This window comes from Cloeon dipterum, chromosome 1 (assembly GCF_949628265.1).
Source record: "Cloeon dipterum chromosome 1, ieCloDipt1.1, whole genome shotgun sequence".
Lineage (NCBI taxonomy): Eukaryota > Metazoa > Arthropoda > Insecta > Ephemeroptera > Baetidae > Cloeon > Cloeon dipterum.
The window spans coordinates 31,501,510-31,784,940 of NC_088786.1; the positions used below are offsets into that span (position 1 = coordinate 31,501,510).

The 283,431-nt window shown below is 39.5% G+C and overlaps 22 protein-coding genes across 32 annotated transcripts; 12 read left to right on the plus strand and 10 right to left on the minus strand.

The window, feature by feature from the left end:
* The first annotated feature begins 240 nt into the window (after nucleotides 1-240).
* Nucleotides 241-29,382, plus strand: LOC135947681 (mucin-2-like). The gene is made up of 12 exons (XM_065496574.1): nucleotides 241-455; nucleotides 11,646-11,722; nucleotides 21,100-21,137; nucleotides 23,942-24,029; nucleotides 24,084-24,202; nucleotides 24,258-24,480; nucleotides 24,537-24,829; nucleotides 25,218-25,346; nucleotides 26,016-26,189; nucleotides 26,684-28,037; nucleotides 28,102-28,189; nucleotides 28,507-29,382. Exons 2-12 carry the CDS (start codon nucleotides 11,695-11,697, stop codon nucleotides 28,727-28,729), a joined length of 2,757 nt encoding a protein of 918 aa, XP_065352646.1. The 5' UTR covers nucleotides 241-455; nucleotides 11,646-11,694; the 3' UTR covers nucleotides 28,730-29,382.
* An 823-nt stretch (nucleotides 29,383-30,205) lies between these two features.
* On the minus strand, nucleotides 30,206-31,015 carry LOC135947682 (larval cuticle protein A2B-like). Its single transcript, XM_065496575.1, has 2 exons — nucleotides 30,854-31,015; nucleotides 30,206-30,754 (listed from the first exon to the last, which is right to left on the minus strand). Exons 1-2 carry the CDS (start codon nucleotides 30,863-30,865, stop codon nucleotides 30,245-30,247), a joined length of 522 nt encoding a protein of 173 aa, XP_065352647.1. The 5' UTR covers nucleotides 30,866-31,015; the 3' UTR covers nucleotides 30,206-30,244.
* Nucleotides 31,016-35,133: 4,118 nt separating this feature from the next.
* LOC135948036 (secreted protein C-like) lies at nucleotides 35,134-39,605 on the minus strand. Of its 2 annotated transcripts, none has more exons than XM_065497091.1 (3): nucleotides 39,475-39,605; nucleotides 38,426-38,493; nucleotides 35,134-37,160 (listed from the first exon to the last, which is right to left on the minus strand). In XM_065497091.1, exons 2-3 carry the CDS (start codon nucleotides 38,448-38,450, stop codon nucleotides 35,530-35,532), a joined length of 1,656 nt encoding a protein of 551 aa, XP_065353163.1. In that variant the 5' UTR covers nucleotides 38,451-38,493; nucleotides 39,475-39,605; the 3' UTR covers nucleotides 35,134-35,529. The 2 variants fall into 2 exon arrangements, with proteins under 2 accessions (XP_065353163.1, XP_065353164.1); XM_065497092.1 differs by having other exon boundaries at nucleotides 39,471-39,529.
* A 16,373-nt stretch (nucleotides 39,606-55,978) lies between these two features.
* LOC135948571 (uncharacterized) lies at nucleotides 55,979-59,010 on the minus strand. Its single transcript, XM_065497916.1, has 5 exons — nucleotides 58,881-59,010; nucleotides 58,695-58,833; nucleotides 57,418-57,995; nucleotides 57,221-57,357; nucleotides 55,979-57,159 (listed from the first exon to the last, which is right to left on the minus strand). Exons 1-5 carry the CDS (start codon nucleotides 59,008-59,010, stop codon nucleotides 56,176-56,178), a joined length of 1,968 nt encoding a protein of 655 aa, XP_065353988.1. The 3' UTR covers nucleotides 55,979-56,175.
* Nucleotides 59,011-59,029: 19 nt separating this feature from the next.
* On the plus strand, nucleotides 59,030-62,216 carry LOC135948572 (uncharacterized). The gene is made up of 5 exons (XM_065497918.1): nucleotides 59,030-59,163; nucleotides 59,286-59,416; nucleotides 59,918-60,513; nucleotides 60,566-60,702; nucleotides 61,023-62,216. Exons 2-5 carry the CDS (start codon nucleotides 59,409-59,411, stop codon nucleotides 62,034-62,036), a joined length of 1,755 nt encoding a protein of 584 aa, XP_065353990.1. The 5' UTR covers nucleotides 59,030-59,163; nucleotides 59,286-59,408; the 3' UTR covers nucleotides 62,037-62,216.
* A 10,844-nt stretch (nucleotides 62,217-73,060) lies between these two features.
* Nucleotides 73,061-79,763, minus strand: Chd64 (calponin 3). Of its 2 annotated transcripts, none has more exons than XM_065492062.1 (5): nucleotides 79,597-79,763; nucleotides 74,175-74,311; nucleotides 73,907-74,111; nucleotides 73,547-73,637; nucleotides 73,061-73,403 (listed from the first exon to the last, which is right to left on the minus strand). In XM_065492062.1, the coding sequence occupies exons 1-5, from the start codon at nucleotides 79,648-79,650 to the stop codon at nucleotides 73,324-73,326; spliced, it is 567 nt and encodes a 188-aa protein (XP_065348134.1). In that variant the 5' UTR covers nucleotides 79,651-79,763; the 3' UTR covers nucleotides 73,061-73,323. The 2 variants fall into 2 exon arrangements, with proteins under 2 accessions (XP_065348134.1, XP_065348131.1); XM_065492059.1 differs by having other exon boundaries at nucleotides 73,901-74,111.
* Nucleotides 79,764-83,278: 3,515 nt separating this feature from the next.
* Nucleotides 83,279-87,353, plus strand: LOC135941131 (tRNA (34-2'-O)-methyltransferase regulator WDR6). Its single transcript, XM_065486424.1, has 12 exons — nucleotides 83,279-83,623; nucleotides 83,688-83,875; nucleotides 83,980-84,134; nucleotides 84,497-84,824; nucleotides 85,336-85,440; nucleotides 85,503-85,767; nucleotides 85,824-86,095; nucleotides 86,158-86,372; nucleotides 86,424-86,613; nucleotides 86,679-86,916; nucleotides 86,970-87,156; nucleotides 87,214-87,353. The coding sequence occupies exons 1-12, from the start codon at nucleotides 83,551-83,553 to the stop codon at nucleotides 87,221-87,223; spliced, it is 2,226 nt and encodes a 741-aa protein (XP_065342496.1). The 5' UTR covers nucleotides 83,279-83,550; the 3' UTR covers nucleotides 87,224-87,353.
* A 516-nt stretch (nucleotides 87,354-87,869) lies between these two features.
* On the minus strand, nucleotides 87,870-94,793 carry LOC135941141 (malonyl-CoA decarboxylase, mitochondrial-like). Its single transcript, XM_065486436.1, has 8 exons — nucleotides 94,147-94,793; nucleotides 89,971-90,114; nucleotides 89,780-89,920; nucleotides 89,465-89,617; nucleotides 88,884-89,079; nucleotides 88,311-88,781; nucleotides 88,152-88,257; nucleotides 87,870-88,093 (listed from the first exon to the last, which is right to left on the minus strand). The coding sequence occupies exons 1-8, from the start codon at nucleotides 94,408-94,410 to the stop codon at nucleotides 87,973-87,975; spliced, it is 1,596 nt and encodes a 531-aa protein (XP_065342508.1). The 5' UTR covers nucleotides 94,411-94,793; the 3' UTR covers nucleotides 87,870-87,972.
* Nucleotides 90,632-93,073, plus strand: LOC135941148 (uncharacterized). The gene is made up of 3 exons (XM_065486450.1): nucleotides 90,632-90,899; nucleotides 91,968-92,121; nucleotides 92,632-93,073. Exons 1-3 carry the CDS (start codon nucleotides 90,844-90,846, stop codon nucleotides 92,728-92,730), a joined length of 309 nt encoding a protein of 102 aa, XP_065342522.1. The 5' UTR covers nucleotides 90,632-90,843; the 3' UTR covers nucleotides 92,731-93,073.
* Nucleotides 94,794-96,191: 1,398 nt separating the features above from the next.
* Nucleotides 96,192-99,271, plus strand: LOC135934549 (uncharacterized). The gene is made up of 3 exons (XM_065476390.1): nucleotides 96,192-96,451; nucleotides 96,508-96,723; nucleotides 98,537-99,271. The coding sequence occupies exons 1-3, from the start codon at nucleotides 96,193-96,195 to the stop codon at nucleotides 98,728-98,730; spliced, it is 669 nt and encodes a 222-aa protein (XP_065332462.1). The 5' UTR covers nucleotide 96,192; the 3' UTR covers nucleotides 98,731-99,271.
* Nucleotides 99,272-99,694: 423 nt separating this feature from the next.
* Sin3A (SIN3 transcription regulator family member A) lies at nucleotides 99,695-110,838 on the plus strand. 6 transcript variants are annotated; one of them, XM_065476384.1, is made up of 17 exons: nucleotides 99,695-99,835; nucleotides 102,914-103,204; nucleotides 103,272-103,417; nucleotides 103,756-104,111; nucleotides 104,180-104,303; nucleotides 104,407-104,645; nucleotides 105,755-106,052; nucleotides 106,105-106,329; nucleotides 106,402-106,689; nucleotides 106,865-107,147; nucleotides 107,459-108,540; nucleotides 108,659-108,842; nucleotides 109,081-109,250; nucleotides 109,314-109,496; nucleotides 109,550-109,854; nucleotides 109,918-110,086; nucleotides 110,239-110,838. In XM_065476384.1, the coding sequence occupies exons 2-17, from the start codon at nucleotides 102,934-102,936 to the stop codon at nucleotides 110,533-110,535; spliced, it is 4,620 nt and encodes a 1,539-aa protein (XP_065332456.1). In that variant the 5' UTR covers nucleotides 99,695-99,835; nucleotides 102,914-102,933; the 3' UTR covers nucleotides 110,536-110,838. The 6 variants fall into 6 exon arrangements, with proteins under 6 accessions (XP_065332456.1, XP_065332459.1, XP_065332454.1 ...); XM_065476382.1 differs by lacking the exon at nucleotides 99,695-99,835 and adding an exon at nucleotides 100,650-101,032; XM_065476385.1 differs by lacking the exon at nucleotides 99,695-99,835 and adding an exon at nucleotides 100,651-101,032 and having other exon boundaries at nucleotides 105,779-106,052.
* LOC135934548 (methionine aminopeptidase 1D, mitochondrial) lies at nucleotides 109,550-112,316 on the minus strand. The gene is made up of 6 exons (XM_065476389.1): nucleotides 112,035-112,316; nucleotides 111,755-111,971; nucleotides 111,505-111,696; nucleotides 111,300-111,450; nucleotides 111,132-111,242; nucleotides 109,550-111,076 (listed from the first exon to the last, which is right to left on the minus strand). The coding sequence occupies exons 1-6, from the start codon at nucleotides 112,190-112,192 to the stop codon at nucleotides 110,880-110,882; spliced, it is 1,026 nt and encodes a 341-aa protein (XP_065332461.1). The 5' UTR covers nucleotides 112,193-112,316; the 3' UTR covers nucleotides 109,550-110,879.
* Nucleotides 112,317-112,732: 416 nt separating this feature from the next.
* On the minus strand, nucleotides 112,733-115,527 carry LOC135947990 (eukaryotic initiation factor 4A-III). Its single transcript, XM_065497024.1, has 7 exons — nucleotides 115,337-115,527; nucleotides 114,764-115,099; nucleotides 114,489-114,711; nucleotides 114,295-114,433; nucleotides 113,203-113,426; nucleotides 113,011-113,138; nucleotides 112,733-112,951 (listed from the first exon to the last, which is right to left on the minus strand). Exons 1-7 carry the CDS (start codon nucleotides 115,485-115,487, stop codon nucleotides 112,935-112,937), a joined length of 1,218 nt encoding a protein of 405 aa, XP_065353096.1. The 5' UTR covers nucleotides 115,488-115,527; the 3' UTR covers nucleotides 112,733-112,934.
* Nucleotides 115,528-116,446: 919 nt separating this feature from the next.
* H (Hairless) lies at nucleotides 116,447-122,564 on the plus strand. Of its 2 annotated transcripts, none has more exons than XM_065476299.1 (7): nucleotides 116,447-116,587; nucleotides 116,719-117,058; nucleotides 117,111-117,272; nucleotides 118,529-118,971; nucleotides 119,814-120,022; nucleotides 120,253-120,641; nucleotides 120,747-122,564. In XM_065476299.1, the coding sequence occupies exons 2-7, from the start codon at nucleotides 116,839-116,841 to the stop codon at nucleotides 120,779-120,781; spliced, it is 1,458 nt and encodes a 485-aa protein (XP_065332371.1). In that variant the 5' UTR covers nucleotides 116,447-116,587; nucleotides 116,719-116,838; the 3' UTR covers nucleotides 120,782-122,564. The 2 variants fall into 2 exon arrangements, with proteins under 2 accessions (XP_065332371.1, XP_065332372.1); XM_065476300.1 differs by having other exon boundaries at nucleotides 116,454-116,587; nucleotides 116,722-117,058.
* Sptz (Spastizin) lies at nucleotides 122,546-133,416 on the minus strand. Of its 2 annotated transcripts, none has more exons than XM_065476298.1 (32): nucleotides 133,142-133,416; nucleotides 132,914-133,076; nucleotides 132,607-132,859; nucleotides 132,269-132,549; nucleotides 132,074-132,220; nucleotides 131,708-132,023; nucleotides 131,543-131,651; nucleotides 131,122-131,487; nucleotides 130,820-131,070; nucleotides 130,586-130,767; nucleotides 130,368-130,538; nucleotides 129,979-130,314; nucleotides 129,722-129,923; nucleotides 129,543-129,659; nucleotides 129,237-129,493; nucleotides 128,655-129,155; nucleotides 128,169-128,535; nucleotides 127,907-128,112; nucleotides 127,560-127,851; nucleotides 127,269-127,504; nucleotides 127,119-127,208; nucleotides 126,927-127,046; nucleotides 126,549-126,876; nucleotides 126,260-126,486; nucleotides 125,812-125,925; nucleotides 125,388-125,758; nucleotides 124,611-124,765; nucleotides 123,930-124,555; nucleotides 123,660-123,879; nucleotides 123,247-123,595; nucleotides 122,940-123,189; nucleotides 122,546-122,879 (listed from the first exon to the last, which is right to left on the minus strand). In XM_065476298.1, the coding sequence occupies exons 1-32, from the start codon at nucleotides 133,294-133,296 to the stop codon at nucleotides 122,709-122,711; spliced, it is 7,929 nt and encodes a 2,642-aa protein (XP_065332370.1). In that variant the 5' UTR covers nucleotides 133,297-133,416; the 3' UTR covers nucleotides 122,546-122,708. The 2 variants fall into 2 exon arrangements, with proteins under 2 accessions (XP_065332370.1, XP_065332369.1); XM_065476297.1 differs by having other exon boundaries at nucleotides 133,133-133,416.
* A 54-nt stretch (nucleotides 133,417-133,470) lies between these two features.
* LOC135934506 (uncharacterized) lies at nucleotides 133,471-136,590 on the plus strand. Of its 2 annotated transcripts, none has more exons than XM_065476301.1 (8): nucleotides 133,471-133,785; nucleotides 134,619-134,894; nucleotides 134,954-135,098; nucleotides 135,148-135,423; nucleotides 135,484-135,586; nucleotides 135,642-135,919; nucleotides 135,975-136,289; nucleotides 136,348-136,590. In XM_065476301.1, the coding sequence occupies exons 2-8, from the start codon at nucleotides 134,629-134,631 to the stop codon at nucleotides 136,384-136,386; spliced, it is 1,422 nt and encodes a 473-aa protein (XP_065332373.1). In that variant the 5' UTR covers nucleotides 133,471-133,785; nucleotides 134,619-134,628; the 3' UTR covers nucleotides 136,387-136,590. The 2 variants fall into 2 exon arrangements, with proteins under 2 accessions (XP_065332373.1, XP_065332374.1); XM_065476302.1 differs by lacking the exon at nucleotides 133,471-133,785 and adding an exon at nucleotides 133,823-133,973.
* Nucleotides 136,591-138,017: 1,427 nt separating this feature from the next.
* Nucleotides 138,018-140,074, plus strand: LOC135934006 (UDP-glycosyltransferase UGT5-like). Its single transcript, XM_065475497.1, has 5 exons — nucleotides 138,018-138,080; nucleotides 138,148-138,605; nucleotides 138,869-139,469; nucleotides 139,524-139,743; nucleotides 139,802-140,074. The coding sequence occupies exons 2-5, from the start codon at nucleotides 138,156-138,158 to the stop codon at nucleotides 140,067-140,069; spliced, it is 1,539 nt and encodes a 512-aa protein (XP_065331569.1). The 5' UTR covers nucleotides 138,018-138,080; nucleotides 138,148-138,155; the 3' UTR covers nucleotides 140,070-140,074.
* Nucleotides 140,075-140,401: 327 nt separating this feature from the next.
* On the plus strand, nucleotides 140,402-142,652 carry LOC135948336 (UDP-glycosyltransferase UGT5-like). Its single transcript, XM_065497560.1, has 6 exons — nucleotides 140,402-140,435; nucleotides 140,504-140,629; nucleotides 140,793-141,257; nucleotides 141,321-141,921; nucleotides 142,055-142,274; nucleotides 142,335-142,652. The coding sequence occupies exons 3-6, from the start codon at nucleotides 140,799-140,801 to the stop codon at nucleotides 142,627-142,629; spliced, it is 1,575 nt and encodes a 524-aa protein (XP_065353632.1). The 5' UTR covers nucleotides 140,402-140,435; nucleotides 140,504-140,629; nucleotides 140,793-140,798; the 3' UTR covers nucleotides 142,630-142,652.
* A 24,108-nt stretch (nucleotides 142,653-166,760) lies between these two features.
* On the minus strand, nucleotides 166,761-167,531 carry LOC135948443 (lectin subunit alpha-like). The gene is made up of 4 exons (XM_065497733.1): nucleotides 167,441-167,531; nucleotides 167,303-167,377; nucleotides 167,137-167,245; nucleotides 166,761-167,081 (listed from the first exon to the last, which is right to left on the minus strand). Exons 1-4 carry the CDS (start codon nucleotides 167,480-167,482, stop codon nucleotides 166,810-166,812), a joined length of 498 nt encoding a protein of 165 aa, XP_065353805.1. The 5' UTR covers nucleotides 167,483-167,531; the 3' UTR covers nucleotides 166,761-166,809.
* A 490-nt stretch (nucleotides 167,532-168,021) lies between these two features.
* LOC135948352 (lectin subunit alpha-like) lies at nucleotides 168,022-169,633 on the minus strand. Its single transcript, XM_065497577.1, has 4 exons — nucleotides 169,174-169,633; nucleotides 168,724-168,798; nucleotides 168,556-168,664; nucleotides 168,022-168,493 (listed from the first exon to the last, which is right to left on the minus strand). Exons 1-4 carry the CDS (start codon nucleotides 169,213-169,215, stop codon nucleotides 168,126-168,128), a joined length of 594 nt encoding a protein of 197 aa, XP_065353649.1. The 5' UTR covers nucleotides 169,216-169,633; the 3' UTR covers nucleotides 168,022-168,125.
* A 9,109-nt stretch (nucleotides 169,634-178,742) lies between these two features.
* LOC135933896 (thiosulfate sulfurtransferase/rhodanese-like domain-containing protein 3) lies at nucleotides 178,743-182,403 on the plus strand. The gene is made up of 4 exons (XM_065475304.1): nucleotides 178,743-178,901; nucleotides 181,560-181,739; nucleotides 181,821-181,983; nucleotides 182,094-182,403. Exons 2-4 carry the CDS (start codon nucleotides 181,598-181,600, stop codon nucleotides 182,149-182,151), a joined length of 363 nt encoding a protein of 120 aa, XP_065331376.1. The 5' UTR covers nucleotides 178,743-178,901; nucleotides 181,560-181,597; the 3' UTR covers nucleotides 182,152-182,403.
* A 38,280-nt stretch (nucleotides 182,404-220,683) lies between these two features.
* LOC135933934 (protein snail homolog Sna-like) lies at nucleotides 220,684-224,304 on the plus strand. Its single transcript, XM_065475356.1, has 2 exons — nucleotides 220,684-220,841; nucleotides 222,312-224,304. The coding sequence occupies exons 1-2, from the start codon at nucleotides 220,766-220,768 to the stop codon at nucleotides 223,454-223,456; spliced, it is 1,221 nt and encodes a 406-aa protein (XP_065331428.1). The 5' UTR covers nucleotides 220,684-220,765; the 3' UTR covers nucleotides 223,457-224,304.
* The last annotated feature ends 59,127 nt before the right edge of the window (nucleotides 224,305-283,431 follow it).

Sequence of the window (283,431 nt, forward strand, 5' to 3'; positions counted from 1 at the left end):
TTGTGCATTCACTTTTTGCCTTAGATGGCCATGTGCATCTCGCAAAGTGCTGCCTTGTAATTTCGCGCGAGTGGTGGCTGTTTATTATATTGTGCCCTCTCTGCGTGTTTATATCTCTTCAATTCACTTCAAAGTTGGAGGAGTCTCTTCTCCGCAAATAGGAGAGCTGACTGAGATATACACACATGATGTTGTAGTTCCTTTCTCCTGAAGATGATGCACAAGCCGGTGCACGGCGGAAAGTGAGTAGGTCAGTCAGGCGGCCCCACTCTGCCGACGAATAGTGCAGCTCGCTAGCTCATCCCATCCACCCGCGAAAACACTCTTGCTCTTCGCTGTCAGTCGCACCTTCAGCTCCCGACCGAGTCTACACATCCTCGCCAGGTCCCAGGGAACTCCGCGTGTCTTCTCTACAGGACTTGCAGCCTTACAACGCAATAAGTGCTCTCTAGACGGTAAGATATTTATTATTAAAGCCACCTTAAATTAACAAATAATTTGTTAGCAAATATAATTTTAATTTATTTATATTAAAACCAATTTTTATATATTTATTTATTTTTAAACCATCTAATATATGCCAAGTTTGGTTTATACTTTTATAGAGACTAAAGAAAAAATATAAACATTGAGCCAGTCATTTTTGGGCATGTTGTTATCTTAATCCTAAATTCCTGAATCACTTGAGTAATTGTCTTTTTACTGATAAACTGATTGTTATAGTCCAAGCCCCAAAACTAACGCAAAAAGAGAATGGAGGAAGATCTCTGTTCCTAAACTCAAAGTCGTGATTTACATTTTATTAAATTCGAGTTTTTAAATTATTAGAATATTTTGTGCTCCTCGAATTATCAATTCACTAAAATTTCCCTCCTCAGTCTAACGATCGAATCCGAATTTAATTATTCAATTTAATCGTATCGTCCCTTCAGAAAAGTTGCGAAATTAAGCTGAGCATATATAAAATCTCACTTTGGCATTTGTCGTTAAATTTAAATTAGGATCATAAAGTAATAATCGTACTCGATTTTGAGACGCGCTGTATGAGGCAACGACGAGTGCCGCATAATTCTCTCACTTCGCTCTTTTGCAACCGACTTTAAAATCTCCACGCTTGAACATCCATATTTATTCGCGGTGGCGGCGACCCATAAATACGCGAAACGGCACATTATTTTAGAGCAGTTCACACACGGACATTAATTTATTCTGCACACGATAAAAATCGAAAGTTAAACACACCATAACCTGTGTCAATGAATTGATTTACATCTAACATAATACATATGAGAAAAAAGACCAATTTTTAAACACGGAACTAGATTTTATTTCGTAGAATGCTAGCTCAACATATCATTAAATAGTTTTATTTTCTTAAATTAATTATATAATGAGTTACACGAGCATTTCGCGTGATGCGCTTCAGAAATCTAGTGAGTCAGAGATGGATTGATTAATTATAGCTCCACGAAAATATATTAATTAAAAAACCTATGACGGAGTAAAAGAATTGCTAACACGGAAAACTAGTAGCAAGTAAACATCTTCTAGTGTTAATTAATGGCTAGCGAAGCGAAACTTTCCATGAAAATATACAAGACACAGATCTAAACTAGGCTCTTTTTTATTTGAAATTTGACCTGCAAATTTTACACTCCATGCTCTCGGTGTATTTGGTTAAAAATGCAAAAAACATAATGACAATTTTAACATAGAGGAAATATTTTTAATTTCCTGATCTGCGATTAGTGGCTGCTATTTTTGGATTACGCTGTCAAGTCGTTTAACCGCTGCAATTGGTTAAAATATTTGTCAACAATCTAATTGCTACAGCAGAAGCAAAAAGTCCTAACGTCATAATTCCGTCCTCACGTTGTGTGAATAAATAAATAACACACTTTTTACAACACTGGTAGCTGCTGAATCAAAAGTGCTCGCTCACTGAAGCCGCTGCTGTAGCGCCGTAATTAGCATCATCAAGCACTCGGCGGGACGAAGGTTTGGCGCGTGAGACAGTGAAAGGAATTTCGTTGATAATCAACCCTTGGAGTCGCTAACAAGCTTTGGGAAAACGCGCCATACTTTCCCACAGCTCTCGATTGTCTCATTGTAGAAATTAAACGAACGAAAATCAGAATTCTAATCTTTCTCCTCTCGTGCGCGGCGCGGCAGCGAGAGTGAGAAACGAACGCGCGTAATTGACAGATTACGCCCAAGCCGCGGATGCTGCAATTAGCGCGGCGTAATTTCCCAATCGCGCCGAGCCATTTTGACGCCGGCTCGTGTGCCAACCAACTTATAAACACCTTTCGTCTCTCGCGCGCCTCGTGCCTCATTGAAAAACAATTAATTGGTTCACTGACGGTGAGATAATCAGAGGTTTCTTATGTTTGCAGATGGTTTATTTAAATGATCAGTGCAAAACATGCAATTATTGGATAAGTTAAAAAAAGAACGTAAATTAAAATATCGTTTAACAGGTTATTCAGGCGAAGAATTTATTTTCCTATGTTGCTAAGAAAATTATGATAAAATTTAGTGCGATTGGTATGGTCTTCAAAAGGGTTGAGCACTATGTTTACTTTTGCATTACTAAACATTGCGGTTCATTTCACATTATCCCTCGCAAAGTGCTCAGTTTCTGATAGAATTAAAAGAGAGGAATAGAAATCAAGCTAAAAAAACCTTGCAATTTTTTAAGGATATTGAGAAAACTAGATTTGGTTAGTTTCTCCCAGTCCTCAATTGAATAATTGCTTAGCACTGTAGAGATAAACTGTTGTTAGTTCATTCTTGTTCAGCAAGGATTCCTCCTAAACGCCAGCTCCTCCGAGACCGACAGTTTAAATATTTTCCATCAGATCTCAAATTTCGCATTTGTGGCATGCATTTTTGCGTGTTTGTGAATGTGTTTTAGTATGAAGGCCTTTTCCAACTCAACTATCTTTAAATTTGTCAAATTATTAAACGCGAGAGAACTTTAAAGTTTGGAGAAAATTGACGATAAACAGGATCAAATAAGGTGACTCGTATGTAAATACTGAAAATTATCCCAGTATGGAATATTTCACAAACACAAAATTGGTTCCCGTCGCCCTTATGCAAAGTTTAGAGAGACTAATTTCGCTGCCTAACAACATTCTAAGCGGTCTGCCGCAACATACGGAAAAAGAACGAATTTACAATGCATTATGCATGTTTATGAAAATGAGACCCGATTGCATAAGCACGCGAGTGGCTCATCACCGCGCGCAGATCGATATCAGAACGGCAAATTCATTCAGCCGAACTCTCACTTCTTCTCGGCCAAAATCGTCTCTCTCGCGCGCGTATGGGGCCGACGCATCTTTCATTTTTCAAGCGCCGTCTCTTTGCAGAAGACAAAATGCTCCATTGTTGGGCGCTTCGAGAAGTGCATTTGTGAAAATGAAAAGCGTCCATAAATCACGCATCGATTGAACTTGCCGCGCTGAGAGAGCATAGAGAAAAGTCTGTCGACTGCAAAGTGTGTGGGAATCGTGCGCTTTTCAATCCGATTCATTACCATTGTTTGAACAGGGAGTCGCGTTTAGTTGATTTCGACGCATTCAAATCAGCCTTTTTTGTGTGATGGACACGGAAAATAATTTCTCCGGGCGAGAGGAACTTAATGACGCGCGAGGAATTAAGGCGCAAAAGTCGAGCGTGATGCTGCTCTTTTGTCCGGTTTTGAAAGCGACCAGACACTTTTCTTTTCATTCCAGCAGCTTTGTATTTGTGTAATCGGAAAGGAAGCCAGCGCCATTATCATAATTGAATTGCCACTCCAGGTTTGGAGCCGATTTGTGCAAGTAGAAATGCATTTGAGTGACACTTGAATTGTGTGAGAAAATTCAAATGCACCGCGGTGCAATCGAGCTTTCAAGAAACATAACAAGATAGTCACGTGGATTTTACGTTTCCGCAATACGAAAAAGATTTCGCAGCAGGAAGGTCGAATCTGAAGTTTTAAGCAAAAAAGCTGTGGTGTAATGCCTATGAAAAGCTCTCATATTTGTATTAAAATGTGAAAACTTATAGAATTGCAAACAGGAATAATTTTTCCGTTCGTCAATGACTCGAATGCGCCTCTGATTTTTCATAATCAAATATGGAAAATTATTTGAAGAACCATCCATTGTGGCGTCACTTTCCATTCTTCTAAATTAAATCTTAATTTAAGAGAGGAAAAGTGCAAATATGACCTCTGAGATGATCTCCAATCTTAGTGTCAATAAACGCTCCAGAAAGAAGGCAGGAACCGCAGACGTTTCCACACAAAAGCGGTCCAATTAAAGCGAAAGGACCGAACACAAACGAGCCTTTTTGATCGGCAGTTAACGCCAAACGTAAGTCAACACTTTCAGAGCACACAGTTCAATCTGTGAGGACCTGTCAAGATAAATCAGACGTGTGTTCCATTTTTTTGCATGATCACCATGAGTAATTACATTACAACACGTTTTTTAGAGAGCAAATATTTCTATATTTGATCAAAATATTATAAATCTTCCCAATAATTCAAAATTGAACAGATAAATTGAAAATTGGTTTAGAAAAAAATTAAGATTTTATCGGAAGGAAACAAGCTAATAGCGCTTTAAGTTCGTCACGGCAAAAGTAGTGTTTATTTTATTAACAAAAGGGGGATACCGCATTTAATTCTGATAGTAAGTGCTATTTTTTATCACCCTCTTTGGCACTCAGCGAAAGTTTTCGCCTCAAAGAGCATACTAGACGCGAACTCGCGAGTGAATGTTGCCGGGTCAAATAATAATTACGGGCCGAATGCCTTTGTGTGTGTGAGAGAGAGAGATGAGCGTGCATGCGAATCGCGTTTTACCTTGTCCGTTGCATTGTGCAGCCATTTGTTATTTTAATTATCCTCAGAGTGCTTCGGGAGACGTATCATTTGGATTTATAGTTCGCACGAAAGCGCCGCCGATCCATCAAGCAAGCTCAGCGTCGAAAATAATTCGCCGAAGAGCACTCTTGTTGTTGCCCCAGGGGTAATTAAATCTAAATTAACAATAACACTCTCCAGGTCGTGACCCAAAACATACTCTGTGTTTGCTCTGAGTGAGTTAGCATTATTTAAATTAAACAAAAACAAATGACTCGGTTTAATTCGAAGAAGAATTTTTCTAATAATTGTGTGCTTTGACTTCTATTTTAATTGTTTATTTTGTTTGCCTTAGAAGTTTTTGATTCTTTCAAACGTTCTTAGAAAAATAGTAAAGAAAAATTTAACGGAATATCTTTTTTTCCATTTGGATATAATTTCTTTGTGTCTTTTAGGAGTTTAATGGGGTAACGCGATCGTTCTCGTTGCTCTTCACCGCCCAAGATTTATACCAAACAACGTATAGAAAATATAAATCTTCAAAGCACTAACTATCCCGTGTGTTAAGCATATAGCTTCCTGAAAGTTGGTTCAAAGTACTTCTTGCCTGCTGGCAATAAGTTGCACGCACTCACGCAACACTTTAATGAGTTGCTCTCATCTTCATAAAACCAACACTTAGGTGCTTTTCGAAGTTAACATTCTAATTAGAACATCTGCGTTCGAGACGAGGAAACAAGTGGACTTTTTATTTGGCGCAACTTCCGACCATGGTGCTCTTCGGCGTATAACAGGCCAATTTGCATACCGACACAATTGGGTTTGCGCAATCTGCGAGCACAGACGACGCACAAAGTATGTCCATATAACGCAAGGATGATGCTAATCTCTATTTCCTTATGCAAACGAGCGAACGATTTCGTACTCAAAAGTGGATCAAATCTTTTTCTCGAACGCAATTACAATACAATTTTATTTCCTCTCCTCTCTCGATTCGATTGCGTCAATTTGTATTCTTTCGTGGGCAAATACCAGCATTATTTGTTTGGCAGCTTTGACGTAGAAAATAGAGCGTAAAATTTTGTTCCTCCGCTCTCGCCTCCTTTGTTCCTGCGTGCGTGAGGTGATATAACGTTTGTGTTGTTCTATTAAATATCTCATTTAAACTTATTTTTTGTTTAGTAAGCATTAAAATGAATGAATTCACAGACAAAACTTAACATTTATGTCTACTTTTGTGGTTAGCGACCAAAATTAATCTTGCTAGTCATTAATTGTGAAGCAAGTAATAGATAAAATCATGCAGTTAATTTTATTCCCTCAACTGCAATCAAATAAAGTCCACGTTACAAACTGACGTGTAAAAATCGCATTAATTAGCGAGTCAACTGATCGTAAAAAATTGATATTGGCCATAACTTCCAATTGGCAATAACGCTAAGCTACAAAGTCGTAAATCTTGCACTAAAGTGCGAAACGTTACAAGCCGCGGGAAAAGCATAAAACAACACATGTGCGAGAAATTATCTTTCCTTGAGATGAGGAAGATGAAGAAGCGCGCGACGTCAAAGGTTCCAGTCGTGATCGGAAGGGCCTGAATAAATTACACGTATGGACAAACGTCACGACGTAGACACATACGAACGCAGAGCGAGTATGAAATTAAACACACTTGTTGCGCGCGCCGAGAAGTGAAATTCGTCCGTGCTCGAAAAAACACATAAAAAGCCGAACGCTAATAATAAAAGGTGAAGCGCCCAGAGGAATTCATACACGCAAATGCATTTTCTCCGCGGGGAATTTCAGCGCGATCGGCACCTTGAACCTGCAGATGTATCTATCGGTTGGCAATAAAACACAAGCAGCGCAAGTGAAATTTCTCTCAACCAGATGCAATAAGGAAAAGCGCACATTGATAACGCTGCCGAGAAATTTCCATTCTGTTCTTGTGACATTTTATAGGCTTGTCTTTTTCGATTGCCCCGGGTGGAGACGGTGCATTTACTCCGGACCTTTAGAGAATGCAGTTGAAAACGATTTATTTGTGCAACAGTCATTTTAAATGTTTTGCTACTGCATTTAAGGCATTTATTTCATTTATCTGAACCATTTTAAATGCAACGGTCCAATTAAAACAAAAAAGACAGCTGAATACTCAGGCGATTTTAATAAACTATTTGGCTTAAATCAGAATGGGTGGCAGGACTGAAAAAAAGGAAGTAAAACACTTCGCACGCTCTCCTTTTGAACAGTGGCTACGTTTTTGCCCTCTAACATAAGACCACATCAGCTGCACTCTCTTTTTTTTCACAATTTTGAATAAATTTTGTTCGTCAATGTTATTTTACGTTTCATAGACTTTTCATAGATATCACTAATATTTGATGGGATGTAATTTTTGTTTTTAAATAATGTTGAAATAAGAAATGCAAATTTCCTTTATATCTTGGGTTCATTTCATAATGCACCAACGGTAAACTACTTTAAAAATATTATCCCAATGTAAGCAAAGCAAATTATCACAAATAGGTAATAACCTATTTATGCAAATAAGACTTTAAAAATGAGTGTGTCTGCGAAAAAGAAACATTGCAAGAGCATTTCGCCTTAAACATCGTCAAAGGGTGTTCGAAATTAGCATAGGCAACCACTCCCGTCCGTTATTAGTTAGGCCTCACGCAGCTTTAAGAACAATGAGCGCGTTACCACTACCGTACTTTCTTCCTCTCAAATATCGAGTCCATAAAGAGCGAGGTTTGAAAAAGCGCACGGCGATTCGAAACAAAGGGACCGTAAAAGAGCTGCTGGGAGAATCCACGCAGAGACTGACTTTCTTCGCTTTATCTATCAGCATCTGCCCATTTGTCAGAAGTGAATTAGGCACCGTGCCACCGCGGCCGCGTGTGTGCGCTCTTGCTTGCAGATTGCATCTCGGCAACGCACACGCCGTGCCATGCCAACACGGGCAAAACCAATTTTGTCAGATTGAACTAAACAAATAATGACGGGGCTCATCTCCCGGCTAAATTTGGAGCTGAGCTCTTCACCTCGTAAATGCGTATGAGAAAATGGGCACACAATAATGATGGAATATGATACCAATCTTTTCCTTTAAAATTAAATTTAAAGAGTTTCAGCGTTGCTTTTACAAATTTAGGATCAATTTTTATAAATATTTGCAGGACAAAAATAAAATTTTAGATTTTGTCCAATATCTAGCAAAATCTAACTGGTTTTTTGCTTGATTTCGATTCCTCTCGTCGTGATCTATCCATCATGATGCGAATAACGAGGAAAATTTGATTCATTTTGAAATAAATAATGACAGTCAAAAATGTGATGATGCTCGCCGCTTGCTTAGCATCAAAACTTTGGAATCGATTTGCAAAGAAATTTATCAAAATTGAGAGTATTTTAGGTTTTTCTTAATTTTGCAGAACGATGAAATATTTCCCTCATGATTGCAAAATTACAAGAAACTTTTTGCTAAGGGATCAAGGAAAAGCCACTCAGCAATTAAATAGAACTTGAATCAATCAACAGTTAAAACGCAAGGAATTTCTCAGAACCAGCGAGCTTGCATTAAAGAGGAAAGGGCGCCGATTAACATGCCTCATTAAGGAAAGCAAATCAACCAATAGAACTTTCTATTTTTTGTTTAATTTTTGAACACTTTAATGTAAGTGTGGTTGCCACACTTGATAATTGCTCCGTGCCCACGCAGCTCAGCTGTAAAAATAAAATAAACACTTTTTCCGCATGTTTTCCCACCACTGCCAGATTAATTAGGCTGTTTAGGCCGAATTCTTCGCGCCTACCTCACGTGTTAGTTGGCTTTTTCTTGTCGAACTCTTCGTAATAACATACTGTGGGTGGTTGAATGCCAAACGGAGGAGTTCGTTCTGAGAATCGACACGTTAATTGCGAATTAGTCGACGAATGGGTTGCCATTGGAAAAGTCATGCAAATTGTGTAGAGTGGGTAGTAATTACCGCAGTTTCAAGTGTGTTGGACTGCTTGCAAGATGTTGACTTTCGCATGCAAACTTTTTTAATGAAAGGGAAGCACTCTGAAGTCTTACACTCCCTTTGAACGTTCTACGCTATCTTAAAGTTTGGTGCTCTGTAGATATGCTAAATAAAATTCAAGCTTAGGTATTTCATTTCCAAACTGGATGTCAATAAAAACTTTAAGGTCAAACTTAGTTTAAAATTAATCAAATTTTTCCATTTAATACTTTATTTATGCATATAGGCAAGGTTCATGATGACGTTTAGTATAAGAATAACATATTTGCTCTTCAAAGCAGTTCCATATTTTATTGGGACTTGAACTTTTAAGAGACCTTTATCATAGTTACATAATCAAGTTAAATTTTTTCAAAAATGTTAACCATCGAAATAGCAATTAATTAGTTAAAATAGATAATGCCATTAAAGTGCCATCAGACTGTATATTTTTTTAATTTTAACAATGCTAACTGTAACATCTTTAACGTTGTGTTTATTTGAAATACTTAATAACTGTAATAAACTTTATAATCACTAAAAATAAAATTTATTAAATATAAATTTAAAAACTAATTTTTGCAATTTAAGTTGCTAATTTTTAGAAGCAATATTGTGTTTTAAATAACAAAGAATTGTGTAGCTAACAAACCTACGCAAAACGCAGCTTTCCTTTTTAATTAGGTGATTGATCAAGTTTGGAAACCAATAGCGATCGACTGACTCTTGATGCGGAGATGAAGCGCGCTTTAATTGCCTGCAGACCGATTTTTCCCCGGCAATGGCAAAGGTTATCTGAATTAACTGTTGGTTCGGGAGCAGCATCTTCATCGGCGGCAAATCGGACCCTCGGGTGAAAGGAAAAGTCAAGCGTCGGCGGGAGAAAGCATTTCTCCTCCGCGGCGGTGAGATATGCCGCCGCTGAATCGGATGCAACGGGAATTTGCCTGCTGAGACTGCCACTGGCCTCGATGCCGACCCGCCGGCCATATTCATCATCCCATTGTTGCGAAAATTTATGGCCTATCCCATCACCAACATGGGAATAACCGCACGCTGCCTGCAAAGTGGCTACCGCTCTTTAATGCCGAGAAAAACATATTTCATTAAAGCAAACAAGCTGGAAATTTATCGCAGTCACTTTTCCGTGGCGGTGATTCAATCTAAGGAGCAGCAAAAAAGGAGTAAAAACCTCATAAAAATACAATGCTAAATGAAATCCCGAAAGGCGTTCACATTGTTCGAGCATATTTTTTAGATTGCGCGCTGCAGTTCTTTTCTAATGAGTTATTGACGCATGAGATTGTTTTTAGATTGATCACCAGCAAGCAGCTATAGTATACATTCTGGCAGTCAATTAAATTTAAAAAGAGGTTCTAGAACAAATTTATTTTTTAAAACAGGAAATACAAATAAACACTCAGAGAGTTTCATAGCTCTAATCTTCGCGGTATTGAATTTGGATGAATTTGAAGAGAAAAATTAGATCACACGTTCCCGTGTTGCACACTGTACAGCCAGGCCTCATCACTTCAGCTTCAAAACAATAATTTGCTCTTCGAATTTCACTTCATCTTTAGTAATTCCGCAAAGAGAAAAGTCATTTCTTAATGTTCATCAAATTTTTTATTCACAGACACAGATAGACAAGGCAATCCAAATAAAAATCGGTCCTATATTTTTGCAGAAGCTATTAGATGATTATTTATTAAAATAAGTTCTAATCATTATTTATTTTGTGCTAGAATTCTCTCTTATCCCTAATATATTTATTTTACAAGTTGATCTTGTATCAAGATGAAACTTTTCATAACAGAAAATTAGGCCAAACTAAAGAATTTATCTTCCCGTACTGGCATCCCTCGTATTCATGACCAAATAAAGCAGAGAGCAATTTTTCACTCTACAATATCTTGTGGCAATATTTGGACAGAGCTCATTTGTAATTTTCCGTCTGACCCCCAAAACTGTTAGCTGGCCGTGTCAGGAAAGGCGCGAAATTTTGATAAATTCGCGTTGACCCACGACCCAAGGCGGATTAAATGCGAGAATAATTCGGTGGTGTGCAGTTGCCGACGAGCCTTTTGCCAATTGGACGAGACAGACACGTCTCGCTCGCATTAATAATACTGAGACGCTCTTTTCTCATGCCAATCAGACGCTTAAATTGTCCCAAGCGGCAGGTCGGTCGTGATCAAAATTTCTTTTACTGGGGCAAGCTTTGAATTATTATCGTATTATCATGCTTTACGACCCAAATCAAAACGGCCAGGAATCGTAAAATATATGTTAAAGTATGGCACACTGCTAGACGACTCGAATGCACATTTTTGGAATGATCATTCATCTTCAGCGGCTCTCAACAAAGCTTGCGACTAGACTAATAATAATAATGTTCTCAAACACAAAAAGAGTTTAATAAAAGATCAACACAAAGCAATTAACATATTTTTCGTAATTTTTGCATGTAACAAATTTGAACAACTTCTTAACATGCAGATTAATTATTTTTCAAGCTATCAGCTAATTGTGAAATAGAGTGGTGTTATAATTTTTCTCTGTTCTATTCCACAATATGAGCAGTCTGATGCATAATGCGATAATTTTATATTTTGTTGCATGTTATTCTTGAAATATCTGCTTTTCGCTGTTTCATTTTCCCTGGCTATAGGATTAAATCTCACGCTGCATGCATGAAAAGCAGTGATGCTGGTTGGATTAGTCATATTCCAATTGAAAGACAAGTGGTAATTTTGAAATCGTTTGTTTTTTCGCAGGCACTCCCTGTTATGCTCTGAGGCTGTGATTTCATCAAAACTCTCAACAATGAATCATCTCGTTTGGATATTTTCCGGTAAGTGTCTACGAATATAAAGACCGCGATTATAGTTCATGCTAAATTACAATATATACGTCGCTGCCTTACGAGTGAGGTATTTCCTATATTCACTCTAAATAACACTTGTTGTCAATTGTACTTTTCACGCACAATGCCTTGACGAGTTTCTCTGCGACAAAATAGACGGCACGTCGCGTGCCCCTTCGACATATCTGGCAAAGGCATCTTATAACACAAAAGCGACTTTCGCAGTCTGGGCACAAATCCGTGACAAACATTTCATCCTTGTGGGGATTTATTAAGATAATTCTTTATTGACAGTTGCAAATAATGCTGCAATTAACCCTTTCATATTCTGCGCGGTGCCGTTTTCGTGAGGCGCGAGAGGTCTGCAAAACCTAGTTCATTAAATCAAAAGGTCGTCGTCAGAAGCGATGCAACTCTCAGCAAGGTGCGATCTTCGGTCGGTCGTCCGTCTCGGCTCGCGGCGCGAATAATAAAAAGCATCCTTTCGAAAACAACCTTGCACTTCCACTTTCGTTATGCAACATCGGAGCCGATTATTAAGCACGATTTCACAGCTCGCAGCATCAACGAGAGCATACCGCTCGCTGATCCGATTCATCGCATCTTTGTGTACATACTCGCTCTTCTTCGCACTTTAGTGTCGAGGTCTGATCCGATTGAATTTGGGGGCGTGATTTGCGATTCGCACCGAAATTCGCCGCGCTGCTTGTAAATCGAATTGCGTTTTCCACTCGCTTAATCTGCGTGGCGGTTGCGTGTTGGGTGCTTATTGAATTTCTTTATCCGCAGCGATAATATTGTTTTCTAGAAAGATGAATGTTGCAATTTTCTTTTGAATAGTAAGTGTAGAAAATTCTCCGAATGAATTTTAGGGGCTGAAGATGCCATAAATAATTGACCAATAAAATATTGTTTATTTTCCTTTTCTAGAAAGGATGGTTTTCTGATAACTCATGAGCTATTAAGCCTAAAATTATCTAACCTTTTTCTTTGCTTCTCATAAAACCATTATTTGAAATTAATCTGATGATATGGGTTCATTGCATGTGTTAATTAGTAAATTAACCACGCTCAACATTCAATCATTTTCAACGGCTAGAAAATCATCTGCAGGTTGATGCAGTGCTGATCAGTTTTTTAGTGGCCAGAAGAGTTTTTTGCAGTACCAGACAATGCCAGAAATATTTCAAATTTAATGCTTCATTGTAATTTAAAAAAAAAAATCGCGCGGAGGATCCTTCTGTTTGTTAAAATTTAATTAAAATCTGTCAGTAGAAATTAAATGCAGCTCCCTCGGTGTGTAGCGAGCTGTTTTTTCCGTATAATTCTACAGAAATGTCATGCTACAATATTTTCGGCTGCTGGAAGCCCATAAATTAGGGCTGCATAAACCAGCCAAACCGCTCGAGCAAGACATTTAGGAAGATAATCATGGAAAAACAAATAGCTCGCTAAACACCGAGGGAGCTCCATTTAATTTCTGCTGATAATAATTCTGACAACCACACGTATTGCTTAAGCTAAAAATTAAGCCAAACAAAAGAAGCAAAATAAAATTTTCCCAACTAAATTTAGTTCGCAAGCCGGTGATTTTCAGCAAATCAAGTCTTGTATAACGTGTCGCTTTTCAGCTTACAGAAAAGATTGTGTTCTCCACACTTGCTGTTCATCAGCGAAAAATTGCAGACAAAGCTGTCTTCAACGTATATATACGTATTAATTCGCGTGCGTGAGCGTGTCTCTCCGCACCTGTGTGCATGCGGTAACACGGCGCATCAGCATAATTTCTAATTTTTCGGGCCAATAGCGTCGAGGCGTGTGGGAAAATGCGAGCAGCTAGAGCACAATCAAAAGCATCCTATGTGTGTTTTATACGCGACGGAAACAGCTTTGCGTGGATTCACACACAATTTCTTCCGTAATGGACTGCTTAAACGCAACAATTGATTGCGCAACACACGCCGCTTGCGTCACGCATTATGCGAATAATAAAATAGTGGAGCGCAGCGCACTTCCATGCAAATCGAAAGGTCGACGGCAATTGATAGGCGCCGGGCAGGAAAGGACCCCGGCAATTAAGCTGCCGTCGTTTTGGAATACGCGGAAGGCTAACGGAAACATGCCGCTTTTCGATTTCCGCTCCTCCACTGCAGCATTGTTCGCAGCAAAAGATTTATTTTTCGCATGGCTGCTTTCTCTCCGCCGATGCTGCAGCTCGACGCCCGCTGTAAATCACACACGGGAAAATTGCACTTTTCTGGACTTGCAAGCCACTCACCAAAATCAATCGAACGTTAACTAAAAACTGAACGCCCAACTTGACGAATTGGCGCACAGTCGTCGGTTTGATTTTTAGTATTCAATCCAAACCTTCTCAAAAGAAAGTTTTTAGCGAAGACACAACTCGTTTTAAAATATTGCATGCTCACTTTACCTTTCTAATATAAATTAAACATAAATAAAAAAAATATAGAAAGCTGTGAAGGGAGTTCAACTTTGCGGGGTAATAACTCAAAATTTGCAAACCACCGTTGCAAAATTTATGTTCATTAATTTTTGCCTACTCATGAAATAGAGCAGACTGGATTCGCCAAAACTGGCCGAGTTCAATATTAAAAACTCAGAAATCAACGATGGAGTCCTGTTATTCATTTTCCTACCTTGAACCACAGCTAATTTTAATTCTCCGATAACGGGTCGGACTACGATTTCAAATTTAATATTGCTATGAAAAATATCCCATTATAGAGAACAAGGCTTACGAAGCATTAGTGAGCAATTAGTCACTAAAACTCATGGCCAGGATAATAACAAAAATTGCTATACCACCCCGACCATTCGCCACAATGTACAATCAAAATCAAGATAATACGAAAATTTTGCATGCTAACATGATTTCAAATGAATCGATGTTATTCAGGAAGTATTGCTTCTAAATTTATCGTATGGTCTATAGTGCGAGTTTTTGATTTGGATTTAGAGAGCTTTAACATGAAGCACCTACTTCTTTGATTCTGTGTGTAGCATGCTGGGCTCACAATCAGAACTATGATAAAATAGAAACGATAATGGTAGTTGATGATTTCTCAAAATAATAACTCGATATTTCTTACTTTCTTTTTTAGATTTTATTATAGACAAACAGAGAAAAATCGAGTCGGTCCTTAAGTGCAGAGAAGCTTTGTTAAAATTCTTTTGTCGGTCCGGACCTAAGTGATTTTTCTAGCTTCTTTTATCCCTGCTATAAAAAATGCTCTGGTATTCGGATTTATTGTGCTGTCGGCCACTTTCATTTTATCAGCGGGTGTGGAGAGAAAAAGGCAATAATAATAATAGCTGTTATCTCTTATACCTTCGTTAATTTTGGGAGGCGCATTCGGCTAGGCAAATAAGTGCACGTCTGCTGTTTCCTGCCCCCATGGAGCGGCTGCATATATACAATTGTTCTGCATACCATGCTAAACATTCGATGGGAACGAGAGTTTTGCTGGGAACCTTTGAGCAGCAGGTTGATTTCTATTCACAAATTTGACTCCCTGTGTGTGTTTTCCTGCTGACAGCAAACTATTATTACATTTCACTCCTTTCTTTGATCAGGCCACAATGGGAAATATTTTTAAGTTGTTCAAAAATTGAACTTTCCACTTTGTCTTTTAGGAGTGGTATTTTATGGAAAAGTAGAAGTATTCATCACTGAAAGGCTATAGCTTCAGAGGTTATACCTATTTTCATATTTAATTGATAATATTATTTGTTTTTTCTGCAAGCTCATGATTTGAAAACCATTATATATGTATCAATTGCTGAACTATACTATAGATCTCAATTATTCGAGACTATATTTCGTAAATTATGATCTGATATTACAAATTTACTTGATAAATCTGTTAGAATATTTCTAAAAAATACTAATCTATTTTATACTTAATGTCAAACATTTTTCACGACGTTCTCAGCGAACTTTTCCAAAAAATACCATCGTTTTAGGAATTTGAAAGCCAAAATGTTTTCAAATTTTTCCTCTCTGGATTCACTTGACTATCGCACATATAATGAAATACTTTTATTCATGTTTGAAAAGGAAATAAAATTAATTGTTTATTCAAAAAACAAAAATATCCGATTTTATATATTGATTATCTATTTTCTTCAAAATACCAGAATTTTAATTAGTGCGTGCAAGCACAAGAGTTGGAAAAGACTGAGCAGCTGCAAGATTGCCCGATCTCGCTGCTTTTAACAATAAACTAAGCCAATCCTCCAGATAACATTCCATCAAAATGACCGCAGCACGCAGAGCAAATCCTATTTAATGATTCCGCGCGCCCCATTAGAAAATTTAAGAACTTTCACCTACACAACGCCGAGAAAAACACAGTTCTAATTAATCACAACCATGCTGCACATACGGCAAGCTTTGTTTGATGTGCGAAACAACGATTTCTTTCGCACGTCCACACATCTTTGCAAAAGTGAAATTAATTTTTGTTTCTATATCACACTTACGTCAAGTACTCTTTGAATTGCAAAAATCTCCTTTCTTATTGTATGCCTAAAATCACCGAAAAAGAATAAAATAAAGAGAGAATAGAAAAAAATTGCATCTCTCGTGCATGCGAATTAAGCGCGGGCGAAGGTCCAGATCCGGATAATTTGATTTCAAAGCAAGGCTAATGTGATTAAGAGTTTACTTTGGCCAATTTCACGCTCATGTTCGCGAGGCGTGGAACATTAACGGTCGATGTTGTTTTCTCCTCCCGCTATTGTTTTAATTGCAGGTAAGCGTTCTTGAGAGCGCGCCGCTTTGTTGCTGATTCTATACTTGGTATAGGCGTTCAGGATGAATGTCCGCGGCTAATGATCGTTTCTCCTTCTTCGGAAATGCCTGTCTGGCCTGAGCAGGAGACGCGATAATTGCTAACTGAGGCAGTCAGTCAGGGTTGAGCTATCCGAGTGGAAAGAAAGTTCTATTGTGTGATAACTATATGCCCTTTTGCCGCTAATTACATCTCGCTACTCGAGTAAAACGGCCTTTATTCGTTCCGAGCGTTTCTTTCCCCGCGCGAAGGGAACAGAATAATTGTTGTTATATTCAAATTCCGACGTTTGCTTCTCATTTTATATTGGTCCGTTCAAGGGCGTGAATATGATTTTAATATATTAATTTTTCCTGTTACAAGGCAGTAGCCAGAACAGAGCTGAGTTAAGTTTGTCTTTTTCAATAGATCACGAGAATTTGAGTTGGTTTTACCGGCCAAAAAGTAGGTATTTTTACAATTAATGTAATCCAGTTTCTCTGTGGCTTGTGAAATTAAATGGTTTCCTTTTAGCTGTTTAGCCAAAATATTTTGATTGAACTCAAATATTTGCCCTTTATCAGTTTTTTGTGCGTACGTTCACTCAAGGACCGCCAATCTACTTTTTTGTCGAATTAACCGATTTAGCACAAGCATCACAGCCGCCAGACCCATGTAAGGCACAATATGCAATTCCAATCTTGAAGGTCCGCCCGCAGACAAACGCGACCTCACTCATTGTGCGCGCATTCCAATTTCAATTGACCGCACCTGACTGCGATCCCAGAACGAATGTGTTCTGCATTGTGTATACACACTTGAAAGGGCCTAAATCACCGCTCAATTGCCCGAAATTGCGGTTGGCAAAAAGCGTCAATTGTAGTGCAATTCGCAATGTCACTTGCACTTTTCAGACCGATTGCGTCTGGAATATTGCAAAATTGAAAAAAATGCAGTTGTGAGTTTATTCCTGATCGTTAATATTCATTTTTTACAGATCTCATACTAAAATCTATAGTTGGCAGATGCCATTGAATGTACAAGAACACGAGGTTGTCATAATTTTTCAGTTGAAATGAATGGCATCTTTCTCAGTGTACAACGATATATTTATTTCTCCCCAGGAAAAAAGAGTTCACTATACACTGAGGAAGTGGAATTTGATTTCAGCAGAAAATGTATGAAAATTTATGCGCCACGCCAAAAGTCTAATTTTGGGTCAAGCTGAGCTAGCCGACTGTCTAAAAGTCAAAAAATAGAAGTGGTTGGAACTTCATTTAAAAAAAAATGTCAGTTCTTCAGCCACCACCTAAAATAAGCTGAGACCTCTATAAAAATCAATTGCTACGACGTTACGTTCTTTAAACTGAATTGAATTTAAACTACCAGCAGAGAATTGAAACGTAATATTAATATAAATGTTTTTTTTCAATTTTATTGCCTCAAAGAAATTTCATTCACAATTAATGAACAAATTTCACTTTTAGTTAACCAGCAGCTATCGGTCCAAAAAAGATCATGCACGAACCACTCACATCTAATTAGCAAACTCACAAAGTGGATTAAAACCTTATTGACTGAGTAATAAGACAATTTGCATCGGCGTGCGCATCGAGAGTGCTTTATGGTCCATTCCACGAAGTGATTTATTTCCGTCGGTCAAATATGCTGACCCGCAGCGCAATAAGTACTAAATTAAGCCCGCGTATATTACTATAGTGGAATTTGCACTTTTCACTTTGATGGTTGTTCATTACCGATCTGTCACGTCGCTCATGTTTCGCCGATTTCTCCGCGGCTGACGGGGTGCGCGAAAATGGCACTTTTCACGCGTGGCGGCGCACGCTCTTTGAACTTTCGCACAATTTTCACACAAAACCACCTTGAACTGGTGTGCCAGTGTCGAGAATGCTTATTTACGACGCGTTATTACTTGTTCCTTTTCATCATACGGCACGAGAAAATCGAAGCACTTTTCTTTCTTCGCCACTCACACCTGAGATCATTCTCGTTGACACGCTGCGTTCTTTGAATATGCATGAAAGCGGCGGCGTTTCTTTTCCTATCCTGGCTGCGCGTGGGTGTGAATTGAACGAGAGACTCGAACGCACGATGTTTCCGAAAATTACAGCGCTTATCAGGGTTGGCAGTAAATCATGCTTGTCGGCGCTGAACAGCTGGTCTTTTTTCATTTGTTTATAATGACCACCAATAAGGAAAGTTTTTTATTTAAATACATTTTCCAATAACTCTTTCATTAATATAATATTTTATTTCCACGCTAATTGCACAACTGTTGAGGGAAATTGGTATTATGAAATTATGAAATATATGAAAATAAAAAGAGTGAGCAGTTTTTTCTGCTTTTTCTTTTTATTTCAAAATAAATAGGTTCAAGGAATTTGTTGCAACAGTTAATTTCTGCTAAATTTTCCTGTTCACATATTTAGTTTCCTCCCAGCCCCAGTTGGATAAACACGAACAGGCAGTGCCAATCACAAGCATAAAACGGAAACGCAATCTCCTTCAAAGCGGTCAATTTGTTTCCTCTAGCCTTAATCAAAATAAAACAGAGCCAGGGAGGCGTGGAAATTCCGATTTGTAGAGGATGTAAACAAGGTTTGATATCAATTAGAACTCAAAGAAGGTCCGGCTCATCGCTGCGTAAATATGCACTCGCGAATAACACCCTGTTTGCACAGCGAAGAATAAAAGGCCGAGGTTACAGCCTCACGGCGGAATTATGATGTATAATAAAAGAGCGCGAGTGTGTTTGCCAGATAGAGAGGATAGTGTAATTAGCTAGCAAATAAAAGAAATGCTGCTCGCCGTAGGGCGATTCAAAAATTTATAAACGTGCGTCGAGGGCAAGGTCGGCGCTAATTAATTCGTGCATAATCTCTGTGCTGAACTAGTTTTCGCAGCTGATGAAAGGCTGCTCTTTGATTTTCCACTGCGAACGCGATACGCGATACAACGCAGACAATGTAATCTGACTATAATTAGGCTGGCGTAACGAGCGAGCGAGCTTGAAACTGACAAACAAAAGTGGAAGTCGCCGTGTGAGAAAAAAAGTATAAAAAAATTATATTATGTCACTTGAAAACAGCGCGTGTGGGAATTCGCTCGAATTGCTGTGGTTTTGCAGCAGGAAATGTTCACGTCATAGATAAATGCTAGATTTCGTTAGCACGGATTTTCGCAGCTTGGTAATTAGTTCATTTTTTACTGTCCAGCTGACAATGAATCACAACACAAGCAGCAGAGATAGTAAAAATATTCAATTTTATAAGTTATTAAAATTTTTTTGTATTTTTGGAAGTAAATACATTCTGATTTTCAATTAAGAGTCAGTGTTCTTAATTAGCATTCAAACTTTGGAACCAGGTTTCTCGAAATTTTGAGCGGCAACCTGGTTTTTTTCTAATTTAGAATATATTTAATGCAGATGAGGAAAAATTTTTTTTAGCACTGATCCACTTTAAATGGTATTATTTCTACACCTCTAAAACATTTAAAAATTCATTTTTTCACATGCAAATAACTATCTAAACTATAAAAGTGGCATGTGCGCCATTGTCTAAAATTAATAGTCTCGCCCTCGCGTCCAAACAATAATAATGAGCATATCTACGGTGCAAACACAATTTAATGATTCAATCGGGCTGTGCAGATTCCGTTCCTTTGTGTGTGGAGCAAGCGGCGGTGAAAGGCTGTATTTGCATTGCATTATGCGATCTGCTTAATGTATTCACGCGCGCGCAAAACAAGCCTCGCAATCACCATGGTACACTGAAAAGCAGTTTGAATTTCTTCAATTGGCCCACGCATTCGTCGCCGTCGCGGCCGCACGCCGCCAAATTGTCTCCACGGCGGTTGCGAAAAACCAGAGCGGCTTGTCGTTATTACGTCTGCGGAAAAAGAGAAATGAGAAATTCCGTGCGGCTGCATAATTATCGTCTAGAGGTTAATTAGTTGACGTAACTTTTCAGTTTTGAGGTAATGATGCGAGCATCTTCCTCTCTAAATCGGGACACTAGCTCTCGCTGCAGGAAGTCGTAAATCGCGGCGTTTGCGTGAGACATACACTTGCGGTGGTCTAGATTTTTGAAACGTGAAGCTGCGTTTCTTGTTGCAAAATTTGATGTTTATTTATAATTACTATAGGAGATATTAATGACCATTTATAAATGCAGTCAATTATCAAATGTGAACAGTTAATAGTTTAAGGATTCGAAATTTCAGGCAATTTTGCAATTTATTGAATTCTAGTGGTGTTACTTTTTCAAATATAGTTCCTATATAGAGAAAGCTAAGTAAGCTACTTGTTCTATGCGCTGTGTACATACGTTTATCAATGTTATAAAGTTCTTCTCATTATTTAAATAGTTTGATTTATTTAATTTTTTTTTGTTATTGCATAACATGAATGAAAATATATGGCGTTTCCAAAGTTATAAAGATGATAAAATGTAAGGTAAATTAAAATTGTAATTTTCGTGTTAATTGTTTATTTTTAATGTAATAGTTCTCAAACAGAAATATTAAGAAATGTTCCATTTTTTCCAGTTTTGCTGGTCTCACTCTGCAAGGCTCAAATTCCTGAGGTAAGTCAACATTTCCTGCACCCTTTTTTCCTGTCTATTGTCGATAAAACCATCTTGCACATTCCCTCTGCCCTTTGCGTCGATGTTTCTCCTCCCTAAGTTTTTTATCCATAGAACTCAACAATTGTTTCTTGCATGCGTTCAGTTAATAGACTACTTAACTGAATAATACAGTATAAAATCAAAGCGTAAAAAGTACCACTCCCACTTGATTGCAGAGTGCACTGTACACCATTATTATTAATAATAATGCATGCCACCCGTTGCGAATGTCAGGCAGTGAAAGTAATGACTCCTTCGTAGTTGCTTTGCCAAACCAACAGCTTGATTTCGACTAATTTAATTTTAGAGCTGCGTCGGCTGTCGGCTCCAAAAATAGACCAGTGCGGTGTCAAAGGTGCAGAAATCCGCGATATTTTGCACCTGTCCCGACGCGCGTGGGAAATCGCGCCTCGAAGAATCAGACTGGCCCAGCAATAATAATGCCGCATGGCTATGTATGAGTGTTTTTATAAAATTGGAGTGCGCGACTGGGGCAATCCGCTGCTCTCTCACATAACTCCCATTAGGACCGGCTGCCTGCTGTTGCGATTGTCGCGTGGAGCAATTTCGCGTTAGTTGATATTAATGTAATACGTATGTGTCGGCGTGCGCGGGGGATCTCATTCGTCGGCGGAGTTAATGAATACGGCAGGTTGTGCGTCGTTGCCAAAGCTGATTACACTCTTGGGCAATGGACGGTCCGAGGCACAACATAATTTTTGTTATTTTGCAATTGCGACAGATTTTAGACTTAAATTATATGAGCTCGTTCTGCCAATTTTTTTGTTGATATTCACACTAAACATATATTTCAAAAAATCAATTCTAATGGATGCGAAGATAAAAAATAAAGTTTTTGTTTTCGAATTGCGGCCAAATTAGAGGTGATTTTTTTTTAATTTAATTTTTTTAAGTGTTCTTTTTCCAAGCAAAGTGGAAGTTGAACTTTTTATAAAAACACAATTCCAAATCAAATCAGAAGATATGGATATGTTTCTTCAAGAAGCAAACAGTTCATGATTTCTCGAGTGGTTTAGCATCCATAGCGAGCGCATAGAAAGGTCCAAATTGCACGCAACTGACAAAGCTTTGGCCGCGACCATCAACGCAGGATTTGAAAATTGCCGTGCAAAATCCTAATATCTCCATTAATTTTGATCGCGGCAGGTGAAAAGAGTGGCTCTAAAAAGAGAAAATAGCCATACACGGCCCATTATAGAGATTATTTTTGTATAAAAAGAAGGGCTTCTTCCGGAGCCGTTAGTTTATTAATAAATAACGACTGCACGAAGGATCCCACACACACACACACACACGCTCGACAGTGCGATTGAAAAGAAAGCTCACCCACAAGCCTATTCATTAATTTCACGTGCTGTGCAAAGAGTAGAGCCGAGTCGGAAAATGCGACGACGATAGTGGAACGATTTTGCCGATTGTAATTACGATCTGGATCACTGCAGCGTCACGCGCGCAATCTGACTTTTGAGAGAGTGACCCCTGGCCCCCGTCAGTTCACCCACACACGTACACATTAAACACAGTGCAGCTCTCGGTATCTCACACAGCAAGATCATCTTTCTTTGCCTCGCGCACGCGGCAATTCCGATCGCAATCCATTTGCCGTCGCGGCAGGTAGGCAGATGCCATTTTTTCTCTGTCGGCCGCTTTCTCTGTCTGAAAGATGATCTGTGGTTTCACTCATACTTATGTAGAAAATGTCCCCATAATATAAATATTGGAATTTATATTTCAATAAATAAATCCAATATCCTATGGTTATCTATTTTGGTTGCCATTTTTGGGCACTTTGTTCGCAAAATCGGGGATTTTTTCTGTTAATTAAATACTTAGGAATCTCAGACATTGCAAAAGGAGGATAAAAACCTATCAGTTTTAAATTTGCAATTATTTTGTCCCTTTTTTCACAGTAATTGTAGCTCAAAAACCCTCACTAATTTTATTTTTCCTCCATGACAGTTTTTCTTTAAATTCTCTTTTCTTCCTTTCTAAGTTGGGCTCAATAATTGCTGTAAATTTTTAGTACAAATTCAACTGGTAAAGATAGCTTGTTAAATTGATGTGACTAATTTTAATGGGTTTTACACAAACGGTACTTGAACTTTATTCTCTCTTTAAAATGGTACCATTTAGTCACAGTCAGTATCTGTAATAGATTTTTGAACTAATTTTCTTCCAAGAATTTGTTAACAAAGCTGTAAAAGTTGACGGAGCTGCTCAAATTTTAGTTTCATGACACGAGTAAGAGCTCTCCTTTCACCGAGTTAATTAATTGTGGGAGCACGAAAGCATTTAAATGGCACACGAGACAAATTACACTCACTGAATAAATCACTATAAACCGACGCAATGGAATAAATATACCCGATTTTGCAGATGAGACGTCGTGTTTTTAGCCGTTAGTTTTGCAACTCATCACGGGCGCAAAGCTCTCTCGGTTCGGCGACGTAATCTCGTTTTCCGCACGTAATTACCATGTTGAGAGATGCAAACAGCAGATTCGCGCACGAGCATGATATTGTTTTCAGCTCTCAAAGTATCAGTGCTTATACATTTACGGCAAATGCACGAATTTGCGATCATTTTCCCACCAAAATCCACGTGCAGGAAAGAGATCTGTCAGCGTTATGAAATTTGATACGCTTACACAGGTCGTGAGAGTCACGCGAGCGATTTCTAGGATTCTTGATTGGTATAATACTCCCTGGAATTCAGTGTTTGTAATTATTCGGGTTTTGCAGAGACCGTCGCTTGGCGCGGACTACGACGATGGCACCACTTTGAACCAAGGCGGAGAAGTTTTCGACTCTGACCCTCTGCTCTACCTGAGTAAAGCAATTCATTATAGATTTACAACAACCCTTTCTAATACCGAATCTCCAGATCTGGGAGGCAGTCCTGGAGTTGACTTTCCCATGTACCGAAAAATTCCAAAGACGTCATTTTCGTGCAAGAACGTCAAGGCTTCCGGCTACTACGCCGACATGGAAACCAACTGCCAAGTATTTAACCGACGCATAAATGTCTAATCAATTACAAAATGAATTTAAATTTAAGGTGTTCCACCTGTGTGAAAACGGCGAGAAGCTGTCCTTCCTCTGTCCCAACGGCACTATTTTCCGTCAGTCGCGGCTGACGTGCGACTGGTGGTACAAAGTGGACTGCGGCACCTCTTTGGAGTTTTACGAGTCAAGCGCCGAGCAGCTGCGTCAGGACAGGACGACACCCAAAGGCGACAAGTCCAGCAGGCCGAGGCCTCTCAACTTTGACGACGATCGCAGTGAGAGCGAAACTTGCGAGTGTTAACCAACAGAAACTAACACTTTAAATTTGCAGAAGTCAACAATCTGGAGTCGCAGGTGTTCGCTGAAACTGGCTCCTTGATCATCAGCCGGCAAAAGAGCGCTAAGAAGTTTTTCGAGAGCAAATCAGTCCCCGTCCCCGCGGAAGTAGCCACCGTGAAGTCGACAGGCCGCTTCGAGGTGAGGAAGCCCAAGCCAAACTCATCGGCTCAGACAACCTTTGGCAACAAGAACAGCATCTACACACCCACCGTTCCACCTATAACCAGCACCACGAGGTCAACCACAACAAGCACTACCACCACCACCGAACCAACAACCACAGAGGTAAAATCAAAATCCTGATGTCTTGGATCTTTTATATTTAGATTAAGGTTTAGAGGCCCAGTGTCCAGTATGGTTAATTAGATGTTATGGTACTTTTAATATGTAATGAATCCAATCAAAGAAAAGGTGACAGGTGACTACCGTCAAGCATTTAAAGTTGTGTGTTCCATAAAAAGATCATGTTCCGATAAACTTATAAATAAATTTTAAATTATTAATATATTAAATTGTCAACAAAATCAATTATTTTTTTTAAATATGTTGAATTTAAAATCTTTAATATATTAAAAACTAATAAAAAAATAAAAACTACTTCCATAACTTTAATATTAAATGTTTGCAAAATTTTATGTATTATAATTAACTCAATGTTGTTGTTTACACGCAGGTTCCCACAACAACCTACGAAATCACCACCTACAGGGAATCTGAGCAGAGGTCAGAAGGAGAATCCCTGCAGGGCAGCCACAGCTCATGGTTCAGCTCGGCCGCCACTGACCCACCTGCCACTGAGTCGGTGAGTTTCGTGTTGAACTTGACTTGAACACGTGAAAAAATTTCCGCCAACATAGAGTGAGTTTGAATGTTCACAGTGGCATACGTGTCAAGATAATTGCTCTATATTCTCATCAGTCTTTAAATCTAGATGTATTGTTTTTACTATTTTTTGTGTCAAGGAAAAATTAAACACGGAATACTAGAACGATTGCTGCATAAAAAAACACAATTTTCAATTATGACCATCATAGTAAAAACTCCTACAGAAAATGAATTTTCAAACAGATACTTCAATCAATACGTACGTTATTATTTTAAATTGAATTGCAAGAAAAATTGCGTTACACCACTTAATAGAATGTTTAAGATAATAATCTAGTTCTTGCTGGTGTTAGCAGCGTCATGTTTCTTAACTGCCCGGGGGCTCAAAATCGCTTTCTGATAAACTTTTAAATTACTCGCTTCAAGTAAGTCTGCTCAGTGGCGTAAATCTGCTAATTTGCCAATCAGCAAATGCTAAACTCTAGCGGCGGTAACCTGTTTCGCCTACACCCAACGTGCATATATCGTGTGAGTGCGTGCACTGCAGAGGTGCACGTGTCCCCACATGACCCGCGGCCGCTTCGCAAATATTCAATCGCCTCTGAGTTGCTCCAATTTTTCACCGAGCCCATGATCTGGTTTGCAGACCATTCCCGAGTTGGTCAACACGCTGCAGAACGAGAGGAGAAGCGACGAGGGCAGGGCTGGAAGGGCGCAGCGCCTGGAGGACGTGCCGCTGGTCGCGAGACCCGAGACCTTGCACTCACTGGCCACTTACTTCGCCGCCGACAATAAGACCAGAGTGGAGCTGGAGAAAATGGTACACTTACACACATGCATGCACTTACGGCGTGCGTATTATTGGCATATTGTTTTATCAACCTGACAAGCAAGCACTGACAAGTTTATTAAATTCGGGATTTATATTCTCGCTTTGGTTGCGCAATGTTTTGATTAGCACACAAAAGCTTTCCTTTGTCGTTCTGCTTCAATGGTTAAGACTAATTTCTGAGCTTTTGAACACCTATACAATAAAGAAAGAGAATGGACTATGTATACCAAATATTAAATTCAAGACACAAGCCACAAAAAATAATCATATTAATCATGAATACCAAAATTATAGGAGAATGAATATGAACTAAAAGGAATTTTACATTTTTCAGCTAATGAGGCTTGAAAGGCTGGTACAGTGTCTGGCCGGTCCGAGATAATTTTCCTTTTAAATTTTTATACTATTAATATTCGATAAATGCGATAAAGCCGGCAGTAAATCTCCCATTCAGCATGCAATGACAATTTTTGAACCTGCAGGTCCCTGAAGATCAAAAAGTTCTGATGGAAAAAATTGTGCGGGAGCAGAAGCAGCTAAATCCATCCCTTGACACCTCCGACCCGAATTTGCGCCAACTGGCTAAGATTTTCAGCAAGGCCCTCACCGACTACCTGCACGACCCTGAATCCTTCCGCGAGACCCTGAGCGCTGTTCACCCCACCCAGCCACCCCTCCCGCTGGTCAGCGACAACTTGCTGCTGGACGAGGACAAGGACGAGGTTCTCGACTTCTCCGACGCGCCGCAAACCAAACCACAACGCCTGGTGACGACCACCCCCAAGCCGTACACTTCTACCACGTTAACCCCTGTGACCGTGCGACGCAACGACGTCGCTACCAAGATCAACGAAATCCTCGACGTGCCCTCGGGCAGGAGGGCTCCGGACGGACTGTTCGTCACGCCGAGCGACTTCGCCAGCCCTCTGGACGCGGAAACGCGCGGATACCTGCCAAGCACCTCTGCAGCCTCGGCGAACCTAGTCGACGCCATTCCCACGCCAACCTCCTTTCCCAACCCCGAAAGCATCCCATTCGACCCACCCTCGTACTACCCCCAGACCCGCGACTACGTCGAAATCGGGTTCCAGCCCTCCCTGTTCCAAGCCCCGACGGGCAGGGGCCTCTTCGAGCCCGCCCCCGGCCTCGACTTGCACCCGAACCAGCCTCCCTACGACGTCAACCATTTCCTCCCCAGTGACCTCAACTCCCTGTCCATCCTGAACATTGAGACCCACCACAGCCCCACCCAGCCACCCGTCTCTGTCTCGGTGCACATCCCCAAGGGCATCGACCACCGGGTGACTATCGTCTCGTCCCCCGAGAACCTCCAGCTCCGTCACCAGCCCTCCGCCCCCTCCTCCTCATCTAGCAACCAAAACCGACCCATGATCAGCAAGCTGCTCTTCCCCCTCCCCTCCGAGTCGCTGGTGTCGGAAGGCACGGCCAGCTTCCCGTCCGACTTCCGTTCCTCCAAGAGCCAGCAGCTGCTGGAGAACACGATCGAGGGCAGTGGCGTCTCCACGCTCGTCACTCAGACCATTCCTTCTCCCACCACCCCAGCCACCACCGTTGAGCCCATCACAGAGTACATCCCGAGTACAAGCGAAGAGCCGACCACAATTCCCACCACCCTTCCCACCACAACGCTACCCCCCACAACCACGGAGGAGATCGTGGCTAGGGCGAGGAAGATCGACGACAAAGCGGACGACTCGAAGCTTGTGTTGCTGCTGCTCAAGAATGGAGCGACCACTCCCGGCCCTGCCACCCCCTTCATCAGCAAAACCATGCTGATTGAGGCTTTGCTCAAGTCCCAACAGGAGAAGGCCGAAGGTAAATGACCTCTTACGTCTTGGGTGTGTTTTAATTTTGGCCTTTTTTTATATCCTCTGTTAAGATGTGCCGCAAACAGGGGTTAACTACGCTGAGACAACAACTGCTTCCGCAAAGCTCGTTAGCAGCACCAATGAAGCTACCACTTACAGGTGAAATTCTAGATTATTATAATTCCATTGATCTGACAAATAGATATAATAAATTATTTTAGACTAATTGTTAGAATAGATCCTAGGAACTCTCAACACTCTTTTGAATCACAGGATAAATTAATCAACTATCCTAATTAAGCAAATATAAACTGTATCATATTTTATGAGAATTTTTGCTATGAATTTACTACAAGTGCTGAGATTAAACCAAGAATGAGCAGTGTTTTCTTTAAAGTTTAGCAAGCATTGCGGTCTGAACCAAAAAAATATTATTTCATTGCTGATATACAGTTATGTAATTTAAAATATTTTAGGAGCGCGAAACATGCTGAAATCCTGCAGAGGATCCAGTCGGAGATCGCGAAGAAAGAGCAGGAGCAGTCGACGTCCGAGACGCTGCCAGAGGCCAACTCCTTGGTCACGAACAGCAACGGCGCACAACAGGAGAGGACGGCGCGAGGGAGTCTCAACCACTCGGACTCAAGGGCCCTCGATATCCTCAAGTCTCTCTACTCGCTTGCGTCGAGGTGGATATAATAGACGTCGCTCCAAAATTACTAATTTATCGCGTTTGCTGTTGCTGCAATTATCCTTAATCTGATGCCGAATCAGCTATGCTAATTTCGGACTTTGAAAGTGAAATCGATCGACCGCGCGCTGACAAACGCAGTCGATATCGATTAGGCGTATAGAGATTTGAAATGCGTCGTTTGGTTTGCGCTCGGCAAACCACGATGACGCATTTCGTGACCTGGGAAATCTCAACTTTGTATCATGTCTGTGCCTTGGAAAGTTGGTGTGGCTGATGATGATTTTTTTCTGAAATAACGAGTGCGAGTTGCTATGAATGGATTAGTTGAAGTGCATGAGTCCGCTGCGCGTGCTCCACGAACAAGTGTCATTTTAGTGAAAATAGAATTATCATTAATTAAAATTAAAAGTGTCTCAATTTATGTAATAGGAACGATTATTGGCTGCAGGTTTAAATTTGTTAAGGTTCAAGCAATATACTGTAGAAATAAAATATGTAGATGTTAATTTTGCATTTTGAAATACATTTATACATACTTTGGGATGATATCTGTAGAAAATCTTTGGTGCTTTTGCTTTATGTATAGTATACGATACTGAGAATGTATTTTGCATACTTTGGATACTTTGAATAAAGATTGTATAATTTTAAAAATTAATATTCGCAGTTATTATTTTGAATTTATATATTACTTCTGGATATTAAAAAATAACAGTAGAAGAGACATACTTGTTTGAGTCATGATAAGATACGATTTTTATAATTCGAAATAGTCGATTATTTTGAGACTTTTTACTGTGAAAATTAGACATTTTAGACGATTTCTGGGCCGCTTTATACGGTTTAAGACATCGTTTAAAATTTAACACTTTTGCTAAAAAATCTTAATGCTCTTATTGAATCGGCACCAAAAAAACAAGAAGTGGATTGATTGGAAAGATATGTGAAATGATGCGTGAAGCAAAAGGTTTATGCAATCTTCCTTGCCAATTTAGAAGATTTTGGCAGTTTAAGACGATTTAAGAAAAGTTAAAATTGCATAATACTGCATGATTCGTTCTCATTATTTGATGGTCCCGCAACGATTGCAAGATCAGAAAAAATAAGTCGATCGTTTAAATTACCCCCTAGTGTATGATCAAGAGTTGCGAGTTGTTATGGTGATTCATATTTAGGTCAAACTTGCTAAAACATTATAAAAATGTACGACTGCCGAAGCGATGATTTTAAATAATTGGATTACCCAGTTACATAAAATATACAATATTTAATTGGTCTAGATTTTTTTCTCGCTCCTTTGTCTCGAATTAATAAGAAAAATTAAAAAAGATGTGTATATTTGTCAAGTGTTTGTTCAAATTTCCAGGTGAATGTTTTTTTACCTTTTTTAAAAATATTTTAAAACAATTTGATCTGAACATAATCGTATCAACGCAAAATAATTGAAAGTGAGAAAGAGATGAAATCAAATTATTGGTAGCTTTTGTGTTCAATAAATTATTTATTCATGGTTTAATAAATTAGTAGGGGTGGGCAACAGCGGGGGCGTTGTAGTGTCCGTGGCCGACGGCGAGGGGAGCAGCATAAGCGGCACGGGCCAGGGGAGCGGCATAGGCCAGGGGAGCGTGGGCGATGGGGGCGGCGTAGGCGTGGGCGACGGGAGCGTAGGCGTGAGCGACGGGGGTGGCGACCTTGGTGACGACGTGAGCGTTGAGGGCCTCCTTGCGGACGACGGCGTTGAATCCGTTGATGGGGTCGGCGGTGTAGTCGACGGTACGACGGGTGCCGTCGGGCTCAACAAGGGAGTAAGATCCCTGGACGACATCTCCGTCGCGGGTCTCGTGCTGGCTCTTGCTGTCGCCGGTCAGGGCATCCTGAACGTCGTAGGCGTAAGAGTACTGGGGATGAGGGTCGTAGTCGGCGTTGACGGCAACGGCGGCCTTGGCGAGCACGGGGGCGGCGGCATAGGTGGCCACGGGGGCGAGCACGCCAGCGCGGGCGACGGCGATCAGGGCGGCGAGGGCGACGAACTGCGGGTTAGAATAGAAAAATTAATAAGAAACCATTCATTTTTAAATCTGATTTGAAATTTCAGTGGTGCCAAAACTAAAAGACACGACTGGACTCACTTTGAATGCCATGTTGACTTGTGTATCGTTCTGCTGTGAATGATGCTGTCTGGAAGGACCGCGCCACTTTTATAGTCGGTCGCGTGCGTAACCCTGGCCGTGTGCGGTGGTGGGCTGCCATTATCTAACCCTGCCTGCTGCATAAAGCACGCAGGCAGCCGCCCGAAGGGCCGCTGCTCGCCGAGAGAGAGCCTAAGTCAAGGCGGCCTTGCCACACCTTCAGCGGGCAACCTTAGGCAGGGAGGGGCCACGTCGGTGGCTCGACTCCGCCAAATATTAGTTTATGTAACGCCAGGCTGGCCGGCCGGGGCCAGCCTCCTACACCATCGGGACGTCGCCACGTTTCTGCCGGGCTAATATTTGGGTCACAGCATTGACAATTGGCCGACGCCGCGAAATCAGATCTGCGTGCCGCAAGGAGCAGCTTTTTATGACATCGGATGTGGGAAATACCTCAGTTTCTTGTTCCGCTGCAGATGCCCTGCTGCGCCGTGAGGAAACGATCGCACTGACATTGGAGAGGTTGCCCTTCAATTTGGTGCAATTATTGAAAACGGCCGCGTTCGTGTGATGTGATGCAAGGTCTGCCGAAAGATATGTTGTCTATGCATGCCTAACGCTACCACAAAAGGCAGCGGTTCCTATTCTCCCACAGAACTAATGACGGATGACCCTGCATCTGCGTTTTTGCGGTGATGCAAACGTTTGCTTCTTTTAATATTCATCTTGATTAGATCGGATAAACGGGCAAAATCATAATGCTCGCGTTGATTGATGTGCATTGTTCAGGAATTCTGCTAATTGCCTCAAGGATCAATTTTTAATGAATCCTAGAGCATATTCCTATAGCTCATCTAGCAATTAATTATGCTGCGTTGACCCGCGGTAGCTCGATCTTCAATATTAATTTGAAAGTCTGAATCGTGGTGTTGAAAATGTTGCTTAAGACCTCTTTATTTAAACTATGCACATGATTAAAAAAATTAGAATTGTCTAGTTTCAAAATATTATCGTTTTATTACTAGTCTACCGGTACAGATTGTTAAAATTTGTTGGATGTATAGCTTCTACATATTAAATATTTTTCATTGCTCCAGTTTGCACCGAAATATTTTTAATTATTTCCCAACAATTACCAGTCCAGTTGTGAAGTTTTCAGATCAACCCTTATCCTAATTAAAGATCTCTACAGTTGATTTTATGACTGTGAAACCCAGTCTCTGTTGCAAAACGAAAAACGATTATTAGTTTAAAAAGACATGCACCTGCCAAAATATAGATAATATTTATATAAAATACGTGCGTTTACGTGACCGGCTGCATCAATCATCAAATTCAACAAAATAACTCACTTTGAGCCAAGAATTGTATAGGTCGTTCATCAAAATCAAATGAGCGCGTTGCATCACGTTGGTGGCATGATATAGTGCTGCGGTGAAAAATCTGAAATCACGGCAAATGTTGAGTAATTCGATATTTTTTTATTCAATCATTATCTTACAAGTGTAAGCAGCTGCACATAAAAAATAAAATTAACCGAATTAGCAACAGTTGATTGGTTTAAAAAGCTGGCTTTTCTTAATATCCAGATGTCACGTACTCAAGCGAATCATAAAATGTTTACAGTAGTTGATATGATTTTTTTTATTGCCATCATTAAACAGATGAAATCAAATTAACACCATAAAATACAATAAATATATCACGATCGCAACGCGATGAAATCCAATACGGAATCCAAATTATTTCCCGCGAGCGTAATTCGAATAACTTTATTACCTTGGTCGCATTGAGGGCCACAACACGGCCTCTTGGCTATGCAAAAAGCGTATCAAATATATGTATGTGCCATTCTCAGAGAGGCACGCTACCATAATAGCAGCAAATATGAAATTAACTATAGGCGCTAGAAAAACTACAATTTGCTCCAAATTCCAAATTACTTGTTTCGTTTTGTGCCAAATTTCGGCATTTAATATAAACCCCACATGTTTCTAAAAATAAATTTGATTTTATTGTAAAATTGGTGCCAAATTTTGTCATTTAGTTCAAAATTCGGGAAATTAGCTTTCTTTTCGGTATATTTGTAAATATTTTCGTTGTTTTTTTTTTTAATTTTTGTGCATAATTTGTTTTCATGGCAACATTTTTGCCTAAAATAATTTAAGATTTTTAGTGACTGCAAATGATTTCTATCAAACGGTACATATCCCATTCCTGGTTACTTATATTTATTTGTTAATTGAAAACGATAAAAGAACTATACAAATTTATGAAAGTAAGAAAATTGAATAATAATCCAGTTTTTAAATAGAGAAGCATATAATAGCCGTCGTTTGGATACTGGACAGGTTAAGGCGTTGAAAGTGAGAGCGGAATGCCAATCATAAATTGTAATTCCAACGCTCGCGACGTGTGAGTGCGACGCAATAGCGCAAACTCACACAAAAGAGCAGCAACTGTTGTTATAAAATCGTAAATAATTGGGTACAGCAGAGTGGAATATCCACTCGGCTCATGGCTTTATTACGAGCAGCTCTCGTATTGTGTTGCGCTCTGAAATTAGATTAATTGTGTTAGATAAGGCGCTCAGGATTAAATCGGGCTAAAGGTGAGCGGGGAACAAATTCTGTCTCGGTGCAATTGCAGTTGTTCGAAATGAACGTGATTAATCGCCTACCCCTCTAATTTGAAAGATTGGCTGTTCACAGCGCGTCACGGCCGTGCGAGTTGCACAACTCACACTATAGGGGAGCTCAAAAATTCTGAAATCAAGTGAGAGACAATTTTAAGATCAAGTAAAGTCAAATTACGTATAACGTATCGGAAATATTATTGGAAAACATATTAAGCTCGACAATATAGTTTTATTTCAAAAGGAGAATGCAAATGTATATTTCTGCCACTTCATCGTTAGCATTTTACGATCGCAAATCGTGAATTGAAAATATTCCATGAGCATTGAGAGTGATTAATTCATTTAGAACGGTGAATTGGTCAAGGATAATTCAAGCACTCTTTCGTGACCTGTAAATGTATTGCGAATTTTAACAAATTTTTAAACTTCATTTTGATTTTTTGAGGTCAGTACAGAAAGAGTTACGAAACTCCGAATGCGAATTCATTTAAAGTTTTAAATCTACACCTGAATCTATTTTTAATTTAGTGACCAGTTTCTCGTTTTGCACCTCAGACAGATTTATATCTCGGCTGGCCATTAGCCCAATTATAAATAGGAGGAGCGCAGTACGGTCCAAAGTGGTTGACCTTTCCTTGGTTCAGTCTCCCTCGGAATTTTGCGATTCAATGGAACGCAAAAGATTTTTACTTATTTTTTAACAATAGTCCTTACCAATTTTAATACCAATGCAGGAAAGTATATTTTGAAACCATAATGTTTTCATACATATTTTCTGAAAATATTTTAGAATAATTAAAAATTTTACAATCACTTTTATTGGAAAAAATATATAGCAGAAATCTCCTATTTTAAAAGAATGCAAGTGAAATAAAATAAAAAAAAATGCGATTCTATTTGAGAACGAGAGAGTAAAAATTGGAAAGCTTCAGTAAATTCAACACAATATCTAGACTGCTTTCGATTTCACTTTCATTGAGTGCTTGCAACACGCTCGACACGCCCACCTCGCGGGTTGCATACCTCCGTGCTTCTCAGTGATTTCAACAGCCGAAGCACCTATCTCGCATGTCGACCGGTAATGAAATTTTATAATTGCTAGCAGCATCGTTGAAAACAGTAATATGGTCGGCACTTCGAGGCGTCAGAAAAAATTCAATGTGCAGTAAAAGATAATGACTCTATAACGATTTGCATCATTTTACAATACGTACACACTTATTAAAATAAAAAAATCTCGTCATTTATTGTGATGCAAGAGGGATATCTCATCTCTCGCAATTTAATGAACAATATTTTATGAGAGCCACGTTTGAAAATGAACGCAGGAACCGCAAGAGTAAGATTTATTGCGGCTAAATCACGCATTCTGCGACTGCAGAGAATATAAATGTGCGCACTCAATCGAGCTTGTAAATTCCAAATATACTCACCAAATTTATTACTCTTACAGGTGCCAGCTTTTTATAAAATGTATTCATATTTGCGAAAAGGAAACTGGTGGCATCAAGCCAAAATAAACCGCATCCCCGGATTTACTTTCTTTTCAAACAGTGTGGATTTACAGTACATGTGTGCGTACAATGAACTTTCAGCAAAAGGAAATTGAATTCTGTTGGTCAAGTGAAAAAACATCCGTGTCTTTCATGTTTATGCAATACTTTATTGTTGTATTTGATTTACAAGCACAGCAAATTGAAGCTCCGCTGGACAAAATACAAAAAGTACAAATTATTTTTATAAATTAAGAAGCAAAATATTTTCTGTACAGTTGCATGATCGCAAAGTAAAAAATCTACAAACGCCTGAATGGTGGTTGAGTTTTTGATTAGGATCCTAGCTCTAAATTATGCCTCTAATTTTAAGGTAACATCATTGTAAAAAATGGTAACTATTCAAAATCACAAATATTGGTAACTTTCATTTTGTGTGTTAGTTGAGCTTCAGACGGATAATGGCTCAGTCAAATATGCGGACGAAAGGCGGGAATTAATATTAAATTGGCGATGTTCCCGCGGCCCTCGAGTTCTCCCGCTTTTTAGTAAGGTGGCAGATATTCGCGGTTGGGGGGAGTTACGGGGTCGTCGCCTTGGTTGTAGCCCTGGTTGGAAACCTGGTTTGGTCTGGTTCCTTGGCCGGAGTTGTTGGACTGTCCAAATCCACTCTGGCTGGGGCCGGTCTGGCCGAAGCTGCCCTGGCTGGGTCCAGTCTGCGAAGAAGGTCCCTGGCTAGGACCGGTCTGGCTGAAGCTTCCCTGGCTAGGGCCGGTCTGGCTGAAACCACCTTGGCTGGGCCCGGTCTGGCTGAATCCTCCCTGGCTGGGACCGGTCTGCGAAGAAGGTCCTTGGCTGGGGCCGGATTGGCTGAAGCTTCCCTGGCTAGGGCCGGATTGGCTGAAGCTTCCCTGGCTAGGGCCGGACTGGCTGAAACCACCTTGGTTACCTCCAGACTGAGAAGATCCTTGGTTCTGGTTAGCAGACTGGCTTCCGTCCTGAGAGTAGTCGTAGATGTTAGCGTTGTTTTCAAACAGGCTGGGAGCGGTGCTGCAGTCGAAGTCTGACCACCAGACGCACACGAGGTAACCTTGATGGAAGATGGTTCCGTTGGGGCAGAGGAAGTCGAAGGTGCGGTTGTTAGAGCAGACATGGAAAACCTGGCAACGGGTTTCGACATCAGCGTAGTATCCAGGCCACTGTTGGTCAGAGCACTTGAAGGAAGTGGTAGGGATTGAGGTCAGGATGGGGTAATCGGTGTCGGGAGTGCCTGGGATCGCCGAGTAGTCGCCACCGTCGTAGCTGCCATCATCGTTGCCACCAGAGGAAGAAGCTCCACCAGCAGAGGATCCAAAGTTGTTAGAGCCACCAGAGGAAGGTCCAAAGTTGCTGGAGCCGCCGGTGGAGGATCCAAAGTTGTTTGAACCACCGGATGAAGGTCCAAAGCTGCTAGATCCACCCTGGGAAGAGCCAAAGTTGTTTGAACCACCGGATGAAGGTCCGACGCTGCTAGATCCACCCTGAGGAGAGCCAAAGTTGTTGTTAGAACCACCGAAAGACGATTGGCCAGCGGCGGGAACAGGACGGCTTCCAGATGATCCACTTGAGGATGGCCCAGAGATAAAGCTTCCAGTGTTGGATCCAGACGGTCCGGTGCTGGAGAAGGAGCCAGCACTGATGCTGGAAGGTCCAGAGGGAACGTTGATGGCGCCGAAGCTGCTGGATTGCTGAGATCCGCCAACTGATCCCTGGCTGAAGGTTGTTCCGAAGGGAATATTGGTGGTCGTGTCCGAGTTGAAATCATCGCTCGCGGTGAATCCAGTAGTAGGGGCAGCGCTTCCAGGAGTCGGATACTTGTATCCGGTGTTCTGAGCGTTCTGGTTTGAGTTGAATCCCTGGTTGTTGTTGCCGAACTGGTTCTGAGGGCGACTGACTTGGTTCGAAGGACGACCACCCTGCTGGTATCCACCCTGCTGAGGCCTGGAGGCCTGTTGAGGCCTAGAACCTTGTTGAGGAGCATCGTTGCTGGTGAAGGATGAGCCAGTGTTCTGCGGCCTCTGGACGTTGTTTTGTGGCCGTTGGCCGCCGGTTGTCTGCTTGTTGCCAGTGTTGAAGCCCTGGTTTGGTTTCGGGTAATCGTAGCCTTTCTGCGCCAAAGCTGTGGCCACGCACAGCGCTAGAAAATATAAAACCAAATTATTATTTTTCAAATGTGTGTTTACTGTCGGTTCATAGAGAAGAGAAAGAAATTGATTAAGACGGGTTTTAGTTCCCTAGTTTGCCTTTGAATCATTCATGTGCAATTAGAACTGTTTGTAAATTAATGCAATTTTAAAATTAAATGTTCTTCTAAAGGAATAGTATTTAATGCCAAATATTTATTTGATCCATCTCAATAAAAATTATATTTAGACTACCATTACTAAACATTTGACAAATTTTTAACGGCAATACTTTAAATAAAATAGGGAAAACACAGTTTAGGACCAGGTTGACGCCAAAAGTTTTGCAGGTAAAACTGCTAGTGCTGATGAGGCCTGAGGAGCCGAACCAGCAGAAACTGTATTCCCTCCTCATTGTTAATATTTATCCGCGCACAAATAAGAACAATTAATTTTATTTTTTCTAGTTAAGACATAATTGCAATGTTGAATTGGTATCGGTGGCTTTGAATTCAATGTTCTGAAACATTATTTTAAGAAGCCGACATAGGCTGTAAAATAAAAGTGATGCCTCCCACAATTGTGCTTTCCACTCCTGTGGCTATTTTAAGAGCAAAATTTCCTAAGAAAGGTGAAAACATTGTTTCCAAATACATTAATCTACATCCTTTACTCAAAATAAGTAGGCCAATTCTATGCAAATTGGGATGCGTAACGCAGGCAAGGTCTCGGTGTGAGGCAGAGTCAAAACAAGCATTGGAATTGATGTGCAGCGTTGAAGGCAGAGCGTAATTAATTTGTCTGCAGCTGAGTGCAACGCTCATTTGGTATTCACAGACACACGCCATACGACCGGAGATGTTCGCAAGAGGGAGAAGAAAGGAGTGGAAGCGAGCGACTCTCACTGCGATAATCAAGCAGGTGAATGAGCCTATGTGTATGTGTGTGTGAATGAGGCTGTATCGCTGCGTGTATCTTATGTAATTCCGAATACTCGCCGAGTACAGAAATTACTCCACTGCCTGAGATTTGCATGCATTGTTTCGCGTGTGTGCAGCGCGCGCGAGCGCGGACCTTCTCATTTAGGCTTAATTAACTCGCTCTTGCGGCGCGGCTGTTGTAAAACACAGTCACATCGATATCTTACATTGTTCGAGAGGGAGACCTTGCAGGGTTCATGGGACGCGATCTTCGCGACGATTGTGTGTGCGCGCGCTCGCCAATTTGGTGCAAATTGGCGAACCAAATCGGGAATTAGATGTAATCGAGTGCTACTCACCGAGGATGAGAGGAGCGTATTTCATGGCTTCTGCTGGATCACAGTCCCTCTGTCTCAAGTGTCTCTGCCTGAAATTGCCGCGATTGTGAAACATTGTTAGAACCAATTTTCCCAAACCAACCTACGTGAGAAAATTTGTACCCATCGACTATCGAAAAATAATATAAATAGGTTAGCCAAGCTTGCAGAATGCTACCAAACATGGAAAATGTGATATTAATTTAGTTAAATAAAAGATCTGACCATACGATACTTAAATTTTCTGATATACCTTTTAAAAGAAAGAATTAGAAAAATCACTTGCAGGATATTTTATAAAACTAATCAATTACGAAATTTCTCTTATTCTCTGCTACACTAACCTGAATAATCAAAACGAATTTTTAAATAATCAAGCAATATAAATTTGGCTACTCAAGTTGGGTTAATTAATTCGGGAAAAAATGTAAATCTTCTGCTGATTAAATAATCGGACTTGTCTTTGTTTTATCAAAGCTGGGATTTAATTTTCTCGACGTGCTTCGGCTCCAACTGGTGCCCTAGTCATGAAGGGGTCCCATCATGTAGAATCTCAGTTACTAAGTTGGAGCCGAAAAATATCGAGGAAAATATCAATTTTCAAACCACGAGTCCAGTTACTTAATCCGCAGAAATGCCTTCCTCAAGTGAAAACACCTTTAAGAAAAATATTTGTTTTAAGAGCACTATGAACTTTGTTCATTTCTTCAAATGAAATATTTAACGTCTTGGGTGCATTTAAAATTAACATAATAGACCAAATTTTGAGCAACATTATTTTTAAGCATCCCATCGTTGTTAAAATACCTTAACAATGTGATTGCTACAGTTAGAAAATATTTAAAGTGAATGTTAAAAAAAACATAACAAAATTCAGAATTAGAAATCTAAGTGTTCACGTGCAAAGAGATTTTATGGAACGTCTTAAAACACTAAAATAAACATTTTGAATATTTTCAAGGCAGGACTAATGAGTGCTGCATAAAAATTCCAAGTTAAATAAAACTGGGAACGTCTCTGCTGTTACTCACTTGTTGGATGTGCAGATGGAGTGTATAGAAGAGGCAAGAGGAGGATGCACTACTGATGGTGGTCCACGGCCCCGACGGCTTTTTATATCGGGCTTCCCTTACCACTAGAAGTGGATGGTCGACGTCGGTGGTGGCAGGCGGCTCGTCGCTGGTTCGCTAAGGTTACCGCAGACAGAAAGTGAAATGATGCGCAGGAGGTGCTCTATCTGCCTGCCAAGATACATTTACACGTAACACACCAAGTCACGCTCCTTCATAATATTATTATCTCGCTCGCATCACCCCGTGGCCCTGCAAGCACATAATAATTGCACTTTTCGCGTATGATCCGCTCTTGCTCATTATCCTAGCGTTAATTATCAATCGCCTTTAGAAGGGAACTGACGTTCAGGAAGGCACGTCAAATCTTCTCCCGTCGATCGGAAGATTTTATGCCCGGCGCCGAGAGTGAACATATTTCGCCGCTGCCGACACTCGTGAAATTGATAGAATCAGTAATTGCGTCTGCAAAACGAAATTCCATTTTGCTGGCGAGTGATGAGCCAGTTGGAGGGAATTTGGCGTGCGTTGTGGTTGCCGATTTATGCTAAATTGTGTGACTAATTTAGGCTCTGCGAAATTTTTGCTGGTTAACAGCACAATTGTGCAGTGACAAGGTTTATTATAAATTTGACCTCGGATTGTTCGCAGATTGGGGTACTCAATGGTGTATTTCAGGACATTTTGCTGTTTTATATTCTTACTGAGAATTCATTACCTCTTTTTACTTTTAGAGCTTTTACCGTATAAGCTATGAGCGAATGCTCCGAGTTTTTTTTTAGACTATTAAGTTGAAGCCAATTTCCAGAACAAAACACGTTTCCCTCGATAAATGAAGAACAAATATCTATTAACAAGAATCCCTGAAGAGCCTGTCAAATATTAATTGCATGGCCGATTATCGCCGAATACAAACACTCGCCTCTCTTTGTTTTGAAAGTGAAATCAAATCAAGTGTTTTTCGAGTACGTTGCGCGACCTTCGTGTCACTTTTTGTTGCAAGGCCACGCGAGCGCATCTGAGCAGAGGTGGAGCAGCGAGGAGACGATCTTCTCTTTCTACGATGAAATAGAGAAATGCACCAAAGTCAGCGTGGACCATCAGTCACAATGTCAGAGCGTGAAAAGCGGCGGCAGCTCGCATGTCTCAGAATGCTGCCGAACGGCCACTTTTATTACTTCCGAGAGTTCATCGACTCTCTGGAAATGATTTTTATTGGCTTTTCACTCTCTGTCCGCACACCAAATTGGTTACCAAACGCATTCATTTTTTGTATCGAATGTGATTTTGTTCGAGAGTGATCGCGCTGTTGGATAATTTGAAAATAATTTATCGCTTGCCCTTCATTTTTTATTCATGAAAAAGCACCGCCGTCAATTGGTTTATGTAAGTTCTTAATCTGACAAGGAAATATATTTAAAAATTTTTTCTTGCAAGTCAACTTATATTTGTGGCACTTTATTGCATTTTAATTGCCTTTCAGCTATCGATAGTAAATTTAACCCGAATTTTTATGTGGGAACCAAAAATCCAGGCGCTGAAAAAAATTCATGTCATGATTGACGCCATTTTTTGCGGTAACAATTGATTCAATTGTTGCAAATCTGTAAAATTCTGTTGTTTTCTGACAATGAAGCCAAAAGTTATTTGAATAAGTATGTATATAATTGACGTCAATCATTCAATTCAGAGGGCATTTATTATCTTTAGAAGAAACGGAATACAGAATGGGTGCCGTACGTGAGGAAACCTAAATTTAAAATTGTTTAGAATTGAATGTTATAACAAAATCTGAAAATATTTCGTGCAATTGATTTCTCAATAATGTCCAAATCAATTTTCATTATTCAACGCTAAAAATAGCTCTCCACAAATCTGATGTGGTTGCGTGAATTAAATCAGATGCTATTACGGCTTATTGCAATAGTGCGATTAGTTTCACAGACAATCCTGCGGTTTCGAAGTGTGTGAAATGCCAGTCTGATGGTTTAATACTTGTGCCACTTCATAACGTACACACGCATTCAATTGCAATCGCTCAATAGATGCATGTATAATGCGAAAACAATCAGGCACGCGCGAGTATTCGCGGATATCAAATGTCAAAAAGGATTGCTTTCCCGCAAGAATGCTGTCGAGAATGAAGCCTGAGATGCCGACTGCATGGAGTATCCGTTGGCTGCTTTTGATTTGATTCATCACGCACGCACGAAAGTATGTGCATGCACAACGATATCATTCGCATCAACTTATTTTATCCTAATGCGGAACAGATGTTGCATTGCCAGAGAATGTTATTACTAATAAATATTTAGAAGCTATATAAAGAGGAATTTCTAGCATGATCCTTGATTGTGTTAGGGTTTAATATTTTAATAATTCCTACTTCTCTCCTTCTAACAGACATAATTTTTGATTACTGTTGAAAATTTGTTTTAAAAATAATTCAACTTATTTTCTTTTACTCAAAACTCACAAGAAAGCTAAAAATCCAGACCTCTAAAAAGCTGTGCTTTGACAGTTGGCAGCATCCAAATAAAACCTTTTTAATGATATTTGATATTACTCTATGAAGAAAGTGGATGTTTTGCAGTTTAAAAAAAAAATAATAGGTGAAAGGTGTCCTACGTGATGAGGATTTAATTAGCAATCTCTATATAGACCTATTAAACGGGTAAATGGATAATGATATTGTCAGTCGCCCTCGTGAAGTTGTTGTCAGAGCCGGACATGATTTTGCACGTGGTGCATCTCGTGGGAAGATAGAGATTTATGCACCTTGCTTCAGGGTCACGAGTGCATTTCCCGTCTGCACCTTATTCCCAATTAGAACCGGAGGCGAAAGGTAGACAACCTGAATTTCTTTCTGCATGCAGCACGCTCAGACATTTTGATTAGATTATTATTATTATGCTCCTGTGCGTTTTCACAGCGAGAGCCTCATCTTTGGAGAGGAATTTTGACTGTGTAAGGACATTAAGACACGCAACTCGATAAACAAAAGAGAGGAAGCAATTGAAACGCTTGATGCTGCGATTTTGATAAAGACCTTTTTCAGATTTCGTTCTATTTCCTAGATAATTCAAGCTGAATGTTCATTGTATTTGTTTTAACTCTTTTAAGATAATAATAATTTCTTGAATATCTGAATTTCCTTGACTCTATTCGTTTAAAAAACCTGCTAGCCGACAGGTGCAGGGCTAAATAAAAAGCCACCAGCCACCAAGTCAAAAATCTCCTGCGGCTGGGACAATGATCTAACTAGCCTTCAGATGAACGCGAGATCACAATCATTATCAATTGACTATTATAAAAGTTAAACGAAATCTACGTGGCAGAAACAATGATTTCTTCTTCGGTTTGCGTTCATTTCCTCATTCCTAACTAATACCAGTAATATTTAATATTTAAATAAAGAATACGCGCTTGTGGTTTATTCACCGCGTTCTCCGACTATAGCAGCAACAATGCCTTACACCGTAGAGTGACGCAACGAAATATCGGCCAGAGGAGATCTTGAGTACGCTCCAAGTCTAATGCAATACACGGTCCGTAATTATGGTCAAGGGGTGTGCGAGACGAAGATGTGCTCTTCACGCGCTTTTATTATGGGCCGGTCTTTTAATTTATTGTGCCGGCGCCATGTTCATGAAGAGTGATTTCTCCGAACGGCATTGCAAACACATAATAGAGTATATGTACTTATTGTGGTCTCCGCGTCGAGAGTCAATTTAATCTGATTTGGAACAAAACAGTCGGCGTTGCAACAGCGGCTAATTGCCTTTCGTCTTCATTGTGTCAATCGAATTTGCATTCGTGACCCCGATCAAGGCGAGGAATCTTTTTCGGCGCGCCGCCTCTCATTAGCAGCATTCATCAGGAGGAAGAGCCTCTCGCAGAGAAAACTCGATTAGCGTTTCGCTCTTTGTGCGCGATGGGAGATTTTTTGCTCGGCCTTTGTTTTGTTTGCTGCCGCGTTGCGTAAAAGGACATAAGTGGTGCAAAAAAATTCTCCCTGTCAATTGGATGATCGGCGGCCCTGGTGTGATTGCATAGAAATATTCTGGTTCAATAATGATGATGTTCCATTCGATGGATCAATCAAAATTAAGGAAGTAAAATTAGCACCTAGATAGCTTTCTATCGGCTTATTTCTACATTTCGCACAAAGCAGCTCCCGAAACGGAAATAAGTCAATAAACAGACTCCAAATTACTTGGATATTGCTGGACGATTGCTGTTGTAGTTGCGTTTCTAAATAATCTCTCATCATGATCTAATTCCTCGACTTCTAAATTTAAAAATAAATTAAACAAAATTCAAACTAACGACTCTTGGATTTTTTTCTGCAAAATTTACCAAGGAACAAATTTAATTGTTACGTAAATAAAGCTACTCTCTCACACCCTTTGAACTGTTATGACCCTTTTACTTGAAAAACAGGACTGAATACCAAAGCAAAAAAATTTCCACTCAAAAATGTCGCCTGCGCATCACTTTCGACGTGTCAACAGCACTCGAAGTGCACAAAAGGTTAATATCGTGCGCCATTTGGTCAGAAGAAGAAATCGCGCTCGGCGAGGAAATAAATAAAAAATTAATCAGCCGAAAAAGCGGCCTTTTGGAGGAGCAGGGCACTTAATGGTGAACAGAATTATTCCATCAGCCAGTCAGCCGCCTTTGTTGAGAATCGCGAGTCTTCTTATTATTTACTTCCAAACTCGTCGTTGACGTTGTTTTTTGTCGTGTTGAGCAAGCAAGTGCTCTCATCATCTCATCGTGTGGCGACGTCGAAACTTATTATTTTTCCATCCACACGCACGCACACACACACACACTGGCATGTATTAATATTATCAGCACCTCTCTGTGTTTATGTAATGGAGGGGCGCTTTCTCCGATTATTTCTCAGCAACGTCATGTCCAGCAGCAAAAGCTAGCACCTCCAGATGATGACTTGGGAAGATCCAAAATTATGCAACACTCGACCGCTCTCTCGCATTCTAATTAAATTCTGTCATAAAAGCCGCTATTGAATTCCGGCTATTATTTAGAAGTCGAAATCGGCTTTCAATTATAAGAGGATTGATTCTGCAAAATCCCCGAAAATCGTTGTTGCTAATTCATAAAAAGGTCCCTAATGATTTAGTTCAAGCTTAAATTGATTGATGCAAATTATTTAAGCGGATTGATACAGGGCCAAAATTGAAAATTATTTTAATTGTTGGATGCAATAAGCAGTTGATCGATAAGCAATTTGCAACAGTAAAAAAGGAATCTACAGCAAAAATTAAAATTTTTTCAAATGTCATGAAAAATTTGCATGAAGGTAAAAGACCACATTTTCTTTCTATGAAATATGATTTCATTTCAAAACAAAGATTTTCCTCAAAAAGTGTCAAGCGCCTTTGGATAGATCTTGAGGAAAGAAATTTAAATTTGCCAAGAAATTAAAGTCAAGCGCAGTAAATTTTGGAGAAAATTGGCAAAATTTGAATAAAATGTAGCAAATGGTTATCTTTTGAATATTGCTCCTTTTAGACAATTTTTAAAACTAACAATTTAAAATTAATAACTTCTTATTAATAGCCAACAGTGTTAATAATTTTCAATTTTGGGCTTGTATCAATTTAACAGAACTAAGTTATAACACGGTAAAATAATAAGAACGGCTAAACAAGCACTGCATAAATCATATGATCACCGAATTATAATCCTAATTAGATGTTCAGTAAGATGCAATTTAATAAATTAGAGGTTGTGATTTTTAGTAAACGGCCATTCATAATGCTTTCGAAAATTTGCGCATTTTCCTCTCGTGTCAAATTACGCTAATAAGCTCCTTAAAAAGCAAGCAGGCGAGTGTGTCCATTGCTGATTAGCAGCATTTCTTCTCGCCAACTGCCACTTACAGCGCTTGACAAATTAACGCTGCAAAAAGCCTGACTAAGATGTCTGCGTGTGTTGTACAGTTTTTTTCTTTTCTTTTCGCCAATCGAATTTTCCCTCCTGATAATGCAAATGAGCAAGCACGTCCGTCTTGCGTCGGGCTCGAACAAGTGAGGAAAGTACCAAGGAAGACTTTGCTGGTTGAGGTCCGGCAGCCAGCCAGGCACTTGCACACGTGTCTGCGGTGATTTGACATTTGGTGACCGCACGCGAGAAGGGGGCCATTTGTCAGGTGTCGTCTCGCGAGGATCCCACCGTTTGACGGCTAAATATATACGCACAATTAGCGCCCATTTAGGCGCTGCCGCCGCCACTTCACGCCGGTCGTGTGAAATCGTTATTTTTGCCTTCGTGACTTCAATTTCTAAATGTCCAAATCGTAATTTTCCTTTCCTGCAGAAAGCTGAAAACTGTTTTTTACGGAAAACCATTAGCTCCGCTGAAAGAGTGTCGAAACCACGCGGACAACAATTTATTTTATCTCAATGAAAACGCTAAATAGTTTTGAAGCATTTTAATACTTCAATAAAAATCATCTGTCGACCAAAAACTCGTGGATGGTTTCCTTGATTTCTTTTTGCCATGTTACATTTTAGGGCCTGATTTTCTTTTACACAGGTTTTTTTTCAAATTAAGATAGTTTTCTCTGAAATATCTCGATGAAAATTAATAAGAATTTTGGTCGGAAACTTTTTTCCAAGGTATATAGCAGTCAATAACTAAAGGACCAACATAAACGTACATACCTTGAAATCATCTTAATAGCACATTAATTTATCAATCAAACAGGATGTACTCATCTAATATTAAAAACAGTGAAATTGAATAAGGATATGATCAAACAACAAGAAGATTGTGGGCTGTATATGCCTCATATTATTAAATTCCTCATAAAAGTGATGATGGTTAAACTAATTTTACTCTTTGGAACTAACAGGTTCCAAAATCAACTTTTTAATGTCTCAAAAACCACCTGAAACACTAATTCGTTGAAAAAAACTTTTTATATTCTTCAGAAAAGTAGACTATTTCGCACTGTGAACCAGATCAGGCATGACGTGTGTTTTGGCACCAGAAATGGTTTTAGACGATTTTAGGTATGGCTCCTATCAAGTCTAAGAATTGCGTGTTCGTGCTCATAAGGTGTCTAGAAGTGAAGAGACGCACATAAATTAATATTTGATTGTCTTTCATTCCCAAAACCCTATTGTGTTGTGACAAGCTTAACGTGCCAATTATTAACTACCATTAAAATAAGTTAACAATAGACACTGCTTACACAAAATAACTAGGAAGCATCGAGTAATTGACTCGTTAATCATATCGCAATTTTCACAATTTAACGAGATATTAAATCCGTTCCCACAGTTACCTCTAAATTATACGTTAAATGGTGCCTGATCGTTCATGAATTAAATTGCACAGCGCGCGCAACCTTGATTAGATCTCACATTAGAGTACTTACATGCAACGTTAATTACGAGCATCGCACGGTGCAGAATATTGCACCACTGCTCGTGGCCGAAATTTTCCCTCGAGATCCAGTGAGTTTGCACAAATTTTACAATCCCTCAATGGATCTAGAAGATTAGCTGTGCTACTGCAATACGCAACTCTTTTATGGTTAACATGCACATACGGAGCCGGCCGGCGCATGACTCGGCAAACTTTTATTGCAGTCAAAAATCAATTTCGGCGAATTTCCAACCGAAGAATAAGGATGTGTGAAGTATTGTGAAGCCTTGGAAAATTAGCAGCGATATTTATTTCAAGGAGAGCAAGAAGGCGTAATTAGGATTTCACAAATGCGTGACTGAATTGATTGAATTGATTCAAATATAATTATTTTACTTTTGCATAGCAATAATCTATTTACAAAAAAATGGGACAGTAAAATAATATTAATACAGACTTTAAAGGAGTTTTAAATTTTAAATCATTTTAAAATCCTTTCCTCAGGAATATTTGATCTACAAATCTCTCATTTTAAAGGCAATAATATGACCTAAAATTCAAAACTCATTCAGATACATAAAGTTCACACTTGCAATTATCAGCAATTTTCGATCTCGTTGAACTTTTCTGACTTCTGTGTTCCCTTGAAATTGGAAAGTGTTCGCTTTGAAACGAGGTGCTCTAAAGTAAATCTGGCATTTGTATGCAACCAAATTAAAGGCACACGAAGCTATAAAATCAAAATAACTCTGAACTGAAATTTAAGCTGAGACGATGGCCGCGCACTTTCTTTCTTCCTTTCTTCCTCTCGAAAAGCGGCGGATGCCCAACTCTCGTTACGCGATAAATCAAAGTTTTCACCTGCGGAAAGAGAAGCTGCACAATCAATTCACTTTGGACTCGAAACGGGGAAGTGCGCGCGGTGCGCGGATTATTCTGCGCACATTACAAGCGATAGCGATCATTTTTGCGCGGCTGCAGATCAAGAAAAACGGCGGGGTCACGGGTCAAACTGTTTGTATGCGCACGTCAGGGGCCAGTCAGTTCTCTCCTTTGCCAGCGAAATCAACATCTGCCAAATCCGTTCCGATTGTTAGTCTGAATGCTTACACTCCCACACACACAACACACAAGGTCCGAAAGTACCGCGCGCTTGCATCTTATTATCAAACAATTTATTTTTGCAGACATTCAATGAGATGATGTGCCTCTTTGCAAAGCTTTGTCCGTTTACACTATTGATTTAGGCCACGTAAGCAGGAAGAAACGTTTCAATGTTAGATAATGTACGTGTGGGGTGTGAAAGTTTTCCATGAGCAACTGAATGTGGTTTGCAAAATGAAACATTGTAAATGCTCGTAAGATTGATCTTCTTTGTAAACGTTTCCGCACTCATACACTGGAAGTTTTATCGATACAAAACTAGTAATTACATTGTGTATATTTTTCTTTTGTTTTTGAGATACGGCATTTTTTCTCCAATTTAAAATATCTTTTCGCCACTGGACTGTTGGACATTGTGCGTTTATTTGTTGACAAGGATAACGACTATTTTTAGTCGGTTTCAGACTCCATTTGGACTACTTTTTGGATGGATTTGAGACTAATTTAGACGGGGTTCGACAATTATTTTCGATTTTTCTTAACACTAAAAATTATTTTCCAGTTGTTCCTCGGATTTTAGTGACCTGTTTGTTTTTCCGAATTTTAATAGAAATGCCACGCTGTCTGTAAAAATGGGAATAATAAAAATTTTATTTCAACTGAAAAATTATGACAACCCTGTGTGCGCTTCTGCCTTCATTATAGTATTAAAAAATATTTTCAGGCGAGTTAAAAAAAATCAGGTTAATCTTTAGCTAGGACTAAATAAAATTCATATTATTTCGATTCTAAGAAAATTAAGACTTGAGGATTCTTATATTCTATCCATTTTTACATATGAAGATTTGGACAACTGGTTTTGAATGGTATCACGAATACCTTCTATAAAATGATCTCTTAAATTATAGTACACCTTTCATTTTGATCAAACTCATTGGATATTGGATCCCGGAACCATCCATTTTAGATTAAGCATTAAACTTCATCAAACAATACGGTTTTAAGTTGGCATTTTGGATTTTCGCCTTGAAATTTATAAAAATAATAGTTAAAAGCATAAATTCAGATTATTTGATATTTTTTATGTAAATATGAGGATTTACAGGCGATTTAGATGGTTTTTGGTGCTTTACGATGTTTTCAAGCGTGACTCAAAAGTCTTAAAATTGCGTGGTTTATACGGCGTATAAATAGAAATCAGATGCACAGATAAAATTGCCGATCGCCTAAAATTCCTAAAGTTCTTGCTGGTTATGTACTCTTTAAAATGTATATTTTACTATTGACTTCTACCAAGAGCAAACAAGGATATATTATGTAACAGCTATAATTATTTCCAACTCATGAGTTCACTCAAAGTGGACAATTCTGCAGTTGAGATTTAATTTCATTTGTCACATTATGCCATATTACAGCGCTGCATAGGAAATTTATAGTCAGCTCTCATATTATGCAAATGATTTAGTTGCTCAGCAGAGGCTGCAGCCAACAGCCAAGCCTCTCACGTGTCGGTAGATTTTCTTCTTTGAACGCAACAACATCTAGAGAGCGTTGCGTGGGGTCCGTGTTTTCATGTTTGTGTGCGTGTATGTGAAACACGTCGCCAAAACAACACAATTTTCACTTTTCTCCTGGCTATGGCCAGGAACAGACATATTCACTTTGCAGTTTGGAGATTCATAATTCACGAATCGATAATTGGAGGTGACACTTTTATTCGGCGGCGAGCGCGCCGATGGAAAATTCATTTCCATATTTAACGAAACGTCTGAGCTGCTCGCTCTCGCCGCCGGTTCGCGATCATAAAACGCCGCTTTTTATTCGATTTGTTTTGAACTGCCAGGTGCGACTTTTGACACGGTAATTTTGCAATACGGAAATCCTAATTCAACCAAGTGACATTAAATAAAAGTTGACCTAGTTATTTATTTTAAATTAAAAAGCACTTAGTATGCAAAATGATGCAAATTTTGTTATAGCAAGGAAAGTGAAATTCCGAGACGCTCAATGTCTCAATTAAAAGCTGAGTAATCCAGTGATTCCATCTTCAATTCGTAAAAGTACGTCTGATCGTTGCGGTTTGTTGAGGTAATTCCTGCCCCGACGCCGTCAAAACTACAATTCAGAATCTTCAGGCATGATTTGCAATATCATAGCATCAATCAGAGACGCGCGCGAGAGGCAAAAAGGAGAAGTGTCGAGAGCGAGCTGTCAGGCGCGAATAAAAGCAACTCTTTGACCCGGAGCCGTCATCGAGCTTAGAGGACGAGCAAAAAATATGATTGTTTTCAATTAAACGTGTCTACCAGCGTAATTGCAGACAGAGAGACGCGCATCTCGTGAAAAGGTGTAATTCGTGTGTCGTAAAACATTATAAAGCCACGATAAAATAATGAGCGAGAAGAGCGATTGAAGGTGTTACAGTGGAACGATTCCACATTGCATGATGATGTTTTGCGGTCAGTTACCAAATTTAGTTTGAAACTAACACAAATTTAGCATTTTTAATTGGCTATCAAAATTTATTCAGCATTGGCGATGGTTAAAATTAACAGCTTTTCGCAATTTTAATTGGATTTTTTTATGAATTTCTATGTATTTTTTCAATTAACAAATTAGCTGCTGTCTGTTTGAGCAGAGAGTTTTTCTACCTGCAAACATAATCAATTGAAATAGATGGTGCGCTAAATTAAATAAACTGCACTTTATTGAATAACATCCGAAAGTGATAAATGATAATTAAAATTTCATGCGTAACAGTTCAAGCAAAACCGCTTAGAACCATTTAAATGGCCTAAGGAACGCTCAACGATTGCAAGATTTATGAGTGTGCAAAACAGAAAAGAGAGCGCGATGTTGCTCGTAAATCACCTCTCGTCCCCGCTCTCACCGACAATGCCCCGGCATGTCACTATAAGATGAGCGCGCAATGAAGAGAGGCAAGCGTGTTTAACACCAGTCACTTTTTTATTATTTTTGTCGTTTTTGCCGTCATCTTGGAATGCGCACGTTCGTTGCAAAATTTATGGTTTATTTGTAAGTGCAGCCGAGTACACTCGGCGATTTATGATTAAATGCTCATCGTGAAAGCACCAAGGCTGGGCAATATTTATTAATTAATTTAATATTTAAAAGATCTTCAACTGGTCGGCACACGCGAGAGGAGACGCCCAATAAAAATGGAGATGAATGGAGTTAAAATCAAGAGCCACAACGCTAAGGAGCGTGAGCAACAGTTTATTTGATAAATTTAAGGAAAATCAGAATTTAATTACTTAGACCGGTAAAAATAAAACAGGATTATGTAATACTGGTTTCTATTAGAATAAAAAACAAAGCATTCGTGTAAGAACTCAGTGAAATTAATAAAAATCAATTTTACATCAGTAATCATAAAATATCGTATTATTCTTATCAACAACAATTAATTAAATATGCTTACACATCAGATTCAATCATACCTGACTGAAGAGCTACTTTTCACATCCCTGCCGCCATGCCTGTATACGTAGTTAATGTGAAAAGGTTGCCGGCCATAAATTTAGACGCTCGTAAATTTAACCAGCGGACAACTCGAACTTTTACTCTCAGGGCGGAAAATCAGCTGATTGTGAAAAAAATATAAAATAGTTAGGCAGGTACCGTATGATTGGTAAAAATACTTATTTATCTAAAGGATCGAATCAGCCTGATCCCGGCAGCGCTTGCTAATCTGCCCAATTATTTACTAGCAGGAAGATCAATTCCATGGCTGTATTTTTGTGGGCAGTTCGCAAAACGGTTATTGACTGCATTGCTATCGCAACTAAATAATTTCTTACTGGGATTTTCAAATTGCATCACGTGCCTATCTTCCCTTTACTTTTTAATTAAGCTAATTAATTACTCGAATGAGTAATTGTCGGCAAAACAGCTCGTTTTGACCGGAAAGTTTAATTTAGCCAAAAACGAAGCAAACACGTGCTAGCGTGAAACGCATTCCAGGTTTCGTTCCATGAGATCCGTTCGCCTCTGACGTCAAAAATCCTAATTATTGCCGCTAGGTTTATGCAACAAGAGCCCACAAAATTGCATGCTATAGCGGAGAATCGACCAGCAAAGTGCACATGATTCGTAAATCGTGCGGTTCCTGTCGATCATCTTCGACAGCCTGACTCGCTTGTTAACGTAACACCTGTACGATAGTGATCACCCAGCGCGCCGGCGAATCGTGAAAAACGAGGGATTGTTGACAAAATAATCGAAAATGAACCACATGTAGGGCTCCACCTAAGCGAAGCAAGCAGGGGAAAAATGCTGTTTGACTTATCAACCGGGCCATCTTTGCTTGCAAGCATGAAAAAGAAAGGTTGGGAAAGTTCAGAGTGCAATTTAAATTAAATATGGCATGCCGTCACTCACGTAAAAAGAGCGTAAAAATTAAACGCGATGTCCTCATTGAATTGATTCGTTTAACTGTCAGAGATGGAACAATAATTCCATTATTTTATCCAATGTAGAGCATATTATTATATTATGGCGTCGTGTTCGTTGTGCAGTAGTGGCGGGGACTATTATTTTCCAGACGTCTCCATTTGAGCAGTGTCCGTCTTCGTGTGCAAGATGATAAAGAGATGCACAACGGTGACTTTCACGACTGGAGAGCTTCTGTGCAGCCGCCAGAAAAGCTTAGCTGATGGATTACAGTACATTATACGCCAGACTCAATCAGTGGCGCGCTCAATTATTGCTAAGAAAATGCGAACTGTTTTATTGTCGACTTTAATTAATTTGACCTCTGCCACGAAATCGTTTAATTAACTAGCGCTTACTTAGTTGGCTGATTAATTACACACTGACCTAGCCCAAGTTGATGACGTATCGTTCTTAAAATTGCGGTCTCAAGTAATTAGTGGCAATAAAAAGGGTTCAGTGTCAAGAGGCTCACTGGTCGATATTGGTAGCAATTAAAGATTGAACAGTTTTAAAGCTTTTTCATGGTTGCACCCGACACTCTTTTGCGCCTTGCAGGCTGCCCCTTGCCATAGACGAATGTAGACGGAAGTACAACTTGACCTGGTTTGGCCCGAAACTGGAATGCCTGCGAAAACTAGCTACATATGAAATATGAAGTGCCCGAAAACAGACGAAGTTATTGTACACGAAAATTGACGAGAAAAAGTAAGAAAATTTTATTTAAAACACTATTTTGTCTATTCGAATTTTAAAATCTGATGATCTTTTATAATTTTCATTGCTCTTGTTAAACTTGTACTCTTTCCGTCGGGGTGAACATCTAACTAAGCAGAATCGATGTATGTAGGAAATGAACAAGAAAGCTGAATTTAATTCCAAAGAAAAAGATATCGAAAACTGCGGAGTAAGCCCATATGAATATTAGAGCTTACATTTATATTAAATTTTAAATTCGTAATTTGGCAAATTTAAAAAATATGATTTGGACTGAACTGATTGTGAGTACAGCATTACACTAAAAAGTAACAAAGTAAACCAAATTTTCCAACAGAGTAAATTTGGTTCTCTTCTTTACATCATGATTGAACGATGGAACGCGTACAAAATTAGCGCCTAACGCCACTGATTACGCTCACGTCAAATCCAATGAGTCTAATAATGCTGATTGTGCCAATCGCGAGTTGAACTTTCCGAACGCAAAAGTCGTGCTGACGAACAGAAGCGCACGACGCGGCGCAGAGACGCTTTTCAAGCAGTGCCGTACGACCGACCGACCCTTGACCTGTGAAAGTGCAGACAAAGGCTCATCCTCTGACTCTGCACGCTTTTAGTTTAAAGCGTCTCTCAGCTAAAACATATATTGGTACGAGCAACGAGTGCCGTATGAGTATATTTGTACCGGCGCAGAGAGATGCATTTATTGTTTAATTTATTTTTTAATGCGAGTAAGTCACGCCGACGCTGACAACGAGGAAGAAAGGAGTCTTCTTGTGTGTTGAGCATGGAACGAAATTATGGTGCTGAAAATTTATCTCTCCTCTTTTATATACACACACACAATGGAGTGAAGCGCGACGAGTTATGTACGTGTGCAAGTACAATTTTATTGAGCTTGCGCCTGTAATTACACACTTAAGTGAACATATATATTATTGATGGCTTTTATATTGAGCTTTATTTTTATGCCGGGTTTGCACAGTCGTGTGTTGACGGTCGAGAATTTTGCGCCGTGCGGAATGAACAATCTTAACAGAAAAAAACGGATTTTGCGTATCAATTAATGCACACTTAGCAGATATAAATAAAATAATATTTTTTGTCTTTGTATTTTAGTAAGAAGTTGAATTTTTCAAAGAACAGCGTAATAATTTATATAATATTCACACTAGGTCGACAAAAAATTTTAAATTTATTCTTTTTGATTTTGTTTCATTTTAGCAATTGCAGGTTATAAAAATTAATTCACTTTGAAATAGGATTTTCTTCAAGGGCAAGCGAGATTTTATGCGCGACAATTTAGACACTTTCGCACGTGCTAAAAAGTTGCAATTTCCCTGCAACTTGATGCAAAGAATAGCCGCCGCATATCCTGTTTACTTTGACGCGTACGCAAATAAACGGGTGTGCAACATCTCAATTAGTTTCTCTAATAATAATTGTCAATTTCGCGGAAGCGATAAAATCACTGCTAGCGTTTGAGAAATCAGTAGCGCTTCCTAGACAATGAATGTGCACCGCGTAGGAGAACTCGAAATCATAAATTGAATGGACCGACGATATGGCAGCAACATTAAGTGTTTGGTGCGCTAAGGTCATTTGCATACGAAGAAAAGGCGCGCGTCTGATTAAAATCACCGACCTATTTGCATTAGCAGACCACTTCCTCTGATCTACTTACCAAAGCAGCATTCGGACGTCAAAATATGCGTTGCATAACATTCTCAACAATCGAGGGAAGTGTGCATGAAAATTTGTAACAGACGAGAAATGCTTCCTTGGGCGAACCCTGCTTCAATTATGCGATTTTGACATAGATAGGAAATGATACAACTCTTTTTAGATAGACCCAAGGGACCCAGAAATACTTAATAATTATTGAATATTTAGATTTCAGATGTTGGTATTTTCCAATGAAGGCCGGAAAGCGCACATAAAGACAAGGTAATGTCATAATATTTTCAGTTGATAATAATGCAACCAGCAGCCGAAACTATTTAAGCATATTTTTTCGCAGAAAATAACAGCTTGCTATTCACTGAGGAAGCTGGGTTTGATGTTAACTGAATTGGTATTTGTATGCAGAAAATCTGCTTTTTATAGAATTTTATCAATACACCGAGAAACCAAAAAGCATACTAAATACTCCAACGATATTATGATTCATTATTTTTTACTACATTATTTGCATTATAGAATTTTATGGCTGATATGGCCTGCCATCAATCAAATTCAATAAATAGCCTAAGTTGATGCCTTATTTCCAAGCTAAATTTTTATGCACCAATAAGAACGTAAAAAGGGTCCTTGAGCATTTTCACTATTTCATCGATCAGATCAATCATTATGCATGGTTGGTCTGCGCGAGTGAATGCCAAAGCAATTACTATAGGAATAGAAAAAAGGCACTAAGTATAGAAAAAAGCTGAAGCCTCATCATTCATCATAACAAAAACCTCGGAACTTAAGGTTATAAATGCGAGGCGATCGACTTAATAGATCAAAATAGTCCAAGTAGCATGAAGATGTAATGGCCTAGATTTGAAGGTGTTTAATGCCACCCGCACTGAATGACTGTTCGGCGGCAGTTTCCCTCCCACTACAAGGCGTGCGTGGTGGGCAGTATTACAATTTCGCCGTTTCTTGCATAATTAGTTATATTCTACTAATGAGATGCGAATGATTACAGATTGGTATTATAAATATTGATACAATTTTAGTGCAATAACAATTCACTTGACTCTACAGAGCTATCATTATAAAATTTAATGAAATAACGGTGTACTTCAAAGTAGAAATGTGGAGATTTATTGATGATATCACTAAACAAAAGTTAAAGGAGGAATACATGTATGATCAAATAATTTTACAAAATCTAGACAAATATTTTCAGGTTGCGAACAAGAACATTTCAATGACTTGAACTTAAACATCGACGGCTCTCATAACCATCAGGGGTTCGCTCGATTGATGACAGTGATCTTAATTTGGGATCAAGTAGTAAGGCTTCTTCCCCTGTTCACCAACTCCAAGTTTAATAGACAAGAAAGTGAAGTATTGTTCGAAGAATTCGACTGTTTTCAAGTCCAGCCCATCTCTCTTCTCTTCTCCGTGCTTCAAGAAAATTTCCACACACTTTTTGTAATTTTCTGTTGTCAACGTAGACACAGGGTGAAACCTATCAAGAGAACTGGCGAAGTCAGCTTTGTATTGCAGATGAAATTCCCACTGATATTCATCAAATCCGATATATTTGAGCTCAGCGCTCAGATCTTCATAAAGCTTCATGTTATTTATACAAGAGACGCAGTTGCAGTTCAAGGACACACTCTTTCTCATTTGCTGCTCTCCTGCAGGACAGAAGCTAAATTTCCCATTTGATGATTTGAACAGCTCTTCTCCCTCTTCAATTGGTCTTGTGGCCCTCAGCACCAAAGTCTTTTGGAAAAAGCTGGCGTAAACGTTCGGTTTGCAAGAATTTACAATGGCAGCAGCTCTGGGATAAAAACCCCATCCTACTAGCTGCTGACCAAATGACATTTCATCACTGTCGTTGATGAAGGCAATAGCGGAATGCTTGACATATTCTCCCCTGGCAAGAATTTCATCAAGCGCCTTCTTCATGAACACAATGAATTTTTGTTCAATCTCGCCTTTAAGTTGGAAGCTGTCTGCAATTAACTCAATTACGACATGAACAAAGGGAAATTCAAGTGCGGTTCTTGTTTTCCTGGCATTGAAAAGAACGTTCAATGATTGCTCAGGTTCGTCTGAGGAAATGATGCAATTTTTCAGTCCAACGGTGGAGATTAGACTGAGTAAAGGAAGAACAAATATTGGGATGGTAATAATTATTGGATGTCCTAATTCACAGATTTTTTCCAGCACCTCCTTCTTGGCGACACAATAAGAACTGTGATATTTATCCCAAGCCAATTTGGAGCACTTCTTGCTGCAGTAAAGATCCTAAAATAGTATTTATAATTAAATATAAAAATGCTTTTCGTATCACACAATCATATTTTACCCATGAGCATGAAGAGCAAGGCATCAAGTTCAAACACATTTTCAAGCATTCACTGCAGTAAATCCAATTAGATTCACCAAAAATGCCACAGCAGTGAGTAGAGCAGGCCAAAGGTGGTTCAACAAGAAGCACGTCACCTGTCAACAAACAAGGATTATGATTAAGCATAGATAGTATTTAAATACAATTTTCTTTACCAATTTCGATTTTTCTTTTTGCTACAAAGGCACCATCCTCCTTCACAATCAGCAGTGCAGAAGAAATCAAGGGGTCCAAAGCGCTTTTGCCGTAGCTCAACTTTGGAGGATCCACATACTCTACGGGCACCACCGGAAGAGCTGGCTTGTGACCTTCAATTGTTGCTTTTGGCGTGTCTGTAAAAGCTTCCCTAAAATCTTCTTCAGCTTCTTCTGTCATTCCCATCATCTTCTTGCACACTGCCATGCGCAGATGCAGTTTTTTAACCATCTCTTTGGGATAGTCGTTGGCAAGGGCAGTCTGCACATCAGCCAGGCTTTCTTTGTAGTGTCCCAAGGTCAAAAGGACAGCGCTCCGGTTGGCGTATGCGAGTCCTCGCAACCGACTGCCAGCTGGAGATCTAGCCAGGCTCTTGGTGAAGCAGGAAATCGCTTTGAAGTAATCGTGCCTCGCAAAGCAATCATTTCCAAGAATCCGCAACTTTTCTGGGTCCATCTCGAACCAAATGGGCATCCAACTCGTTGCTTTGTCCAGGTAGAGGGCACCTAACTTTTTTACTAATGTTTCCATTGCAGCGCTAAAACAAAATATAGTAGTAATGTTTGAGATTCGTGTTTGTTAATATAAAGGCAAAAAATCTTTAATTGTTACTCAGAAATAATGAGGAAATCTTTCGCAATATGCTGATAATTGATGGTGTTTGGTGGGTTTTTGCTTTGTGCTCTCCAAAAGTAAAAAAGATTTCGTGAGAGCAGAGTGAAATATAGATTTTAATGCATGTATTTTTTTGTACATTACACAACACTGCAGTTATGTACATAATTGTATTCATTTTTAATTTGAGAATTTATGTAATTGTTTTTCAACTTATGTTAACTTCAGCCAGACAAGTCATTTTGATCCATTCGTGAGCAATAATTACGGTAATTACGTATGTACATATGTATACGGCCAAGCAAGAAACTTAAAAATTATACTTCAAATTTTTGTTTAAATTTTGCTATACATAATTATGGGCCTGCAGAGCAACTTTGCCCCATTTGATAGTTAGTTAATGTATGCATAACATAATTATTATTCTTAATATGCACATACATACTCTGGAGATTACTATGTATTATTATATACATACATATTATGTACATACTCACATCATGGACCTAAATTATGTGTATGTAAGCAAGAAATCTAATTTCATACATAAGTTTTGTCGATAGAAAATATAAAAGTATGTACATAATATGTATGTACATATTTGTCAAAATTACATACATACCCGAATTTCGAAGTTTTCTCTAAGTGATGAGAGAAAAACTGATCAAAACACGAATAGGCTGGAACAACGAAACAATCAGGAACTTCTTGGATTATGTAAAAAAAATCGGGCGCGAGATGTGCTGCTCCGGAGCTGCAGGCTGGATCTGGATGTGAATATTGTGAATGCCACTATGTATATGTATACTTATTTTATGGCTTGTGCGTTTGCCGCTTTCCGGCTCTCCTCTTCCTCGCACTTTCTTTGGGCACTTGATGCCACAATGCCACTGGCCGCCTCGTCGCCTCTGACTGGTAGGATTTTGGTTTTTCACCATTATCTCTGGTGTTTCACTGACGTCGAAAGTATCTAGTAGTATCAGGTTCAGGCGTTGGCGATGCGAATGGAATTATGGAAGTGATTTGATTGCGACGGTCACAATACAGCACAGCAGCATTTCATTTTCAACAAACACAAATTGAAAAATTATGTAAGGCGAACCCTTTTTAGAGTAACGATACATAAATAATTTTTCCACGACTGTACATTTTAAAAATCACAAATCTCGTTCATGCTTTCTTTTTTAAATATTATGTAATTATAAATTTTCAGATTTCATATCACCTTCTTGTAATTAATTACCGATATATCTACCACCATAAACTGTACTGAAGAAGAGGAAGCTTTTTTAAAGATAATCAAAGGAGGAAAGAAGTTGTCTGAAGCAAATTTAGAATGGCAAAGTAAGTAAAATACATACATAATGTAATATCTACATAATTAAGCTTGTGCATTTGGTAATTCATGGAGTATTAATTTTAATTAAAAACTCGATGCGAACAAGAAACAAGAAAAGATGATCTACATAAATTAGAATAATTGAATGAGACTTAATAGTTAAACAAGACTTAACAACAGGCTTAAAGTGAAATTTATGCGCTATGTTCATTGCTTTTTGTATTTGTTTACATAAATTGATAAAATAAAATTCATGGCTATCTAGCCAATTAAATATTGCTATTAGATACATGGAACAAAATGCATACGATATAATATGTAAGTTGTAAAAATTGCAATTTCCAGTCTCGCGCCAAGCCATATTATTGACCCACAAAAATTCAAATAAAAAATATATACAGCATTGTGTACCTACTGCATTGCTGATTTTTGTTCTTAATTTGTTAATTGGGTAAATATATGTAGTTAAAGTTTCGCGATTGAATGACAGCGGTGACTCTTTGCAGTTTGTCCTATTTTGTTGAGATGGAAGAGAGGATCTTAAAAAATCCATTGAATGAGCTCTGCCCTGAGCGATTGCGGAAAATTGGAAATGATTTCTTTATGAAGAATGAGTACTGGAAAGCGATTTCCTGCTTCACCAAGAGCTTGGCAAGATCTCCAGCTGGCAGTCGGTTGCGAGGACTCGCATACGCCAACCGGAGCGCTGTCCTTCTGTCCTTGGGCCACTACAAAGAATGCCTGGCTGACGCTCAGACTGCCCTTGCCAATGATTATCCCCAAGAGACCGCTTATAAACTTTATTTACGGATGGGATTGTGCAAGAAGATGATGGGCATGACGACCGAGGCTGAAGAAGATTTCCAGTTGTCCATTAAAATGGTTGAAGATCTTGGGATTGAGGAGGAAAAAGAGCTGAAAGAAGAGTGTCTGAAGCAGTTCACTGGCAAGCATAAGCCGGTCATTCCTCAAGTTTATGGAGAGTACTTGAAACCTCCTAAACTGAATTATGGCAAAAACCCTTTGGAGCCCAAGATTTCTTCTGCTTTGCTCAAACTAAAAGATCGACATGCGCTTGTTGCAAAAAATAGCATTAAAATTGGTAAGCAGTTTAAAATGCTTTGTTTCATCAGTTTTTACTGTTTTGATTTCAGGTGATGTCCTTGTCATTGAGGAACCTTTGTCGTATGGTACACATTTCGGCGGTGGGTTTTGTGTAACAATTTGGATTTACTGTAGCGAGTGCTTCAAAATGTGCTTGAATCTGGCTCCCTGTTCTTCATGCTCATGGGTATGATTATCTTAAAGCTACATCCAATTTTGAAATATTTTTAAACTGTATATTTCTCTTTCTATAATATTTTGTTATATTTTTTTCTTGTAGATAATTCATTTGGTCATGAAAACCAACTAGAACTGGATAAATTTTGTATTGAATATATTATGTTTTACAAATCTTTAATTGTAATTATTTAAATGCATCAGCAAAATTAGGCCATGTTGGGCATATCGTCATAGTATCCTCTGAAATTTTTAAGGAAAAAAACACTTTTTAATTTACAAGTATATTATTTGCAGTATTATTGATAGAAATTACTTCTTTAATTACAGGCATGTTACTGCAGTGAAGACTGCTCGAAGACGGCTTGGGAGAAATACCACAAAACGGAATGTGCTGCTATGGACAGCGTGTTGAAAAAGCTGATTGAGGACAATGACAACCGCCTTCCTCCTATCTATATTTTTGTAGTCCAATCATTTATGATAATTGCCGCTTTTGGATTGGAAAACTGCATTGCATCATACCAAAATGAAGAGATTTCAGAAAATGCAACTATAATGGTCAAAGAATTTTTGAAAGCAAGAGCTAATGTTGCAAGGGTTTCTAGCCAATTGACCTTTGAACTAGTAGCTGAGAGTTTAAAGCTGAGTGGGGAAAGGAAAAAGAGCTTGATATCCTTCTTGAGAACCGCAGCTAGCAAAGTATTTTGGCTGAGAGGCATTTCTCAAGTTAGTGGACGTTGCAGAAGTCCTGTGGCCTTGGATGTATCGTTAAATCCTATTGGGATTGGTTATTACCATATGCTTGGACTCATTGACTTGTCTTGCGACCCCAATGTGTGCGCCACTTATTATCAGAAGACTCTGGTGCTCAGGGCTCAGAGGCCAATCAAAGAAGGGGAAAAGTTGTACATGTCTCATGACATTGACTTCAATTACAAACCACTAGTCAACAGACAACAGCTCATGTTGCAAAATCTTGGTATTCAATGTCAATGTGCTGCATGTATTGGGGACTGGCGCATGCTGCCTCACCAACCTTTTTGTCATGACCAATCATTGCAAAATTCTTCTCTTATTAAGAGATTCATGAACTTTGACTTCAATTCTGCTCTGCGAGCTGTTAAGCCTACATTTCCCATGTCAAACCTAACCATTGACAGGTACAAAAACTGTGTCAAGATCCGAAACCATTATGGGGAAGGAAGAAGAGATGATCATGTGTACAAGATCACTGGCGACTTCTTGCAGGTGTACTTTGCTTCCTCAGCTATGAGATTTTCTGTCAGCTCTCCGAGAGATAATGTAGATCGCTCATGTTTGGTTCCACTGGTACCTCGTTAACTGCCATACCTAAGCCTGGTTTTGTATTTTTATTAAAACCCAATAAATTTCATTCAAAATTAAATTTTCTTTTTGTAGCTTTATACATTTTTGTGACAAAAATTAATGTTGTTCAACGCGTAGTCTAAATGTGGTGTTGCTAGCACAAGACGAAAATAAAAACAATAAATAAATATTTTATGAATGCAGTTTGCTTCAAAAGTAAACCAATTAAGTCAAACTCACGATGCTGTAGTTGTCTTTTACAATCTTTATCATATATCCAAGTAAATCAAAATGCCCTTTTAGAACGATATGTTGAGCAGCACCACCTGCAGTGATGGACTGCTTTGCGGCACAGTTTTCCCTCCCTATGTAGGCGCTAAGATCAAAAAGTTCGCAAGATATTCTTTATTCTCAAAACCAGTTGTAAAATGTCATAAAGAGTAGTTTTTCGCAAGCTAATTTGGTGTATCTAAAGGGAAAAAATTACCTTAAAAAAATCGACACCATTAAAATAATTGAGATGAGGAAGGTTATCATTTTGTCTTTTTTAAGGGTGCGGTTTAAATTTTTGTTCGCATTTTTCCAATCGTTTTCTTGCCAATAATGTCACATTTTCGTGCGGCTGCAACTATTTTGCATGGTTTTAGCTTTGAAAAGAGCTGTAAAGCCAAATTCAGATGGTTTTAGTTAGCGATCATTTCGATTAATTCCAACGGAAATTTAACTCTGTTGGGATTTTTTGTCAGCAACTTAACCAAGAAATCAGCAATTAGCTCAACAGCTGGTTTCTAAAATAACTATTTAAAAAAATTTCCATATATCGTTTGACAAAAAATACACTTTCTTGAAACGGGATCTGAAAATCGTTGAAATGCGCCACACGTGCATTAACAAACATTTTTATTTAATTTATTTAGCCTATAAATACGTAATGGATCTGGTGATTAATTAAACGTTCCACTTATTGTCTGCGTGACCCTGCACGACCTGCTGCCACAGCGAAAGAACGAAAACATACAAGTAGAATCGCAATATGTGTAAAGCCTCAGAGGGCTGTCTGCTCGTGCTTTTTCAGCACAAAAGCCCTCGACGTCGGCTGTTTCGAAACTGAGGCGAACAATGCACGACCGAATGCATTCGCGCTATGCGGCGCGGAGATGGGCACAAGCAGCAAGGATGATGAGCAAAGGTCGCCTCGCTAGAAAAGCAAAAGGCGGCTGGACTCGCAAAAGCGATTGCTGACGCAATTCAGCATATTCACTTCATTAATTAGATTTTGCATGATCGTTGCAAATGAGAGTCTCGCGCGATGATTAGCTGCAATTTACACGCTGCTTATTCACCCGTTAGTTCAAATGGGATCGTCTTTTAATTCAATTCTGCGCATTGTAGCCCACTCCCCTTGGCATTATTTGCATTCCAAACTTGAAAATTGTGTCAGTTAGAAGCACTCCTTTAACGATTGTGATTTTGACCTCACGAGTCGCGCTATTTTTCTCACATTCAAGGTGTAATTTGAACATGAAAATGCAGCCACTGCGCGCGCGGAGGAGGCTTATAATTTTTGCCACGCACGTTTTGATGTGTCACCTACCGCACGGCATCGCTTACAGCTTGCTATTATAAAGAGATTATGCCGGCGTTGATGTCACCCGTATGTTTCCTAGCAATTTTGAATTAATTTTATACGTTGGCCAAAAAAGGAATGTAATTGGAGAGACACTACTATGCATGAATAACACATAATATGCCTTTGAGACCTTCTCTATTATTTTTTAATGGTTGTTTGTATTATATGCAGAATCGCACAATATGGCCTTGCCAAAATATAAACGAAGGGGTTCATTAAATTTTTCCACTGTCAAGTTCATCATTCGTCTCTAATCTGTGGGATGCGCTAGTCCAAAATTTTGGCCATTATTGTTGAGTAAATAGAAGTCAAGTCTTTGGTAATTTAATCTCTGAGAATTCAGGAAAGTCAAAATTGACCTGTAGCGGTACAACAACGCGGTCCTGCTTTTTGTTGGAAGCCAACAATTTTCGGCGGTTTGAATTATTGTAATTTTGCATTATTGTTTAACAGCAGAAAGGTTTAAAATAAGAATTCAGTTTTCGTCCGTCAGCCACACGGTGCTGACGTGATTTGTTTAATTGTGCAGAACCCGATTCAAAGGGGTGAGTCCAACCGTCAGTTAAACTAAAGAATTTGTAACTTATTATTTAAACCATTTCAGTTCTTGTACTTGATTTAAGTATCCGATCAGATTTCCAACTGTAACTAATACACCAACAAAATTCGTCTATGTATCTGAATTCATCGGTCTTCATCATTCCAACCCTCTTCATCTCCCAAAGACCCATCAATTGATTCGTTTCCTCAAAGACAGTCTATGTACCTAAATTCGCCATGATTCAACAAAAATTGTATTTTTAAATTGATTTCCTAAAATCATTTTCCAGTCCGTTACGCGGAAATAATGCTAAATTGAAAACCTTGTAATACTGGTGGCTCATGTAAACATCACAAAAAAAGAACACATTTGAGGAAAAAAATTTTATGCCAGAGCGGAATCAATGCAGGGTTCCCTTCCAAGTAAACCAATTAACGCATATTGTATATTTTTTCATTTGAATCCTACAAAATTTATAATTACACAAATAAGATATCTCTTGAAATATTTTATATATTTGCATTTCCTACTAAAGTGATAGCCATTTTGAGGAAACCACAAATCAGGGGCCTGTTAACTAAATTAATTTATCATCATATGCCACCGACGAGACTCTTTACAGCTGGAGGAAAGCCGTTCGTTCGTCTAGTTGCCCGACCGCTGAGAGTGTAGTCATAGTCGGTGGCAAATGAGCTGAAAAATATTTGTGTCAGAAACTCGTTTCACAAACCCAAATAGGTTATTATAGTGTTTTATCAGATTGTTCCACGCGGTCATCAATAAAGAAGGCCCTCATTTTATTCCTCGGTTTTGCGTAACTTGGACAGAGCAAATAAATAACCAATTGGTATCATTAATTTAACGAGGCAAAATAGTACAGAAGCACACGCAGCATAATTAATGCCTGGCAACGCACGTTTACGCCGGCACCGACAATTTCTTCTCCAAGCCGTGGCATTAAATTATTATGTTGTATTACTAGCTGCAATTAGAAATTCCGCTCCAAACACCAGCGGCGGCGGTGTGCGCTAATTTTAGTTATTAAAATGTTAGGCACGTGGTTTAACTTTTCTATGGGACCATCTTTGCCGTCATGGTTGCTAATTTCTCAACATTGATCTTCACTAAACAATTACTTAAAATTTTCACCCTATTTCTTACATTCGATCGTGGCGAGAATTCCAATTTAAATTAAATTAAAACATTCCATTTTCATAAAAAAAGGAAAATTAAACAAGCGAAGGTAAAAGACCATTGAAAGAAAGTAAGGCTGGCACAAATATCTCGCACCACGCATCCGCGCAAAAATGCACAGAAATGCAACTTTCGTTTCGCTCATGTTGATCGGTCCGGTTGCATCAGCGCGAGTGACGCTCATTTGTATGATAATGGCGCAGTCGGTCGCAGGAGAAAGAGCTTCAAGGATGTGCATTTGGTGCATTTGCTCACTAACATTCGATTCGAACTCGCCGGGCTTTTCTTTTCAACAGATTCCGATCTGCAATCAGCTCACTGACTGAGCTTGAATGTCAAAGTACAGCCACGAGAGTTACATTATATATATTATTATTGAGCCGCTCGTGCACTTCTCCGTCGGCAGCAAACAATAAATTTGTTTCAAAGTCTTAGGCAGTAAAATTTTATTATGTTTTCGGCAACTGCTGGATTTCGGGCTGGCATTTACCCACGCCGATTGCTATCGAGAGATTAACGAAATCTGTTCAATTGCTCGTTATTTCGCAAATAAGCAGTCTCTCAAAATGTTTGTGCAGAAATTCGTGTTTGTATATATGGATAAATTTGCTGCTTTACTTTCCAATATCTTCAGGACAAAAGAAAGAAATTTTATTTAGTCCAAAAACAATTAATCAATATTTCAATAAATTTAATAATTTTATAATAAAAATAAAGACTATTTTATCTGAAAAAAAAAACAATATTTGCCTTGAGCAAAAAGAGTGCACGTTTCATTTAATTTTTCTGGAAGCAATTTCCTGACTGAACTATATTTTTAATTCCTTATAAGCTCAAAAATAAATGTTTTGGTCTGTCCCAAGGCTGTGTATGAAGGAACATCGTTTCATTGAGCGCAAATTTATATCGTGGAGATGCGTATATTGGGAGTTAACCCTGACCGGCTGTGAGGTAAAATTGTAAAAGAACGAGGACCAAAGTCGCAGCCGGCTTATTATTTCCTCGCACGCTTTCTGTGCTCTGTGCCTTGTGGCCGCATATTAAATTATATTGAGCGGCCAGTTAGTTAATCGGCCCATTACGAGCCCAAAGACAATATGCGCTGAGAAGCTTCTCTCTCTGCTGATAAAAATAATTGAATATCAATTTGCAAAAGAATGCATTCCACGAAGAGTTCGTTGCGGTTAAAAATGGTGGAAAGGTGAAAGTTCACCAAAGTGATTTCATTGCGATGTGTTTTTGTGGCTCGCGGAGGTTTTGAAACAGGATTATTGTGTTCCTTCATTGTTGAGGGCAATTAACATCACGTACACGTAAATGCAAAGAGGATTTTAACTCAATTGTGTTCTCGCAAATGAATATGTATCCCTCTGGGGCGATTGCATACTTTTAGTACACTAAGTGCTACGCGACGCACAGGCTCTTTAGCTTCTTTAGGAAACTTGCTCTTACACACACACACACAGAGTGATTTATTTTACACCTGCTGTTTTCGAAAATGCTGAAATTCGCTTCATTAGGAGCATCTTCGCAGCTGAATATTAAAGAGCTCGAAATAGGTGGAATGGGTTTAGTGTTGCGATAGAAAACAATCGCTTTTACAATCAGAACACCACATTTCTTAGAACAAAAGGTAATAAATAACTAAAAAAATAGCTGTACAAAATCCATTATCACGGTGGATCCATGAGATGGTTATTAAAAGACGAAATATATTCCTTTTTTAAAAATTGTATAGATTGCTCTCAGTTATTTAAAAAAATCCGATGCACTCTAAATTCACAATGGACGTTTTTTAAATTAATATTTAGTTTCAAGGTTGATCTAGTTTTCACCTCATTTTTTTGCTTTTTTATTGACTTTGTTTGTTTTAGTCTACCGTTACTCATATAACAACTTAATGTTTTTTTAAATAATTTTGTTGAAAAAGCAGACAGCTTTAGACACTCTACACTTTCAATTGAATTTCAAAAACACATGATGTGCACCAAATAAAAATTGAAATTGGAATCTGAAATGGACTAAAATGCTCCAGATAAAATAATTTTTTTTATTCTACGGCACAGGGTTTAAAAATAAACAAATAAAAATAAAATAACAAATAATGCAAATAATGAAAAGTTGATCTTTCGTCACGATCTAAATTTTTTCTGGGTTTATCATTTCAATCGGGTTATATTAAAATATTTGTTTTAATGCGACCCATTCAAAAAGGTTTCTTAATGGACTTGCGAAGGAAACTGAGAATTTCCAATTTAAATTTTTAATAAAGCTTCAATATTTTTTTAAATTTATTGAAGTTAATGCACTTATATCACGCTTTAGCCCACAAAGGAATTAAAAAAAAAAATCGCTCAAACCTAATGGGTATAGTTAAAACTTTACTGCATTAAATATATACGGAAAAATCCTTCATGGCCGGAATCAGCAATGTTTCAAATAAATTGGACAAAATTTTGTCTGGTTAATTTCTTAGTAATAACAAAAGGTCAGTCCAAACAAAATAAATTTTAGATTTTAACGTTACATATTATCTCTTGTAGCTTGAAATGTAATCACGCATAAAATGGTAGAAATTGATTTTACTACCGCAAAAGTGTTAGAATATATAGTTGGAAATGTAATGCATACCAGGTATTCTCCTCATAATACGGATTCTAATCGAAAGAAGAACATCATCAGTGAAATAACAATTAAAATAAGGAAGTAGAGTCGCCTTCCACGAAATATCATCGCAATTTTAATTTATCTCGTCTACAGTTGGCTGTCAAAACGTTAGAAAGAGAAATCAATATCCCTTTCTCACACAGTACACATTCTCAGCACCAGGCAACTGCCGATAAGCTACGCGCGAGTGTAATCATCTCATCCGCTTGCATATTTTAATAGCGTCTGTTGCAAATTTGCACGCGAAGCTTCTGGATGTTGGTTTTTTTTCACCTTGGGCCGCGAGCCGCGCGTCTACATAAACGCGCAGAGAGCACGGTTTGGTCATTAGAGCATTCGAGGCCTGGGGCGCTAATGATAATTCGATCCCGCCGCGAGAGACTGACTGCTCATCTCCACTTTTGATGAGCGAGCTGCAATAATGTGAAAGAAAAATTCACTTTGGGTTGCGCAAACGAATGCAGATAATCCTGTTTGATATGAGATAATACACCGTTTCCACAGCCGAGGTTAGCAGCAAGTCAGCCGCGAAATTTGTGCCGCATCAACGCAGCTGATGAGCGCGCACTATCCGCGCCCGATAACATCGCGTCAATTTGCTTTACTTAAGCAGGTGTGATGGGATGGCGTCACCTTTTTTTGCATTAACATGCCGCTGCGCATCGTTTTCCAGACACTTAATGCCATTTTAATTATTATATTATACGAGTGCGTTAATTGCTACCTTCGGACATCGCGCAATTGCAGGAATTTAATGAGGAATCATTACGCCTCTGCTCACAGTGGGATGGTTTTGCACGTTTTTTTATTCTGATTTTGCCTAAAGCATTGGTATATTTGCCACAATGCAAATTATTGTTGTTTCCAAGGAATAACCTTGCCAGAAAATTGCATTTCACAAAATTAGTCGGAGAAAAATAGGACCGCACATGGAGTAACGAATTCTGGTAAAAATTACTAAGTTTTTTGTTCACATTTTTAGGTAATTTTCATTGCATTGGTTATATAATGCATCTGTTTCAGAAATGATTATTTTTTCCTATATTATTGCTCTTCAAGGTTCAGCTCACACATAAAGACGTGAAATATTTAGTCCATAAATATTTTAAATAAAAGCATATTCAGCGTGCATGATAACAAGGTGACAAAACAATGGATTAAACTTTCTTCCTGAGCGGCTTTCGACTCAAAGAGAGTGTCTGTCAAGGCCTGTGTGTGTGTGTGAACTTTGTGTAAGTGATTAGGACAAGAGGAGAAATGACAAAGTGTGGAAAACACGAGGCTCGAAGATCGTTTCGTGAGGCACCATGTTCGCTTCCTCCTTTTCCCAAAAGTATTTAATTAAATTTCAATGCAAACCACTTTTGCTGAATTCGTAAATATTTTACAACCAGCGCAGCTTACATGAAAGGGTTGCCTAATAATAAAAGCGAATTTATTGAACGGCCAATCGTCTGGTGAAATCCTCCAAATCATCACGTGCGAAGACGTCCACGTTGTAATAGGCACAAACATGTAATTCACTTGCGTTTGATAACATCGCTCACATTTTACCGTCTGTTTGCTCAATTCAAATTGATTTTCTTCTTGCACCTTCTATTTCTATGGTATTCACGAGAATATTTTAATCAAAGTAAAACTGTCAGAAATATTGCGAAAAATCATCGTTATCTTTTACTTCATCTCTGCAAAAATTGGGAAAGATAGCTTTAATTTTCTCAGGTTACCGTTTAAATTTGCGAAAAATTGGATCCAAAAGGAAAATTTACCTCGTTATTCACACAACTTTGAATAGATCACGACGAGAGAAATCGAAATCAAGCGCACAATCATTGACAAGCCGTTTTATTTTTCGCGAATTTTGGTAAAATCTTAAATTTAACTGTAACTTATTGGTTCTGATTTCATAATAATTTTCTCATTTTGTTGCTACCATTACACAAGCAATAAACTCAATAAACCACTTTCAATAGCCAACAATGCAAAATTTTCTTATTTGTTGGCTTGTAAAGCTCCACTTTAATTTTATACTAAATTATCTGATTTTGCTCACCAGAAAATTTAGATATCAAAGCGCGCAAAAATAGCAATTACAGATTAAATTGGACCATGTTTGCTTTGCATGATAAACCAACTTGAGTGCCCACTTTGGCTAAAGTTGGAGAGACTGGCGATATTTTTGCAACCAATTGAACGACTAATTTCTAAGAAAAGATAATTAGATCAATATCATTGAACGCTAATCACGCGCATTTTAATGAGATAAATGCGGAGTAAGTGTACTAAAATACAGGTGCGCTGGCGCTGGCGTGCACTAGACCCAAAAAAACATTTGGTTTAACCCGGCGTCAAGGCCGTTTCTGCAAAGGTAGTCAATAAAACGTCGGCCAATCGCATATAAGTCACGATCGCACTTAAACAACGTAAACAAATATCGAAAGTAATGCACGCGCGCGCGGCTCCGACGATTGTTTGCTGCTGATAAGCGCATCTCAGTAATTTTTCGCATCAGCAGAGTTATGCAAATGAATCTGCTTGCTGCCCTTTCATGACACGGACACGGCGTTTTCCAAGAGCGCTTTTTCCCAACCGTCCGTTTTTGTCGTGATTTTTTGCCGTGCCAGTGACCCGTAAGACCGTTGTCCATTTCGCACGTCTGTTATCTCGCGCGCGATGAGTTAATTGCTGCGTATATATAAGAACAGTGATGGGTCTTTTCCCATTTGCAATTGCAGTCTTCATTTCGAAATTGCCGTTACTCCCGCAAGAAATTAAGATACGTTAATACTTTAATCCTGGAGATATTTTGAAAATATAGATCTGAAATGAAATTTAAAATTATCAAATGGCTCCGCTCTGCCTGGATTTGCTTAGCATGGATAGCTACTAGTTAAATTTCAAGAGGAATAATTAAATACCCAGTTCTCTTGCTGTACAGCGACTGTTTCGGCTCCGCAGGCCTCATTAGCAGTACACTTTACCTCCAAAATAAAATTCATAACCACGAGATATTTCAAAATAAACGACTGTCGAAAACTTCCGGCTTTATAATCTTTAGAGCAAAATCGAAAAAAAAACCAGTAACGAAATCTTGTCAACCCTCTCCAGTCGCCCTCCGTGTTTTAACCCTTATTCTCATAAAAATTCAAAAGTTCGATATGCCATCCTATGAGCATCGTTTAACTCATTATGACCCGCATAAAGAATATTTTTAATTGCTTTTGGCGGTTGTAAAAGAAACCAAAAACTCTATTAATTCACACAAACTAGATGGTTTTATTTAATTTAATCCTTCGGGTTATTTGTTTACCGAAAATCAACATTCATCATCTTCGCATCAAGGTAAAATTTGATTATCTCAACATAATTAATGATATATGCATGCGTCTTTGAATTAAATCGTTTCACAATCGCATTCAAATGATACGGTCGTCTTATTGCCCACCTCTCCAGCTGAGTTATGATTTTTCAAAAATTCTGTAAATTACATGGCAGCAGACAGCAATTTCGCGTGCTTCGCGCCGCCACCACTGTTGGCCATTAATTATGACCTTAATGAGAGTCGTGCCGCTGGACCGCATAAGAAGCACGCCCACCCGAGTGAAGTGTTTCCCTCCGACCTGGATCCGACCTGACGCGACCTTTCCCCCAGTTGGTGCCCTCTATCGGCCGAATCAGGCGTTGCTTCGTCTTGCGATCTCAAGTCTCTTAAGTCAAAGAAAGGCACTCAACTATTCCTGCATCAACTTACACTTTGTGTGAGTTTGTGTTAGGCAGCCTGTTGAGCGTCTGGGTAGCGCCGGTTTCATACACTATGCACCGTTTTAAATAAAAACATTATTTTTTCAAGCTGGATAACAAGAAGCTCACGCTGTTCTTTGTTTCAGCTAGTACGTTAAATTAATGGGTATTTCCTGTCCTGAATATTTCATGGATTTAAACCAGTTGGATGTGCTGAGTAATTTAAAGGAAATGGAATTTTTAATTTAAAAAATTACCTATATTTACTAATTACATCTGTAACTCACGTAAAGGAGCTACTGGAGTTTTCTGAATCGAGCAGTATTTTTTGTAAAATCGTTACTGCTTATACCCTCCAACCTATCCCGTAATTTATTTTACTGCTTATTGAATTTTCCACCGTAATTTGAGTTATTTAATATTAAACAATCGGCACAAAGTCAATAATCAAAATTGCTTGGTGTAACCAATGCGCATCTCTGGTAGTCTCTTTGTACAGCTCTTGTGCACTAGATTCAATTAAATCTTGATCTTATATCTTATTTGGTTAAGCAAGGCAACTCTGCCCCATACATTGCCATATCTGAACATATGAGTTCATAAAAATCAACATAAGCATTACAAAGCGGGTCAGAAATCGGTTTAATAAGTTCTTTCCTTCTTGAAGAACTGTTTGAAAATCAACTCAAGTTTTCATTCAGACGCAGATTTGGCGGGAGATCTCTTTGGCCAACTCTTGTTCACTGCCGCGGTTGAAGATTACTATTATTTTCGATTCTTTCCAACACTGCGCTGATTTTCAGATTTTTGCAGAACAAATATATTTTGAAGTAATTATATCCATTCCGTTTTTCTCCAAGCAGTTTTATTTTAATAAATAATAATTTTCCAAAACAAATCGCTCTGAAAATATATCTAATATAATTTACCACCTCCTTTATATTCATGTTTAAAAATTTGCAAAATAATTTAATCTTAGCAACTCTGTTTTTGCAAAATTATTTATAAAGTTTTTAGTTAAATGGAAATTTTCATGCTCCTATAGCCCTATTTTGTGCCAATTGTTATTTTTCCCGTTCACACCAGATTTTCGAAGAACATCCAGAGACGAATTATTGCAGGATTACAAGCCGTCTGTTCATGTAAAGTCTCTGAAGCGTTTAACTGAAATTTAATGTGCTTAAAACGCTCTATACTTTTAATAAAATAATGTCTCGCACCTAAAAGACACATCAAATCTGACAATGAGAAAATAAAATAAATCAATTTAAATGTTTAAGGTTGTAATGTCACATGAAAGGAATCCTGTCAAAGTAAAACATCTTCTGGCATTTTTTGTATTCCAAATATATGTAAGCTTACATAATTTTATTTCTGTTAATTCTAAATCTGGAAGAGCTCTCAAGTACAAAAGAAAAAGACAGAAAAAACAAGAAGGAATGAAGAGAGGATCGTTTTTTGTTCACATTCTTTGCCGGATGCAAAGACAAAAATAAGTTACAACTTGTGCGCGTTTGGACTGCAGAAATTTACATGTGTCTCGTGTTGCCAAAGTTGATGCCGCTCTGGGTGGCGCCCTTGTTGCTTCCGTACTGCAGGCTGATCACGCCTAAGGACCGACACAAGTCAAATTAGCATTCGAAACGTGGCTGCACGTGATTTATGGGCCATTAATTATTTTCGGCATTGCCATGAGGATAAAGAGACAATCCTGTTTTAATGATCCATAAGGCTGAGAGAATTTCAACCTACCCTGTCCGGCTTTGAGCTGTTCTTCGGTGAAATTGCGGACGTTCTTCTCAGCCTCCTTGGGTCCAATGCCAGGTTGTCCGAAATTTCCAGCCTGAAGAATTTTATCAAAGTAAATTTCACGTTGAACAACTGAGATGTGATTTAAAGGGCACTCGAGTCAGCATAACACCAAAAAAGCCAAACACCAAAATTGTGTTAATCACTAAACTACTCATTCGAATTACGTTTTAAGAGCGTATCACCGTAACAAAATGTTTTTGTGCTTCTTGTTAAGTTTCGGGTGTGTGTGTGTGGAAAAGTGTACACAAAGCATGTCTCACACCATACTCATGCACTAGCCTACCATGCACTTACAGATACCTTACGGCCGAGGGACTGCAGGCAGATAACGACAGAGTTGAGGTTCTGCCTCTCCCACAGGTCAACCGTCTGGAAGGTCTCCTGGGCAGGGACGCCCAGGGTGCGCGCCACGTCCAAAAAGGCGTTGATGTTCTCCATGCACTTGAACGCCATTTGAGACTCGTTGATTTTCTTCACCGAACCCGGCTTGATGATGTTCACCAATCTAGAAAAATTAACAGAATTGTTGCTAATCGAGTGGCGTTTGCTTGGCTCTAGGAAAGCGTACCTGCACAGTCTGGTTCCATTTTTGAAGACTTCGTAGAAGTTGTCCATTTCACCACTGGTGCTGAAGTCTTCGTTAGTGATCTGCTTCACCCACTCAAGACATTCCTGGGCCAGTTCCTCACTGTATTTGCTATTTATCTGGAAATTATATCAAGTAATTAGTATTTGGTTAAAAAAATTATTTTTGAAACCTCAAAGTAAATTATGAATCAATGTGAACTGATTTTAAAAGCAGGAAATAAGTAGTTTTTCTTCATTAGAGAAAATTAGGTTGTACCCATTTCTATAATTATTTTTCTCTCTTTATAATAGTAAAATAAACAACAAGATTTCATCCTTGTTGACTCCAGATTTTTTTTAAATTAGTCCGACCAGTTTCGGGGTGTCCAATGCCACCCCGCAACGCGTGCGTGCACTTCAATGAGTAATTAAGCCACAGCCGGCTTCATATGACCAAAAAAGGAGTTGTTATTTTTATCTCTTGATAAGATCGACTATCTAGATTTACGTTCATGCTTGAATAAATAATCCATTAAGAGTATATCGCGATCTTTCCCCTTAACCAGATGACGAATAATTAAAACAAACGAGATTAATGTTTTTAATAGAGATAATTATTCCTTCTGCACTGCAACAAGGGCACAGACCAAGAATAAAAAAATAATTGTACGAATCATGTAAGCGCAGCGAGAGATTAATCATTTTGGCAGTTTCTTGGTAGCCCTTTTCTCTTTTTGAGTGCATGTTTGTGTATTTTTGCATGTTACCACACGACTTTTAGCAAGAATAAGCAAGTGCGGTGCTCTCATTCGGCCTTTTAGATTTGCCACTGGATGCGTTGAGGCACAGTCACAGTGCAACAGACGACACACACACACACAAGCCCATATATTGCGGATATGTTTATTGATACAGGCGGAGCGCGAGTTGCCGCCGTCCGCTCACTCTTCTCGCTCTTGATCGCACACCCACCCAGCAGTCGTATGAAGGGTTTCCGTGCAGCGTGCTCTTTTTGATATTAGCCAGCGCAGAGCAATAAGGAGCCGCTTCTGTGTGTCACTTTTTCCTGCTTGCTTATTTTCAGCTCGCACCATCTTCATGACGCGCATACTTAAAATGGACCGAATTGCGCGCCAGCGACGGGCATGAAATGGCTTTTTCGCCGCATTCCGCTACATCTTGTTTTATTCCAAAGTGGTTATTCTAATTTAAAAATTGCAGAAAAGAGAGAAAGTGCTTGGAGCGCGTGTTTGCACTTTTCGCCTCGAGCACAAGGCAAGAGTGGTGCACTTTGATAATGGTATCAATGAGAGCATGTTTCTGATAAGGCGAAACATCATCTGGTCGATAAAACGCAGCCGTCAGGGCTCCGAGATAGCCGTCATGTGTTCTTCGTATAGGAAATCCAATCACACTAAAATATTACAGTTTGCTTTTTATTAATTTTTTTAACTCCTCTCCGAGAGCGAGACTTGGTTACTTTTTTCACCGCAAGAGGTATGACAAAGAGAAATGAATTTTCGACACCCAAGGTCCATTGAGCAGTCCTTTTGTTCGTGCCAAGCAATTATAATTCAAATGAGAGCCCAACAATGTGTCTGCTTGCATTCTTCAAACGAAAATACATAATCCAGCCGGCGCCTAACAATTTTCAAAAGTCGACTCTTCCTTCGTCCCACACACTAGCAACACACCATATAATCACTCACGATCATCAAAAATGTGGCGCCTGCGTCTCCGAAATTATTCACTTCATTACAGGCGAGAGGGAAAAGGACTGGCACCGACTCGGTGCCTCATCAGAAGTCGAAAGGTCGAGTCGGCTGCGCGAGACTCGTGTTTTTGTCACCTGAGCGCCCGAAAAGGCAAGGTGCTGGCTGGCGATCGATTGAATTTTTTGAGGGACACCGCGCACTACCAGCAGATCCGTGCATATTTTATTAATAAACCAGAGACATATGTTAGTTGAAGTAGGTCGGTTGAAAGTAAGCGTGTTAGTGCCCACGACCCAGTAAAGAAGCGTCCTTATAAGGCAAAGCCTTTTGCAGTGATTCACCGCGCACGCAGCCGTATTTGGCGCTATCGCATTTCTCCACACGCACTCTCTTGATTTTTTTGCCCTGGCGCTCGGACGGCGAGAAGAAAAACACCTTCTCTAACTACTAATTGGACCTTGGCTGTCCGAAAAATTTGTTCACCGCCGACTTGGCTTTATGACACCGGTTGGTTGGTTGCTTGGTCAAGCCGAGCAAATATTAATGAACCGCGTCAGGTTAAATTTAATTTATCGGTGGAATTGAATCGTTTTTCCGCTCCAGTGACGATAATCTCGCGGTAGGACGGCGTCAAGACTAACAGGTGCGCCTTCGAGTGACTCACGCTACCAACTGGACTAGTTGGTTTTGACCGAATAATGTCTCTTGCCATTTTGCAACTCAGCTTTGAATTTTTCAACCATGATTTCTTTGTGCCCAGCTGTTCAGCTTAAATAAAACGGTACTTCGTCCTCAATAAGTGGGTTAAAAAAATGGCTGACATTTTGGTAGCTGCAAAAGGGAAGAATAAACCATTATCGTATGGGTTAAATTACTAACAAAAAGTGGATTTTGCTACTCCAACATACGAGATAAAATGAAAAGAAATGGTTGGCTAAGAATGAGAGAAGCTATTGTGAAATCAACTTTTTTTAAATTTAATTAAGTGAATGTTAAAATTTTTGCAATTGCCTCTTTCTAAAAATTTAACCTTTGTTCGGGGAGGCAAATTAAATTTAAAAATCTTATGATAATCAACTGATTTATTCATCAAGTACACTTAAATTCAAAATGTAGACGATGCAAAAATTGCTTACGAGATAGACTGTCACATTCAAAATTATTATCATTTTGATGGACGTGCGTAAGTGGGACGGACTTGTGGGACGTTTTTGCTCATTCTAAACCTTTATCGTGCGTTGTAAAAAGATTAGACACCAATCGATCATCCAAAGTAATTGCGTGATAATGACTGCAGGCATTAAATTATAATTTTAATTTCGCAAAGGCTACGTGATAAAACTCAAAAATTAGTTTTAAAAACCATATGCTCTATGGAAAAAGATAAGATAGTGTAAAATAAAAAAACCATATGCTATTTTATCTGCTCATTAGCTTGCCAGGTAAAGAAAATCCACGTTATTTTTTTAGGAGATGAATGCGTTGACACAGTTAATTTCTTTTCATCCAAATTCAAGAAGGATGAGAAGCCGAGGCACAATAGAGTGACCCACAAACCTCGGCTCATTGTGTGCATGTGTGTGTGCGGTGCTCATTACCAAAAATCTTCTCATGAAATACAAAAAATTCAGCCCCAAACACGTGAGTCGCGAGTGAACGTTTTTTATTTTTTGTTTGCCGTCTCTGGATTATGCAACCAGATAAAAAGGCGCATTATCCACGAATCGTGCGTTATATGGACGCATAAAATCACGCATCAGATAGGCAACAACTGGCAAGCCGTAAAAATGACATCATGTTTATCAACCTTTTCATTATCATTCTCCAACCGCCGAGTTTTCTGGGAGTGGTCTCTCTCTCTCTCTCTCTCTCTCTCTCTCTCTCCACATCCTCTATGTTTCTGTGTGTGCGGTGACGGGAAAACGAACCGAGTTTGATTATTATTTGTTGATTCGCGCATTGTCTGCTTTTACTCGCATTTCGTAAGAAGGGGTTTTGCGCACGGTGCCAGTTGGGAATGCCAAGTTAAGTCTCTCTCTCAGGCCGGCATCTGCGCCAAGGTTGCGCTCGGAGCCACCTTCGGAGAGGCGTATTGTCAGAGAGGATGAATGCATGCCCCTTGAGAGTGAAAAAATATTGCCTGAGTGTGCTGTACTTGGGCTCTCGCGCGCGCTGCCTCCGACTATAAACCGAGAAAGAGTTGGAAAATAAAAAGCTACGATCACGGCCACCTCTACATAAGGAATTCAATGAAATATGTCTGCGCCGTACTTGCAAAATCGTGATTCGGGTTTTGATTTCTATTCAAATTAGCTCGTGGTACTGGTGGAGTTGCAATCAGCAAAAATGCAAAGAGAGATATCAGAGTTTAACGACTCGCACAAATTAAGCCAAAGTCCGCTCCTAAATGTTTCGGTGGCGCATGAATAATTATGGCTGACGTTTGCGCGATCAAATTCCTACTCCGCTGGCTTGAGAGCGGCGAAAAGCCGTCTGCGAGCCAGGATAAGTGCTAAGTAATGTTGATGCCAAATTTGCACAGCCCACGAGCAAGCAGCACCTTTTTGATTAATCACCCAACGAACAGACTAGACGTGACGTCAGAAAACCGTCGTCAGTTAACACAAAATGATCGTTACGACGAAAAAAGTACCAACGGCAAAAAGCGCATCCTGAATGTCTATAATTGCGCTCAATTTAAAAATTCCGAAAAGCAGCTGGCGCGGAAATCGACCCCCCGCAGGACGGAAAAATCGATGGAGGCTAGGCCAGGGGGTGGGTGTGGGTGTTGTCTGTGCAGTGCACCCAATTGAACCCTCTTGAGCTGCACCGTGCAAGAGTGAGAGCGAAACTGTGTCGGCACGCGGATCAATATTAAAGTTGATGGAGCCAGCCAGACGGGCGTATTGAAAATAATTGTATTCCTTCCCGAAGTTTATTCCGCTCGGGGCGAGACGTTGGCGTGAATCATTTTTCATTTTTTTCTCTTTCTCTCTGCTGCCTCTCAAGTCAAGTGGAAGGAATAGCAAAGAATGGCTGGTAAGTGGCGTGCGCATGTTTTGCGAATGAACACGACTGCACTTTCCTGCCAGTCCCTTTATTTTGCAATACGTGCACAATCAACGGCGTGCCATCTGTCGCCTCGGCGCTCTTATCTCGCCGCTGTTCGCGTCTTTCGCACACATATCAATGCTTTATTTGCTAATTACACGATGTTGTATTAAGTGCAATAGGTTGCTTGCGCAAAAAACAATTTCCTTCTTTTCAAGAAAAATCACAAGCGTGAGTGATAAGGGTTTTTGCGGTTTCCACAGCACTGTCGCAATCTTTTGCAGGAAAATAAGTGTAAATCCCTATCATTTTTCATGGGTGTCAAAACAAACAGGATAACCGAACAGTTATAAATAATATCTGATTAAATAAAGTTATATACTCTTGGTAGTTCTTTAACGAGTTTGCTTTTAGTTTCTTATCAACGCGAGCCGTTTCAAAATAACCAAATCGGTTTTTAAGTTCCGCTTTTCGTTGCTCTTATCTAGAAAAATCCCTAAAAATGGCGTTTTCAGTCCACAAATTCTATCAAACGAAGTAACAGACGGGAGCATGCAGTTCCCGGTCTTTCCTGAATCAGTTGTCTGACAATGAGAAGAGAACAGCTGGTCGCGGCGGAATTTCCACGAAGCCGATTTTCCGCCTGTTTATATTTACCTTCCTCTGCGCCTCGGCAGCGAATCCCGACTTTGCAGCTCTGTTACTCGCCATGGCTGATAGTTTGTGCAAATTGCTGTCGTGTCTTCGGTCGCAAGTTCAGTGCAGAACTAAACTAACTGCCAGTGGCAGCCGGCGGGCACCTCAGGTTGGCCTCTCTTCTCCTGCCCTGCGCCCGCTTGATAATCTCTCCCCTCCCCTCCACTGTGCCGCGCCGCGCCGTCCGCCCGAGAGTGAACTCAGTGAACGAACGAACGAGCCGCGGCTGTGCTTTGCGATGAGGCGGTTAAATTTTATTAAAAGGAGTCCCTTCTATGGAAATCGCTCTGACTCTTACTGGACTCATTAGTTAACGAGAAGCGGTTGACATTGTTTCGCGTGCCATGTGATTTCATTCGGTTATTCTTTTGGCTTTTGCGTCACGCACGCAATTCTGCGGTAATTCAATAAAGAAATGGTACACATTGTGTGTGTGTGTGCGTGGCGATCGTGTTTCATTCTCAAATGGTAAACCAGAAAACCAGTTGGCCGCCGAGCGTATTAATTAGTCACCACCGCATTGTGTGACGTTTGTGCTCCGTGTTATCGCGTTTGACACGTTTTCTTGTTTTCTCGGAGAAATATGCCAACAAAAGAAGTGAAACAACTATCTTGCATTGCTCATTAAGAGGAAAATGTGGTCTGCACACCAAATTGTCAGTTGAGGAAATTCACAACCACAGCTCAGACCACAGGCTAAACGCTCAAATTGTGATGAATTTTGTTTATTTTTAAAACATTATTTAATCTTGCAGCTAAATGTGGTTGAAAAATAATTTAAATTAAGTGAAATTCTCATTAGCTCTTGAATGATTTTAAAATAATAATTCCATTAATGAATTTTACTTTCGCAAAAATCAAAAGATCGGTGCATGTAGAATAACAACTAGAATTATGCTCAAAACTGAAATTGGTTTGCCATTTGCATCGTTTTTGAGTCTAAAAATTTCAAGAGTAATTTGGCTAAGCAATAAGATATATTTATTTGTCACAAAACACTTGAAAATCCACGTAAAATTGTTCTGCGCTTAAGTTTTGATAGGGAATGACAAAGCAGTTCACTAATTTTCCATATTTTTAGTGGAAATGAGTATTTTTTCATGTGTTGGATCGAAATTCCGGATATTTCCTCTGAACTAATGTCATTATCACTCTTAACTAGTTTCGGCTTCTACCCTAAGCTCTAGTTCATGAACGGAAAAAATGTAGCCAACCTTAAATAATTTCATGATTAAAAATCGTTACACAAAATTAATAAAATAAATTACAAAACAAAAATTGTCGACAGTTAAAAATACAAATCAGTAATTTATTTAACTCATATTAGGATTTTTTAGTTCAATGTGTCTCTTTTTAGCGATAAAGGCAGAGCAGGCACGTTTTAAATTTTAATCCTTAGTGAGTGACGTGGTTTCCTATCGACAATTATTTGTTTGATTTACGTGCATCATTATTATTTTTTTTTAAAACGTTAAAAATATTTAAGATCAAATTTAGTAGCGTTATTATTACGCTTGGTTTAAAAAAAACAACAAAACACACAGTTTTAAAGCAATTAATTTTAAAAATAAGTGACAAATGCATTGTTTTTATTGCTAATGATTTAAAGCATTACAGTCGAAAAATATTAGTTTTGAACACTAAAGGCGAAAATGACAAAAACATAATTTGGAAATGAAAAAACATGTTGCACTTTCTTGTGCTAGAGAGAAGCCGTTTGGAGTTAATGCTCCTAATGAACTGATTAAATAAATTGTTTCCATAGCGGCTGGTACGGTGAAATTCGCTGAGGTTCGTTGCAGCTTTGATTTTTTGCAGGTAAAATTCAACGCGATGAGTTCATTGAGGCTGACGTAAAGAACAGATGCTGTCCATGGTACAAGAACTTGCGGGATAATCTTTATTTTTAAATAAATAATCATGTAGAAAAATTAAGTGTCTATATTTTTTTAGTTGAAATAAAATCGCGCATAATGCCAAATGCATCAATTTATTTACCCGACTAGTTTTGGTTAAAAATCAGCTGAATATTTTTAAAAATAAATTTGCCTTTTCGTTTGTCCAATTCCAATTATTATACACACGGGGAATTTTTTTCATGGCAATACTATTTACAGCTCATATATATACATATGATATAGGGATGGCATTTTATTTCCCGAAAAAAAACATATTTAGAAATTAAATTATTAAATATTGTACAATTTTTTGCAATGAAATAGGGCTGGAGATGTTAAGCCAAAACTAGTCGGGAAAATAAATTGACGCATCGAGGAAATATACATACTTTGTCTAATGGAACACTCCTTAAGTGGTTTCTTCGATAGAACATTATGTTTTGCTTTAAACCTAATTTATAAACGTACGGCAAAGCCATAAATAAGATATAATTACATTCCCTTTTTCCAAATTGCTTAAAAATGTCCTTATTTTTGTAAGCAAAATCAGCCATTAAAAACCATTTTTTGGTTTAATGTTTAATTTTTTGCTAGTATTTATTTTTTTATAAATTTAATAGCAAAAAAAGCTGGCGAAATGAACTCGAACGTCGGAGCACACGTGATAGAAGCAAGCGAAATCACTTTTGGCAATTTTGCAATTGCAAAAGACAGCGGCGGCGGGTGTGCAACAGCAGCAAAGAAAACGGGCCAAAGAAGCTAACGACGCGGCGAACGGAAGGCGAGCCTTTCGTCAGATTAAATCTGCTGGCCAAAATAATTCGAGTGCAAGTGGCGGAGGGCTGAAGAGTGCACTAATTACTGTTGGGTGCGTCGACGAGAGACAGTTGGTGCGGCGCTGCGGAAAAAAAGCGAGAGCTGCGAAGGGTGATGAATAAAGTTGTTGCTGCTCGGCGCTTGCTGGCGCGGCGGCCGTTGTAAAAATGACGTAATTCGCGCAGATGACGTAACCTAGCAGCTTGACCGTTGAGAGGGTCTCCATCCTGAGGTTAGTGGATGGATTCGTCGTTAGAAAAAGAAGAGAAAAGCGCGCGGCGTCGTGTCTCGCCAATACCAAATGCGTATAAAAAATAGCTGAAGGATGAGGTAACGATCGAGTCGGCGGCCCTCGCCTTGACTCAGCGCCTCTCATTGCACGTGTCTTTATGAAATGTTATTTCGCGTTGTATTTTTCCTCCAGAAGTCGATGGATGGATGGATGGATGGATGGACATGGGCAGGTGCAAAAGTAAAAGAAGTTCCGCCAAATGTGCCTGCTGCAACATGTGTGTGTTGCCACGCTGGCTGGGATAAAAAGGATCCGCGCGACACTAATTGATGATTCTCTTGCCTTCTTTTCATTTTGAGCCTTTCCTCCCACCGCAGTTTTTCCAGGAACCGATGCTCATCTAATATTTCAATAGATTGATGATTTAGTTGGTTGCTTAAAAGTAATTTGAATTTTTTATTACACGGGTCTGACACAAGACCGATAATTTACTCAATTTTATTTTATTCGTTAAAGAGTTGTGTTGTATTGAGCAATACAGCAACCCTTTTTTTACTTATTTCTTTCCTTGATCGATTCTGCTAAACATTAAACAGTAAATATATTTACATACAATTAACTTGTAAGACCATCTCAACTATGCTGCGTAACGTGCATTTCAAGAGCTTTTGGGACAGAATCAAAATCGTCAAAATGTTCTCGTGCCATCATTCCTATAGTTTGCTACAGTGTCCGAGTCCAGAGACTCCCGAGTGGTCCCGAGTCCCGCTGAAACTTTTGTTTTCGGTTCTGCCAACAGGTGGTGCAATTTGCAGTCGCACTCACAACAGCAGCTGCACACCATGTGCTTTTGTTTACAAGACTTCAAGACGTGATTCCAATCTCAAATTAACTTCTTACCCTGTTTTAATGTTGAGTGTCGTTTGTATTCCTGAATTATCATTGTGGCCCTGGCCCTGAAGAGGCACAATGAAAGCTAAAACAATTCGTATCAACACAGATGTCACAGCTGTAAAAATATTGGGGAACAAAATATTCGCCGGTTTGTTTAATATTTTGCTAAAATATTGCTGATTTGTCACTCAAGCGATTAATTTTTTCCACAGGTGTTGGAGGGCACGTTCACATTTTTTCTGTAGAAAATGGGAGTTCTCGAATTGATGCTACACTTGAGATATTTGAGGGCCAAAAAATCCATGGATTTTGCCATAACACCGAAAGAGACGAGATTGTTGTGTTTGGAGGCAGGCTTTTCCTCATTTTCCAGTTGAAAAAGCTGAAAGAATGCAGCATTGTAAGTTAAAATGTGAAAATTTACCACAATTTTAATTGACATGCAACTACCCTCATCTTATATAAAATAGAGATTAAGTTTTCGTCCTTTTAATCTTTTTTCAGATTGATTCACCCGTGCATAAAGTGTCACACTGGATTCAGGCCGTTCACTGGCTACAAGATGGCTCAATTGCGTTAGCTTTGTCAAACAACATGGTCAAGCAGTGGAAAGATGGACAAATAATCGCTTCTGTTCAGTGTCCCATCAAATGCATCATGTGATTATTTTCTTATTGCTCAAAGTAATTTTAATATAATTGTTAGATGATCAGTTAATTTCAGCTTTTCCTTTTTTGAACAGTTGATTTGTTTTTTTAAGACAAAGAAAGAAGTACACGCACAAGTTTAATCTTTAAATTTAAGAAAAGCTGAATGACTGCTCAGTGTTGAAAAAGAAATCATAACCGCAGTATTTGCTGCTGAGAATTCTTATCCTCTTATAATTTTCACTATTAGCTAACCGTCCAGAGTTAGTTTTCCGTTCAGAGTAGAGCCATTCAGTATTATTTCTTAAATTTGAATTAATACATTTATATCCATCCCAAGAAGATTAATAATTTACAGTGACTTATGACTTCAGATATTCAGCATTGCTCCTTGGTTCTTCATGGGACTCATTGGTGGTCTTCTCTGGAACTGTATTTTCCGAAGTGTTGATTTGGGGCTCTGACGGACAAGTTTGGCACCAACTCAAGGGCCACAAGGGTGTCATTTTCAGCATTTCTTTTGACAAGAGTCGCCAGCGCCTTCTGACTAGCTCAGACGACAGGTCTGTGAGGGTTTGGCAAAAGTCTGCAGATTCAACCTGGAGCTCTTGCTCTTTGGAACAAGTGCAGGAGCTTTATGGCCACCAGTCCAGGGTCTGGAGAGCTCTGCCCTCAAAATTTGGCCTTGTCAGCATTGGCGAGGTAAGAATTCAGTGTTAAATTTAAATAATGATGGTTTGAAATGCTGGATACTTTCCTCAAATCAAACAGACGCTGTCTTTAATCTACCCAAAGCTCCATTTCACACACACACAAAAAATCAGCTGTAATTTTTTTCAATATTTAATTTTCACAGAAATAAATAAATTACAAGCATAATATAAGTCGTTAGTTTTAAAAAATAGAATAATCAGAAGATACTACAAAAATTCCTTTCTACCTAGTTCGTTGACCCTCAAACGTTTCTATTGGGAACAAAATCGTTTATTTGTGAATCACTGTTGCTACACTCCTGAAGAACCTCGTACTTGTGTACATATTTTGTTTTTTATGCTTTTCAGGCAGAAGTTAAAACTGCGTTAGAGCAATAAAAGATAATTTTTGTTCGCTTTTGGTGGAAATGTCCATCATTTCAATTCATCATTATAAAAGGACCTCGTTAAGAATTTTGGAGGATATTAAAACAATGATTTTATATATATTTTTTGGACAGGACTCTTTTGTTTGTCAATGGGATGACAGCGGAAAAGAGCTTTCCAAAATGTGTTCTCACCAAGGAGGCAGCATTTGGAGTATAGACATTTGCGATTCATATTTGGTTGGTTGATTTTTAGTTTATCATAAATTACTGTAGTCTTAAATCTTTCTGATTTCCCATAGGTGACGGGTGGTGGGGATGGAGGAATCATGTGCTGGAATTTGGAGCATGGCTTTGAAACGAAACAGTTTGGAAGCCCAGTGAATGTGCGCAAAGTGGCATGGACGCCAAAAGGAGAACTATTGGTGGTCACTGAGGATGAGAAATTGTTCATCATGCAAGAGTGCGGATCAATAGAACAAGCACCTTTTAATGTGCAAATGATAGAAATATTCCAAGATCTCATTTACTTGACTACCGTCAGTGGAAATTTAACTCTGGTCAAAGGTACAAATCATAAAAAGTAATATTGTTTTGTTATAATCCAGACCATTTTTATGCAGACGTTCGAAGCAAAGAGGCTTTTTTAACTGGAAGAGTCTCAGACGGTGCAGCTGTATTGAGCGTCGTTCCATTGAAGCCAACAACGTTTCTAGTTTCTTTAAGCAGCGGTGAGAGGATTTTCTGGGGCTTTGAAAACGGAACACTTGAGAGGCTAGCCTCTTACACAGCCAGCCCAAAAACAAAAGGGGTATCTTGCGGGCTATGCATTGGTGATTACTGCGTCATTGGCGACCAAGACGGTTTCCTGCAACTCTTCAATTGGAAAAGCATGGTATACTTTGCGACAAACAGACTAAGTTATTATTGTTTAAATTTTGTGTTTTAACGAAATAGGAAGTGGAGCAAAACTTGAATATGAAATCTGAGGGCGTGACTGGAATCTGCATGTTTCGGGGACTTATATGGGCTACCTGCAAGGAAGGAAAGTTGCTCACTTTGCTGCTGGAACATGGACAAATTTCCATTGTGAACTCTGGTCAGCCGCGACTCGGCATGCTTGCCGGCCTCGAGGTAACCTCATTGGGACTTCTTCTCTACTCTTTTCATAGGTATGTTTCAAATGAGTATTTTTTGTGATATAAAATCATATAAAATTCCAGAGTAAACTTTTCAGTCTGGTCGTGGGATCAGCAGAGACCAATATTCAAGTTCCACTGCCCTGGTGGAGGACACAGATCGTGGGACTTTCGACTCAGCTCTGAAAATAAAATGTGCTTTGCATTTGTGAGGCACAAGAAAGCATTTTACCAACAGCAAAGGTTAAAAGATGTCGCAGCACCTGTACTCAGGGTAACAATAATACTTAATTATTGCTGACGTAAAGAAATCTAACCTCAACCGATTCTAACTATCAGACTGGCTTGCATTTGAACTTGATAAACTGCATGGTTCCTTTGGATTCAAACCACCTGCTTTCTGGAGGGGAAGATGGTTCTTTGCGGATATCTGATGCCGTGTCTGGGTCATCCTGCACTGTGATTCAAGCGCATTTGTCGAGCGTGAAGGCTTTACTGAAGGACAAAAATATTCTGGTCAGTGCAGGCGGTCGGGCACAGTTAGCTGTCTGGCAAATTTTGAATATTAATTCAAACTGTAAGTTTTTCCACTATGAAATCATTCAATTTCCTAAACAAAAGGTGTTTAAGGGATATTAAAACTAGTTACCAGTCACATGCTGCTCGAAAGTGCAGAGAAATCAGTAAAAGCGCCTTGGAGAGACTCGTACTTGAATCCTCGAGCTGATCCTGAGAGCCGATACATGGCATTGTGCTTGCTATCACACAATGAGAGTAAACTCGTTTTTCTTGCTGCCTGCTCTGACTCCTTTTTAAGGTAAAATATATTTTTCTCTGCCCTTAGGCTTCAATCCATTTGTTTCTGATTTTGCAGGATTTTTTAATTTTTTTACTCTATGCTGCAAACGTTGAAAACAATTGCATTCCACAAAACATGTGTCATGACTGTCAGCTCTACAGCGGAATTTGTTGCTTCTGGAGGCTCCAATGGCGTTGTGGCTGTTTGGAATCCAGGGGAACCAAAGCCACTTTGGAGTGAGGTTTTGCATCAAGGTGGCGTCACCTCTCTCACAGTGACTGAAGAAAATTTTCTCTTCACTGGAGGGGATGATGGCATCTTGCTAATAAGCACTCTTAACAATGGCATTAATATTTTATACAAAATCGATAACAGCACTCAAGTGACTGGTGAGATTTTTTAATTGGAAAAAATTGTAAGTTTCATTTAATTATTTATTTTTTGCAGGAATTGCTCATTTTGGGAGGTATGTTGTTTCAACTACATCTGGCCAGAAGGTCAGTGCGTGGCAGTACACAAGCGAAGGTTGTGATAAATCATTTGAGAAGAGAGTAGCTGTTTCAGATCTTCAGGGAGCAACATTAATTATTAGCTCGCAGTGAGTCTTTTAAATCAGTGAAAATTTCTGGTTCTCAATATGTTTTATATTGCAGAACATCAGCTACAATATGTGTCTTTGGCAAAGGCAGTGAGGTGATCAAGCTCGATTACAAATGATACTTTGTTAAGGATTCGTTAAACTCAACAAGCTTTTAATAAATTCATTTGATAAACATCATTAACAGAAGCATAAGTAATACTATCATTTAACGTCATGTATAATAAGGAAAATAATCATGGTAGGTCCATCAAGGCTTTTGCTTTTTCAGCTAAATTCAATACTTGGTCCGACGCATTTATACACTGGTCCTCCAAGTAACTCTTGCTGTTAGACTCGGCATCTTCTAAGAAGTACCTGTTAGCAAATCCACATTGTTTTAATTGGCTTGTGCTGTTTTAATTGTTATGTTAACCTGTAGTTGACCATTATTCCCAGAGAGTTATTCAGTCCTTTGATAGTAGTGTCTGCTCTCCAATTAAGCCTCCACATCACAGCTCCATTTCTCAAATGGAAATTTCCTTAAGAAGGCACTTCTTTATTTTTTAAGTTAACAACATACATGAAACCATACCAACACTGTCCAAGGCAAACCCTCTGCGCTTCTCCAAGTACAGGTATCTGGCACACAGTCTCATGAATGGATCCTCCATGGTCTGGACGAAGGAGTACTCTGCCAACCATTTGTTGGTAGACAGCAGATCGCGGACATTTGCCGAGTCAGCAGGGCATTTCATAAAGGCTGACAAATTCCCTATCTCTTCTTCCGTGAACAGCGTGTGCAGCTTGGCCACCTTCAATCTGTCCATCAGCCACTGGCGGAACTGAGGAATAGGAGACAGCGACGAGAACTGGTGGACCAGCGGGAATTCGGCGCGCAGTTCCTTCACCACCCTCTTGATAAGATAGTTTCCCAGCTCGATGCCCTGAAGGCCTTTTTGGGTGGAGGTGATCGAGTAGAAAATCGCTGCTTTCACAAGATCAGGATTCTCCTCGGACTCGGCCATCTTCAGGCCGGCCAGTCCACCAGCTGCACTGGCATCAACTGGAAATAACACTCGTGACTTCAAAGAAAGAAATTTCCCTGGCGGGCTAAGAGCAGGAGTTTCTTGTCACAAGCAGAAACGATTTTGCTCTAAGTACGAACCTGAAAGTCTCTGGGCGGCCGTCACAATGCCCTTCATGCTGGAGCTGATGGTGTCGGCGAGGGCAGTGTGCAAAACGACAATGGGCTCGCGCGGCATGCTGTCATGGGTGAACATGAAGCATCTCCTGTACAGCCCCACCCTGCCTTTGAGGTCAGTCCAGCCCCTCATCGGGTGCACTGCCTCATATTCACTCACCTAGAATAAACAAAAACACACATAGTTAATCACTTTGAAATCAAAGAAAAGCCCTCTCGTTCTCTTCAGAGGTGCAACTTGACTTTCAAAAGGATGAGTTAAATTTCCCATACTCGGGACGGTAGTCAAAAGAAAAGCTCTCGTGTGTTGACCTTAATTCAGCCTTGTGCTGGCAGCCGTTTTTGTTTTAAAGTACTCACGTACATAAATGTGACACAGTGGCCATCCAGCGGGCACACGACATTGAGAATTTTTCCGAGCGCGCGCGGCCGCGCACTTAAGGGTGCTTGTCGCGTGAAAATCTCAAGTGAGTACGCGGCAAGCAAAGCAAAACGCACGCGTGACTTATTATTGAGTATGCAGACTGCAGAAATAATTGTTATACCTTTTGCAAGAGGTCGCAGGGTGACTGCCAGGTAACCCTTTCCAGTCGGAGGAAGCCAACCGAAAACCACATTGAGAGCAGCTCCCGCAAAGTGGTGTTTAGCTGCTGCAAAGCAGCGCTCGCTACTTCATCCTTGCATTGGGCCAAAGAATCCTTCAAAAACAGGTCATAAACGCATAAATTAAAACGGGGGAAAATAAATTAATTCTTTGCTCATGCTGAGCGAGGTGATGCGCGTTCAAAATATTTTTCCTGCAGCGTCAAATTATTGCACACAATTTAATTAAGATAAAGTATCATATTTTATATACGTACCAGCACTTGTGTGCGCAAATCTACTAGAAACTTTACACCACTCTCGAGACGGCCCATGTGCGTGAAGAGCCAGTGGTACCTGGGCGCCAGCTGGTCTCGCAATTTCTCTTGTGCTTTTACGGCCCCTCTGTGATCATTTGGCTGCAATTACAAAATTATACTCCTGCTAATTCGCATCAACTTTCACGCACATCAATCTCGAGCAGGGCCCTCGCCGCCTCTTGCAGTTTGGTCCCGTCCACCGAATATGCTGTGGCGAGCATTTTGAGGAAGGTGTCGCGGTCGCTGTCGGTTCTCATGCATTTGTATTCAGCACACAGCAGCTTTACTTTGCTCTGGAAACAGAACCGTGAGGGAATTTTGTTATTCAGGTGGGGAATCGAAAAAGTAAAATATATTATGATACAAGAGCACACATGCAGAGCGGGATCAATGTGGATTTATTCAATATAAAATCATAAAGGCATTAAAAATATTTCTCAAATTGTCGACTCTTCATGCATAATAGCGTGACTGCTTTTCTCTCAAGAATGTCTGCCAGTAAAAAAGCGATTTTACTGAACGAACGCAAAGAGTGGGAGACCCCAACTTATTCCTTTATTGCATTCAACCCTTTTGCGTCACTCTTTTTGTCCTGACTAAGCAAACAACTTATTTTAAAGCCCACGGCGTATTCCCGCAGGTGTCAGTCAAAGGGCAAAAAAAGTTCGGCACATATACACTCACATGACGAGCTCGCACGCACATGACAATTTTTCAGCGCTGCATGTAGCAGCAGCAGCAGAAGCGAGGTGCTAACCCCCGCTGGTCACGAAAGGACATTAAAATTTTCCAGGCGGGGCGCCCTTGTGAGCGTGAATAATTTACGACTGCTTTCTTTAACTGACGCACCGCCAAAATAATTAAGCTGCATTAGGCTGATTAAAATTAATTGTGTCCAGCAAATATAAGAGTAGGCACCGACGAGAGCGTCTGCCTATCGACCTTCTCTGCGGTCGGCGGCGCTTTCCCCATGGAGGCGCGCGCTCGGGGCGCACGGCACAGCCGCCTCCGCCGCTCAGTCTATGGCTGGCAAGCGCGAGGGCTTCGTCCTGCAGCATGTGAACCTGCTGCTCGGCGGGTTAGTACACAACGCACCCCACTTCCGCTCTCTAAAATTGTCTCTTACGTTTTATTTTGGTCGGCAGCCTTTCCTCAAAATTAAATTATTTAAATTTGTTTATATAATTTTTTATTTGAAACGATTCCCGTATGTTTATTGTAGAGCTATATAGCTGGAAGTAGACTAGTCTGAATTTATTGGCTGTGAATTAGAACTTGCGGTGAATCCTGTGTCTGCTGTGTTCAGCCGAAATATTAGGCCAGTGCCAGTACGCGAGGGTTGCCATAGAGACAGTTGCCAAACACGCGATACAAACTTTATTTAGCATTTTGTATTGTACACACCGCACAATCATCGCACAGGGCATCAGCGTCCGCTCGTCCATTGTACCAGAAATGGCCACTTAAGAAAATTGCATCGTGTTACCAACGTAGATGCGTGCTTTCAAAATACGTCCAATTAGATGGCCATTAATGGGGTTTTTAAATTCGAGGAAATGCTCGGAAAAAAATGAATATTTTTCTTTATGCCAAATCCGTGGGGGAAGTTTTGTGGTAAAAATTTTCAAGGGAGAGAGAAAAGCCATACAACTTACACCGGTCTTAAAATTCGCGAAAAATTGATTTTTAGCGTTCCATTCGCGTGACGTGACACAATTATGATCGTTATCTGCTAAGCAATCAATTTCTAACTTAAAAATCCTCATCAATCCGACAACCCTGCCTGTGCTTTCATTCCACTTTAAAATAAAAACAAGTAAGAAATCCTTATTCTAGAATAAAGTATGCCTTACAAAATACAAAACTTGTCGGTTGCTTACTATCTGAAAGTAGGAAAATACTCAAGGATGTTTTATTTAAAAAAATCATTTGTTGCTGCTAGAAAGATTTTTCTATTGCTGTGTAATATTTTCTCATTTAATGCTACTCAAGGAAGTTCTTGAAAATTACGAAACAATAAAGCTTATCGAGTAAAAAAGTTGAAATCCCCCTAAAATTTACTTAATTAATTTTTAGATAAGACCATACAAAAATTTACAAGTAAGCATCTTCTTCTCAAACGTGATTTTTAAATGAAATTTAACAGGGCTATGCTCGGTGGGCTGGTGCTGCTGGTCGTATTGGCATGCTGTTGCTGCAGGTACCAAACGGTACGCAAGGAAGTCCTTCGCACCCAGTCTTCCAGCGCATACTGGTTAGGAATGGAAGAGGACCCGCCCTGCAGCACGCCAGCCCAACAGGCAAGCAACAAAAATATTCGCTAAATTTATTCATTGCTTCCCCAATGATTTTATGGGGTAATACAATTTGTTTGTAATAATAGTGCTGGAATATATTATGTTATCTATTGTTATAGCTTTTATTGATTGAGTTTGCTAGGAGTTTTACGGAAGTGATTATTTCAGGATTATCATATTTCTCGTAATGGCCTGTGTTCCTTAGGAATGCGAGTAATTTAAAATGTAATTCCCTTTAAACAAATTCTAATTTAACACAGGATTTGCATTTTATTAATTTTGTTGCGATTATAGTCTGTTTAGGAAACTTGAATTTTAGCCACTGAATTTGATAGTAGTGCAAATACGGCCAAAATAATGCTTTTCTGTATAAATTATTCGGTTTTTGACGCCACTTTTAACCAAAATTACTTGATCGCATTGAAATACATTTTTGTTTCAATCTAAAATGCTAGATAGAAGATTACATTTATTATTCCTCCAGCGTTGACATAAATCTCGTTTTAATTCCAGCAAGCGCCGCCGCCACCTTACATGGAAGCATCAGGAATGGTTCAACAACAGCCTGAAGAAGACGACCCACCGAGCTATGAAAGTGCTGTTCACATGTGAAATAATATTTTGCAACTGCTTTTTTCACCAAAACCACCACTTGCCTTGATGTTACTGAATTGAACCAAGAGACAAAGAAGATGGATAGTTGTGTCTAGGATAAATTTAATGTCCTAGACCTTATTCGCTGTAGTATTTAAAAGGAAGATAGATCAAAATCGTTTTTATCCTGACGTTAGACTTATTTAGAGAGACGTGTACAAGAAATCGAAAAGGGTAAAACCGCAATATTTGCACATGATGTCATAACATTTTTTCGCAATTTTAGACAGATTAACGCTTTTAAATGTAAAGGCACGATTATGGAATAAATATTATGCTTGAATTTGTAAATGAATTTAAACTGTTTTTAAAGTTGTGTAAAATTTGAGAAAATTGAAATTTTCAATTCAAAATGTTTGTGTTCCGCTGGTAAGTTACGGTAAGTTAAGTATCTATCCCATTATGCAGTTTTCAAAATTAGTAGGCTATTTAATTTTTTAAGCAGTTTTTTTCTTTTAAAATTTTCAAGGGGTTTTAGTACTTTTTGTGCGAAAACGATAGATCAGGTTTCTTCATAATTTAATGAGGAATAGATTCACTTTTTAATTTGTTACTGTGTTGTTGGATTTGAGGTTTTCAACAGTTCTGGTCTTAAGAAATCCAGAGTCAAGAGGTGGCATATTCCAAATTAATGAATAAAAATATCAAAATCCTTACAAATAAGGAGTTCTCAAAGGATTCCGTATTTTAGTTGGTTTTGAATTTATTGAATTCGTGTGGCCTGCATGACTTGACGTGAGGTAAAAGGTCAATGGTCATATTTTTTAATCGAATTCAAATAATTTAATTATTTGAAGTAAAATTTGGTCCAGTAACATTAAATTAACGAGAGCAAATTTATTGATGGTAAATGGGTCGTTTTTGGATTTCAAAAGTGGCAAAAGTACAACTTTAAATTTCCTTTGAAGGTTGTAATGGGATCTGTATCAACTATAAACCTTTAAACAAGAGGAATATGCTTCACAAGTTCTGAAAGATGATAAAAATTATTCTTTTGTAGTTTATTATTTTGACGAAAAATAATTTGAAAATGTATTTTTTAAATGAACATAACTATTCGCATCGTAAGTTGGTGCGAACAGGATAAAAGGCATGAAAAGAACCACAGAGCCCCCAAAATCACACCTAAACGGAGAAGGGTCTAAATAAAATTTAAGTTTTGCAATACATCTGAATTTCATAAAAGATTTTATTCAATAAATTCACCACCTATTAAATTCTGAGAGATTCCTCTTTAACTAATTTATTTTAATTATAATACAAATGCGATTGGCATCACTTATTGGCTCACGCAGAAGAGAATAGTTGCAAATAGCTTTATTGCAGATGGCTGCACACAATTGCAGTATACTGACGAGTGATGCAATTACCTACCTCAACGATCCAATTGCTCACTGCCGAGTCCCTGAAGGAGAAAATCTCCTTGACCAGCTCGCAGACCCTTTGCTCGTCGTCTTGGTCGTCGCAGATCTCCAAGGACCCTTCCTGGAAGGCCCCAGGGGGCGCCTCATCGTCGCCGAAGGGAGGCAGCTGGTGCAGCTCGGGGGTGGGCAGCATCGTCCAAGGGGCAACGGGAGGTGCAGCTGCGCGCCGCAACCGCAAAGCTGCGCGCCCCAACGAAACGAACGAAACAAGCATTTTTCTCCTGGCCACCGGCCAAACTTGGCGTGAGGGCAACAACAACAACCGGCGCAACCAAAGTCACATTGTCCATCACGAACAACTAACACTCGCGGCCAGCTGTCCACTTGTCCAGTCGGACGCTCTCGGTCGCGGAGAATTAACTGATTCACTAAATCAGATACGGTATCACCAGCGCCGATAATGAAAAAAGTTCTCGTTCAACTAATCGAATAAAGCCAGTGTTATGAGCTTGTATTTGTTTTTAATTCCGATTTTCGCATTATGTGTAAAGCTAGATTTCGAACTGTGACAGTCAGACAAACATGAATTTCGGGAAAATCGCGGTAATGATCATACGCAGTTCCTGAAAAATCAATGTTTACTTCTCTACCGCACAACATATGTCCTAGCACGCCCCCTTCAGTTCACGACACGCCCCTTATCTTGTTCCATCGCCCGCGATTCTTCTCGTCTAGTCATGAATTATTTTGCAACTTAATTTCAAGTACAAATAAGTTAAACTTTGGTTCCCAACTTATAAATATGAGCTTCGAATACGATATCGTGTGGATTTATTGTACTTATCTTTATGTATTTGAATTATGAATGGAGATTAAAGAAATAATAAACAAATATAAATTGGGATGCTTTAATGAAAACTATGTATGGTTTTCAATTAACCCTCCAGCCTCCAGATGACTAGCTGATTTGCATTGCGTATTTAGCAAAGATAAAATATTTTGTTATGTTAAATGTTAAACTTTATTACACAGGCATGTTGATTTTCAACATTTTTAGACCATGAAAATTTGTATAATTACAATGATTATCTTCAATATCGTTCAAGGAACGAAAAGGAACATTTGGATAAATTGGAAATAATGTAAAGGTAAAAAAATACCAGAAATACAAGAGACAAACTACATATATACGAACACATTTAAAAAGATCTAGGATTTCAAGCTCATTTGATTTAATTTATTTAACTATACTACTATTATTATTAGGCCAGAATGAATTTACAAATTGCGACTGTGAACGTGAACATGAACTTACTAAAAAAAAATTCTGCAGAGCCAAATTTAAAAAAAAGTATTTGATGAATTCATAATACAACGTTTAAACTGCATTTTATATTTGGACCAATTTAAATAAAAATATGAAAAATATATATGTAAAATTTCTTATCACAAATTTCAAAGTTAAAAATTGAACAATCAGCTATTAAGTTAAATGTTTGAGTCTAATTGTATGATAATATAGTAGTGTGCCTTATTAATTATGCAACCGTTAGACGAAATAGCTTCTTGAAGTAAGATGAAGTATTGATTTACAATAATTGATTGATTTTAATAATAAATTAACTTGTATTAGCAGATAAATCCTATGAATTAAAATATTTACAAATCTAGGAACCACGAGCTTATTTTATGATGATAAAAGAATTAAAGAAGGGATTCAAGAGCGATAAATTGAATGGTGGAAAAAGTGCCTCTTGCATGGTAATATGCAAGAGGAAAAAGTGATAAAAATAATATTAACTTTTTGTTTGCCAGATGGCATGCAAACCACAGGAAGCCAACGCACAACTCACAGGCAAGAGCAAAGGTGGAAAAAATAGCAGAGGAGATAATGCTAAATATTTGCTTTGTAAGCGGTCGGTGCAGCAAATTTAAAAATAATTTTATTTAAACTGCGCGTTATGTGTGCTCTTGAGCTCTTCGCTTCAAATAATTACAATAGAGCAGAGGGAGCGCGAGCTAAAATGATGACGGTGTGTCATCGCATCAGCGACGCATGCGGACTGGCGATGTTTTCTCCTGCCATGACCACAGAAGTAGCAAGAAGAGTAACAGGCGCGATCGAGCAGCTGAGAACAGCCACAGCCACCTTCCGAAAATTTGTCGCCGAATAACGCCGATTGCGCGTTCACTTCGTTTCCTCCGCACGTGCGTCGACGTCGACCACTCACACATTGCCGAAATGCTGCCGACGGCGCCTCAGAACCTCGTTTTCCTGGTTTGCACTTGCCTGCTCGTACAGGCCGCCTCCTCAGGTGAGCTGCCTTGCCCTGAGCAACGCCAATCGATCAACCAGGTGTTAATTTTGCAGATAAGGACGAGCCCTGCAGGTTCAGTGACATTGAGTCGTGCGGCCAAAACGAGCTGTGCGTGCAGAATCAACAGAAGTCCTCGGTGGGAGTTTGTAAGTGCGTGCCAGGATTCAAAAGGAAGAGTAGCGGAGAATGCACCGAGCAGAATGCTTTGCCCACCACCACCCCAGGAAGCCTTCCGACTGCTTCACCACACATTAATGGACCCACAAAACGTATGGAAATTGTTTGTTGGAAATTTGTTTATATCTTATTTGTTAAGAATTTTGAAAGAGAGGAAGTCACATGAAAAAATAACAAAACTATATACAGAGTCATAAATTGCACCGTTACATTCTTATCTTAGTATTTTAACAATAGACGCTGAAAAATTAATGCTTTATACCCTCTGTTTGTCAACAAGCTGCGTTTAGAATTATTTTTATTTAACACATCCTTTAGTAGTTGCCAACCCTTTGCTTGACTCTTTTCAGTCTGTTTTTTTAAGTTGTGGGTTGCAATGTTGGATTTTTATTCCAATCAGCATTCAAATTTTAATTAAAATAACAATAGTTAAACACTTGCTCTAGTTTCCCACCATGTTTTCTGATAATTTCCTGACTTGCTATCCTCATCTTGCTATGGGTTAATTTTCTTTTCAAATAATATTAAATGATCAAAGAAACAAAAATCTCACCCATGGAATTGTTAACTTTTTAGACAAACTTTGTATTGCATGATTTTTTAAGTCGTCACAACTTCAATTATCAGATCACGTGATAAAACAAAACCACAAACATGCTTGAGTTTTGAGCTGTGTGTTAGCAGTAGACACTAATCTATCAAATCAGAAACGATATTTGGAATCCAATCTCAATGTAGCTCCATTATATAATAATCTCTGTCAAAGAGTCATATATCTGCTCGAACAAGCTTCTTAAAAGTTTCTTTTCAGAAAGCCAATTCTTAATAGCAGTGCCTAGAGTATAGATTGGACATGAGCCCCTACAACTTCTAACCTTCCATTGCTTGGAATATTATTTGTTTTCCAGGCTTCTTTAATAAGTACTGACTGAAACGTGAAACGTGCTTATCAATTCTTTATCTTTCACGATGTTGATGCTTAAACGTGCTCGTTAAAAAGACAGCTGTATTGTTTAGTGTTTTCTGGAAAGAAACTTCAAGTTTTATCAAATCAAAACATTACTTGATTTGTTAAATTTTTCATTTTTATCAAATTATATTATGCTTGCACTTGCACAATATTTGTTTAACCCTTGAGGATTACAGCTGTTACTCATCTCAACGCGAGGATAATCTCCTTCAGAGACCCCAGACATCATTCGCTTCTGAGATCACAAAAATTGTTGATATATCAGGATGAAATTTTCATGGCAGCACCTTGACAAGGTCAGCTAAATAGCGGAGTGAAATTTTTCACCCTCCATGATGTTCAACCCCTTTAAAAAATAGCACGTTTATGCATTATTTTTGCTCTCCAGAGACCACAGTTATGGACATAATATCAAGGTTCAAATTTTCAGGGTCGGACCTTGCAGTCAAGGGGTCTTTCATGTATCTCGCCCTTTAATGAATTTATTCAAAGTACAATCATGAAATTTTTAACCTGATATGTTATTAATTATGGTCTAAGGAGGTCAGAAATTATGAAAAAACCTGTTATCTTTTTAAATTATTCATTGTTAAGGTGCTACCCTGTGAATTTCATCCTGATATGTGAATAATTGTGATCTTGGGATCAATTAATGATGTCTGGGGCATCTGAACGATCCCATCCATGCTAAGCCTCTTGCAGAAAGTCAATTATTTCCATAAAACCAAAAGAAAAAAATTCTTTGAGTTTTAGTATAGCTTAGAAGGACTCAAAATAGGCAAATATCAGATTTTCCACTTGTATTTTAAAAAGTTATACAGCTTTAAAAGAAGCTTTGGGGTCCCTCGAGGATCCCACCCGATTCCTCAATGTTTGATTGTTTGAGAAAAAAATCATAAAACATACAATTTGATTAATTTAACTTTATTTTCCAGATGATGCTGTAGTCAGCCACGTCTTGGTGCCTGTTGTGCTTATTTTAGGCTTGGCCATTGGACTCGTTTACCTGGGCCACAGATACAACTGGCCCGGCAGAGCTAGGGTCTTCACTCAAAGGATGATGGCATCTCGAAGAACAAATGATGTGCTGATTCGAGGACCAGATGACGACGATGACCCAATAGCGTGAGAAAGGCCAGCCCAAAGCTGTGTTTAGCGAGGAACGCTGTTTGAGTGCGGCTGCAGCTTGTGGGTGAATTGCTTGGCATTGGGAAAGTGAGGCTAGCGGAGAGAAATGGCCACCCTCAATATTTTGTACCAAATGAATTCTATAGATAATCATAATCAGACAACTCAATTCTGTTTCACAATTGGTTTTACTAGAATGCCATTGCTGAAGATGTAATTGTGAAAGAAAAGAGTGAGAAATAGGCATTCAGACTCTCAAGAAAGACACTAATTGCATTAAGTTTAGTTGAGATATTATTATATAATTATTCCACATCAATTGTTCCATTACTTGTTCCCAAGTTGATTAATTCTATGGACCTCTAACATTCACTCAAGTCATTAATTTAAATTTGTAGCAAACTGTGATGAAATACCCGAAATACCTAGATATTTCTGTTATGCATAGCTTGACTGCTTTATGTGTAAGCATTGAAAAAGAACTGTAAACAATTTCTGTATATTAACGATTAAAAATTATTGGTAGAAGTAGCACACACTTAGATGTATGGAGTTTAAATTTTATTTCGCCTCAAGATTTTCGATTCAAGCATCACAAGTCTTGCCCGGGAATGATTTATGAAAATTGAAAAAAATTCAATCACAAAAAATGACATTCATTCAAGGTCAATGACCTCTAATATCTATTGCCATCTATTGGCATTTAAATTTTCTACTATGACAAGATTTTGATGGCCGTGCGCAATAAGTTCAACTTATGAAAGAAAAGTCGACCATTCTCTTTTCGTGAAGCTATGTGTTGTCAATGTAATTTTTCAGTCAAGAATCTCGCGCAGTACATATCGGTTGCAAGCGAAACAGCCTTAGTTAAATCGAGAAAAATTCCTCTGAATCCCAACTCCTCGCTATTCAAACCGTGCCGCTACTGCTGTTGCGTGGTGGGACGGACATACGCTCTTTGCAGCTCAGTGATTGGTTGGATTCCTACCCCAAACAATGTGACGTCACGGCGATCAAAATTTAGTGGCAAACCTTTATGGCGGATGCCCCAAGATCTGTAGCTGAAAAATCCGCGATTTCTGAGTGCATCGGCAAATTTAATTCAGGTATGTGCCTCGACAAAAATTCTAAAATATTTCCTGAGTCGGATCATCCCGTTAGTTAAGTTCGTAACTTTTCTTATTCGCCTTAAAAGCGAGATTAAATCTAGGCCCCCAGCCAAGTCCGATCATCTGTTTTCGTAGCGGGAATTTACTCCCGACGAAACTTGTCTTGAAATTGTTCCTTAATTTCCGATTAATTGCTTATTTGCTATTCCCCTTGTTTAAAGCTACGGTGTGCTTGGTTTCCTTGAGTAAAAACAGGGTTTCCGCGACTCTAAGACCTAAATAACGCTTAAATCCAGTTAGACACTTTAACCGAAGAAGCCAAGTCACTTTTCCTCTAAATATTAAGACTCTACTCGATATTGGGTCACGCCAAGCTCAAATTACGTGTTCCGGAGGTCGGGGGGTGATTTCATTCAGGAAAGAAGGTGTTTCGGCCTCATTTCTAGTTTTGTTATTATGATCATATGATCGGCCCCCTTGCTCGATTTTCCGCTTCTCAGTCATTCCCGGCAAACAGCGCTCTCTAAACTTGTAATTTCCATACGCTCTCGGGCAGTGCGCCGCGACCGCAAATTAACCCTTCGCGAGCGACAGTGTATTTTTTCTTTAATTAGTCGACGATCATATTCGAATCCCTCCGTTTGTACACATATAGGTGTATGTTGGTAACTTGGTATATAGAAAAATATGTGAGCAGAAGACACATTCACGCAAGGGGAGAGAGGGGAACTTTTATTTTTTCCTCCGCCGCTTGAGCAGCGGACGAGTCGATTTCTCGTGAGGGGAGTCCGGCAGAACTGAACCGCACCGACGCCGATTTCGGCCCGACAACCCGCGGCCGAGCGCCGAACCGGTCGGCGTCGGCTCGACTGACCTGCCACTGCGGAGGGTGTAGGTCGTTACGACCTCGAAGGGTCGCCCTGGGTTAGCGAGACCCGCTGAAAGACCCTTTGTTTGGAGGAGTCCATTTTGCTGGCTGGTGCCGCTGCTGCTGCACGGAATGAACCGACCCGCTCCCTCACCCCCCCTCCTCCTGGCAATAGGCAGGCAGCAAGCAGCACACAGCAGCAGAGAGTGAGCCATGTTCCTATCACCTGCTGTCACAGTGAAAATTTCTGTTCGGAAACAGCGGTTGTCTGTGTTTTTCAAGTATTTCTCCTGGTCGCAGTCGAATTTCACATAGAATCGAGTCCGGTGAGTCTTTCGGCCCTATTTTCGGCCGTCCACAGCCGCTTCCCGTCCCACATTTCACAACGCATGCAAATGCTTGTGTGTGCGAGGCCCACTTTCATTCTCTTGTACACTAATTTTTTCCATCTTTCTGCGACGCAAGCAGTTTTGATAGCGACTCCTGCGGGTTTCATTCAGGCCACGCCATTTTTCTAGCAAGTTTGATTGCAAATTTGAACAGTTTCGGGTCCTCTGCTTTAAAATCGGTCTATTTTCCGCGGAAAATTCAGTTGGCTTCTAAAATGGTCGAAAACCTGCCTGTTGGAAAGCATCTGAACGTAATCCTCCCGAGGGGCTGTTGTGGCTAGCGTTTCGATTCTAAAGGTCACCCACAACCGAAGCGTGATGCTGGCGTTGCTCTGCTCGGGACAATTGCATTCGGGATCCGTCTGTTGCACGTTGCATCATTGGGCAAGAATTTCCGGTGGAGGTGCGAAATATTAAAAGCTAGCAAAGACTTGCCAGTCCGAGAGGAAAAAAATGGGGGCCTGTGCGTCGTGCACATCGGCGTTTATTTCCCAAACAACTCGAGAGCATTTCGTCACTCCTCCTGGGGTCCGGGGTGGTCGCCGTCGAGCTGAGTCAGTGCGGTGCGAGCGGCCCCCTTGCGTCCGCTGGCCATTTTGGAGGCGCTCAGGGTGCCCCCTCTCGCGCCCCCGCACCCCACCGCTTGGCCGCGGCCCCCGGAGCGGCCGGTGCCACCGCCCCCGAACGGCCGGTCGAGCCTGCCGCGCGGCCCGTGGGTCCTGGGGTCCGGTGTCGGGGTTCGGGTTGTGTTTACCCCCGGAACGCGGCCGTCTGGTGCATAAGGTCGAGATTCCAGTGCTCCGGCCGTGTTGATCCGCCAGTTTGGTGAGATGACATTGGCATGCGCGCACAGCGGCTATCGATTGAGCCGCCGAGTAGGCGTAGAGCGGCAGCGGCGTTGCCATGCACTCACTCGCTCGCTCGGTGTGCACTAGAAATAATTTCGCGCACTCGGTGTTTGGAGAACGGCCAGCCCGAGTGAGCGGCCGAGGGGGCACCGAGCGTCGACGGGGGGCCCCTTGCCTTGCCTTGCCGCCGCCGAATCGGCTGATTAATGCACCGCCCCCTCCCGCGTCGTTTTATTTCGGTCGGTGTAATCCGTTGGCTGCCGTTTGCCTGGCGAAATGAGCGTGTTTGCGCCGCAACTTTCTTCCAATTACGCTTGCCGATGGAGAAGACGGCCGCTGCCGAGTGAAATCTCTCCTCCGGGGGAGGGGCCGCCGCCGCAGCTTTGTTGCTCTTGGCGCTGCTGGGATGCGAGGCAACAACGCAGCCTGTTTATTGTGTCCACTCTGCGCAAAGAAAGAAACCTGTATGCACATAAGCAAAAGCGAGAGGCTGGCTGACCGAGCCCCTGAGCGAATAAAAAAAACTGCCATGGTCTTTTTCGCCGACGCTTGATTGATGCCGCTACAATGGGAACGGCCGCCCTTCCCGCGTCCCGCTGTTTGCTTGCGACCTAGCTGGAAACGGATCAAAAGGACTCGTCTGGTCGGAAGAGGGAAGGGCCGGATTTAGAAGGTGCGAGAGAGAGAATCAGTGAAGGGCGTCGAAAAGCTTAAAAAGAGAGTAATCAAAGAGAATTGGGTCTGCAAGACAATGGGAAATCCGGAGCAGTAAAATTGGTGTACAGTGGAATAGGAAAAGCCAAAAAGCAAGCTATTGCAAAGTTAGGATAAGCAAATTGGTAGAATTATTTGATATGCATCTAAACTCTAAACAAAAAATTGCGTTTTACACCTGCGAAGATCCGTTTTACTTACCAATCCTTGTTCTAGTTTGTTTCACAATCTAACTCTTTGGCTCTTATCTTTGCAGATTCCCAGATGTAATTTGCGATGAAACGGCGTGCTGATGAGCTTTTAGTAGGAGTGAAGCAGTCCGAGCCCAGCAGTGTCGTTCCGCCTACAGCAGCTTCCGCCCTCGGCCCTGGCGTCTGCCCTCCAGGGGTAAGAGGTCCCACCGGGCTAGGTGCAGTTGCTCCGCCACACACGGTGGTGTTGAGTAGACAGTCGCCAGCCCCTCAGCAAATCGCTCCCCAACTGCAGCAGCACTTGCTCTCCATTCCCACCAACTCGCAGTGTGTGCTCACCACCAACTCTATTCCAGGTTTGCTTTGTCGCGCGCTTACCTCTATCGCTGCTTCTCTAACCGAGCGCTAACTCTGTATAATTAGGCCCGCCTGGACCCACTGTAGTTCAAGCTTTTAGGACTAGCTCGCCGGTCGTAAGCAAGAGCGACGCTGCGCCGCCAAATATGCCAGGCAGCATCCAGTACCCAGTGCAGAGTTACTCAAATCCTGTGCCTTCCGCTGCTCCAAAGGTATTTTCCGTTGTCATTCTGCTCTTTTTCTTCTCTTGGTTTCTGCCAATCCACCACCCCCACCTGAGCTCCCAGTCTTAATTGTATCTAAACTGCCGAGGCCTTTTAAGTTTGTTTCTCACTACTAGTGCTGATGCCAACAGCTACTAATTCGTTTACGCAGTAGTTGCATGACCAAGTACCGATCAACAGGGATGCGATCGTGATTAGGCACTCTAAAGGTCAAACGCCACGGCCTTATCACCCCAAAACGAGCGTGGTCGCGCCCTCTTGGTCGAGTTAGAGCCGCTTGCTTTTCTCTGTGCACGAGGTGTCTTACCTCATCTTGAACTGTGCAGGGTTCTGCTGCGGCTGGCGCTCCAGCCCCCGTAGCTGGTAGCTCCGCAGTCATATCTCGTAATCTTGGGGCTAGCCGACCGCCCAACAAAGTTCCGAGGCCCAGTATGTCGCGCCCCCTTCCTCCTTCTAGAAGTGGCTCAATCGATGGGGCTTCTCCTCAGGTTCCAGTCATGCCACCTACGCAGCCCAGCGGCAATCTCTCTTCGGCACAGCAAAGCCAGCAGCAGCAGCAATTCCAGCGCCTCAAAGTCGAGGATGCTCTCTCGTACCTGGATCAGGTCAAGTTCAAATTCGGCTCTCAGCCGCAGGTGTACAACGATTTCTTGGACATAATGAAGGAGTTCAAGTCACAGAGGTAAGTTGGCCGGTGTGCGTGTGCCCAGTATCGCTAGAGTAACGTGTGCTTTCTCTGCTTTCTTGCAGCATTGATACTCCGGGCGTCATTGCAAGAGTATCAAATCTCTTCAAGGGTCACCCTGAGTTGATAGTCGGGTTCAACACGTTCCTTCCTCCCGGGTACAAAATCGAAGTGCAAGCAAACGACCAGGTACCATTTTTATTTACACTTACCAAATATAGAAGAGTTGAAGAGCTAGAAACAAATTGTAATTTAGCCTCAATTGGGAAAACACGCTAATGACGTTTCGTAGGGCTATGCTTTTCAGGTTTCTGTCAGCATGCCTAGTCCAACCAACACAAACAGCGTAGGGACAGTTACTCAGCACCACACTCTACCCATATCAACGTCAGCAACAGGACTGACGCAAACGATTGTTTCAACAATCCCCACAACTGCTGCTCCTCCAGCACCGGTCCCAGTGGTTGTCACGCAGCAGACAGTTGCACCTCCAGCTCCGAGTGTTCCCTCGAAGCCACTAACTACAACCAGGTATGCACAGTCATTGATTTAATTCATCATAACATAGTTTACTTATTGACACTATTTATAAACACCAATATGCCAGAATTTAAATTCCCAGTCTAGATTTTAATCATTTTTGTTTTATTAATATTCCAATTTTTACTCAAAGCCGCTGAAGATGTAGTTTCTAATTGCCCCGAAATATGCTCCTAGATTTAACATTATTGCCATCTTAATTTCCTTGTAAATAGTTTTAAGAACACTATTGTTAGTGCAAAATATGCTCCAAAGCTTGATTATTATAAAAGTTGTGGTAGAAATATGAGATTTTTAATTTCTCCCTCACTTCCTAGGCGACCTATTCAATTTTAGGACGGCTTTAACTGGCGCAAGCAGGCAGCTCAAATCCTACTGGCAATTGTGCTTTGTGCTTGAAATTTGTGTGCTTCAATTGCATGCAATAACATAAGTCTTACAAATCTGAAATAAACTCGGTTAAACCATGTGTATTTTTTATTTAATGGCATTATAACTTCTAAGAGGAGCATAACAACATAATCTGATGGCTTACATCCCGGTCAAACATAGTTAGTAGAATAAAACTTTTGAGCTGAATTTATTTTACAAGAGAATTTTTGGCTTACTTGGCGTAGCAGATGAGGGTTTTGAATTATTGGGACCAACTATCTTAGTCGGGGTTTCAAATGATAGCGGTATTTTTTGCGCCTGTTCAAAGGAACCCTTAATATAGGCACATTTTTTGTTGCAGTTTGGTGCTTAAAACCAACCTTTTTTAAATTTAGGTTGCAAACAGTACAAGTAAACCAAGCATGAATGGATGGATTAAATGTAAACTAAGACATTCCAAATTCACTTGCTTTGCAATCAAACAAAATACTTTTTGTGTCAAACCAATTCAGTTATTCCTCATAAAAAGTGTTCTAGCATTACACCTCTTAAAAACAGAAAATATTATTAGGGAATTCTGGCCAACAGCATAGATATATTTTTTTAAAATCATAATTTCTTAGCCAACGAAACTGAAATTTTTATATGGCACCCTCCAATTTTTGATTTGAATAAAATTTATAACAAGATGTATGCAAAATAGTCTATCCAGATATTGATTTGCTTAGTGTTTTTCATTTTTTCCCTGACAGTAGCGCGGCTCCGATCGGGTTGGCTGCGGTCCACCATGCGGCAACGTCACTCCATGGCTACTCCACAGGAATGCCGCCATCAAGTTCTCCTCACCACCCGCAGAGTGGGTCCCAGCCACCGTCAATACCGTTGAACACGGCCCCAGCTGCAGTAGGTGGTGGGCCCTCTCTCCTGGGCCACGCAGGTGCCATGCTAGCGGAAACAATGCAGCCCACGCCTCAGAGCCAGCCTGTCGATTTCTCCCATGCAATCAACTACGTGAACAAAATCAAAGTAAGTAATTGCGTTACTTTATTTGCGTGTTTGCCAACAAATGGATTCGCAGCATCGATTCCAAGGCACCCCGGACAAGTACAAAAGCTTCCTAGACATCCTGCACGCGTATCAGAAAGAGCAACGCAGTGTAAAGGATGGTATGGCAGCTCCAGGAAAGCAACTCACTGAAGCTGAGGTGTACGCTCAGGTCGCTAAGTTGTTTGAGAACCAAGACGATCTGGTTCAAGAGTTCGGCCAGTTCTTGCCTGACGCAACAAGTCATCAGGCGGCATTGGTCAGTTTCGCCCGCACTCGGCTCGCTTCCTCCTGTTGAATTTTTCGTACAATGCGTCTATTTCATTTCCAGATGGGAGCTGTTCTGCAAGGCAGTAAAGGCCTCAGCAACGATCATTCGTCAAACAAGAAGCCATTGGGACTGAAGCCAAGTTTTAACAATGCAAATGCTAGCCTGTCCAACATCAGCATGGGCTCCATGAGTACCAGCAGCAAATTTGGCCAAGTTAAGAGGTCGTCTCCGTTCTCGTCGTCAAGCCAGCCCATGAAAAAACCAAAAGTTACTGCTTGCCTGCGAGACGTCTCTCTGGCAGAGGCTGGAAAGTTGTGCAGTCTGAATGATTATGCCTTTTTCGACAAGGTAGGTGTAATTCAAACTTAATTATGCTATATACATTTGGAATCATTTAAGTTGCAAGACTCGTTAATAATTTCGTTGATTGAACAAGTTAATGCGTCTGGCATACTCTTACTAATTGTTCCAGAAATGTTATGAACGAAATTTACACCATGCTTATACTTAATTATTTCTTTAGGTTCGTAAGGCACTAAAAAACCCAGACATTTATGAAAACTTTTTAAGATGTCTGTCCCTCTTCAATCATGAAATAGTGTCTGGCACCGAACTTGTTCAACTTGTTACTCCGTTCCTGAGCCGTTTCCCAGAGCTGCTCAAGTGGTTCAAAGAGTTTTTAGGCCACAATGACAGCATGGTTGGAAACGCATCATACCAGAGTCTCAACAACCTAGCTATGGATACTCCTGCCAACAGTTCAAATAGGCAAGAGAGGGCAACTGGGGACCTTGCCATGGAAATAGGTAATGCATCACATATAATTATCAATTTTTATGTATCTTGAAACAATTGGAAAATGAACAGCCTAATGTTCGGTTTGATTAATTCAAATTTTTAAAGTTAGCAGAACTAATAGCTGGGAGCTAATAATTATTTTACACTCCCGGAGAGCGTTCTGCAAAAGTATATGCTTTCTTAGCAGGTAAATCTTAGCCATTTCAAGCTAAGGTTTGTAGTCAAAATTAAGCGACAGTTACATCACTTTGAACAGAACCATAATCTATCTGTAACAATTAATTTATACTTGAGATCAATCTTTGCTCTCCTATTCCAGATTATTCAACTTGCAAGCGTCTGGGTGCCAGCTACTGTGCTCTTCCAAAGAACTACGCCCACAGCAAGTGTTCTGGCCGTACTCCTCTCTGCAAGGAAGTGCTCAACGACACCTGGGTTTCCTTCCCCACCTGGTCCTCAGAGGACTCAACCTTTGTTACTTCTCGCAAAACTCAGTTTGAAGAGTCTATTTATCGTTGCGAAGATGAGCGCTTTGAATTGGACGTGGTTCTGGAAACCAACTCAGCAACCATCCGAGTGCTGGAGGGAGTGAACAAGAAAATGTCTCGGATGCAGCCCGACGAACTGACCAAGTACCACTTGGACGACTGCCTAGGAGGCACGTCGGCTACCATCCATCAAAGAGCCATCCGAAGAATCTACGGTGATAAGGCTTCAGACATAATAATGGGTCTGAAGAAGAATCCGAGTACTGCAGTACCTGTTGTGTTGAAGCGGCTTAAAGCTAAGGAGGAGGAGTGGCGCGAGGCGCAGAAAGGCTTTAATAAGATCTGGAGAGAGCAGAACGAAAAGTACTATCTCAAGTCTCTGGACCACCAGGGCATCAACTTCAAGCAGAACGATCTGAAAACTCTGCGATCCAAGGCGCTCTTCAACGAAATTGAGTCTCTGTATGACGAGAGGCACGAACAAGCGGAGGACGGACACCACCATGTCACCGGCCCGCACATGGTCCTTCGCTACAGGGACAAGTCTATCCTTGATGACGCTGCCAACTTGCTGATTCACCACGTGAAACGCCAGACCAGCATACACAAGGAAGACAAGCAGAACATAAAACACTTGCTCAAACAAGTCCTACCTGACATTTTCTTCCATCCCCGGCAAGACTTGAGTGAAGATGAACGAGACGATGATGGCTCAGACAAAGATGACTCTGAAGGCTGCTCGCCCAGTAGTAAAAAGTCCCGGGACAAGAGAGAACCTGACAAGAAGAGCAGCAGTGTAGACATTAGCAAATCCGAAACTAAGGAAAAACAGAATGCGGTCGTTAACAACTTTGAGGAATCCAAGGGGAAGGAGGACTTGGCCACCCCAGCTCACGCCATTTCATCAGATCCTGTAAGTATCTTTGTTGATAACACTCATAATTTTATGATTCCTCAAAATTGTAACCATATCCCTCCAATTTCATTATTTGTGGTTAATCTGTGACCTTGATCGTCAATTCTTTTTGCAGGATGAGCACTACACTTTGTTTGTGACCTGCAATACGTGGTACTGCTTCTTGCGGCTGCATCAAATCCTGTGTGAAAGACTCACTCGCATGTACGAATGTGCAAAGAAGTTAGTGGCTGAGGATGCGTTAAACAAGATTGACAGGAAAGAATCCACAGCAATCGCCCTGAGGCTGAAGCCAAAGAGTGAGTAGTGTTGTTTTTTGTAGCCTTACATTTTGCACAGGACTCAGAACGTGTGACAGCTGCCATTGGTGTCTCGCTTAGCGAGTCTGTGCAAAAGCAATCAGTAAGAAACAGTAAGCTCTGGTGTTTCTAATCAGAGGTTAAAGAAACATGCTGAACATGAGAAACTTAATTGTTCTGGGAGATATAGTGATATTGCTTTGATATAAAATTAAATTTTGTTCTGTATGTGTTTAAGGTGATATAGATATTGAGGATTACTACCCTGCTTTCCTGGATATGGTTAAAAATCTTCTTGATAACAACATGGATACCAACGCGTATGAAGACACGCTCAGAGAAATGTTTGGCATACATGCATACATAGCATTCACGTTGGACAAGGTTGTTACTTATGCTGTGAGACAGGTATGATAAAATGCCACGAAATATTCCTTCAGAGCTGACACATCGATCAATCTTACTTTTCAGCTTCAGCAATTGGCTATGGATGATATCTCGCATGAGTGCCTAGAAATTTTCAACGAGGAAAAGAAAAGAGGTGCAGCTGGCGGACCATGTTCAAAGGCAGCTCAAAGTGCCATCTCTGAAATGGCATACCAAAAGAGGGTTGAGCAAGTTTTGACCGATGAAAACTGCTACAAAATCTTTATTGTAAGTTGCTTGCACCTGTCCACCGGCCATATTTTAATCTTTCCGTTCTGTAGTATAAGAATGATTGTCGAATGACAGTTGAATTACTTGACACCGATGGAGAAGAGCAGGAGGCACCTGCAGAGGCTGAAAAACGAGAAGAGTACGTCGAAAAGTATGTTGGTGAAATGGACAGCATACCAGACGAAATGAAGGAACGTTTGTCCCGCAAGCCGGTCTTCTTGCCTAGATGTGTAAGGGGATACATTGATCGAAGTAAGCGATTCCATAATCAAGAAAGAAGCAGCACAGCTGCAAGCACAAGTGGCAATGACTCCCCGTCCAGCTCCAACGAGCAAAAAGATGCTGACTCCAAAAGGTACGTGATTTCTGAACTGTTGCAAGTGTGACAAGAGACTAACCAATATTCAAATTGTTGCAGTGATGATGAAAAGAAGAAAGATGGCAGCAAAGTTAGAGCCGACTCCCCGCAATCCGGAAGCATCGATAGCAATGAATGCAGATTTAATCCTATCACTTACAGTAGAGTGTTCTTCATGGATAAGGATGCGCTACTATTTAAAAAGAATGCCCTTCTCAACGCCAAAGAGGTAGGATCCTTTGCCACTTGATATACATTTTTGTGAAAACTTAAAAATTCATCAAATCTCACTCAGTATATTATGCAGGAGGGCAGGGGCTAGTTAAATTTTGGATATTGAAAATGGATTAAAAAAATTAATTATTGGTATATTTTCCGCAGGCTCATCCAAGGGTAACAATAAGGCTCTTAAGGAAGTTCAGAGATTGGCACCAAAAGTGGGCATCAGTGCACGTCAGCGAGGACCAGCAGAAGTCGACCACAGACTGGCTGATGGGCCTCGGGGACAACATGATGCCAAACAGGACGCGAATCCTCACAGACAACGACTTGTCAAAATCACCATACATCCCGTACAACAGGTACCGAGTGGAGCTGGAGTCTGTGACCTCGTCAACGGCAGCAACCGCTACTGGCGTGACGACGTCAACCACTAACGGACCACCATCCTCCCCTTAAAGGAAACTAGAAGTAGTTGTGCTCAAGCATTTAAAACACTGCACAAGCAGATCTCCTGTGTATAGTGTAATTGTGTGTACATTTGTATTTTTATACCTCACAATCATTGAGCATTTGCATGCACACCAAAGCAAGGACTTATTTTGGAACTGAAAACTTACTCGGTTTTTTATCCACGTGAATGCATGCAAAATCTCAGGAAACGAGAGGACTTCTCAAGTTAAGAGTTGTAAATAAGAGATTAAGTTGGAAAAAAGTGAAAAATGACAAGCAATTTTACAAAATTAAAAATCTTCAAAATAATTGACTCAAGTATTATTTCCAACATTTACCCTTGACAGGCTTTATTCCAAACTGGTTAGGATTTTGGCACCTGCTGGCGTCACTAATATCGTTTCTTCAAACTGGGCTGTTCTTGCGTTGTCTACCATTATGGCAGTCCAACCATCTTCCTGGATTTCAACTTCCCGCGAACCTGGAGTTATTATTGGCTCTATTGTGAAGATCATGCCAGTTTTCATACATCCAGAGTAATTATTTCCTGGAGAAAAATCACGATAGTAACAAACTTTGCATTTCAATGGGGAATATCTTACGGCAGTGCAAAATATCTGGGGGTCCGTGAAAGTACTTCCCGATTCCATGGCCAGCAAATGCTGGCACTACATCATAGCCATTGCTCTTGGCAATATTTTCGATGATGTTACCTGCATCAAGCCCAAAAGTGAATAATTAAAAATAGAGGGATTTTATAAATAAAATACCTATATTGGAGAAGGTTTCATAATGTTGGCACCCATCAATTGCCTCGTCCAAACATTTCCTAGCAATTGCGACAAGTTCCCTTCCCTTCTCATCAACATTTCCAATTAAAAATGTTTCTGAGCAGTCACCATGATGCCCGTCAAAATAAACCTGTGGATATTTTAGCTGTAAAATAATTATTGAAGTAACGTAGCAGTAAATTACAGTGATATCAATGTTGATGATATCCCCATCCTCAAGTGGTCTGTCGTCTGGAATCCCATGACAGGCAACATTGTTGATAGATGTGCAGACTGACTTGGGAAACCCCAAATAATTCAATGGAGAAGGGTAGGCGTTGTTGGCAAGTATTTTATTGTGGACTAACTTGTCGATTTCATCAGTAGTCATTCCAACCTATAAAATAATTTTTGTGAGTGCAATAACAATGTTCATAAAATTTTTCTAATTTAACCTCAAGTTTTGTACCGATCCAATGCAGTACTCGCTTGGCCAGTTTGCACGCAGAGTAGATACTTAAAATTGAATCTTCATCATGGATTTCAATCTCTTTTGGTGGAGGTGGAGGTTGCGCTGTCTCTGCGTAAGGAGGTTTTAAAATGTGGTCAGGCACAATCAGCTGAGGCGAAACATTGCCAGGTTTAACAATGCTATATTTTCCAAAGTCTTTTCTGCAAAAAGATGAATACAAATAAATCAAATTTGAACCAAAAATTTCTTAACTGTGCGCTTACGGATTGGAAGATTTGCTCTTGAATCTGTCGAATATTGCAGCCGACTTTGATGTTGTGCTAACTTTTCTGTCGGCACCATTTCGACATGAGAGAAGAATATTGCTGATTTTCCGGTGCAATGCTGTGTTTTTAGTTGCTAGATTGCACAAATTCATCATGTTTGTAAAGGTATGATAACTACTCCAGTGTTTGATTCAAGTTCAACCGCAGAAAATCAAGGAAAAGAGTGATCAGACTGCTTAAAAAATCGTGATCACCGCATGACCTCATGCAGTATTATTCTTCTTAAAGTTCGCGCCACATCAAGAACAACATTCAGAGCCAATAAGGAATGATAATCATCATTGGTCTACTCTCTTTGCGCCCCACCCCCTAGCCTCGTACTTTTCCTGGCCGCTCAAATATTACCAAATTTTAAAGGCGAGGGTCAGGTTGATTTACGCATGCGTTATCTTTGTGTATGTAAATATAAAAATAAGATCATTCATTTTTTTGTTTCTACAATCGGTTTAGCAGCGACGTTTAATCTATCAACAATGATTATTGTCATGGAATACTCAGCGTGTCCTTCACAATTAGTTCCTATTAAATATAATTATATTTTTAATACTGGAACATTTTTTATTATGTTCTATGGTTGGTCATGTTCAAGTTTATTTCTATTTTATGAACAAAGTGATAGAATGAGTAATGCAAAATTATTAGCTAGTAATTGAAATTACTTTTTTATTTTTCTTGCAAATTTTTGTTACACAACTTGAAGACAATATAATTACACCATAGAGGATCTTACAGTTTAAAATTTAAGCAGATCTACCTGCTGTCTGTTAGGAAAAACTAAACGTATGAGTCCATTGACACTGTTTGTGAATTCTTCCCTATGCTTTTTGTGTTGCAAAATTAGATCAAATCAGCAACTGTAAAGAGAGAAAAATTGTTTAGAACATAAAAAAGCAAGTTGATAAAACTAGCATACCGTTCATTGGCATTTCATCGATCTGTGTGGAGTAGTACTGTTCAATGTCTCTCAAGATACGAATGTCATCTGTCTTCACAAAGTTAATGGCAACACCCTTGCGTCCAAAACGACCTGATCGGCCAATTCTATAAACAGGGAAAAATAATTATTTACAATCAGCAAATACGCTAGTTTACCGAAAGTTCTTACCTGTGAATGTACAATTCACGGTTGTTGGGCAAGTCATAGTTGATGACCAGGGAAACTTGCTGGACATCGATACCTCTGGCCCACACGTCTGTGGTGATGAGGACACGGCTAGTGCCTGATCGGAACTCCTTCATGATGCTGTCTCGCTCCTTTTGAGGCATGTCACCGTGCATGGAGCTGACGGTGAAATTCGCTTCTCGCATTTTTTCTGTCAGCCAGTCAACCTATCACAGAGAAAAATAATTACTATCAAAACGTCAATGATTGAGACACTTAGCATTTTTTCTATGTTTAATGATGAGGAAAAATTTTAATACATTGATAAGTTGTCAGATTGATAATAATTAATGCATGACACTTCATATATTATATGGTTTGCCACATGCCGGAAAGGTTACAGTAACTATTTATCACCATTTCTTGCAATTGTTTAAGAGACAAAATTATGTAAATAGGAAAACCCATTGTGAAACAATTAATAGAAAAAATTTCCACTACTAGCAAAAATGCAAGGGAAATATTGTATTCGTTCCAATGTAATATTATTTGCCCCATTTGTTCTACATGAGTAGCGAAAAAATAAAACTCTAGAAAATGTTTGACTAGTGTTTGTTGTGATTTTGAACAGGGCCCTATTTAGAACCGAACAGAGAAATGACATTCTCAAATTTAAATTATTAATCCCAGACCCACAGCCTCCCTGCTCAAGATATTTTCATGTTGCTAAAGCAAAATTGAAAAATTACTTTTTAGCAGTCTCACCTCAGACTTTTACGGTAAGAAATTATAGATGACCTAAATGAGTTATTTCATATTATCTACATGAATTAAAAATGCACGTTGTTGTAAACAAGGAAAGATTAATTCCCTTCTCCCTTCCGAGTTTTAAAACGGCACTTTTAAAACAATTTCTTATAGATTTAAGAAAATAAGAAATATTATTTTAATATCTTGAACAAAACATGATGGAAATTTAGTGAGCCCCTGATATTGAAACGCAGAAGATTGTTACCACTTTGTTGTTAGAACATTTTTTGGGGAAAAAAATAAATTTTGATATAGACAATGGAGAAAAATGTCACTTTTTCTTACCTTCCTCTTTGTATTGCAGAAAATGACTGCCTGAGTAATGGTTAAGGTGTCATAGAGATCGCAGAGTGTGTCAAACTTCCACTCTTCGCGTTCAACAGCAACGAAGAACTGCTTGATTCCTTCCAGTGTCAACTCATCGCTGAAAAATTAGTTAACGTTAAATTGAAGCCTGAGAAAATCTGCGCAGCAGTTACCGTTTGACCAAAATGCGGATGGGGTCAGTCATGAACTTGCTGGTCATCTCAAGAATTTCGTGAGGAAGGGTGGCAGAGATGAGCACAACTTGAGTCGCAGGTGGGAGGTACCTGTAGACGTCGTAGATCTGCTCCTTGAATCCCTTGTTAAGCATTTCGTCAGCCTCATCCAGCACCAGCATTTTGATGGAACGCGTCCTCAGTGTTCGACGTCGAATCATGTCTGAAGAAAAATTTTAGAGAGAAATCCTCGATAATTAAGTAACAAGACGCACCGAAAACTCTGCCAGGGGTGCCGGACACGACGTGCTGTCCGTAATCGAGCTTCCTGATGTCTTCTCCGAGGTTGGTGCCTCCAATACAGGCGTGGCATTGCACGTTCATGTAATCACCAAGGGCCAGGATGACCTTTTGGATCTGCACGGCCAACTCTCTCGTGGGCGACAAACACAGCACTTGAGTTTCTCGCAGCTGAGTGTCCAGACTTTGCAGAATAGAAATGGAGAAAGTGGCTGTTTTGCCGGTACCAGACTGCGCTTGGGCAATCACATCTCGGCCCTTCACAATGGGTTTGATGCTTCTCTGCTGGATAGCCGAGGGCTTCTCGAAGCCTAAAAGTCAAAACAAGCTAGTATTAAAAATATGAAAACAAACAAAAAATTTCATATTTTCATTTGGGGTTCATTTAAATTCGCAACTAAAACTGGGTCTAATTAATTAATATAATTTTTTTCTCGAGTGGAATTGAGATCAAGGTGAATTTCTCCAGCAGTAGAGCGCTGGATTGCAAGAACGTGCATGCGGCGGCATTGAAGCCTCACATTTGACGCGTCGCGTTTTCCACTTACCGTACGCGTAGATGCCGCGTAAAAGCTCCTCCCGAAGACCCATACTGTCGAAGGTCGGGATAACTTCAACATCTTCGCTGGTTTCAAACTCCACATTCGACAAATCCTCGTTGAGGATGGTCCGTTTGATATTTGTCGACGAGGATGCCATTTTTGTGTTGATACTAGGCTTGTGACGTCAACTGAAATGAAGAACAAACAAAAGCCGGGCGGTAGTGTGCAGTGGCAGTGCCAGAAATTTGAATCCTAAAGGCGGGAATCAACCAGATCAGATCAGATCACCAACACCAACAAAGGCGGTCGCACAAGAGACGAGCTCTTGTCCTAAAAACATTCTACTTGAATAATTATTCAATTTATTATCGAATTATTCGAACAACGTGTGCGATAAAATAAATTTTATGATAATGCATTATTATTTATTTTAGATAAGTCAGTAAGTACTAGAATATTTTAAATTTAAATTAGAATTAAATTCTAACGAATTTAATATATGTAGTGAGATACTATTGACAATAATTAATAAAATACATAAATATAAGTCATGAACATTTATGTACTTATTATGCAATGGTTATTATTGAATGAATGCATGACTAAAAATATATTTTGTTTTGTGATAAATATTTTCAAGAAAGTTTCGATGTCATGCTGTAATTATAGAGTGAAATAAAAGAATTCACAGATAAGAATTTAAGCCCCGTATTAATTAAATGATATAATGATATCGATAGTGAATAACAATAAGTAGTCATGCTTTATTGATAAATCGTAGAGGTAGAGGTAATCATATAATTTTATCTTATCGTCCAATTTTTAATTTTGTTTTAGAGCATTTTCATTTCAAAATATAGCTCTAACACCAACAATAAATATTTTATTCATCTATTTTTCCTATTTTTATGCTGCGAGTTTCCAGCGCCGGTCAAAAAAATTAGCTATAAAGCAGAATTTAATTTAAAATGATAATGAATGGAAAATTTGATGATTTGCATCAACTTAATTTTATTTTTGTCTAAATTAGTTAAAATCAATTTATTTTAAAAAGATCAGCTAGCTAGCTAAACAACTTTGCCTAGTTGTGTAGTTACTGAATGGTTGGTACACTCTCATCTGAACTGCGGACCAGGAGAGACGAAAATGACAGAAATGGCGTGCCTGGAATGCGGATCGTGTTGAGTGGAACACAGAAAGTGTTGACGACGATTTTGGCCAAGTGTGCTGGTCGGCATCGAATTTTGGTGTTTTTAAGTAAATATTCTTCGCCGGGAGCGATATTCCATGTCGGCCAGGCGGCGTGCTTACACGGGCGCGTGACGCTTTGGCCTCCAGTCGACCAGCTTTCAAAATATGTATGTGACGTTTCACTCTTTATTTTGTAGCAGAAGACCCAGCAGGTGAACCCAAAAATGAAGATGGACGGGTTGGGGCAAACTTCTGTGCCCACGGATGTCAGAGACAGTGCAACGATACGTGTGTCTTTGTGAAAGAGCGGATGTACCATGGACGATAAAAATGGGATAGGAGTGATGAGGATGCAAGAAAATCTCGTGTGTGCCAAAATGAGCGACGAGCGAGGTGTAAACGGCGAGAGCAAAATCGCCTGCGGTGAAGAGTCGCCCCGGAATGGAATTTCCGAGACCGCCACCACCACCAACGGTGCCTTCAGCCAGAAATCGGTCAGCCAGACGGACGCGGGTGGCAGGCTGCGGTTTTTCAAAGGTTTGTTTTCAAATGGTCGTTGTGACGCTCGCATCATTCAAATGGTTTGTAGACGGCAAGCTCATCATTGAACTGTCGCATCACGAGGGTGAACGAGCGTCGTGGGTGCCTGTTCCCAAGAAAACATACTGGCCACCCAGGGGCAAGTGCAGTTCCCTCGCACCTGTCACGGTGGCTGGATCCTCTCGCCAGGAATGCTCCACTACCCTCAGCGGTGAGTTAAGCATCGTGTCATGCAGCGTGTTCAAACTTCTCTCGCCGTGTCAGCAGCAATGCGTGGGAACTGCCATAAAAATGATGCCAATTTTTATTTAAATCTGACTTGATCGTGAGCAATTTAACTTGTTTGCACTTTCCTATCGTTGTCATTTTAGAAAAAAATATGATTTAAATTTAAACGGAAAAAAATCCCACCGCCAAAAGGTCAAGCAAATTATTTTCCATCAGCGGCTGGAATGGCATTGTTCTGCTAGTCAAATTTAATATTGTCTTTCGTTATAGATTTTTGAGATCAATATTTTTTTACAGTACATGACAGCTAAATTTTTGGCTATATTTTTATTAAATAAAATTAATTCTGTGAAATTATAGGCTGATACTGGCACTGCAGAGCTGCTTGTTGCGTCTGTCATAATTATAACTTAGTGTTATCTATAAATTAGTATTGTTTTTTCTTCAAAATTATTTTTTTCTGTGCCCTTTTGCAGTTGCAGAAGGCACTGCTCCAAAATATTTTTTTATTTCCTCAAATTTGTCAGAAAAGAATAAGGAAATAGCCACTTTCTTTTTATTTTTGTCTTTAAGGTTATTTTTAAACAACAATTTATTTAAAATGTGCGTTTGTAACATTTAATTTCAGGATTTTTTGAAGAATATATTAATTGATTAATTATTTATTCCCCTTCAATGTCATTTAACATATCTACAAAAGAGTAAAAAGGCAAACGCACGAAGTGATCAGGTCACTGAAACGCTGGCAATCAAAGAGTCGTCGAGTCGTACATAGCCTATGCTATATCTCAATGGGAGAAAATTTAACTTTATATCCCGGCAATGAAATAATTAAATCCTCTTGATTAGGCTTCAGGAATATTTTACTCAATTTATAATTTCCATTATTAGATTTATTTTTAATTTATTCCGACAGTTCTTTTAGTTTGCTCTCTGAGATGAGTGCAGGCGGACGTTTTTCAAATCTCTCTAGCATAACCCTTTGGCATAAATTTTGGTTTTGTTTACTGTTGATGTCGAGGCCTGCCGTTCCGAGACAGCCGCTTTACAGCACAATATTTTGCCATGCTCTCAATTTATTGGCATTTCAATTTTTGAGCCATCCATTCCTTGTTTGTTCACCTTGTGATTATACATTGTATAATAAATTTAGAAGCAAATATGTATGCATTAAAATTATTTAAATTTTATGTATAGGTGAAAATTTGAGAAAAATAGCATTTTGTGGTATGCTTTCAGTTTCTGATGACAACTCTTCAGTGCAATCCTCTCCTTGGCAAAGGGACCATTGTTGGAAACAAAGCCACCCCCGCAAAGACGCTGGCCGCTTCCTTGTTTTCCTAATGCGCTCTGATGACAGTGTGAAATCGGTCAGGTGGCGCAACGCTTTGGCGTTAAAACGCATGAGGCGACGGCCGTTCGAAATCATTGTGCTCAAAGAGGACTCAGTGCCAGGCGGTAAAAGGCCTGCCAGGGAGACGAAGAGGAAGGAGCTTGAGGCTGTTGTTGAGATACTGACTGCTAAAGCGCGGGAAGCGGTTAAAGCCTCGCCCGCGCCTGGAAGCAGCAAATTGGATCACTGTGTGGTGTCACCAAGGAAGAGGATTCTCAGGGAGTTTGAGAAGGTTACGCTGGAGGACCAGACCTATAAGAGACATAAAAGGCCAACAGCTGGTGCTCCGGTAAAAATCTTGCTGTGGATATTTAAATGAAAACGTGAAAAACCATCATGTTTTGAGATCTTCATCATGTTTGTCCTAGATTGCAAAAAAGTAACAGATTGAACCGATATTATGAATTCCTTGGATTTTTTTTCTTGAACAGATCAAATCGCACACTTAACATCTGAAATATTCATTCTAGAATTTGGAGTTGAGCTTTTTTGTGATTCTTTTTCCAAAGCACAACCCTTGCTTATCTTTTGAACTACACAAAAATGGCGTATTTTACAAAATGAAATAAATATCCAGGTAGCTCTCAATAACTGATGTATCGTGTTTGAAAAATGAAAAGTTAGTTTCAGTTAGAAAAATTTAAGCACAGAAAAATGACAAAAATTTCTTGAAGAATGCATTTTTTTAACAGCTGTCTTTGTCTGGCGGGATATTTGTCTGTAGCTCGTACGAAAATCGAATGATGCAATCAACTGGTCAATCAAAATAAATTAAATTTATGTTTCTTTGTTACTCGATTTTGTTTACGTCATTTTTCTGTGCTCAATTTTTCTGCGCCATTTTAAATTACTCTTGTAACCACGTTGCACTGAAATTACCAATATCTTAAACATTTTCTGCTGTCCACAAAATTGGAACTTTAATTTTAATTATCCTTGAGTTCAAATTTAAATATTATGCTTTTTTGTGATTACGGCAAACTTAAATTTAAAGCGTCATTTGTGTGCCTTCTTTAAACATCAGATTTAGGTTCCTTTAAGTTAAATTTGTTAATTTGTCAGCTGTTTGTTAGATACAGCGTAAAATTTTGTCCTGATTGCCGTCAGCTAATCTGCAACTTGCATTTTCAGGTGCTGTCCCCGTCACCTCCCTCCCTAATTCCTCACATCAACGCAATTAGAACAATGGGCAGCTATACTGTTCCTGCTTCCACCCCGTCACCATCAAGCAGCCCGTCGCCTTCGCCGGCGACAAAGTGTAAAGAGAGGTTAGGCTCATACAGCATCAACTCGTTGCTTGGCCGGCCTGATGACGATCCTGAGCCTTCTTCATTTCTCAGGTTGGCTTAATTTAATTCCTCACAATTAAATTCAATGTTATAATCTTTCTTCCAAAAGGAATTGGTTAAAAATTATAAAATCCTTGAAATAATATTTCTTGTTTGAATTAAATAAAATCAAAGTACTGGTTTAGCTAACAGAATCTCACAGGCTCATTATTTATATATGTGTGTTAAATTCTTTAAAATTTGATTTTTTTGAGATCTTGAATTAATTTTGAACGTCGTAGGTCGCTCCTTGGGACGTCACCTCGCAGCGATCGGGGCTCATGTGGCTCATCGCCCTCATGTGTCTCATCGCCGCAGTCTCCTGCCGAGGTGAGATGGCGGCCGTCGAAGAAAAAAGTGGCCTCCCCCGACCCGCCGCAGTCCCTACCCATCCACCAGCCGTTTCCTGGCCTCAACTTCTTTCCTCCCCCGCCTATGGCGTTCTTTCACCCTTACAACAGGAGCATGTGGCCTCATCCCTCGCCGGCAGCCCATAACATAAACTACCCTGCAGCAGCAAACTTCATGCCCTTGGGAAGTGTGTGGTCGCACCCTCACTTAGGACCGACTGCACCCTTGCCCGGCCAGCAATTTTGCGTTGACCCTAGGAAAAGGGACGAGTTGACAGCAGGTAATTTCAATTTTTTCTGTTACTTGCACTTCACTAAAAAAACGTATTTTTTATATAAATGGATTTGAAGTGCACACGCTTAATTTAATCCCTTGTGTATTGCAGATATGCCTTTGAATTTATCGAAGAATGCTGGATGAGTCTGGTAATGACTGCTAAGGCACTTTTCATATTAAAATGATTGCTGGCAATCTTTTGGCTTGCCTTCTCTCAGTGATTGTAAAACAATAGGCCACAGACTTGTCGAGCAAATGACGAAACTCTGCACACCGCTCCTTGAACCTTACGCAACACAAAAAAAATCAGACCAAGTGACGAGAAACGGCTTTCTATCGTGATTTGCTCAGCGACTTCCTGGCCGAGGAGCAAGTCATTTTCTTACTTCACATCCGCCGTCTTCCTTTAAAGATTCTTTCAATGTCGCCATCGTAAATTCTACCAGTATTATTGCATTTTTCTATCTATAGCGCCAATATGTGACAAGGTTCGGAATACATTTGCATTGTGTTTGCGCAGCTGACTTCTTCATGTTACAGCATAGTGGGAATATTTTTGTACAAGAATTCAGTATTTTTCGTAACTGTAGCAATTGTTTTTTGAAAATATAAACTAGGTCTTTGGCATTTCTCGCAGTTTTTTTGTTTTTGTTTTTAGCATAACTGCTGCTTTTTAATGAAACAACCGCTCCAGGCTACTTAATTCTTTACATGCATTTAGGCATCTCAGGAAAATTTGCACGGGAGAAAATGATAGTTATGAAGTAGCTGACAGCTGAGAAAGACGTTGACTGCTTTCCGAGGAGCCAGCCGGATCCCGTCTGTTGTTGTGAACCACAATAATTCAATAATTCATGAGTGCTTTAAACATAACGCTGGCTTTGAAAGAGCTGTGCTCTAGACACCCAAAGCTGGTTTCCCTTTTCCATGCACATGCAGCACAAGAATAGACTATTTTTAAACTCGAGCCTAGCTATAGGAACCGCAGCTCGGGTAATTTTAAATCGAGCGCAAACACTTTAAATTTCGTATCTGTAGAAAGAGAATATTCAATTACTGACTGCGTTCCTCATCTGAACTCAAAAGAGAAAAAAACAATTAGAGGTAAAATTTCTTGGTCGTGTTCAACTCTTATAATTTAGACTGTGAACATATTAGGTATTTTTATGCAATGCACTGCTTGTTTTACAAAGAATATTTTAACGGACGTTGTTTTTATGATTATTTAACAATGTTTTCTTTGTCAAGCTCCAGCGGTCTGGAGCTACTCTGCAATATTGGAATTAAAGACTTGAAAAATTGATTTCTTGCTTACGTGTACATATTCTACTCAGTCATCGCATGCAAACTATGTGAAAAGTGCTCAAACACTGGCTGATGACGATGAAACTTGAACAATGCAAGTGAACGTTTCAATATTTTCATGACAGACCTGCCAAGCAATACAGAGTGATTTAGTTATCTTTGAAACAGACTTTTCCGGACCGTTGCCTATCAACAATTGCACCTCAAGCGATGAAGCACTGCTGTCAAATCAATTATCACTTTTGTAAATATTCTCTTGGAACATTTCAAAGAGAAATAACTACGGAAATAAGCATAAAATAGCCTGTGTACATGACGTGCAGTATATTTTCTTAGCGTATAAGACGTCTCGTATGTACGAAGGATGAACGCAGATTTGTGCCATGTATTTTTTTCTGGCGTCAAATGATATTTTTGACTATAAAGCAATTCATTGCAATTATTAGAATAAATCTATTTTATTTATTGTGATATGGTTTATATGATAGAGAGAATAGGATGTACTTGCTGCTGTAACTACTAACGCAGTGAAGACGAGTAAGATTAATAAGAAAGAACCTAGGTAAAAAACAAAGCTTGTACAGAAATAATACATTTAATAAATGTTGTACATTTAAAAGTAGATCTGTAGATTTTATTTTCATAACATAATATAAGTGTTTATCAAAATATTTAACAATTTAACGGTTATAATAACGCATACAGTCTTTTAATAGGCAATATCACAAGGCACTTCAGATGCCATACATCAATAAAAATTATCTGATTAATTCTTGGTTGCTCTTTGCGAGAGCCACTGCTGGCAAATTCTCTTCATCGCTGACTGGTTTGTACGGTCTGCTTCGTCGAGGATCATTTTCACGTCCGCCTCTTTGCCAGATTTAACTGCCAGTAAGTATGCTGATTTCAAAAATCCACATGTGAGGTGAGCTTCAATCTGACATTTATTTATTTATTAGCATCTCTGTCAAAGTGGAATTTAAGTAATTTCCCAAACCTTTGCTTTGGAGCCTGCAACATGCCTCAGCAGAGGTTCGGAGAGCATGATTCCATCAGACTGTTCATTGACTAATCTCTTGATGCATTGGAGCAACAAATCATCACTGCACGTTGCTGCGTCAGCTGAGCCTGAACTCTGGATGCAATTTATTAGTTGCGGTATGTTTTTGCTTTTCTTAGCGTTGACAAGGTACTCGGCCACTAAAGAGTACACATTGTTCGCCTTCAATCGGAAGTACTGGATGATTCTGTGCAAAAAAAACACTTTAAAATCGACTGCTCACGGACACTGCAGGATTTCATACCTGAAAGTGATTCCAAATCCCTCTTCAATATTCTTTCCGCAAAGCAGGACCAAGGCAGCGACAAGCGTGCGCTCATTGGAGTCTCCGAAGAGTGTAGGAATGTAGATCACTTTGCCAGCAGGTGCCTTCATTTGGCACAGCTCAGCAGAAACGGTTACCACAGCAGTTCGGTCTTCTGACTCGCATTGTACCAGAAATTTGGCGGCTTCAAGTTGGCGGACGATGGTGTTGACGTGATGATCCAAAGTGCGGGCTGGCATCTTCAATGGGATTTGACACTCAGTTTCGGTCCCGTCTGGTGATTCGGACGAGCGGCCACTGCTCATTGAACTTTCCCTCCTTTTGGAATCTGACAAACGAAGAACAAGAAACATTGCTAAGAACTAAAAACGCTAAATTGGTTGACAGCTCACCAGCAGAAGCCCAGTGCTCCGAAAGTTCATCTTCAATGTGGCCTCTGGCCTTGACGAGGTGATCAGCATTCATATCAGAGTAGCAGCGGGCACAAGCTTTGTAGAAACGGATACATGTCATTGCGGCTCGTACCAAATCTCTGGCGAACAGCTGCAGCTGGTAAAGCGAGTTTAGCAGTCCTTGCTGCTCAAGCAATCGCGCCACGTGCATTATTATGTTCTAAAAATTTACAAATGAGAGATAGGACACTAGAAGAAAGGACGATTTACCTTCCACGTGTCCAATGATGGATCCATCTTTCTCATTTCCTCAAGAAGCTGGGCAATAAGTCCTTGCACCAAACAAGGCTTGTAGAGGGCGTCTGCAAAAATATCTGGCTCTACATTTTTGTCCTTGACAAATCTCAAAGCCTCTTTCAGGTCGCCGCGAGACAATAGGAATGAAATCGTGACGGACGGCGTCCCGTACGTTTGCAGATAATACTGGCACTCCGAGTAGAAGACTGATTGTTTAGTAGAGTCATTCATGGGAATCTTCCCCTGCGATATCGCCGACAGATTGCTCAGTGTGTGCAGTACTGACAATGCTGGTGAATTAATGTGCTCCGACTGCTTAACCACGGCATTATCAACGACATAGCTGGAGTCTTCAAGAATCCTGATTATTTCTGACAGCAATGGGGCCGGCACCGCGTCTTGGGACGGAGCCAAAGGCTGCAGACAGTGGGCCAGGTGCTCTCTGGCCTCGAGCCATTTGCCGGCTCTGAGACACGCTTTCCCCCAGGCAGCCCACACTCCCGTGCGGTCCAACCCAGCCTTGGTGGACACCTCCAGGGCCAACGCCCACAGCTCCGCTGTTAGCAGTCTATCCCTGAGATGGCGCAGGGCATGCCCACCTGGAAGTCTTAATTAGCACATACTGGTTCACACGCATTCCAGATAACTCCTTACTTAATGGAAGAGGCTCCACGGGCAAAAAATTGGAACAGCCGTTTCTGACCAGAAGAGAGAGCACGTCAACCTGTCCTAACACCCGGTCGCAATGAGCGATTCCAGAATTCAGGGCTGCTTTTGCGTATCGCACCTTGGCAGCAACAACTAAGCTCCTGTAATAAATCAAATAATAGTTGATGAGAGGAATTTTTTGTTGATAAGCCCTAACGTTAAGAAAACTCGGGAGGTTTCCAAACTTGATATGATCCATTTGAGATAAAAAAGTTTGACACCTAATTTTTTTTTATTATTTTGCACAGCTCATCTTGTAGGCTATGAGCTCACCACGTCCCAATAACACTGCCAAGCAGATAACATTGGGCCTGATTTGCCGCAGAGGAGCTTGGGCCCAATGTGACCAATTTTCGCCTCCCCCCACTTAGGTATTTTTTGAAAAGCCAGAAATTTTTCTCTAAAGCCACTGGGAAGGTGCGAAAACCAGCAAATAGCGCCTCCCAGCCCTTTGAGCATCTTGAGTTACTTTATTTACCACCTTTTGCCATCTCAGACATTGGGCAGTCAGTAATAGATCCCCGAAACGCTCAAATATCTCCCGTTGCCTTTTGACATTACTAGCAATGCCTTAAAAATGCGATCCAACGGGCTGGTTAGTATTAAGAATGAATATAGAAATCAAGAATGCAACTATTTAAAAATATCTCTTAAAAGTTAAAAAAAAAATTTCAAGCATTTAGTCTTTAGACAGAGGAAAGAAACACAAGCCTATAAACTTACCTTGCCATTTTGATCACAAGACTGTAGTCAAGCTCAGGGTTGATGACGCCAGGGGTTGGCAACGCAAGCAAGCGGAGCATATTCTCAGAAGCTTCCAGCAGAAACCTTGGCTGAGCTGCAGAATGTTCTGAGTGGAGCGCCAATATGGACAGGCACAACGCGACGCTTGGCGCGTGTTCAAATGAAAACTCTTCGCGGACAGTTATGTTCAGAGCGTCGTCTGCACATAAAACCCATTCAATGATGCAAGTGAGAACTGACGAGCTATGAGAGTGATTGGCATTTTTGTTTTCTTGTGCAGCTGTGTCCTTCCTGATGTAGATACTGCAGTCATCGCAAATTCGAACTAACAGCTCACCGTAGCCGTCAACCTGCGTAAAACAAGTTAAATTTTCAAAGAATGGAATATTTATTTAATGCTTACTTTGCTCCGGTTGCTTGAACAAGAGCCGCATACAACTCGGCCGCAACGCCTGCAGTGGTGACGCCGATTGAACATGGTGAATGGTACTAGTTGGCAGCACATGCAATCCCTTGCCTATAGGGTTAAAATTGTCAAAACTCTTCCCACTTGATTTATAAAACAGAATTCTTGTTGTGTTGTATTTGTGATTTGCCCCAATCTTCCAATCGCAAAAATTCTTACTAGGAAACTCTGAGCATGCTCTATGTTTATTTAGTCAAGAGTTAATTGAATTTGAGCACATTTCAACAATGCAAGTAAAAAGTTGTATACAAAACTCAGAAGGAACAAAATCCTGATTTAATATGGGAGCCAATTAAATGTTCCCTTGCACAGCATAAAAAGCTATTGCAAATGCAGTGATACAATTATCATTATAGCGGTTTTATCGTCAATTTAAAAAAAGTACCTCATCATTAGGAACCCAATCACTTTTCAAAGGTGGGTTTGGGGGCATGACGAATGGAACAGGTCCGATACTCATAGACCCCGAGGACATGGAAATCAACAGATCGTCCAGCTCCGGAGGTGAGGGCTCGATCCTTTGCACGACGCGAAAATCTAGCGCTTTGTTGGCATACGACCTCAACATCGCATCAATAGCTGCAGGCTGAGCAGGGTGATCTGAGGGGATGGCTGCAATGTTTGAAAGTTAAATTTAACAATATTAAAATGATAAAATTGTAATGCTAACTTACCACTCATGTCGTGGCTTCTTAAAATTGTGAGGGCTTCTGCGCACAGAGCAAGTTTAGTGTTCATCACCATTTGCTCTAGCAGCAGTTGGGGTTTGCAGACCATGGCTCGGTCTCTCTCTTGCTCTGCAGCTGGGAGCAAACTCAAAATCGACAATCCAACAGACCAGAGTTGCAGACTAGCCAGAACCCTTGCATTTTCTTTCAGCCAAGACTTGCATGATGTCAGCGCAAAGTTGACTATGAACTGGAGAGACTCCATGGAAGTTAGGGAGCCAAGAAGTCGCCTACAGATTGAAACTGCACGCTCCATTGGAACTGACTCCAGGAGCTGCATTGAGAATGTTAAGAATGGGCTAGTTTAAAAAAAGCATTGCTTGCCTTTTTGGCCGCTGAAATATTTTCAGATTCCAAGAGAGGAGCTACAAGATTGCAGTCAATCAGGTGGTTTGCTTTGCTGGGAATGCCATGGAGATCAGCCCATTTCATGCAGAGACGGAACTGAAAGAAATTATTATTGTTGACGTCAACATGGTTTTGTGCACAATTTGCACAGTGCATTAACCAACTGACCTTTTTAGCTTCAATCAAGACCTGAAGAACTTTACCAGGATCTGAATCAGACAGCAGTAATATTTGGTGCCAACCATCAGAGAAAGGTGTCTGCAAAAAGTTATTTTTTACAGAATTATTGAAAGAATAAAAAAAACTGTTTTCACTAACCTCATTAGACTTATAGTAGCAGAGGGAATTGTGCACTTGTTGGTAAATAGTAACTCTATTCAAAGCATTTGACACCTCGGCTCTAGTTTCTTTTGAAATTTCAGGGTCACCAAGAACGGTCTTCAAGACCTCAATACTATCATCGCCTGACCAGTGTTGAATATTTCTCAAAATGCACTGCGCGCGAAGTTCAGCCGTGCCCAAAGACAACGCTAATCTGTGCGGAGTTTCAATGCCTATTTTGATAAAAAAATTTAAATCCTAAGCCAAAGTAGGTCTTAAAATACAAACCATGTCGTTGAGGCTGGCTGGCGGCAAAATACAGCAACAGCTCTTTAAATGTCTGCAGACAGACATTCTCGAATATCATACTCTCTGGAAGTGAGTAGAACACTTGGATGCACTCATCTTCATGCTGACCGACAACACATTGGTCCAAGAGAGGCCAAATCTTGTCCAGCAACATATGAGGGGGCGTTAGGGCTCCAAGTATCAAATTTCCAGACCCAAGGGAGGAAAAGAGGGCAAATTTTTCCGCAAGATAGCGATCAAGGCTCTCAGTGTGAGGGTAAAACTGGTACTCCTGCAAGAATATTTGTCAATTTTAAGATTTAATAAGCTTACAATTAATAGCCCACTTGAACTCCGCGTCGCAATCTCTCTGCCAAAAGCGCGATAATCCAACACCGTTTGCTTATAAACTGCAACACGCTTTGGTTCAAATTGCAATTTTCCCACGCAGCATCAAAGTGAGGTTGATCTTCAGGTTTTGCTCCCAGTAGTTCTATTGATGACTGCAGTAAAATCCCAAACTTGGTTGAATCCTCAACAGTGACAACTAAGCCTATTGATTGATAAAATATCAGTCAACAGAAAAAGAAACGCGTTTAAATGCCATACCATTACATTCGTTATCATCGGTTACATTTTCCCAAGCTGCTCTCCAGTCAGCAACTTGCAGTTTCAGTTGTCCAGTCGCGTAAGCTTCAAGAAATTGGAGTATGGTCGGGATGTTGAAAGCGCAATCTTTGGCTGTGCATGTATCTGGCAAATAATCGCGTGAGAGCGGAAGCAGGTATTCACGGCTAGCCTCTACAGCTGCTTCAAGAGAAGACAGTGATGAGATTCCGAGATACTGCAGAATCAGAGGCGTCAGCAACAGATTGAAGCAGCCCTCTTCCAGCGACCCTTCAACTCTAACGTTGTGGGAAATGTAGTTCACAACTGCCGTTTTCAATTGAGATTCTAATTTCTCAACTTCGTACACCTAAACAAGTATAAGTTAGTGAAATTCCATTGATGCCATTAATAGGTTACTAAGAAAAAGGAAAATGCATAAACAAATGATAAAAAATATTAACTTGCACAAGTGCCTGAGAAAATTACCTGAATAAATGGTCCATGAATGGTCCCTTGACTAACAGCAAACAAAGCCATTTTGTTATCCATGTTCCACATCAAATCACTACTAATTTTGTCCTCAAAATGACTATCAAAATCCATTCCAACTAGTTGCTTCAACAAGCTGGAGAGAGTGACAAATCCCATCTGCCCAATGTGATAGCCAATGCAGTTGTAAGCTGCTTTTCGTTCCAACCAGCTGCTTGAGGTAAGTCCACTGTCGCAGCCCAACGTAATCAGGCTATGCAGCATCAGCAAATTGCAAATGTTGCACAGGAAGGCGGCTCTCTGAGGATTTTCCTCCAGCTGAGTTAAGTCAACGCTACTCAGTTTTGTTGTCAAGCCTAAAATTTGCATTATTTCCGCGCTGTTAGAGAAGGTTTGCAAATCGCTGCTGTTGACTAGGATTGCATCGCTTTGCTTGATCGCGGCCAACAGTTCCATCAAAATTTTGGCGGCTAGCTCTGCAGGGTCTTCTTTGGAATCCTTTAAACAACACATAGTTTCAAAATTCAAGAAGTATCAGCTTAATAAATGGTATGTTTTAATTGTGTATGCTATGTTTACCTGTTGGCAGGTGGCAGCATTCAAACTAACTTTAGCCCACGCAGACGCTGCCGGTTGAAGTGCCACTGCAAAATTTTTACTCTCTGTGGACTGCTGAAAACGAGGGCAGCAAGCCCCAACAACAGCTTCCAGCAAGTGAAGGTTTAGTCTTTTTGACACTCTCTCGACGCGTCCAAGTGGTGCTTCGTAGTCGAAAATGAGCCGGCTGAGGATTTGTTCCCAATGTTCTTCCAACAGATCAAAAGGGTTGGACAATGCTAAAGAAAAATATTATTATTTTTTATAACAAACGTTGGGATGAAAAACCTTCAGCACTAGCTGGTGCACATCTATTCAGAATGAAAGACAGTGTTTGCAGATACCAAACGATATCTTGCAGAAAGTGCAGTTCCTCTTTCCCTGCATCTCTGACTCCTCTAACTTCTGCAAATTAAAGTTATTAAATTAATTTTAGTTGTCTCGACCCAGAGTTCAAATTAAATTACCATAACATTTGTTGGAGTCTGCCAAGGTTTTAATTATCTGGCGGACCTTCACAATTTTCTCCTTGGCCAAGCAATCGGAGCTTAAAAAGTCAGCCATATCTTCTTGGAGAGAGGAAGTGAAGCTAATATAGTTGCTGAGCGTATTAGCATTCAAAGGGATTTCCCAGTTTCCAAGAGTTTCAGCAGCGCTGCCACATTTTTTCTGTGGAAAATGAAAAAAAATCATGTCACATTTGAGTGTATTTTTCATTGTCCACCTTGGTGCGCAAGAATCGGAAGAGTTCCATGAAGGAAGAGACAAAGTTGGAATAGCCTCTGCCCTTGACTCCAGGCTTTGTTTGGTTGAATTTGATGTGCTGAGACACAACGTCCATCAAACTAGACGATGCATTGCCAGAGTTTCCAAGACATAGGGCTGCATCCACAGACACCATTACTTTGTCCGAAATATCATAGAGGATCATATTAGCCCTTCGGTTTTCCAGCAGAAGCTTCTCCATTCCGTGTACTGGAGGGGCCAGAGCCAAAACCTTTTCCACGAGACTAGTCACCGAGACCGCATTCATGCCCATTAGGGCAGCTCTGCGCACCATCTGTAAAATCATTTCCTGTCACGTCGATAAAAATCATTGATAAAAATAATCACGTCTAATGAAGACGAGGCCAGTGTATGGCTGCTGCCTTGTCCCAATTCTACCGCAAAATCTCTTGAGTTGCTGCCAGGATCACAGCTTTTGGAAACTTCCAGCGACAGGGAGTTAAAGAGTTCAAGGAAGTTTGCTTCGTTGGCCACTTCCGAGTTGGCCAGTTGAAAAGTCTGAAAAACGTCACTTAGCTCCAGGGCTGGAATAATTTCTCTTCTACCTGGACTACTTGCTGAGCTTTCCTATAGTCCCCCCTTGACAAACAGAGAACTGCCAAACTGGTTTGGCTCGCCAGCAAAATGTTGACTATCGAATCAGCTTCATTTGGAAGTTTGTTCAACGCTCGAGATTTCCTCCTACTGAGTCTTTTGCTTCTTCCGCCCGAGCTGAGCATCAAGCCCCCTGAATAAATCAATGATATTAATGAAATCAATGAAAGAGTTAGCAGCAAAACCTGTAGTATTTGATCCTGAGCCGCTAGACTTATCTGTATTTTCTGAGCGACTTGATCTCTGCGACGTCTTTCTTTTCCTTGATCTTGTCTCCCCCAACTCATCATCGCTTTCGCTACTGCTTGCAGAGCTGAGATATCCTCTCTGAGGCTGGGGAATGCAACTCATAGACTTCTTTTCGTAATCAATGACATCAGTGAGGTCGGTGACGATCTGGAGCCGCCACCAAGCCTCAGTCACAATTTGGCAAAACCTGAATGGAAGATTTTTATCAATTGACACAAGTTCACTTTGCTAAACTTACGATGAAATTTTCTTTTGCAACTCCTGATTGTCCTTGACTTCAATGTCGGATTTGTGTTTGTAAACAGACGAGCTGCAGTCGATCAGACAATCTTTCATGAAAGACAATGCATCTCGAATTATCAGAGGTCCACAAATGAATCCGTTTCTTCTCTTGGCAGTGGTTTTCGCTTTGGTTGAGGGTGAGGGTGCGCAGAAATTTGGTTGGTTCATCACTTGCACTGGCGAAAGAGAACTCTCAGTGACAGTAGCTAGACTTTTAAGGGAATCTTCATCTTCACCACCGCTATCAGAGGTTCCTTCGTCAGCTTTCAAATGTTCAAATCGTAGAAATAGCAGTGAAAAGATGTTCTCCAAAATTTCCAGCCTTTCAAGAAGAAAAGAAATATAACAGTTACAAATTTCCAGTCCAAGTTTTTTACCTATAGCTTAATGGGTACAGTTTTTTCAATAGCACTTGAATTTTGCTCAATTCCTCCTTCATACTAAAAGAGTTTTCTTTATACTGCTCAAAACTCTTTGGCTGGTGATCTAATGTTAATTATAATTCAATTGTAATGAAGAGCTGCAGAGCAGAGCAATCAAACCTTTTGAGTCCCAAGAGATCAAGAACAATTTCATAGTTTTCATCATGATGATGTAGCCTTGAAAAACCACACATTCCCAAGAGACTGATTTCGTGTCATCCTCTTTACAACTCTTCAGTAGCTTGAGGACATCATCCCAATCGGAATCCAACAAAACACCAGACTGGTGAAGAACTCTTAATGCTGAATGCTTGTTCAAGAGGCTCATCGCAACAGCTCCATTTGTCTCCGCTGAATAGCTAGATTGCTTCTTTAGCCATGATATCACCATTTCCCTTTTGACCAACAAATGCTCCAGTCTTTGCAGAGTAGGGTCCTAAGTTTTATTATTAGAATGATAATTTTGTATTATAAATTTAATGTAACCATTGAATGCGTAATAAACTTGGATATCACAGAGCTTTCGCAACAATGTTGAGTCCACAAATAATATTGTATGATAGGAGAGAGTTCTTGAATGCTAGGCCCTAGGATGTCAGTCTTACTTTCAGATAAAGATCCATACAGGCCACTCTGAAACACACCATTTAGGATTCCGATTTTTCAGAATATTAAGCCTACGAGATAATCAAGGATCCAATGTTTTTTATTGCAGCCCTGAAGAAGAAAGGCACCTTGAACATTCAAAGTGCCATCTGGTTTTAGAATTTCCTCTTCACTAGGCACTGCGAGTTGACAGTAGGCAATTGAACACGCAGGTGGCGTTTCTTTTCTCGAAAGTAGAGCTAATAATATTTCTTTTTGGTTCATCACTCCATCGATTGAGAGCTGATGAATCTTTGGCATATGCTGTGATGCATCTCCTACGACGGCCAATAGGTGCAATACAATGGCAGACAAAGCTGAGAAAAAATTAGCAAACAGTGATAATAAAAGAGGCAAGAAAAGTTTTTTCAAACCTTGCTGGTCTTTGTTTTCGAGGGATTGAAAAGCTGCATGCAGAGATTCTTGGATTATTTTCAACAAGTCATAGTCCAGCCCGGACAAGTGACTTAAATACGGGCTGAGCAAGTGATTGACAAGACCCGTGGTTGCATGCACTTCTCCTCTTATAATACTGTCGTGAAAGTATTCAGCAACATGCGAAGGCAAAACAATCTCTTTTCCACTTTGTTTGGAGTTTATGATTGCTCTGTTTAGCTTGCGAACGTCCTAAACAAACCATTAGAGTGGACTTTGATTACAATTTTCAATTCATTTTAATACCATGGCAATATGTTGTGGAGCTTTTAACAAAGACAAGAGGCTCTCTAAGCTTGCACATTTGGTGAGTAAGAGGAGGTCTGATGACACTTTCAACTTGCGCAATAACCTAGCCACAAGCCACAACAGATGATGATTATTGCAGATGATCCCTCGTGAAGGGCGTCTGTTGGAAAAATAAATTAACGCAATTTTGTAAGCTGTCAAAAGCTTTAAAATCACTTGTCATACAAATGAAAGTCGTCGGTCTCATCTTCCAGGTCTCCGACGATTCGGTACAAAGCCAGCTCGGCCTCCTTTTTCTCCGACTCGGTAATATGCGTGCCCTCCAAGAACAGCCATACTCTCTTGTCAATAAAGAGCTGCAGATATTCTGCGATTTTCATCGCAGAACGTAGAGCTAGTGACAAATTGCGTATATCTTGGACGACTCGACTTTGACGTAAAAGCAGAGACAGAGAGGCAACCAATTCCAGCTGCTACTGACTGGTGTCGCGTATTTGTCAACATTGGCTGTCACGTGATCCGAGCCATTCAGGCGGGCCAGTCCCAGCCAGTCCTGGGCCTGTCAGCGCGGCGGGAGAATTGGCAAGGCGCGAAGGCGCTGGCGGGCAATCACAGGCGAGAAGTTTGGAAGACTCACACTTTTCGCCCAACTCACACCTCTCGCTAGGATAGGGCATTATAGATTCTTGCCATCAGGGCGAGAAGTGTGAGTGATCGGAAAGTGTGAGTCCCCCGTAGCAATAAGTTTGCAATACATCATACTAGCTTACAAGCTGAGTGCTGCAAGCCGAAGGAGGAGGAAAGCGCTCCAAACCAAATTAATATCATTGTTCATCTTCTGTACTTCCTGGTTCCTGCCGTCGAGGACTGTTAGTATTATGAGGGCGTTCATGTCGTTCTGGAATGCAATCCATTCATTTTTCATCCTCTGTATGTTATTTGCGCTTTGGTGCTAGTGCAAGTCTGTACCAGTCTGTACCGTCTGTACGAAAATAGCACAATCATAGCATAACTTGCATATTCATACATAATTTAGTTTCCTGTCTTGATTTTTTAGGTATGTATGTATCATATTATGTTATGTTACAGGTATACATACGTACATCATTGGTATCATACATTACACATTGATTAGCCTTTAAAATGCATGTATGATATGTATGTAACTAAATTACGTACATATATTTTCTGAAAAAATTCAAGAATATAATAATTATTACATAATCATGTGATACGCACGCAGGTATACATATTATCATAAAATAATTTAAGGAATAATACCATCACACGTATGAATATGGAAAAGTTACGCCGGGTTACACATCATCTCGCCAGTTCTTATGAGAATATCTTTCATAAATATGTATGTTAATATAAATTAAGGGTGGCAAAAAGTTTTATTTTTCTATAATTCTTATCACACGTAATTAAATACATGATAATATAAAATGTATACTTATACATAACATGATTGATTAATTAACACCATTAAAATAATTATATCTAATTACATAATATGTTGAAAATGAACTCTTGATAATTATGAATGTAATTTTATTAAAGAGAAACAATCTGATGCACAGATTTTGTGATTAAAATTACATACTTAACACAATAATGTATGACTATGTAACATTTTTGTGTCAGATATTAGCCATGTTTGCCAATAATTGTAATGTAAAATTATTCTACTTTTTTGCAGCCACCTCGAGATGGATCTCTACAAGCAAATGGAAATTATCGACAAGCGCAACAAATTGTGCAAAGTGGGCAATGCACCAATTACCAAGAAGTCTTGGAAAGCCAAAACATCACATATACTGCAATTCAACCTTCCACTTTTACAAAATGATGAAGACCTCGAATTCAGTTTGCGTCAGGTGCTAGACAGGAAGCGAGCCTTATACAAGATTATGTATCCATTCCTAACACTGGATCAAATCCAGAAGAAGGCCATTGACTCTCTTGGATTAAAAGGGTAGGTGTTCAACTAGCCGCTACATTGAACAGTGTAAATTTTTTAATTAATTTGTACAGAGTGAAAAACAACTTTGGTGCCAAAAATTCGGCTTATCCAGGGCTCATTCCCTCAGTTACTGTGCACCCAGCTATGATGCTTGATTTCCATTCTTACTACCAAAGCTGCGTGGTAGCTGTAGACCAAAGTGGTCCAGACTTGATGGTAAGCCCTTTTTGGAACTGGAATTCTTAAGTCTTGACGCGCATTGCAGCACAGCAGGTCGTCATCGTTCAGATCCTCCTGTGATGTGTCTCCCGCTGCTAAGATTTCTGTCTCTCTCATTTCACCTGGGGCAGACAAAAATGACAAAAATAAAGATAGCCAAGTCTTCAAAGTGCCTCAAACACCACCACCCACCAAAGCCAAAATATATAAAACACCAGTCACTGCTGCAAAGGAAATTGAATCTTCCCCCTCGTCAGCCTCAATTGAATCGGCTTATAGCCTGTTTGCTGACCTGCCAGAGTCCCCCAAGCCAAAGCCCAAGGTAGCAATGAGAAGACCTCTTAAAGTTTAAAGTAGTACCTTCTCATTTTGTTCAATTTAGGCTTGCAAAAGTCTGGGGACTGTTGTTAGGAAGAGACTGATTGGAGATGATTCCGACCATGATGTCAGTGAATGCAATACTCCAGCTTCCAGTTTGAAAACAAGTAAGATAATTATAGTTGGCTTTCAAGCGCCATTAAATTAACAATCTGTATGTAGGAAGAAAATCAACTCCTGGCAACTTGTACCACTCATCTCCAATGAAGCCCAGAATCCAGAAGATCACACCAAAGTTCCTTTGCCAGTCTGAAAGCAGCATTTCCGCGGACGAGGACAGAGCTAGATTCCAAAAATCTATGGCTGCCATGACGAGAAAGAGAACTCTGCGTGGCACTCCGTTGCCTGCCTTCGCCATGCCCAAACGACGGGCTCCAACTCCTCTGGTGGAGCGCAATACCCAGTCGAAGCTACGACAACTAACACCCTTGAAGAGAAGAGTAGGCTATTTGGAATTATTTCAGGAAATATAATTTTAATTTATGATTTGCTCAGTTTTCTCTGGGTTCCGAGATGACATGCCAAGACTCACTTTTTGGCAACCAGACGCGTGCTCTCAAATCTGCTTGTGACTTGAGCAATCTGATTTCGCTGGGACAGACAGACGAGAATTTTGCTCCTCTGTGTGAATTTGAAGAGCAGGCAGACGACGTCAACAATGGCTTCACTGCAGAGCAATCTGATGAACAATATCTCCAGGAGGATAGTGAGACCACAGAGGATGATCAATTTGGCCTTCCAACCACCAACTACGTTGACAAGGTGACCAATTTTTTGATCCAGTTGGAGTCTGAGAAACATCCAGTTCCGGTATGTTGATTGATTATGTTCTGAGTCTCTTAAGTTAAAGTGATTAAAAAAATTGCAGATGGATAGTGCACCTGAATATTCTTCACCTGAAATATGAATTTTCTTATTTGTGTGTGATACACACAACATGCATTTCTTCTGTCTAAGTTAGCTGATAAATATATGCCTCACTTTTGCATTAAAGTGCTCATTGTTATTAATTTAATTCTTGAGATGGTTTGAGAAAATCATAAATTTAAATTTGTCAGCCTTCTGTTTGTAATGGATATTTAACAGTGAAATAAAATTTTTACTCAACGTATATTGATTGGTTTGAAAGTAGCAATCTGAAATTAGTCAATTCCATCCAGCTCATCTTATAGTCATTTATTAACCGAACTGCAGATTAAAAAAGTGTTTGCCCAAAATCGTCATAAATTCAAGTTCATGCTTGGTTCTAATTTAAATTACGATTATTAAGCTTGTTCCTTTTAAACTCCTTCAGAAAGTTAATGCATTCTGATGCTAACTGGGTGCAAGTATATATTATCTTATTCTCTATGTTAGAATTAAAATGTGAAAGATTCGACAATTCGGTAACATTCTATCAGCTTATAACACAAGTACAATCAGTTTGAATCGATTTTAAGTGTTTTCTGTGAAGAATCATACCCTGTTCAAGGCATGTAATTTGCCAAAGTCTTACACATAGGCAAAGAGATCTTGCAGATTTACAAATAACTAGCAGCTCTTTCAGGATAACATTTTTTATTTTATTTTTTTCAAATTTTACTCCCTGATAAGAGTTAAAGTATCTGAACAAGGGGTCGTCCATCCTACACAATCATTGTTTGTAAATTGCGTAAATTCACAAAATAATAAAAAATAAAACTCAAAAAATTTGCGACAATTGAGACGCATTACAATTTCCTTCTCGAATCTTGATTGTAGCAAAATAATGGGCTCGCTGATATTCTCGCGGACAGGCCTAGAGAGGTCTAATGAGAATTAAAATTCAACATTATTAATTTGCTCGGCCTTACAGACGTATGAACGACATACACGTTGCACGTTATTCTGCAATTACGCGCCACGCAAAGGAGAAGGAAACTCTGCTCTCTCTTGATAGATGGCATGGGCATTGTCAGAATATGAAAGTTAGTTCATCGCGCTCCTCCTTTTCAATTCACGGAAGATTAAAAGTTAATTATTAATTACTAGAAATGCTAGTATTTTAAAGTTATCATTTTATTTTTTCAAAATAATTGTGCTTTACAGATTAAGGAAGATCTAGACCTTGAACTATTTAATAACAATTAAAGTTGATTAAAAAACGAAACTAGGTTAAAATTTGCTAGTTCTCCGCTCTCAGTTACATTATAATGATTTACGCATATACTTAAATAAGGTGTGTCTTCTAGGAACTATGTTACTGTTCTTAGACAAAGGGTAATGACTTTCCCTCATCTACAGTGTGGTTTATTCCACTCGGGTAGACGGTCAGTTTACTGGTGGCCTGGCCATTATAACTAAGTGAAACCTTTGATGCACCATTTTTAATGCTTAAATTTAGTCACATAAGATTCTACAGTTCATTCAATTCGATCAAGATCATATTTAAAATGTTGCTCTCCATTCCATTTTGCTGTTTGTTGAAAGAATCAAATAAATGTTATCGACTAATCTTATCTAAATCTGCTCTATAGCTGTTGAATGAAGTATCCGAAAAACTTTAAAACTTGTATTATCAGAATCACTACCACCGACAGCATAGACCTCATATCTTTAGACCATCAGCTGGCTTCTAAGCAGGTAGTGGAACAAACATAAAGTTTTGACTTTTTAGCCATATTTTTTTTTTTTAAAAAAAGAATTGCAGCCCTAAAGATGTTCCTGAATTTTGGCATATTAATGCTCGCTCTAGTCAGTACTGCTCAATGCGCCCGTATTCTGTGCATATTTCCGTGGCCTGGAACAAGCCATATGATCACCTTTTCTGCCCTGACGCGCGCCTTGGCGGAAAGAGGCCACGAGGTCGTGGTCGTCAGCACGCACCCCTTGAAGAATCCGCCGAAGAATTACTCTGACATTAACACCTTCGACAATTTAAAAGATATGTATGACGAAATGATGAACAGCGACGATATATTTGAGTTTGAAGATGTCCCAATAATTTTTCATCCTATTTTTTACTGGATGATGGGAGTGCAGAGCGTGGAACTCACTTTCCAGAATGAGGATGTTCAAGCTCTTGTGCAAGACCAAAAGGGGTTTGACCTTGTCATAGCCGAAGATTTCGTTTGCGATGCGATTTTTGCGTTTGCTCACCATTTTAAGGCAAATATAAAATTTCATTTCAAGTAACTTTAGGAAAGGTGCAGTGCCGGAATACCAGAAACTCTAAATCACATTGACTGTATTAACAGATGATTAATATAGTTCGCTCACCATTATTTTTAAATAATTGAAGTTCCTTTAACAAAAAACAAAAAGTATTTTCTATTTTAATTCAATTGATTGCTAAAATTCAAGACATTCACATTGCTGTAAATGCCTTAATTCTGTGCCGAACGTGCTCCTGATGCTTATAAAAATTTCAGGCGCCACTTATTGTGATTTCATCATTTGGCGGCTACCCGTGGCAAAATTATGCCGTCGGCAACCCTTACAACCCTGCCTACTGTACTAACAACTTGTTACCTTTCGCGGACAAGAAAAACTTTGTTGAAAGGCTAATCAACACGGCATACACCATACTTTGGAATTTTGGGAGTTATTTTTATTACTATCCAAGGCAGAACCAACTAGTCGAGCAGCTCTTTGGGCCAGGGTTTCCATCGGTGGCCGAGCTGCGGAGAACGGCCAGTCTTTCTATGACGAACAGTCACTTTTCTACTAATTACGTGCGCCCCTTGGTGCCCGCATTCGTCGAGGTTGGAGGGATGCACGTGAAAGCTCCCTCTAAGCCATTGCCGCCGGACATGAAGCAGTGGTTAGACGACGCAAAGGACGGTGCTATTTACTTTTCGCTTGGTTCCAACGTGCGCTCTTCTCTTCTTCCGGAGGAAAAAAGAACGGCGCTGATGCAGGCTTTTGCTCAAATCCCTCAGCGCGTTCTTTGGAAGTGGGAAACTGATGATATGCCAGGAAAGCCAGAAAACGTAATGATCAGCAATTGGGTTCCTCAAATGGAAGTTTTAGGTATGCTATATAATAGTTATTAATGAAGTATAAAAATAATAATTTGCATTAAAGCTCATCCAAACGTGAAATTATTTATTTCACACGGCGGACTTTTAAGCGGCCAAGAAGCGATGTTCAGTGGTGTTCCGATCGTTGGAATTCCATTTTTTGGTGATCAGAGAATGAATGTTGAAAGAGCAGAAAACGAGGGATACGGAGTTTTTCTTCCTTATAAGGAAATCACCATAGATTCCGTCCTGGCAGCAATTCGCAAAGGGCTTCACGACAAAAAGTTTGGCTTTTTAATTATTTTAATACTGGATTGAAAAATAATTAGAGAAATTTTGCAGCATCCAAAAGGAAGTTAAAAGGAGGCAGGCCGTATTTCTCGATCAGCCCCAAAGCCCGTTAGAAAGAGCGGTTTTCTGGACCGAGTATGTTTTGAGGCACAGTGGAGCTGCACACTTGCGGTCGGCGGCCCTTGATTTGTCGTGGTACCAACTAGAGCTGCTCGATGTGTACGCCTTTATGGCAGCAATTGCACTTTTATTCCTCTCGTTGTGTTATCTTCTTCTGTTCAAGTTGTTTTGCAGGAAAAATAAAACCAAAATTGATTGATTTAACTGCTGGTTATTCGTTGTATATTCACATATTAGACGAGTTTAAATGGTGATGAGATTTTTTCTATAAAATTCTCTTAATTCTGTCCTTGAACCCATGTTGGCAGACAGACCATTTACGCATATCATTCTACACTATATACTTATGAGTTATATGACGTCTCCAGCGTGACAATGATGCGGCCTTCTATATATATTATATATGAGTGCTTGCTTATTAATTTTGACCACGCAGTCAGTATATATGCGATATAGAGACGAAGGCAGTCGCACGGCGAGTAGCGAGCGAGCTTCACTTTGCAAGCTTGGCTCTTGAAAATTTTCTACTTAGCACGGTGCAGTTCATCTATTGACTTCATGCTGGGTACGTACTTTGAGGACCATATGCTGTGGGTTCAATTATCATTTGTTTGGTTACTCTTATCTTTGCAGTATCTTTGAGAAGTGGAGAGAGATAAAATATAGCTTTTAAAGAATCAAATACCTTCCGCTGTCTTCTTTATTCATTGCAAAGTGTCGCTTGGCACCTCTTTGAATCGATCAAACTCCACTCATGAGGTTAGTATTGCAACACAAATTTGACTAAATTAAAGTTGACGGTGCAGTGTAAAGATGGTGGAAATTGGAATCAAAGCAACGCCTTCACATCAATTTTAATTTTGTAAAATTCAATACGTGATTTATATTTTTATTTCATGAATTAAATATGATATATTTTTAGTTAAGGATGCGCATTACAACGGTATTACTTCCAGTCCTGGCAACTATTATTGCTCCTGTCCAAAATGCGCGCATCTTGGGAGTGTTCCCTTTTCCTGGAAGGAGCCACATGATCACCTTTTCGGCCCTAACCGAGGCGTTGGCGGAGCGGGGCCACGAGCTGGTGGTTGTCAGCACCTATCCTTCCAAAAACCCGCCTGGGAATTACACAGACATCAATACATACCCTGATTTGAAGGAAATGTACAACGAGATCATGAACAATGACCAAATATACAATTTTGAGGACATCCCGACGTTTCTACTGCCCCATGTTTTTTACTGGACAGAGGGAACTAGAGCAGTCAAACTGACGTTTAAAAACAAAGACGTGAAAAGATTACTCAAGGACGATAGGGGCTTTGACTTGGTCATTTCAGAGGACTTTGCCTGCGATGCTGTCTTCGCCTTTAGCTATTATCTTAAAGTCTGGTTTAGCTTCTTTGCAAAATATTGTCAATCATAACTAAAATATTTTTTATCTGTTTAGGCACCTTTGATTCTCATCTCTTCATTTGGTGGATTTCACTGGCAAAATTACGCTTTTGGAAACCCATACAACCCATCATACGCTGTAAATAATATTTTGGAATATGGGGCCAAGAAGAACTTTCAGCAGCGCTTGATGAATACCTTATTTACCTGGTACTGGGACATTGCCAGTGAAATCTTCTACTACCCAGCGCAGGAACGCTTGAAAGAAGAGTTTTTCGGTCCAGGACTCCCCTCTCTCAAAGAGCTGAGGAAGAGCGCCAGTCTGGGTTTCGTGAACAACCACTTTTCCCTCAGCTACCCGCGGCCTTTGGTGCCTGCCATTGTTGAGGTCGGAGGGATGCACGTGAAGGCCCCGAAGGAGAATTTACCGGAAAATTTTAAAAAGTGGTTGGATGAAGCGAAAGACGGTGCTATTTATTTTTCGCTTGGATCGAATCTAAGGGCAGAATTGATGCCTGAGTCGATGAGAAAAGCGCTTTTGGATGCTTTCGCGCAGCTTCCTCAACGTGTTCTGTGGAAGTACGAGTCAGAGGAACTCCCTGGAAAGCCTGACAATGTGATGATCAGCCCTTGGGTACCGCAAATGGAAGTTTTGGGTAAGAAATTCGTAAGCAGCATTTCTACGGAGTTGGAAATAAATAATTTTGAAAAACAAGCTAAAACGACTGAAGTTTAAAGAGTTTTAATCAAATGTTTGTTATTACTAAAAATTATTTTCGATTATTTTAGCCCATCCCAACGTGAAATTATTCATAACGCACGGCGGCCTTCTCAGTGGCCAGGAAGCGATGTACAACGGATTGCCTGTGGTTGGAATCCCCGTATTTGGAGACCAAAAGATGAATGTTCAAAGATCTGTGGATTTGGGCTATGGAGTAATGCTTAGCTTGAAAAATATCACAAAGGAAAGCGTGTTAAAGGCTATCAACAAAGGACTTCACTGTCCAAAGTAAGAAAATGATTCCAGAAAGGGAATTTAAAAAAAATAAAAAAAATAATTATTTTTCAGAATCAGAGCTGAAATAAAGAGAAGGCAGAGAGTGTTTCTAGATCAGCCAGAAAGTCCACTTGAGAGGGCAGTGTTTTGGACTGAGTATGTGATTAGGCATGAAGGAGCGGCGCACTTAAGGTCGGCCGCTCTCGATTTAAGTTGGTACCAATTGGAGCTGCTAGACGTCTATGGATTTTTAATAGCTGTCTTTCTCGCCACTTGCTATGTTTTTATTGTGATTTTGAAATTCTTTTGTAGAATGTGCTCAAGAAAGCAAGAGAACAAAACCAAGGAAAAACAGAAAAAGAATTAAAGCGTAAAAATGAATTAAAATCACGGAGGGTTTTTTCAATGCCGGAGATCCACAGAAATAATGAGTCGGAAAAAAACAGGATGGAATTTGCTGGCGAAACAGATTGCCGCATGTGCACGGGGCTGCAGCACCTGCGGGGGTGCGAATGCATGTGCGTCTGGTGGTGCATCTGATCATTTATCACGTGCGCAGGCATATAGGCGCCCCCAGCCTCACCGGCGCTCGCTGCAGCCGGCCCGAAAATCGACCGCAGAACAGCAGCAGCTCTGCTTCTCATCCATCGACGGCCGCCAACCGGATATGACAAGCAGGCCTGCAGAAAGGGCACCTCTACCTGCAGCCATCCTATCAGCAGACGGCGGCAAAAGCAAAACAGGTCGCAGCATTTCCTCTTGTCGCTCAGCGCGGGGGTTGTTTTTTTGTTACTGCAACTTTATTTAGGACCGATCGGAAGTGCAACCCCATTATCGCTGCGGCTAATTGAGCTTTTCGTGTCGGAGGCTTTCAGTCAACAAAGGAAAGAAGGAAAATTCGCCGGCGCGAGGATGTCACGTGTGTTGCGTCGGCCTTTGTTTGTGAAAAAAGGTGCAATATTGCCTTCAAGGGACTGATTGGGTTGCTTCACTGCATTTGATAATCGCTTTAGGGCACAGGATGTCGCATAGATCACAGGTTAAAGGTGAAAAACGATTTTTGAATCCAGATAGGAACACAGATTGGGTAAACAGGTAAACATATGGATACTCATAGTTTTTGTGTATATATATATATTGAGCTTGTGTATCCTTACAAGATGTGATTTGGAAGAGGGATCGACATTTTTCGATTAATCAATTTATAAATCATGTACTTAAATTTAGAGCAATTCATATAATTATTTTATTTTTTATTACTTCAAATGATTCGCTCCAATTTATATACTAGCAAATCTCACAATTCTCCAACGGCGAGAGCGCTTTAAAGTTTAAATGCCCCTCGAGTAAAAAACGAATAGTAACTGGACCTCGTCAGCAGGCCGCGCAGATGCACACATGTTTTTTTTACCGATAGTCGTACGCACGCAGACACACTCGCACCCATACAAAAGCTTGCAGACAAACGGAGAAAAGCTCTGAATTGACGGTGATTCACATGGCGGGTGAATGGCAGCAAACAGATATATCACCTGCTGCTGCTGGTGAAACATCTTTTGTTTGCTTTGAGATGACCTGCAAGTGCGGTTCGATAGCGGAGAGCACCCACCCATTGTGTGCCAGTCAATCTGGAGGATCAGGTCCACCTGCCCCTGGTGAGTCTGCAGCTCGTCGAGATGACGACTGTTTGGGCAGGTGGAGCCACACACACATGAGATAATCAAGCGCCGCGTGCACGCATCTCGTAATTAAATATGTTAACAGGCGGTTAATAGCGTGTATCTGCGTATATTGTGCTCGCGTCACTCTCGCTGCAGCGTGTTTCTCATTAAACGCACCATATGCATTTGAATACCTTCAAGTTAGTATAAAAGCACGGACCCCCAAAGAGACAGACTCAATCGGCTAATGAATGTTTTGTTAATGATCTTCCAGGCGCAGGTATTTTCCTCACTGCTATCAATCACATTTGAATCACATCATCTGCCTGCAGGCTCTTCGAATAGATTGAATTGTGAAATTCTCATTAATTCATTGAAACATTGAGTTCAGAGGTTGATTACAAAGTGTTTAACTTTATTGATAAAAATGTCATTAAATTAGGGAATTTATTGTTAGCACGGTTGTGTTTCTCTAAACAGATATTTTTTTTAAAAACCCTCCGGTTATTTCAAGATAATTTGAATTTATTTTAAATCGAGGAATGCATTGTAAATAAAGTTATTTATTAAAAATACATTACGTGATTTTGAAGAAAAGACGATTTCTTAATTTAATTTACAAGCCATGTTTGGTATAAATAATTTAAGCAACACATTATCTATATTATGATCAAGCCGTTGGTCTGTGATTTTAGTGTGCGAGCTTGAAAGGCAAATTTGATTTATTTTAAGACAGAGGAATCTGACTTCCTGATTCTAAATAATTTCAGAGAAAATTATAACTTAAAACCTCATCTCCAGTCTCTATATATGAGCAAGTAGCCAGCTGCTTTTGTGCAATGAATCATTGTTAATTGCCCAATTTTCGCAGCTGAAAGCCGAATATTCCTCGGCGGTTTACACCCACAAAACGCATGCGATCCTCCATTTAAATCAATAAACAGCTTGACCCCAGAAAAGCAATCAAGACAAAGCCAAACAATCAATTTGCTAGCGTTAATTGAAATCCAAACAAAAGTATAGGGGATTCAAAGCCGAAACAATGTGAAGCCCGTGTTCTTCTAGGAATGATCGCTTATTATATCGATGCAAGCAGCACCTTGAAATTACTATCCCGGCACCGCATCTAAAGGATTCAACTCTATTCAAAAGGGCTCGATTTGAGGCTGCTTTTAATAAATAACGACGTGCGCCGCGGCCGGCAGCCGAGCCGGCATCTCGTGAAAAAAAATGAAATATCGGCCCAGCGGTTAAGGTGTTAAGAGAGATCTAATTACGATAGAGCACGGCCTAAAATTTGTAATTCCGTGCCAAGGCAGGTGCACCTTTTCACTAAACGGTTTCGTGGCGAGCGCACCCCCGCCTCCCCCTGGCGAGTCTCGACCGGGGTGAGCTTCTCCTCGTCTCCGCAGCAGCGGTAATCAGGTCGGCGTGTAGAAAAAGAAACGGCTGCTGCCGTAGACATGATCATTATCATCCGATTACCAGTCGCCGATTACATATATATGCTCTCAGACGCACACTTACAAAGCAGGAGGAAATTTTCGGTCCAGACCGAAAAGAGAACATGCCTGAAAGGGATGAATTTCCCTTTTATTTGATAGAATTTATTAGATGTGTGCCATCTGGAGTCTAAAGGGATGTAAATCACGGTCGATTAGAAACGAGGAATGTGCGTCAAACTATTTGTAGAGCCCTGGGAAATTGGTATCATGGCGAATTCAACTGAACCGAATGAAAAATTTCCCGTGTGATTAAATTATTCGATCTATTTATGTTTTTAATTAACCATTGTTGATAAAAACGCTCTGATTTTTTAATCAAAATAATTTTATTGTGGATCAGCAGATCAAGTATGCTTCTCATCCAAAACGATGACAAAATAACAAAATATCACAGGGAAAAAAATTAGTCAATCAGTTCAGTACTCTGCAAAAAATATGTGGCTTTAATTTTTGAATGATACGTTGCGTACTTTTTGAGAAAATTAGTTCCTTAAAGATGGAACAGAAAGTTAAAGTTCGAACAGAATAGCGAACGCTTGCTAGGCACAAATGATCGCTTTCTCTTTGCAGCCTTGGTTGTAAAAGCGTTATGACATTTTCAGGGGATGCGTATGAGGGTATTGCAATTATACATATTTCAACACTATGTAATCCTACACCTAACTTATCCCTTACAATTTTTAACATCCCTAAAATATGAATTTTTGATGTTCGCCTACTTGGAAACATGAATTTGACTTTCAGTTCTATTTAAATCTGGCGATGTTATTATTTTGGCCACACCACCTCCGAACAACCCCATTACAACCTCCAAACACTAGCAAGTACCAAACCAGGAAGAAGTTCAACTTGCCAACACCGATTTTTGTTGCGTTTGGGTTGCTGTAAAAAAAGGTACTCCTGTTTCAACTCCGCTAATTGCATGATCTCAAATGATTTTTTTTGTAACATATGTTGTGAAAAGAGAAGTATACCTCTTGCTTAATGAATCAAAACTTGATGTACTCAACAATATTGGTCTTACACTACAAATATAATTTTCAGACTAAATATACGACTAAACTGGCATGGGTTTTTGAAAAATACTGTTAAGTTTATTCATTTGTGGAAATTAACTAAATTTCCTCAAAGAAATTTTAAACTAAATTAATTTCGGATCCTATGGAGAATGCCATTTCTTAAATAAATTCAAACAATAATAGCCTCTAATTTTATCCCACAGTAGTCAAGAATAATATTGTATCTATAGAAACTCTAAACTAACATAATTCCAGAGAAGCAAACTTCATACATCACGAGACGAAAGTGAAATTAGTCCCGAGTGCTGGGTGCTGGTGCTGCGGGCATGTACGACAATAAAGATTTCAACGCGCACAGCATGCGGAAAAAGCTTCAAGTGAGTGCGGACCTACCCCAAGTGGCGAGGGATGAGGGTGTCCTAAAATAATTACGGCTGCACAATGCGATGAGCGCCGCCGCCGCGCGCGCACACAAGGTGAGGGTGTGCCTGCGGCCGACAATGCAGCTTTCGATTTATTATAAAAAGCCACGCGACAACTCCGCCGTTTCGAGTTGTATGCACATATTGTTAGTCAGACACGTGCAGCATTAAGGGTGGTTGCTGTGCTGGCTGGTTTCATCAGCTGCCTCCATCCCCGCGAGTCACACCCCGCGCAGGGGCGGAACCCTTGGCGTTTGATCACCGCGAGATCTTGAGAGAGATCGTGAGTGGCCTGTTACGCTGTAACTGCGTAAATAGCACTCTCGAGACTTCACCTCAAATTTAAAAAAATATATATTTGTAACAAATTATATAGCTTGAGAGCTTTAAATTAATATAAAAAAACTTAATCCCCGTTTTAACTCGTTGAGGAATAAACAAATTCTGTGAATTCAACGAGAAAGGGTGTTTTTTGTTTGTTTATTTTCTTTGAAATTATTCTCTTTCCTTAAAGGCTCCCCTAATGGTGAACCCTTTTGCAATTTATTAATTAAAACATTAATTTTTAGGATAGATTGTTGAGTACTAATAAATAGCTGTTTTTTCCAATAAAAATTATCGGGAATTGCGGAGAATTGAATGCTACCAAACGTATTCAAACTTTTAAGCGCAGAAAAAAGTTCACCTTAAATTTTTACTTATTTATTTTTGAAACATTTCTTTGCCATGATACTTCCAGACTTTTTAATAATTTCTTCGTTCGAGCCGAAGCTATCTTTTGATCATCGCTCAATAAATTGAACAACAATTTAAACAAATTTATGTTTGTTGTGCGTTAATTCAATCCTGGGCACGCCCCTGATTGTGAGTGCGAGTGAGGCGACGTCAGCATTAATATTGAAATTTGTATAGATCTAGCTGCCAATTTTGGGGAATGGAAGCACGTCACTAATTGAAAACTGTCACGCCTGTCCGTTATCTATCTTCCATCGGGCGCGTGATTTGAAACAGTCGCACGGATCAAATTGGATTTCCCTGAATGTATTAAAAGCAAGCTGGCTGTGGCACAACCTATATGGAACGAACAGCTTGATATCGGTGGAAAGAATCGTTATTTGCAAGAATGTTTCCGTCATTAGCTTGACAAAATGCCTGGCACGAGCTTTCCAGATCGCTGGAGCAGCGAGCAGAGATAAAATTCCAGCCCATTAATTGAAACAAAGCGTCAATGGTGCAAAAAGTGCCGGGAAAAAGTGGAGCGCGACAGAGAAATATGTAAAATTGCTACTTGATACAGCGGCGAATCTCAAGCAGTCCCGCGGCTCGAGATCTCTAATATCTGATTCACGCTCGCTATTTTTTGCTTGCCCGGCGTGCAAAAGCAACCGTACCACCATTAATGACTGTCACGTTGAGATACAAGTGCGATTCAAGTGATTTAATTAATCACCGGCATCTTTTACTCCATCAGAGAGTGAGGGCCGCCGCCGCCGCCGCCACCGCCGCAGCAGCTGAGGAGGATGATAAACTCGCGGCCGTATGAATAATCGTGCTTTGCATGTGCCTGCTACACTTTCATTTTTCATCCTCCTAGATCGTTTTCCCGCCTGTCCATAGCTCGGATCGATTTGGAAGAAAAATAGAAAAGCCGTGTGCGGTGCGGTTCGTCCCCCGGCTCGCTCGGCAAACACGGCGCACGTTCCCTCCTCTCTTCTCGCCGCCCCGAAACGCATTTTGATAATAATAATTCGGCAGGCAGGCGGCTGCGTCTTTCGTTTCAGGCAGGTGATGCTCAATTGCGCTTTCCCCTACTCATTTGGATGCACTTAGCTTGCACGCTGCGCTCCTGCTCCATGTCATATTGCACATGCCACACACGCGGATATTTGTATTCAACAAGAATGTTCAACGTACTCATTTTTCTCGAAATGCTGCTGCAACCGCCACTTCAAGAACTCTAAATGTGCTCATTGCTCAGAATAAAATCATGCGCGTTTGATATTTATGACGCTTTTGATGGGAAATTTATTCCACGCAAGCATGCAGATCCAAGAGGTAAAAATAATTTGTCCTCTCTTTAGCGACATTGTAAGGAAAGAGGACTGCGCGGCCGATGGTTCTTGTGAGTTATTTAATATATGCATATGTACCACCTTACCTTGAGTAAATTCTCTGCAGGGATATTAATAATGCATGAATTATTAATTTTTCAAACTGTACATACGTATAAATTGAATTCATTTCACTTTGAAAAGTCATAGTTAAATACTATAGCTGATGGCAGTAATTTAAATTTAAAAGTATATCATAATAGTTTAAACTATTTAAAAACACATTCACATATAATTTTGATTTACTATTATTCAATAATATTAAATTAATGGTCTCTAGTTGTTATGAATGTTGTATATTTTCTAATAATATCTAGCTTGTTTCAAAAGATATCTTAAATCGTCTTGGTTAATTTTTCTTAAAACATTTTGGATTCATTGAAATGTTAGTTATCCGGTTCTAAAGAAACAAATGGTATAAAACGAACCAAAATTCAAAACAAAATGCTTGTTTATTTGAGTTGATTTCTCCTTATAAATCTAAATTCTGTTCACACCACTATTATAGTATCAGTTTTTAGTTTCAAAGTAATCTTTATTATGGTTCTGCAGGGGCTTTCTTGCCCCATACATTGCCATATCCAGACAAAACAATATGTTTGTATATAATTGTTTAAAAGAGAGGTGGTTCAATTTTCTTGAAAAACTGTTGTTTTAAAAATTCCTTGAAAGCACTTTGGTTTCCGTTGAGACACAAATTCGGCGGAAGGTTGTTCCACATTGGTGTTTTTACAAGTTGGCTCGTTAAATTATATACAATGCCATATTTTTTCATTTTTGTATATTTGAAATACACAAAGAATTATTTAGTAGTAGAAAACAATGAGATTTCTTTATTTATCCCGATTTGTTTATTTTATTAATAAGTAATAACAAATGACAGATAGAATTGTTTGATTGCATTACTTAATTATTGCAATCAGTGAGTAATGCTGCACTCGTACAAATATAGAGCGCCGTATGCGGTTTGCGTTTCCGTGATGGGAGAGTAATGAGATTTCGCTTTCGGGGCAGGTGTCCGGTGCAGCCCGCGCATTATCGCCGCTTTGTTCGTCCCACTGTGATTTTATCCCCGACGCACAACACAGTCCACAATGCGAGTCCTTTCCACTGTTTTTATTAAGGGTATGTGCGCACTGCACCGTGTGTGTGTGCCTCGCACCCCTGGGAGGTTCCCGCGCTCTACACCCCTTGCTCCGGGGTGATTTCGACGCGGTGTTTTGTTGCCAACTGCTCCTCTGGCAAATAATAATGCTCGATTGTAATGTGCAAAACATTCGGATTCGTCCCTCTTTCAGAGGTCTTTGGCCTCAAACTCGTGATGCCAAAAACGCGTTATTTTTGTGACATCTGCGTGGGTCAAAATAATACGTTTTTGTGTTATAGTAGAATACCACTGAATTATACTTAATAGCTCTCATTTAGTCTAATTTCATGAGTTTGTTTTGTTTATTTTTGAATCGCTTCAGGTCCAAGATTTTCATTTTCTGTTGGAATTTCAGGTGGGTGTGTACAAAAAGGAAGAGACACGGGTTTGATAAGCCAATCTTCGATCACATTCAGAAAATTTTCAGACTAATCACCCAAAAATTTTCTTGCCAGTATAATCAGAATTAATTTTTTATATTCCTGGCAGCAGTTTCAGGTTTGGATGGTAATGTCGAGTACTTGTTGGCAGCACATGTATGTTCGTCAACAATGATTTTTTGACTGTCTTAAACACAAACATAAAAGTGTGTTAGCTTTTTGAGAGAGCAAAACGTTACTCAAAACCTCATCCAAAAAGGTTAATAAGGAGAAATGAACGTCTTAAATTTATTTCTCATTTATAGTTTAATACATTTTGAGTTGCAAAAGTTCAGTCTGTATAATTTAAAAATTAATTTCTGGCTCTCGCTAATGGCAAGTCAGACGGTTTTATAGGTTTATGACACCTTAAACAATTACAAGCAATTTAGACAGTTTAAAATAAAGATCTTGAATTCATTTAAGAGTCTAAAAATGGCATGTTATGTTCTAATTTGGTGCCTAATAGTTATTGAGACCCTATAAAAATCAATTGTCTTCTTATCAAAATCCTTTCGAGACCTTTTTGAAAGCTGATTAGCAATGTGGTAGCATTTAAAATTTGTAAAATCACGCCACATTTGAAAAATCTAATGATATACGTAATACGGTCATAACAAATCAAATGAAGCGTGTCACCATATGAAGGAGGCGCGCAATTGAAATCACCCAGAGGAGAGTGCGGCGTCTGATTGTGAGTAACGCCGCTTTCTCGTTCGCCATTGTTAGCGGCGCGCATATTAGATAAGAGCGCACAATGCCTCTCATTCGTACTCGCTTTTTAAAGCAGCAATCTTATTTTTATTGCGCACGTCAAACCAGTATTTATGCATTCACGCTCGATTTATTTGTTGCTTCTACCGAGAGGAGTTGGTTTTGTCCGCTAGCTCGTCTCACTGCAGCAATTAAAAGTGCAAAAAATATACGACAGCAGTAAAAACCGCAAACAAGATCAATTTTATTGTTGCACGCGCTCTTTTATTGCGGCGGGCAGTCAGGAGAAAGCTTTTATTCCGCAGCGCGCGGAGACACAATATTCAAATCGGCAGTAAACTTGGGAGACTTCAATGCCCGACCAGATTTTTATGGGCACGAACGAGTTCTGATTTCGTTCACATTAGACTTTGATTATGCTATCAAATTTCGCTAGCGCACATGGGAAACGGTTCTACGCGACTAGCTGCAATTTTATTGTCAATGGCGTTTTTTATCTTCAGCTCTTGCGGTTGAAAAAAGGGAAACCGCAGTTAACTCGACATTATGCACTTATTTCCGTAAATTTTACAGCTTATACAAACAGCTTTTCTTGTGCATTTAATCTTCCACCGATCTCATTCCTGCGCTCTTTTCATTTTAGTCACAAGAAATTTCTTAATAGCACGAGCATCTGACGGTTTTGAATATGTTAAATTTGTTAACCTGGCCAATATGCTTACGGAAAAAAAGCTGGCGTGAGAAGTGATGAAAACGCACGATAAAAACCCCAAAGCGTCGTAACGAATTTTTCAGCACTATAATATGTATATATACGCGGCATTATGCGACGTCGCTAATGCGTATGCACAAACAACATATCGCGCAACAAGGGTGGTGCATAATGGACGGTCCAGCAGTTGGATGCATAACATTTTGATTTGCCTTCCTCCCTCTCCCTCCCGTGGACGAATCGTGGGAAGCTGGGAGACGCGGCCGCACCACCGGTCTTTCAACCACCATGCATGCACTGAGCAATTGCACTGCTCATGTAACTAATAATGCGCGACGCACCCGTCGAGGGTGATCGCTCGCGGTAAATTAAATACGGGCAACATATGCAGCTGGGGCTTGGAAAAATACTCAAATTTGCCAAGTGGCTCTTATCTCAACTCTTATATATTATACTCTTACAAAATCAAGATTTTTTAAACTTGGAACAATTAATTCCTCAACTGATGGAAATTTATATAAGCTAGACCCTTTTTAGACTTGAATAAAAAGGAAAAGATAATACAAAATAGGGGCACAGGCCAAGAAGTCTCAGTATTGGTCTGAAAAGGCAGATTTTAGGATGTATTTTTCGTTCATAAAAGTGCGTTGACGGCATCGATGAAATTTAAATTCCTTAGCTTGAATAACAATAAATGAACAGATGTTGGAAACTCGTGAAAAACACTGCCGTCTCCATTGCATATCCATCTTACTCTTCTATGCTTTCCCCTTTTCCCCCCTATTTATCTCATTGGCCATGTTTCTTCTCAAAGATTTGTCTTATTAATCAACAATCATTGAAATTGTCTTTTGTGCTTAAACTGTGTCACTCAAGTGGTGATGTCGGTGCTATAAAATCCCGTCAAGTTCATCTCGTTTGTCAGTTGACGCAGAGGGGGTGGCACACGCGGTGTAAATTCATTACGATCTGGGGGCGTCGGTTAGTTGGCCCGCTCGCTTTATTCACAAATGCATGCGCACATTCTCAATTGTGGGGGATGCTGGGCCTTGTTTTCGACGCACTCGCTTGAGATGAGCCGGTGCCGTTCCCACGCTCCTGCAGCCACCCTCGCCGTTGACACACCATGCGCGTTTGAGTCCCTCATCAATGGTTGATTCGGTCGTTATCGTGAGAACGGCACGCGCCCAGATAAAGAGCCACCCGCTTGCCTATAGCACGACGAATTATGTGGATGCATAGCATATTTGTGATGTCGGCATATTGCGCAGTTTGTTCCCATGGGCGTCACTTGCCTGCAGCAACAGCCCTTAAGACAACAACTGCGTGGCAAGTGCTGGCTCAATAGGAAGTGTCAAGTGCTCGCTGAGCATATTTATGCAGATATGAAAATTCAACAGGCTCGATGAATTTATATACGAAAAATTGGGGGGTTTTTGGATGTGAGCCACAATCTCTCAAAGCAACAAATTGTTCTACAGGGGTTGATGGATTTTGATGATTTTTTTGCGTCAATAGGACCAACACAATCCGAGATTCGGGTGTACAAAGTGTTTTTATCGAGACGCGATGCAATAAAATTCTCGATGATCGACCAAACGGACGAAAAAAATGCTAAATTTCCCGTTATTGAGGGGGTTAAAAGGGGGTAGGGGATTTGTGGATCTTATACCCCTTTAATGCACTTAGGGACGTCGAGAGGAGTCTAACGGTATGCGGTTTTTGAAATTCGGATGATTAGAAGTCGAGATTTGGTCGATCATCAGGAATTTTATTGCATCGCTTCTCAATAAAAACACTTTGTGCACCCGAATCTCGGGTTTTGGCGGTCCTATTAACAAAAATTAAGTACCGTTTGACTCAATTTAAAGTACACTAATTAACTGAATTGGTTTGAAGACGACAATTACTCGTCAACGTCGTGCAAAAGTGTTGAAACGGACGAAAATTGCTAAATTTCGCGTTATTGAGGGGGTTAAAAGTGGGTTGGTGGGTCTAATATCCCTTTAGTTCACTTAGGGACGTCGAGAGGAGTCTTACGGTATGCGGTTTTTGAAATTCGGATGACTAGAATCCGAGATTTGGTCGATCATCGTTTTTTACCAACCTCGAAAAACAAGGGTTTACGAAGTTTTCATTTTTTATTTAAAAAAATGAGGAAAACCGCTATTTCAAATTTTAACTTAATTTTTTGTGCTCTACGGATTGGCTATGAAAAAATAGAAAATTTCAATGTATTAATTTTCAAATTTGAGTTTAAAATCCAATAATTAATTTTTATGACCTTGACATTTGACCTATCACTTTGAGGTCAATATAAAAGTTGTTTGCCTTGTTGAGACGAGTTTACGGGTTTTTTAATCTTTGTTCTAGGACTACCCTGAGCAAAGTTATGAAGTACTCAAAATTCTAGATTTTGACCTTTGAACACCCGCAAAACCCGCAGAAATTGGAAATTCGGAATTTTCTCAACTGTTTTGTCGGTCAAATAGGGCAAAGTTAACGCAAAAAAAATTTCATCAAAATCCATCGAATCCTGGACAGTTTGTCGCTTTGAGAGATTTTGGCTCATATTTGTTTTCTAAGAGCACTTAAATAAAATTTTAGTTTCACTCCTTTAATAAAATTAATTACCTGATATTTAAAGGCATGAAAAACACAGCCTGTGCCAAGCAGGAAACAATTAAAGTGGATCTTTACAAGGTGACAATTGATTAATTAATATAGATTAATTGCATTTAAACGTAAGTACAGCTATTAAAAGTTACTTCATCACTATCTGAGTAATTTACAAACAAGTCAATCCAATCAAAAAAAAAGAAAAAAAAGAAAACAATCAGCACTGAAATATGCATAGAGCATTCATTTCATCTGTTTGCGAGGTGATATAATTATTGTTGGATGCAATGGCAGTTGGGCTACACTCATTGGCCGGGAGCTCAACAATAAAACTATCCTTACTGGTCCAGATCTCGTAACCAATCCAGATCAAGAAGGATATTTTTACTGTTGAGCTCCGGGCCAATGAGGATAGCCCTACAGATCGATAAACTATTTGTTCTACAATTTGCCATAATCATCAAAGGACCTTGCTACTATGTAAAAATTAAATTTTTTCTCCTAAATTTACACCGGGAGCCAGAGACGGCGAAATGGGCGAGGCACTTTTGTCTCCCTTCCACGCTTGCCGGCTGTGACGTCAGCACCGGAGACTTCTCGGCCAATGAGCCGTAGGTGTTAAATCCTTTATTATTGGTCGGCTGGGTGTCGGAACTTGCTTGAATTTAGCATCATTACCAAGCTACACTCTTCCTCGACATAATGAAACAAAAACGAAATCTGTACGACATTCCGTTCTCGCTCGGGAGCTGCACACAGCGAGCAAAACAACGTTTCGCGCGCTAGTGAATTTTTACGTTCGTGATTTACGTCCGAATTCGATCTGTAACCCCACATGTTATGCATATGTTTACTTAGAAAAATTAACGAGCTTTCCAGTGGTGTGCTTAAAAAATTTTTTGGCCTTGAACTTTCCAAGTAATAGCGCCCGCGCGCAGAAAAATTGGAATTTTTTCAAATATCGTTGTTGTTTTAACCTCTAAATCTCGGCTTCTAACCATCAGAAAATCAAAAACTACCCACCGTTTGACTCGTCTTGACTTACCCTGATGACCTAAATGGGTTGTTACTCTCCCCCCCTAAGACATGACCCTTATTTTTACTTTTTTCCGAGGGGGTTGATGTTTAGCGACTGAAGGGTGGAGGGTAGGCACCCCTCAACATTTTAGCGCATCAGGGTAGGTCGAGACGAGTCCAACGGTGGGTAGTTTTTGATTTTCTGATGGTTAGAAGCCGAGATTTAGAGGTTAAAACAACAACGATATTTGAAAAAATTCCAATTTTTCTGCGCGCGGGCGCTATTACTTGGAAAGTTCAAGGCCAAAAAATTTTTTAAGCACACCACTGGAAAGCTCGTTAATTTTTCTAAGTAAACATATGCATAACATGTGGGGTTACAGATCGAATTCGGACGTAAATCACGAACGTAAAAATTCACTAGCGCGCGAAACGTTGTTTTGCTCGCTGTGTGCAGCTCCCGAGCGAGAACGGAATGTCGTACAGATTTCGTTTTTGTTTCATTATGTCGAGGAAGAGTGTAGCTTGGTAATGATGCTAAATTCAAGCAAGTTCCGACACCCAGCCGACCAATAATAAAGGATTTAACACCTACGGCTCATTGGCCGAGAAGTCTCCGGTGCTGACGTCACAGCCGGCAAGCGTGGAAGGGAGACAAAAGTGCCTCGCCCATTTCGCCGTCTCTGGCTCCAGGTGTAAATTTACAATGCCTGACTACATTTTTTTGTAGATTTCGATTCCTCTCGTCGAGATCTGTCCAACAGCGAATGAAACCTTTTAGTTAGGGAGACTCTTTCTTGTGAAGAAAGGGATATCAAATATAAAAAGACAGTCCTCACCATTTGAAATAATGCATGCTAACTTTGCAGCCACTTTTCTAAAAAATTTACAGTGCCACTTAAGTCAATTTTGGCCTCAACTGAATTCTAAGGGATGAGTCCATGTTATTGGCAACAGAGATTTTCCAGGATTTTAATTGCTATCCTCTCATTCTTACAAATAAATTATATTTTAAGTCCCAAAATTATTGACAAGTTGCATAAACCCTTAGCGTTCAAAGCCGCCAACAGATGGCGTAACCACAGACTTTCTTAAAAAATTTTGTTTTAATCGGTTTTAAGGCATTTCCGCTGCGATTTCAGACTCAATCTAGCTATGTTGCTCTTTTAAATTAATTTGCTAATTTTTGACGTGCTGAAAACCAAAATCGGTTCAGCCATTCGCCGTAGAAACGTTGGTAAATATTTTTTTATTTTGAAAAATAGCTTTTCACGATTCTACGGTGATTGGCTGAACCGATATTGGTTTTCAGCACGTCAAAAAAGCATATTAATTGAAGAATGCAGAGTAGCTAGATTGAGTCTGAAATCGCAGCGGAAGTGCCTTAAAATCGAAAGTCTACGGTGGCGCCAGTTGGCGGCTTCGAACACTTAGGGTTTATGCAACTGGTGACTTAGCCATTTTTCGGGTAATTTACAGTGACCAATATTTTTCTATTTATATTAAATCAATTATTTGAATTTCGTATTGAAGGGAAATTAATGGAATGAAATTTCAGTAATTTTACGACGTTAAACCGTCAAGCAATGAAAAATCAAGAATTGTAAAAACAATCCTTTGTTGTAAATTCATATGAGCAGTATGTATGTTGAAAAAACTCTCAACTCGTGTAAATAGGACATAGTTGAACAATTTTTAAGTTTTCTAAATAATCTTCTTTTGGTGAGAATAAACAAGCAATAATATAATAATTTGATTGCTGTATAGAATTTTCATTTCATTTTTTCGGCGTCGTACGGAGAAATCACGTTAATTTTAATTTTACAAATATTATATTTGAATATGGATATTAGAGGGCAAGGAGTGCCATTGATTCACATTAATTTTATTTTCAGCTATACCGTCTGTGATAATGTTAATGCATTATTTTTTGACAAAATGTTCAATGGTGGAGGAGATATTGGAAGGAAAAATCTATAGAATATTCAAATCATTTATTAAATTAGCTTACACATATTGGTATTAAGTTTCCGTGCTAACTAATCTTGATATTAGCGGCTTTAATTAAATGTCTCGGTCAATGTGAAAACTCGCACACCTATGCAGTGAAAATCGGGCACCTGCCCAGGCTAATTTACTAGTTTTCAGCTAGGAGAGAGAAAGAGGTTCCCACACAATAACAGAACAGAGCTCTCAATCGATTGCCCAACCTGAAATCTCTCTTGCGAGTGCTCCGCATATTAAATATTGCGAGCGCGCAGCGCTTGTCCACCGAGATAACATCGAAAACAAGATTTTGCGCCTTGTTCTATTATTCTGAGCGAGATAATCAATTTCAAAAAAGTCATTTTCTTCGCATTTCAATCGAGTGGTGGCTCTGGGGGCGTGAAGGCGAACGTTAAACAAACCAAACATAAATTACGCTGCGGCGGCAGTTATTAGAGGAGTCGGCCCAAATTGGAAATGAGTCGAATAAATCAAACGGCCGCGCGCCACTCGCAAAAAGCAGCCGATTTAAATTAATGCCGTAAATGAGAGAAGCTGCTGCAACCACATTCATCCAGATTGATCACCTTCAGGGTTGAGGATTCTAGTTCAAAACTATTGGATTCCATGCAGTCTATGAGAAGAGCAGTCCGATTTGTATTAGTATGTCTACCTTAATTTATTTTGGATATATTTTTTCTATATTTTAGGGAAATTGAATTGAATTAAATGAGTGTTTGTGATTATTATTTCATTATGAATTGAAAAAAAAATAAAAAATGGGAAAGAGAAACCCTGAAAAAGGAGATTGTTATTGTTTATTTATCAATTCTTTTGGTTTTTTGTCCTTCCTTTGAATGACATTGTAATATCTGCATAAAAATTAGTTATTCATAAATTTCCAGGATTTATATAGCAAGCAGTTGGCTGATTTCGGCCCTGTTTAATTTTTAAATATCCCAAAATTTTAGAAATGAGAAAGATAACTGGAGTGTGACCAGGAAACACGAAATTTCTTGAAAATTAACTTTTTGAATCCAACGAAATATATTTATCTAGGCAATATAAACGTTGCAAAAAAGCTCCTTGACTGAGACTTATGAAGTAATACATCGAAATATTTTCCTCTAGCCAGGCAATTTCTTTTTGGTTGGGTCATCGGCGCTCGCTGCTCACAGGAGTGTGTGTGTGTGTAGTAGTTGTAGTAGTGGAGAAGGAAAAGAAATGCCCCGTGCCCGAGCGGTATTTTTTCTGCCGTTCGACGTCAGCATGTAAAACAACTACCAGCTAATATATCAAGCGGGGGCGTGGTGAGTGAGCCGCGCGCTCTACACAATAATAATATCGCGCTCCTACTACCATAAGCTTGGCTGCCCTTTTATATGTATTATTGTACACACTTTGGTGTTTCTCTTTCCTAATATAATATACGCTCGCGAGATGAAGTTCGTTCGCATGTGGATCAGCGGCAGTTCTTTGCCCCGAGAAATATATATATTATTACGTTCGGCGCGGAACGCGCGCACGCCAGCGAAACCCATTTTCACTTCTTGCCGCGGGAACGGCCGATTGCATCTGCGTGAAATTGAAACGAATTGGCCTTTTTGCAAATGGACTCACGGCTAAAGTGCTAACCTGCCACTCCGAACGGTGCTGCTGCATAAACCGGAAAGTAGCTCATATAAAAATGGGGTTGACGAGATGGTTTCCTTTTTAATAACCATAACAAATTAAGGGCAGCTACAGGGTTAAATCATGAGATTTTTTAATTTTGAAAATCCTGACGAATGGTTTAGAGAATTTTAGTTCAAATCGCGTCTGCGATATAAGATTTTAATAAAGCTTTTGTTGGCCTCTTTTTAAACCTTCAAACGTTAAGGTAAGTGACTGACATACCATATGACATTAAATGATCTCGTTTTGCTGAGAGTGATATCCTGCATTGCGTAAAAAGTACCTGCTCTGCTGCATAAGCATCAAACTTATAAGTGCATTCCAGCAAGATTACCATTTTAATTATGGCAGCTAAGGGCAGCATGGCAGTCGGAGCGAAATAACTCTGAAAAGCACTCTCATTATGCATCTCTAGCAATTTTGCACTTGTCATTTCGCCGGCGGTAATCGATAAAACGAACACGCAGGCTAAATCACTCACAACTCATTTCACACCTCGATTCCAACACCCCGTATCTGTTTATCCGTGCGCAAACGTATTTATTGCGTCAAGAAGTGCTTGGTTAGCGCATAATGAGCCCGGCGTGGCCGTGGCGATGCTGATAAGTTTACAGCGAAACGCTCTCTCTCTCTCTCTCTCTTTCTTCTCTATATACCATTTACAGCAATAATAATAATTTGATCCGAGCCTATCTGCTTATTAGCGGCTACCGCGCATTGTTTTATGTCGCGCCTGTGGCGGCGTTCCTTTGATGGACACGCTCGCGAAACACCATTACACGCTTATTTAATTCACCCAGCGCGCGTTTTATACACCGCCGAGCGCATGCATATAATATGTGCTTGCCAGGTACAAAACGAATCGATTGGAATGAGTGTCAGGAACGTGTTCTTTTTTCATATTGTCCACGACGCGAGCAAGGAACTCGCGGGAGGACGTTGATATTGGCATATCCTTCGCTCTCGTGCAATGCCGGTTCTTTTTTCTAGCCGGAACCTGCTCTCATCAGCGAGCAAGCTCCTTTCTTTTGTCGTGTGCTTTAGCTGTGTTTTATTGCGGTCGATAATCTTAAATGGTAGTGCTCGACTTATCAATGGAATAGCAATATATTCGAGCGGAAAACAAATAAATTGCCGCAGCTCTTAGATTTATTTAGTGTTAAAATAAAGCTTTCATCATGCATTTAATCTGTAAATAATCTTCGGTCATACTCAGATGTTCAAATGGCTTCAAAGCATTCCTTCTTAGAAACAATAAAAATTCAAATTGAGAGGGAATAATAATTGATTCAAACTACAACTCATATATTGCTCCATGGTTAAGCTTTTGATCGAGCACATTTTTATTTGTCGAATTTAATATCATTTCCCTTGATATTTTGTCTGTTTGATTTACTTGTATAGTTGTTTTTAGGATACTTGGGGTAAATTGCCCTAGTGATCCACAATTAAATAATTTTGAATCTATTTTTCAAGATTTTTAAATACACGTAGTTGGATTTTCCATTCCTAGAGGTGACACAAAGTTGGAAATAGTCGAACAATTTGAACGAATTTTGGTACGTTGATTTCCTCAAATAAAATTATTTCATTTTTCTGAAATAAAAATGTTTCTAATTTACAGAGGCAGAAAACTATTGTGTAAAAAAAAAAACACTTCTTCTTCTTTTGCAATTATTTAGGCTTCCAGAAATGCAAAAGGAACAAACTCAGTGCCATTTGAAATCCAAACTAGATTCAAAGTAATGTAATAGGTCACTAAAATTAGGCCGAATTCTTCGAATCACCGCCAGGTATCACAGGGTTGATTTGTTTTCGACGCAGTGCTCATGAAAAATGTTCCAACTTTAATATTTTTTCGTTTTAGAGATATTCACAGCGACAGTTTTAAAAACGTGATTTTTACGGGCGCTGAAACAGTGGGTTTTATAGTTTCATATGAAAAGTTGCTGATTAAAATTTTTTCATTCGAGTCTAAAAATACCTCTATGCTATTTTAGAAAGCATAAAAAATATTTTCGCAATAAAACCAGAGGTAGAGCAATCATCCCTTTTTAATTTTCATAGATAGTTTATTAATCAATTAATCACCTAGCAAAAAGAGATATTACAAAGTGAATTTCGTGTAATAAAGCCCTTGGAACATTTAATTTTCTTGCACGAGTGCCATTTCACCAAATGGCACATCTTTTAACACTTATACAGGTTCTACAAAATTTCGACCTGTCAGGTTGTGCATTTCTGAGCTTTCCCCAAGCCAAGCTCTTATAGTGTGTTAATAAAATATAAAATATTTAGAAAACTGTTTCAACCTAAACCATTATTAATTACGGCGAAGCGTTCGCGTGGAATTCCCCTCAGCTACTTTGTTGCGGTACATTCATTTGAAATATTTCATGCAAAGCTGGCCATTAGGGTGCGGTCCTTGCTGTCCAATATTTAAGTTTATTGCTGTCGGTCAGATGGTTCGTTTGGTGCGGGTGTCGGTCGGTCGGTCGGTCGCTCGCGCGGCCGGCTGGTGCTAATGCAATTTGCGAGTCTAGTAGGCGTGCCGTACTCGCCGCTATTGCCAAACATTCTTTTCCTCTCTCGCCCGAAATAATGAGGCTCTCGCTCTCCTCTCTCGCGGCCAGGTGGATTCGCGCTGGTGCAGAGTCATTCGCCGCAAATTAACGTCAGTTTTGAAACCACGTGCCGAACGTGTACTAATTAATTCGAGCGCGCGAACTTCGACCCGAGCAAGTGAAATTGTATTAGCGCACCGCAGCTTTAGCATTCATTCCGCACCTACTATGCGTGACCAAAGATTTATTTTCAATTAATTTTGCTCGGTTTCGATATCGAACGCGCATTGTTAAATTATTAACGACTTTCTTTGGTTGCGACACTTGTTTGTTTCGTGTGGTGTGAGCGATTAAAATGTTTCTCACACTTGAAACGAAAGAAAGAGCTGTTTGTGAATTAAATTTTTTTAATATCGTTTAATTAAAGATTTAATCAGCATGCACTCCATAAATTGTGTCGGCAACGCGATTAATTGCGCGAGAACATGCAAAAATTTAATTGAGATTTAATTTATTCTGACAGGGGATCTCTTAGAATTCCTTACAAAAGTAGCAATAATAATTGAATGTGTGTAGCCTTGATATGATTTTAATCTAAAGTCAAGTAAAGCAGAAGAAACTTTTAGATTTTCTCATAATTTACTTTAAAGTGCAATTTGGTTAGTTGCAATTATGTTTTATAAAAAAATCCATCGCCGGAGAGTTTTTAACTTTCTGTAAAAATCTATAATTTAATTCGCTTCATAGTTTGTTTCATGCTCTTTGCAAAAATTGAATAAGTTTGCTTCTCGTCAGAACTTATCAGTATCATCATCCGAAGAGTTTCCTCGTTAGAATAAATGCGTTACAAATATCTGAAATGAAGTTCAGATTTTCCGTTTGATCAACCTGTAGGAATCGAAAGTACGTGAGCAGTCGAGAGCGCGGTGTCTTTGCGAAACCCGATATACGTGACCTTTCCAACGAGACTCAGAATTTCACGCGAAAGCGCAGCAGTGCGCCTACCGACGGTCATCAGCCACTCTACACGTCCCACGCGCCTCACAATCACATTTGAAAAGGCAATAATTATACGGCAGGAGGAATAAAAAACGAGTTGCCAGCTCCAATTAGCCGGGCGAGCTGATAAAAAAGCAACAGTGTGTGTGTGTGTGTGTCGGCGGGCAGGACGACTCTTCACTCATGCACGAGAGCAGCGACGAGAGGATGCAGAAAAACACATGTAAATCTCCATCGGAGCGGACGAGAAGTGTATATAGTATAAGAGCCGGCAGATATGATCACGGCCGCCGCGTGACATGTATAATTAAGTCATTACTCCATTTAGTTTATCAATTGATATTCATTACGCTCGCTTTTTGATGACGATGGGTGGCGTGGATTGATGCCAGATATAATTCAAGAGGAAGTTCATTATGCTCGGCCGACCGGCCGCGCAAATTCTCGACCGCATTCCGACCTTTTTTGCGCTCCTTACGCGCCGAGTGATATCTTCTTTCAGACCTTTTTGCCTTTGTAAATCAAACCCAGCGAAAGGAGATAATATGTAAGGCGAGTCGTGCAATCAGAAAACGCTTACGCTCCACACGCACCTCAGGGGAGTGAAAAACACAAGAAATCAGAGAATTCGAATTCGGGCTTCTCTTGATAAACTTTGGTCTGGTGAAATCAGAGGGTTCTACAACTTTGTTTTTCTAACAATTGTAAAAATATCGTAACGAAAAATTCGAAATATCCGTGTGCAAAAACTTCAATGCTCTCTTTTCGCAACAAAAATTGTCTCAATTATTGAAGCCCTTTATAAAGCATACTTTCGCTCGCAAAATTGTTGAAATTAAGTGCATGGCTACGATTAGTGAACAATTTTTCACAGCCCCGACTAGTTTCTCTCGTCGTTATATTTATTATGATTACAGACCACCACACACCGGCGGACCCAGTCAGCTGGAAGAGGCGAAATATTGGACCGTTTGGCAGCCAGCCCGGCGAAATGCGGCTTTTTTGAACTGGTTGCGGCAGACCCCGTGTGTTCCTTGCTCCTTCGAACAATGCAGGAGTAATGAGAGCGTTTGCTGAGCAATTTTTACGACTTGCTTCTACGGCCGATTCGGCTTAATTTTACGACGCTTTTATTGGAGCTGCAGCATAATTCAAATTGAGACGTAGGCATCCAGCGATTATTCAAATTCGGGCAAGGCTCTTTCTTTTCAATGGCAACGCTAACATAAAAATTGCCTTAAAATTCAACTTGTTGGCATTTTCGCCAGAGATTGCGACGGTGAAATAGCATCCATTTTTTCGCTTTATGGGCGAAGATTGCCCCGGATTAAATGCACTCTAAAAATTTTGATCTTAGTAAAATGATCAATGTAAAACGTAAAATGAAAATCCCGAATTTCCATAAACTTAGAAATTATACAAAATATTTAACTTTTGGGAAAATAGAAAAAGTTGGAAGGAAATTCAAATTTGAATGTGTTTGTTCTTCAGACCTTTAAAATGAAAATAGTGGGAATTTTGCAATTAAATAGCTGTCCGATAAATTTATTTATAATTCATCGTTGATCGACTCAAGTTACTGCAGACGCAGTAAAATATAATTTTCGAATCTTTTACAGTTTGTGCAAAATTTTATCTGATTGAAATAGTTACAGGACCAGCATTTTCTCAAATGAAGACGGAACTAACCTCGATTAATAGGTGCTTAGCAAGACACGAGACGACATGTCTCATTCCAAAGAACACACACCTTTCAAAAAGCAATAAAAGTGTACACCGAAGTGCCAAGCCCAAACTAGCGAGCAATCAACATTTCGCGCAAGAGACGAAACCAAATCTGCACTTACAAATACAAAATAATACCCCCTCGTAAAGCAAGACAAAACGCCAACGCGGTCCGAAATGTTGGACACACGCGACTGGAAGGAGAAATAAATCATGTCAACGCGCTTGCAGTGTGTATAGGTGCGAGTCAAGCGCAAGGCGAAAAGCGTGCGTGTGCAACAAGTGTATGATCACGAATTGGAATTGCGGCTCGCGCCAGCCAGCGCGTGGTAATAAGTAGTTATTTGAAAATAATTATTAGCACATAGCCCGGCCGGTCGGGCCGCCACGCCCGCTAAACTTCACTCTGCACACTTGCTCGGTCGTGAGTTCAAATAATAATAATAATAATAATGATAATCACAAGCGCCGAGATTCCTGCGCTTTGCGCGGTGGAAAAAGAGGTAGTGCCGCGTGATGTATTGCCGGCTGCCATATTTTCGCAACTAGACTCCCACCTTCGCGGCAGGCTCATTTGAATAAGGCTGCCGCTTATTGCTTTTTTCCACGACTTTCCTTTTTGTTAATTAGCTGGCAATGATATGCATTAGACGTCGAGGTTATATTATTTTATTGTGTGAGTGTGCGAGTGTGTGCATGCTCCTTTTATTGGATCGTCCGCCAGAGGAGTGAATGAGAGATCTATATAATCGATGTGTGTGGCATTTCCATTTAGTGCTCAGCGCCTCCGCCGCCCTTGACATTTATCTGCGGCCGGCTTCGGAATTTAATTGGCCGCTCTTTGACTTTTGAAATATGCCTAGCGGCCGCTCGAGTTCCAATGTGGGAGTGATTCGAATATTTATTAGAGGATTTCACTGATTAATGTCCTCAGCGAGGGTCGTGTCAGCAATATATGCGCGGTGCTAGATGGATTGCTCTAATCTCGTGCCGCAGATTAGACAAGTGTACAAAGTGCTCACTCATACTCATACTAGATTGGCAAGTTAATCATACGGGGTTATATTCCACCGAGAGAACTTTAAATGAGATGGATGAAATCTTAGATGGCAGTTTGTTTATTCTAGAAATAAATCTGAAATCCGCTGACAAAGAAAGCAGGTGTATATGTTTCAATGTCCAAAAATTATAGATGAGAAAAATTTAGACAGTTTCATTTTCTTACCATCACAACAAATGTCTAATTTATAATTTGGATAAATTACTGAAGGTCAGCTACATTTTAAATTTAAAAAAGATTAACACAAGTCTATGGCAATAATAATTATTTTTAATGAAAATAACATCTTTCCTTGTGACCTGCCTCATCAAAACCCTAAGACCTCAAATCAAAAGAATTAACATTAAATACCAAGTACACGAGACTAGCGTTAACTGGTTTTGACTTTCGTTAAATTTTAAAATTAAATCCTCCTTCTCGCGCAGAAGCGTTCTCGCTGAAACAGGACTAACAGGACAAGAAGTAATACACACGTCTTTCACAGCTATACAGTTTAAAAAAGTGTGAAATTATAAATGCACGCGGCACGAGTGCTCGGAGAAAACAACCATGAATCAAGCCTTCCCCTTTTTTTTCAAAACAAAAGCAGCCCAACTGAGAAGTGCACAGTTCCAGAGGCGCCAATTTGTTTCGGCTGTTGCTGGAGTGAGCGCATAAATCCTGAATCTCTTTCCGCGGGGCTAGGGCAACAATGCGCAGAGGAGAGTTGGCAAGCAAGTGTGTTCGGGTCAAAGCGTATATTACAATCCGCGAGGTGTGGCCGTTGCCTCATTAAGCAGCGGCAGAAGCAGGCGTCGTATACATGCCTCGCAGAAGGCAAAAAAGCGGAGCCACGCGCCAAGCCGGCTTGCCTGCCATACGCTGACGGACGCATCTTTAACATTTAAATGACTGAATGGGAATCGGGAAATACGTTAATAATTTCCATTTGAACGTGAAAGTTAATACAACCACGCTCAAACCTATTAAATGACTATTTGCATTTTTAAAAGGGCACCTATTTTAATTTTCAAGTGGTTTATTTCGCATCCTTAAATGAAACAGATCAAAAGCAGTTTTAATGAGTTTAATCCAAACAAATTTCCACAAATTAATTGAAATCCAGCTTAAAATAGATTTCTAAGTTTTTTTTTAATTTTTGCAGAACTCAATTTAGTAAATTTAGTCATCCTCCCTCTGGCGATCCAGTCGGATCAGTGGTTCATTCTGTTATCCTTTGGCCGAATCACCGTTATTTCATTTTCATGGACTTCTTCACACATGTAAGACAGTTGCAAAAGACATTCGTCGTCATCCCAGGCTTTGTACAAACCGCAAAAATTGATGCACGCATCCTCGTCTTGCGGCAAATTTGGCTGAAATTCTGCCCAGTGAAATTCAGTGATTGACGAGCCTGCATCCCAGTTCCACGATGAAGAATTAGCCGTTCGGTGTCCCCCGGTCCATATCCACAAAAGATCGTGTACTACACATAATGAATTGTAGCTGGGAATGATTAATGAAAACATTGAACTACATACCTGAATAATACAAAAACTGTACAACTTTTTCAAATTCACGCCGAGTTTCAAACGAAGCTAAAGTCATTGATCTATTCTGGCAATCTGACAATGCCTCGTCCCACGGGACCTGAAACAGAGGAATTATATTTTTAAATGCTGGAAAATAGATGTTGATTTTTATCACCTTTATATTTTCTTCCAAATAGTAGGAAGTTCCGTCGATTATATAATAGGCGCCATCCACTGCACTGTAGAGACACTTGAAAAGAAAACATTAGCACTTTTAGTAACCAACGGAGAGGAAATACGTTTGAAATATTACCAGAAGTGACAGCAAAAACATCCTGCTCTGCGACGTTAACATATTCCTTCTGCACGGAGGCAAAAAAGAGTATGGAACGCTGGAAGGTGGAAGTTTGATCAAATCGCAAATTTTTAAATATTTGGGATTTTGATATATTAATTAATTGCACCATGCAAAAAGGGATGTACAACTTTAAACCAGATGTGATTACAACGTTTTGTGAGAGACATTGGTATAAGATATGAGAACTAACTATTTGATTAACAATTATCAATTAATCGTCAATTCCAAGCCAATGATTTAAGCTTAAAATAAGGAAAACCGTACTTACAACTGACTCGCAGCAAAATTTGTGCACTGAATCACCACTTTCTGGTTCATTAGCTTTTTGTGTCTGTGGTTAGGCATCAAATGACAGTCATAGGATTTTCCCTTCCCTTGGCTTGGTTTCCGTATAAATTTAATATCTATATTTGATTGTACATACTCTTGATCAATATTTGTATTGTTATGTTTCAATATAGAATATAAATAAAACAAAATACGGAGCTCTCATTTAATTACTGATGGCCAAAATAAATAAGGACTTGTGTGAGACGTGTACTTCTTGATTTTTTATTACTATTGTCGATCTCAGACACAAGCATGATTTTAAGGTAATTAAACAATGTTAATCCTTCGTCTGCTGGAGATTCCTATTGACCTAGAGGTCGATGGATCCGGTAGTCGTTGTGGTGTCTTCGGTCGTTCCGCTATTTTCGGTCGTTCCGCTATTTCCGGTCGTTCCGCTATTTTCGGTCGTTCCGCTATTTGTGGTAGTTTCTGTGGTTTCTTCTGTTGTTGTAGTTGTCTGCTCGTAGTGGATTTCTTCGCACATGTATGCCAGGTTGTAAGTGCAATCGTCGTCATCCCAGGCGCTGTAGCTTCCAGAAAAATTTATGCAGCTCATCTGCTTATTTGGCTGAAATTCTCCCCAAGCGGATTGATTGGCGTAAAAAGGCTCTCCCGAGTCCCATTCCCAGCCTTGAGCCACCGATCTTCCACCAGTCCAAATCCACAGAAGATCATATCCTGTGTTAAAAACGTTAAATAGTTTGCTAGAGAATTGGCCGAAATATTTCTAGCGTATGTACTTGTTCCGTGTAAATATTCAGTGACGATCCGAAATTCATCTAGGGTTTCAAAGGAAACTAAAGTCATGTCTTTATTAGAGCATTCAGCCTTTGCGTCATTCCAGGTAAGCTAAAACAGAGCCTGCCGGTATTATAACGATGGTATAAACTTCTCTCTGAATTGCTTACCCGTATATTTGTTTCCAGATAATATAAAGTGTCTTCGATTGTTAAATTCAATCCATCAACCGTCAAGAAGAGACACTTAAAAAATTAAATTGGTAAATAATTATACATAAACGATTTGTTGTGACACACATCCAAGTGGCGCTATCACCACTACCGATTCAAAGAAACATCGTAATTGTGCAGCAATACCTAGATGTGTGTTCACCACAGATTATTGAGGAAACATCACTTCTTTGTCATTCACCATTCACTTCTTAAAATAAATTACTCCCACTTACTAGGAAAGGCAATCTCAAAAATCAAATTTTCTGAGCATATCTAGCAAGCATCGGTTTACAAAAATATTTCCAGATTTCATATTTATATAATCTCTCAAGTTAGTTTGTGTTGTATAAGAATGCCTTCCCTATAGAAAGTGCGAGTGCAAATTCAAATTTATTGTGTTTATACCTGAAGAAAAACTAGAAAAACTACGCTAGAAGATGCCGCCATGTTCGGATCGCTGGTGCTACTTGACTAAAAACAGGATCAAGAAAAAATAATTCTTATCATTTCAAATTGTAACATTGTAGATAACTGATAATATATTCGTGTTAATGGGCTAGTATAAATCGTTAAAATCTACTTCAGCTCTAATATGATAAGATTTGTGCGCAAATTAAAAAAATTTGTAAATCCAGATAGGGTTTGCAAACATTTGATAAAGAGAACGCAGTACAGTTGCGTTGATTATGACTGTGCTGAGTAACTTAATTGGAAAAAAATCTTTATTTAATCTCTCATCAGCACATCCCGTGGGTTATGAGCTCACCGGGTTCCAATAACACCGCTGAGCGGATAACATGGGGTCCGAGTGCTGCAGAGGAGCTTGGGCCCAATGTGGCCATCTTTTTGCCTCCCCGCATCGAGTTCTTTGATTGAAACGCCAGGCATTGGAAAGATGCGAAAACCAGCAAACGGCGAGTCGCGTTAGTGCGCCTCCCAGGCAGTTGAGTTCCTTAACAAACCATCTTTTGCCATCTCTGACATTGGGCAGCCAGCATTAGATCCCCGAATTGCTCAAATATATTTTTAGTAGTATATAAAATAAATTTTCTTGATGAAAAAAAAAATAAAAACCAATATACATGCACTAGACAAAATGAGGCAAATATGAATTTTAATATTATTGAAGAATTGTTGTATTTTTCAAATGAATAAAATAGTTCAACATTGATTTTTGCAATCAGATCAATATTTAACGATACGGATTGGTTAAAAAGTAATAATGAGAGTAGGTAACTATCTAATTTGTGCCCCAAATGAGTATAACAATTGGGCTTCAATAAGCATCCGAAAGTAGTTAAGCAGTAGAAATAAGGAAAATAAAACAGCTGCATTTAATTTAAATGGAGAAATTAAAGGTAACGCATTTTTTATAGCATAAACATTCTTCCAAAGAACCTTCTGCTGATGTCTTTTAATTCAGATTTATTTCCATGCATTTTGCAGCAAAACAAAGTGGGAGAGTATGACCGGCGCGATTATTCATTAGCTTAACGTAGTCACCGACCACAAACGACGATGTTTATAAAATGCAGCCGTGTGCGGGTAATTTAGCGCGGCGGCGGCTGCGGCTGCGGCGGCGGCATTGGAATTACGAGGCGCTTGCACTCGCGCGCTGCACCGGCTGCGCGCTGCCCCATTACTTACGTGCGCCTCACTCTCATTGTCAGCCGCAGCAATATTATAGCTTGTCGGTCGGGCTGGGCGAATGACACCGCCGCTGCATGTTTGCGGTGTGTTTATTCGCGATGCAAATCTGAACAGCGTCTCTGCGACGAGACATGCGCTGACAAATTCTCCGGCCTGCCGCCATTAATATTAATTAAACCGAGCGCGGCGATTTCCGAGCGAGGGGGATTGTCGCGCACTTAAATTTATCGCAACGCCTATGGCTGATTAGCGAAGAGTTGAATACAGGCCGTGTTACCCGATTTTTATGTTTCGAAATGATTTGTTGCGTAAATATAAATTTTCTCGCCACCCAAGAAATGCTTTTTCAGCCAGGAGAATAATTCTGTTTGATTGTCAAACCTCTTAGACGGGATAAATCACTAGCAACAAAATATCAGATTGCGCAAGACGTGTTAGTGAGAAAAAGGATTTTCTTTTGGAACGCTAGCTAGATTTTTTCATTCAACATGGTCTCACGAATTCACGTTTAATGATTTTTTTATTTAGATCAAATGAAAAGTTAACATTTTAACAAACCTTTTTCTAATATAACATGTTATATTTAAAATCCCTGTTTCAATTATTTCAAATAATTTTTAACGATGCAATGAACGTTGATGGTTGGGGGATCTACACAAGATAACTGTTAAAAAAATTAAATTTTTAATCGACTGTTATCGGCAATCACAGTCGTCATTATTTGCAAAGAACCTGAAATATAACTTCGGAGATAGGCCCCTCACGATTTGCCGAGGAAGCGAAAAAAGGGGGAGCCAATTACTCAGCGTCTCGAACGTCTTCATTGCGAGTGTTAATAATTCGACCGGCCACGTTCTAATTTGCTCTCAAGTGTAATTTTTATCTTATTAAAAGGAGGCTGGCTCGGCGAGGAAGCAAAAAATGCGTGTGTACCTTCGAGAGTAGCAATTTTTCTGCGGCTTATTATACGTTTTATGAGCGGTGGTGTTACTTTATTGCGTGGCGGCAATAACTCTTGCTTGGCAGAAAATAATTACATTGTCACACACGCTCACGTTGATCTCGCAGCCACTCGTCTAATGAATTATGAGCCGCAATTTATATTTGCCGCACCGCACGCCTGGTCACTTGCTTTCTTTAATAGCATAATGAGTAGGTGAGCATCTCAGCTTAATTAATAATGCTTGCAAATGCCTACTGCAATGCTACTCTCCGCACGGCAAGTTAAAAGCTCCACGTGTGATCCACGCTCAGCAAATGTTCCCAACACAATTTTTAAATTGACCATCTCGCTAAGACATACAAAATTGTTTAATTTTATTGTAATCTGCATGACTTTAACGCTGTTTTAATTTCGATTTTAAGACAGAATATAAAGATTTCAAATAAAGCATGCTTGAAATATCAAATCAGCAAATATGATTTAGTTGAAAAATAATGCTATAGAGGGTTATCTGAATAAAATACCGCAAAAACCGATAAATTAGAAGAACAAACTTTCGCCGCACTTAGCCACAATCACGCAATGTTTTAAATCACAGATCGAGTAAGCAATATAATTTAAAATATTTTTGTACGACACTTACTGCCAAAATATGCTTTGAATATAGAAGACCTAATTGGCATGCTATTTATTTAGGTTTAGATTATGATTTTATCTAGGTAATTGTGAATATACAGGCCGAACTTTCTCAATATCACGTAATAAGAATGTATCTTTGACACAATAGTGGTTCCAATGAGGAGCATTTAATTGAAATATTTTTAAATAATTGTAAATCTTTATTATACATTAATTTTCTAATTAAATAAGACAAAAACTAAATAAATATTTAAATAACAATGTTTAATAAATAAAAATTTATGAAATACAGAAATATAACATTTTAAATTAATTTAAGATAAAATTTTAAATTTTCATAAAATTATTATAAAAAACATGTTTAGTCTATTTTACGCTAATTACATCACATTATTTGAGAGATGATGCTTTTTAAAAATCTATTAATTTTGCGGGTTTTATGGGACACGTTTGGAAAATTTTGAGGGTGTAAAATCAATTGCTATGAAGCAGTTCAACAGAAAAAGGGTATGAGCATTGAATTAAATTTATCGCGTCAAGCACGATCGAATGAAAACTAAAAACTAAAGGTCATTGTTTAAGGTTAAAGGTTGTTTTCTGAAAATTCCGGGTATTTTCTTTTGAAACAATTTCCAAATGTTTTTATGATCAAACGTGGGAAGAGTAAAATTTGTTTGTTTTTGGAAAATTCCATATTAAAAAAAAACATTAATTTTTTAATATTTCCCCCCTAAATGTCAAATACTAATTTCCATAATTGCAAAAAGCTGCATGCTGTAAGACTGTAATCTTGACCTTTCGTTAAGTACTGAAGGGTAAAAGGGTGCTTCAACGCAATAACCTTTTTGAAGATTTGAAGTTGTTTTCTTCCGCATGAATTCATTAATTGCCGGTAATTCCCAGAACTAACATCGAAAAGCGAACTGATTTTCCTCAACAGTAAAAACGTTTCGGCCAAGTTCATTCTACATATACTTAAGCTCCAAAGTGTGTATCATTTAAAGTTACATCTATCTGCAGAGGCCGACGTGTTAAGTGCGCGGACTCCCCCGTAGTGCGGGGGCGTGGCGCGCCAGCATCTTTTGGGAGCGATTCCTTGCGGAGTGCACCTGATTACACCGTTAATCGCGGCCACAATGGTCGGTCGGTCGGTCGGTTCGGACGGGTGACCTGCTAATATGCGAGAGGTCGTTGGTGCTTCTCGGCGCGGCGGCCGCGGCGTGGCCAGGGCGCCAGCCTCGCGTGCGCGCGAGTGACCGGCGCGACCACACCCGACCTGTTTTGCAGGCCAACTCGCAATCAGGCAGGCACCTTGCTCTTTGCAGCGCGCGGCCGGTGCGGGGGAGTTGGCTCACCGAGCTAGAAAGAGAAGATAATATCTCCGAGCTGATAATATGCTCTCTTTAATATTATTAAGCTCAAATTCCTCGCGCCGCGTCTCTGTCACGCATACTCGAAATATTTTCACTCCCTCGCGTCACATCGGTCAGCTTCATTAAAGAATGGAGCAGGATTTTCTCGGAACTCGAGGTCACCTATCACGATCGTGGTGGATGGTGTACAGTAATTTTTCAATGCCTCTTCATAGATGTGGTGGACACGCTTTTAATCGCCGCCGCCGCCGCCGCAAGACCAGCCACGCTTTATTCCGTCTTAGAATGCTCTCATTGAAAACGTGTCAGGTGTCCGAAATCCTATTAAAGCGACCATTTTGCTCGCCAATTGGCTCTGATGATTTATTGCCACTCGGCCGCATTGCTTTCGAAACTCGCTTACTTGGCACTTTCTCTGCGCTTGGCCACGATTTTCAGCAGATCTAAAAATTACGCCTACATTTTTATCTGATGGATGTTGCACTGCCAAACTCAACAAAAAATAAGCTCGAAATAACAATTAAAACCTTACAGTTTGTGAAAATAAATATTATATAGCTTGTATTTGCTCTTGAACTTTGCATAACTTTGTTGAAAATTAAAAATATTATTTGAAAAGTAGCGAAAAAGCGCCGCAGAAATGAATTTTTTTGAGAAAATACTGCACTCAAGAAAAGTGGTTCGTGTTGAGAACATTAGGTTATATATAGATACTGAAGAAATCATATCAGTATTCAAATTTTGGAGCGGAGATATGTATTAATTAAAATTAAGAGTTTTAAAAATAAACGCTCCTCTTTGGGGGCTGGTTTTAAGCAGAACCTTTCGAGCTATCTGGTAAAAATATTCAGGATATGTATGCTATATTTGATATCTTTACATGGTAAAAAAATTAGAAAATGGCACTTCACTTTTCAATTTGTACAAGAATTTACCTTTAATAGCATTGTACAAAACTCTCTTATTGTGATTGCAGAGCTGTCAATCATTTTCAATAAATCCTCACTATCCTGATTATACAATACAACTCAGAAACCTGAGACACCACAGAATCCTCTGGTGTTACATTTCATTTCTGCTCTTTTGAGGCCTGACAATGAGTAGTCGATGCTGATGTTCAGGTGAGAGAATAACAAGTGCGAGATATTTCTCTCCATCAATTTCAAAACCAGCTATCCAAAATTTAAATTTACCTTGAGTTCGAGTCATGATTTTAAAATCGAAATCTTGGATTTCAAAGAGATAATTTTTTATCAAAACTTATTTTTTAAATTAAAAATATTACACGTGATTTTTACAAATATATTTTTTCTGCGATAGAAAAAACTATTGTTTAAAAATGATTATACAATCAATACTAAAATGACTTTATTTAAAAAACGATTTGTAATAAAATGTACACTGCTCAAGAACAGTGCGGGGCCAGGCATCAAAATTTATATTTTGGGGTGCAGTAACAACAAACGAAAAGAAGGCACAGAAATTTGCATACGCCCTCACAAAGTGAAATTAACTCGGACACAAATGCAGAACAAAGTGTTTTATAGCACGATCTGCTTCGTCATCTTTTATTTATTTACTCCGCGCGCTCAATTATTATCTGGCAGCAATCAACAAAGCACTTAATACGCGTGATAAATTCCGAGAAAAATTAATAAATTCGCCGGCGATAAGTGTGCGGTATAAAAGGATATTCGAAAAGCAGCAGAGTGGAAAGGCTGGCGCTGCGTCGTAAATTTCCTAGAGCGAAAAGAAACGAGCAGAGGAGGATCGGAATGAATTTTATCAATTAAGCTACGCCCGCTGAGATGCTCTATACACACACACATGTAAATATACGTTATTGCCGTCGAGCCCGCAGAACAAACGGGCTAGCTGCTTTTTGCTTTATTGTTGCATTGGCTGAATGGAAATAAAGCAGGATCAATCGCCGGGGTTATAAAAGAGGACAGATTTTTTGCATGTCCGACACATTGACCAGCAGAAACAATCTCTCTCCAGCATCCAAGCGGCGCAGGCGAACGAGACAGAGATATTATTATGTGTGTGTGTGTGTATTTGTATTTGTACCTGTTGAGTGAGCGAGAGGGCATAATACATATAACTACGTGGCCGCCGCCACGCGTTAAATCACCAAGAGGCGAGGAGTGTGCTTGCTGGCTGCTTTGTGTGTTCGAAGCCGGATTTATGGGCATTCCATTCATTGAGTTATCTTGTTACAATACAAACCTACGAAATTTGTTCGCAAAGCAGACGCTCTGATCTGTTCTCCGCGGATGTGGGTGATCCTCTCTGCTTGTCTCTACCTCTGCGTGTGGCTCTCGGCCATTGCGCCGACAAGCCGGGATTTTTATGCAAATCTCGGTTTTATGACGGCGTCCGCCACTTCACTTTGGTTCGCCTTCATGTTTTTTCCGTTTTACACCTGGCGAATGATAACATTGGTACTGTGGGTAACAGGGTGATTGTAAAGTTTGGTGTCTGGCTTTAGTTGGTTTCTGAGACTGAAGCACACGAAAACAAGCGATTTTTTTAGCTGATAAAACAATAGAATAGATATCGTTCTTATAATTTCAATGTATTTTAAGTTTTGGAAATGTGGATAATAATATGTGTAGTAAGAAAAAAGAATTTTAAACAATTTAATTTTTTTTAAAGTTTAGAATCTAGAGTAAAACTGTTGTTCTACTTTATACATTCAAATAATATAAATTTAATAATAAAATATGTACTATTGCTAAAAATAAAATATTGTTGAATTAATTTTAAAAGTTTCATTTTATAAATAAAAATATACAAATTTTAGTATGTTAATACAATTTTTAACAATATTCTTTGAAAGTTATTTTTGTTTAATAAATATTATTAATTTTAATAGCAAATATACTTTTACAAATAACAAAAAATTAGGTAAATAAAATCTAAAAATTTTTGCGTTGTTATAGAAATAATCCCAATTTAATGCAACTCTTTATCAAATGTAATTTCCTGTTTGTTAGCTTTCGATCATTAAAATTAAAAGCAAAAGCATTAATTGGATAATATCAAGAGTATCAATTATGTTGAAGAAATGGAGCAACAAGTGCAAAATTGCAATCAATCGCGTCGGGCAGCGAAATTACAAAAAGGAACATGATAGCCGTTCGATAAGGTTAATTAATTTTCAATGCTGGAAAGTCGTTAGGCGCCAGCTTTGCTATTTCGCGCGTGATCCGACTCCGCTCTGATTCCAATTACGCGAGTAAGTAATGCTTTCCTTATCTTGAAAGCGAGTACGCCCCGGCCGCGAACGTTTGGTTGCAGCAAGTGCATTTGTGAGCACAGTGTGTTGTTTATTTTGCATTCGAGTCGCGGCCGCCGGGTTATTTATTAGGCGATCTGCTGGCGCAGAAACAATAAGCTGCTCTCGCGTATAAAATAAAAGCCGCGCGCGCATGATTTACTCCTTCACACTGCAGGAATTTTCAATTAAATTTTTATTGCAATCCGAGAGCGCCAGGCAGCACATAGGTTGCACCATAAAGTTATATTCTCCGCATAAGCGGCAGCGATATGCATCTCTTTTAGCGCGTGGTAATGATCTTTCAGGGCTGCAGCCGAATAAACTACAATGCTGCTGCCATGTTCAGCTCGAGAGCAGCTCTTTTGTTGTCTTATCGCTTGTCCCTCCACTGCGCTGCTAGTTACTACCGCCTTTGGAAACTCTCAACTGCGCACTTTATGCAACCTGCAGCAGTAGTTGCTAAATTTACACCAGTCCGATACTCCCTGCTATCGTGTGAGGGTAATTTGACTTATTAAAAAGAGGAATGATAGCGAATTTCCCCGCAAAATCCTTTAATACACATACAAATTAGGTCCTAACGATCATTTACAATTTAGCACTGTAAATTTTCGAGAAAATCAGCCTCAAAGTTAGCATTGTTTTAAATGGAGAATTCTCAAAGGAATGGTGCAATTTTAACAGAAATTCCGCATTTCCCCCCCAAAAAGACTCTGGCTGTCAGATAGATCTCGGTGAGAGGATTCCAAATCATGTGAGAAAACTTAATATAGCACTGTAAATTTCGGAGAAAATTGGCAAATACATACAATCCGATTGGTAAACGCTCACCGCTCCTGGCCAACAGAGGGGGCGTTTCGCCTCCGGTTGTATTACAGAAGGCGGCCGGCGCGCATTTTAACTTCAATGAATTATCATTTTAATTGCATTTTCACTGTCATTTTGAAATTTTCGCACGTGGTAAACACTGAATCTGTCCTCGAAAATTAATAACAAATATATTTATATTATACGCAGTCTCTGATTGCCATAAGGGTCCGAGTTTGCCTCTGAAAATCATCGAAATTATTAAAATGAAAAAATATTTTTCTGAGATGATTTTTGAAAAAATTAGCTTAATTTTGGGTATTTTAGTTTTTCCCAAAGAAATTTTAAAGGTTCTGTAACGGCCAGCTTGAATTTTCAGACGAATATTTTTGCGAAAATTGTAAATTTGATAAACCTTTGCGGAGTGGAGAAAAACCTGGAGTTTTTTTTTTAATTTAGTCAGTATTTGACGCTACTATGAACTGGTGAATTTTAATGAAGCCAAACACAGACCCCTTTCGAAAATCTGCAATTTTTTGAAAATATGAAAATAACTTTTAAGTTGACTGAACAGTACTATTTTTTATCTTGTCACTATTAAATTTTCGTAATTTTTCTCATCCCGGAAACTCAAAAAAGAGGGCGTAACTATTAAAATTCGAAAAATTGGATTTTGGGGCACGTTTGTTCTGAAGGACATGGAAAAAATAGGTCGGTTAGGCTTAACTTTAAATAAAATTTATTTTTTTTAAAAAAATAAAAAAATCACTAACATTCCACGTTAAATAAATACGTCTTTTTTGGGTCAGATTTCTGTAATCTACGTTAGAAATGTGTTTCCATGAAATATGTATTTTACTTTAAATAAACACTAACTTTAATGGTCTAGACTGGACTAAAGGCAGTAGATATTTATTTTTTAAGACGTTGAACAGTGAAAACATACAGTCTCGGTAAACACCTCTTTCAATAGATAGAAACCTGAATTATTATTCGAAAATACTCCTAATCTAATGGATAAATATAAGGGGATACCAAACAGGATTAAATCTAGTAAATGGAACGCCGAGTTGGTGAGCAAGAAAGTCGCAGCATGCAACTCCTTTCTGAATGTATTTAATGTTTGTTTGCGAAACGAGCGGCTGCCAAAAATTACCTGTCAAGTGTAAACACGGCTCATTTGCATGTTTATGCTAATGAGATGTGCGGTGCGCGCATGCACCGGATTCGCACACGGGATGGTTACAAATACATAACGTATACGTATGCAAAACGACGGGAGAGCGAGAGTGCAGGAGCAATACTCTCGTAGTTCAAATAATGACGTGCCCATAACATATTTCCAGATCAGTGATTCGTCGCAGCGCTTCACAATCTTCTTGTCGTGCGCACCTCAACAGCCGCGGCAACGGAATAGCTTTTTACCTCTGCTCTGAATGTGAGTATATTCATATTTTAATAATTTGACAGGGCAGTGAAGCACGGCTGTTTGGATTTTTCAAAGGCTGGCTCTATTTCTTATAGAAATCGGTCAGCGTTTCAGTTTTTTGACGCTTCGGAAAAGTTCCTATATCTTGGACCTTGGCTAGGAAAATCGCTAATTGCATTGTAAGAGGTTTAGCATGATTGCTCAACATTTTTTCAGCATAATAACAAGTACAATATCTCCCTTTTTGTCAATTTTTAAAATTTTAAAACTGTAAAAATCACGAGAGGATTTTGACTATCATGATAATAGGATGTTTTATTAGATTTTCATTAAATGTTAAATTTTTTGCTTCAGGATAAAGTTTTTGGAAAGATCCAGAGCACAAAAACAAGGGAAACAAACACTCCGGGGAAAGAATCAACGGAAAGGTGAAACTTTTAATTACAACCTCGACTTCCCTATATAGGAATAATTTGGTTTATTTTTAAATTCCAGCGTATTTGTAAACTCTTAAACGCTCCTCTATTTCATGTGGAATTTACAAAAAAATTCAAAACAAAATTAAAATACCTGTCTTGTCACATTCCGATTAAATTTTCATGTTCCGGTATAAATTTCTTGCCCTAAAATACTCTGTAACCAGGGGTTTTTAACAATTTTCCTTTGAATGCCAACAATGACTCATCGATCAGTTTATTTTTATCAGTTATTGACCATGAACCAATTTTCCCCTAAATTGAATTTTTGTCTACAGTTCTTGATCCTTTTTATAACTTCTAAACGAGAGTTGTTGAAAAAATAGAATTTCAAATTTTTAAAAACCCAGTGACTCATAATCTGTTTAGTTCAATAAATTCACCACCAAATAAAATGTAGAATCTCAAGAGTTTCTAGTGAACTTGTTTTAACATTAAATTTTGCCCAAGTAACTATTATTAAATCAAATTAGTTTTTCACTGTATGATTTAATTGACCCCTTTCAGTCGTTGGTAAAGTGAAAAGAATATTTTAAAATAGATGAAACCAGAAACAATTTTGTTCAATTGTTCAGAAAATATTTTTATTCATCCCTCTTTGTTATTTGCTGAAACGGTTACAATCCCATTGGGAATACACACAGCGTTTCGAAACGAAAACTGAACAAAAATTGATATCTTCACACTGCCCTGCTTGGAGACCTGTTGTGACGCAGTTAGTGAGTTGGTTTTTTCAATTCCCCGCTGTGACCTTTTTAAATGGGTGTCAGCACAAATTTGGCCGAAAAAAGGAACCAGTCTGCACCTGGATTGCTCCACATTCAGCTCGAGCAGCCTTTGTGCGCGCGCTTGCTTGCATTCCGCTGGGTGCACCAGAGAGTGCCGAGTATGTAAATATACGTGTAGTAGAATCTAATGGTCATTCATTCGACGCCCGTTCCATTATACACCGGCAGCGCGACGGCCGGCGCATTATTATTCGCGTTTATCGCCGAGCAGGTTTTAACTAGGCGTGACCCCGCGATATGGCCGCTCGCTCGCTCGCTCGCCGGACACTTTGTGTGCAGGAAATTATTATTTATTGTGCACCCATTCAGCCAGAATTCAGCTCCGCACTAATGCTATCAAGAAAAGTTGCCGCGCGGCTCTTCTCTTTTGATTTTTCCCCGGCTAATCTCGCAGCCGCGCCAGACCTATTCACCGCGCCGTTTTATTTTTCAATAATGTGTTTGTGTGGCTGCTCTCACTCTGACTACTAAGAAAACGCCATTTGTGCAAACGGGCTCTTGAATGCTCGCTCTCTGTTGTTCACCAGCGAGATATTTAACAAATGGATCTTTTTGGGACGCACGCACGTGGTCCCGACGTTTTAACTTTTGTTCTCGGCGTTGAAAGGGTAAGGATCAGGTTCTCCAGAAAACTCGGGATAATTTATTTGTGCTCACAGTGGCTTTCGATCAGTTTGAAAAGTAGTCCAGATTTGCATAATTTTGCAAAGCCTTTTGTTAAGCAGTGCGGTTTGAACTTCTTATTTCGTTTTGAACGCTTTCCCATTGAAACTAAATTTTAAAGCTGCCGAAGAAAAGTCTCTTCTCAACCGAATTACGGGTTCATTGACAAAAAATAAATTAAAATGTAAATAAAAATTCACTTCTCCTTTCATTTCTATTTTTGCATTTTTCTTCTGTTTGTAAAATAAAAATTTCAAAGAGTTAACAAGCATCTCTTTTAAATTAACCAAAATATCACAAGACATTTTTCAAAAGAAAGCAGATATTTTTAAACTTATCTTCAGGCTTTTTTACTGTTACATATCTGCTGCGGCACCACATTCGTTTTAAACTCGTGAATTTTAATTTTCAGTAATTTTTAAGAAGCAGTTTTTATGCGAATAAACACGAAAACAAAGAAAAAATCACTTCCAAGCATGGTAAAACTACGTGACAATAATTTTGTATTTAATTTTTAAAATTTGAATTAAACCAATCTAAATAACCTTTGAAAATAAAATAAGTTAAGTTTTTTCTCCTGAGTTTCTAACCGCCAAATTCTGTTCTGTTTTTATAACACTGGCTCTTCGCTGTGACCACCTGCGGAGGCGATAAGATAAAAAGCCTCTTTCGAAACTTTTTGATAGGCGCCAGCTATATTTGCGCAGAGAGCTTGTGAAGAGTCATTTTGATCGTTTCAGTCGCCGAAACACGCGATATTTCTCTGGAGATTGTCACCATGTCTACTGAGCGCAAAGTGGATTTGACCTACGAGGACATCCAGGGCCTGAAGTCGCAGAAGGCAATCGTGCTGGTGGACGTGCGCGACCACAACGAAATCCAGGAGACGGGCAAACTGCCCGACAGCATCCACATTCCGCGTGAGTGTCCAATAGCATTACGAATTGCACTGAAAAAAATGGCTGGAATTGCTTCATACTAATTGGACGGACTGAATTTAGTGCCCGAGCTGAGCCAAGCGCTGCAATTACCTCCCGAGGAGTTCCAGAAGAAATACGACGGCGCTGAGCTGCCTTTGAAAAGCGCGCCGCTCGTCTTTTCCTGCCGCAGTGGAAACAGAAGTCGCAGGGCGATGAACGCGGCCCTCGAGCTCGGATTCGCTGAGTACGTGGAGTGCATGTGCGCTCGGAAATTAATAAATCTGACTTAACCGAGCCGGCTGACCTGCTTATATCGCACTTGATTAATCGCTCGTTTCGTCTGTCCGCATGTAGGTCCAGGCACTACATCGGCGGTTTTTTGGATTGGCAGGCCAAGACCGGCAAGAAATGATAACGCCCGACCTCACCTGCGGATGAAGCATTTAACAGCAGGATTTCAAGTAGACGCAAAATTTTGAAATTATTTATAATAAAAATGTTAGAAGCACATCAAGAAACAGTAGAAGTGGAAGACGCCAGATTTTACGGAGATATAGTATTATCAGATTTACAGATTATTATTTTACACGTTTTAAATGCAAAATAATCAATAAAGCTTTTGAATATTTTTGTGATTTTTGGAATAAAAAAATGTATAAAACAATTTGACGAGAATTTACAATAATAAAACATGCCTGCTAATTATCAGGAAAAGGCCACTTTCGGTTAAAGCATTAAAATCATACTTTTTGCTCAAATTGTGTGGGAAAAACATTTCAAAAATTTTTGTTTTCGAATGTTTGTCTAGAGCAGTTTTTAAAAAAACCACCAGCAAATGGATTTTGAATCTCTAAAAAACGTTCATAGTGAAATATTATAACCTGATATCTGACTAAAATCACTTTATTATCCTTCAACTAAATTTAATAATTTTCATCCCCTAATTTGAGTCAATGGCATCCCCTGATCTCAAGAGGTTAGATTGTGAGGAGTTTAATTTTTTAATATTACTGCAATCCCGGGGGGTACTTTTCATTCTTCAAAGCTTGTAAGTAAAAATAATAAATTTTAATAAGATACCAATTTTTATTAATATTTTTGCAATGCATCCAGCTATCCTAAACTGCAAACTTACGACTGTCACTAAACATAATTTAATATCAAGGAGCACATTCTTCATAGTTCACGCTTACTCGTTGATTTCAAACAACATGAACGTAATAATTATTGCAACATGCTCATTGAAACAGATATTTGCGGGACGCAGCTGCGCGCTTAGAATTTCAGATCGATTAGAAACAGAAACGCAAGCTGCTGATTATAAAAATAAATCACATACACACCCGCACCGCAGGACCAAATCCATTTCCATTGATGGTGTTTGTGTTAAGTAAGCCGTGATATAAATAATTCAAACGGTGCTGCCGGCCAAATTTCCGCCCACCAGACGAAATCGAACGCGGCCAGCAAGCAGAGAAAGTGAAATGCAAAACAGAGCAGACGAAAAATTAACCCTGTTGACCTTAGAAAGCTAATTATTATCGCAGGAGCCAAAAGCGATCGGCCGAGCTGCTCCTTCCTTATGCAATCTCAACAGTTTAAAAGGATATATCTCCGCGCGGAGTGAGTATAAAAGCCCAATCATGAGTGCACACAATGGTGAAATAACAAACGATAAAATTTATAACAGCAGCAATTGTTCTCCACGGCAGTCAGAAAGTTAAAATAAAACGTCTTGGGCAGTGGAGATAAGGACTGCGCGTACAATAAAATGCACTAGACGAGAGAGAAGTGACGCCTTCTCGAATTCGGTACCTCTGAATTCGAACGGTATCACTGTTGTGTGTTGCACAGCGCAGGGCACCGACAACGACTTATATACATTTTAACCTCGTGGATGGATGTTAATCTTGTTATGGCACAAGCTTGAATCTATATCGTCCGGCAGGATCTTTCTCTCCCGAGCTGCTGAACTTCTCTCGATTGGCGAAGTAATGTGATTTTGATTCGCTCTGAAGAGGCATTGCGTATTAACTACATAACAACCATGTTGCATCTTAAGAGATTTTTCAGTGAATGACGGTGCAATCTGAATCACGGGAAAAATGGCTGTTTTCGAGCGACGGATTCCTAAAAGAAAAGGCAATAAAATTTCCAACATATTCATAACTTGTTTTATTATAAAATATCCATTCAAATTCTTATTCGATGTCTTCGTAATTGAACCAAATCTTCCAAGTTAAATGGAGCAAGTTGATATGATTTCCTCAAAAAATTGGTCAGGATTTATTAATTTTGATCATGCTTCAAGAGTGAACAGTAAAATGAAATATGTAAGCTACAAATTGAGAGTTCTGTTGTTGTGTATAAATAAAACTCAAGTATTACTTAACAAGTCTGACAATTTTTCTCAAATAAATTTAATATTGACATGGACAATTAATTCAAGACTAACGGCGTTATTTAACAAACTACAGGGAAAGTACATTCATCAATGTTACAATTTGCAATGTTTCTCTTCTATCAAGTAACTTTAAATACCGAAATGACATTTCTAAAAATTGTACGTATTTTACATAGAATTAGTTATCAAACTTTTATATTTAAATTTCTTACAAAATTTTTAATCACAATAATTATTTAAAAGCTTTTAAATTTTATGTTTTACACATTTTAAAATTTAATTGTTTATTTTGTATTTTTTAACAACATTTATTGTTATAAAAAAAAGACAAAAATTTAAGATTTTTTTGTTTAAAATAAATAAAATAAAGTAAAAATATATTTTATTTATAAAGTTATCAAGCACATCTATCTGTTCAATTTGTGATTTATCTCACTCCACGGTAGACAATAATCTCCATCTTTACATTCTGTCAATAGCATTTTATATAAGATGAATTTAATTTTTCTATACTATGGATCAAATACATAGAATCCAGATAAAAAATTTAGAAAGATTAATTAATGCATTGAACAACCAAGCCATTGCGAGCGCACGCTTTGCGTGTACTTGCAGTGTGAGATTCCAAGCACGATTGCAGACTGATTTTCGCCTACATTAAATTTGACTCTCTTCAATTTTGGGAGGGTCGCGAAAGCTTTCCGTCTTGCTACTGGCCTTTTTGCAACTTTGCAGCATGCGTTAATTTCTTCAACAAGACAAATGTCTAGCTTTTCAATAAAAAGTCTCCTTGCCATGGCACGAAAATGAGCTGGTCCTTTTCTGGCCTGGAATTCCTCCAACGAATCCCATTATTCGTGCACGATGTTATTTTGGACACAAGGTTTTTTGTTAGTTTTTCGCTTTCAGGTGGTCGCCCATGAACTGATATACAAATGACACAAAAATTGCATTATTAGTAAAAAACCACATTCACTGAGGAATAAATATTATTTAACGGCTACGGGGCGTAACACACGAAACAAAAAGCAGCCTGCGGGTGGAGTATCTGATAAGCTATTTGAATGATGGAAAGCAAGCTCGCGCACAAGCTGCTTGCTGCTGCCGGTGCCTTTCCTTGCCCGTGTCCGTTGATTTTTCGTTTTTAGCTCGAGTCACCTCTGCCATGCAGAGCGAGTATAAATTGTGCATGACCCAAATCCGGACAGCAGCAAGAAGGTATTGTTCTGCTGCCGCGCGTTGCTGCGATATCAGTTCGGTCTCGGTCGCAGGTAATAAGGTAGCACGCCAGCGCCGCTGATTAATGGCCGACGTCACCGATTTTTCAGCAATCAAGTCACACCTCCGTGAAATTGTTATCAATCAATATCAAATGACCGTTCTTTTTTAGGCGGCTGATTCGGCGAAACGACCAGACACTTGCTTTTGAAAATGCGCAGTTGCTCAATGTTTTAATAGAGATTTATTCGGCGTGTCTAATGCACTGGCCGCGCATAAAGCGTTGCCAAACGTTTTTGTGTTATGACTGCGCGCTGTCTGTGTGATTGTAAAATGTATTCCAGCACGCTGGCAGCGCAGGTAAGGCGCTAGACACGAGTTCCTGGTGAATTATGCAAAGCACAGCACCGTCAAATAGCACATTGATCTGGGTGACCGGCTAAATCAGAGCGTCAACGTGGTGCCAAAACTCTAATTTAATTTCCCTCTAACTGTTTATCGATTCGGCTCGACCTGTGAATTTGTTGAGGTATTTTGTAGCGTCATCCTTTTGGCTATAAATAGTCCAGCCAATCTAAATTCATATTTTTGTGAAGCGTCCTGGCAACTATGGGTGGAGATATTTTTACGTCAGTCGGGTCTTACAATCAACCATAAAAAAATCTAAACAGAAATAACGATACATAAGATTGTGTTTTTTATCGTTTCAAAACTGTATTCAATAAAATAATAATTAATAAATTATCACTCCATTCTCGCTCTTATCAAAAATAAATTTCTAAAAACTCTCAAAAGAAATAAACACTTGTACTGATCAGGGCGCTGGTGTTGAAGGAAGATTAATACTTAATGCTTTTTTTCTTGATTATGAGGTTTATCTAATTGCTTTGTGCTGCATTTGAATGCCTCCCCAAGTATTAATCAACTATGTTCCATTTCCGGCGCATGGTGTGTGTTTGATTATCGAGTCGTCGCTTTTTGGAATGCTTCACCACCCGCATTGAATGACTGTTCGGCGGCACAGTTTCCTTCCAAGTGTAAGGCGTATGTGAGTGCGTGTTTTTTGTGCAGCTCCCCTTTTGACCAGGCCCATTTCGACTCTGCCCTCCCGGGTAGAGTTTTAGCGAGATTTTTGCCAGGAGTGGTGCCTTTTCTCACTATGTGCTTTTTTATTTTTTTAATTAATCCTGACATGTATATGTACATTATTTACTACGGTGAGAATAAACAAACATTCATATAAGGATAATTTTTAATCAAATTATATATGCTTTTTGGTAACATGGAAAAACGTAGGACAAGTTGCGTTATATATACTGTATATATATCTGTGTTTGTATATTTTTTCTATTTTTTCATTTTTCATCCTTGGCAATTTTCCTGGTTAAATAGACATGATCTCTCCACTAAAACTCCACTTACCTTAAAACAACAACGTGGAATTTCAAATGATAATAGAAGAATATAAGAGGGATAGAACCTATCCTTGCCACACTTTAGCGAACGAAATACGTCGAAATTAAGAGTTCACTTTAAACTGTAATTAAAGATGAATGCTTCGTTCTCGTTCATAAATTAGATCTTTCGAAAAATCAAGACGATGATTGGTCAATAAAAAATGGAATACTATTTGTAAATACCCGATATGATTGAAATCGCGAGATTATAATTCAGTATAAAAGGTAGACGATCGTTGATTTAATTTAGTGATCAAAATGTTCTTGATCGTAGAGGTGCAAGGTTACAGCACTACTGAATTTGGATTTATACCCAAGGAGGTATATTTACTAGGAAAGGGAAAAGCCTCAAAATATTTGATAAAATCAACAAAGCCTCTACATGAATTCAATGCTAAAGATCAGAAAATAATAAATTGGAATACTTTCAAATATCATCATATTCCTTTTAGTGTAGGAAGTTGTACATTGTCAGATTTCATTCTGCATTTCTCAGAGATTGCCAAAGAATTTGATCACATATTGACTAAAGGATCTGAGAAATCTTTATATCTTTTACAAATTTTAAACCGAACCGTAGTAGATATAAGTTTTTACGGCTATAGGAGTATGATCAATGTTAATAGGAGAAGGAATACAAACTGCAGTGGTATACCGAAGCACTCTGTCTTTACAGCTCGCGAGTTTAAATTTTAAAATATATTATTTTCTCTGATTATCGATCACTAGCAATTTTATTAATATTCTTAATGACAAAATTTTTAAATGTTATAATGAGAGTAATGAAATATAGGATTTTTTTCTCTGTCGTGGTAAAGATAAATAATACAAAGCTCAACAAAGATTCTAGTTTTAACTGCCAGTTTCTGGCATGAAACAATTAGTAATTTTCTAAACGCAATTTAAATCTCAATATCGCATCGTTTTATAAGAAATATTTTACTTGTGTTAAAAGTTATGTTAAAATTATTTAGCGAATTTTACATGACGATTAAGCAATCACTGTTTTTATAATAGGTAACCTTTTTCTTGCAAAATGGAAATTCATTGAGCTATGAATATTCTTTATACCACGACGCTATTTATTTGAACCTCTGTTACATTTTGTTTTCTTCGTTACCTGTTGTGGGGTGTTTGCAGGTTCGTCGGGGAAAACCTTTAACAGAAAATTATATATTATATAACCTGTTGTAGTGATATTTTTGTTTATATTTACCTCACAGTAGTCGGAAAACTTTTTATATATGTCATCTTCTAAGGCAGCCTTCAGCGCAGACCGTACAACTCGGTATAGTGAAGAAGCGTCTTTGAAAAGTTTTGCCACGTTCTGAAAAAATAAATTTATGACCTAATATTGTTAGATTTTTTTAAACTTACCATGGAGAAGATGTTTAGCAAGCCTGTAACCTCTTACCATTTTTTATTAGGCTAGAATGTGAAATTTTATATATTTAATATGCAATTTAATGTATAATTTAATATTTACCAGTAGATTTTTGCGCGATTTTTATGCCTCTCAATGCAGCCTCTTCACAACTCTTTTTGTTGGATCCGCCTTTGACGACAGCAACTGCTTTTGAAATGATACTGTTCTTCGCCTGCAAAATATTTTATGAGACTCATTGATTGGACTTTGATTGGACTTCTTTTTTTGCAGCATCTTTTAATAAAAAGTTACCTTGAATAAATTTTAAAAGATTATATATATACTTACAGTATTGGTCTGATTTGTTGATTGGGCCGTCAGATAATTTTGGATGTTTGTTTTACAGGCCTGTTAAAATTTTAATCATAATGGATAATGGTAAGACGCTTGCAATATTGAACAACAGTAAACCCCATGGATTAGTTCAATGAGAGCCTGAGATAAAAGTGTGCCAATTTTTTCACAGGAATTGTTGAAAAAAAATGAAAATATGTTTATTATAAATATTTCACTGTAAGCTGAAAGCAAAAATATATGATGAAAAAATCATAATCTGTATAATTTTGCGATTGCCCTACTTTTAGTTCAGAATAAACAGATTTGTTTCCGCCTGGCCCCCTAATAATTCAATAGTTTGAAATTCACATCCTGCTCCCAGGTTACCACCCCCAAACTCAAGCGCACATCCCCATCATCGAGATCATAGTAACAAAAACCGTTCTCACATGCAGCCAATGGATATAAATCCCGCCAAAATGTGGCGGCGAGCACGACAAAAAAAAGCTCCGGAAAGTCCGGTTCGTGCAGCCTCCCTCTCAATTTAATCAACTGAAACGGTGGCTAATTGAAAGCGCGTCGAGCAGACCTGCATACAAATACGTAACTATCTGATTATGCACACGATCTGCTTTTATTCAAATCGCTGGCACAGACTGCGTTGTTTGGCCAGACGCACATGCATGCAGACGGCGGCGGCGAAGGCGGCCCACACATATGGCGCTGATTCAAATAGGCAAGGTGTGCTTGTTGGCGTAAAAAGCATCAATGACTCCCGGGGATGTGAAAAACAGTCGACTATAAATAATTTCAATTGCTCGCAATCACGGCTTACTCTATTTTATTAAATAAATAATGATTCACTAAATTTTACTGAAGAAAAACGGGGCCTATTTTGGTTTACAGGATTTTTAACCCCTTTGTTTTGAATAATTTAAACATAAATTTATAATAATCGACAAGCAGTGCTGCCATAAAATGTTGATTTTTAATTTATCATTATCTAAATTTGGAATTTGTTAATTAAAATATAAAAAAATCAACACAAACTCACATGGCTAACAATTTTTTTAATTCTTTTGATTAATGATCTGAAATATAAAAATTTCTTTAAGGCATAGAATTTTGTCGGTAATAAATAACCTGTAAACAGGGGTCATGGAAACTTTCTGTCCGGCAAATAGATTTATTAAACAGACATTTATTTTTTCACATCCCCAGAGCGTTTATAGTGAAGAGCTATATGCAAGCGAGGGTGACCTTCCTACCCATGCAGCTTTTACGTTGAGAGTCTGGTCTCTCATGGTCTGGTACATGCAGACTAGCGTTTATTTGAACTCTCTCCGTACTCAGTGTGTGTGTGTGTATATATTATACCTTTGGAGGAGAGCGGCACGAGGCACGCGCCAATATCGTGTTTGCCGCCGCCTGCCGTATATTTATAGGTGTGCAGATGCGAGTGAGTCTCTTTCTCTCTTTCCAACTCTATTCAGTCCGCCTTCTCTGCGGTACATAATGAAAATGTGCTCGCTCGCTCTCTCTCTGTACACAATCATCCCCCAAACAAGCGTTAATTTAACCGCCCTCTCGAAATTTATTATCTCGCCGCCGCGGCGCGTGCTGCAACGTTCGACACCTTTTCCAAGATCAACCAGATTATGGAATAAAGCCTGAGAGGAACAGATCTTTAGAGTTTTACCTCGTCAGTGAAATTTATTTTTATTAATTTTCCTCGTGCAGACTGCAATTAGTTCGAGGCAACCTTGGCTTAATTCAACACCTTAGTCAGAATTAGTCTAGAATTGCTGCATTTTTCTTTTCCTAAATATAGTGTTGTGTAATTGTTAGATTCAAATTCTGTTAATTATTAGTGTCCAATTCTTGATCTCTTTGATGAGAATCCTTGAGCAATTTTAAGATGCTTATACGTATTTGTAATAGACAAAAATCTCCGCAGCTCTGGATTTTTCGTCAAATAATCTCATGCCCAGCGCGACTTACTTTTGTAGTGCCTGTCAATAGGTGGCACTCTCCTCCTCCTGTTCCCTGAGCTGTGAACCTTTCCTTAGTGTTAGTGTCATTACGATATTTCCCTTTAGCGTGATACGTCATATTTACTCACGCCGCAGACGCTGTGAATAATTTCGCTCAAGACTATTTAATTGTAAGAATTTAGTGACATGAGATTTATTTCTTGTAAAAGCCTTTGATACTAGTTTACTTATAACTATTGTATTTTATAGCGCTCGTCTGTGTAAAATCGAGAATATATTTTGTGAGTTCAATTGTAATTGACTGACCCGGATTAACGGGGTAAGACTCTATTTCTTTTGTTTTATCAATTTATAATTGTGATATTTATCTTGACGATTTTAGATATAATATTTTAATGCATGTTATATAATATTTTATACTTATTGAATATTCATATATTTACAGTCCAAATTTGAGGCATTAATAAAAGGCATTCGAAAGATTTGAGGAATTTACTTCAACCATTTCCCTCACTTTAACCAGGGCTTTTATTTGCATCCCATTTCAGAATTTGCATCCCTTTGCGGAGCGCTGAAACGGGTTGCATTTCAGAATTTTGAAATGGGGTGAAGAAACTTAAGTTTCTTTATCTTTATTAACTTTCTTTATAAAAATGTGATTATTTTAATAAATGAAAATTGAATTTTCAACAATAAATCCGCCTCTAAGGTAACTCGTACGCCCATGTTATTTGTGTTCCGACAATCATCAAGTTTTTTTTCAAGTGATTCTTCTTTATATTAAAGTAATTTAAACTAACTCGCCCCATGAAATATAAAAACTGTGTTTTATTTTTTTAACATTATTTCTGGGTTCCCACGATCATCTATAAAAGCACCGCAAGCTTATTTCATATTATATGATTGACAAATTTCACACCTCGCTATTTCACGAGACACATATTTTTGCTTGCTGCTTCTATTCTAGAGTCTCTTATTCACTCTTGATTGTACAAAAAGGAGTCCATTTTTATCCAATGTGCTTACGCACATTGGAGTATACTTATTTTCTTTGTTATTCCAGCCAAGCATCAGATGGAAGAACACTTTGAGCGCAGCATTCCTTGGTCTCAAGAGTAAACGCAACTTAGTGCGTGAAGAGCTCTGCTTACTGCTATTTTCGATTGTAATTTTTTCCCCTCAAATCATGAAGAATGCGCTGCTGCTGCTTTTTCTACCCCCTCGTGCGTCCATATCTATTTTTCATCCATCCTCGTCTATAACTTTTGAAAAGTATCGGTGAGGACAAGAGCGCCGTTGGGCAACTCTTTCATTCGGAAAATTGTTGACAGCAGGTTCAATAAGCTCCGTTCTCTACTACAGTAAAGAAGGATTTATAATATAAAGGGAGATATTTTTCGGGCGTAAAAGGCCGATTGTACCCTAAAAGCCTGGATGGAGGCAGGTGGATTTATCCTTCTTTTGTGCGGAATGAATGCTACAGGTAAAATGTTTGTGAAATGCGAACAGGTCGATGGCTGTTATTTGTAACTGTACTAAATGTTTTTTTCGTCCACTAACGTTGACCTCGAGTCCATGTATTCCTTGATGTTTACTTCATCTCCAAGCTTTGATTTTCTTAGCCGTGCTTTTTTTCTGGCAAAATTTTCGTTTAAAATTTAGCAGTTCGTTAAAATTAATTTTTAGTTGTTACTAATTATTGTAAGAGTAAAGGTTCAGCAAACGAGTGAAATCCCTTTCAACAGTTTATTAAAAAAATATTTTAAATTTGAACCGTTTAATATAGGCAATCTTTTGTCATTTAAACTCACTCAGAAAAAGAAATTTGAGCAAAAAATCATCATAAATTTAGCCTCTTCTTAAAAATTAATAGGTCGCCCTTTTGAAATTTCTCACTTAAACTTTTTCCTCGACCAGAAAAAAATGATAATTAGGCCCATGGGCGCCGATTAATGCGATCTGACAGTACACGCGTCCAACGATCGAAATCTGTGCGCACAAAAAGGGTTGTGATTTCCCTCCAAAAGTATTTTCCGCCTGCCAGTCTCCCACCCAATAGATGATATCAAGTGAACGCAAATTGAGCAGATGCACATGCCTCGCGCGCATTGAATTGCACAACAGGCCCGGCCGGCGGTGATTATATGCACCTACTTGTACATTAGCTCCGCGCACAATGTCTCGTCATACACGGAGCGCGAGCACACGCGGCGGCTGGCGCGGACGATTAATGAATGCATCCTCCGCGCGACTGCTGCACAAATACTTCCATACATGCGCTTACAGCCAGAATCAGGAGGGAAGGGTGTGGTGTATGATGTTGGCTCTCTCGCTTTATTTATGTCTATGTACACTGTGCATGCACGCTCCGTATGTGGTGTGGTGCTGTATGCGCGATATGCGATGCCCAACCAACGGTTTTTCTCTCGACAGCCACCTGCCCCGATCCCCCATTCGCGACGCCGTGTGTATTTTCACTTCTCAGAGACCGACTAATGCTCCCTTTCGCCGCCCTTTTCAACCAACCGGGGTTCTAAGCTTTTCCATCCACGCGCCGCGACCCTCTGCCAAATATTTTCAGCTACGGCCTGCCCAAACTTCTGTGTAATTTTTAAACATGACGAGTCAAAATTTTGTTTAAACCATAAACACGGAAAATAATTAAGACATGAGCTCCAAAAATTTATTTTAGAATATGAATGCGCTACTTCAACTTCATTTTTCGTTTAATTCGCAGATCGTGGAATATTTAAGGTTTAATATATAGACTAGCATAAATTAATAAAAGAGTTTTACAATTTCATCCAAGCTAAGAGCAGGTCTTTCCGACGCAAAAACTCGCCCTTGGTTTAAAACGTTATTACAAATTTAAATTTAACAATATTTTTACAGATCAAGGAAACTATTATTTTTTTAAAAAATTAAATGAAAAAAGCCTCAGTATTTAATTTTAGTAATAAAATTTAATCCTTAGAGTAAAATTTAAAGCATGTTCTCTCATTTTTCATAATGTGTGAGTTGAATTTCCGCTTGCAGTCCGTACCTGCCACAGGCAGCAACTTTTCTGGGGATCTCGGGGTGCAACGTGCTGTCGCAACCCTTTTAATGAGAGAGTCTGCCACCGGGAATTTTTTTAGAATTAACCAGTCGTTATTGTTATTAGAAATTCGGCGGTGGAGAGGACAGACACAAAGGCGGCGGGGTCTCATTTATTGTTTGCATCCGAGTGAAGGGATGAAGCGGAGCGAGTGACACGAATTAAAATAAAGCACGTAATCAGCGGCGGCCCCCTGCCGAACCCGGTAAAAAAAAACGCTTCCGCGCGCCGAGCCAAATATGAATTATAATAATCTACCTGGCCGGGGGTGATTTACGCATATCCAATCAAGGTCGGCCGCTTTTTTCCGCTCTCGTTGCGTAAAATTCAATTCGGAGCTGAACGCAAATCGAGCAAGCAAACCTGTTTTTCAATGAGGATGTATATTTACGTATTGAAATCGTTCGGCCGAGAGTTATGATCTCGTTTGCTTTTTATGCAAATCTTGCGCCCGTATAAGTTTCATTGTGTTTGTTCATATTTCGCGATGAGTGCCGATAATCCTCGAAAAGTGGATCAAATTGCCCCTTGCAGTGCTCGAATCCAGCTGCACTCTAAAGCCAGTTACAGAAAACTGATAGCAGAGACGACCTAACCAGGCAACAAAATTAAACTCCGTTTTCTGAGAGCAGGATGAGCGGATGAAATGAAAAATCTAATGTTCCTTCGTTTGTAATTACTTTAAAATATTCCGGAAGAAAAAAATTGTATTAGGAAATGACAAATTTAAGATCAGAGTTTATATAAGTATGAATTCCAAAAGTGTTGAGCATCATACGAAAATTAGAAGAGACTTTAATGGTAGATAAGCCAACCGTACCCTTTATCTCCAAAAGCATAAACCAATTGTGAAAAGATCTAAGGGTTCCGCCGCCGCTATTTCTTAAGCGTGATAAAAGGGAGAATTCCGAACTTTATCACAGGCATCCTTTCGGCACGAACGGCTGGTAATTCACTTAAGGGAAGAAAGAAAGTACGCTTGAAAAGAGCACATCATCATAACTTGATAAGGAAGTCGCGGAAAAGTTTCGCGGCATAAATCGCGGCGGTTTATTGCGGCGTCGAATTTCACAAGGTGCAGCCTGGGATACAATGCAAACACAGCAGCCACGTGATTTTTCAAAAGGGCAGGGGGAGGAAGGGCGAGAAATGCATGCCACAGCAGCAAAAAGCTACTCTTGCTTTCAGGGATGTGAAAAATGTTTTAATCAAATAAATTATTCAAATCATTGGAAGGGCGGAAATTAACATTTTGTCAGTAAGGACTAAGGACGTATAAATTTTATTCGTTCGTTTTGCAAGGCAAGGCATTTTATCTTTTAAAAATTAATCTTTAAATCACAGAAAGAAACAAAATAAATTATTGTGATGTAGATCATATTACACTTTTTATGCAAGGGTTTTTTCCTGAAATTTTTGTCTCCATCCGTCATTTTTCTGGAACTTTACAGCGTACTATTTCTATATAATTTTAATTATAGCTGTTGCAAATGAAGTAATTAAACAATTAACTTTATTTTGTTTGAAAATTTGACATTTTTCCAATTGTAAAATTTGGCAGAAGCAATTATGTATATTCCTTTTTCATTTTGCCTCTTTTACACTGATTTGAAAATAATTCACGTCTGTTGTCAGGCACTTCAAATATTTCATGTAGCTAATTTTCGGACCTACCGTTATTCTGCTCGGGCATTCCATTATATTGCTGTTTCGGGCCAAACCATGCGCACCTCTGTAAATAATGAATTCCTACTGCGGAGTAATTTCTGTAGAACACTTCCCTCTATGAACAGCACAATTATTAGGATTACAAATAAACGCACCGGCGAGCGCACATACACATGCTCATGAGCAGCAGCTGCCGGTTTCACTATCAAAAGCGAGTGAGATTTGCCCGCGAAGGTCAACACACATATTTCGGATCGGAAGCTGCTGTGCTGCTGAACGGCCGTTGGGGGTGCAGCTGAAAAAAATTATATTGCTCTCTCCACCCTCGGAAGTGGTTTTTGCATCCACCGAGTGTGCAGGAAATAAATCATCGCACATGTGCGTGCTACTTGGGTCCGTCGGCCGGGCGTGGAGGAACGGTGGGCGGAAGAGCGCGTGCCGCGTGTCGAGATGCTGCAGGACAATGAAATGAGCGCCCCGCAACTGGATCATTGGTGCACTTTTCAAGAAATTTCACACTCACACCTATTGTACCGCGGGAGACACGAACGCGTGCAGCAGGAGCCGAATTTGCGCAACGGAAAGGCGATATGACTTCTTATTTCATTCAATAAAATTGCCATCGTCTTCCTTCCTTCTTCCCTTTTGTACTCGCGAGCAGTGGACAAGAAAAATGGTATTGTTGCCAGAATAAAGAATTTTCGGTGCTGAAAGATGTCCATCACAATGCAGTTACGACTGACTATTGTACCATATCTGCTCATTGTTATACCTTTCAAAGGAGGATAAATATAAAAATTAAATTTTAATTTGGTATATTTTTACGCAAGCATTAATCCAAAGATTTACATGTTAAATTTTTATAGTAAACTTTCAGCGCAGACTCGGGGTGTGCCGTGTGCCGCCGTTAAAGATTTTTGTTTATTCTAACAAATTTTATACTTGTAATGAATATATCTCGATTTCAGAGCACCAATTTAGCGAAACACACACAGTACTTGCTTACGACACAAACATAACGAAATGTTTCCACTATATGTTTCTTCTGTGGGTTACGATCGAGGAGCCCATAATGGAAAAACGTCTTTTGATTCCATTTATCTTTTTAATTCACGTCTAAGTTTAGTAGTAGTAGTAGTAGTACAGGACTGCAATACATATAATTCACAATTACAAATATTGCACATTAAATAAATAATTGTTCACAACGAAAAAGAGTTATCACAATGAATATCTTACCCCGATCGAATGCGGGTCAGTTATAATAATCTCGTTGCTTCTTCAAAATATTTCCTCGCACGGAATTTCCTATTCGGAGTGAGCGTTTGACATGACCATCGTCGTGCGAGGTGGAAGGGTCAGTGCAGGTAACGCACTTATCACACAGTTACACTGCCCTCTACCGATTTGGGAGAATATGAGTTTCACTTGCGCCAGTAAGTGGCGGGAACTGCCACACTTCTATTTATTGTTATTAATATTTTGTTGTTTGAGACTCATTTGTAAATGCGCGGACCGAAGTGGAGAAGCTTCGATGTTTGTGCTGCTGTGTAATACATATATAGGAAATTAAATTAAATATATTTGAGTTAGTCACCACTTTAAATACGTATTAAATTAGGCCGGAAAGAATAACAAAAGTTAATATTGAAATTGTTGTAAAGGAAGTGACATTTTGTTTTGCTAAGAAACCGAGTGCGAAGCAATAAAATCACTTAGTTACTTTGATCGTCTGGTTGTCTGGTGCATCGCCGCATTATTTTTTATTATTATGTACCTAAAAGAAAGATGTTCGCAACCCTGTAAAACACTAAACATTAAAACATAATTAAATTACGCTTAGCTGATAGTTGCTTATAGGGCCGGTCAAAATAGGAATTTGATCCAAAAGATTCTAAAATCGAAATATTGTGTCTCAATTGAGAAGATTTGTGTGTAAAATTGACTTTAGATCAGAGTTCCGAGACGTCAAAAATGGGAATCAACATTTTGGAACGGCCAAATTCAACAAATTTTATTTCAGACAAAAACCGTACTCTGGGGGATGTTTTTAACCTTCTTAAAAACTCGAAATAAGTCAAAGGCGATCACAATGACACCAAGGCATGTCTTTAGAAATACAAAATTACCATTCGTGTTTTATAATTTTATAGTTTTTTGTTTGTCCTTCCTATATACATTAATTTAATTCACAATAATTTAATTGCAAACGCTTTAAACCAAAAAATGTAACCACAATCCACATTAAAAAACTGCACCACAAGAACTATACATATTTTTCAAGGTGCATGCAAGGATTATTAGATCAAATCTCTTAAATTGTCAGAGGAGATAGATCACTCGAAAAGTTTACCAATTTTATCTCGACTGATCAAACTATTTTCATGGTGGTGTTTTACCTCACCGCAGCTAGAGCCGCGTATCAATTTAGTGAGCCTCCTCCACACCTTTAAAGGTCTGAATGTATATACTTGGCCGACGGTAATAATTTTATTGATTTATCTTGATACTTAATCGCACCGTCTGCTCGTCTGGGGGAAACGCGCGCGCCTCGAAATTGGGCTGTTTTAACACCTTTTCACTCGTCGCACCTTTCACGCGCTCAAATTAGTGGGAGGCGCGATCAAGCGTTTTGTTTTGCCCGGGATTATCTGCGGGTTCATCGGAATGATGCATGTCTGTGTGCATGCAACTGGACAAGCTGGAAATTGTTTCCAGCTGCCACACAAATCGCGCGACGTAAGATGCTGCAAGATAATTCCTTCGTCCGCTACATTTTGCTGTTGGAGTTGACATGAATGAGGAAAGCTTAGATTTTTTCTTGCGGAATTTTCATCGCGGAATTGCTAAACCTGCGCTATTCATCAGACAAAGATTTATTTATTCGATATTTAAGTTTAAAGATATACCATGTTTTTGATGACTGGGATTTTACACGGTATAAAAAATTAAATGTAATTTTACTTCAATAAGCATTAACTATTTATCAAATTTAAAAAATCAGCGGAAGAGGAAAATCAAAGTCAAGATAACTGTTTTCAGGATTTATATATTTTATTTTTTAACATCTTTTACGTGTGTAGCATTTATAGTTTTTGCAGTCTAATGAAAACTGAAATTCAGGTGGTCCACGAACGTTTTATGTCTGCTCTGTAATTTTTTAATTTTTATTCGAGCACCGTCCTTTTAGCATGTTTTTAGATTGGGATAGAGGTGTCGAAAAATCCTAGCTTACCATAAAAAAATTAATCCACTTTTTCCCCCGGAAAATCGGAATCAAATTTAAACCACGCTTTTTTAACTTAATTAATTTATGTTCCTTTAGTTTGAGATTAAATGTTTCCCTGAGTATGTATAGCATACCTAGAAAAATTAAGATGGTTTTCCTCTTGTTATTCGAGTTACAAAGGGTCATAGGTTTCGAAAGCAGGGAATTTTATCTCAGCTGAATCGGAAAAAATAGATTTTTTCCGGTGCAACATGCTGGGGGGGGGGGGGGGGGGGCTTCCTTAAGATAAGAAAAACCACCAGAACAGGTAAAAAATATAGCCCTGGCGTCAGGTAGCCCTTGAGTGATCAATATCATACAATTTCTAAACGAAGCCACTTTACCGACGCTTGACGGCTCTGTATTGGATCGAGATTTTCAAGATCTGCACACCAATGTATCAGCCAGGTCAAAAACTATAAGAGAATGTGGATATTCGCCCCTTGACCCTCCACGTTCCTAAAGGGTGCTGAGTAACGAGATCGTGGGCATTTCAGGGCGTTTCCTGAGCTTCCTGATGACTTCCAAAGGGTCGAATTCATATAGCTTTCATTCAAATTAAATTTAAAACAGCACCAATGAATTTTGTTTTGAACTCCAAATCAATGATTTTAAAGCTTCAGCTGGTCATGTTGATCGGCCATTTAAATTTCGAAACAGTGTTTGGTGTGCGTTAGGACAATCTTTTGTCTGATCTGGAAATCAAGTTGTTCCGACGGCCATTAAAAAACTCCAGGAGCAGGACAAGTTGGTTCTCACAATTGGATCATGCACAAAGAGGACATCAAAAGTTTTTGAAAAAGCTTTACGGTTCGAAATGCAAATTACTGCCGCATCCAAATTCCAACTCGTTCCGAGGCAGCAGGTTCGTCGCAGGACTTGTTCGCGCTACTACGTGTTGTTGAAACCCGCAGAGGTGTACACAAAAAATTATACACACATACACACATTATACGTGCATTCAGCAAACACACACACACACACATGGACATAAAACACACAAAGCGCCGCGAGATATTCTGATTGAATGCGCGACGGCCTTTTTTCGAAAAAAAGAACACAAGCTCAACCGGCAAAACTGGATTTTGAAAAATACACCGCGCTCGCTGGAAATTAGGGGGTAGGAACGGGGCGCACGACACTTGGCCAACTCACAATCGCGCACCGATCTTTATATTCAATCACAGGCAGCCAGCACTCGCTTCTCAACTCTCTGCACCTGAATGGCTGAAAAGAACGCATAATGGGGAGGCTTCTCTCCGGGGTTTGCAACTTTAGTCGACATGCGATTCATCGAATACCCTATTTCAACAATTAATTAAATAGCGGCCTCACGAATTACAAAGCTTTTATCTTCTTCGAATGAAAATTGACTTGGTTTTAACTACAAAATAACAGAATATCTACCATAAAAAATTACAAAACTATATAAATTAATTAAAAATTAAACAATAAATATTATATATTGCTTATTTTTTTTATTTACAACTATAGTTATTTTAATTATATCAATAGTTAAAATTTTTATATTTTACTTCTATTAAATATTTCATTTTAACTTATAGCAGTTTTTTAAAAGAAAATTAATTACTCAATAAATTGTTTCAGTCTCATAAAAGAATATCTTGTTAAATTAAACTCTTGAGGGTTCAGCGCTTCGACATGTGTGCATTTAATACTTAGTAATTTATTAGATTAGAATAATTATTTGACACTGACACCAACGGTGCTCAACATATTAATTTTTAGATCATGAAAATGAGACACACGGTTCTACATAAACCCATGCATATAAGTTCTGATAAGTTCCTGATAGTAAAGAAGAATGGAAATGGATAAGAACAAATTTGCGTAGACTGAAAGCAATGTTTAGTTTAAAATGCTGAACCCATTGAGCACTCTTGAATTTCAGTGCCTGTTTCTTTCAGGTCTCTCATCCTGTTATAACATTAAAATACATAACACACATTTGGTGCAGTATAAATTATTATAAATCCTGCCGGGCATTGAATCCGCGTCCAGACCTGCGGACAAGCAGCAGCAGCAGCAGCAGCAGCAGTGATTTAAATTCTATATTGCGAGGAAGATGTTGCACACGCGTGCCTTTTTGCTCTGTCTGTGCCAAGCGCATTGTGTGTCTTTGTGCGCGACCTGCATGCATTTTTCTTCCTATTTTGATTCACTGCTATTCTTTGTCCACACACAGGGATGCTGCAGAAAAGAAGAATCTTTCTTGCGCGCTTTTGTTCGCAGACATTGTCTGCACAGCTGCAGAGAGGAAGACACGTAAGGGATGACTCACGATTAGAATCAAGATTTTGGCCAGGATTGCACAATTCAAAGCAGTGAACCGGTCCTTTATGAAAGAGATGCCTTTCTACCTGCTTGATTGATGGAAATAATTGCGCGTCGTGATTTGGCATGCAGTCTCTATGCGATTTAGATCAACCGCTAAATCTAAAAAAGAGACTCCAAACCACTGAAATCGCATTCAACACAAATAAAATAATGTTTAGAAAATAAAATTAAGGTTTTTAATGTGAGCTCATGCATTTCGACAAAGCAAATACAAACTTGAAGGCTGGAATATGTAGTAAAAAAAAGACAAAACAGCGATTGTGAGCCAAAGAGCGTGAGAATTTGTAGAATGGTCTTTAACCGTGCCTATTTTTCACGATCATATCGAAAACTTCAGAAATGGTCTAGTCTTAAGAATAATCAGGATAGCCGATGAAAGTTTTAATACCCAAAACGGTCGGATTAGTCTGGGTATGGGAGAAAATAATTACATATCTATTTTTTTAGTTAATTTTCACGCTTGCTGGAAAAGGTTTAGATTTTTATTTATTAATTGTTTGGTTGCTTTGAATGCGCTCTCAATTATTTCAACGTTGAAAGAATTTGAAAATTTACTATGTTGTTACTCGCGTAAAATATTTTATTGGAGCAAGATATTAATACAGTTATAGAAAAATCCCGGAGAGGAAAAGGCTAAAATTTATTTCAATTTCATTTATTTAAATAGCATCCGATGCAAATAAAATTTAAAAAAGCATAGCTCGCAATAATATGTCTGCCCCCTGTCAGTTAGTGAGTGAAGTAACGTTGCTGTTAGATTTAGGTTATTTTTAATTAAGCTATGGGACATAGATTATTTTAACCTTTTCACTTATATATCTTATAATTTTCACGGATCCCATCTTGATAAGAATAGTTTTAAATAAACAAGTAGTGAAATCTATGATATGCCTAATGTGTAATCATTTGATTATCATTCCAATTGCCAATTTCTCTCCTTTTATTTTTCAAGGTTCAGCATTTCTTCCCGGTATTCATGAAAAAGGACCTCTTCATTCTTCTATTTCGATTTACAAAGCATATTTTTCAAAGTGAACAGCGATCAATCAGTCACAAATAATAGATTCCAAACAAACGACATAATTTGGATAAATAGGAAAATATGTGATTGATGGATTTCCTGTGTAGTCGCGTCAGTAAAGCAATAAAAGATATAAATGTACCTTTGCTACTGCCGAGATCATCATCAACCCCTTGTCAACAAGTTGGAAGCAACGCTCCGTGTCGGCAGACAAATGTCTCAAAGGCATTCTATTTATTCTCAATAAACGCAGTCATTTTATCAGGTAGAAAATGAAAAATGAAGAGAGAGTGCGTAGCGAACAGGGAAAGAAAGAGCACACGGCAAAAGTCAGTTGGAAATCCGTTTTTACGACAGACACTGAAAGAGTTTTGTGCGGGCTGGCTGGCTGGCAACTTTTTGTGTGTGTGTGCGTTTGTGATCAAAGGCAAACAGTGAATAAAGTCCTTTTTATTGCCCTTTGAGTGTCACCTGCTTGTCAGCGATTCCTGAAATCAGATGACATTGAGCGTCGCATCTTCAGCAGCGTGCAGCTTTATCAGAACGAGAGAGAGAGAGAAAGAGAGGAGAGCCCTTCTTCATTCGGTCCTGCACAGAATCTGCCTTGTGTCTCTGGCGCCCACAATGCTCCGTCCCTATATTTGACGCGCGGACGCGGCAAGTGAACGGAAGTACGAATTTATTTGTTATTTTTCCCCCGCGCACAAACGGATGGTTTGTGTGTTGATCTTTTTCCGCGACTCGTTTTTTATTTTTTATTTTTATAGTACTGCGCCGCGGCGCACATAACGTTTGATTGTTGGTGGGCTACGAGTATCGACGCCCAGTTTTATATCAGGGCGTTTTGCCTTTTCGCGCATTTCCCCGTTTAATTTTCTTCCTGATTCAGGGAAGAATGCGTTCTTTTCACTCATATTGTGTTCCATTCCGTGGATTGTGCCTTTGAAGTTCGCCGACGGCGCCGTTCATAAAACGCCGCAATAAAAAATTTCTGGAGTAAATCTAATAAAATGCTAGGATTTGAGTCTAGTATGTGAAAAACATTCTAAATTGTGCCAGTTAAAAAGACAGCAACAAATAGAAAATTTTTCGCCTGTCTATTTAATACCCGAGGACGAAAGGTAAATTTGGTGAAGGATTAATTTAAGGGATGCGACCATCCTAAAATATATCAACCAATGTTTTAGTGGACTACTTCTATCATTGAGACCATTCTAGTGAATCAAACAAAAATGAATTTTCACTCTCCAATATAGTCAATATTCACAATGATGGGACGACCGCGGAAACGACGTCAGCTTAATCACGGTGGATTTAAACAGAGCAGCATAATTATTTGTATTATTGGCTTCATTAAGAGAGCTGAAATAATTTTTTTTTAAACTAGACAGTTAGTGCAATGCAAAAAGGAACAGGCGGCTATAAGAAAAATAATATTATTGTTATTTGTTTTTTCAAAAATCATCAAACATTTGTATCGAGGCTTGATACCATGGCTCAATCACGTGAAAATCAATTGAAAATGAAATTAAGTACGGATTCCAGATGGGAGTTACTGCTGCGTTTTTCTAAAAAAATAAATCTGCGCTAAGGACTGTTTTTTGCAATAACAGCTATAAGATTTCTCTGAGTATCACACTTTCATTTTTCTCTTTAAAATGATGTAACTAAATTTATATCAAACTAATTTCCCCGTTAAATTTACATTAAACAAGCTGGTTTTCGATGACCACGGAAATTGCAGATACTGACTCTCCACGGTTATCTGCTCAAAATTTAAATTTAAAGATTAAAAATGTATTTTACGTTTGTGAAACTCTTTAGAAGGGACTTGCCATGGTGTTGAATGTAATTTACACGTTTGACGTTTTCCTTGAACAAACAGTTTTATTTATTTTGATTTCAATTGTACAACTTTATATTGGCCTTTTAAATCAATCCGCATTGGCACATACTTCTTTCGCTGCCTGTGGTCTTGGTTGAGATTGCCAAAGGCATGTCTGCTGTGAGAATGAAACCAACAATAATCAGACAATTTGAATAAATCCGAAGCATTATGTTCGCGCTTGGACCATTTAAAATCACATTTCCTTCGTTCGACTGTGCACAGCACACATAAAAATGAAACGTCATCTTGATTCAATCCACAGTTGACGTGGAGCTGCGGTGAAATTCCCATGGCTCATTACGCAAAACATGAAACACTTAATGTAACGACTCATGCCGTACATCAAAAATAAATATATTCGCTTTTTGCCCAAGCACAAGAGGTGATTGATGCATGTTGCTGGCTCGTGCAACTGGAGTGAATCCTCCCACGTGCAATAATCGAGCCATTTATTTAGCCACGCCGCGATTACTCAACACAAACTGCAGCTCGTGTACACTTTTATCTCTGACAGCGAATCGGCCGACATCATAAAATCACCTCAAGTGTGGGACTGCAATTGTATTCGATCCATTTTTACTTCATTAAATATAACTCTTTTCCTCTCGGCGCGACCGCAACAATGCACATTAAATAATAAGCCTTGTTTTATGCACGCCCGAGCATGAAAGTGAAAAGAAAGATAGAAAGAAAGAAAGCGGCGAGAGAGATTGGAATATTATCAGCGTCTCGTATTTTTCCTATCCCCGGCAATATACGTGTACGCGACACTCAAATTGCGCGCTGCTGCAATCGCAACAAGCATCTTTTATCTTCCGCCCGAGATCATGCTTCACAGAGTCCACAGTCTGCTCGAGCACATTTATTATGTGAGAGCACATCATGTTATTTATTGTATAATATTCGCCCACTCGTTTCCACAAGTGTGCTAGCTTTTGCCTTGTGCCAGCAGCGGTGCAGAGCTCTCCTTCTCAAAAAGTGAAAGAATCAGGAAAAATGATGCGATGTGTAACAGGATATTTTGCTCGGCGCGCCACAGTCGTGCGAATATTTCATTTTTCGCGCTCGCGAGTGAAAGAATGAAAGTTCGGCTCACGCGATTTGCATCTTTGCACACACCTGCTTCGTCATATTATTATTTTGAAGAAATTTGACACTTTTTGAACCGCCGTTGGGAATTCGTGGAGATCGGCATCGTTTCTTTATTAATTAAAATTTATTTGGCGACGCGTTTTCATGGCTCGTATCTCTCATTGATACCGCTGGAAATACACCGCACGTAGATAAAACTGGATAAACAACACCTCAAGACTTTTTCTTCGCTTTCTGCTGTTATTCTTAGATAGCAGGCAGGTCCTATGACAACAATTAGTACAAAGTTATCAGCACAGCGTGTCTTGAAAAGAGCCGAGGCACAAATATTATTCTTGGTCCTGCGTGCGGGTAAATTTTGTTTATTTATCGAGTTTTTCTGTGTGTCAACACTCATAATAAGTCGCCCTCGAAGCGGCTCAAAAAATGTTATCAGCGAAGAAAAGGCACTACTTTTAAAAATGGTGTTTAATCACGTTTATCTTTGTCGAAAGTAACAGGTCCCATTCGGTGTGTTTGTCTTGATCACCTTCACCCAAACATATATAGATTACATACCCACAAAGATATGGAACAAATTTTAAAAATAGCTCAATGTGAAATAGAGCAAAGAGGCGGAGATATTTTTTCAATCAGTTGTATAATGTGGTATGAATTTTGTTTTGGTGGTAAAATGTTGATGAGGCAGGCATACATATTTAGAAAAAAGGGGGTATATTTTAATTAATAAAACAGCGTTTTAATTTCTATAAAAATACGAACTACAGTAATAGTTCCATCCTTTTAAGATTAACAGTGCAGAAAATAATAGTCATTACAGAATTGAAAAGTTTTTTTTAAATTTGTGTTTCGCTTGGTCTTAATTTGTACACGCTTTTGAATACAACTCGTTTTATCTTCAAACAAATAAATTTTGGTTGTTCCGCAAACGTTGGAATAATAAAGCAGGCAATTTACGTGCGGAAATGTTCAATGAGTTTGTTTTTCTTAGTGGTCTCCATTGAAAATTCAGCAGCAGAAAATTTCCTTTTCTTTTGAAATGCAAATCTACTCGCGGAAGAGAAAGGACAGAAACCAGAGACTTTTCGACCCTTCCATTGTGCCGGACGACAACCGTAATTAGCCGGTTCCTTTTTAGCTAAGCAAAGGGCTGAGTTGTATAATTAGCCTGTCCGGCGGTGGGTCTGAAAACTCTGAAAGGACGATGAGTTTTTGCCCTGGGTGACCGTAATTAGAGAGCCGCCGTTGAAATGCGGCGGATCGGAAGTTGGAGTCGCGATGGCCGGCCGGCGGTCGCCCCCCGTGAGGAAGAAGTACGTCTCTCAGGTGCGGTGTGGTCCTCGCCAGATCATAAAGTTGCTGGCGTGAGTTTCGTTCACACGATACGCAGCCGGATAAAAAACGATTGCTTTTTTATTTGTATTGAATAAATATAGCGAGTGAATGAAAAAATGGTCGTGTCGCGCAGCAATAAAACGAAAAGGAGGCTTAGCTGCTAATAAAATGGAAAATCTTTTTATAGTTTTTAATTGTCGGTAATAAGTTTAACTGTCGCGCGGGGAAAGAGTTGTCGGACGGAGTGAATTTTTATAATGTATTCAAATCGGGTCGCTTTTGTGCAGGCCAAGTGAGCCATGTGATCAAGCGAAGGCTGTCATTCAAACAAACAACACGCAGTCAAAAGTCTTTTTATCGCGAGCTGCTGCTGCTGCTGCTGCTTGCTGCTTTTCAAGACGAAAACCAAAGAAAAGGCTTTTGTATTTGCGCGCACAGATGCATTATGTGCGTGAAGATTTCATTATAAATGGGTGGGACCGCCTCTTTCCTTCCGCATCATTCACCACCGCCTGCCGATCCGACCGACGCGATGTTCCTCGCTTTGCTTGTGCCCAGGTGCACTGTGCTACCGCGTGCATTTCCAATCTGGCTGGCTCACCGCCTCTCCAGCGGCGGAAGTCGTCTTAAAAAATAAATTCCCTGCTGCTGGTGCCTTTTCACTCGGCCCCTCTTCAAGCACTCCTCTCAGAAATAGTCCAATGCATAAAGCAGAAATTAATTTATTTCTTCAATCGCACCATCGACAAAAAATGGCTCTGTTTTTAAAGGCAAGCTGTAATGGCTTGCAAAATTCATGCATATATTTTTACAAATAAGCATTCTCAAATTTAGAAGCAAGGGAAGAGGGAGGCTGACAGACAAATTAGAAGTGAGAAATGAGGTTACTGAGTTCACGAGACACGCTCGTCACAAGTTTCACAATTTAATCTGTTTATCAATCCGGGCCTGCGCGAGTGAAGATTGAATAGACATCCTTAGATAAACCAGTTTAATTCTACCATTTCCTAGACTGTGATAAGAAGAATTATTATTTATATTATATTGCTTGTTTATTCTCACCAAAAGATATGTACATACATGTTAAAAAACAATTTGTCAAAAACTAAAAATATAAAGCACAGTGAGAAAAGGCACCATTCCTGGCAAACATCTCGCTAAAACTCTACCCAGGAGGGCAGAGCCGGAATGGGCCTTCTTGTGAAGAAGATTCTGTCTCAAGCCACAGTAAAAACGAGCAGTGAACGTTAAAACAATTCATATAAGTTGTGTAGAGATAAAATCAACATTTGAATCCAAATTTTTCTAACGCTGCTTGAAAAAGCGCAAATTAAATCTTTAATCTAGAACGGTCTCTTGTCATTGTCATTTAATTTTTGTTCCACATCACGATTTTCAAAATACCTAACCAAGCATCCTGACAAATTGGCTCCGAATCTCACGCAGGAGGTATGTTTATATACTCCTTATAATACGTCATTTCGACATCAACGCCGTCAAAAAAAGAGATGAATCTCTCAACCCAGATAGCTTTCTCATATAATGGTCGTTCTTTCTCTAACAGATAGACGGATGTGGGTATGTGCCGCACGCGGGTTTATTTTCTCTCGTTGCCGCCGACACAGGGCCAGCGAGTGCGTGATCTTGAATTAATTGGCCGGATTTAGGCTGCAGACAGATTAGCCGGTGCTGTTAGAGTGAATGAGTTAACTGCCTTTGCAGCAGCGGCCGATGTTTAACGTTGAGCCCGGGTCAGACGGATTTAGCACCTGAATCAGAAAAAGTGTACCGTGTATGCAAATTATGTCTTTTGGTTGACATTTTTTGATGAGCTATGCACATTGAGTCAGCTTGTTCCTTCTTTTGATCAAAGAGAATGAATTTGAAATTAATTCTTTCAAAAATTAATATTAATGATTTTGCTCTGACTTGGAAAATACTTAAATGGAGGATTTTATTTTTTTAAAGAGAACAAATTTAATTAATTTTATTTCTTATTTTCACCTAAGTCAAAGTACACTGGGAGTACATTATTAAATTAAAACAATGTAGGTGTTTTGATATCAATTTCGAACGCTTTGTTACGCGCCGGCTTTCAATGCACCACAGAATGACGCCCGTTTTAAAGGTGGTTTTATCACTTATTTCGCCGCCGACGCCGCGTCCGCCGCCGCCTATCGACATCTTACGATTGGCCAGCCGCGTTTGGAAATTTTTTACTTCCTCCGCGGAAAGGAGAGCGCTGCTGAAAATTTTTTTTAGCCTGAAATTTCGCTTTAGGCAATTTTTCGCTGGCCGGGAAATTGGCCAGCCGCGTTTGGAAATTTTTTACTCCCTCCGCGGAAAGGAGAGAGCTGCTGAAAAAATTTTTTTCCCTGAAATTTCGCATTAGAACAATTCTTGCTGGCCGGCAAATTGGCCAGCCGCGTTTGGAAATTTTTACTCCCTCCGCGGAAAGGAGAGAGCTGCTGAAATTTTTTTTTTAACATTAAATTTCACGACAGAACATTTTTTGCTGGTCAGAAAATTGGCCAGCCGCGTTAAGACATTCATAACTCCCTCCGCGGAAAGGAGGGAGCCGCTGAAAAATTTTTTTTACCTGAAATTTCGCATTAGGAATATTTTTGCTGGCCGGGAAATTGGCCAGCCGCGTTTGGAAATTTTTTACTCCCTCCGCGTTAAGGAGGGAGCTGCTGATTTTTTTTTTACCTGAAATTTCGCTTTAGGCAATTTTTCGCTGGCTGGGAAATTGGCCAGCCGCGTTTGGAAATTTTTTACTCCCTCCGCGGAAAGGAGAGAGCTGCTGAAAAATTTTTTTTACCTGAAATTTCGCATTAGGCAATTTTTTGCTGGCCGGGAAATTGGCCAGCCGCGTTTGGAAATTTTTTACTCCCTCCGCGGAAAGGAGGGAGCTGCTGAAAAAATTTTTTTAACCTAAATTTCACGTTAGAACATTTTTTGCTGGCCAGACGCGTAAAGACATTCATAACTCCCTCCGCGGAAAGGAGGGAGCCGCTGAATTTTTTTTTTAACCTGAAATTTCGCTTTAGGCAATTTTTCGCTGGCCGGGAAATTGGCCAGCCGCGTTTGGAAATTTTTTACTCCCTCCGCGGAAAGGAGGGAGCTGCTGAAAAAATTTTTTTTGAACCTAAATTTCACGTTAGAACATTTTTTGCTGGTCAGAAAATTGGCCAGCCGCGTTAGGAAATTTTTTACTCCCTCCGCGTTAAGGAGGGAGCTGCTGAATTTTTTTTTTACCTGAAATTTCGCTTTAGGAATATTTTTCGCTGGCCGGGAAATTTGCCAGCCGCGTTTGGAAATTTTTTACTCCCTCCGCGGAAAGGAGGGAGCTGCTGAAAAAAATTTTTTTAACCTAAATTTCACGTTAGAACATTTTTTGCTGGCCAGAAAATTGGCCATCCACGTTAAGACATTCATAACTCCCTCCGCGGAAAGGAGGGAGCCGCTGAAAAAATTTTTTTACCTGAAATTTCGCATTAGGAACAGAAGTAATAATTGTCATATTTTGTGCTTACCAACTAGCAAAATATCAGCTTGAATTAACTCTAAATCTTGCACCTTATCCTCTCAAGAAATAATGATCCTAAAAAACCTTAAACACAACTAAAAAAAAAAAAAATTATAATGAAATCCTAAAAGGTAAAGAAGCATTTTTGTTATGCGAGGGAAATTTTAAAAAAATTTCTGCTGAGAAATTATTGAAAAAAACTTCTAACAGAGAACAAGGACAAATTTTTATCACTTTTGTCTCTGTCTGTAAAATAAACTAATGGGTATACGTTTATGTTAAGAAAATATTTTTAATACAAAATAAAATCCTTTTTTTCTTATAAAAGCTTTTTTAATGTATTGAACATAGGTATGATCAATTACGGGATTTAATTGGTCTTAATTTTCAATTATAGTTTTTTCCGATATTTTTTTTAGCGGAAATGGTTTGATTTTGGCATGAAATGCTGGAATTATGCGCAACAAATCGAATTTATAGATGAAATATAAATCCTGTTCCTTTTAAGGTGTTTATCTAACATTTATTTTTTGTGCAGGAGGAAAACTTCAAATTATAGGTGGTCCAGATTCTGTCAAATCCGTTTGCATCAGATTCAGGCATGCAATTTAAAGAAGGAAGTTTTAGCGAAATGCCATCATGTGTGGAGTTTGCTCAGGCGTATACGATTCCAAGCTTCCCGTTGATGCGTATCCCCGGCAAGAATAGAATTGGTCGGATTTAGGGTAAATGAGCCAGGTATAATTCCAAGAGTTACGATCGTTGGCATGCACACAAAGCGCATTTTTCGAAACGGACAGAATACGGCACAAAATACATATTTCCACGTGGCGCGAAGAATGCGCGCGCTGCGTTCGCGAGAGGCACCTTGCAGCACCCCACGCGACACTTGGAGAGGCGAGCGGCCGCCGACCAATCAGCTGGGCCGACGCGACAGCTGAGGTTTCTGCACCCTTCTCGTTTGCGAAGGGGATGATTTTGAATAGTGGCACATAGCATAAAGCGCGGCGTCGCGCAGCTGCCGCCGACTCGCAGGTAAGGCACGCGCCGTTTTTACAGCCAGGTGCATTGTTCGGGACGTTTCTTGCGTTATGTATGTAATGAACACTAGTCGGAACTAGCATCCAGCCGCGCGCTGCCTGCCCGCGGCGGCTGTAATAAAACCAGGTGATTGAAAGAAAATCTCGGCGGCAGCGTCCGCGAGCAATAAACGTCCGAAGAAAGACCCATTTTATTGCCGGTCCGCTGCTCCTTCGAATCTAAGACGTGCGCGTTACTCAAGGAACATTTCATTCCCGAAGTCAATGTATACGGCGAAATGCAGGAGATGAGCATTAGGGGAAGCTAAAATTTAATTCTATGGTGATATAAATAATTTATTTGATTAGCTCCACTTAAAATTGCTCCATGATTAATTTAAAATTATCAAACATTTTGTGGGACACGTATTTCCTTTTGCCTCGAACCACGTATCCCTACAATTTTAACATTTTCCAATTCACTAATCCTCAAAAATGAGTTTCATGATTGTGTTTAGCTGTGAAATAGAGAAAGAAGTATTTGATATTTGTAATTACGATGGCAATTCTGGTATAAACTGTACAAAAAATAGTAAAATGCAATTTAATTTTTGAACAAACTATAGCTGTGACGGTATACATTAAAATTATTTTAGTAGTGCAAATGGTGTCCCATGTTCCTATAAATTCAACTAATATTAATCGGGGTCAAATTATTACATCATCATACTGGAAGATCCAAAATGAAATTAATCCAAAACGTAACTTAAATGATTATCTTTAAAATAATATTGCTAAATATTAAAAGTATTCAACATTTCAACTAAGTAAATATTTAAATTATTATAAATTCGATGAATGGTCTATCAAATGGATCATCCAGGATTCAAATTAAACAAGAATTCAATTCATTTGATTCATTCAAGAACAATATGTGAAACAAACTTCAATTCAGTGCTGTTAATTTTTTAAGTTTTGCAGGCATTTTAAAACCGTTACAATCGGAGTGTGTTAACTTTTGCCAAATCAGACGAAACAAACGTAATCAATGTTATGTTTCCAGCTCAAAACTTCACTTTTGGCCGTATCCAGGTAGAATAAGAGAATGCAGCTAGTGCAGAAGGGGGATGCTGAGAGGAAGAAGCCCGGGATGGAAAATCACCAGGTGTATGTGTGTGTGCTCCTTGCGCAATAAGATGCAGCACAAGCGACGGAATATAATGCACGCGAAGAGAAAGAAATCTGGCTGGTCGAATCAAGTTCTGGTTTCCTCTCCAAGCAGGATATATATTATTATATATATATTTTATAAAAGCTGCGCAGTGAGAGCTAAAGGGGAAGCCACTTTTTCTTGGCTCACTCTCTTTATTACTTGTTGCGACACAATGCGCGCTAGGAAGGAAGCGAAACATGGACCTTCTGCACACACATATTCATTCACTCGAGTTCTTTTTTTTGTTCCGAGTTTGGTTCGCGACAAAAAGACCCGCAGCCGCTCTCGCCTCTAGTCCCCTTATCCATTTTTTAATATAAAACGCCGGTAATACGACGGCGATTTCTCTCCAAACAGCAGAGCTTTCTTATTCGTTATTTCCCGCCCTTCCCGAAAGCATCTTTCCAAACCAAGGGGTAAATGAAATGTGAAATTACCAACCGAGTTTTTATTCCGTTTTGTGCTCATAACACGCAAAACTGGCTCCTTTACTCCTTTGTCGCGGGATGCTGCTCCTCTTCCTCTCATTAATCCAAAAAACGATAAACGTTCCCTCCCGTGAAGGGATGAAGGGATCAGACTTGTTTTGAGAAATACTGGAAATTTGGAATCTTCTTCACACGCGCATTGCTCATCTCCAGCGCTAAGCCGTGAGCCGCAACCAGCGCGGTCGGGATGTCGAGCGGATAACATAACTTTCTCTGCCTCCCACACACGTGGCCTCACTCTCGGTCAGCACACACACACAAGCTGCAAGCGTTGACTTCTCCGCCACAGATGTTATATAATATATGTTAACTGTTGGTTTATAAATTCTGAAAGTCGATAAATCAATTGGTCTTAATGTATAATGGATTGCTCCTATAAAGTTGAATCAGAGCACGTTTGTACCTTAAAAAATACACATGTCGCATGACTTTATTAGAGTTCCCTTTTACATAGAAAATAAATATAGTTCAATAGATGGATAGGAGAATAAAAATAAAAAAATAGTCGACTAAACAATAAAGTTTCACGGATTCCAGCAGTCCTATTTACAAGGAAATAATTGCAACATGTTATTAAATTTTAACAATAAATTGTTTAAGATGAAAATAGCAATCGTTTACAATAAGTATATAAATCTATTTTATTTTTTTGTATCATGATACGGCCATGTTTTAAAAAAATGGCCTTTATAAAACATATCAGAGAAATTATTTTAAATTTCAAAATTCAAGTTCAAGCCTTGCTCTGAAGGATATTATTAAATCAGCTAAAAAAGGAAACATTTTAAATGAATTTATAGAGAGAATAACATGTTCCATAGGTCCCGCGGACTATGTAAGCCTCTAAGAATTTAGATGGAAAATAAACATCAACAATTCAAAGGTGGACTGCAGATAGGCTATTTAATTTAAAGGTGCACTCAGGTCGTATAAAATCTCGGCAGGTTCAGGTGCTGCTATATACGGAATGTGCCATGCCATTGGTTTCTTTTTCTAAACACACAGGGAAAACGACCTGTACCTGTTTGCCGAATAAAAAGGGAGAGAATACAAACATCCCCTTGGCTGTTTGTGAGCTCCCCGTAAGGTTCTTCGCCACCGCGCTTCTGATCATCTAACAGGCATGACTGTTTCGCAAGGTGCACATTTCTAAGGTGCTTCCTTTGTGTGCGGCGCAGCTTTTCTTTAGCTCTTTGTGCTGCGCGCGTTTCAGCCTGGCTGACTGCATCTTCATGGCCAGCCGACGCACGCAGCTAGGGGTGCGCAAGATTGAAAGAGCAAAAGCTGCCTGCAACCTGCGCCCTCACTGCATTAAGGGTCGTTGCTCAGCGTCGCGAACAGTAGTACTGCACCTGCCCTCCGGGGACTGACGCCTGCCCCGCAGCACACACTCACTAAGAAAAAAAACGGGACCTTCTAACGACTTTCACGTTTCAAAACGTAAAAATAAATTAAATTAAAATTTTTTTATCAAATTTAGATTTTTGTCTAATATTTGAATAATCATAGCAAATTCATTTTTAAAATGAAACTGTTTCCAATTTTACCCTCTATATGATGACAAGTATAAAATATTTTTAAGATGTTATATAGTTTTATTGATATCACCACATTATTTTCTTACAAAACGACGATTTTCTGATTCTAGGAGTTTAGAGATTATATTATAATTTGCTACATTTAATTTTTGAATGAACATAGATCCCGAAGGTTGTAGTATTGATAAACTTAATTTCCAAGTTAATATGTCCTGTGGGTGTGGGTAAGTGGAAGCCGTGACAGAAATGCGTCTTTCTCATAGTAGTAATTCGTCTTTTATTTAGGTCTCGTGGTTTGGTAATTAAGATCAAGATCAAGACCAAGATCAGAACCCGTAGTTCGGGTCTTATTAATTCGAGATCAAAGTTTCTAGAACATTCTCGCACGAAAACTCATCCTAGCCAGAGAGAGAATATTGTGTTGCGACTGCTGTCGTGCGAGGCTTAAGGTGCAGTCGGGGATAAGGTGCAGTAAGGGTGCACTGCTTGTCGCACACCTTTGAACTGCCACCTGGCGATACAGGTTAAATGCAAAATAGTTATTAGGACAGTAGTGGCGAGAAGGCGCCACAGTCCGGTGCTGAATGAGCAATTTTAAAATCGGGCATCTGCAGATATGGTCAAAACTAACAGTCGAGGAAATTGGCCGCCATCAGCAGCTCGAGAGCAATTTCTGGTGAGATCGGGAACTCAGGAATCTCAGTGCTGCTGTTAGTATATCTCATCTTGTACGTGAAGTACATGCGGACTTTGTGGAGCACGTGTGAAGGGATCTCACGGAAGTTGACTTCATTCGATTCGTTCTCAGAGAATTGACCTGGTCCGCTCAGCATAGCCTTGATTGTGCCTGACGTTGTCGCGTGCTCCTTCTTAATGACGAACTCATGCCCGTCAGAAATAAACGAGGAGAACTGTTCCTCATTTGATTAATTTTCTTTTCATCCTTGGATGGATGGATAAAATTTCAAAGACACTACCAAAGCAGACTTTCAATATAATTTAACTGTCTGCAATGTTCACTTTTAAATTTTCAACGTTTTTTAGTCTTAAAATAATTATTTTCTCTAAAATAATTTAATTATTATTTTTCATTTTCACCAATTTATATCTACCATGAAATGACAAGTTAAAGTTTTACTTATTTTTCAATATTATTATTATATAATATAATTTATTTAATTTAAATTTTAATGAGGTAACTTGATGATCATGTAAAATTTAGCTAAGCCGATTTCCATTTTGCTTCCTTTCTCTGCGGGGATCCTCCAGTGTAACATAAAATTATAATTTAAAAAATTGATTAGAAATGAATTAAATCAAAGCTGAGCACAGGCCTGCGTGGGAGTTGGCCCCAATCTTATTTTCAAGACACCCTCTTTCTTGCGCCCTCAAGACACGCGCCTTTTAAATCGTGTCAATAGCTGCTTTTGATGGAAAACTCGCGGCGCATGCAGCGTATGCATTCTTGCAAGATGTTGCAGCAGCTGATGCGCAGCATCTTGCGCCCCGTCTCCTTTATAGCTGCTTTTTATGCTTGCAGGCTGAGAAAGAGATTTGGATATGCGCCCTCGGCTGCACTCTCTTGCTGTGCATTCTGCGCAACAGCTCGTGGTAAATTGCACATTTATATATCTCTTGACGACGTGCATGCAACTTGATATCGAATGCAGCGGAGTGCGTCTTTCACAATCCAATGCACGTTTTTTGAATCCTTCCGTTTAGATTTTTCGGAAGAGAAACAATCAGAGCGAGAGCAGAGGGGTGGCTTTGGTCAAATTTATATACAAAGGATTGATTCTCCATTACATTGAGAACTCGAAAAAAGTATACAGGCATGTGAGCATGAATTATAGCATATAATGTTGCAATGGCTTGGCGACCTCTGGCTAAATAGTGTTGCTATAATGCCACAAGCGACTCGTTGTGCAGATTTCATGATTGATACCTCTTTTAATAAAGTTTTGCGGTGGCTATATAATACTCGTCTTTCTCAAAAATTTTAAACAGAAATTATCCATGCATAGCTTAAATTTATATGGAATTTGAGCATGTGAGAGTTTTATCGCAAGGGGTAGTTTTGCAGGGAAGACGAGTGGCGAGGTTTCACAAGATTTCGCCACTCGCCCTCTTTTTCATTTTGCTCATTTCATGTAATGAAAGTCGCACCGTTCGTTCTCAACGAACGGTGATGACGAATCCTCTGTTAAATTATGCGGTGAATGAATTTTAATTGGTTTGCAAATCTTATTTATTCACTTTTGGCTGCTCAGTTAATAAATCATCAAGTAAATACATTTTCTGTTAATATATCTCGGCCAATGTGTGTTTGATTAGCGAGTCGTCGCTCTTTTGAATGCTGCTACACCCGCATTGAAAGACTGTTCGGCGGCACAGTTTCCTTCCAAGTGTAAGGCGTATGTGAGTGCGTGTTACATATTGCGTGCCTCCTGACCATTATGGGTCTGCCTTACCTCGTGGCTTAATCGATATGTTTGCCAGGAATGATGCATTTTCTCACTATGATGTGCTCTGCGCTTTTTGATATTTGTAATTAATTTTGACAAGCTTTCAGCGGCCAATATAGTGTTGCCCCCACTACAATTTATTTAGTCGCCACCTCCTTGCGCATGTTGTACATACATTTTTATGGTGAGAATAAACAAACATAATATAACACCATAGTTTACCCATCAATTGATGGTAAATTTAATTCAATTCTAACGAATAGAAGTTTCTTTGGGGCGAGAGGAGAAATAGACTGAATTTTTTGTTTAAAACAATTAAAAACCGTCAGATTTAATTCTAAAAATGACGTGTGGCAATTAAATTATAAATTTTATTTCAGTTTCATGGTTAGTAATCTACAATCATACTCAACAAATATACAAATGCGTCTTCAATCAATGATCTTCAATGGAGCTAATCTCGTCTTCGTACAAATCCGATTCGAGCATTAACTTCAGATTAGTTTGTCCTTCATTAACAGTATAGTAGTTAGTCCATGTCCACGCCATAGCCTATCGGCCAGGTTGCCTTTATAAACACACATTTCGCCACAGTAAATTAACAATTCACAAAGGAATAACAATCGTTTGGAAACAAATTCACATTAAGAATATACTCACGAAAATGGTCATTCCACCTTCGACGAGCTACGTGCTGCTCTCGGCCAGACACGCACTCCTAATGCCGGGCTTAAGCATTCGCTTTTGCCGGCTCACAAACGTTCTCAATAGTGAATTACAATTATTTCCAAATATATCGTTTAGATGGCGAAACATATCAATCATACAAGAAATTCAACGAGTGATTACAATTACTCGTTACACAATAAAACCGTAAACACCCGTTTGATATTCCTCACGAATTATGTCAAGTAAGAGGACTCTTAAAGTATATTTTTGTCAGCATTGAAAACATTTAGTGACTGCATAAATATTTGCTAAAATGAATAGCAGAAAACATTAAAAAATTCAATGTTTTTCTATAAAATATAGAATGCATTAAAATTTATAATGCTAAAATGCGTCACAAAAATGTTTATAATAATATATTTCCATTTTAGAGTTTCAATATGATGCGCTGAATCCAAAAGAAAGCCAATATCGATTATAATGTGAATCTAATCGACTTTTTAAAGTTGCAGCTGCGCGAGCAGAAGAAGCGTGCTAGAAATTCAAATCGTTAAAAAACACGAATAAATGAATCTTCTTTATTCCTGAAATGGAGGAGTAGACACCTTTCCTATGACTTTGAAGACAATCCACTTTATAATACTCATGGAAATGGACCGCCAAAATCAATCCTTCTTCCAATGGCAGCTTTTGGTTCGCGCAGACGGAAATGAATGGCGCGCGCGTAATCGTCATCATATACGCAAACACACCGTGTGCACATGAAATAAACATGACGTTCGCTTGTTGGCCGAATTCAAATTGCAAGCACACATTGTTTGCGACTACTAATGGAGTGCGATTTCGGACGAACTCACACACGTGCCGGCCGACTCCGCATTATACGGACGCGCGCGCAGTCAATATACACACACGCATATAAAACATAATAAAATGCTCTCGCCAGTTTTGAGTCCTGCGCGCGCGATAATAAAACCATCTGCCCAAAGATCATCGAGCAGCAGCAGTTCTGATGGATGCCAGTGCAGCTGCACCATGCCGAATAGTTGTGGGGCCGTGATGCCTGAAATACATAAAGCACACACGGAGAGAGCGCGCCCGCTGTGGTAAAAATCTCCCCCTGTCATATGTGTGCGTGTGCAGAACTCAGCACCTGTCCCCTGGGCGGCTCTGACGCGCTTATTGCACGCCGCCAATGCGAACACCGATGCAGAAACATTTCAAAACGTTTAATAACTGAAGAACATCAGAGTGTATACTAAGTTTCATCAGCTGCTGACATTTTTTTAACTGTGATTGCACGTTCCCTTAACCCCATCCATATAAGCGCTTGCTGATTGTGAGCAGCGACATGCGCGAGAAGGTCGTGCCGGCACGAATAATTTTTTAGGAGGTGTGCCCACTGCCCTGTGCCCTGAGGTTGGACCTATCAGCAGAGGCCATGCTATTGATGCCACTCGTGAATTCTCTTGAAATCTAGATTTTCTTCTCAAAAACTGTCATATTTTCGCTCCAGTAAAAATATAAATAAAGTTTTTTTGCTCCTGATTGTCCCTGTCCGAGGACCGGGAAGGGCGCGCACTGCAGTAGCACGAATGCTGAAACCCGGGTCCAAATAACACCGCGAACGGATAACATGGGCGCACCAGGCCGCACAGGGACCAAGCCCACTCAAGGGCCACTTGCCTCCGCAACGAGGACTGCATTGAAACGCTAATAGACATTTCGTCCCGTGAGCCAAATCACGCATGCTGGAAAGGTGCAAACCAGCCAGTATTAGCGAGTTGGCGCCTCCCAGCCAGTGGAGCAATTTGAGCATTTCATCGAGTCACCAAACTAACCACTTTTTGCCATCTCTGACATTGGGTAGCCAGTATTAGATCTCAGAACTGCTCAATTGCTTTGACACTCCTGAGAGTACCTTTTAACAAAGCGAGCCAACGGGCTGGTTTTCTGACCCTCGTTTATTTTTTGTTCTTACAAGCAATTTAGAAACGCATTCACTCTCAATTTATGTGGAGTCCAGCAAAAATTTGAGTTGAATAAATGTTCAATTTAGATTCCAAATAATATTCATATAGCTTAAATCATGTCTACGAATCCCTTTTAGCCAGAAAATGAATACCAAAAAAATTAGTAAGATTCTTCATATAAAAAGTTTTATGACTCATAGGAAACAAATATACAGTTAATTGATGCCGACTCCATCGAGACTGAAACTATTGATTAATGCGAGAACACCGCCGCACCGCGCCGCCACCGAAAGTGGAAAAAGTAATTGATGATGCCAGAAAAACCGCGTGGAATCAGTCATAAGGTTGCGCGACCTGTGGAAGATCGGTTACAGTCCAGGGTTTAAAATCGTCGCGCAAAAGGGGTGTTTTTTTAGGGTATAGGGTTGCGTGGCTGACAGGGGATGACGGTCGACGTCAAAGTCGACAAAAAGTGTCGTGTCGCACATGTTTTCAGGGTGGAATTTTCCGCAAAGACCAAATTTGAGGTTGAAAACTTGAAATTGTTCGGAGTTTTTTAGATTGTTAAGAAAGTTCAACCAAAACCCGACTTTTCGTTACCAACCGAGGACCGCATTTCGTATAGGCGGTCAAATGTCATAAATCTCGACACAAAAACGTGAAATTCGGTTAGAGGGTACAAAATAAAGTGCTGAGCAGAAAAAATTTTGGTTTTTGAAAATCAGACCAAACTTGTCCATTTTCATAAGGGTTGTTTGGCGGTGCAGCTCGACACCTATGGGAAAACGAGTGTCGACCGGCGGCCAAACCGCAGCGGGTATATTGTGGGCACCAGTATAAGGAGAGTAAAGGCACGAATGATGCACGCGTTTGACGCCGATCCTTTGTAATTTGAACTGATGTTCAAATCAATTTTTGTGAGTATATATTTATTCTTAATGTGAATTTGTTTTCAAACTATTGCTATTCCTTTGTGAATTGTAAATTTATTATGGCGAAAAGTATGTTTATAACGGCAACTTGGCCGAGAGGGTGTCGTTTGCATGGACCAGCTATAGCTAAACTTGTAATATTGAAAAGGAATAACCAATCGGAAGTTAATGCTCGAGTCGGATTCCCAAGGAGGTGAGCTCCATTGAAGATCGTCGATTGAATGCCAAATTATTGTTTATTTGTTGAGTATGATTGTAAATGACTTACCATGAACTGAAATTTATAATTTAATTGCCACACGTCATTTAGGATTAAATCTGTCGGTTTTTAATTGACTTTAATAAAAACAACCAGTTAATTTCTCCTCTCACCCCAATGAATTCGTGACACAGTGAACAAAATTTTAACGCACGGACTACTTGGAGAAAATAATGCTGCAATGAGCGATTGAGCTAAGAATTAAGTAGTCCTGCTTTGCGCTGCGCAGAACTGGGCGCTGTGATTGGTGGTCAGAAAGCACGTGGAGGTGAAAGGAGGAGCTACTAGAACGGTGTCTTCCATATACAAACCACGGTTAGTGCAGCGAGCCTCGTCAGTTGGTTGCTGAGTGTGAAAGGGAGAAACAGTGACTGCTGGCTCGCGGATCAGTGCGTATAGCATTCTTTGACTTAGAGAATTTTCATCAACCAGCAGCATTATGCCGCGGTCATTGATGAGAGAAAACTACCGCCATTGCCCACTGAAAAAGCGACCAGTAGTGGTGATCAGAGATGGTATGTACCAATTTTTAATATTTTTAGAATTTTTTATTTTTTCGGTTTTTGGAGAGTTAACGTAATCCAAATTTGCAACAGTTAAAGTCTCTTTTGATTTTTATAACTTGTTACACGATAGAGTATCGTATTCAAGAAAGGTTGTTGCTCTCCAGACCTCTTTCGGGTAAAAAAATCCTTTTTCTGTTCCTGCTCCAAATTCTGATTTCCGGTTCTGTTCTGTTCCTGTTTTGTCCTGTTTTTTCTTTAAATTTAATTCCATTTAACAAATTGATCTTTTATTAATTTTACACCTGTGTTTTGTTTGCTCTTAATTATTTGAAACTTCCATTTTAATAGATATTCAAAGTTTTTGAATAGTGTCTAATCCTAATTCCTCTTTATGAACTAAACGGTAAAAATACTATGCAACCCACACAGAATTTAATATCCAACAAATTATTTCCAAAAAATGCTTAAAATGAAAAATTTGCAGAAAACTCCGAAAAAATGTTATTTTGATACAGTAGATTGATTCGGTAAAATACTAAAATTTTAGTTTGTTTGAACACCACTGACTATAATTAAGTAGTTGTGCTTTTTAACAAATATTTTATAAATTAAAAGCCAAAGTGTAAACACGGTGGATAATTTTTAGGCTAAATATTTAGTTACATGAAAGAAAGTAAACGTTGTAAAGCAGTATCAAAACGAAAAGTTAAGGAAAAAGCAGGAATTCTTGTTTCTTGTTTCCATTTCCTCATTCCTGTCTTGGAATACGCTTTACCGATAGTGCCAAGGAACCGTCATTTTTAAAAGGGATTGCGTGATTTTGAAACAAAAGTACTTGTATACAAGTACTTTCAAAGTACAAGTCAAACAAAGATGATTAAAATATTTTTGAATAATTTTTCAACACATACAAATATTGTTTATGTTTCTCTCGTAAATATTGTTTTATTGATAGTAGTATTGTGGTATGATGCATATACAGGTCCGGACTGGCGCCAATTTTTTTTACCGGGGACTGTTGATCAGGCCCGGACTGGCGCCAATTTTTTAACCGTGGACTGTTGATTTTCTTGGCCCCGAGCATCTGCTGCCCATTCCGCACCCCCCCCCCCCCGTGAGATTTTTTTGCTGTAAAAATAATGATACATTTGAAATATTTCTTTTTTTCTGCTTGTGGCCCTATATATTATTTATAAAATTTGAGGTAAAAAATTTTAACACCATTGGAAAACTTTTTTTTTTAAGAAAATCGAATGCGTCACATGTGGGGTTTGGCCGTGAGTCGCACGAATAAAAAATTAAGACGTCGTTTACCAGTCCGGGCCTGTGCATGTAAAATTTTAATGCCATCCAGATTTTGTGTCGTGCGCCAACGTTCGATAAAAACTTTTGACCCATATATTTCTCGCAATGGGACATACTCTAAAACTAACAACTATTTGGAGCAAAGACTAACGAGCCAAAATATTTTGCTTACAGAACCAGACGACAAAGAAATGGAAGTGAGCGAACCAGAAAACTTGAGCACCAAGCCACAGGACCTGAGCGTGCGGCGGGTCGATTCACCAGTGTCACCTCCCCCGCTGGTGATCTCAACAACGCCGTCACCGCCACCCCTGACGTCGCTGCCGCCGTCTCCGCTGTCGCTGCCTCCGATGTACCTCCACAAGCCACCCAGCAGCGGCGTGCTGGAACCACTCAGCCTGAACACCCCTGTGCCCACCGAGCAGATGAGCTGGCCGCCGATTGCCCAGCCGAGACACCTCCACCACCATCAGTTCTCGCACCACCAACACCAACACCTGCCCCACCAAACCAACTACTTACCCTACCCGTCATTCGGGCCGGTGTTGATCAGACGACCGCCGGTGAGCACCGTGCAACTCCCTCAGCAGGCGTTGTCGCGCCCGAGGTCGTTGTCGCCGACACTAGCGCAGCACCGGGTGTACTCGTCGTTCATGCCCACCTACCCCGAAAGTACCGCCGAACTGAATCTGCTGTCGCCGTCCAGCTCGTCTGCCTCGTCCGGCGAGATCTTCGGCGTGGAGGACCTCAGTCGGCCGGCCAAGGGGACGGCGAACCAGAAGTTCAGCTGCCAATCTTGCAGCAAGAGCTACTCGAGCTTCTCCGGCCTGAGCAAGCACCGCTCCCTGCACTGTCCGGCGTCGTCGGTGTCCCTCACCTCGGACGACGACAACGCCAACAACAACAACATCAACGCGCCTCCCAAGTCATTCAGCTGCAAGTACTGCGAGAAGACGTACGTGTCGCTGGGCGCGCTCAAGATGCACATCCGGACGCACACGCTGCCGTGCAAGTGCAAACTGTGCGGCAAGGCGTTCTCGCGGCCGTGGCTGCTGCAAGGACACATCCGCACGCACACCGGCGAGAAGCCCTTCTCGTGCCAGCACTGCTGCAGGGCCTTCGCCGACAGGTCCAACCTCAGGGCGCACCTCCAGACGCATTCGGACGTGAAAAAGTACTCGTGCCAGCACTGTAGCAAGACCTTCTCGCGCATGTCGCTGCTCGGCAAGCACTTGGACGGCGGATGTTCCGGCATCAGCCAGCACAGCGTAGACTCCATTATCATGCAGCAGCAGCAGCAGATGCAGCTCGTGCACTGATTCTCCGCCTCCTTGTAAAAAATCCACCGCTCTGAGTACCTCCCTCTGGGTCGTCGCAATTGGTCCGAATTTTACCTGACGTGGAACTGCCCCAAAAGTAATTCGCCCACTCCCCAGAAAGAAACTTAATCATGATCTTAACCATTTTTTTTAATAAAAGGAACATATCACACAAGTAGATAATTTTAAATGATTTATTTTTTTATTTATAGTTGTCATTAGGACTCCGCGCCCTACTGACAACAGACATACATTCCAAAAATATGACAGATTTTAAGAATTCTTTACTCCTAAATCAAGCTTGACAATTCCACGAAAATTCTCCAGGATACAGTCATTCGGGCTAATTACGGGCCGACCCTCCTCAGCCGTGAAGCAGCATTGCCATAATTATTTATTCAATTTTTTGCTACAACGACTTTGGCGAATTCACCTCATGTGCCTTGTTGTATACTTTGTCGGTAATTCTTGCTTAAGTGCCAAGACCAAGTTGAGCCCGAGCTTTTCCTCTTTTTAAACTTAATTTATTACTTTACATTCCTCTCACAAAAGCGCAATGGATTTAATTTCGTTTAGTGTAGGAATCCACCGAATTGAAAGCATATTTAGTTGTAATTTTTCCTATTACATATATTATTTGGCTTTTCTTGCTCCTAGTCATTGGCATGCGTGCGTGCTGCCTGAATGTAACCCAATTACATATTTGCGGTAAACTTGTATATTCCGTGTGTAATCCTTTTGTACTTTTCTAGTTCTGATTCGATGAAAAACATGGTGTTATTTTACATATAATTTTTTAAAAATAAAAACAAAAGAACCTGAATATATTTTAGGTTAAATTTTAACAATTACGCTTTTATTAAAAAAACAAACACCCAAACCAAGCCGTAAGCGAGTAAATTTAAATATTATTTTCAACAAAATATTTGTACAAAGAGTTTGTCACTCATTCAAACAAAAACCCGTTTCGTAAAAAGGAGCTCTCGTTGCGGGTTGCATAGCTTCCATTAGAAACGATACATTTTGCGGCCGTGATCTCCTTGCACAAATATCTATTTCAGACTTTGCTTCGAGTCTGGTGGTGGGACGTGTGGGAGGCTATCGCATAGTTAACGAGAGTGAACACCCAAATATAAATCCGTCTTTCGCGCAGGTAATGACTAATTTCAGCACGACTGTATGTATGCGGCCGCAGTCGGGGCAAATTTGCTGGCGGCCGTTCTTCCTGTCAGTGATTGAAAGCCGTCTGGATCTTACACACACACAAGTCGCGCACACAATTAAGCAAACGCGGTCCTCACTCAACGCACACACGTTTGCAGAACCTGCTGGTGGACGTGACGGGCAGAGAAAATGAGCTGAGACGTCGGGCGTTAATTATGACACCTCTCAACAATTATTATACTGGCAGACACATTTGTGAGCAGCACTTGTTCGTGCTCCTCTCTTGAGTGGTCCTTGACAAAGATTAATAAATACAAATTAATGAGATAATTTGTTAAGTGGTTCAATAAAATTTACTCTGCGAGGCTCGGGAGATTTTAGTTAAGTTTCTCAAGTGCGTTCTCGATTGGAAATATTTCAATTGAAGGATCTAAATCAAGTGACACCCCCCTTGGCAAGTGGTCTTCAGATTTTGCTGAAATTCGGTAGAGATGTTTCCCTAGGGGACCTAAGTTGAACCCTAAAATATTAGGTGAAAATTCCAAAAATTGCCCATTTTACAGGGGTTCAAAATTTGAGATTTTTGAAAAAGGTGATGTTTTCAACGATTTGTAACTTTGACTCTGTTTGTGGTTAACACAAAAATTTTGTATCCAAAATGATCTACGTTTAACGCCAAACAACTTCCCCAAGATAAAAAACTTCGTAGGTCAAAGGTCAAGGTCACTAAATTGGAGTCAAACTTTTCAAAAAAATCCCACATACCCTAGTACATAAAATTTTGAAAATTCAAAATAGCCAAAATGTGCCTCATATCCATGGTAACAACATATAAAAAATTGGCGAGACTTATTTTTTTCTTTTTCGAGATATTTGGAATTGAGTGTTAAAAATCGATGTTTTCCGGGTCTTTTGATCGCAAATAAAAACACGTTTTCCGCTTAATCTCAGCTTCTATGGGTCCGATTTAGAAAAACCGCACATCATTTGATACGTAATGACCTCCCCTAGGTAATGCAAGGGATCATAAGGGTGCCCACCCCCTTCGAACCCTTAACCACCCCCTGGAAATCCGAAATTTTTTTTTTCATATATTTACTATCTAAATCGATTAATTTTGCAAAATACTAATCGAATATGTTTCAAAATAATTAAAATATAAAATATTTCTATTTTCTTTGTAAAAATAACTTAAAAAAAGTAAAATTGCTCATAAAAAATTATTTAAGTGTATTTTAAATATATAATAATTTTGCGTTTTTTTGTTTATTCAAAATGACTGAATTTTATATTTTTATAATGAATTTTCGAATATATTTTCTATTTTACAGTGTTGTTTATACATATTAAGAAATGGAACCATTAGCAACAATGTTTTAAACACATTTTTACCAAATGCCAATGGTTAAACAATTATTAATAGTTGCATTTATTTATAATAATAAAATGAACACTGTAGAATATAAAATATATTCGAAAATTCATTATAAAAATATAAAATTCAGTCATTTTGAATAAACAAAAAAACGCAAAATTATTATATATTTAAAATACACTTAAATAATTTTTTATGAGCAATTTTACTTTTTTTAAGTTATTTTTACAAAGAAAATAGAAATATTTTATATTTTAATTATTTTAAAACATATTCGATTAGTATTTTGCAAAATTAATCGATTTAGATAGTAAATATATGAAAAAAAAAATTTTCGGATTTCCAGGGGGTGGTTAAGGGTTCGAAGGGGGTGGGCACCCTTATGATCCCTTGCATTACCTAGGGGAGGTCATTACGTATCAAATGATGTGCGGTTTTTCTAAATCGGACCCATAGAAGCTGAGATTAAGCGGAAAACGTGTTTTTATTTGCGATCAAAAGACCCGGAAAACATCGATTTTTAACACTCAATTCCAAATATCTCGAAAAAGAAAAAAATAAGTCTCGCCAATTTTTTATATGTTGTTACCATGGATATGAGGCACATTTTGGCTATTTTGAATTTTCAAAATTTTATGTACTAGGGTATGTGGGATTTTTTCGAAAAGTTTGACTCCAATTTAGTGACCTTGACCTTTGACCTACGAAGTTTTTTATCTTGGGGAAGTTGTTTGGCGTTAAACGTAGATCATTTTGGATACAAAATTTTTGTGTTAACCACAAACAGAGTCAAAGTTACAAATCGTTGAAAACATCACCTTTTTCAAAAATCTCAAATTTTGAACCCCTGTAAAATGGGCAATTTTTGGAATTTTCACCTAATATTTTAGGGTTCAACTTAGGTCCCCTAGGGAAACATCTCTACCGAATTTCAGCAAAATCTGAAGACCACTTGCCAAGGGGGGTGTCACTTGATTTAGATCCTTCCCAATAATTTATTATAAAAAAGGGATACTTAACATGATAGATTCATGACTTTATCTTAATTTTCGATTCCTTTTATAGATCGCAGTATTGCGCAACCTGAATGTTGAATAAATTTTCTTTCGCTCTTTCCATTTCACATTTAAACAATCCATACAATCACATTTTTTTAAATGATGAGCAATCATCGCGTTATATGGAGTTAAAGTGTTACAAAACAAGTGGATTTACTTAACAAAAACAGGTCAGTGAGGTAATGATTACTAATTTCACACCTTTTAGGCTTCAAAAGACAGAAGACAGGTTGTTGTAAGGGCTTTCAAAACACTGTACGTAATATGTGTATTCTTTGGAAACATATGAGACACATTTCATGCAATTGAATCTCAAACTGGATTACCAAAGCCAGAAATGGATCGAGGAAACGTGACTCAATAATAACTTCCTCGTCCAGCCAATTTTGACGTCCTAATTCGCGGCTGAGGCTGCATCTGCCGAGGCGACCGCAGAGAGGAGCCCGCACTTTTTGTCTGCAACGCGCGCTCTATATATACACGAGACCGAATTCAGTCCAGAGAGAGGCACAAACAGGTTGATTTGTCAATTGGGCGTCGGACAGGCGCCCGAATTGGCGTGCGGCGGCGATTGACGGCTCAATAAATAAACTTCTCGAATTGCCGCCGAAAAAAGCAACGTGGCGACGGAGCAGGAACCGCGTCGAGAAACAATGCCGCAGTTATTTTAAAAGGTCTGCGCGGCGCGCACGTTGCCGGGAGCAGCATGTGCGGCAGGTGTTTTTTCGATCATCTGAAGGTCGGAGCTACCCTGAGCATAGTCGGAGGAGCCAACCTGTTACTGATCTCGGGGCGCGACAGCTTGCAACCTGCTCGCTCTATTTGGCTCTCGATCTGCTCTTACGGGCATTTAAACTGGCTAATATTCACGGCTTGCCGCTTATTAAACGCGCGCGGTATTATAAAACGCAAGGTGATCGGCACGACCTGGCTGCTTTCGACATGCTGTAAGCTCATTTATGCCCGCCGATAATTTGGATAGCGAGAGCTGATCATCGTAGCCGCGCGGTGCGTTCCGTGAAAAGCGCTTTTGTGTGTTCTCGACTGCGAGAGCGGCTCGGAAATTATAAAAAGCGCACGAGATGAACGGTCTCTTTTAGCAGCTCATCGCGGCCCATCTTTCGGCTTTTGTCTAAATTAATGTGTGTAATTTATAATATGTGCTTTGGTCGCGATTTTTCCCCTGCAAATCCTGCACGCGCCGGCCATCGACCTCGGTGATTAACGCGAATTTACGAGCGGACCACATGACGAATTGCGGCAAATTAGCAGCAAATTCCGAGGGTACATGCATGCGCTTGGATGAGATGTTTAACCTCTTTAGCACGATTGGAAAGCTGAGACGCTGACGTACATCCAACGAATATTACTGCATATTCTAACGCACTCTGATGATTATACAACTAATTTTCTCTTGAGAAAATAATAAGATGTTACCTAGTACTCATTAGGAGGGTTGTAGTTGTTGTACTTGTTGCTCTAATATTTGTAACTGTAACTGTTTACTAAATTTTAGGTTCAGGAGAAGTATAATCAAACACATGCGCTTTGCTTGTTGACTTACTCCTTACTAACCAATAGGGTTCGGTATATCAACTTTGATATATCAATTTTGATATGATATTTTAAATATGATATTTTATGATATTTTAAATATCATATCAATATCATCGTTGATGGGGCGGATCACGGCAACGCAACCTTGAGAAAAAATGGCAACGCTGGGCATAAGGCAAGCATTGTACAGCGTTTCAAGGTCGAGCTAAAAAACGGTGCCGTGATCCGCCCCAATATCTTATCAATTTTTGATATCGCTTTGGCGCGAGTACCGATCCCTACTAATCATAACCAGGAGCAAGGGGTGTCCACTCTTATGGCCCGAACCCGTTCCCACTAAGAGCTTCCCGACCCAACCATTGGTGTCGCGTCGGTCGCTTTAAAACAGGTTTATGGCCGCCCTATGCGGTGTTCTGTGGGCTAACTTAGTGACGTCATAAAGTTACGCCCCCAAAACACCGCATATGGCGGCCATATACCTGTTTAAAAGCGACCGACGCGACACCAATGGTTGGGTCGGGAAGCTCTTAGCGGGAACGGGTTCGGGCCATATGAGTGAGCACCCCTTGTTACTAACTTTTATTCACGCCTCACGCATGCTCCCTCACGCACTCTCCCAATTCGTGCGGGAAAAGTTCAAAAGCTAGATTATTAATATGTAACAGAAAATAAATATATTATTTCATAAGCAAAATGTGAAGTAAAATATATACTCCACATTTTTATTGTACAGTTTAAATGGAATATTTATATTCCTATGCGTTTTCACAACAGCTTGCGTTTACCTGATTTTTTTAAGTAATAGGAGTAATGATCCTCAGTAAAACAAGTTAAAAATAAAAAGTGTTTAACTATTTCCACTGATTTACAAATTCTTATTGGAAACCAATTAAAACATAACTTTTTTAACATGTTCATGCCTTTTATAAAAAATGTAATACCCTTCTACATTTACCAGCTAAAACAATTAAGAAACAAAATAAATTATGAAATTAAGAGTCAGATTTCGAAATATTAATTTAAAAATTAGCTATTAAAATTATGAAATTCACTTAGCGTGAGCAAAAATGCTATGCAAATTAGAAACGGTCTTTTATCCAGCTAGGCGCAAAGTTAACGTCTTCATTTACTTTCTGACACTTCTCGCTGCACTACGCAAATATCGAGGCTGCAAGTCCAAAAAAGGGCAAATTGGAAATGAAGCCGCGCGCGCCAGATGACAAGCACACACTGCTGCGAAGCGAGAATTGTGCTTTAATATACGAACTGCGGTGCAGGCAGTGTAGGAGAAAAGGATAATCCATCATTAAGTAATTTTTTCGCGACGGACAGGCACTTCACACTCTCATATATACCTGCTCATGCTCGATTATATTCTCGGCAGAGCGCGTCGGCACTTGTCCCTCTCTCGGAAAAAGGCTTCTCTCTCTCACTCTTCTCATTTTATGCTAATAACACGGCCATTTACATGATCATCCTCTTTGCCGCGCCATTATCTCACCACTTGAGTGATTAAAAAAGCAGCTCGGTCGCCGAACAAATGGCCAGCTAAACGCTTGAATCGGAGGAAATGAGGAAGCCCGGCGCTGCTGATGGTGCGCTTTTGAATGCGAGATTAAAGAGGATTGAAACAAAAGGCCAGACAGACGACTGAGTCAGCCGCTGAATAAATATAATATAAATTCCCGTAGCTTGTAGAAGGTAAAAAAAGAGACGGAAACGAAAAATAATTGGATGACGATACTGTTTTATTATTCGCACATAAAAAGAACAGGAAATTAATTTAAGCCTGTGTCCCTAAAGACTTTAAACAAATAAGGAAGAAAGTAGCGATCGCAGGAGAACTTAAAATATAAACAATTTGAATGCAATGACCATTGATTCAGAATCTGCAGCTGAATTTTGTTTTGAAGAGGTTAGGTACTGAAGAGAAACAGCGAGTTGGACAGTATGAATACGTTGGCGGCTTAGGCAATCCGCTTTGCAGCCGAGAAGGGTGCAAATATGGGCGTCGAGCTAGCTCGCCAGTCACCACCTGCAAAGCTATAGGCGACCACTACAACATTGACATAATTTTCTTTCGAAATTAATTCAGTTTATTGAGCCACCCATTCCTTACTTGTTTGCCTATGAGACCAGCCATCGTTTTTAAACTTTTTATGTTTTGTGTGTATAAAATGATTCTAATACAGACCAGCACAATGCTCTATGTGGTCTGTAAAATACATTATTAAATCATAAATAATATACAATTGCAATTATTATTATTAACAGTGTAATGAGGAAAATTGAATTAGAGCAGAGCAGGTGTCATTTCAGACGACCTTGATAAATAAATTTCTGGCTGATGAGGATTGGAAAATTTAAAGTGTGCGTTAAGCTACTTTAAAACACATCGATGAATAATATAAAAGAGAGGCAGGAGAGCCGTGTCTGGAATATGGATGAGCTTAATATTGTTTTTCCAGGGGCAGATGTTGTTATCTGCCTATTAGTCACATGATTCATGGTGCTTGCAGAGTGCGCGAGTTGAGCATAATGTGTGGGAGCCGAGCAATGCGATCGCAAGTGCAACGCCATGCATGCAGCCGCGCGCAAGTGAGATTATTATTATTATTTTATTCAGCGCACGCTGTGCATTTTATTATTTCACTTGCTCTGCATGTACAAGTGGAGCACCACAAGAGAGCCAGATAATGATAGCAGTAATAATGATGATATAAAAGAAAAGCTCCTCAAGCTCTCTGTCCCATTTGCACGCCTTTTCAAATTGCACCTCAGCGAAATGGAGAACTCTCACGTTTCTGCAAAGCTCATTTGGAAATTCGATATGAAAGAACCACGTCAGAAAAAAATATTAATTCTTTGACATAAAAGGGGCACGTCATAACATGCAGTGTAAATTTAATTCACAAAAAAATAGTTGAGAAAAAGAGATATATTATAATAGAGACGTTAAATTATAAACATAAGTCAACAATTGAAAAGAGTACAAAATTAAATTATTGTTTATGGGCGACCCTCTGATAGCAAACAATTTGGCCAGAAAAGGACCAGCTCGTGTTGCTGCGCCGGCATCAGGGAATTTTTATTGAAACGCTAGATAATTAGGCTGTGTAATTAATTCACGCGTGCTGCAAAGGTGCAAATCAGCAAGCAGTGAGTTGGAATGCTTTCGCAATCCTCCCAAATTCATATGGATTCGTTATTGCAATGCAAGAGAGTCAAATAATAATAATAATATTTGACTTTTGGCAAGCACATAATTCATCACAATAATTGTACCGAATTACATACATCCAATTGCAAAAAAATACAATCATACAGTCACATATTCATTAAAAAAGAAATATAGTAGTTGCTACAACTACTGTACACAAAGCAAGTCAGCCCGCACTTGATACCCAAACATTCTCACAGATTCTCACATTGCAAAAGAGCACGCATAAAATATTCGTTTCCCTCTGAAATTTAATTTCATTTAACATCATGATACTCGTGGCTGTATAACCATATGATTCAAGTGTAAAGAAGGTTGCAATTTTCTCAACAGCAACAGGACATCCATTAAATGAAAGTGTTATTTACTCAATACGAAATGTGCATTATGTACGTGCTATACTACATTGTCATCGTATTTTCGCGAAATTACAAGCAAGCATGACGGCACCGCGTATAAATAATATGCACTTGTTGTCTTACTTAAAGGAATATTGCCGGATTATCAGCATTGGCAAACGGAAAATGCAAATAATTTATAGCGCAATAAATTTCTCGAAAAAGCTTTGAGTACATTTAAAAAAGATTAACGTCACGAGGCATAAAAACCCACTCCAGAGCTGTCCATTTTTGGGCACAATTAAATATGCACACAAATCAAATTGCCGGCAAAAGCGGTGAGCGGCCTCTTTTATGATACTTATGTGCGCACACTTACACACACATCGCATTGCGCAGAGACTTTTTTGCAGATCCGCAGTTGCTCGGCGCGATTTTCACTTTCTTTTCGCCGCGGCAATGATCTGCTGATAACACGTCAAACAACATGATACAATCAGAATCGATTATTATTACTTTACAACGTACTGTGTGTGCACACAGGCACAAAAACATACACACCTCACACAGACAGACAGACAGACAGTCGGACGGTCAGTCAATCACAGACACACACAAATGAATGCACTACCATGTTATTTATTGAGGTTCGAGGGAACATTTATATTGCTCTCTCTCTCTCTCTCTGGCCGGATTTTTAGTTTTGATTTCAACAATTATAATTATACAGGACACAGGCAAGGCCTTCTTGCGCAATGTTTCGCACTTTATTATGGTCGAATCAACCGACAAAGTTGCAAAATCGAACAAATTCTTTGACGCCATAACCCTGCAATTTAAAAAACTAAAAAAAAACTTGATCAGCCAGCCAATTCGTCATTCCTACAGAAATCCGTGTAATGAGGAAATTTGCATAAACAACTCTGGGTAATTTTCCACGCCCAAGGATGACCGAAAGAGATCGTTCGAGTCTCATTAAAAGTGGAGAGGCGCTATAATAAAGAGCGGCGGAGGAAGTGCCGCCGCGGCTATGCAAGGTGCGCACTTTCGCACCAATAAATAACACGCGTAGCGACTTGCACGACATTTAATAATTGCAATTACGGCGCCCACACACGCACACACAAACATCTGCAAGTGAATGTGGATGCCTGAATGAATTATTGAAAAATTCAACAGCCAAACGGCGCCAGACTTAATTGCGTTTGATTCAGCCGGTTCAAGGAGCACGTTTAATCATTTTAATATTCAAAGTGCGTATCGCTCAAAATTTTGGCTGACTTGAAATCATTTAAAACTACCCTCTGGAGCCTAAGACTTTCTGAATTGCTTGGGAAGCCTGATCAACACTTTAAAGTAAGCTGAAAGGAAAAATTGTGGAATATCATCATTATACCTTTATTTAAAATATTCTCTGGAAATTGGGAAAGAGCTGAAGATTTTCCAGGTCGCAATTTACATTTGCGAGAAATTGGGCCCTAAGGTTCATGCAATTAGATTTTATTGAAAATCAGGATTTATTTCGCTGCAAGGGATATAATTATATTGAATTTTTATCTCACAGTGAGCTCAACATTGGACATCGGACGAGTCGTGTTATCGAAATCAATAAATCGTAGCAATCATCGACAAATCATTTAACTTTTCGAGAAATTAGGTAAAATAGGTATGTAAAATTTCGTTTTGCATATTGTTAAGATAAACTTTTGCTAAACTCCACAAACAATTAGACTTAATGAACTACTTGCTAAAGCCAACAATGCAATATGTTCTTAATCGTAGGCTTGTCAAGCTCCAGGAATATGGTTTGCAACTTTGATACATATATTACAACAACAAAACAGTTACCTTTCTTCAGTAAATCGAATATTAGCTCTTTGAAGTATTAGAAATAGCTAATTAAATGCAGAGATTGAACCAATTTAGTCATTTCTTTAGTTTACGATGAGATATTCATGAAAATTGAGCTTGTAATATTGCAATCTTCTTGTTGTTTCATCTTGTCTAAAGTCATACTTGTTGGCCGACAAAATTTTACCATATTATTTTGTCCGGTAACAATTATTTAAATCTTTATTATCAGTTTGATTTCATTCTGTTGAGCTTTGCTGACTTCTAAAGACCTTTGAAAAAATATTTCAACCAATTAAAACCCCCAATTAAACTTTACTTTTTTCGAAACGGTTGAACCGATTAATATCCTCTTAAAATTTAATAAAGTTGGCATGGAATTGCTATTAAAAGGGGCATACATAGTCAAATCATCTGAATTGGCAACAAAATTTTCTAAAATTTACCCAAATAATTTGAAATCTGTTTTAATTACAGTTTCACCTTCATGTATATAAGTGTGTAGCGGTTCCCGCATATCTGGCGTTAGCTAAGTTTGTATCAAGTATAGAGTCCTTGTATTAGAGAGTTGTGCGGAAGGGATTCACGAACGCGCATACGCCTCGCGCATCTCGGCCGTCCTATCTTGCCCCATGTTAAAATGAGTTTGCGCCGGTGGCTCTGTGGCAGGATTATTGAATGCCGCCCAACGTGAAATTGGCTGCCTCCCACTTTAGTAGTTTAATTTAGTGAAAGCTGTGTGAGCCGTAATTCGTAAAACTTGGCCAGAAATATCAGAGAACAATGTAGGATTTCAACCACCCAGAGGTGAAAACGAATAAAAAGTAATATATACTATATATATATATATATATATATATATATATATATATATATATATATATATATATATATACATTGTTTTATTAAAAATACAATAAATACAATGAAAGGGTAAAATACAAAATAAAAATGTATTGACGGTCCTGGCCTCAAACTTATGCTCACTGATCAGTTTCTCACTGCCAAGGTGCATCACACCGACTCATGCGAAGAGTAAAATTCAAATAATTAGCAAATTGTTGAAAATGAAACTGAAAAAATGGTCTTACCTGACTTGTGCAACAGGTCTTTGCTTGCTAAAAAACCATCATGTACTTGGGCACACACAATACGGTTTTGGGGGCATGCTCACTGTCACGGTGAAAAACACCGATTCTGGCGAATAGTAAAATTCAAATAATTAGCATATTATTGAAAATGAAATTGAAAAAATGGTCTTACCTGACTTGTGCAACAGGTCTTTGCTTGCAAAAAAACCATCATGTACTTGGGCACACACAATATGGTTTTGGGGGCATGCTCACTGTCACGGTGAAAAACACCGATTCTGCAGAAGAGTAAAATTCAAATAATTAGCATATTATAGAAAATGAAACTGAAAAAATGGTCTTACCTGACTTGTGCAACAGGTCTTTGCTTGCAAAAAAACCATCATGTACTTGGGCACACACAATATGGTTTTGGGGGCATGCTCACTGTCACGGTGAAAAACACCGATTCTGCAGAAGAGTAAAATTCAAATAATTAGCATATTATAGAAAATGAAACTGAAAAAATGGTCTTACCTGACTTGTGCAACAGGTCTTTGCTTGCTAAAAAACCATCATGTACTTGGGCACACACAATACGGTTTTGGGGGAATGCTCACTGTCACGGTGAAAAACACCGATTCTGCAGAAGAGTAAAATTCAAATAATTAGCATATTATAGAAAATGAAACTGAAAAAATGGTCTTACCTGACTTGTGCAACAGGTCTTTGCTTGCTAAAAAACCATCATGTACTTGGGCACACACAATACGGTTTTGGGGGCATGCTCACTGTCACGGTGAAAAACACCGATTCTGCAGAAGAGTAAAATTCAAATAATTAGCATATTATAGAAAATGAAACTGAAAAAATGGTCTTACCTGACTTGTGCAACAGGTCTTTGCTTGCTAAAAAACCATCATGTACTTGGGCACACAAAATACGGTTTTGGGGGCATGCTCACTGTCACGGTGAAAAACACCGATTCTGCAGAAGAGTAAAATTCAAATAATTAGCATATTATAGAAAATGAAACTGAAAAAATGGTCTTACCTGACTTGTGCAACAGGTCTTTGCTTGCAAAAAAACCATCATGTACTTGGGCACACACAATATGGTTTTGGGGGCATGCTCACTGTCACGGTGAAAAACACCGATTCTGCAGAAGAGTAAAATTCAAATAATTAGCATATTATAGAAAATGAAACTGAAAAAATGGTCTTACCTGACTTGTGCAACAGGTCTTTGCTTGCTAAAAAACCATCATGTACTTGGGCACACACAATATGGTTTTGGGGGCATGCTCACTGTCACGGTGAAAAACACCGATTCTGGCGAATAGTAAAATTCAAATAATAAGCATATTATTGAAAATGAAACTGAAAAAAGGGTCTGACCTGACTGGTGCAACAGGTCTTCGCTTGCCAAAAAAAACCATCATGCACTTGGGCACACACAATACGGTTTTGGGGGCATGCTCACTTCTAAACACAACGAGGGGCAAACTCTGGCGAGGAGTGAAATTTAAAGATTTAGAATAAAAAACCTTACAGTTAGCGGCTCATCTTATTTCTGCACTTGGTCTGTGTTTCCTCAACAGCCCTTTGGTCTTTTGAGGTGATATTTATCAATATTTATGCAGCATTGTTTGCCAAACAGTCATAAAGAAGTAGGGAGCGCATTCAATCACTGCCGATTTTTCGCACTTCAAACAACATTTTGACATCTTGACTGTTGAAAAAAATCGATATTGGTGTAAGTTTGACTAATACGTCAAGTTGAGTGGTAAAATCTAATGAGTAGGCGAATAATTTCCTAATAGTATGAGATAATCTGCGGACGCACTATATTATGGTATCGGTTCAGCGGCGGCAACAGCTGGCCATGTTTCATTACGTCAGCGCTCCGATATCTGTACCTCTGATGGCGCCAACTTTAAAAATGTACATAATATAAATAATGCGTTCTCTCGCACTCGTGTCACTAAATATGAATATTTTTAAAGGTGCATATCGTTTTTCGTTCTATCTTTTATCATTTTTTATTTAATATAGGGCTAAACTTTAAATGACCTTTAACTAAAAAAATTCAAACTCACTATTGTGGAATATTAAAAATTTTGGGCTGAAAAAGTTTAAAACATTTTACGAAATTTTCCATCTAACGCCAACACAACACGACTTGTTTGCAACCTGAACTGGAAACTTGCTGCAGCATCAGGAGCGAAAAGTCAGGTAGCTAGAGACCTTTAGCGATGACGTCACGTTTGGCACCTGCTGACGAGCAGCCGCGCGAGCGAGAGAGAGAGAGAGAGAGAGAGAGAGAGAGAGAAAGAAAGAAAGACGAGACTCGTGGGCCGCACACACGTTCTCTCGTATTATGCGCTGACTCGACGGCGAAGGCGCCACTGAGACGTGACCCGGAGACTGACCTTTGGTCCCGCACACACGCGGGGACACCCGAGTCGCTGGCTCTGCGCCGGTCGGTCGTGCACGCCAGCAAGCAGGCGGTGCACCGGTGACAAATGGCGAGCCATCCCTAATGCGAAGAAAAGGGAAACGTTTTCTAATGCGAACCGTGAGCATCTCCTGGCAGGAAATACCGAAAGGACAGGGCAGTGTTGCAATTTGAAATGGACACGGCTGCTGGCACTTGATGTGCCTTAGCAAGATTATTTGATGTGGAGTTGAGCATGAAACTATAAATTTAAAACTATTTAAAACTGGTTTAAAATGTGGAAGTCGAACAAAATATGTTCCCAATTAAAAATTAATTGTACTAGCACAGATAAACAGTTGGAAAATGTTGATTTTTGGACAGACCAAATATTTTTAAATCTGAAAAAATGGTGGAATTTTATGGAAAAGAGGAAACCTGCGGAGGCCGCGAAAACTTTTTAAAAGATACAATTAAATCTGTTTATAAATCCCTGTTATGCTTGATCATTTTATTAATATTTTCTTACTTTGAATCGAAATAAACTTTTCAAAAGCTCAGATTTTGGTATTTTGGAAGAAACATTTCTTAAGCTAGGGCTTACTATAGATACTTTCCATGAGTTAATAGACTTTTTTTTAATCCGTTTTCCATTTTGCTCTGCCCTTTTGGCACACGTTGAAATCTGTCTTGCGGAGTCTGCGTGACACTTTTAAGTATTGCGACGGCTCCAAAGGCTGTTCGCATATTTTTGCGCTCAGCCAGCCACATATTCATCCATATGGCGTGTCCCAATATCCATTTTTCCGGGAAGAGAGACTCTATACCATGCATTAATCACGCACGGCGACGCAGTATGAAACTTTTACCCAAGTGCTCTCTCATTATTTACAATCATCGCATTGCTGTGGACGCGGAAAATTGCTTCCTCAATGGTTTCTTATTAATTTGTATTCATTGTTCAGCAGATTGAGGTCACAGAATTAAAAATCATCGAAATTTTTAGAAACATTTTTTGCATTTAATTGGCAGCAGCAGTTTTTCCGATTTTATTGCCATCTCCTGCATCAAATTTTGTTTTAATTTCACTTATTAGTACTATTAAATAGGTAAAGAAAAATCATTATTACATTTATCAATTGATTTTTCCAAGAAAGCACCAATAAAAAAGAAGAGTTAAACGAGCGACGAAATTTTGTCAACCGCACAACTTTCCCTCTCTGCTGTGATTCAACCCGGCCTGGTAAAAATCACAAGCCTAAAATGCTGTACTACTTATAATTTGAAAACTATTTCCAAGAGTTAAATTATGCTTCTTCTAACACGAAAATTCAAGAAGGGAAAATTCCTTATATACCATTCTCTGACGGCTGCAGTCTTTTGAAACTGCGCTTACAATTTTCAATTAGCTATAACAAAACCAATCTTATAAAAAAGTGCCTGCATTTTATCATTGGGGCTAACTGCTTGAGTGCAGTTAGAGGATAACCAAACGCGGCAAAACAGTAAGGTTCATTACATCGCATTACACAATCATGAGTTGGAAGACTTGTGCTCAGTGTGAAGCAACGCTCAGGCAGTTTGGATTGGAAGTGAAAGAGTCTCTCTCGCTCGCTCGCGGGACAGAGCGATTGGGAGCAGCACAATTTTGTAATGAAATTGCTCTATTAGCAGGGGAAACTGTGTAATTAGCGTCAAAGTTGAAGCGTCAGCTCAAGAGATGACCTGACGCGTTGATGGCTGTCGACTCTGCGGAGGAACGCGCCGGCCGATTTGAGTAATCTCTGCGCGCTCTCTTCGCACCGCGCAGCAGTTGAAACAAAGAGACTGTCATTGCGTTTGTGAAATGAAATGCACGCGCGTCTGAGAAAGAAAATGAGAGAAACTGCGCCTGTCCAGAACAAAAGCGCTCGTAACTCAAACTGATATTGCACAAACGCTCGGAATGATTTTTGCTGCCAATCCAACAGTTCACTCTGTGCGCAGATAACGCTCAATGGGATTATTTTTCATTTTCATATATACGTGTTGAGAACAGGTCTGTTCGCAGGATTTGTTTAAATAATTTCCCCGTCGATCGATAACAGCAGACACACACACACAGGCGGCTTATGTTATGAATAATATTCACACCATGGGCTCTCGTGGCGTTTGCGGTCAAGAGCCGATCGAGTGGAATTTCGCTCTGTGATGTGGCGTTTGCATGAATAATTGATATTCCTAATGTCTGGAGGTTAATAAAACGCAACTTTGTCTTACAACGTTGCACCACTGAGCTCTTGTGTGCTCTCTTATCAGATTTGGCCGTGATGCCGGCGAGAAGGAATTATTCGCCCTGTAACTGCGCATTTTTCACAGCAATTAACTCTCGGGACGCGAAAGGCGTGTGTATATGCAGCGCCGAGTTCACGTAAATAATGCAGGTTAATTATTATAAGGCCAATTCAATTATCGTTGCCGTATCGACAGCAATTTATTTACACCTTTTCTGAGAATAATTGGCAAAATGGATAGTCACGAGTAAGTGACTTCGATGGTGGATACACTTGTGACGACAACAGTGAAAAAATCAAGAAACAAGCAAGTCCTTTACTTCTGTAAGTTTTAACTGATTTTCGGAGGACCAACGCACCGAAGAGACAAGAAAAATTTAATCCCCGAGCATTAAAATATTCGCCATCGGCTCCTGAAAAATTGCAGTAAAGGTTTTGAGTTGAACTACACAATATAAAATTAATTGTCATAACAAAAAAGGGAAATTATTAAAAAATCAAGTTTCTCTTTGTCTAGTCCAAAGTTTTATTTGCTCTTTCCTTCATTTTTTAAGTATATTTCGTATACTAGGTTTGGGTCTAGATTTGGATCGCATGTGTAAAATACCTGATCGATTCAAGACTATCTATTAAGCAACTATTGATATAGGAAAAGTTTTTGGGGCTTCTTGTAACAATTAGTTCGATGTTCATTTCGTTGTAAGGCAGAGTTTGAATCGCTGCACTCAAGCAATAAGCGTTACGATTTCAACACCAGCGGTTGATTGTTCTATATGATGATAGAAACAGACCCCAAAAGCAACCAGGATGATTCCGTTCGTATCATAATATGGATAATTTATTCTTTCTCCTGCTCGATCGATGCAGAGGATTTTGCCGTGTCTGTTGTCCCAGCTCCTAATTTCGAAGCCATTCATCAAACTGATTTCCTTGTTAAGTTTAATAGACCATCATGGCATATAGCGCAAACGCGGTTTCACTCGATTTACTTTTCTCACAAGTTCATTAGTTATCAGAGCGTTGAGATCGATGGCTGCGAATGATAGGGCACTTGGTTGCCCTTTCCACAGATTTCATTAAATCATCTTTTCAATTTAATTGCCGTTTCATGCGGTGCTTGCATGGCACGACTCCAAAAGAGTGTTTATCGCCAAACATTCTATGAGCGTGTGTGTGTGTTTTGAACGATCTTGCGAGAGAGCTAGTCCGAAATTTCACCACACACAACGCGCGCGAATCGAAGACGACGAGCTGATAAATGGAATAGATACTATGAAGCCCGGCGCGGCCAGGCCTTAATTAAATTTCATAAAAATCCGATCGTCTAATGTTGTGCGGGTGATTATGTGTGCAATAATAACACGTCAATGAGTTTTGTCCGCGCACAACGTGTAGAAAGTTTTCTGTAGAGGAGTGTTCGGCCACAGCTCCTCGCAATCCAGAACCTCCTCCTGCAAATCGGCCTGTGCCGATCGCACTCTATGAAATCACCAATTAGTTTAAAAATTGGGCTTAAAGCTTAAAGACCTCAAAGTTGCATTTGGCTCAAGCCAAAGCACTCGACGCTCCTGTTATCCGTTCAGAAGGGTTTTTTGTCAGACTCAGATTTACAGTTTGTCCTGGCGGTCTGTACTGCAAAAAAGGTATTATTTAATTTTGTTGAAAAACAAAAACAATTGATTCAATCATTCATTAGTTTAACTTCTTCTTTGTGTCATTCCGCCAGGTCGTCGTCAAAAGTTGAGTTCAGAGAAAACTACTGTCGAGAGCCGAAATTGGAGAAAACCAAAAAAGAAGTGCAGATCAGAAGGTCCTAAAAATAATAATAAAAATTAACTAAAAACAAAATTTAAATATTTGGGACAGTTTAAAAAAATATATTTTTTTGGTACTTTGAATGAAACCGTCCATGGACTTTCTCTCTTTCATCTTAGGTGGTGGACATAACTCACTTAAAAAGCTAATTCTTTTATTTAATTTTATTTCTAATGGACGGTGAGTTTCTGTAGTTTATTTACGTTTGTTTTGTACAAATGTCTTAATTTTTTTTTTTAATTTACGATGCAGAACGTCGGAATATTTTAATTTAAGTGATGAGAGTGAGGCCATGAGTTTAGGAGTCTCCTGTTGGAGAGCATTACTGCTGTAACACGGCAAGCAAGGTTGAACACCAGGCACAACAACTGGGGCGCCCGGCGGCCAAAATCAAGCAAGCCGCGCGGCTGCTCCCACGCCATCCATAAGCTTTATAATGCCCGAAACTCACAAAGATGCAGCTCGTCCATGATCGAGCCGGAGAGAGCCTCTTTCTCTCTCTCTCTCTCTCTCTCTCTCACTCGCTGGGCACATATAACAAACCGCCTTTTGTGGTCCAGGAAGCATTTTAATTCTACATTGTTATTGAGAGAGAAAGATAGTCGTCGTGACCTTTCAACTTATTATGCTCATCAACCTGTTTGGATACAAAAACACACACACAGGATCTAGCTCGCCTTTTCTCCTCCCCGCCCGCTGCTTTTGCATTACACGAGCAAATAATAATAATAACAGTAATGGCAAAAGCGGCAGCCGAGTCAATTTGGTGCGCCTCTTTTTATTTCTTCATCTTTCTCCGCGCGCCGAGCTGCTGGATCCGTGTGAGAACGCAGCCTGCAAAAGTGAGCTTTTTTGCTCATGATGGCGAAATGTTTGCATAAAACGTCGGGCTCAAACAATCGCAACCGTATATAACCACAGAATTGCGCACCCAAACCTGGAATGTGCATGGCTGCGAGGAAAGGGCGAATTTTGGTTAATGACTCTTCGCAATACAGCCTTGTTCCTGGAAAGAGAAACCGCTCTTTGTTTCATTCGTATTTTTGAAAAGTTAAAATAAATGTTAGGGTCACACCGTAAAAAGCAAAATCACTATCTGAAAATTTCACCATTTAATTTAAATCCATTTCTAGTAAGAGTATATTAATCCACTCTTCGTTGAAATTAATTAAACATTAAAACCAACAGATTTGCTTACGTGCAAATATCCTGTTTGTATAAATCGAGGGCAATAAACCTTTGCCCAAAAGAAATATGTTTGGAAATTTCCCCATTTTGTCAAAACACGAGATTATGATTTATAAAATTAGTTAGATTTGTAGAGGAGCAGCAGAAACAGTGCATACCAACAACATTCCAGTGTGTAACAGTTTTTGACTGTTATTGCAAATATGCCGCTCCTCCGATTCGCAGTTCCATCAAATTTTATGTTCCTGGAAGGCAGTACACCTTCAATCGCCTTCAGAATTCATGACATCACAGCTTTGCCGCGCTTTGCTCACGATCGTTTGAAAAGTGAACAATTGTGGCATACTTCAAGTGAATGAACTATTATCGAAAGAGATGCCTGAAAATGTTTATTTCCAGAGCCGACTAATGCGAAACGTATAAAAGCGGCAGCAGGTTGCATAGCTGGAAAATAAATAATTCCGTTCCAAGAATGCGTCAATGGTAAATAAAAACATTTGGGATTTTGAATGACTCCGACCTCTTAATTCATAATAGACACTCTTTCTTAAGGTTCAAGGTTCCTCATGCAAGAATGCACATTTCGCATTCTATATGCCGTTTATAGAGCTGTATTTTTGCATCATTTTAAGTAGATGCACGTTGAGATCGAGGGAATGAATTAGAGTTACACGAGTGAAGATAAAAATAAAACCAACAACTTAATTAAATTAAGCAATTCAAATATATATCCCCTTGAGTCGGTTTCCCCGCAGTTTTCTTTATTTTTCAGTTACGTTTGAACAGTCAAGTGGATTGCTGAAGCCAGCTCCGAGAGCAGCAGTGTACGAATGCAAATATTTACAACAGCGTGGACAAAATGAATTACTTCCATTCGATTGGCACCGCTGCAGCGCAGCGAGCCAGGCGAAATACTCTTTAAGCACCGGTCGGCAACACGCGGCGTTTAATCGCCTAAATCAATCGCGCGCGGCGGTCGGTGCTTCGCCCAAGCACACTGCCACAGAGCAGTAAAATAATTTACGCGCAAATGAAGACAGCACATGCAGCCGCAGCAGGATCAAGTCGGCGGAATATAATTATAAATTACCAAGAGAAACCGAGGGTTGTGAGACATGAGTGTTTCAAATTTTAAAAGTGCTTGAATAAAGAAGAGAAAAATCAATACCAGATTTTTTATTTTGAATAACATAAAAACGAAGCAGGGGGTAGATCTGAAGTCATGATAACGCATTTTTGAAATAATTATAAAATTTCGTTACTCTGAAATAATTTGTTATAAAAGATCAAGCTGGAGGAGAATAAAACAATCGATTTTTAAGCAATAAATTTATTTTAAACTATCTACAATTTGGGCAAAAATTTTCAAAATTAGCCGTTTCTCTCTTCCCTGTTGCCGTGGAGAGGGAGTGTAATGCACTTTTATATACAATTAGCGGCAGCATGTATGCATACGTTCGCTGCCGCATGTTCTCGCTCCTTTCGATATCACTCACCGCCTGCCTGCCCGAGTTGTACTTTACTTTTGTATAAATATTATTGGCACCGCGGCATGCAAACGTCCGTCGGGGCGCGCAGACGAGAGGAAAACGCGCACCGACAGACGCAGGGAAGAAAGGAAAATATCTGACCGGCGCTCACACAATTAAATTTAACTGACAGTGATTCAATAAATTTTTACGATTGCCGCGGCCGCGCGCAGCGACGGTCGGCGTCAAAAATTCCAGGCAGGTGAAAGCCCGGCTTTTTGTTATTAATGGCATTCGAGGCGGCGGGAGTGGTTTATGTTTTATATCACACACTTATGTACGCGCGCGGCAATACATATACACACAAGGACCGCGCGCGGTATTGTATATTATTTATATTAAGTGCACTTCTCTCGGTTCGTTTCTACTTTACATACATATACGCGTGTATAATGAGCTGCATCAGCAGTGCGGCGTGTCACTGCTTTACGACGACTTGGATATGTTTTTAAGCACGTAACTAATGTCTATGTAATAAAGCTAATGACTCATTTGCGCCTTTGCTCAAATATGGTCGGGCCGGCATTGTTGATTTTTTACACAGGCGACCGATGAGCTTGGCCATATGAATATACGCGTGCTGCGATGTTTTGATGATGAATCTGTGTCACCGAAATGTCGCGCCGGCAATTAATTCCAATCAGCGGAGAATTGCCAAAACGAGGCGGCGAGGCCCAACAGGTTTGGGGCATTCTTTATTATACAGCTCTCACCTGTTTTTAATTACGAAAATCAGTAATTGTCAGCGAGTTTCTTTTGAAACGGATATAAAAGATGAGTTGAAATTTTATTGATTGCGGCAAGGCCATTGAAATTGAAATAACTAGTTGTTTCAATTAATTTAATTGTTTCTTCTGGTCTGTTAATTTGATGCTAACGTTACACGAGTTTAGAACTTGCAAAAATTTCGGGGAAAAGTAAAAATAATCCATTTGATAATGAAAACAAATTTTAAATATTGTGGCGCCTTCTCGCCACTACTGTCCTAATAACTATCTTGCATTTAACCTGTATCGCCAGGTGGCAGTACAAAGGTGTGCGACAAGCATTTTATAATGCACCCTTACTGCACCTTCTCCCCCACTGCACCTTAAGCCTCGCACGACAGCAATCGCTGCACAATATTCTCTCTCCGGCTAGGATGAGTTTGCGTGCGAGGATGTTCTAGAAGCTTTGATCTCGAATTAATAAGACCCGCACTACGGGTCCTGATCCTGATCTTGATCTTAATTACTAAACCACGAGACATGAATAAAAGACGAATTACTACAATGAGAAATACGCATAAATGTCACCGCTTCCACGTACCCACAATATATTTTTACATCTGTGGGACTGTAATTGAAATTAGCAAAATTCAATATCAGGTCGTCAGGAACACAAAATGCTTTTGGTTTGTCATTTAAAAATGAAGTCTTCCGTATCTTTTTTTGTTATTTAAGGCTCAAATCTTTTTTTCTTTTAGTCAAATGTGGCTTTATCTTAACCATGAAATTATAACAGCGTAAAACATAAAAATGAAAAAAAAACATGGGATGAATTTAATTAATAAATAAATTTAATCTACAAATAGCTACTTACAGAGGCGATCAACAAGGGATTGAAGGTTAAAATTAAGATTAAATCAATTTTATGGCTTGATTATTATCTGCTAGGCCGGATGAGACGAGGAGCGAAGGATAAAATTAGTAGAATAAGAAGGAGTAGTAGGTTAGAGCTATATGGGAAGGGAATTTCTTGCAGTGCAGTGCTTTATTTTTCCAGAAAATATACGGAATTCATGAACCCTGCCTAAAATTCCGTCCAGAAAGTAATTTCCTTCATCGCTAAAAACAGACAGAATTTTATATATATATAAAAAATTGCCATCAGATAAATGCGAATTTCGTTCCTTTCGAGAGACCGAGAGCGCTCGGTATTCATGACGTTGGTGCAGAAACTCGTGCAGGGATTGTGTATAGACACGTGTTTAACTGCTTCATAACACCCGCAATATGCTTTTCAAGAATACACAATAGGGAAACGGCACAAATCAGTCGACATAGTGCTGATCACCTCTCGATAATAAATAATTCCAAATGAGAGCACAATGCAGATCAGACGAGCGAGCACTTTAACACGCCGCTCTCGACTATTTATCTGTGCACCTTTTGTGCCAGATGTGTAACAACACTCGCGGGGCACACGAGGTTAATAGAATTGTCAGATTGCGGGCGCCTCGATCGATTTGCAATTTAAACGTCCGCCGCGCGTCGCTCAGCACAATTCCCCGCAACGCGCACGTCCAGCCAGCACGGAAATGTTTTAAAACTGTCAGCGCGGGCGAAAATGTATATTCAAATTATGGCGGTGTGTGGAACCAATTCAATTTCGGGTGGAATGCCCAACTGGATCGTTGTCAATTTATTTCCGAGCGTAATCATTTGAAAGTCCTGTTGCCCGCGCGCGCCTTTCTCGCATTCGTATTAGCGAGCGACGAGAGAGATTCGACTTGGCTGCTTAGCATCATCAAAAATAACAGCAGGTGATACTGCCGGGCCTCAAGCCGCGTCGAACAATGATGATTAGCTCTCAGTACAAAGGAGAAGCAGCGTTTTTAGCGATTGCCAAATATATTTAAGTCCCTAAGAAAATGGTCTTCTTATTTTTCCACAATGAGTGTCTGAGAATAAGTATGAATTCAGTGCGGAATTAAAAAAAATTTAAATGCAATTTATATGTGCAAAGAAATTTTGCTCAGGAAAATCGTCTTGGTCACGTTGAAATTGCGGCGTGCGCACCACCGCTCAACAAACACCCAAAATTTTACTGTCGAATTGATTGTTGCCCTTTTCTTGCAACATGGAAATTTGAGTTTGTTTGTTGAGCTATGCGCAAATTGCGACCCTACTAAGATGAAATGATATACATATTCTCGCGCTCTCATAGTTTGGAATTAATTTAGGATAAATATTATGCAATAGGCCAGTGCGTATATCCAAATAAAATTATGCATAATTATGTACAATGCCTAATTTAGTGTTGAGTTATTGCGTTTAGTTAATAGCATTAAAGAGCATTAAAACTGCCAACTAATTAAATATAATTAGACAAAATCCTATTTTTAACTTTCGAATATTATATCATAGAGAAAACACACTTTGCAATTTGGTCATGGAGGTTGCATACCAGTCATGGGGGAATAGGAAAAGTATAGGGTTGTTCGCGACATTTGCAATTGCTACTATAGGTGTACCGAAATCCACTGACAGAAATTATTACAATAATTTCAACCTTGAATGCTTCTTCCAACAGCTATTGTTTTAATTTAAATTCAAATCTACAGTTTAACGTGGAAACATAATTCTCGGAAGCTCCACCTTTAAGTAAAAGTCATGATGCAATCAAACAGATTACTAAAGAAGACAGTTGCTTTAAAAACTAAAAGATGTGTTTCTAAGTACTACAAAAAAACGTCGAATTTGCCAAGTCATGCGCGCATGCGAAAGCGAGATCCGCAGCTAGCACATGATGCATTACACGTTTATTTTCCAATAAATATGCATGCATGTAAAAGTGCAGTGAGCAACGCGCAGCATTAATTCAAATGAGAAACTTCCCTGAATCAGAGGTGAACCGAGGGCTCGGTCCTTTCTCAATAAATCTTTTGCATAAGCTTTGTTCGCAGACGCATGCGAGGCAGAAATCAAATGCTAATGAATTTGTTCTTGCGTCTGCAGATGCTAATTGCATTTGCGCATTAAAAATAATATGCTGCTACTCTATACTAATAATAATAATAAGCTCGGTCTTGGGCTGCAAAGGACATGCAGCATGGGGAGCTGTATAAATATTATACTCCAGGCAGGTACCGCGCATAAGACGACCTGTGAGAAGGCGTCGGGCGAGCGCTCAGCCAGCGAGAGCGATGATCCGAATGCTGGACCACAGAGAGCACTATGGCGCACGGAGACTTCAACACAGGATGTATGCTTGTTTTTAATTCACACAATCCACCATAATTCTTATCGCGATAATTAATACAGTTTTATTTTCGCTGTAACAGCTATAACTTAAAGATGTTAAAATTTTATTTTATTTGTAAATTATAATTATTTAAATCAATGAGATGTTTTGCAAAACTATCTGAGAATAAAACAGAATTAAAATTTTACATTGAGCCGATTTAGATTTAACGACGTAAAATTCCATCATTTGGCTGTCTGTGGTATCGTTTATATATCATATACCGGTTATTCTAATGAAATCCAAATAATATTTCTAATTGTAAGCTCCCTCTCCCATTTTCCCCCTTTAAATCGTGGAGCCTGGGAAAATTTGAGTTCTAAGCAGGGGCCCCGTTTTCACGCAGCGTGTTTTGAAAGGATTTGCGTCGAGAATAGCGGCTGATCGCAGGTGCAAACGAGACGATTTCGCAGGTGCCAAAACGAGACCGACACGCAGCAGCCGTTTTCGTATATGGCTGTGCGGCAGGTTGCTCGTTTTGGTCGCCGCTGGGATCGTTATTGAGCTCATTAGTATGCAGGCACATTCTGGTGTTTGTGCAGGAAATTGGCGTTTTGTTGCCTCAACAAGCCTGCCTTGCCAATTATTTGCTTTTCAAAACAACGATTTATGTGATTTTGATTTGACATTTGCTCCAAATTTTTATTGAAATCCACTGAATATATTTTGAGATTTTCTTTTCTTAATTCACTAACGTCTAGTCAATTTAAAAGATATGATTTGTTTTAAATAGCCCCATTGTAGAAAAAATTCGCCATTTTTTAATTTAAAATAAATTAACATTTGTAAGTCAAGGTAAATCCAAAAATATTAAAAGTGTGTGCACCGTGTGAGTCACTCTCGTCATGACGCGTCGCCTCTGCCATTTATAAAGACATTTCCAACAAGCGCGGGTCCTTGGCTTGCAAAACATCAAAAACATTTTAATAATTTATTGGGCATATACACACACTCGCTCGTAAATTGGTATTGCAGGTGCGGAGTGCGCGTGCAATTCCATGACTCGCTGGGCGCAGCGGGCGGACTGGTGGTCGGAATTATGGCAACGACTTCGCACCGGAAGTGCGAATGATCTGGACCAGAATCGAAGGCGAAGTGGATCCTCTTCAGAGACCCCTTGAAGTGGCTATCTCCCAAGTGCCCCCATGACCCTGCCGCCCCACTCCCCCTGCCGAGCAACCTGTTTCCTCCCACAATAACGCCATATGGTGCGCGACCGACCGACCATCAGGTTTTATAGCTAAAGAGATCTGGCTGGGCTGGCTGGCTCGCCTCTTTCGCCTGCTGCGGGATTAAATAGCGAGAGAGAGCGAGAGCGAGAGAGAGAAGCAAAAAATGGCACAAAATTCCACGCACACCAATTTGGCGGAGCGTCTTTAGGCAGGAATGCCCTTTTATTTTTGTTCGCGATCGGTACCGGTGCTCGCCGCGGCGGCGGTTCTCGGCTCTCCTCCTCCGCTTTATTGTGCGCAACATTTGGGCTCGTTTTTCTTCACGATTATCATGCACCGGCCGCGTAATAAAGTGGCCCCCGCGTCCGGCTAGCTGAAACCTGTTCCCTTTTCTCTTGTTTGCGTAAGGAACCTTCAAAATTGATTGGCTCTAAATCGTGAATGTGGTGTAAACGACCGACGGCGCGCGCTTCAGAAAATCTCCAATTTGCAGGAGAATGGAAATTGAAAAAAATTTAAATAACGGAAAAGGTCTTTCGCAACGAGACCCATAAAAGCTTGAATGAAAGTTCTCGAGCGGAGGCAGCTCCAGTTTTTGTCGGCCACTCGCCAGCGGAGGAAAGCTGCACCTTGCGTCGTTTTCTGCTCTGTTTTGTGTATAAAATTAAAATCCATCTGCCCCTTTTATACACACATTCATTACGAAATAGCAGGTACAGACGATCAGTCAAGGTTATCTCCTGCCCGGCGTTTAATAACGCAGCACACAAGAGCTGGGTAACAGGTGCATACTGTGAGTGTGTGTGTGTGTGTGTCTGCCGCGCTTGCCTTTTGGCTCGGCATTATAAAATCAAGCTCTAAAATTGGTCTCAGCAGGCACCCTTTCCACGCCACGTAATTTCTCTATAAAGGAAATGCCTTCGCCAAAAAAGTACTGAGAACACTTGAGGAAAGCCATTGAATTTGAACAATAAGCAATTAATTTCAGCATTTTGCATAGCAATAATTTAGTTTTTGGGTTATGAAACCATTAAAACATTCTAAATTGTAAGTTTGGGGTAATAGTTTGTGGCAGCCCCCGCATACTTACTGCGCGCCAGTCAAGAGTCAAGCTCATTTTCTTTCGAATCAGTATGTATAGAGGGGCAGTTAAAATGCGCAATCTGAGCGATGCCTACACCCTCCCACCCTCCCACCCTTATCTCGTGCGGCGATGGTTTAGACCAGCAAGCATCAAGTAGTAGCTTCAGTGCGACGAAAGAAATTGAAGCAGCAACACGGAATTAATAGATCCAGATACGGGGTAAGCCTTATGTGATTGATTATTTGTTGTAAACAATGCAATATTTGCAATTGTGTTTTATTTGTATTACAGTTTTTTACTCTTGTTCTTACGCTAATCTATGAAATATAAATCAACTGGAAACTATAACTAGGATGTTAACAAGGGAACCCTGGGTATGTTCCTCCCGGCGAATCGGAATACTCGTCGCCTATTTTTAGTATTTATTGCAGCAAGAAACGAGCACCAATTAAAATTGTTCTATCTAACATATAGCATGGTTTCCGTTTCCGAATAACAGAGCTGCAAAGATTTTCCACGTGTCCACGTGGTAACACGTGTCCACGTGGCAACACGTATCCACGTGGTACAACCAAAATATCATCAAAAGTGTCCAAAAATGGTCAAATGCACATTTTTGGAATCGGCATGAAGTGCAGATTCCAAAAATGTTTGGTTTTTTAAAATCCGAGAATTTTTCAAAACGTTATGGCACTTTGAAACCACAAGGAAATTTCAAAAAATATTAATTTTTTAAAAATGGTGTTACTGTTCGAAAAATGCTTGGATTTAAAAAAAAAAAAAATTTGGAATCTGCACTTCATGCCGATTTAAAAAATATGCATTTGACCACTTTCGGACACTTCCGATAATATTTTGGTTTTACCACGTGGAAAATCTTTGCAGCTCTGTTATTCGGAAACGGAAACTATGCTATGCTAGATAGAAGAATTTTAATTGGTGCTCGTTTCTTACTGCACTTAATACTAAAAGTTGTTGGCGCGTATTCCGATTCGCCGGACGGAACATACCCAGGGTTCCTTTGTAAGAAAAAGACGATTAGGAAAGCAAAGTCGTTTTTCCATTCTGGACTCTTCGACAAACTCCCTAAAATTCTTAAGCAACAAGACAGTATTTTATCCATTCTTATTGACCAGAAATCTGAGATTTTTCATATTTGGGAATCCCACTTGCTGGGAACACGTTGTCAGCAAGGGTACATATGAGCACGTTTGTTTTTCAAGGGAGGAGAGAAGAGCTGCGTCATTTCGCGTTTTCTCGTCCCTATATATAGCCTTGCGCCGCAACCTGCTATTATGTTTAGGCAATACAACGCAGCAGGTGCAACTGGCCCGCCGGCATGAGAAATTTTTGTCAGGTCTAAGACAGCTAAGAAAGCTTAAGTTGATTGAAGCATTACATTTTTACATTTACACATCAAAAGAAAACATATTAAGTGAATGCTGTAACGAGTAATTGTATCACTCGTTTAATTTGAATTTTCACATCTCTTCGGCAACTAATGCATTCAAAGCATTCATTTGCTCGGGAAATATTTTACACAATTATACGTTTAACCATCTTGCCAATAATTCAAATAAACAATACCTTGTCACAATGCATTTAAAATTAAATTTTTAAGAAAGTACACGCTTCGAACGCGAAGGGTGTTTTCTCTTGTCACTTTTCTTTAACCTCTATCATTTCCTACTCGAGAATTTTTAATTATCTAAAAATTATTCACTGTTTCCAGAGCAAATATTTAATCTATAGAGAGGCGTGGTCGACAAAGCTGTTTTAAAGGATTTTTTCCCGCATGTTTTTTTTCAATTGTTTTTCTTTGCATAATATATCAACTAAATCATAAATCCATCAGCATTTCAACAAATAATGGTAGACTTTTTACTCTCCTCCTTGTAGAAATGACAATATTCTTTGTTGTCAATAAGGGTGAAACTGAACACCTGCAAGATGTTTTGGAATTTTTTCCACGGTCCAATGTCCACTAAACCTTTGTGCCAGGACAGGAATGTTTTTATGTTTTATTCCTTTTGAAACCACCCAGAAAGTTGGATTGTTGTTTGACCGCTCCTAAGGAGAGTAGATACCGGGAGGCGACATTCGGCATTAGAGTTGATGCCCTCCCGTGAGGTGCAATTTGAGGACATAAGGTCCGATACTAAATGTCCTCCCCTAATATCTACTCTCCTTAGCCCTCCAAACTATTTTTCTCTGTAAGCGTACGTAATCAGTGTTTAGAAGCCGTCAATATCGTCTTTTTCTATATAACCTGTTAAAAAGAAGAGCACAAAGGAATGCGAACCGTAGTTCTCATTCAAGCCTCTAACACCTGCTTCGGTTTATGCAGGTGAGTGGCAGGTGCAATCAAAGAACCTGCGTTGGCCTTCGCATTCTCAATAACAAGCACCTCTCAGCGTGTGTTTTGCAGGGCTGAGTGTTTCCGAAAAGATTGCCCAAACTTGCAGTGCAGTGGTTTTTTGCGTTACTTACCAGTTTTGTGCGGTTTTTTGGACCTCATGGTAATAGCATTGAATAAATGGTTATGATTTATTAACCTTTATTACTTTATTAATACTTTTTACTTAATTAAGACGATTTTCGCGATAGGATTAAGGGTAATTGTCAATTTTTACCGACTTTATTTGCCCATCCTGAATTTTACATATGTTGTTAGGGATGTTTCATAGTGTGTAACCTGAAATTTTGAGCAAAAAATTCGGGGGCGTTTGTTGGGAAATCGCGATTTTCGAAAATTGAAAACTTTCCCTATGACGCTACATTTTTTTACTTTTTTCGAGGGGGTTGAAGTATATAAACTTAGGGGTAGGGGGTAAAAGCACCTCTAAACCTTTCAGCTGGTCAGGGCAGGTCGAGACGAGTCCAACGGTGGGTAGTTTTTGCAATTCTGATGGTTAGAACCCGAGATTTGAAATTTGCAAAAATGTCAATATTTGAAAATTTTATATTTTCTTTTCGCGCACCGCTATTACTTGAAAAGTTTGATACCAAAACAAATTTTAAGCACACCACTGGAAAGCTCGTTTATTTTTCTAGGTAATCATATGCATAACATGTGGGGTTACAGATCAGATTCCGACGTACATGACGAAAACAAAATCGCCGGATGATGTTGTCGTCGTGCCAAACGCCCAACACGAATCCTTAAATTCAAAATATCTCGCGATCTATTAGAGTGCCCATCGGTTTCTCTTAATTCGATTCTACGCATTCAGGGCTACATTTTTTACGTTTTCATGAAAAAAATCCGAGGGGGCGTATTTTGTGACATTTTTAATTGAACATTTTGCATGCGAATTTGTGACCTTGACCTTGACCTTTGACCTACAAATTTTTTACCAATGCAAACATGTTCTTCCTCAGTTTCCTTCAGTTTGGTCGAAGTTTTTAAAAGTCTAATAACAACGATCCCGCAAATCAAATCCAAGTGTTCTAATATCCTAGTCTTCAAGTGTCTTATTGTTGATATAAAAAGAAATTCTTCAAATTTCTGAATGATCGTTCCCCACCCCTTCCCTAAAGTTGTAAACCAGCGGGGTCCAGATTTGTGCGTCGCGTAAATATGGTTTCCGGTGGAGTATGGCGCGAAAAAACGGTCACATGAAAGTGCGTGAAAAGATGAAAAGAACCAAGTTTTCATCAATATTGTGACATAATTTGCGTTACTAATTGTAATTACTAATTGTATCTTTTAGATCGTAAAAACAAACTCTTGACACTCTTACGGGAATCCAAAGAGAGTATTTTGTTTCTCACATTCAAACGCCATCTTGGATCTGCGCAGTGGGAACCAATTTCATCGCACATCTGGCTCCCGCTGTTGTAAACTAATATTTTTGTTTTGGGTTAGAACTCTGATATTGATTAAAGCCTGTTTATTTGTTGATTTTCACTTCAATTTTGTTTATGCTCTGTTATAGATTTAAATGGTAAATATCATAACAATTTAGTATCATGCAACAAAGGTTCAAATTTTAGCATTTAGGCTATTTGTATTACCTTACATCGCTTTAAACGACTGCCCCATGTGCCATTCCACCGTTTTGGACGGTTGGTGGGTGAAATCCGGTTGGGAGAGCGTGATTGTAGCCAGGGAATTCGTAGAATGTTGTTTTTGTTATATCAGGCGTCTCCCCCTGTCTATATGGGATGCTAGTTCAAAGATTTATTTATTGCTTCATACTCTTTTGAAACAGCATTATGAATCATAACAAAAGTAGCGCAAACCTGCAATTTGTAAGGTTCAGTTTCTTTGATAGAATGTTGTGTTGGCTCTGGCTCTCGCACCAACTTGTGTGTGTGACTTCTCACCCCCACTTAGATGCTGCTGGAAATCTGATGTTTCTACCCGCATATCCTCTCTAGCAGCCATATACTCTCTCAAAATGTACTTAAATTGATAATATTAATTAACTGAATAATTGTGTCATCAATTCATTGATATTAAAATCTACAAAAAACTCTGACAATAAAGGCAAACCAAATTTCACCCTTATTAGTAATGCACAGCAATAAATATAATTCAAATAAATTTCTACTTCGCAACGCACGTGTTTGCACAAGTCAGGTCAGACCCTTTTTTCAGTTTCATTTTCAATAATATGCTAATTATTTGAATTTTACTCTTCGCCAGAATCGGTGTTTTGCACCTTGACAGTGAGCATGCCCCCAAAACCGTATTGTGTGTGCCCAGGAACATTATGGCTGTTTAGCAAGCTAAAGACCTGTTGCACAAGTCAGGTAAGAGCCTCAAATGTCCAAAGAAAGAAAGTTTGAGAGAGAACATGCTGTTAACAAAATGAAGGCTTTAGAACAACGTGGAAGCCAGTCAGTGGAGACTTCGTGCATTTGCAAAAAATATAGCGACTCCGGTCTGCCTTTAGAAAATGTTTGCTGTGGAGACAGGGACGAAGCAAATGAATTAATGAAAGTAGAACACGTTTCTTGCATTACAGAAACAGAAGGATTCCAGTCAGTGTCTATGAAAGACCACGTGCTTAGGATGGTGACTGGTGAGGCATAATATGCTTCTCTGTACGAAAGACAGAATCAAAAGAAGTAGGTTGATAAAAGATAATAACGCTACCAAGAGATTTTTATCTTACAAAAATATCATCTCGTGGGTTAATTTTGGTAAAAAAATTAGGAAGAAGATTTACAATCCCAGCCTGCGTGGTAAACATAATTCATAAAACTTGGCCAGAAATATCAGGGATGGAACATTTAACTCTCATCACTTTCAGCATTAAATTTTTCCTATTATTTGATTGAGTTCTTCTGTTATATCTGATAAAATATTTTAGCTCGTTCATATAAACTAGCAATATTATGCTCGACAAGATTTCTCACCCCACTAGCAGAGAAAATAATTGAAAAAATATTATCTAGCCGTGATCCCCTTTTCCCGCCCGCCCGAGTTGAAAGTTCAGTTGGCATTTAAGTGCCAACTGAACAGCCATTTGCGCGGCCAATCAGAGCGCTGCGCGTGCTAGCAGACAGTCTGGAAGGGATTGTACGCGTGTGTGAGGTGCACATTGCGTGGCGTCGATCTAGCGCGTATTGTGATCGTTCAGGGTCAGGGCGGTCCTGGCGACCTGTGGAGGTCCAGGAACCCTGATCAAGGAAGGCGAGATTGAGGTTAGCTGGGGGTTTTGTGGGATGTGGTGAGTAGAGAAGTGAGAATAGCGCGGGACAGAGCACGCAAGTAGTGAGACTTGGCGTGGTCCCGCGCGAATTTGGCGATTTTCGAGTATTTTCCTTTGTAATTTTCCTTTTTGAGTGAGAGATTGAGCCGTTCGGCGAGCAGGGCGTGCGTCACTCGCCGATTAAAGTGCGATTTAGAGTGGATGATTGTGGATTAATTCAGTTTCGTGTGTTGCTAGGCTCAGATTGTGTCTGATTGCGTCATAGAACGTGGAACTTGTGCAAATGCGAGTGTGAGCAGCGCCCAAAGCTACTCTGTAGCGTTCCTCTGTCATAGTTGATCTGCATTTCGCCTGAACTTTCCACGGCAGATCGCATAAGGTTGGGATTTTGGTTGTGTGCGTCGGTGTGGCTCAGCCCCTGCTCACTCATATGGCGCGTAAATGCGCCAGCTAAGAAGATCAGCATCCACTGGCAGGTGGCAGGTCGATAGCTTTTTCAGCCAATTAAAGGCCGTCTTGGAGTTTGTTGCCTGTTACGCCCACGTGCAGAGGGAGGCGAAGAGGGGCGTGTGTCAGAGTTTTTCGTGGGCGTAACAGGCAACAAACTCCAAGACGCCATCTGATTGGCTAAAAAAGCTACCGACCTGCCACCTGCCAGTGGATGCTGAACTTCTTAGCTGGCTCATTTACGCGCCATATGAGTGAGCAGGGGCTGGTGTGACTGACACAGGAAGCGTGTGAACGAGCTAATAAGAGTCTGGCCAAATCCATTTGGTAATTTCCCTCTCAGTAAAGTAAATTTAGTTCAGTAGATTTAAGTTCAGAGCTGTTTTCCTACTCCATTAACGTAGAGTACCTTTCTCTTTGTAATCAAATTCGTTCACCAATAAAACAGTTTCCTGTTCTTTGCCAAAACCTGCTTGTTTCCCTTCTGAATTAATGCCCTTAAACGAAGACAGGTTAGATTTGTTTCTCAGTTCCAATAGTGCTTTAAGTCAGGTTAGGATTGTTAGTAAGCTAACTAATTGTGCCGCGAGCAAGATCCCAAGTGAGGTCAACCCTCCCCCCTAGACACCGACCCTGAACCCTGTGACTCATGACTCACCCTCCCGGCAAGGGTGCGAGAGCGCGTGGACCGAGCCCCAAGCAGCCGGTATTATTATCACTTATTATTGTTGTTTCAGTTGCAAGAATCAAGAATATTATGTTGTGATATTTTAGTTAAAAAGAAGAAAGCACGACCAATGAAAAATTGAAGGCTTATTCTCTATTATTTCACTTCAAAATGACTTCTACTGTTGAGAACAACACTGATTTGAGAGTGTTTTCAAAAATTGAAACACTACGCATCAATTCAAAATAGCCAATTGTCCAACGATCAAATGCAACACTCTCTCCTTGATATGTGACGATGTATTGAAGAATATTTAAAATTACCAGTTGCTGTTAACTTCGCGGGAGGAAAGTCAACTTTGGAACGGTGAGAGAAATCGCGTCTATTTATTTATATTTTTATGTACCAATATTTTTTATTATAGCGCAATTTGGAACTTTGCCAGCAACTCATCATCTGCATATATTGTCCACATTGTCCAAAAATTTTGACTTGAAGGAGCTTTGAGGGTGAAAACCTACGATTTAGAGGAGAAAAATTGCAAGCAAATTACGGAACCAAATGGATCACAGACCCAGACTCAGAAGGTATAGCGATAAAACAATTTGAACATATTAATCAATTTTATGTTGAGAAATTATTGATCTAATTAATACTTTTTTCTTTACTGTAGGAAGAGAATGTGCCAATCAGGGTTGCTGATGAGCTTGCAAAGTCAGTCAATAATTTGTCAGCAGAAACGAGAAATTAATTACTCGCTACTTGCTGGTTTGCACCTTTCCAGCATGCGTGATTTGGCTTCACGGGACGAATGTCTAGCGTTTCAATGCAGACTTCGGTGCGGAGGCAAGTGGCCCTTCGGTGGGCTGGGTCCCTGTGTGGCCTGGTGCGCCTATGTTATCCGTTCGCGGTGTTATTGGGACCCGGGTTTCAGCATTCGTGCTAGTGCAGTACGCGCCCTTCCCGGTCCGAGAGGACAGGGATAAAAAGAGCAAAAAAATATATTTGCTCCGATTTGCTCCAATTTAATGGGTCCTAGAATTAAGGAATTTTTACAAGCATTGGACGAACTTGGATTATATCGATATCACAGGGGGAAATCAATTATGGGTGTCCAGGTTCACAATCAAATGAAACTCTATAAGATCGGAGCTCATATAGAACAGTGTTTGGAGCGGCCTGAAGTCTCCAATAACAAAAATCAATGGCGGAGGTAAATTCATCAATTAAAAAAATATGTATTTCAATTAATCGGAAAAAAATATTTATAGGTATAGGTATCTGTGGAGTTATTTGAAAAAATCCACATATCTTTCGCAACACTGACCTGGAAATGCTTTACTACAGATTTCAGCTCACAGATATGGACGATGAACAAAAAGCGCATCCCACATAATGACAGTTGATTAGAGGAAATAGAAACAACTATTATGCTGGGGGATTCAAGATTAAATTGCATTTTTAATCAGTGACTCTGAGCCTCAGTTAGACTTACCTTTGTTATATGTTTTCTTAAATTTAGCATAATTTATAAATATGCTAACATGAGGTTTCCTTTTCTAACTTTGGTTTCTTCCATTCAGGCTTGTATCTACAGTAATAATATTAAAATAATAAATATGATCACAATAATTGACAATACATATTACACTTACCTCTGTCAAAGGGTTCCATCGATTTTACGGCAACACAACTGGAATTCACAGAGTTAATAAATAAACTGTCTCACATACTCACTCAACAAATAAAAGCTCTAAGTTCTAATCTAGTTTTATTTAGATACACTTGTGGCTTGTGGGTGATTCTTTTAGTATTAATTAGGCGCTATTCGTATATTCTCTCCTTATTGTTCCACATCTGTTTTGTAAAAGATGTGAAAGGAGGGCTTGTTATCAAAGTTAACAAAGTTTACTCAAACTTATAAGTGACCCAATTGCCACCTGATTATCTAAGACCCTTTGAACTTTCCTCATTAATTGCTGCTCTGACATTGGAGGCGTACATGCAAAAGAGAGAAAGACATTACAAATGCTGCGCGACTCGGGCAGCGGCGGCGGCAATTGTGGGTGAAACCAGTTCGCCTGGTGACGTCACAATTATGTTATTGTACCTGTACACACACACTTTGGGCCTTCTCTCTCTCTCTCTCTCGAGAAAGGCTCAAGATGCTCTCTTGAACCTGCAGCTGCTAATGGACGAGAGAATATTATGCACATGGAAAGAGCCAGTGCTTTTATTTCATTCCTCTCGGCGCGCGCACCTTTTCCAATAATTCGCAGCTCGCAGCCCCGTTTTAGCTGTATACGATTTCATCTTGGGACGTTTATGTAAAAACTCTTGAAAACAGCCATGGGCTTTTGCTTATTTATGGTTTTGCGTCGTTGTGCGAGACCGATTGAGATGCAACGAGGAGTAGAAAGCGAGCCTTTTGCGGCAGCTTTGAGATGATAAATTTCGAAAAGTACTCACACACGCCGGTCTTTACAGCTGCATCGCGAGATTTATGGTGGAATTATTCACACGGGTTTCTTCATTTGTGTCAAAAGAGATGGCGTTTAGATATTTTCAATATATTTCCACGTCTTTAATTATTATTTATTGTCACAGGTGAATTTCACCGCAAGATTACCCTGGATAACGGCGGGAATTTATAAACTGCCGAGTTTTAAATCCGAGGAGAAACACATCAGCTTTCGGAGGGAAGTGTAATGAACGCGTGGTGCATTATTATCAACGTGATGGAGCAATAAAAGCTGTGTGTGAGTGATCATATCAGAGTGCTCTGTTTATTTTGCAACACACTTATATTGCTGCAGCAACACTGCGGGTGTAATTTTCCTGTCCAATCTGCAGAACATGCACACTCTCAAGTCAGCACACAAAACCAAACATTCAAAGCAAGACAATTGCACACGCGGGAATTGCAGCATTGAGCTATTTAATTGAGACCTGCAGACGCATTAATTCAATCGCCGCATTTCACAATGACATGAGAAACTTGACATAAAATAGGTTAAAGTTTCTCATAAAGTTTCTGCTGCGATAGTTTTCTATTAAAGTATTTCTAATTTTAATATTTACCCATGCTTACCTTCAGCTCATTAGGGGAGACAAAGACGAGTCTAGTGGTGTTCAGTTTTTGTAATTCTGATCATTAGAACCCGAGATTTAGCTTTGTCAATATTTGCCAAAAATTGGAAAAAACGTGATTTTTTATTTCATATCAAGTGGAATTTCTAGTAAACGGAAGCGACTTCCTCCATGAAATTAGCACACAAGTTTACAAACATGACTAGATGGGTTTCCAGATTTTCAAAAAAATAAATTCACTTGTGCTTCACGAGAGGAATCAAATTCAAACCTTATTTTTTCGTTACATTTAATCTCAAGGACAATCTCAATGCGTTAAAACTGAAAAAAATCAAATAATCCCCGGAAAACACGAAAATTTAGACGATTTTTAACTAAGTCCGTAGATTTGGCATATTTGGTTCAACACATGGGCTAAAACCCGCACGACCCGTGTTTTTTCGCACTTTACAAATAAAATAAATTGTTAAAAGAAGCATCATTATTTATTTACACTGTGAAGGAATGAGTTTCACTGTCAGTTGAAAAATCCCATCCTCCATTTTTTTCTGCTACCGTGCGAAAAAGTACTCGACTCGATGCGCTTGGCGGTGCACCGGCGGCTGCGAGGTGCGGGTCACGTGACCTCTGGGCGGGCTGTTGGCGTAAGAGTAAGGTACGCGAAGGTGAGCCTGCAGGAAAACGGCACGCGCCGGGCCGCCCAGCTACTCAAATTATACTTACACAAACATGAACTAGCGTACACGTAGCGCAGAGAGTGCCTTTTTAAGCGAGTGCACAATCGGCACGAACGCGGAATTGTAGAAATAAAAAAAGAAGTCGGAGGAATTGATGGACACAGCCCAGCCGTTTTGTGTCATGCACCGCTAACCCTGCCCAATCGGCGCGCGTGTGCATGCACTTAGCGAGCTGAAATACTGGATAGACGCTATATATGTGAACTCGTCAGACCGCAAAAGTAGCGAATAAATAATCCGGCATTATTTGCCTCTTGAGCCAGCCAACATGTTTTATGTTGTTCTTGCACAACTACACCTATTCGTGATTGTGTCGTTGATGCTTACGCCGATCAAATTTAATCTAATTGAGATAATTTATTTTATACATTTAACTATTCAATGAAATTTATCATGATTGTCAAATATTTAACATATTTTTATAACACTTCAACTAAATAACAAACAAAATTTTATCAGCAAAAGAAAAGCGGTGAAAAAAATTTTCAAAAATTTGCTATTTATAAATAAAATATGTATGAATTGAAATTTTGTGATTTATATTTTTGTACAAAAATTAATTATATAAAAAAGTTAATTAAAAATGTATACAATTCAAAATATTATTTTGTTAAATTCAAATTTAATTTTAAATGGCTACTTAATAAATTAAACAACAACTTTACTATTGTTTTATTTTTAGCACCTAGCAATACAATACAATCAATTTTTTGAAAATTTTTATTTTGCGTCAGTTTAGTTTAAAAAGTTACAATTCCATTTTAACTTATAATATTCTAATTAATGTTCATAAAGTGCCCTTCGACTGACCTTTCTTCAACTTAAAAATGAAAAATAAGCTCGTCAATAAATATACACGTGGAAATCATTCACATATAAAGCTTAACGTTTTGAATTTCGCGATCCGCATGCATTGCTTGCGGCAAGTAAAAAGAGGAGCGGAGCTTTAAGATGAAATTAAGGCCCTCACGTCATTTGAGAGAAGTGCTCTATTTATATTGCAATCGAAATGTAGGGTCCGGGCTTAGTGAAAAGTGTGTGAGATGATGCAATTCATCAACCTGCTCCCCTTTCATGAACCGCCAATTCAACGTGTCCAACGTGCGGTTGTTTTTTGCGCACTAATTGTTGAGCTGAACGTCTGGATTGATTTATTCCAGGCAATTGATACGCGCAGGCAGCGAAACTCAACTCCTTCGCTGGGGCAGAACCTGCCGGACTTGTATATTATGTGTTTTGGCCAATCTAACCAAAGAAGGAATGAAAAAATCAGGGCATAATCGGCACCTTCAATGAGTCGTTAAGGGCAAAATTGGCGCGAGCAGCAGATTCCAGCGCAGCAAGTGCTTTTGCAATAATAGCAGATTCACTTATGTATTTACTAAACGCCGTAATTATCGGTCTTAAAACTGTAAATTATGATCTCAGGCGGTGGAGAGATGAGTTCTGACGTGCAAAATAATAAGCATGCAGCGGCCGGCGAGGATTACACGCCTGCTACTTAAAATGGAAAAGGGAAAAGTGTGCAGCGGCAGCGAGAGAGCAGATTCACCAGGAGCAAAAAGCGTCGGCGGCGAGCCAGCGAATTATTTATTATCTCAATGCAAAAGTTGTGTACCTCTCTCTCTCTCTCTCTCTCGGCCGCGCGCGCGCTCTCTTTGTATCGCGCGGGATAATTAAATTTAATTAATGTAATTACTTCATTGTGCGCTGCAGCCAGTGCTGCGCTGATATTGATTTAAGGTCGATCTTTTATGTGAGATAAAATAATTATATCGACGACGACGACGACGAGCGCGGAGAGAAGCTTTCAAATAAACTTGTACGCGGAGAGTAATTGCAGCGAGAACCTTGAACTTTTGGTTTGCACAGCACTGGATTTCTCTTTATCAATCCGTACAATTGTGATTCATACCTGTAAAAGTGGCTGCGCTGTACCCCCGCAGCCGACCAAAGCACAATTGAGAGAGAGAGAGAGAGACGGCGATTCCGATCAGTCTGCACTGCAGCGCGCGCGCAGCGCACAATAACAAATGCAGCCTGATTGCACTTAATCAATTAATTAGTCACAGATCGGACTGAAAGTATGCACACTCGCATTCGTATAATATCCGTTCTCGGAATGCGTCCGCGTTGTTCTGCCGTGAATGAAATTTATGCGCTATAATTTATATTGTCTTGTTCGCTTGTCACTGCTCTCCGGTCGATATTAATTGATTGTGCCGCGCCCTTTGTTCTATCACACTCTCCAATTCGCGTGCTTCAAATTCTGAACGCTGAGCACGACAAACTATATCGCTGATCAATGCTTCTCTATTGGCACCTCGCACGCACTCACTTCCGTCATTCCGCGATCATTGCTTCTTATGAGTCAGCAGCTTCTCATAGTTACGTTAGGTCGTTCGGGAGCACAAACGATGTTTACATCCATGGATTATTCGACCAAGACTTCTCTTGGTATTAACTGTATTTTTTTCTGTCAAAGAAGGGGAAACCTTTACTTGTTTACGTTGTCGTTTGGCTCATTCTACTTTAATAATAACATTGATGCAAGAAAGAAAGGTAATAAATTTACAAATTTTCTTCTCTGAATCTATTAAAAGCTTTGGAAAATTATTCTTGTTCTTAAAAAATAAAATAAATTTTATTTTACGAATGGTGATGCAGTAGTGCAAGAGCGCATCCAATTTTTAGGCTAGGAACCATAATCGTTAACAGATCGTACTCGTTGTGGGCAATTATACAGTTGCCACTGTCCACATTTTTCATTGCCCTGTGGGTTACGATCGAGGAGCCCATAATGGAAAAACGTCTTTTGATTCCACTTATCTTTTTCATTCACGTCTAAGTTTAGTAGTAGTTGTACAGGACTGTAATACATATAATTCACAATTACAAATATTGCACATTAAATAAATAATTGTTCACAACGAAAAAGAGTTATCACAAAGAATATCTTACCCCGATCGAATGCGGGTCAGTTATAATAATCTCGTTGCTTCTTCAAAATATTTCCTCGCACGGAATTTCCTATTCGGAGTGAGCGGTTGACATGACCATCGTCGTGCGAGGTGGAAGGGTCAGTGCAGGTAACGCGCTTATCACACAGTTACACTGCCCTCTACCGATTTGGGAGAATATGAGTTTCACTTGCGCCAGTAAGTGGCGGGAACTGCCACAGCCCAGTTTGCTGACACAAGCGAAACACCAGTGCAAAAATTTCAAATTATTTATTAATGGTTTATTAAACGCAAAATATGCGTGCAAAAAAATTATGGGCATCTATTGATGCCCTTAATTTTGGGTGTGTTTATTTATACCAGCAAAATTGTTAGTATCAATCGTTATTTCCAGGACTTTTGTTGAAAATAAGAAAAAATTTAAACACGCACTCCATAGTATATTCAATAAACCAAACCACGTTAAAAATACATTTAATATATTTTATTATTAAAAATTTCATTCGTGATTTTATTTTTAGCGTGTAAAAAATGTCACTTTGGGACAAGAAGTGACTGGAAAGTGACCTCCAAAAAATTATGCACAGTAATATTCCAGGTTTTTTTCGCTTCAAACCGGCTGAAGTTCAATTACATGTCCGTACTAACAACATCACCGAGAAAGAGAGAGAGAGAGAAACAGGCACAGGTGACGGACGTACGTGGTGGCATGGAAAAACACAAGGTGCAATACTACCTGACAATTATTATCGTAGCTTTCGGACAGGACGCGATCCGGTGTGCTATGGCGCCTGTGGCAGGTCATGCAGCACGCCGGCAGCGAGTGTGTGCGTGTCACCTGCTTCCTCCCTTACAAACGATTTCGCTACCCTTATGGGTCCGGTTGTTAAGACAATCTACGGCAACAACACACAAATACGTATAAACAGCGCACGAGGCATGGTGGCTGGCGGTGGCTCTACGCTTGCTTGACTCTCAGGTATAGATCTAATCTACCTGGCGCATTAATTCATTTCCACCTTATAAACCGCGCGTCTTGCACGCGCCAGCGCGATTTCAATGCGGGCGACTGACGGTCGGTCCGTATGCCACTGGGAGTGATTAAGTATTTTTATCCATTCCGGCTGCACAACCTGCGCTTTCGTTTATTTTAGGACATACCTGTCTATTTTTGGCAGGGTTCAGAGCTAGCGGTTTATATTTATTTCTCAGGGGGGAGGTATCACAAAGAAGAACTGGACATTCCATTGAAAAAGAATTTTTCTCACACCTTTCAGGATCTGATCGGAATTTGTATGCAGTAAATACGACAACGATCATACCTAAAATTTTAAAATATATTTAAAAAAAACAGACCTGCACGTTTATGCAGTAGATGCTGAAACAATTAGAGGAAAAAGATCAAAACTCTTTATAAAAACGATAAAGGATAATATCAACTATGAATTTAATTAAGAGAAGGCATCAAAAACCTTGAGAGAAATTTATAATCTAGAGATTTGCAAGCAGAGAATAAGGAGTCCTCTTGATTTCTTTATTATAATTGATTGCAAGTGTGCGCAACAACTAACTATAACAGGGAAGTCCCATTTTATTTTCAGATAGCAATCGCAAGTGAGCAAAGCTGTTAGTTGTTGTCCGCGGTGAGCAGAAAATATACACGTCTAATGAATGCAACCCGCTCGTTACACGCCAGTGATTTCAGAGGAAGGAATTTGTTAATTCGTTTTCGCCCTTATGCGTTGCAAACACCCACCGGCACAGGAACCAAACACCGACTGCCTTCCGTCCGTCGTCCACCACCTCTCGTCCGGCAGCTGTGCGCGCGTGTTTGGTGAAATTATTTCATTTGAAAGAAAGGCCGGTGGCATATATTTTATTTATTGCTGCCGGCACCACTTAGGCTCAGCCAGTGCTCGTAATCAACACATTAAAAAGCAATCATAAATCGTGTTCCACTGCGAAGCAATGACTTATTTTCCAGCAGCACGAGCTAATAGTTGCATCGGCTGAGTTATCTAATCATAAGGTTCATCCTCTGACGTTATTTTTTTACCATCAAGAGTCAATTGGAGGCTGTGCAGACGAAAGGGAAAGGTTTCGATTAATGGGCTGCGTGTGCGGTGCAATATTGAGTGAAAAATGGTCTGCAAACATGTGGTCGACGAAGCCGCGCAGATGAAGGGACTGCGATGCAAGGTGCGCAGTTTGTGGTGGTACCATCTGCAGAAGGCTTGATGACGTCTATTTTTTTCGTGCCATAACTGTAATTTTTTGTCGATAGTTACGTTTGAAATTATATTAATTATTGAGTATTACAATTTACGCAGCTAAAATCAATTTATATGATATCGCTTTTGAAACAATGTAGACACAGTTCCATTAGCTTGGTTATGAAATTGAATCAACCACCTGTCAGGAACATTTTAGGGAGTTTTTGTAAGAAATAAAACACACGCAGGGAACTTTAATGGAAAATTACAAATTACGAAATGATAATATATCTTTCGCGGCATTGACTAATAATAAAAATTGTAAGTGGGTAGCTCACGAGTAAAATTTAGAACAGCCAAAATTCAGTCGTATCCGTACTGTACAGTATATGAATAAATAAATAATTAATATACTTGAATTAATCCCTGATGTGGCGCCTTCTCGCCACTACTGTCCTAATAACTACTTTGCATTTAACCTGTATCACCAGGTGGCAGTAAAAAGGTGTGCGACAAACAGTGCACCCTTACTGCACCTTCTCCCCCACTGCACCTTTTAAGCCTCGTACGACAGTAGTCGCAACACAATAATTTTTCTCTCTGGCTAGGATGAGATTTGGTGCGAGAAAATTCCATTGAAACTATTTCCTATTTGACCCGAACTACGGGGTAACTGTCATAATTGTTTGTATTTGAATGTGACGTTTTTATTGTTATGATCATTTATTGTATTTGTGATTTTTGATTATTATTGTAATTTCACAGTCTTGGTCTTGATTTCGGTCTTGGTCTTGATCTTGATCTTAATTACTAAACCACGAGACATGAATAAAAGACGAATGATTAAGCTACTAAACGACGCATTTCTGTCACGGCTTCCACGCATCCACACTGATAAAAATACTCACGAAATTTTTAATTTTTTAAAAAAAAATTAAAAAAATTTAAAAAAAATTAAACCCTGAAAATTTCGTAATGATAACCATTAAGGATAGAAGCCGCATTAGTACCATTTGCTTTCTATTCGAGCAGCCGATTTTCTTTGTCTTAACAAATGGACTCACTCAAAAAAAAAAAATTGAAAGAAGCTGCAGGTGCTTCTGCTTTCGTCTCCTGGAGGAGTGCATGGACATTTTAGTAGCTGATGTTTTCGCAGTTGCGTTCCTCGGAGATGAGAGGGAAATATGACAGCTTGAAATTGCTTTTCGGTTATATTTAGCATTTATATTTTTTTTTAAAAAAAATTAAACCTTAATTGTCCAGAAAAAAATATCAGGGATTAATGCATTGCATTATTAACTTCCCTCGGAAGTCCGCATTTTCATATTTTGGCAAAGAATGTTTGTCTCCAGTCACACATGGGCGCAGTTAGCACGTTAAGTCAAGAAATTAATTACTCAACGGCTGCACCGAGCGGTAGAAAAAAAACGGCCGAAGTGAATCTTGTTAAAAAATGTTGAGACCGGTGCAGCAAGCAGCATCCCGGAAATCGAAGGTGACGGAAGAGATGATCTCGTCTCCTTGCTTTGCGACTGCTCGCCAGACTGATTGCAACCTCAAACAGCCAACACGTGGCTCCACTGCCTGCTGATGGAAATATCATCTCGCGCTGCTAAATATAACTGAAAAGCAATTTCAAGCTGTCATATTTCCCTCTCATTTCCGAGGAACGCAACTGCGAAAACATCAGCTACTAAAATTTCCAGCATGCACTGCGCTCCTCCAGGAGACGAAAGCACCACCTGCAGCTTCTTTAAATTTTTTTTTGAAGCGAATCCATTTGTTAAGACAAAGAAAATCGGCTGCTCGAATAGAAAGCGAATGGTACTAATGCGGCTTCTTTCCTTAATTGTTATCATTATGAAATTTTCAGGGTATATGTATGAGGGTTTGTTAATTAAATAGGAACGCTAACTCAACCATTAGCTTAACGTATACGATTTTTCGCTCTCCTAAAATGTGACTTTTTATGTTTCTTCTTCTTCTTGGGATACATTAAATTAGAATTTTAGGGATTTTTCTTATTCCGGATGATCAATCAAATTTAAGTTTAAATGTATGAGACGAAGAATGTAAAATTACTATTGAATTTAAGTTCCTGCTATATTACACTGCGAATCAGGGGTGAGAAAATGTCACTGCGCTGCAGTGAGAAAATCTCAACCCGCCGCATGTCACTGCTGCGCGGTGCGAAAAACTCACCTTTGACACCCCCAAGTACTGTGACTTACGGCGGGGTGAGATTTTCTTACCGCAGCGCAGTGACAATTTCTCACCCCTGACTTGCAGTGTAACAATTGTCCGAGCCATTGTTCAGTTTTATATTATCTTAATTGAAAAATGAGAAAAAAAGATCCTTTATAAGTGCAATATATTATTATATACATAAACTGCTGAAATAGCTACGTGAGCACGCGATAATCAAATCAGGATCGGTGAGAAGTGCTCATGCACAATCAGTACAGGTGCGCGGTCATTTTCGTGGAAAGCTGATAGATAATTAGGATAGTGTGATTAAACCGGTGCAATAAAACGAAAACGTGGTATCGAATGCGTGGGAAAACCAACAGGCAGAAACAAAAAGCATAAGTGTTATAGTGTGCAAGTGGAGTGAATGAGAGAGAACGGTGTCGGCAATCAAAACCGCGCGCTTTTATCGGCAGCGCAAGTGGCGCAATTAAAAGAGTTGGGAGTCGGGTGGAACGAAAATTGCACGCGGTGGAAGTGTATACGGGTTGAAGGGTTATCGAAGGCCTTTTATCGGATTCCGACCCTCGTGCACAACCGCAAAACAAGTGGACTCACAAACGTGAGAAAGAAATTCGTTATATATGTGTGTGTATGCGATTGTTGCTGGCAAGTGCACACGCATTGAAACGCTCTGCACCTGGACGATTTTGTTCATTTTAAGCCTTTGGCTTCAAGACCGGATAAATTTCCTGTGACTCACAATCAATGATCTCAGGTGAATAAATATCAATATTCATTTTCACGCTGGGATTTAGGAAATTTAATGCAGTTTCATTCGACAAGAATGTTTTTTTAATTTAATATATTATGACTTTTTTAGTTTAAAAAATCTGTCGATCAGGTTCCAATAAAAAGTTCCGATTTAATTATTTAAATAAAATTAATTTGCTCCTTGGAAAATATGAGACTATTGGTTAAAAAATATTTAGAAACGATCATTTTAGCCACTTAAACATAAAAATTTGTATCGGTAAAGTTTGAAAAAATCCACTTCCTGTCCATGAAACCTAACCTGAATTCAAAAAGAAAGTTAAATAGATGTAAAAAATAAAAAATTTGGGTTTTTGTGTTTTTTATTTTATTCATTTCGTCAGACCAATATGATGTATTTGTCGGTCTGTTCCCATTTTTCTTATGCATGGGCCAGCACCCGTTACATAAGTTATCCTGAAGCCCAAGTAGATCACAAAATAAGGAGCAAGCAGCTCCAAAGACAAATCATTGACACGATGAAAAATAGTCCGTTGCATACCTTAATTCCAATTGACACATATGCATAATATACGAATACCTTCACACTTCGGTGTGTCTCCACTAGATTGATGAGTGGAGCGAGGTGGCAGATAAGAGGATATTTCTCAGCTATAAAAGTGACGGAAGCAGCTGGACCCCGGTGAGTCTCACGCCCAGAAAGATCTGTCGGAGCGTGTGTGTGTGTGTGTCCTTGCCGCGGCGACGAGGACGGCTTCCGGCCCTTGTTGACACAGAGGCAGAGAGTAAAACACTCGCAGCCGCCATATTTCGAATCACCTGCCCCTTGAAAATTATTATTGTTCGATTCACCTGGCATAATTATGCCGCAGCTACACCAGCACACTCTCGGATAATTATGCCCCGGCCGCGATGTGATTAAGATATATGCACACGATAAAAAGGTTTCGTTTCTGCGGCTGCTGCTTCTGCTGGTTCGTTTCGTATGCAATCTTGCTCAACGCACGCGGCAAGTAGCGAAGAGGAACTCTCCGCTCGCATAGAAATAAGAGATTTTTATTCAGGCAGCTAGCACCTGCAAACAAGTTGCTTCTGATTTCGGTTGGAGAGCTATAATTTGAATTGGAATAAAGGGTTTCAGCTCTCCATAGGGGCAGCCGACGAACAGGTTTCCCAACATTCTACGCGGACAGAAAGGAGAAGGAAAATTATTCAATTTAAGGTTTGGGTGCTTGAAAATCTCAATAGCTGTGATATAGTTTTGAAGAAGTAATTGAAAATCAATTAAAAGGGACTATTAGTAAAAATTTGTCAGTCTCCCTGCAGTAAAATATTTTCAGTTTAAACATTTTGAATTTATTTGTTAATTAATTAATTAATTATTCTAACTGTGAACAAAATAACAGAATTCAATTTAAACACCAAACAGTTCCAGTATTTGGATATTTTATATTTTTTCCTTGTAAGCTAAGTGTAAATTGAAATTGTTAAATTAAATTTTTTAACTTATACTAGGGAAAAATCGGCTGAGTTTAGAAATTAGAGGGATTAAAAAGGGAAACATTTATAAAGTGCCGCGTAATAAGGGAGTTAAAGATAAACTTAACTGCGGTATAATTTTCATATTTTTAATTCCCACTTCTTGCCCATCTTATCAATAATATTTCACAAGATTGAAAAACGCACAATAATTCAAATTGAATAGTTAATTATTGAATCAGAAATTTTGAGAAAGGAAGCAAAACGAAGCAAGCCAAGCGACTGAAAAGGAGAAACCACTGCTGTGAAACGTGTTGTTGTTTTTTAGTTAGGAAGGCCTAAAGTGGGTTGTAAAGAGACCTTATTTCCATGATCGGGTGCCAGGAAAACAGGCTCTGCTAGAGGTTCAGGGCGTTAAACGGGGAGTAAACGTACGGCCAGCTGGTAGGTATAACATACACTTGCGAACCGCGCGCACCACACCGTGTCTGCTGCGGCAGGTAACAAACGCCGGTGCACATAAACTCGGCGAATGGACCGTCGTCCTAACAGATTTGCATACGGCACCAGAGAATTTCAAGACAAACAATCGGAATGAGGAATATTAGTTTGGTGTTAGGACCAAAACAACCTTTAAATCCCGTAAACATTGATGAGTCACTCCATTAAATTAGCTAATTTGCTAACTTTAAAGCAATTTTAAGAGAGAGACTATGATTTTGATAGCATTTGCGCACAACAAATTGATCGAGTTTGGGATTATTATACAACATTTTTATAAATTGTTTTTGCTTGGGCAATAATTTGCTTTTTAAATTAATTAAAAATTGCGTTGATCAACATGGACATGAAAATACCGTGAGTAATATTGCAATTTAACCCGCAAAGATAGCACGAAATCATTACAAGTACAAAACAAGGTCGTAACAATTTTTGTCACGACATTGGGAGCATAGTTAATGAATTAGGAACCATTGAATTTCCGTTTTGAATCTTAAACGAGGCCATTTATGAAAATAAGCACGCAGAGAGCGACAGGCACGACCACGGTAAATGCGGTATTTCATATTTTAAAGTTGGCAATATCGAAGCCGTTCGATCCGCTGAGCAGATTTATGGGTGGATGGCGTGATTCAGCTGTCATCAAAAATGCACCAGCAGCTCGGAGCGAGTTTTTTGCCCCTCGTGTGTGCAGCATGGGTTCACATTGCGAGCACACAGATAAATTGTTATGCAGAAATCGGAACAAAGGACGCCCTGGGCAAGGCGAAACATTAATATACAATAAGTGTCGTGCTCAACATTAGCTATCACGTTGTTTCAAGTGGATATTATGAGCCGCTATTACAAATCAGCCTGCTACAGTAAAATGTATCCCCGTTTTATAATAATGTATGCGTGAATACACAGTAATCTTCTTGGTCATTATGGCCATGATCTCTTCAAAAGGCTCTATATTCTAAAAAATTGAAATATTTCTTGACCTTTCCGGTTTTGACCTCTATTTTTTCCTGCACCTAAGGTTTTTTAATAAAAATTATTTATAAGCATTATATATAGTTAATGAAATGAAATTTGGGCTGTATAACAAAAGAACAGATTAACATGAATTGTAGCTTGAAAACGGTAGTTAATAAAGCTATTCATTCTGTTGAAATCTGATCAAAATTTGATTAAAAAATATACTCGGAATGATGTTAAGCTGATTAATGACATATATAAATTCTTATAAATTAAATCAAAATAAGATGATTAATTTTGTGGAGTGACTAAAATATTTTTTAAATGTTAATGGGCCAACCATGAAATTTAAATCAGCAGTTTATTTTATGCATGTTGAACCATAACAAAAATCTTTCTCGGACAAGTTATTTCGATTCAAACAAATTGTAAGCAGCTGAAACCATGTAAATGTTTCTAACGCTTAAATCCACACTTAGACATAGTTAGGAGAGTAGGTGAGAGTGGCTGCGGTCGGTGGTGGATCACATTTTACTTCGATTATCTATGTATTTAGATTGAAATGTACATATGGAAGTTGAGAGTCGGTGGCATAGCGCATTGCAATCTCCGCAGCCAAGGCTGGCGCAGGCAATGTGCGGTCGGCGTCAGATAAGTACGCATTTGTTTACATCTCATCGCGGTAAACGCGAGGAATAAACACATAAATATCAACATTATTGAGGAGGCAGCGCGCACAAGTTGGAGCATTTCCAACGAGCAGCTCATTTGTCAAGCGCGTGCGGCGAAAAAGTTGACAACAAGAGGCGTGCGGCGCTAATAGCATAACGCGACGCGCGGCGCATTCCTCGCGATGAACACTGCCGATGATTAATTAGTTTCGCGCCGAGTAATGGGCCTTTTTAGCCGCGTCAATTGTGCAATTTGCAGCCAGTCAAATTGCTTTTTCGCTGCGCGCGTTGTAAATTTAATATCGGGTGCCGCGAGTGAGAGAGAGCAGCAGGATGTGCGGAGGCGGGAAAAGCACAGCATTGTTTTGCTGCCAGCATCATGAGCGCTTTTGATGTATTTATTGATGACCTCTTGATACAGAAATATTGTATAATTAAGCTCGAGAGTAGAAACCTTCGGCTTTTACTGCTGGGAAAGAAAGTTTTCAGGCTCAAAAATGCAGATATTGTGCTGCAGATAGAGAACTCGGAGCACTGCTTCTATTTTTTATTATGCGATACATCCTCTTTTTACAGCTTCATTAATTTTAATCCGCCGACCTGCAAAAATTACTGCTCAAAATCGTATTGTTTAGCTTTATTGCGTCATCGTTATTAACTCTTAATATTATACTTGAATGTTTCAATCTCGTTTTAGTGCCGCTGAAGTTCTGGAATATTTGTGCCTTGCACAAGATTTCGTTGTGTATAACGTGGTATCTTTATTTCTTGTTAATTCACTATAGTGCTTGGCCAGGAAAAGTTATTTAGAAATGGTTTCATAATTTCCATCGCGAGCTGCTCGACTTTGTTTTTATGATTTACGAAGCCAAAGAATAAGTTAGGAATTAAAATTACATAAGACGATCAAAATTTTCAAAACCAACATTATTCTAGCTGAAAATTTCGTTTGACTTGTATTCATTCTATTTTGACTGAATCGAATTAAGTTCCGCTCACCTTGTAAGAAATATTAACGTCTAAAATAATCAGCAACCCTGTGACTGTCCATTCCTCTACATTTTTAATTTAAATTCAAAGCAATGCTCTGGCCGCGTCAAATTAGGAAACATAAGTGACTGCTCTGGTCTTGTCCACGAAAGTCTGGGTTAATTGCGCGTGTCTTGGCGAGATTCGCGAGCTGATGCTCTCTGCGAGATAACGAATCAGTCAGTCACATGCAGCACACTCATAATTTCTCTCTGCTCCGCGTGCTGTGCGAGTTGAGACAGATGATTTTCCAAATCCGACGAGCCAGCGTGATAAGATCAAAAACCGAAAGCACGCTGCTCAATTGCACCCAGCGCAGAGATAAGCGCGCATTCAGGTCAATCCCTCAGGTGAGATGGTCTGCCGCGGCGAGATGATGAATTATTATTAAATTGTAACAAACAACGCCGCGCGACTATATGCACGGGCAACGGATTAAGCAGAGTACACATAGAGCGCCGAGCAAATTTTTATTATTTAATCTTCACGCGTGTTTTTCTCTTTCTCTCTCTCTCTCTTTCTCTCTCGTGCGCGCAATAATGAAGATAAATCTCCTCCCGGCCGTCTCTGATACACACAACAAGGCACTCTGGCTGGAATCACGCGGCTTTTACATTTGGGCATAATGGAAAAATCATGCTGCACCGAAATTAAATCGGGTCTGCGAGAGGAAAGGACGCTCGAGTGAACATAGCGGACTTTTATTAACTCTCCATAATGAACAATTTACAAACGCAGGGTTCAGTGTTCTTGTGGAATTAAATCTTGTACAATTGCGTAATGGATATTAATAACATTTTCATACAATTCGTAATTGAAACGCTAAAAATGTCCTTGTGAATATTCGAATATTACATGAAAAAAGGCTCAATGTTGGATCCCATTCTTGCTGAGGGAATCATAAAAAAAATAATGAAAAAATTCATATTACTTTCTGATTTTACGTGTGCGCTAACATCTATTACTCAAATCGACTATAACTTGTTACAAACTTTCTAAAAAGAAGCATTGCTATTTAGTTTCAAAATTATCATTAGTATATATGATTCTGAAGGGCTATTTTGTACCATGCATTGTCATATCTATTTCAGTATTAGGGAGAGTACATTTAAAAAAGCCTTTTATCTTTTAAACTAAATTTAAAATATACAAGGTTGTAAGTCGACAGTTTCATTATATCATAATTATTCATTATTTAATTAGGTAGTTGTTTTTAATGTTAAGTAATCCACTCTAATTGATTAAGGTGGTTGAAACAAAAACGAAAGTGATAGTTCTTTTGTTATTTACTTATTAGGATTCATTGATGCAATCAAAGTCTCAACGTAAGAAGCAAGGTGTCTCGTTCAAAACAGTTACATATCTTCGCTCTTACGGCGGTGCCTTTAAAATCCGTTACCCAACTGCGACAACAACTTATTGTGAAATAACGCATCCATTCTGGAATCTAAACGGATCATTTATTTGTTCTCTTTCTTTTCATTCGAATAATCTCACCGAAACCAGGCAGGAAGAGACCGAGTTACAAATTTATTCAAATCCAAACAAATTCGGCCATTTGTGTGCGAAAGCAGTGGTAAAAAAAACGGGTGAGAAAGTAAGAGATCTGGTCCCGCAGCATCCGACCGACCGGAGATAATTCTATTTGCACACGCTCTCTCATAAAATCTAATGCACTCACTCTCGGACAAAAGCGACAGCAGGTATATAATGCTATTTTCGGCCCGAGGGAAAGGTTCGGCTGGGTGCGAGGCGAGGCGACGACTTGCTCATTATTTTGAGCAGCCTCCTAGCTCTCGCACTTGTTGTGTTGCAGGAAAGGAAAAGCGGGCTCACGTTGCTACTTTGTTAAAGTAGCGCGCGACGAGTGTGTGAATGCGCCGGAGGGACCTAATGAACGGGAGGAAAAGGGGTGCGATGTGAAAGAGAGGGTTGTGACCCTCAAAACATCCTGTGGGAATCTCCTTGAGAAAAATCCGCGCCGATATCACAACATTGTCACTTCTTAGTTGGCCTGCTCGGCCCTGCTTCTTTTTTCACACACTTTTGCGTGTAACGTGAACCGCTGGAGACTGCATCACGCACACATGGCTCCAGAGATCATCTTGTGGGAGAGATGCAGACGCAGACCGGCATTGCACCGTCGCCGCGTCGCCACCTGTTTGCTGTTGTGTCAGCGACGATGATGAGAATTTCTGTTTCTCTGCGCAAGACATGTTTACGTAACTCCATTAGTAGCGTTGGGGAAAGACAACAAGTTAAACAAAAAATGTTGCTTAATTGCTACGTTAAGTTATTGTTTCCAACGAAATGGAGATTGGCTGCGGTAAAAGCAACCACTTCCAATTTATCATTGAGTAATTAGTCTGTAAATAAAAATAAATTATTTAAGCTTAAAATTACTCACCAGGATGAAAATTACTAGTCGCTAGCTTTGTCGAAGCTTGTTTTCAATAAGCTGATTTATTTTAAAAATTTATGTCATCAGATAAGCACGTCCTCGTAGCAGAGAAGTCAGAATAAATGCACGCTCTTGCGGCGCTTGATTGATTCCTGCAAAAAGCAACTGACCAAATCGCAGTTTTTGACCACGTGTGTTTGCATACCCGCAGTACCATTTGAGAAATATATAGGTCTCAAAATTTCTTTGACAGCGATTGTCTGCAGCGATACTGATTTTCATAAGTGTATCTGGGCGTCCCGATCAGTGCACCTGTGGGCTATAGCGCTCAAATCGATTCACAATGCAAACCCCCATTATAAAAAAGCTCGGCAGGATATGTTCGAACATATATATATGTATAATTCAAAGAGCGGTGCTCTGGTTGGAAAGTGAATCAGGTCCAGTTGTGGCTGCCTGGCGTGCTCTCGATTGAGTATCAAACTTTCAATCACCAGCTAATTAAAAGACAATAAAACATGGGCTGATTGTGCGGCTGCTGCGCGTCTGTGCAGGCAGCAACTTTTCCCTCTGATGGACCGATCATTCGCGTTTGCTGCTAAACGCAATTTAAAGAGTCATTTGTTTTATTCATTCGCTCAAACTCTGCATTATTTGTTCACTGAATGGATATTTGGTCTTTGGTTTCCCCATAACGCGTTGTGAAAAGTTTCACATTTATTTCAGAGCAGAAAAAAAATCCAATAAGAAATTAAAAACACCATAATTTGTTTAAAACTCGAGCTCGATCCACATATCTAACAGATCGTTGATCAGGTAGATGTCATAATTTTTCTGTCCAATTTTTAATTATAAATAAAGCAAAAGGGCCCCACCTTCATGTATTAGCAAAATTAAATTCTGGAATGCATTTCCCCTTTTCTTTGGTGTCCGTTACACTGTTAGCCCAGGAGTGCACTCAATACGCATGCATTTACATTAATTTACTCTTTAATTCGACGCATGGTATACGATAGTTCTTATTTAAGCAAGGGACATGTTCAATTACACTCAAGCATTGAAATTGCATCTTATCTGAATAGCATGTCGGGTGTATAAATTACGGCGATCCGAAGTCGATTTTCGTCATAACATACATTTTGTTTCACGTCAAAGTAAGTAATTCAATTATTCAAAATTTACATAGTTGTCGATTTCAATCTACATACACGCGGCAGTCGCGGTGAAAAAGCACTTTCCTCGCTGCGGTAAGAGTACTCAGTGCTCGGCAGTACATTTATAAACGCGAAGCACCGACACAAGAATGTTCTTAAATGCTAATAAACTGCGATAAATGATAATGCGCACGCCACACCTCGCCGCATAAAAGAGAAATTTCAGAATTAATTTTCGCCCGCGGCCAGCCACCGCGATTTTATTAGTGATTTTAACGGCTGCAAATTTCATATTTACACGCACATACTTAATAGAGGTTCGCACGCCCACTCATGTCAGCGGACAGCATTTTGCGCAATTCGCCTCGCAGCCATTCAATCTGGCAAAAAATACACACACACCCGACCTTTGTCCCGTCGTCTAGACGTCCCAACCAGCCACGTATATATATAATCACTTTTGACACTTCATGAAAGAGCAAACTAGACGTGAATTTATAAGCATTTGTGTCGGCCCGCTCTCGTGTCACGTTAAAGAGGATCCACGGCGAACAGAACAAGGAAAAATTAAATTAACAAGATGTAGATAATTGTTATTTAATTTAAATAAATATAAAACTGACTTCACACATACCTCGTCTAGTTTTGTATTGTTTATTTTAAATTGTATAACATTGCAAGTAAGCCGATAATTCTTTGGAAGTGGCTAAGATTTTAATTTACCCTGAGACAGGTTTGATTTGAAACGGAATACGCATAAAAACCAGTAACCAGAAGAGGATGTTGATACGTATTGCGTATAGTCAATGGTTTGTTGCAAGATATTTTTCCGTCAGTTTAATTGTGTTTTATTCGAAAATACTCACCAGTTATTCAAGTAAAATTGAGTTTTGTATTGCTATTTGCGCAAAAAAGGACTTGAATACAGATTAACATTAAGATTGAGTGAAAGCGTTACCGTCTGCACACAATTGGTCATTTGTTTTCTCATTCGGCCGGCTGGAATCTACTTTAAAAGCGCGGTGCGAACCCACGAAGGCACGCGGGGACCGGCGGCGCCAGTTTAATTAATTCAGATCAAATCTCGGCCCTCGCACTTCCATTATTTTCGCTCATTGTTGAGTGCGGCGTCCAATTTGCGTGCACTTTACAACAATAAAACACACCGACACCGGCGGCGGCCCCGAGCAACAGCAGCAGGTTGATTTTATTTGGGTGTGTGTGGTGTGGTGTGTGTGTGCTGTTATTTAAATGGATGTCGCGGCGCGGCGAGTGACACAGGTGATAAATCACGGTGCCAGTTTGCACATTAAGGCCACCATAATAATGGGCCATTCATCTCTCTCTATGGGGAAAAATAAAAAGTCGGTGCATGGGCCGGTCGGCTGGCCGGACTGCTGACCTGTCTCAGCAGCCTATCCTCCCACGCATGATCATGTGCCCAAGCCCCTCTTTGTGTGTTTAGCAACAATTATAAAGTTCACCGGCGCAAGCACTCGGTCCCTCGACGAACGTATACATATACGTGTATACATTCGCGCGCGGAGCTGCGGCTGCACGCACCGACCGACCGGCCGACGCTCATGTACACCTTCACAAACACACGCTGCTGCTTGCTGCGGAGTGTGTGTTGATGGAGAGTAATGGCCACTGGCTTATTTATTGCCATCTTCATCCTCGGCGCATAATAAAAATGATTAGCAAACACACACACGCGCGCGCGTGCTCTCTCGCGCTTTTTGTCCGGCAACCATGGTGCGCAAAAACGACGCTATTAAATCTCCCTCCTATACAATACCCACTGGTCTCTTCTTTATAATATTCAATCAGCGCCACGGTCATTATTTTGATGAAGTGCCATTGGAAATTGGAAAAAATAGGCGAGGCGTGTCTCTCTATACGTATATGCATTCACTTGCCCCCCACGTGATTTCGGCTTGTTCCGTATACTTATGAGATGATTTTTCATTTATAAAGCATCATGAGGACCTTGGAAAGTTTCGATCTACTCATTTGTTAAAATTACTCTTGTTGTTTTTTTCAGGATGGTGCGGTTGACTTTTCTAGAATTTTCTAGAATTGGCGGAGTAAAAATTAGGCACCTTTAGAAGCTGTTTTAGACCATCTTAACTATAATTAACTATAACTAAATCTGGTTAAAAAGCAAAGGAAATAAGCAAAGTCCTTTATTTTACAATTTTTATAAAGTCATAGTAAAAATGACTGGGAATTTAGTTTCAAAAAATGTTCTTTATTATGGTTCTGTCAATCTGCAGGGATATTTTGCCCCATACATTGCAATATTGAGACAAATAAATTCAATAGGAACATATTTATTATTTATGTCATTATTTATAAATAAAGTTATTCATTTTTTTATATATTTAAATTATTTCAACAGCTCTGAGTTTAAAACTACTACTAACTACTACTTTCTACAGCAAAATTTCCTCTATTGTTGCCCGGTAAATATCAACTTTTTTCTTAAAATTCTATCCTGTGGAAATTGTCTGATCGTTCACATACCATCCTAAATTTACAAAATTGTGATTTGGTTAAGTCATTCGCCTCAAAATAAAATTCATCTTTTCTTTATCTGAAACCGATCTGGTGGATTCGATAAAATTCACCAGATTGGTTTCATCTGAGTGCATTCGATAAAATCTCACTCTTCTTTGCAGCGAGCTGACAGAAAAATGTGATAAATTACCGCTGGCAAAAGGAAGAATCATCGAACACAATAATGCTACACCATGACCCATATAAAAGCACATCGTGGGAATTGGCAAGCCTTTGGGAGCAGGTAAAGGGCTGCAGAGTGTGCGGCCGCGTGCAACCTCACCCATCCAGCCAGCTAAGGAGAAAAAAAGCTCACAAACACTTGTTGACTATAGCACATGAGCCGCCGCGCTTCATTCGCCGAGTTTACATATACAATCGTGCGCATGAGAAACAGCATCGGTCGCATGGCAGATCCGTCTAGGCAAGAAATAAATTTGTAATATTCCCACAGAACCTATTTGGTATAATTTCAGGGCTGCCACCGGCCGGATGAAAAGGTGCTGTACCTGCGTGCAGGAGCATTTGTCACACAAACAGGTTCATTTGTCTGCTTTAAGAAGGATGATCCAGGAAACCTCCCACTTTCCTTTCAATGGGCACGAATTGCATTATGTATGAAGACCGAAAAAGCGTCCCGCATGTGGTGAGAACGATCATTGCCCATACGGTCATGTATGCGCATGAGAAATTTCTCAATATTTATTAGCGCCCGGACCGCGCTCTCTTAAGGAACACTGTCTCGCTCTCAAATAGCATTATTTATGGGATGCTTTCAAAGGAACATGGCGAAGAAAAATAGACGCCGGTGCCAAAGGTCAAATGGCTCCTTATTGTTTTAATAATGTAGAATGGTATCTGATTCAAATCCATTTGTCAACCTCGCTTAGCGCACCAAACACCACAAACGAAGGCGGCCAGTGAGCCGCGTTGCTTCGGCATAAGTGGATTTATTTGAATTTCATGCCAACAAGGCGTTTCAGGGCCGTGGATTTTAGCTTCCAAAAGTTCAAAGTGCACCACTAAAGCACATACAAATTATTTTTCCAAGCCTCGAGATTACCATTGCTTGAGAGTTCCCATCCTTGGAATGACGGAATAGTCAGCAACCCTTACTACAGTAAATTTGGTGCAAAAATTATTATTAATTCAATTGGTTGAATTTTTCCAAAGAAAGCTCATTCATTGAGAAAAAACATTACAAGTACTTAAAGTTCTGAAGAATTATTGGCTGCAACCATTTAACCACATTAAAAAAATAATGTGTTTTAAAGTAGGATTGGCAAAAGAAATAAAAAAACACGCTCTCACTCTTTTAACTTTTGAAGTTTAATTTAAATTATTAAATTATTTCGTTGGTGTGGCTTTGAAAAAGGTTTTATCCTATGCAATAAGAAAAGATGACAGATATTTGCCTCTTTTTTAGATCTAATTTTAAATTAGTAAAGGAAGTGCAGATTTAGACTAAAAAAATCATTTCATGGCTTTGCATAATGGGTTTACTGTTAAATTTTATCTTGAGGGTCATCAGCTCAGTTTTTTATGCGGCAGTGCAGAATCCGCTTACCTAATCACAGCTTGATGCGGAGAAAAGCAATGTCTGAGTGCCGGGGTGTTGATTGGAGCCAACATGCCACATGCAGACTTATTTATTTAACTCCCATACGCATGAAATAGGTGGCTACAAGCGCAGCCGGTGCCCATACACATCTTATACCGAGTCCGAGAGAGAGACAATAATAAACTCATAGCGGGTAATGAATGCGAGAGTGTGCGTTGGCTACTCACATGCTAATATATGTGGCGCCTGGGCGAGATGCCGCTGTGCAGATTTGTGTGTGAAAAGTGAAAGGAGAGGTATAGGCAGCTTAGCACATCTCTGCGCAGAAAGAACAATATGGAGCCGAGCCAGCAGACAAGACAGACGCATTTTATGTATTGGAGCTGTCACGGCAGAGCGTTTTCTATTTGCATGCCCGGTGTAACGAGAGTGCCTTGTCGACCGCTGTTTGTCTGTTATTATTTGTTTAGCTTTTTGCTCGCACGTATTAGCGCATATAAATATACTTATGTACGTACATGCGTGGAATGCATGCTTTTCAATTGCTCAATTTATGCGTCTGCAATCCGATTCTCGCGTGGTATTTATGCAAATTAAGAAAGCTTCGTGGCTCATGACTATAACAAGAGGGTCAGTCTCATCATGAGGCTCGTTTTGATGATTTCGAAATTGTTATTATTTCATGTTGAGAAGACCAACACAGGATTGCCCTCGTCTGTACGGCGATGCAATAGAAAATTAAATTAAGCTCTACATCCCATTGTTCCCAACAATCGTTGAGATAATATAATTTTTTGGCTTCAATATATTTATGCACGATGCTTCTGTGCGGACCACTCAAATTACTGCTGCATTTTAATGCGCGTTCCCAGCAACTCCCTGATCTAGTTAGCGGTCTGAACTCCTTTCAACGTTGATATGTATGCTTGCGATGAGTGTGGGTGAAAAGCTGAGCACATTCAAAACCATACCATTAGTGAGGCAAATTATGCTTTCCTTTATTTTTCGTACTTTTGGTTCAGGAAGATTAAATCCAGAAAAAGACTCGAAATCGATATTATTTTAAAGGAAACAATTTTCAATGATATGTATTTTGTTCACATTAACTAACAACAGCTTATTAAAAATACCTGTTTACTTGGATTTCTTCTCCAAACACAATATAATAATAACATGAAACGTACTTAAAAATATCCATCTAAGGGCACAAATTTTACCTGGGATTTATTACAAAATAGTGATTACCTTGAGTTAATCTAACCATGTCTTCACATCAAAAATAAAGTGAAGAGGTCCGGTTAGAAGCACTTTCGCTCTTTCGAAAAAACGTGTGCATCAGCTCTTTCCAAACACAAGATGACAAAGAATTCACACAAAACATGCGTTTTTTGCTCTTTATTAACTTGGGGCTTTAAAAGCTATTGTTAGCGTCTTCGTGCCAGGACATAATGTGTTATTAGAGGGTAAGGTAAAGGCAGGTAGCGTTGAAGGGATATTATAAAAAAGAGAGCATTCACTCCTCTGAACAAAAAGGGTTTTATTTTCTCACACGGTGCCAGGAAAGCATGCGCATGTAGGGAGACACTCGCATGGTGGAATGATCTTCATTGAACCTTTAGTGATAAAATAGAACGATGTGCGGTTAAAGGGTGTTTTCGATTTCTTTTTGAATTGCATATTAAATTAGATTTACGAGGACAAAAATGGAACAATATGCCTAAAGATGCCACATATGTTCGTTTATTTTGCGGATATAAGGAAGGATACTTCTGTGTAAGTAGTGGATG

Excerpts from the sequence above, each read along its gene's own strand:
- LOC135947681 (XM_065496574.1), top strand. The coding sequence starts at position 11,695 with ATGAATCATCTCGTTTGGATATTTTCCG. Across the intron at positions 21,138-23,941 it reads GCAAGGCTCAAATTCCTGAG|AGACCGTCGCTTGGCGCGGA; the intron begins GTAAGTCAACAT and ends CGGGTTTTGCAG. Across the intron at positions 24,830-25,217 it reads CCGAACCAACAACCACAGAG|GTTCCCACAACAACCTACGA; the intron begins GTAAAATCAAAA and ends GTTTACACGCAG.
- LOC135948036 (XM_065497091.1), bottom strand. The coding sequence starts at position 38,450 with ATGAAATACGCTCCTCTCATCCTCG. Across the intron at positions 37,161-38,425 it reads ATACGCTCCTCTCATCCTCG|CGCTGTGCGTGGCCACAGCT; the intron begins GTGAGTAGCACT and ends TATATTTTCTAG.
- LOC135948571 (XM_065497916.1), bottom strand. The coding sequence starts at position 59,010 with ATGGTGAAAAACCAAAATCCTACCAGTCAGAGGCGACGAGGCGGCCAG. Across the intron at positions 57,996-58,694 it reads GAGAAAACTTCGAAATTCGG|CGCTGCAATGGAAACATTAG; the intron begins GTATGTATGTAA and ends ATTTTGTTTTAG. Across the intron at positions 57,358-57,417 it reads AAAAAGAAAAATCGAAATTG|GTGACGTGCTTCTTGTTGAA; the intron begins GTAAAGAAAATT and ends GTTTGTTGACAG.
- LOC135948572 (XM_065497918.1), top strand. Across the intron at positions 60,514-60,565 it reads AAAAAATAGCATTAAAATTG|GTGATGTCCTTGTCATTGAG; the intron begins GTAAGCAGTTTA and ends TTTTGATTTCAG. Across the intron at positions 60,703-61,022 it reads CCTGTTCTTCATGCTCATGG|GCATGTTACTGCAGTGAAGA; the intron begins GTATGATTATCT and ends CTTTAATTACAG.
- Chd64 (XM_065492059.1), bottom strand. The coding sequence starts at position 79,650 with ATGGCGAGTAACAGAGCTGCAAAGTCGGGATTCGCTGCCGAGGCGCAG. Across the intron at positions 74,112-74,174 it reads AATGGAACCAGACTGTGCAG|ATTGGTGAACATCATCAAGC; the intron begins GTACGCTTTCCT and ends TAATTTTTCTAG. Across the intron at positions 73,404-73,546 it reads ACAGCTCAAAGCCGGACAGG|GCGTGATCAGCCTGCAGTAC; the intron begins GTAGGTTGAAAT and ends GTCGGTCCTTAG.
- LOC135941131 (XM_065486424.1), top strand. The coding sequence starts at position 83,551 with ATGAAAGCTAAAACAATTCGTATCAACACAGATGTCACAGCTGTAAAA. Across the intron at positions 84,825-85,335 it reads GCCTTGTCAGCATTGGCGAG|GACTCTTTTGTTTGTCAATG; the intron begins GTAAGAATTCAG and ends TTTTTTGGACAG. Across the intron at positions 85,768-85,823 it reads AAATTTAACTCTGGTCAAAG|ACGTTCGAAGCAAAGAGGCT; the intron begins GTACAAATCATA and ends ATTTTTATGCAG.
- LOC135941148 (XM_065486450.1), top strand. The coding sequence starts at position 90,844 with ATGGCTGGCAAGCGCGAGGGCTTCGTCCTGCAGCATGTGAACCTGCTG. Across the intron at positions 90,900-91,967 it reads GTGAACCTGCTGCTCGGCGG|GGCTATGCTCGGTGGGCTGG; the intron begins GTTAGTACACAA and ends GAAATTTAACAG. Across the intron at positions 92,122-92,631 it reads GCAGCACGCCAGCCCAACAG|CAAGCGCCGCCGCCACCTTA; the intron begins GCAAGCAACAAA and ends TTTTAATTCCAG.
- LOC135941141 (XM_065486436.1), bottom strand. The coding sequence starts at position 94,410 with ATGCTTGTTTCGTTCGTTTCGTTGGGGCGCGCAGCTTTGCGGTTGCGG. Across the intron at positions 90,115-94,146 it reads TGAGCAATTGGATCGTTGAG|AGCAAAGTAAAGCTGCTGTG; the intron begins GTAGGTAATTGC and ends TTCTGTTTCCAG. Across the intron at positions 89,921-89,970 it reads GGGCCCTGCTCGAGATTGAT|CCAAATGATCACAGAGGGGC; the intron begins GTGCGTGAAAGT and ends TTGTAATTGCAG.
- LOC135934549 (XM_065476390.1), top strand. The coding sequence starts at position 96,193 with ATGCGGACTGGCGATGTTTTCTCCTGCCATGACCACAGAAGTAGCAAG. Across the intron at positions 96,452-96,507 it reads CGTACAGGCCGCCTCCTCAG|ATAAGGACGAGCCCTGCAGG; the intron begins GTGAGCTGCCTT and ends TTAATTTTGCAG. Across the intron at positions 96,724-98,536 it reads CATTAATGGACCCACAAAAC|ATGATGCTGTAGTCAGCCAC; the intron begins GTATGGAAATTG and ends TTTATTTTCCAG.
- Sin3A (XM_065476384.1), top strand. The coding sequence starts at position 102,934 with ATGAAACGGCGTGCTGATGAGCTTTTAGTAGGAGTGAAGCAGTCCGAG. Across the intron at positions 103,205-103,271 it reads CACCACCAACTCTATTCCAG|GCCCGCCTGGACCCACTGTA; the intron begins GTTTGCTTTGTC and ends CTGTATAATTAG. Across the intron at positions 109,251-109,313 it reads TTACTTATGCTGTGAGACAG|CTTCAGCAATTGGCTATGGA; the intron begins GTATGATAAAAT and ends CTTACTTTTCAG.
- LOC135934548 (XM_065476389.1), bottom strand. The coding sequence starts at position 112,192 with ATGATGAATTTGTGCAATCTAGCAACTAAAAACACAGCATTGCACCGG. Across the intron at positions 111,972-112,034 it reads AAGAGCAAATCTTCCAATCC|AAAAGACTTTGGAAAATATA; the intron begins GTAAGCGCACAG and ends ATCTTTTTGCAG. Across the intron at positions 111,243-111,299 it reads TGAAACCTTCTCCAATATAG|GTAACATCATCGAAAATATT; the intron begins GTATTTTATTTA and ends GGCTTGATGCAG.
- LOC135947990 (XM_065497024.1), bottom strand. The coding sequence starts at position 115,487 with ATGGCATCCTCGTCGACAAATATCAAACGGACCATCCTCAACGAGGAT. Across the intron at positions 115,100-115,336 it reads ACGCGGCATCTACGCGTACG|GCTTCGAGAAGCCCTCGGCT; the intron begins GTAAGTGGAAAA and ends TTTGACTTTTAG. Across the intron at positions 114,712-114,763 it reads CACCCCTGGCAGAGTTTTCG|ACATGATTCGACGTCGAACA; the intron begins GTGCGTCTTGTT and ends ATTTTTCTTCAG.
- H (XM_065476299.1), top strand. The coding sequence starts at position 116,839 with ATGGACGATAAAAATGGGATAGGAGTGATGAGGATGCAAGAAAATCTC. Across the intron at positions 120,023-120,252 it reads GAGCCTTCTTCATTTCTCAG|GTCGCTCCTTGGGACGTCAC; the intron begins GTTGGCTTAATT and ends TGAACGTCGTAG. Across the intron at positions 120,642-120,746 it reads AAGGGACGAGTTGACAGCAG|ATATGCCTTTGAATTTATCG; the intron begins GTAATTTCAATT and ends TGTGTATTGCAG.
- Sptz (XM_065476297.1), bottom strand. The coding sequence starts at position 133,296 with ATGAAAATCGCAGAATATCTGCAGCTCTTTATTGACAAGAGAGTATGG. Across the intron at positions 131,071-131,121 it reads TTGCAAAAGAAAATTTCATC|GTTTTGCCAAATTGTGACTG; the intron begins GTAAGTTTAGCA and ends TCTTCCATTCAG. Across the intron at positions 125,926-126,259 it reads ATTGGGTTCCTAATGATGAG|GCAAGGGATTGCATGTGCTG; the intron begins GTACTTTTTTTA and ends TTAACCCTATAG.
- LOC135934506 (XM_065476301.1), top strand. The coding sequence starts at position 134,629 with ATGGATCTCTACAAGCAAATGGAAATTATCGACAAGCGCAACAAATTG. Across the intron at positions 135,099-135,147 it reads AAAGTGGTCCAGACTTGATG|CACAGCAGGTCGTCATCGTT; the intron begins GTAAGCCCTTTT and ends CGCGCATTGCAG. Across the intron at positions 135,587-135,641 it reads AGCTTCCAGTTTGAAAACAA|GAAGAAAATCAACTCCTGGC; the intron begins GTAAGATAATTA and ends ATCTGTATGTAG.
- LOC135934006 (XM_065475497.1), top strand. The coding sequence starts at position 138,156 with ATGTTCCTGAATTTTGGCATATTAATGCTCGCTCTAGTCAGTACTGCT. Across the intron at positions 138,606-138,868 it reads CGTTTGCTCACCATTTTAAG|GCGCCACTTATTGTGATTTC; the intron begins GCAAATATAAAA and ends TAAAAATTTCAG. Across the intron at positions 139,470-139,523 it reads TCCTCAAATGGAAGTTTTAG|CTCATCCAAACGTGAAATTA; the intron begins GTATGCTATATA and ends TTTGCATTAAAG.
- LOC135948336 (XM_065497560.1), top strand. The coding sequence starts at position 140,799 with ATGCGCATTACAACGGTATTACTTCCAGTCCTGGCAACTATTATTGCT. Across the intron at positions 141,258-141,320 it reads CCTTTAGCTATTATCTTAAA|GCACCTTTGATTCTCATCTC; the intron begins GTCTGGTTTAGC and ends TTATCTGTTTAG. Across the intron at positions 141,922-142,054 it reads ACCGCAAATGGAAGTTTTGG|CCCATCCCAACGTGAAATTA; the intron begins GTAAGAAATTCG and ends CGATTATTTTAG.
- LOC135948443 (XM_065497733.1), bottom strand. The coding sequence starts at position 167,482 with ATGTTAACGTCGCAGAGCAGGATGTTTTTGCTGTCACTTCTG. Across the intron at positions 167,378-167,440 it reads TGTTTTTGCTGTCACTTCTG|TGTCTCTACAGTGCAGTGGA; the intron begins GTAATATTTCAA and ends TTTCTTTTCAAG. Across the intron at positions 167,246-167,302 it reads ATTTGGAAGAAAATATAAAG|GTCCCGTGGGACGAGGCATT; the intron begins GTGATAAAAATC and ends CCTCTGTTTCAG.
- LOC135948352 (XM_065497577.1), bottom strand. The coding sequence starts at position 169,215 with ATGGCGGCATCTTCTAGCGTAGTTTTTCTAGTTTTTCTTCAG. Across the intron at positions 168,799-169,173 it reads TTTTTCTAGTTTTTCTTCAG|TGTCTCTTCTTGACGGTTGA; the intron begins GTATAAACACAA and ends TAATTTTTTAAG. Across the intron at positions 168,665-168,723 it reads ATCTGGAAACAAATATACGG|CTTACCTGGAATGACGCAAA; the intron begins GTAAGCAATTCA and ends GCTCTGTTTTAG.
- LOC135933896 (XM_065475304.1), top strand. The coding sequence starts at position 181,598 with ATGTCTACTGAGCGCAAAGTGGATTTGACCTACGAGGACATCCAGGGC. Across the intron at positions 181,740-181,820 it reads CGACAGCATCCACATTCCGC|TGCCCGAGCTGAGCCAAGCG; the intron begins GTGAGTGTCCAA and ends GACTGAATTTAG. Across the intron at positions 181,984-182,093 it reads CTCGAGCTCGGATTCGCTGA|GTCCAGGCACTACATCGGCG; the intron begins GTACGTGGAGTG and ends GTCCGCATGTAG.
- LOC135933934 (XM_065475356.1), top strand. The coding sequence starts at position 220,766 with ATGCCGCGGTCATTGATGAGAGAAAACTACCGCCATTGCCCACTGAAA. Across the intron at positions 220,842-222,311 it reads AGTAGTGGTGATCAGAGATG|AACCAGACGACAAAGAAATG; the intron begins GTATGTACCAAT and ends TTTTGCTTACAG.